The sequence below is a fragment of the Dasypus novemcinctus genome, chromosome 19, assembly GCF_030445035.2.
Source record: "Dasypus novemcinctus isolate mDasNov1 chromosome 19, mDasNov1.1.hap2, whole genome shotgun sequence".
Lineage (NCBI taxonomy): Eukaryota > Metazoa > Chordata > Mammalia > Cingulata > Dasypodidae > Dasypus > Dasypus novemcinctus.
In genome coordinates, this window is record NC_080691.1 from 54,305,682 (window position 1) to 54,594,039 (window position 288,358).

At 41.2% G+C, this 288,358-nt stretch overlaps 1 gene segment (V, D, J or C); it reads right to left on the reverse strand.

The window, feature by feature from the left end:
* Window positions 1–174,267: 174,267 nt before the first annotated feature.
* On the reverse strand, window positions 174,268–174,865 carry LOC101432698 (immunoglobulin heavy variable 3-23-like). The segment is given in 2 exon segments: window positions 174,268–174,614; window positions 174,730–174,865. Coding segments are annotated over 2 exon segments (378 nt in total).
* Between the last annotated feature and the right edge of the window lie 113,493 nt (window positions 174,866–288,358).

Sequence of the window (288,358 nt, forward strand, 5' to 3'; positions counted from 1 at the left end):
TTGCATGAAATTGATTCTCCAGAGAAAGGGGTATCTCTGAGGCTTCCACATCTAAACCTATCAGCAGAGGGTGATGCAGCACCAGCCAGGTAAAGAAATCAGGCAGGTAAATGATGGTGTGCTTATCTGGGTCAAAGGCAATAAGTTGACCCATAATGATACAACAAAATGTAGGTTCTTCCATTTTATATAAATATTTATGTGTGTCTGTATTCATATATTTACACTGATATATATGTAGATTACACTTGTACATATTTACATACACATTCCTATTTACTAGGTATATTGACACCAATATATATACATCTATTTAAACACATAGCCTCACACACAGAAACACACACAACCATTCCACGGATTCTTCAAATTAGTAACCCAGGAAGGAAACTACAATTTTAATTTTCTTTTTAACATTAATAGGGGGCAAGAAGGAGGAGTGCGTCATGGGGGGAACCATATGCTCATAGAGAAGAAAAATAAGATCAGACAGGGATTTGAAAAACTCACCACAATGTAATTTTGTTTTTAAAATGCTCTTTCTTCTTTGGAAACCTTTCTCTGTCCCTGGCTTAGGCCCTCTTCTTGGTGGGTCCTGCCTACCCTGTCATGGCCCTGAGCGCCCGCTCTGTTCAGCACATTCCTGAAGCCTCTGGGGGAGAGTTTGATTCTGTGCTCACCCTGAATTCATCTTATTATGTCACTTGCATAGTAATGCATTGCTGTGTCTTCAGCAGTCACAGAGCTCAGCTCTAGAGAGAACTGGTTCTTGGCTGTGTCTCTAGTGATAGAAGTGTAGCCTCTGAGTGATGGGCTGTAGTTCAGGTTCCCATCATAACTTATCGGCACATCCACTTCAATCCCTTCCTGGGGGAAGGATGACCCAATCCTAGCAGGAACCCATGGGTGTGATGGAGAATCCAGAGATGGAGCAGGCGAAAGTCAGGTTTTATGAAGCCTGCACGAGTTCTCAGTCTGACTTCTTCAACTGCACCTGGGAGAGGATACCTGGGACAAGGAAACCAGAATGAGTCTCAATGAGTCACATAAGCCTGTGGCCCTGTTTCTGAAATCCTGTGAAATCTCACATGGGGGAGGTATCAATAAACAGAGCAAGAGATGGAGAAGGTTCATGGTATTTTCCTTTAGTGTTCTGTCTTCTTCAAACCCTATCATTACTGAGGAGTCACATTGATTAACCTTAATTAAGGCTCCACCTTCCCTACTTGCCTTGAAGAGAGATTTGCATGTGAGTGACCCAATAGCTACAAGAAGGGAGCAGGTAAGTTAGGACTCAGGGTGCACAAGGCTGTCTCATTGCTGTTCTCTCTCCTATTTGTCTGATCCTGACAGAGAGTAATTTGAATTGTTTAATGTATAAGAAGCATTATGGATAAGCCAGTAATAAAATAGAATGTCCCAGCACTAGAATGAATATAATCAATTTGGAGTAGGGATGACAAATATCTAGATACAGGAAATTAATAGATGGATTTAGAAGAATAAGATTTACTGGAGGTCCTATGCCTCTTTGTATATGCCAATTAAAATCAAAGTTATTTAAAAAAACAATGGAAAGGGTGAGTAAAAAATTACAAACATTATAATATGCAGGTGACCAAGATACTGTTTTTGGAATTGAGGCACAGTTGATTTTTTTTATTTTCTAAATCTTCTGAAATGAAGATTAATTTAAATATAAGGAGAATAAATGAAGTATTACAGAAATTCCCATTGTGCAAGTGCCTATAATGAAAGTAAGCACTAATAACTTCAAAATAAATTGACCCAATATTGTCACTCACTTATTAGATACATTCCCATTTGATTCTACTATGTCACATCATATATTAACAAATGATATTGAAAAGATGCATTCTCCTGCAAGAAAAATGAGCCAACTTTATCAATGACATTGATTATTTCACATTTTCTTTGGGGCCAGAATTCTGCAATGACTTATTTTTATAACTTTGACTCAGTGTTCTTTATGAAACTGTAGTTGAGATGTTGGCCTGAGCTGTAGGTATTTGTCTTCAGGCTGGACTGTGGCCAGAGAAACCACTTCCAAGAAGGTTCCCTCACATGCTGAAGAGTAGGTGCTTGCTAGTCCTTAGATGTCCGCATGGTCATGACACCTTGTGTACATGGAGTATGTTGGGCAGGAGGTCCATTCTGCCCCTTCCTGGGCTCACTGGACTCTTCTTCATTTCAGTGCATGTCTCAAGGCTGGCCCCATATGCTCCCTAACCCAGTAAGGGAAGAGGATGGACTTTTATCCCTCCCCAGTATTACAGATTATTTCTCTGGTGGCCACGAGAGCTTCTTGTCACTTTCTTGCAGCCTAAGAATCCTGATCCTAATTAGAGAAGATGCTGTATGGATGGCGGTGACTGGTGCCTGTCCCAGGCATTTGATCACCCCTAGGATGTCCCTGTCATATGGGAGTTTTCTTGGGTCCCCTGCTTTGCCCTGATCTTTCCCCTAAGTATCCAGTGAGAGCACAGACAAAAGTACTATGCATGTCCCTTGTATCTGAGCTGCTATTCTTAGTGTTTCAGAAATGGTTAAATTTCGTCCCTTTTTTCATCTTACACAAGCCTACAGATTTATAAAAGATTATTGTCTGAAATTCATATCCCAACATCTATAACTCCTTTCATTTATAAAAAACTACTACATATCATTGGAATTAATTTTGAAGAGAAAGTATAATTCTATTACATTCGCCCCAGCATGGGACATGACTCCAAGGGATGAGCAGTCCTGGCACCAAGGGATTACTACCAAGCACAGCAGAATATCTCAGCCTACATGTAATACCTGGTGTTAAAAACTGCTTTTTGATCATGAATAAAAGGGAGAAATGGCAAGGACAAATGAGTTTATATGGCTATGAGTGTCCAAAAAAGAGTCAAGACGTTATCAGAAAGGTCACACTTACACATGCCTCAGCGGGGTCACAGAGACAGCCAAAGTAGATACAACCCCAGGTACTGGATTTCCTGAGGGATACAGATATCCACAGGTTCTATGGTCATGGCAGTTAGCTCTGGAGTTCAGTGACATATCAATTGGCCCTACTTTGGAGTTTGTGCTCTGGAGTGTAATGGAGTTGGACTCAGATGTGATCTTTCTATACATGCCTCTTCTGTCACTTGTACTGGACGTGTGCTTGGTGCTGGGTTTGGTGTATATTCAGGAGACTTGAATCTCTGGACTGTCCATGTGACAGCCAGGCCCTGAGCTACAACAGACTTGCAACTCTTACCCTCTGGATTATTGGGCTTACCCTGGCAGATTAACAGGGAGGTGAAGAAGATCAATCACCGCACCAGGGAGCCGAGAGTGCATGTGGAATCTAAGCCCTCTCTTGATGTAGAGGTGGAATGGATATAACCATCCCAAGCACCACAGAATGGAGGAAAAGGGTATAGATTAGAGTGAACTTACTGATATTCTACGATGGAACTATTGTGATTAGTAATGGAAGAAATTGTAGCATTGATGTGGAGAAAGTGGCCACGGTAGCTGCTGAGGGTAGGGAGAGGGAAGAAGAGATGTGATGTGGAGGCATTTTCAAGACTTGGAGTTGCCCTGCATGGTGCTGCAGGGACAGATGCCAGTCATTGTATTTTTTGCCATCACCCACTGGGTGGACTGGGGGAGAGTGTAAACTACAATTAAACCATTACCGTGTGGTGCAGCAGTGCTCCAAAATGTGTTCACCAAATGCAGTGAATGTCCCACGATGATGAAAGAGGTTGTTGATGTGGGAGGAGTGGGGTGAGGGGGGTGGGAGGTATGTGGGGACCTCAAATTTTTTTAATGTAACATTAAAATAATAAATAAAGAAAAAATACGTTGATGTAAAAATTCAAAACAATTAACAAATGAAGGAATAAATGAAAAAAATACTTCTCTCTTGTCAACCTCAGTACTTGAATCTTAATCTTGTAATCTATTAACAAATGTCAGCCATTTATCCTAAACCTTTCTTCTAATAATTATATATTTAAGTGCTATGCTTTATCACCTCTCTTAACTTCCCCATGTATCATCCCTCTTTACACACTTTACTCGCATTCTCATAATAAACTATGCTGGTATCCAAAGACGTATGTTTTCACACAAGTACACATATCTAAGTGATTTTAAAAATTTAACCATACCAAGGAAAATTACTTCATTTTATTCTTTGGAATAATCATTTTCTTCCTTCTATTCCTCATGAAGGTCAGGGACTGCAGCTAGGGCCTCCTGACCTCCCTTGTGTCTTTGCTCTATGGCCCACAGACATGCAGGGACTCTCTGACCTTGGAAGGCTCTTCCAGGGAGAATCTTCAGTCTGAATATCAAAGTCAAGTCCCAGAGTCTTGCAGATCAGGGGATTCCTGGGAGAATGTGTAGGTAGGAGAGGAACCACAGTAGGAACAGGGAGACAGGAAGTCCCTCCCCAGCCTCCAGTACCTTCTGCCAGGGCTGTGCCTTTGTGTGCATGGCTCCTTAGTGCCCTCTGCAGGGGGTTGTGACTCTCCTCCCACTGCCCTCTCTACTTGTGGTTCCAGCAGTGATGGGTTATCTGTGGAGGGAGCTGTTTCTTGTGTTGTCTGTGGATGGGGAATCCCATTCATATGGACTGTGTGGTGTATCTCTTTATCATCACAATGGATGCTTAAAACTTCCTCCATACTTTCCCCAATTTGAAAACTCAGTTCTTCCACTGTGTGTGGATGTGAATTCTGAGGCTTCTTAGAGGACCTCAGAGACCCCCAACTCTCCCAGTCTCCCTAGTTCTCCTCCAACCATATGCCACACTAGATATTGCAGATTCCAGAGAAGGTAGGCTGAGATGCCCAGTCACATAACTGCAGCATCACTGTATCTTCCATCAAGATGATATGACCTTTTGTGATGGTTAGGGTAATGTGTCAAATCAGCCAGGTAATTGTACCCTCTTTTTGGGTAAAGCAAGCTCTGCCTTCATTGTAATACAAGGGCATTTATGGAATTTAGTCATCAGTTTACTGCATAGATGGCTGATTATACCTATGATCAACAGGGAAATCACTATCAGCAATGAGTGATGTTTTATCCAAACTTTTGAATTCCTTCAGCATTCAGAGACAATTTCCCAGCTTATCTCTGGACAGCCAATATCTCCAAGAAACTCATTAAGACCCTTCATTGAACTTTCATCAGAACCCATGGTTTGTAGCCTTCCTGAGAAATCTGCACTTGTGTATCTCCTTGATCACACAACAGAATTTTATAAAATATCATACTGTTTACAGATATCTCTTGTTGATTCTGTTTCTCTAGAGAACTCTGACTAATACACATTGAAAACTGACCTGAAAGAAAATCTAGGTCAGAAAGTCTCCGTGGATTGGCCTCCTGGTCTTTGCTGGTGATAATGTGCAGGGCATGGAGGGCTCCTCTTCCACTGCTGTAGGGACAGGGTCTGTGGGATTTCCATTCATAGATGGGGGTTGTGCTGCACTTTGTCCTCCCAACACACAAGGGGCAGAAGACCATCATACTTAGATGACGACCAGCTTTGCCACACAGCAAAGGGTACCAAAGCTCTGACTTTGTTTGATATTAGACATGACATAGGTGAGAAACATTTTATTCTGATTCTTATATGACCAATAAAAACAGGAGATCTGGAATTGAAAAAAAATTATCCAAATGTGTTCAACACATCCAAAAATTAATATCACATAACAAAGAAAATCTTATAATCGAAACAGCAAGGTGCTGTAAAAAAGAAATAGGACCCAAATTAAAGCATGGTTTATATAGGTATCATCAGAACTCCTGTAAGTTAGATGAAGATTAAACTAGTTACTCTTATTAAATTCCTAAATTCTTAGTGTAATTAAGTTACTACAGTGAGTCTACACATATCCACACTGTTTTGCAGGCTTTTCATCCATAATTAAAGAGAATCCACCAAGAATCTAAGCAGAATAAAACAACATAACTACCCCTCAGTGTTGCTTTGGGAGAGTGACATTTACAGTTTTAGAAATACACTCACAGTCACCTCCCTACCTCTATGACAGAATAAAAAAATCTACACAGGGAAACCAAATGAAACCAGTTGGGATCTGATAGAATGTGGTAGGAGACAGAGTCTATCATGGAAAATATGTCCAGAACCACCTCCCCCCACTTCATTAAGGAACAAAAGCCTTAATTCTCAGAAGGACTTTGAGACAGGCAGCAGAAGTGGATTTGTAAAAAAAAAAAAAAAAAAAAAAAAAAAAAATTGCAGCTTGGGAAGAAACATCTGGGAGAAAACACACTCTCCCCAGGAAGGGGACAGAAATCCATGATAAGGCAGCAATGCCTCAAAGGACAGGCTGGGGCATTTGGATGGTGTTCCCACTATTGTCAATCCTGCTTCTATTCCAGCCTCTCGCCTGGAGGCTTGGATTCAGAGAAGACAACAGAGAAGTAGTCAAGTCAGCCTCAGATGATTGTCATGTTCTGGATGGATGTTCTTGCACCTGTGCTGGGTCCTATAAGTGAAATTGGGCCTGGACATTAGGAAGGAACTTTCTTTTTTTTAATTTTTGTCTTTATTCTTTTAATATTACATTAAAAAAATATGAGGTCCCCATTTACCCCACCCCCTTCACCCCACTCGTACCCCCATAACAACAATCTCCTCCATCATCAGGCGACATTCATTGCATTTGGTGAATACATCTCTGAGCATTGCTGCACCTCATGGAACATTCATCCTTTACACAAAGACACACCAATGAGAAAGCTTTTTCCCACATAGAGATGCAGAGCAGGGTGGCGGCAGGTGGAGGCAGGCTCACCTTCCAGGTTACTTTGGAATGTGGTGTCCAAGCACACATCTGAGTAGGTCTGGGGATAAGGGTGTGACATATTTCTGCTGACCTTACTTTTATCACAGAATATCATTATAGGTTTCTTAATATAATATTTATATAAATCATTATTTGATTTTGGGAACAACTGATTAATACAGGCATGAGAAACTGAAAGATTTTATTAAATATGAATGGTCTCAGGAATGCAATTTGAATGAAAAAAAAATACTTTGTGAAACTGTAATTTTTAGCTTACTACTAATTACTATCTATTGAAAACATGTGTGGTCCTGAGATGGTATCTTATAATATAATCATAATTTATAAGGGGCTTAAAGTAAGTGCAAGGACTTGGTCTTTGGTGCAATAGGAGTGGAGGGGAACGAAGTGAGGTCCATGAATGCTGCTGCTAGAGAGGTCCAGACTTTTCCACCTCCTCCCCTAACTCCCTAAGGAAATGGGACTCTGCCTGAAGGAGGGTGGGCATTAAATACATGAGCAATTTAGTATATAAGTTAAGTTGAGATGAATATCTTCACAGAGATTCTAAATGCAATTTGTTTCCCATTTTCAGGCATATTCATAAGACAGGGACAAATGCCCATAATTCACATAAATTTTAGATTATATATATGAATGCATATATTTAAATACACAATTAGTTACAAAATTCTGTTCTGCAGTTGAATTCTGGAAACATCATAGTACTGCTCAGAAAAGATACAATGGCTCTTCTCTAGATGTTACATGTTGTGAGGCAAGAGGGGAGAACCCAAGACATTACCAGGAAACTCCTCCCCAACCCATCTCATCATCTGCCACTGTGGTTGGCCCCAGAGCAACAACTAGTGGACATTAGTGCCCTGCAGTCCAGGCCAGTCCTGTGCCCTGCAGGGGAGGTTTATGTCTGGGCTCACCATGACTTCCCCTCACTGAGTCTTTTGCTCAGTAATAGGTGGCTTTGTCCTCAACTGTCAGGATGCTCATCTTTAAATAAGCTTCCTTTTCTGAGGTGTCCCTTGTGACACTGTTTTGCGACTGAAAAATGTTATTATACTTTGTGCCTCCACCATTAATTATCCTGCTGACCCACTCAAGCCCCTTTCCTGGAGCTTGGTGGAACCAGTTCATATGGTCATCATTAGTTAAAGAGAATCCACAGATTGCACAAAAGGGTCAATATCTGTGAGGGTGTCACCAAGTCATGACCAGTCTCCTGTGGCTGAACCTGGGATAGGACACCTGGGGATAAGTGGAACCACAGTGAGTCATGGGCTATGATGCATGGTTTCCATTACCTTCAGGTCTGAATCCTGAGACACTTATATGGGAGCTGCCACCGGAAAGAGGAAGAACCACAAGGGTTTCATGTGCATGTGGATCAGACCTCTGAAGCCCAGAAGCATTTTCCAGACTGAGAAAGACTCTGGATTTAAATATATGTGTGCTGCAATTTCATCTGTTTTTACATTTTGCAATTTGTATGTGGGAGGTAACTCTGTATGTAAAATGTAAGAGGATGAGAGGAGATCCTTTCTTAGGGGCACTCTGGGAGGAGGATGCTGGCTGAGCCCTTAGAGAACACAGTCCTCTCCCTGGTGTTCCCACCAGCAATCCCAGGTTCTTCCACTCTGCTTGCAGGCAGGTGGTATTTTTTATAAGCTGCTCAGAGAGCTGGATGTGGCCAAGGAAAAATGGCTTTGGGAATATGGTATTTTATAGGTATGGAAGTTTATGTGCATATGTACTTGTGTTTATGTACTTACATAGAATCCATATGTGGAATATACATGTATGTATTCCCTGACATTTTGATTTTAATGGATACTGGTTATATTGTAAAGTACCAGTGGAGGGGAGGGTGTTTTAACCACTCTCCTCAATTTGCTGATGTCTTTAATAAATAGTAAGTTCATGAGTAGGTAATTTGATTAAGTTGTCAGTACAGCTGTTAGATATTTTCGTTAGTGCCATTACTGGTTTTATTGCCTGTGAGAGCCAGAAGGGACTGTGTGTGCTCTCACCTTTGCCCAGTATGATTGTCAAAGAAACACCTGCCCTTGTCCTGTACCTGACATTTCACATCTATTAGGTCAACACCACTCATTCTTAGTCTCCTCACCTGAAACTTGTCCAATTGATACCCACTCACATTTGAGTATATCACTAAGAACAGAAAAAAATCTGCTTTGAGTTTGACTCTTGGATAGATCATAGCTCTACTTAGAAAAGATGCAGTGGCTGTTCTCCGTAGTTTACTTGTTGTGGAGAAAGAGGATGAAACCATGGGCAAGGCCAGGAATCCCCTCCCAGCCTCTCTCTGCTCCAGCCATTGGGGTTGTTTTCTTCACACCCCTTGGTGGTCATGAACACTCCCTACAGCCTGGTCCCATCCTGTGCTCAACAGGGGACATTTGTGTCTTGCCACAGACTGAAATCCCCTCGAAATGTCTCTCACACAGTACTACACGGCCACATCTTTGAAACTCAGGCTGCTCAGCTTTAAGTAAACTTCATTCTTGGAGTTGTCTTTGGTGGTTTTGAGTTGGGCCTGCAGATTTGGTTTATAAATTGTGCTTCTATGACTAGTTATTCAGCCAACACCCTCCAGCCACTTTCCTGGAGCTTGGGTTATCCAGCTAAGATGATAGTTGGGTAAGAATACAGAGACAGTGCAGATAATTGGCAGGGTCTGTGAGGGCTTCACCAGGCCATGTCCTGACTCATGCAGCTGCACCTGGCATACGACACCTGAGGACAAGGAGAGTTCAGTAAGTCATGTGCTCAGATATATCATCTCCAGTATCTTCATATCTGAATTCTGAGACACTCATGTATGGCAGCTGCCAGAAGAAAGAGGAAGAATCACAAGGTTTTTGTGTTCTTGTGGATGAGGTCCATGATGCCCAGGAAATTTTATCCAGACTGAGCAGGACTCTGAAATTAAGTAAATGTTCTCTGGTTTGATTTTCTCTTCATGTGGTGATTTGCATCTGGGAGTTAGTTGTGTATGTAAAATGCAAAGGGATGAGACAACCAGCAAGATGGTAGTGGAGTAAGGAACTCCTAGAATCAGCTCCTGCTACAGGGCAGGTAGCAAACACCCAGAGCTCTCTTTAGCAAGCGGAAGCACCTATTAGGGGGCTCCACGAGACCAGAAGAGCATCCTGCAACATCTTTGAAGGAGTGGAAGGAGGAGACTGCCCATCTGCAGAGAAGACTCGTAAGTAGAGCATTCCACGCTGTGGAGACTGGTGCCCATCCTGCACTGGAGGCACAAGCCACCTCGGGAGCTGTTCTGCAGCTGGACTTGAAAGGCTCCACTTCCCCAAAACGGAGGAGGAAGATATGGTTGGGCACCAAGTTCAGCTATTGATGACAAAACTCAGTGGGCTACAGTATAATTCTGAGAACAGATAAAGTTTGAGGCTGCCCAAGTCAGAAAGAGGCTGGGAGCCACCATTTTAACTCCATGCCTGATATGAGAGAAAGTGGGGAGAACTGAAAATCCCAGTGCTGTTGGAGACCACCTTCTTCCCATCCAGTTCGTGTTGCAGCTCTTGCCTAGGCCCCAGTGCTACCTACAGCAGGAGAGATGCTTTGGGGACCTGCACCAGCCTCTCTGGGAAATTACTGGCCAAGTTGCATAGGCGGGTGATTATCATACTCTGGCGGCACAAGCAACCCCAGGAGCTGTTCTGTGACAGGAATTGGAAGCTCCTTTTCCCAGAAACAGGGGAGGAGGAGATGGTTGGCTGTTGATTTCAACTACTGATTAGTAGACTTGGCCAGCTAAGAGATAACTCTGGGAACAGGGGGGTATAAACTAGCCCAAGTCAGAAAGAGGCCAGTAGCCACCATTCTGACTCTGTCCCCAGCCTGAGGGGAAGCTGAGCTGACTGAAACTCTCAGTATTGTGTCAGCAGGAACCAGTTACTTTCATGCAGGTCAGCCTGCATTCTGCCTAGGCTTCACGCTGCATCTGGCAGGGAGGAGGCTGAGGAGCCCTGCACCAGCCTTTATAGGTAACTGCAGGTAACTTTGGCTGCCATAGATTGAAAATCAGAAGTCTACCAGGGCAACTGTGGTCATCTTGGACACACACTGCATAGGTTGCTGCCCACACCTGCAGCACCATCCCTGCCCCAGGCAGGAGAGAAAGGGATGTGAAGCTTCATCAGTCTTTCTGGGCAACTACAGTCTAGGCCTGTATATGGATTATTTTACATAGCTGTGATTCTGTTCCTCCCCCTGGAAGGAGAAAGTTGGAAGAAGCTTCATTGGTCCCTGGTGCAATGAGGGCAGTTTAAGTGTCCACAGCTACAGCACCAATTACATGCTTGGCTTCTACTGCACAACCAGTAAGGGAGAAATGATAGGAAGCCCTAAACTAAAGAGAAAAAGTGCACTCAGAATAAATACTCTGGAAGCCAGATATGAAGACACCAATAAAAAATTACAATCCACACAAATGAACAGGAAGTTATGGCCCAGTTAAAGGAAGAATATATGCCTCCAGATGACATAAAGGAGTGGAGACAACTAATTATATGTGTTCAAACAAATCTCTTTAATAAATTCAATGTGATGGCTAAAGAGATTAAGGACAGTAAGAAGACATTGATTGAGCACATGAAGAATTTGAAAGCATGCATAGAAAAATAGCAGATCTTATGGGAATGAAAGGAGCATTCAATGAATTAAAAAAACATTGGAATCATATAATAGCAGATTTGAGGAGGCAGAAGAAAGGATTGGTGAGCTTGAAGAAATGGCCTCTGAAAGTGGACACACAAAAAATAGATGAAGAAAAGAATGGAAAAATTGGAACAAGGCCTAGGGAAATAAATGACAGCAAAAGGTGTGCAAACAAACATGTCACGTGTGTCCCAGAAGGAGAAGAGAAGGAAAAAGGGGCTGAAGAAATATTTAAAGAAATAATGGTAGAAAATTTCCCAAACCTATTGAAGGACATAGATATCTCTCTCCAAGAAACATAACATCCTCCCATCTGAAAAAAAATCCAAATAGACCAACCCCAAGAAACATGATCATCAGAATGTCAAAGGCCAAAAAGATAGAGAGAATTCTGAGAGCAGCAAGAGATAAGCAATGCATAGCCTATAAGGATATCCAATAAAATTAAGTGTTGATTTCTCACCAGAAACCATGGAGGCAAGAAGACTGTGGTCTGATATATTTAAGGTTTCTACAAGAAAAAAACTTCCAACCAAGTATCTTATATCCAGCATGATTGTCTTTCAAAAATGAGGATGAAATTAGAATATTCACAGATAAACACAAACTGAGAGAATTTCTAAGCAAGAGACCAGAATTTCAGGAAATACTACAGGGTGTGCTAGGGCCTAAAGTGAAAATACAGGAGAGAGAGGCCTGCAAGAGAGTCTAGAAATGAAGATTATGTCAATAAAAGTAACTAAAAGTGTCAAAAGTGTGGTGAAAATAAAATATGACAGATAAAACTCAAATAGTCAGGAATAAGCTTAACTAATGATGTAAAGCTCTTGTATTCAGAAAACTGCAACTCAGTGTCAAAACAAATCAATAAAGTCCTAAATAACTGGATGAACATTCCATGCTCATAGATTGGAAGAAAAAAAGTCATTAAGATGTTAATTCTACTCAAATTGATATACAGATGTAATACAACCCTGATAAAAATAACACCAGCTTTAAAGAAAAAATTGAAAACACGATCATTAAATTTATTTGGAAGGGTGAGGAGTCCTGAATAGCCAGAAAATCATAAAAAGGAAAAGTGAACCATCATCTCCAGACTTTAAATCATAAAACGCCTACCCATAGTGGTTAAAACAACATGGTACTGGCCTAAAGACAGACACAATAGACCAATGGAACCAAATTTATGTTTCAGATACAGACCCTTACAGGTATGATCAACTTATTTTTGACTAGCCTGTCAAACTCACAGAGCTCAGGCAGAACAAGTCATTAAAAAAATGGTGCTGAAAAGAATTCAGCATCCATAACTGAAAGAAGGAAAGAGGATCCCTATCTCACACCTCTTCCAAAAATTAACTCAAAATGGATCAAAAAATTAAAAGCAAAAAACATAAAACTTCTAGAAGAAATGATTGGAAAATGTCTTCAAGACCTGGTGGTAGGTGATGGAGTCTTAAAGGAGATAAGAGAGGACTGAGTGGACTACTGATGTTTAATGTATGTAGAAGTTTTAATTAGCTTTACTGTAAAATTGTGGAAATGTATAGAGTGGATGGTCATACACAGTGAGTAACAGCTAATTTATAAATGAGGATGTGACTGAAAATGGTAGTCTAGTTGTGTAAATGTCAATTGATAGAATGCTTGAGAATAATCTAGGAACTGGAGAGCATAGTCAACCAAGAGGTGGGTGAGAATTGTGGTTGATGGTACAGATGCAAGAATGTCCTTTGTGAGCTAGAACACATGGATATCACTACTGCAAGGTAATGAGAATATGTAGAAGCATGGGAAAAATACAACTGGAGTGACTTATGGACTGTGTCTAGTAGTAATACTATAATATTCTTGCATCTGTGCAAAAAATATAATGTATTGATTTCTGAGGCAGTATGGAAAATGTGAGCCAAAAGTACACTAGGGACATGGTAACAATCAGATGATATTATTTTATCTGTAGCAAATGACACACCACATTGAGGTGTGTTAATGGAGGGGTGTTTTTTGGGAATTCTGCACATGTGCATGATTATTTTATAAGTTTACAACTTCTGTCATAAAAAAGACATATATTTAAAAAGTAATAATAGGGTGGGCTGGGGGAAAAACATACCAAATGTTAAATAAGGTCTATGATTAGTAGTAAGATTTTGACAGTGTTCTTTCATAGTTTGTAACAAACATCTCATGACAATGCAATGTGTTGGTGGAGGGTTGATATATGGGACCCCTGTATGATGTTATGCATGTTTGCTTTGTAAATTCATAGCTTTTACTATACACTTAATTGTTTATATATGTTCATATATAAATTATATAAAGATAACCATCGGATTGGTAAGGGGAAAACTAGTTTTTTTAGTAGTAATATTTTGACAATATTCTTTAATCATTAGTTAAAAGGTTTAAAAAGAATGCGAGCTATTGGTGGTAGGGTAAGATGTTATATATGTTTGATGTTATATATGTTTGATTTGTAAGTTCACACTATTATACACTTATTGTTTATATATGTTTATGTATGAGTGATATATTTCAATAAATTAAATTTAAAAAGTGAAAAAAAAATGCAAGTGATGAGGGGATTTCTTGTTCTTTGGGACACCCTGAGGGAAGGATGCTGGCTGACCCCTCAGAGAAGTGTCCTCTCCATTGAGAACCACCTCACCAACCCATATTACTCTACTTCCAGGCAGGAAATGTGTAGAAGAATATGCTCACAAAGTCAGATGCAGCCAGGGTGAAGAATTGTATTTTATATGTTGCTACCGAGCTCCTGCTCTCAGGGATTATATATTCATGTGTGCATACACTTACAGAATTTTTCATATATATATTTGTATTTCCCGATAATGTTTCTTTTTAACAGTTTCTGATTGTTTTTTGATATATCAGAGAAGGGAAATACATGTATCCCACCTTGTCTTCCTTGCTGATAACATTCCTCAGTAGCATCTTCACGCCAAAGAAACACCTACCCTAGTTTTTCCCCTAAAATGTCAAACCTGTGCAGCTGAAAGGTGAACCCTACTCACCATCAATCAACTCACTTGAACATGGATTAAGTAAGATCCACTCATCTCTGAATGTCTTTCTACCTTGTCATATCATAAACACAACTTGACTGTAGCATCATGAAACCTGGCAGTTCAATAATAATAAAGACTAGTTAATCAATATGGTAAGAAATTCGCCACTAGTCTGTATCCAGGTGGGTGAGGCTGCATCTGAGGTAAAAAGTACTTGCTCAGCTACTAAGTCACTGATGATTATGACTGAATTTGGGGATTATGAAGAACATCCTACTTTATTTTCCAAGTTCAGAACCTGTTGCATGAGGTATTCAGATTACCCATGGGTGGAAGTGTGGTGAGGGGAGGCATAGGAAGGAAAATACAATCCACATGTGGAGTAATTATGTCACTATGTGGACACCTAGCTGAAGGTCAAAGTGTTTTTTTATGGGTAATGCTTTTACGCATTTCCATGTTTGATGCATAGATGGTGAGGTTGTCCTTTGGTTATTTAATTCAGGTTGATGAACTTCTGTGCATATTTTTTTTTCACCAAACATTATAGATTTATTAATGGAAGTATCCAAATATAAGGGCTTAAATGAAAGTCCATTTAAACTTACCTAAGCCACATAGAAAGGTCGCGGGTTGGTGGCCATCAAAGAGGACAGGGTTCACAGCAGATAGGAGTGTCCTGGGGGAGTTGGATGAGAATGATAGTACTCAGGAAAAGTGAAATTATGTGATTTTTTTTAGTGTGATTTTTAAAAATTTTTAATTTTTATTAAATTGTCTTTTTTTAAGATACATAGATCACAAAAATTTTACATCAAAAATCACAAGAGGTTATCCCACACCCCAATCCCCCACTCCTCCCACATCCAAAACCTCTTTCATCATTGTGGCACATTCACTGCCTTTAGGGAACTCTACTTGGAGCACTGCTGCACCGCATGGATTATAATTTACATTGTAGTTTATGCTCTTTCCCCAGTACATTCCCTGGGTTATGGCAGGATATATAATGTCCAGCATCTGTCCCTGCAATATCATTTAGGACAACCCCAAGTCCTAAAAATGTCCCCACATCTATCTCTTCTCCTCTTCTCTCCCTTTGCCCTCAGCAACTACCGTGGCCACTTTCTCCAAATCAATGCTACAGTTTCTTCCAGAAGTTCAGGGACATTTTCTCTCTGAATAATGAAGAGAGGGACAGAATTGAAGAAATATTTCTCACAAGCCTCAGACACATCATGCATCATTGCTTAGGACTCCACCTCTCCTTCCTTACCAATCTGTCTATTTTTATTATGTTTTTAATAGGTTGATTAACATAACTTACATATGTTAAAAAGTAAACTGAATTTTGTAAGCATTGACAAGTGTACACTTGTGTAACAAGCACCACAATCAGCAGATTATACAAATTAAATACTCCCACAATTTTTTCTTCTCACTTTTTTTTTAAATTATTTTTTTATTGATTTCTCTCCCGTTTTCCCCCACCCCGGTTGTCTGTTCTCTGTGTCTATTTGCTGTGTCTTCTTCTTTTGTCCGCTTCCATTGTTGTCAGCGGCATGGGAATCTGTGTTTCTTTTTGTTGCATCATCTTGTGTCAGCTCTCCCTGTGGGTGGTGCCATTCCTAGGCAGACTGCACTTTCTTTCATGCTATGTGGCTCTCCTTAGGGATGCACTCCTTGCACGTGGGTCTCCTCTACGCGGGGGACAACACTGCGTGGCACAGTACTCCTTGCTCGCAGCAGCACTGAGCGTAGGCCAGCTTCACACGGGTCAAGGAGGCCCAGGGTTTGAACCTCCCATGTGGTAGACGGCACCTTGACCACTGGGCCAAGTCTGCTTCCCTCTTGTCACTTTTTTTTTTTAAAGATTTATTTATTTATTTATCTTCCCTCCCCCACCCCGGTTGTCTGTTCTCTATGTCTATTTGCTACATCTTCTTTGTCCACTCCTGTTGTTGTCAGTGGCACGGGAAACTGTGTTTCTTTTTGTTGCATCATCTTGTTGTGTCAGCTCTCTGTGTGTGCGGCACCATTCCTGGGCAGGCTGCACTTTCTTTTGTGCTGGGCGGCTCTCCTTAAGGGGCACACTCCTTGAGCATTGGGCTCCCCTACGCAGGGGACACCCCTGCATGGCACAGCACTCCTTGCTCGCATCAGCCCTGCACATGGGCCAACTCCACACGGGTCAAGGAGGCCCAGGGTTTGAACCATAGACCTCCCATGTGGTAGACGGACACCCTAACCACTAGCACACATTTCCTCCTATGTTTCTTATATTAATTCACATTTCCAAGAAGTTATGTGAATTGTATAATACAGCATGTACTTTTGTTTGTCTTTTCTTTTCACTTTTTATTGATGTTTATCATTCACACATGAATATTCATAAACAATAATTGCATAGTAAAAATATATAACATACAAAACTAATATGTATATCATCATACAATCTCCTATACATTACCCCACCAAAAGCACCTTGCATTGTTGTGAAGCAATTGTTTCAAAGTATGAAAAAGCATCATTGAACATTATCCTTCGCTGTTGGTGAGAAGGCAGAATCGTGGAAGAGAGTTTGGCATTTCTACAAGAAACTAAATATAGAACTGCTGTTTGATCTAGCAAACCCTTTACTAGGAATATATTCAGAAGATCTGAAACCAAGTTTGCATGAACTGACATTTGCACACCGATATTCAAAGAAGCATAACTCACCGTTGCAAATATGTATGGATACAACCCAAGTGTCCATCAAACAATGAGTGGATAAACAAAATATGGTATATATTATTACATACATTTTAATATTATTGAAATGTAAGAAGAAATGAAATCAGGATGCATATGACAACAGAGATGTACCTTGAGGACATAATACTGAGTGAATTTAGTCAGACAAAAAAGGACATATATGGTTTCAGCTATTAGTTCAACTGGTTATATACATCATAGCAGGATCACCAGATTAAATGTTAGGAATACCAGATCTTGTGGTAATTCTAAACTTAGATTTCTGAGGAAGTGCCAAACTGTCTTCCAATGCAGCTACATCATTTTACATTCCAAACAGCAGTGAATGACTGTTCCCATTGTTTCTGCATCCTCTTCAACATTTGAAGTTTTCTGCAATTTCAATAGTGGCCATTTAGTGCATGTGAAATGATATCTTATTGTGGATTTAATTTGTTTGCATTTCCCTAACAGTAGTAATATTGAGCATCTAATCATGGGCTTTTTAGCCATTTACATTTTTCTCTTGGACAAATGTCTATTCAAGTATATTGCCAATTTGCAAAAATGGGTTGTTGTTGTGTTGTAGGGCTTCTTCATACATTCTGGGTATTAAACCATTTTCAGATATGTGGTTTCCAAATACTGTCTCCAAATGATCATGTGGTGCTTTCAATTTTGTGACAAAGTCCTTTGATGATATTTTAAAATTTTGAGTATGACTATTTATCTATTGTTTTTTCTTTTGTTGTTGGTGATTTACATCAAAAGTCTAAGAAACCATTGTCTAACAAATGTCCTGAAGATGTTTACCTACATTTTCTTCAAGTACTTAAATAGTTCTAGCTCCAGTGTTATGGTCTTTGTTCCATTGGGAGTTGATTTTTGTATATGGCCTGAGTTAGGGGTCCTTCTTAATTTCTTATAAATATCAATTCTGTTTCCCTGCACCATTTGTTGAAGTGACTATTTTTGCCCAATTGAGTGAGCTTTGCCACCTTCTCAATACTGAGTTCAGCACAACTTTGTGATGAAAATGAGAGCCACTGAGTGTCTACGTTGAATGGATTGTACAAATCATGGGGTTGCATTATATAGGGAATCCAGTGGTGGATGATGAACTGTGGTTAACAGGACAATTATAAGAATCTTTGTCCTGATGATAACAAATATAATAATAGTATAGTGTATCAATAACAGTTTGGATTTTAGGGAAATACACCAAATATAAGTTGTTGGTTATAATTGGTTTTAGATAATAGTAATGATTTGGGGGTGCTCATTCACAGTTTTTATCAACTGTTCCCCAAAAATGCAAGGGGCCTGTGGAGGGAAGACATATCTCCATTTTAATTTTTGTTCCTTTGTGTCAACCCATTTGTAAATGGGGTCCTTTAGAGTTGTATTATCAGTTAAGGCATGAACACAGATTTTAAAATAAACATCTTCTAAGAAACTGTTGTGGGGAAACTGAAGGAGTGTAGGCATTAATCGTTATGACTGAAGGCCTTCGTAAGAGCAGACACCTGGAATCAATGAAAGGAGTGAGAACTTGGAAGTCAGTGAAGACAGAGATATTATAATGTAATGTGAGACAGAGACAAAAATCAATGAACTCGAATGATAGCAGCAAGTCCATCAATACATCATAGTTAAATCAAGAAATTCTCCCCAAACTGACAGGATCCCAGAATAAGAAAAGAGCCATGGGCTGCACTAGAGAGGAAGGTCTGGATGGGGGCAGTAACCCCTCCTCACCCTGCTATGCCCCTACTTCTCTTCTCTCCCCTTGAGCTTGGAGGTTCCATTTTCATTCTGCAGAGGGTGATTGGACCAGGGCAAAGAACACTCAGGAGTCTCCCCACAATATTTAACTAAATTGGGTATGAATATTTATTCCTGTAGCATAAAAAAATCCATGCTTTGGGATTTGACAAGCTCTTGGAAAGCATTTTCTGCATTCTACTGTTTGTAGAAGTGTTTTCCCTGCAAAAAGTTGTTGAGATGCTTGAAGAAGTGATACTCAGTTGGTGAGAGGTGAGGTGAATATGGCAAATGAGGGAAATCTTTGTAGCCCTGTTTGTTCAACCTTGAATCATTGGTTGTGCAAAGTGATGTGCAGTCAGGTATTATTGTGGTGAAGAATTAGGCCCTTTCTTTTGACCAATGTCAGCTGCAGACATTGCAGTTTTCAGTGCGTCTCATTGATTTGCTGAGCAATCTTCTCAGGTGTTATGGTTTTGCCAGTATTCATAAAGCTGTATTGGATTAGATAAGCAGCAGACCAACAAACAGTAAACGTGCCCTCTTTTTGGTGCAAGTTTCACTTTAGGAAGTTCTTTGGAGCATCTTCTTAGTCCAACCACTGAGCTGGTCATCTCCAGTTGCATAAAATTCACTTTTCATCACATGTCAAAATCTGATTGAGAAATGGTTTGTTGTTATTGCATAGAATAAGAGAAGATGACACTTCGAAATGATGATTTATTGGTTTTTGGTCAGCTCATGAGGTACCAACTTTTTGGGCGTTTTCACCTTTCCAATTTTCTTCAAATGCCAAATTACTATAGAATGATTGACGTTGAATACTTTGGCATCTTCTCACGTAATTGTAATAGGAACAGCTTCAATGATTGCTCTAAATTGGTCATTTTCAACTTCCGATGGCCAGCCACTATACTCCTCATTTTCAAGGCTCTTATCTCCTTTGCAAAAGTCCTTGAACCACTACTGTACTGTATGTCTACTAGCAGTTCCAGGCCTAATGCATTGTTATGTTGTCAGTGGTCTCCACTGCTTTCTGGCCCATTTTGAACTCAAATAAGAAAATCTCTCAAATTTGGTTTTTGTATAACATCCTTTCCATAGTCTAAAATAAATAGCATGTAATAAGTCATTATCAAAAAAACAAAGTGAGATATGCACATTAAAATGATGAATAGCATAGGTACATTTATTTATGAATGTATTCAATATCAAGTGGTAAATTTTAACAATGCAATACAGCAAATACTTTTACACCAACCTAATACCATTATCTTTAGTGGTAAAGGCTTTCATGCACATTTTTATGAAAAGTTATATTAGAATTAGAAAAATAATGTTAAAATTGCTAACAATTTCACATTTGTGGCTATATAAACTGTGATATATTCTCAATGACTTACATAACAGGAAAGGGGTTTATTTATTTATAATGATTGTTATTATAAAAATAAAACAAATGTCAGGTAAAAAGTGATATCTTTCATAGATATGGTAATTACTTGTGGTAGTGCAATTGTATGCTGGATATACACACACACACACACACACACACATATGTGTGTGTATATATATATAAAATGTGTTATTTTTTGGCCCTTTTTTTCTTTTTTTTTAATGTTACATTCAAAACATATGAGGTTCCCATATACCTCCCACCTCTTTCACCCCACTCCTCCCACCTCATCAACCTCTTTCTTCATCATGGAATATTCATTGCATTTGGTGAATACATTTAGAGCTCTGCTGCACCAAACAGATAGTGGTTTACATTGTAGTTTACACTTTCCCCCAGTCAACCCAGTGCGCCATGGCAGGACATACATGTCCAGCATCTGTCCCTGCAGTACCACCTGGGACAACTCCAAGTCCTGAAAATGCTCCCACTTCACATCTCTTCTTCTCTCTCTCTACCCGTAGCAGCTACCAATGCCACTTTCTCAACATCAATGCTACAATTTCTTCCATTACTAATCATAATAGTTCCATAGTAGAATATCAGTTAGTCCACTCTAATCCATACTCTATTCCCTCCATCCTCTGAACCCTGGGATGGTTATGTCCACTCCACCTTTATATTGAGATGGGACTTAGATTCCACATGGATGATGGATGCAACTCTCCTGCTTGCAATTGTAGGCACTCTTGGCTCCCTGGTGTGGTGGTTGATCTTCTTCACCTCCCTGTTAGCTGGCCAGGGTAAGTCCATTGAACCAGAGGGTAGGAGTTGCAAATCTGCTGAGGTTCAGGGCCCAGCTGGCACATGGACAGTCCAGAGATTCAGGTCTCCTGAGTATACACCAACTCCAGCACCAAAAGTTCATTAAAAGTGACAGAAGGGGCATGTGTAGAAATGTCACATCTGTGTCCATCTCTATCAGACTCAGGAACACAAACTCCAAAATAGGGCCAACGACATGGTACTGAACTCCAGTGCAATCCGTCATGACCATAGAACCTATGGGCCTCTGTATGCTCAGGAGCACCAGTTCCTGGGCTTGTATCTACTTTGGCTGCCTCTGAGACCCTGCAGAGACTTGTATAAGCACAACCCCTCTGATGACCTTCCGACTCTTTTTTTGGACACTAATAACCACATAAACTCATTTGTCCTGTCCATTTCCCCCTTTATTCATGGTCAAAAAGCAGTATGCTGGTTATTTTGTTGAATTTTCATTAATATGAAGAAGGATCCTGGTATTTTCTTAAGAGGGAAAATTATGCCATATTCCATACAGTCTCAACTGATTTTACATCACCACTTACATGTGAATGTATGTATTTCTGCAAAATCATTTGTGTGTCATGTGTGTAATATGAGAACAGAATGAAATCTGATGTCCATTAATACCTGAAAGTAAAGTTGCTACTTAGTATATATTTTATTAATATATTGTTTGCTTTGGAATAATACCATAATATTTTATTTCAAAATATACATATAGGCATGCATTTTGTTGGAAAAGATTTGATAAATATTTGTGCCCTCTCTGGCCATCATGATCACACATAGTTCTTTTGAAGTATCCAGGTCCCAGGAGATGGAAAGCGTCTATGGGTTGGTCCTCAAGATCCAAGAAGTCACTGAAAATTCTATTCATGAACTATTGATTAGTAATCAAAGAAAATGTGGCATTGGTGTGGAGAAAGTGGCCATGGTGGGTGCTGGGGGAAGGGAGTGGGAGGAAGAGATGTGATGTGGGGGCATTTTTGGGGTTGGAATTGTCCTGGGTGGTGCTTCAGGGACAATTACCCGACATTGTATGTCCTCCCATGGCCCACTGGGTGGAATGTGGAGAGTGTGGACAGTGGTGTGGACCATTTACCATGAGGTGCAGCAGTGCTCAGAGATGTATTCACCAAGTGCAGTGAATGTCTCATGATGCTGGAGGAGGTTGTTGTTATGGGGGGAGGAGTGGGATGAGGAGGGTGGGGGGTATATGGGGACCTCATATTTTTTGAATGTAACATTAAAAAAATAAAGAAAGAAAAGAAAAAGTCCAAGAAGTCCTGAAGGTAAATCTTAGTGTGTGACTTGGGAACTGAAAACAGGAAAAATTCTGCAAGGTAAATTTCAGTGTTGCATATCTATTCAGTGTCATATGTCCCAACTGTGGTGTTATGTACTATATGCAGGATCACATGTCTCCTCCTGACGTCATGTTGTCAGGGTCCCTCTCTTCAGATTATGGATATAGAAGTTCTTTGGGGACTCAATGTGATCTCTGGAGAATTCGGGATAGTCTTATCAGACTTGTCCTTCATCAATACATTTGGTGGAAGGAGGACCAACCTCATCCCCCCTGGAATCACAATGGGGACAAACTACGTTGAGTGAGTAAAACCTGATGAGTGGCCCCATGTATTGAATTTTGTCGCAGCTACAGAAATTTTGTCGCAGCTACAGAGGTGTACACACAGCTAAATTTAGTCAGTGTTTACACAGACATTTGGGCTTTCTAGATAAATTATATTCAGTAGAAATTTGAAAAAATAGGGGAAATGGCATCAATTTAGAGGCTGTAATTTTCAAGCATATAACTGCAGCATCTCAGCCTTTGTGGAAACATTTGGAAATATTATTAAGAAACATGGTCTGCTCCATTTTTAGAAGAATGCCATAACAAATGGGATAAAAGAAACACAACCACTAAAAACCATACTTCTACACTAACACATAAACGATAAAAATGCAAACAAACACAATCACTAAAGCACACAAACTAACATACAGTCACTACCATTAGCACTAACACAGACATATACTTACATACACTCAGACTCACACAGTTTCAGATATGGTAAGATGCACATGCACTAATACAGCCATATTACCACACAGTAGCCCACACAGTAATAAAGATATACACACCCACTGGCATGCACATCATCCAGAGTAACAGATATGTCTACTTACACCCTAACTCACACAAAGACACACATTAAAATGTACAAATGTACACACATTAACACACAATAACACACAAATTAACACATTTAGACTAATAACTGCGAACACACACCTGAATACTGTAAAGAGCTATAAATACTGGATACAATAAAATGGCACACTCATACAATCGCACTCTCACAATCGTGTAGGCAAACCTTGTATATAGCACAGGTTTGATTTCAGACCATTACAATAAAGCAATATTTCAATAAAGCAATTCCCATGGATTTGTCATTTCTCATTGCATATAAAAGTTATTTTTAAACAATACTGTAGTCTATTAACTGTGCAATGTTACTATGTCTATAAAAACAACGTGCTTAACAAAAATAAGTATTTACTAAAATATGACAGTTTTCTAAGTCTTCTGCATGTCATAATCTTTATGTTGGCAAAGCATCTTGATTCAGTGTTGATGGTGGCTCTCTGATCAGGTTAGTGGTTGCTAAATTTTGGGGAGGTTGCGACATTTATCAAACAGAAGAGAACATTGTAGTTTGCGACATCGATTGATGCTGCCCTTTACAAAATAGTTCTCTGTAGCATGCTATTCTGATGTTTTTTAATAGTATTTTGCACATAGTACAACTTCTTTCAAAATGAGAGTCAATCCTCACAAACACTGCCACTAATATATCAACTAAGTTAATGTAATATTCTAAATTCTTTTCTTAAATCATTTCAATAACATTCACAGCATCATCACCAGGAGTAGACTCCATCTCAAGAACCACTTTCTTTGCACAGCCATAAGTAGAAACTCTTCATCTGCTAAAGTTTTGACTTGATTTGCAGCACTTTAGTAACATCTTAAAGCTACATTGCTAATTCTAGTTCTCTTGGTGTTACCACCGCATTTGAAGATACTTCCTATGATGTTTTGAATCCTTCATTGTCATCAAAAAGGGTTGTAATTAACTCATCCCAAACTCCTGCTAATATTGATATTTTGATCTTTGCCCTCCTCCCATGAATCATAAATGTCTTTAATGGTGCCTAGAACAGGGAATGCTTTCCAGAAAGTTTTCAATTTTCTTTGCCCTGATCAGTCAGAGGAATCTCTATGACAGCTATAGCTTTATGAAATTTATTTCCTTAGTAATAATAAATGGAAAAAAGTACTCCTTGATTTATGGGTTACAGAATGGATGTTGTCTTAGCAGGAATGAAACAATATTCATCTCATTGTACATCTCCATCAGTGCTCTTGAATGATGAAGTGCAATTTCAATGAGCAATTCTGTTTTTGAAAGAAATCTTTTTTTATCAGTATATTGACACAGCGGTCTTAAAATATTCAGTAAACCCTGATGTAAACGATTGTGCTATCATCCTGAATTTGTTGCTCCTTTTCTAGAGGACAGGTAAAGTGTATTTAACATAAATACTAAGACACTAAGATTTTTGAAACGGTATATAGGCATTGGCTTGAACTTAAAGTCAACAGCTTTATTAGAATTGCATTAGATTCTGTTTGTTCTTTGAGTCACTGCAAGCATTGACTTCTCATTTAGTTATGAAAAAACTTAATGGACATCTTTTCCAATATAAGGCTGTGTTTTCTACATTGAAAATCTTTTGTTTATTATAGCCTCCTCCATCAATAATCATAGCTAGATCTTCTGGAATACTTGCCACCTCTTCTACATAAGCAATTGCTGCTGTCTTGCATTTCAATGTAATGGAGATGGTTTCTTTCTTTAAACTTCATGAACCAACCAATTTTAGCTTTAAAACTTTCTTCTGCATCTACTTCACCTCTATCAGACTTGATAAAATGGAAAAAAATTTAGGGTCTTCCTCTGAATTAGGCTTTTGCTCAAAGGATTGTTGTGGCTCTATTAATCGTCTTTACATACCACTGTAAATTTATCCATATAATTAATAAGGTTGTTTAACTTTCTTATCATTCATGTATTCACTAGAGCAGCACTTTTAATTTCCTTCAAGAATTGTTCTTTGTCTTCACAAATTGACTGTTTGGAAAAAGAGTCATAGATGTTGACCTGTCTCAGTCTTTCACATGAATTCCTCTTTAAGAATAATCATTTCTATCTTTCCATTTAAAGAGATGTGTGACACTTCCATTCTCTTAGCCATTAAGATGACATTATGGTGTTATCTATTGGCCCAATTTCAATATTTTGGTATCACTGCATAGGAGAAAAATGGTACTCACTGGAATGGAGAGACTGATGATTGCAGGAAGAAAGTTTATTGGGAAACTCTTCCAATAGAGGGGTTCTGAAAAAAAGTCTTCAGACCCACACCAGCTTGGCAGGGATCTGAAGAGAGACTTCAAACTCCCTCCATTTGTAGTGCTTCCCAGTAAACTTTCTGCTAACAATCGTCAGTCTCTGCATCCCAGTGAGTACCGTTTCTATTCTACATTTGGTGCCAAAATCTGGGAACTGTCAGTTGTCTTAAGTCAGTCCAAGAAAGTCTGGAAAGGAAGAATTTGGCTCCAAATCTGTAGGGTGCACTGGAAGAACTTTTCTGGAAACAGGGTTTTCAGGACAGTAGTTCCTCCAGTGACCTTTATGGTGACATACTGGTCAAGCCCCCATGGAGGCCTGGGATTGGGGCAGGATTGTGTTCAATGTCCTTTCGTTGCACAGTAAAAACAGGGTCCCAGTGGTGGCAGAAGGGAAGAAGGGGGATTAGGTTTCTGAGAATTGGACCTGAGGGCAGCAGTTAGGAGGGAGGATTTAGGCTGATCTCATTTATGTTTTTCTAATTTGGGTTCTTCTTCTTTATTGTCAAAGACCTTATAAGTGACTTTATTCAGGTCTTTATGAGGGGTTTGAGGGCTTATTTCTAATTTCTGTAGCGTTTTCTAATGTCTGAATAAGATTGTGTGCTAAAAGGGGTGAGTAGGTATACTAACCAGTCTAACTCAGGATCTAAATTGGTGTATTTAAGAAGAAACTCAGCTAATGTATTCATAAAAGAAGCTGGATTTTCATCAAGCCTTTGTGAAACCGCTTTAATTTTATCATAATTAACTGCCATATGGGCAGCTTTTATCATGTCTTGTATTGTACAGGTTAAAAAGTGGGCCATGTGGAGAAGGTCAGCAGATGCTGGCTGATAGTCCCAGGGTGGATTATTGTTTGGAACTATGGGGGGCCTTGCTGAGTGTTTTTTTGGGGTTTTGAGTGTACAGTGCATGGAATCTGGAAAAACAGTAGCAGACATTCAAATGCAGTTTTTCCTCAGGGGTAGTTGAATAGTTAAGGATAATATATTTGTTCTGAAATGTGAGATCATAAGAGTGGGTGAGGTGTTGGAATTCTTTGATGTATGTGGCAGGATTTTTAGAGAATGAGACTAACTGGTTTTCTTTGCGATTTAAAACTGAAAGTGAGAAGGAAACGTGCACCTTAACTATTCCTTCAGCTTCTGCTACTTCTCTGATAGTAAGAGGGTATTGATGTTTGGATAGAAGTAAGAGGTGGAGAAGGGTGAAAGTTAGGTTTATGGATGTGGAGGAGGGTGGTGAGGAGAGGGGAGGCTGTAGTTACTGTGAAGGAATCTAAGTAGTGGAGAAAAGATGGGAAGAACACAGCACAGCTTAGGGCAGAGAGGAGGAAGTTGGCCCAATTTTTAACCTGGATAATAGAAGGAATGAAAAAGACTGCTCTTAAGGCAGTTAATTATAATACAATTAAAGATGCTTCACAAAGTCTTGATGAGGAGCCAGATGCTTTTTAGGAATAGAATAACTGAGTCCCTCCTTAAATACACCAGTTTAGATCCTGAGTCAGACTCTGGTCAGCTATACATAAACTCCCACATTATCACACAACCTTATCTGAACATTAGGAAAAGTTACAGAAATTAGAACAAAGCCCACAAACCCCTCAGAATTACTTGATTAAATCAGCACAAAACGATCTTTAAAAATAGAGAAGAGGAAGTCAAATTAGAAAACGCAAATGAAATCTGGCTAAAGCTTCCTTCATAACTGCTGCCCTCAGGTCCAATTCTCAGAAACATAATCCACCTCTGGGACTCTGTTTTAAGTGCAGAAAGGAAGAGCACTGAACACACTCCTGCCCTGACCCCAGGCATACAATTGGGCCTTGACTGGTATGTTCTCATAATATTCCTTGGAATTTTGACTGTCCTGAAAACTCTTTTTCCAGAAAAGTTCCTCCAGCTTGCCCTACTGACTTGGAGCCAGGATCTACCTTTCCATATATCCTTGGATTAACAACAGATGGTTTGAAATGGTCCTAGTCTCCATCAATAAGTCCAAACTCAAGGTTATCATCAAGGATAAAGGTAAGGCAATCTCCTTTGTAATTAACATAGGGGCCACATATTCAGTTTTCCTAGATAATCAGAACTTTTATCCACCTCCTCAATCTCTATTGTGGGGATTAATGGCATCCTCTCTTCTTTAATCACCAAATTAGTTATATGCCCATTAGAGAATTTCACATTTTTTCATCATTTCCTTGTAATCCCTACTTGTTCTTCACCTCCTCAAGGCTGTGACATATTGTCCAGCTACACTCCTCTATCTCCTTTACCCTCCCATCCTCACAAACCAACTTCCTTCTCCTTTTGTCCACCACACCCATACCTTCCCCATTTCCTTCTGACATCCTTCCAGTATTGAAGACAGAAGTATGTACCCATGTGTGGAACAATAGTTCCCCTTCAGTCATGTAGTACCACCCACCTGTCCTAATAATCTTAAACCCTCTTCTTTCACAAACATTCCTCAGTATCCCCTTTCCATTAATGTCCAACAAGGTCTTAAAACTAACTCGATCATGGCTATCCTCATTTCTTTTCTTATTTCTTCTCATCCCTGAAATCAATCATTTTACCCATCATAATACCACTACTGATATTATTGCTGCTTCTTTTCTTTAGTCCTTGTCTCTTACAGCTCCTTTCAATTGATATGTCAAATTATACAATCAACAACTCAAAAATATGTGAAGAGCATCGTCCTGCTGCATGAATGCCTAGTCCAGCCTTTTCAGAATCAGGAATCAGAACACACAAGCAGAATGGAAAGGAAACTCTCACCATACTTTGAGAGCAGGAAGTAAATAGATGATGTTGATGCCCCCAATCCCCTAACACTTCCATCTAGCCCAGCACCTTACACCATTACTTAGGTCCTTTACCATATATATCATATCTTTATCTATATCTATCTATATCTATATCTATCTATATCTATATCATCTATATCGATATCTATATCATATATATATATATATAGAGAGAGAGAGAGAGAGTGAGAGGGAGTTAGGAATGTTAGTGGTTTCTCCCTTACAAGGTTTATAATGATTAACAGATCACAAAATTTATAATGGCAACCAGTGCCTGACCTCCTGTATTTTTAATGTAACATTTTGCATGATGTATGCATCTTTTAAAAATAAATAAAAACATATTTATAAGAAACAGTGACATAGAACAGCCCCCAAACAGAGTCCATATGCTCAGATACAGCTCATTTCCTCATAAGAAAAGACTAAGGTGTCATGACACCACCAAACCCTCCCACATCCTTAGAATTCACTACCCCTAGCCCACCACCCCCTTACCATACAAGGGAAAAACATCACCTCTACAGTTCCCTGTTGTCCCTTGGGTCTTACTCAAGCCCAGTCTCCAGCCCTCCCCCACTGACTAAGCATTTTCTTGCCTATAGATGAACTGTATAAATTCATTACTACATCTGCAGGGGTGGGCTGAAGTCTCTCCTCAGATCCCCACCATGCCCATGCCGCCAGGGGAGCTGAAGTCTATTCTTCAGATGCCAACTATTGGCAGAAATTCCCAGTCATTTTTCTCCCTGCAATCATTGGTCTTCACATCCCAGTGAGCACTGTTTCTCTCCTAAACTCTGAGAAAATGGAAATGTGATGAGAGAGAAATGGGGGGAACATCTAGTCAGTTGAGCAGTCAGAGCAAAGAGAATATTTACAGGGAAAAGCCTAAACGTATTCTTTTCAAATATTTTTTGTAGCGGGAGAGAAAAAGAAAATAGTAACAAGTGTTCCTGCTCTTTTTTTTCACAATTTCTAAAGAGAAATTCATGTCTGGGCTACAGGACATACGAAAGAAATATGGATAGATGCAATGGAAGTAAATTTGGCATCTGCAATTATTTATGGCCCACATGTTTGCTTCTTTACTTCATGAAGGAGATTCAAATTAACCATATTTTCTTACATAAAAAGTCTGTCATGTTTCCAACTCCACTGAACATACTGCCCAATGACCTAGAGTCCGCAATCTCAAATCCAGCAGATTGTCTATGCAGTTTCACTAAATGATAAAGCTCTTCAATACATATTCTTAACTTAAATCGACATTCTTTTAGAAGAAAACACATTTTTAAAAGTAAATTTGGAATATGATATTTTTGTTATGGGGTGGCCAAATTGAATCAGGGTGGGTCTTAGTGTTTATCATTAGAGGCAATATAAATAGATGAGCCCAGAAGCCAGAAGGCAGAGAAAGCTGCAGGGAACAATAGCAGCAGGAAGCCAGATAAAATGTGAATTACAAACACAAGAGGATTGGGATCTCAATGTGACAGGAGGCAGAGGTACCAGCCATGGAGCTCCAAGGGTTGTAGCAAGTAAGCAGCACGACTCTACAGACTCATAAAAGAAAAGAGTTGCCTCTCTAATGCCTTTTGTAACTTTGCAAAAACACTTGTTGGTGATTTAATACCCTTTGTGGTATGTATTGTGTCAGCCAGGCAAAGTAAGACAGTGCAAAAGACTAGCAATCTGTGCGCTTCCCACAGGCAATGGCTAACTATTGGGGAATGCTAAGACAGGCCATTTCTAAGAGGCACTGGAGTCACTGACTGCCAACTTTGGCTCCATGATGTCCCAAGGGCCTAGCTGTACCATCTGTGGACTGTCCAGCAGGTGAGGAAAATGCGACTCAACTTTCCTCTCTCCTTCATCCAGGGTCACACTTGCATCACAGACTGATAGCTCCCTCAGTCTCTGGCAGAACTCTGTCTTTTTTTCTGCCTCAAAAATGTCATTCTCCTTCTTAATGATGTGAGATTGCTTCCTCTATTTACAATGAATAACTTCTAATTCAGAGACATCAGAGGTATGTACAAAATCCAAAGGCTAATGGTGTTTTCTGGCGGTAATTATTCGATGGAGAGAAAGACCCACACCCTGACAGGAAAAGAGTCTCCTATAGGTACCTGTTTGGCAGCTGGCTCAGTGTGCCCTGACAGACTCAGCGGAATAGCCAGGTCTTTCAGACATGGGAGGTTTCCTTGATGTCTCACACTGACTTCCCCTTAATACATATCTTGAACAGTAATAAACAGCCATGTCCTTGGCTCTCAGACTGTCTATTTGAAAATACAGTGTATTCTGTGCATCGTCCCCAGAGATGGCAAATCAACCCTTCACATAGTCTGTGAGCTTTGTAGAACCACAGCTACTGCCAAGGCATGAGACCCACTACAGCCCCTCCTCTGTGTCCTGGCTGACCCTTTTCATGTCACAACTGCTGCAGGTGAACCTAGTGGCTACAGGTGAGAGTCCCAGAGACTCCCCAGGTTGTGCCAAGTTTCACCCAGACTCAAGAGCTTCTACCTCTCATATTGGACACCTACCTACCCAAAGATATTCTGGTCTGGAAAACTGCCAAATACCATTCTTTTCCTCTCTCATATTTTTAGCATATACAACATGGTGTGTTATCCATGAATAACCTTATGAAATGGCAAAAAGAAAACCCATCTAAGCCTAAACTCCCTGGTTAATGGTCTCAGCTCAAGCCTAATAATCAATGGGGATGACTTGAGCATCCAGGGCCTGGGGCTTCTCTCTGAGACCTGCTAGGTCATGGTGAGGCAGCTGTTACCACAAGAAGAAGGTACCTATATTTTCTTGTCCCACCATTATATAGCAACTCTAGAATGGGATATTTTCAGAGTAGGCAGTGCTCACCACAAATATGATGCTCTTGGGGAATAATAGCCTTTGGGAAAATGCGATTTCTTATTAACTGGAGTGAGCTTGGCTAAACACATAGCACTGCTCCTCTTTTTTCATGTATACATATACTCACAAAACATGTGCAGTAGGTGCCAATATTACCTCCACTTACAGAAGTAAAACTACAAATGGAAGCCTAGAAATGTGTATAATGTTAACATGAGGTCATACCTCATGACAGAACCCATTTCTGTGCCTGTGTTGCTCCACACTGGACCCCACTGTTCATCCAAGTGCAGGATGAAGATAGTCATGCCAAGTGAGTTTTCATGATCACCCTTCCTCTAATGAGAACACTGTGCACTTTTGGTGCATTCCAGTACTAAAGAATATAGTGAGAGCCAGGGTTAATGCAAATGGATTGTAAGTAATCTCTGCCATTTTATTCTTCATCTGTCTCTCTATTCTTCCCAAAAATATTAATATATCAATTGCTCTATTTAACAGATTAATTTAGATATAATGTCACATGAGAAGCTGCACTTAGTTAATATATATAAATCAATAAATGTTTCAATTTTTGTAAAACTGAATGATAAACACCAAGGTAGTGCAGAAATCTATCACTGAAGCTTTCTTCTCACAATCCCTCCTTCCCAATGTTACCCACCACACATAAAAATACCATGTTAGATATTAATCAACCTATAAAACAAAGGCTACAAATGTGAATGATCCTAATACACCAGTTAAAACAATAATGGTTATATTTGATAAAATAATCACAACACAGTATAACTGCCCACAAGAAAGTTACTTGAAATAAAAACACATAGAATTTTTTACATTGAGCAATGGATAAATATATGCAATGAAATTACAGTATGAGTTTCAGACATGTAGACTTCAAAAAGAGCAAGATTATTACTAATAAAGAGGAAAAATGCATACTGATAATTTGTAATTTCTGCAAAAGACACAAAAATCCTAGCTGATGGAAAAAAAAGAACAAGACACAAGTCACAAATACAGTTGCAGACTTCGTCACCATAGTCACTGTGACTGACAGAAAAGATGGAAGAAATTAAGCACATATATGGATGCACTGATATAGCACTATCAAACTCTTGACACATTCCCATCTATAGAACATTCCTCTGAAATACAACAGAAGACATGAACTTTCACTCACCAGAATAGACTAAAGGGGGTGAATTCAAGATTCAGCATGTTGTCCTGGATTAGACTTGGAATAAAAAGATAAATTTATTATAAATGGGTGAAAGTCCAGAATAGTCTGCAGTTAATTAAATAAACTGTCCCATTATTAATTTCTTTGTGGTAAAGGTATCAGTGTTATATAAGTGTACCATCATAGAAAATTAAAAGGAACTCTCAATAACTTCTTTCTTTGCTTCTGTAAATCCAAAACTATTCCAAATTAAAAAGTGTTTAAAAATATACACACTAAGCACAACTATAAATATAATAAGAAGAAATGTAATAGATTGATGAGATTGGTAATATTGTATTCATAATTATAATTTTAACTATCTTAATATGGCCTGTGCATAAATTCAAACTTATCCTGTATCCAAGTATGCTGAGTTCCTAGAAAGCCATTTGAGAGGTATAAGCTCTATAGGCTTTGGATATTCAGAGAAGATGCAAATTATATGCATTAATTCAAGTTTACCTAGAATGTGGGGGTATGTGCTAATTCAAGCTTACCTGGAGGATATGTGTTAATTCAAGCTTACTTGGAATGTGGGGGATATGTGTTAATGCAAAATCTGTCTGGTACTCAGATAAAACACTTGAAACTCTAAGAAAATAACAGAAAAAGGCCTTTTGCATATTAGCAATATTTGACTCCCCAGTCCCACATCCTCTGTATAAAAGGAACCCAAAAGTCCTATTCAGGGCTCAGTTTTTTACTAGGACAGGAGTCCACTGAGCCTGGCCAGCTGTTAATAAATCCTCCTTCTCCGCTTCTCATGTCTTGGCCTTCAATACTACGTACAACCTACTTTTTTCTGCTACAACACGTCTGGGGGCTCATCTGGGATATTGTGAGAAGGCCAGAGGCAACAACAGTTGTTTCCTCCTCCTGGACATCTCCAAGAATCCTGGGAGAGCCTGGGTGAACTTCAGCCCTGGGAGCCCCTGGACTCCCTTAGTCCAGAAAGAGGTTGTGGACCATGCCAGAGACCTTCTGGAGAAACCGAAGGCACCAGAGGGTTCAAAGAGACCCTGAGAATGAAGCAAGGAGCTTTGCATGCCAGATGGGTAAGACCCCCTGGGGGCATAGGACAGGAAAATCCTAATTCTGAAACACAAGGAGGGGCACCTGATCAACTCCCCAAGAAGACCTCAGTACTCCTGAGGTCTTTGGAGGAAGTCATCTTCTCTAGGTCCAAGAGGCAGTTGATTGTGTACAGGTGATTGTGGAGACTGAGTGAGATGCAGAGAAAAACATGTGCAGGGTAAGTGCGAGTCCTGATCTGCAGTTCCGTGGTGACTTCATCTGGTCAAGGGCTGTCTGGAGGTCCTCCTGGCAAAGGGACTTTCTTCTATGTCTGGGACTTATATCAACCTGCTAAGGCTAAAAGGTATTGTAAGCTCCCATGAGGGACACAGCAAGAAATGGAAAAAGTAAAAGGCTGAGTAAGTGTTCTGCAGCATTGACACAGTGTGGAAAGATGGAAATACAAAATAGGACCCCATTATGTTGTATGCTGAAAAACATTCCCTGAGCATTCCATGGAGATATATATGGCATTAAGTTCCAGTCAGTTGCAGCAATGCTCAGAGATGTATTCACCAAATGCAATGAATGCTTCATGATGATGGAGGAGGTTGTTGTTATGGGTGGAGGAGTGGAGTGAGGGGGGAGTATATGGGAACCTCATATTTTTTTAATGTAACATTAAAAAAATAAAGAGAAAAAAAAAATGTTCCAGTCAGGAAAGCTTAGAATGCTTTGTGAATTAGAATGGCTGAGTTTTGGCATGGACTGGTCCCAGGAGGGCACATTTGATGCCCAGATAATCCGTAAAGTCCACAACATAGTAAATGGAAAACCACGGCACCCTGACGAGTTCCCCTATGTCGATACCTGACAGGATGCTGTGAGTCAAAGTCCACCCTAGTTAGGGAAGTGTATGACTAAAGAAGACAGGATTAGCCTGATAGAGAAGTGCTGTACCAGGATCCAGGCCAAACAAGTGCCATGCAAAGTGTCCAGAAAAAGTGAGCCCAAAATCTGGTGCTGTTTTACCTATTCTAGAAGGGCCAGATGAAAATGATCTCCTACCAACCTATGTGATTGCTCTTACTGTGCCATTTCTGAGGAGTGGGAATTAACCAGTTTCCCTGAGCAGTGCTCCCCCATTGCCATTCCCCCTCAGAAGTGCATCCACACCCTCCCTGCAGCTGTCTTCACTGCCATCCCTGTGGGAAGTGCAGTCCCATGGAAGCACACCACTGTAGATGTCTTTGCTGCCATCTGCACTGGGAAATAGGTCCCAGCCACCCCCACAGCTGCTTGACCCTGGCAGTGTAGTGCAGATCATCAGGAAGGAGTCCCTGAAAGACAACTCAGACCACAGGGAGCCTGGAGACAGGTGGAGCAGGGAGAAGGGCTGCCTTACACATACCTCTCTGAGAAGCCCAAGCTCCAGTTTATTATGATGCAGATGGCCAGACATAAGGAGGAAACTGAAGATTTGTATACCAGCCCTTCACTACTACCTCTTTAACTAGAAAAGTCACACCCCACTATACTCAGAGAAGCCTCAAGCCCTGACGGACCTCTTCCAGTCTATTATACAGACCCACAAACCCACCTGGGCTGATTGTAAACAACTCTTCATGACCTTACTCAATTTCGAGGAGAGAATGAGATTCATACACGGGACTCTATCCTGGCTTAAAGAGCACCCACCTGTGGGAACCGTGGACAGTGACCAATATGCCCACACACTGTTCCCAGATGAGGACAACAATGGGATCCCAATGATATGACTGGGCTTAACTGACTAGAAACTTTCCATAGGGCCTTAGTTGAAGGATTCAGAGGTGGGAGCAGAAAAGCAGTAACATGGCAAAAACCTCCCAAGTCTTACAAACTCTCAATTAAAGTCTGGCTCAATTGTATGAGAGACTGTGTGAGGCATTTTGTGTATACACACCCTTTAACCCAGACATTCCCAAAAGCCAAGCAATGGTCACTGCACCTTCGTTACCCAATCACAGGCTGACATCCAAAGAAAGCTACAGAAGTTAGATGGGTTCACTGGTATGAATATTTCCCAGCTCATGAGTGTAGCCACTATGTTTTACGTCAACTGCAATATAGAAACCAGGAGAGAGGAAAACCAGAAAAAGAAAAAGAAAAAGGACCTCCTCACAACACCAATAGTCAAAAGAAGCAATCCTCTGTCAAGGAAAATAAACTGGGAAGATAATGCCCCCTGGAGGGGGACCCATTCTTAGGGTACAATCAGTGCATTCTAAAAGGAGGAGGGACACTGGAAGCAGGAGTGTCCCAACAGAAAATTTGGCCCCGTGGTCCCTAAGAAAATGGCCAAAGCATTAGCCAGGAGAGCAAGCAGAGCATCACAAAATCTGGATTTGCAAAAATTCAGAAGGAAAACCTGCAAATCAGCTCATTGGACTTGCAGGAATAGAGGACTCTGATTGAGATTATTAGGACAGACCAGGCTCCTATTCACTCAGCCCCAAGAAGCCTATGGTTGAAGTCCAAATTGGGGACTGCACCATACATATGATGGTCAACACTGGAGCTCAACCCTCTGTAAGAACCAATCCAGTTGGGCTATTTTCAAAAAGACAAGTCACTATCATAGGCACAACCAGTAAAAGCACCCAGCAGTCATTTCTCCAAGCTAGAACCTGTAACATTGGAGATAAAGAAGCCACTCATGAGTTCCTGCACCTCTCTGAATGCACAGTACCCCTCCTGGATCAGGATCTGCTGTCTAAACTACAGGCTCAAATTATCTTTAACACCTAGAGGCAAACCATATTAACACTAGGACCACTAAACCCATCAAAAATTGCACTAACTCTCTCTGGAGGACAAATGGGAACTGTTTTGCCACAGCAAAGCCAGCCAATCTACAGCCACACTGTCTCCCTTTGAAGATGTACCCAAAATATGGGCAGAGGACAACCTAATGGGGATGGCACATGACATTCCTCCAATTATTGTTGAAATAAACCCAATAGCCAGCCCAGTGAGCATAAAGCAATATCCTGTTCCTCATGAAGCACAGGGGGAAAAATCCAGCTACATATTCAGAAATTGCTAAATGAAGGCATACAAAAGCCATGCCAGTCTCCATGGAATATCTCAATCTTCACAGTTAAAAAGGGTGATGGGGATTACTGCCAGGCCCAGGATTTGGAAGCCATAAACTCAGCGATAATAACCCTACAAACAGCAGTCCCCAACCCTTACACTCTTCAGATTGATACCCTCTTTGACAGTCTATTTTTCATGCCTGAATATTAAAGATGCCTTCTTCTGCATTTGGATAGCATCCATAATTAAGTGTTTTTTGCCTTTTCATGGGATGATCTGAGCTCCAGTGAAAAGCAACAGCTACCCTGGACACTGCTCCCTCAGAGATTCAAAAATATGCCCGCTCTTTTTGGACAAACCCTGGCCAGTGATCTCAAATCCTTTAAACCAGAAAGCCATAATTGTTTTCTCCTCCAGTATGTAGATGAGCTCATCCTCAGAAGTCCCGTCTACCAAGATTGTGCTAGCAGAACCCATGCTCTCTTAAAACATCTGCGATAAAAGGGGTATCTGGTGTCCAAGGAAAAAGCCCAAGTCTGCCTACCTCAGGTCAAATACCTAGGTTATAAAATAGCACAGAGGCTCCGTGAATTGGGACTTGAAAGAAAGCAAGCAGCTTGTAGGCTCCATGAGTCCACTGGAAGCTGTGAGAATTCCTCAGAGCGACTGGATTCTTCCACATTTCGATCTCCAATTTTGGGTTCCTCCCGTGCCCTTTATATGAAGCCACAAAGGGGGAACATCATGATCCCCTGCTCTTGGAAACCCCACAGAAAGACACTTTCATTGCTCTCAAGCAGGTTCTGATGGAAGCACAGAGCCTCAGGTGTCCAGATCCAGTAACCCATTCTACCTATATATTCACAATTGCCAAGGCACTGCAGTAGGAGTATCACACAATACCTGGGATCCTGGCAAAGAACTATGGCCTATGTATCCAAACAACTGGACACTGTAACCCAGGGATGGCCATCATGTCTGCAAGCTATAGCAGCTGCAGCAATGCTAACACTAGAAGCCATAAAATTAACTCTTGGGCAGCCTATAATTGTTTCAGTTCTGCATGCAGTATTCATAGTCTTAGAAGCGATAGGAACACCTTGGCTTACTAACAGCTGCCTGGTTAAATATGAAACCCTATTATGTGAAAATCCATCTGTCTGACTGGAACTTGTAAATAACCCTGAATGCTGCTACTATGCTACCCTTTGAGTCAGGGATTCTAACCCACAAATGCCTGGAAACACTGCAAGAAGTGTATTCCAGCTGGCAGGACCTACAATACCAGGACTACCAAATCCCAACATGGAGTTAATCATGGATGGGAGTAGCTTTGTTCAGGTCAGTTAATTGTGAGTGGGATATGCTTTGTAACCTCCAAAACCACTGTGGTACTCTACCACCTCCCCAATAACACGTCAGCACAAAGAAACTAACTCATTGTCCTCACCCGAGTGCGGTCGGTACGTCCTGTCCAGTGGACGACGGGGCAGGAGAGGCCTAGGCTCCTGCGGGGGCTTGCAGGCGTGGAGGGCGCGCGGCGGAGAAACCACCACGGAGATGAGGTGAGCACGCAGGTCTAATTGGCTGTGGCCAAAGGGGGATGGATTGGCGGTGGCTAGGAGTTGGTGGGGGGAAGAGGCAGATTCTAGGTTGGTGAAGGGGCGGCACCGGCGGGAAAGGGGAACGGGGCTGGGAGTGATTGGTAGGGACTTAGTTCCTTGCCTTTTATGGTGCGGCTTGTGCTGCGGCTTGACAGTGCGGGAGGGGGGATGTGAGCATAGGCAGCTTCTGCTGGCTATCAGCAAGCCGGTGTCGGTTGCCTGGGCGGGGCTGAGGGCATTGTGCCCGTTCCATGGCTGAGGGCAGTTCACCCGTTCCAGCCGCCCTACACCCGAGTGGTGGGCTGCGCATATCCCCCACTGGGCGTGGCTATGCTTGCCAGCCAGACTTCAGCCTGCCTCACCTCATCTCCCCCTCTCTTTTTGTTTATGGCCAATGTGACTGCAGCTATTAGTTTCTGCTGATTTTGGGTATCTCAGAGAGACAGCAGAATGCGGTGCACACCATAGAAGACGAGGAAAAGAAGAATACAAAGGAGTCCAATAGACCCATATGTGATGAGGGAAGACGGGGAGAATAAACTAGCCAATTTAAGCAGAAAGGTGCCTGAGGTGTTGTCGGCGCCAGTTGCGGTCAGGAAAAGGTCTCCCCTGGTGGAGGGGGTGAATATAAGGGCATTTTGATAGAGGTCGGGGACCAGATTTCCGGTGCTACTGGTAGTTGTATTAGACCCTGTGGTGTTAGGGGAAAAAGGTGAATAGGAGAGCATCTGGAGCGGGGGTAAGTGAAACGTTGAATGTAACAGATTGGAGCGCTTCCTTTGGGTTGCACGGTAGCTGCAGAGAACAGTTAGTATGATAAATCTTGGGGTAGGTAGGGCTTTCGGGGGTGAGGAAAAGAAAGCCAGGAGGGTGACGGACTGCAGCCCACATGGGTCATGAAGTGGGCAGGGCGGTGGCTGTGGAGAGAAGGAGGATTAGTAGGGCTACAAGGTTGATGGGCTGGTTAGGCAGGAGGGGAGTTTGTGCTCGGACTCGGCGATAGAGATAGAGGAGCAGTTGTTCTTCTGTTGGAGGAATTGGGTCGTCCAGAACGACGCGCGTCATCTGGTGGGTTAGGTGCCTCAGTCGTCGGTGTTCCCTCCTTGTCAGGCGCTGGGTCTGCGGGTGCAGGGCGGATGTTGCGTCCCGGGATCCAGATGGGTTGGGGGGCATCATCTGGGAAAACACAAGCAAACCCTCTCCCTTGGGTGAGGAGGGGGCAGGGCCCCCTCCAAGTATTGCTTTCTGGGTCTTTCCAATAAACAAAGGGGGCTTGTGTGGCCCGGTAGGAGGGCCCCCAGTGCCTATGGAGGGCGGATAGTCCCTCTTTGTCAAAGGTGAGTATATTGAGGAATATTAAGGATGCAGTGACTAGGTCACTTGGTTGCGCTTGGGGAAGCATTTCTTTCTCTTTTTGAATTTGTATTTTAAGCCGGCGGTGAATGCTCTCAACTATAGCCTGTCCTTGTGGGTTATAGGGGATCCCAAAGTGATGAGTAATATTGTAAAGTCGTAGGAAGGCGGTAAAGGAGGTGCTGCGATAGGCTGGCCCGTTGTCAGTTTTTAGGTCGCATGGAACTCCCATGAAGAGAATAGCCTGGCGTAATGCCTTGATACAATGCTTGGCAGTCTCCCGCAAGGGGTACCGCGTAACACATGCCAGAGAAGGTGTCAATGGCTACATGCATATATTTGAGGCGCCCGAAGGATGGGACATGTGTGACATCCAATTGCCATCTCGAATTGGGCTTGAGCCCGCAGGGATTAACCCCTTGTGGCTGTAGCGGCCCAAGGGGCAGAAAGGGGGCGCAGGTTTTACAGCTGCACACCAAGTGTTTGCAGGTTTCAATGGGCAGGCCCAATAGGTGACGAAGTGAGGTTGCCGAGAAGTAAAACCTGGCGTGCAGCGTTTTGGCCTGGTTGACTGTATCTCCAGTGGGCTGGGCAGTGGATATGGAAACTGCCCGATCGGCTGTCTCGTTCCCCGAAGTGAGGGGGCTGGGCAGGCCAGAGTGACTCCTGATATGTGCAATGTACCAGGGAGCCTGGTGGTGTTCAAGGAGACGTTGCAGGCTGGCAAGGGCTTCGTCGATGGGCGTAGAGCCCGGGAAGAAGGTGGAGAGTGCTAGGACCCGACAGACTTGGAGGGTATATAGACTGTCAGTGAAGATGTTGACTGGCTGAGCCTGGAAGGTATGCAGGGCAAGGCATACAGCCAGTAATTCTCCCACCTGCACAGAATGCGGGTTGATGTGGGTGAAAACCTTGGGCTCTAACACGGCAGGTTGGTAAACAACCATGGCGAATTTGGTAGTGGAAGCGTCTGTGAACACAGTGGTGACAAACGGGATAGGTTTGGAAGTAGGGAAGGGGTGGAAGGGGCTCTGAAAGGGGAGCTTGGTGATTCCTTGAAGTAACTTATGGCTGGGGTAGTGATTGTCAAAGTTACCCGAGAACCCTTCTAGTAGGACCTGCATGTCCTCATTGTCTCGTATGAGGAGGTCGGTTTGCTTGGCGTCTAGCGGCCAGATGATGGTGGCAGATTTGACCTCAAAGGTATGGATAGCTAGGGTGATTAAGTCTGAGGCTAAGCTGATCCATAACCTGACAGCAGGGCAGATCTTACGCAGCCTGCTCTTGGCTGGATGGAGCCAGAGCAGCGGGCCAGTCTGCCAGAGGACTCCAGTGGGTGTACCTCGAGTGGGCAGGATCAAAGCCAGCAAAGGCAGGCTGGGGTCGAACCTGTGCAGGCAGCACTTGTCTAATGCCTTGTTAACGGCCTGAATTGCGGCCCTGGCCTCTGGGGTGAGCCTAATATGCCGTGTTAGGGCGGAGGCTGGGCCCGAGTCTGATTGCAAAAGGGCAAAGAGTGGCTGGAGCTGGGCTGTGGTGATAGGCAGAGCGGAGCGAACCCAATTAATATTACCACAGAGTTGTTGCAGTTCAGTGAGGGAGAGGCGCTCTGGGACAGCGAGCTGCGGAACTGCTGGTGTGACGTACCTGTCAATTTGGAAGCCCAGAAATGTGAATGGCGGTTCAACCCGGACCTTTTTGGGCTGGATGGTAAGACCTATGTCAGCAAGGTTAGTTCGCAGCATGCCGAGAACTATTTGGAGCTTCTCTGCCTCCTCGCAAGCTACGAGGATATCATCCATATAGTGAATAATGTGCGCCCAAGGCCGTAGTGGCACGACAGTGCAATCAACATAGCGCTGACAAATGGCAGGGCTGTTGCGCATGCCTTGAGGGAGTACCCTCCACTGGTATCTATCAGAGGCACCTGAGTGGTTAGGGAGGGGTACTGTGAAGGCGAAGTGCTGGCAGTCCTGCGGATGGAGTGGGATAGAGAAAAAGCAGTCCTTAATGTCAATGGTGGCCACGTGGAAATGGCACGGAATGGCTACGGGGTGTGGGAGGCCAGGTTGGGGCGACCCCATAGGCAAGATATGCTTGTTAATTTTGCGGAGGTCGTGGAGGAGCCGGTACTTGCCCCTGGATTTTTTCTGAATAACAAAAACTGGCGAGTTGTACGGACTTGTGGAAGGTTCAATGTGACCAGCCTTGAGTTGCTCACTTACGAGCGCTCTGAGGGCGGCAAGTTTATGGGAAGGTAAAGGCCACTGCTCCACCCAGATAGGCTCCTCAGTATCCCATTGCAGAGGAGTGGGTGCAGGAGGTGTTAAACAAGCAGTGGCGCAAGTTATTGGGGGGGCTGCGTGGTGATGACAGCTCCGCAGGCCTCTAGGACATCTTGGCCCCTTAGTATTTGGTCAATGGTGGTCAGGAATAGCGGTTTAAGGGTACCGCGGCATCCCTCGGAATCTTCCCATTCTATAGGGAGAGAGGTTTGGAGAGAGGGGGACGTTCCAGTGGCCCCGACCACCGAAGGCCCGTCTTGGACTGCCCATTGGGTGGCATAGTGGGCAGGGAAACAGGATACCTCAGCCCCGGAATCGAGCGTGCCTTGGTACCAGCGGTTGTTAATTTTAAAGCTTCGGAGGGGCTTCTCGAGGGAGACGGGCACGGTCCACATTAGGGTTTGGGGCCGGGCATCAGCTGGGGGCGTGCCTCTTGGGCGCGGGGCTGAGGCCTGCCCCTGGTGGAGTTTAAAGGCTGCGGCGTGCTGTTAGAGCGGCAGTCTCGGGCCCAATGATAACCCTTGCCACAACGGGGGCAGGGTGTGGGAGGCCCCCGGCGGGATGGCCGCTGAGGTGGAAGTGGGTGGAAGTGGCGGGGGGTGGGGGGGGGAGTGGCCGTGGGAGCAGGCAGCCTGGGCGCCTCAGGCCACTCTCTGGCAAAGTGCCCAGTATTGCCGCATTTAAAGCAGCCTGCATTCAGCGCCATGGCGGCCAAAAAGGCCTGTGTGAGCGCGGTAGTATGCATATCTAGGCCACTGCAGGCTAGAACCCAGTCATGAATTGCCTTCTCTCTGACGGGAACAATGGCCTGCTTACAGATGGGGTTGGCACCTTGCAAGATGAGCTCTCGGGCAAGGGCTGTCTGGGCTTGAGGGTCTGCAACTTTGCGCTCACAGGCTTGGAGGACGTGGGAGACGAAGGCGGAGAAGTCCTCGTCCTTGCCTTGTGTGAGCTTGGTGAAATTGTCAGCTTTAATAGCGGAACATGAGCGAAATGCTCGGAGGGCAATATCGTGCAGCTGAAGCCAGAAGCCGGCCGGGGCGCGCTGGTAGGCTACATGGTTGCCGAATTGGCCAGAGCCGGTGAAGGCGTCTGCTGGGATCTGTATGCCAGTTGCGGCGTTGGTTGCAATTTGTTTTTCTGCCTCAGCATGAAAGTGGGCTCTCCAATCTATAAACTGGCCGGGGGTGAGGATACCCCGAGCCAAGGAGGTCCAGTCATAAGGGATGCAGAGGTTTGTGGAAATCTCTTCCAACATCTGCATGGCATATGGGCTCCCCAACCCGTCTTCCTTGACTGCCTTTCTAAGGTGTCTAATGTCCTCCGGGTCGTGGGGATACCAGGGGAGTGGGCGCTGCAGGGAGGGAGTGACATTCATGGGGAAGCAGGAGATGGGAGGGGGTAGGGTGCTCGGGGGAGCGCCACCGGCCGGCGGGGGCACCTGTGCTGGGGCGGGAGTGAAAGGACTGGTGCTCATGGTAGCGGGGCACTGAGGGAGGGCCGTCATTGGTGCCCAGGGATTGGGCGGAGGACCAGCCCAGGGGTCTGCGGGGGGGGGGCGCCCAAGCGGATGCGGGCGCAGGCCAGCCGGGGCACAAAATGGCCGCTCAGACTCACAAGATGGCCGACCAGGTGCACGCGCACCGAAGGCGTCACAAAATGGCTGCTTGGGCTCATAAAATGGCCGACCTGACGCATGCACGTTGGTAGCCTCAGAGGGCCAGCCTGCTCTTCCACCCTCGACAGGGAGGGGCAGGAAGAGGGAGGTCACCGCCCTATGGGGCGGGTCTGGTTCCTCCTCAAACGACTTCCTCCTTTCTGGCGGGGAAGAAGGAGGAAGTTCGCCATCTTGGCGGGGCTTAAGGTTGGTTTGCTTGGGTGGGTCTAGGTCGAGCACGTTGTTAAGCTGCTCGACAAGAGACTCCGCGTTGGAGTCCTGGTCCGAGTCGGAGCCAGACCCGGGGCAAGAGGGAGATGCCTTTCCCTCCTTATCGTGCAACTGAGAGGACAGAACCTGCAACGTGGGGGGGCGAGAGCCCTGGAGGCAAGAGCAGATGGTAATCAGCGTAGGCACAAGGCCGGGGGGGAAACGCTTCCCTTCGTGCTCCATGGCATTGGTGACCCGATCGATAAGGCGTTCATAAGTACCGGGGTCCCAAAGGTGGCAAGTCGTAAGCCAAGGGTTAAAAGGAAGGAGAAGGTCCCAATAAACTTTTAGTCAGCGAACTGAAACTTTGCACTTGTGGGTGCCTAAGAGTCCGGCAAGGGCACAGACTTGGGGCGCTTGGCGAGATGACAGCCTACCGCCCATTTTAGGCCTAGGGAGCCGGAAGTGTTGGGGCCCTACCTAGCAAGCACGGCGATCAGGTAGCGGCAGCTACCGGGGGTCTCGGACAGGGCGGCGAGCAGGAGGCACCCTACTCAGCGGTAAAGGAAAATGGCGACGACAAAGGCAATGAGAAGGGAGGTAAGGAGGCAGAGAAAGACGGTGGTCGGAGCGGTCAAGCGCGAAAGTGAGGGGCAGTAGTGGTGTAATATGGCGAGGACAGCAAGGAGGATGATCGGGAGAAGGAGAAAGATGGGGAAAAGGGAAAGAAGAGCAGGGTTCATGGGCAGGGAGGGGCCAGCAAGTTATGGAGCAAGGCGAAGTAGGGCCTTACCCGTTCACGGTGGGCAGTGCCCCATGTGGGGCGCCAGTTGCGGTCGGTATGTCCTGTCCGGTGGATGACGGGGCAGGAGAGGCCTAGGCTCCTGCGGGGGCTCGCAGGCGTGGAGGGCGCACGGCGGAGAAACCACCACGGAGATGAGGTGAGCACGCAGGTCTAATTTATTAAGGGAAGTACATGTGTTTATATAGGGTTATGGGGGAGTGAGCAGGGGACTGATTGGCTGTGGCCAAAGGGGGATTGGATTGGTGGTGGCGAGCAGTTGGTGGGGGGAAGAGGCAGATTCTAGGTTGGTGAAGGGGCGGCACCGGCGGGAAAGGGGAACGGGGCTGGGAGTGATTGGTAGGGACTTAGTTCCTTGCCTTTTATGGTGCGGCTTGTGCTGCGGCTTGACAGTGCGGGAGGGGGGATGTGAGCATAGGCAGCTTCTGCTGGCTATCAGCAAGCTGGTGTCGGTTGCCTGGGCGGGGCTGAGGGCATTGTGCCCGTTCCATGGCTGAGGGCAGTTCACCCGTTCCAGCCGCCCTACACCCGAGTGGTGGGCTGCGCATATCCCCCACTGGGCGTGGCTATGCTTGCCAGCCAGACTTCAGCCTGCCTCACCTCATCTCCCCCTCTCTTTTTGTTCATGGCCAATGTGGCTGCAGCTATTACCCAAGTCCAACAACTTGCATCTGGGGCCAAGGTTAACATCTACACAGACTCCAAATATGCCTTCCTTACCCTGTATGTACATGGAACCTTATACAAACAGAAAGGACTCATTAACTCAGGAAGAAAGTGCATTAAATATGGCACACAGATTCTGGAGCTACTAGAAGCAATTTTGGAGCCCATCAAAGTGACTGTGATGCACTGTAAATGACACCAGACAAGCCATAGCCCCATCACTCAAAGAAATTGGAGTGCAGATGCTGAAACAAAAAGAGTGGCACAGGAAAGATCCCTATCTGAAAACCTGGCCACGGCCCTCGTTCATCAAGCTCTTAATTATCAGAAACTCCAGTATACATGGTCTGCTCTGATTCTGCAGCCTCTAAAACACCAAGAACCATATACTCAACCCAAGAGAGAGTGGATACTCTCTGAGAATGGGACACAAGGAGCAAAGGGGTAGTGGACATTGCCCGATCGCAGAATAGTCGTGCCTCAAATATTAACCACAACCATAGTTCAGGACTACCTTGAAAACACACACTTGGGAAAAAGCCATCTTAAAGAAGTGTTAGAAAGATTTTTCTACATCCCAAGTCCAGCCACTATCACTCATGCCATATGCCAGCAGTGCAGGCATATTCAAAGAATAAACCCTCCCAGGGACCCATGAGAGCCCCAGGAGTCCAAAGAATCAGCAATATGCCTCATGAAGATCTCGTAATTGATTTCACTGAAATGCCACAATCTGTAAGCTACAAATACCTCCTAGCCCTCATTTGCACCTTTTCCAGGTGAGTGGAAGTCTTCCCCACTAGGACCAAAAAAGTTGAAGAAGTAGCCAAAGTTTTCCTCAGGGAAATCATTCCTCAATATTGGCCATCCCTCTCAATTGACTCCAACAATGAGCTGCCTTCATCTCTGAAATCACTCAAAAGATTGCCAAAGCACTGTGCATCCAATGGAAACTGCACACCACTTACAGTCCTCAAAGCTCAGGAACAGTAGAGAGAATGAACTGTACAATAAACATTTATACTGCCAAGATTTGCCAAGAAACTGGGCTAATATGGATGCAAGTTACTCCTTAGAGCCATCCTCCAAGTTCGAGCCAGCTCAGGTTGAAAGCTCAGCCTAACCCCTTAGGAAATCCTTTTTGGGAGGCCACACTTTAATCTGAAATATAGAAGGGGATCTCAGAGAAAGAGGAAACTTGTCAATAGCTCAACAAGTGATCAGCTTAGGAAAAAACAATCCAAAATCTGCCTCACTGGGTTCAAGAAAGGTCCCCCACAATCTTAAGCAGCTCCATAAACCCACACAAGCTGGGAACTGCGATCTGGGTGAAAGAATGGAAATCAGCTCCACTAACCTCTCGATGAACAGGACCTTATCTTGTCATGTTATCCACCCCCAGTGCAGTTAAAGTATCTGAAATCACCTAATGGATACACCATAGCCAGGTCAACTGAGCTGCCCCAGAGTCCTGGACCTGTATTCCAGATACCCACAACTCAAAATAAACTCATCTTGTGAAAGAACAAACCACGAAGTCCTGCTCCAGTTACACCCTGGAAGTTGACTGGTCCATGCATGGCCAAAGATTGAGGAAGCAACACTGAGCCCTGCTCCAGTCACACCAGGGAAGTTGAGTGGTCCATGCACATCCATAGGCTGAGGATGGAACAACAGGCTATGCTCCAGTCACACTCCAGAAGTTGATTGGTTTACACATAGCTAGAGTTGAATTCTATTTTAATCCCAGTTACAATACCACTCCGTCTTCCTCATTCCATTAGCAGAAGGAAAAAGCTAAGCCAAGCATTATATCAGAACATAAGAGAAAAAAGTGCTGTCATTACCTAAGGAGGTGACGAATGGTCCCCTGAGCATAAAATCCAGTACTATGGACCAGCAACTTGGCCAGAGGATGGCATGTGGGATTATCAAACCCCTATCCGTATGCTAAACCAAATTGTCCACTTACAAGCCACATTGGAATTAATAACTAGTGAAACTGCCCATGCTTTCAACATGCTAGCCCAACAGCAGACTAAATTCAGAAAAGGTATCTATCAAAACTGTATTGTTGTAGACTATCTCCTGGCAGCTGAAGGGGGAGTTTGCAGAAAGTTCAATCTCTATAATTGCTGCCTTGAACTGCACAGCACTGGAGAAGTTATTGATGAAATTACAAGCAAAATAGTAAAAATTGCTCATGTTCTAGTCCAGACCTGGTATGGTTTGCATTTAAGTAATTCCTATGAAAACTAACAATCAAGAGAAAACAATTTCATGCTTCTAGTGAGAATAATTGCCTTCCTCATAGAAGGATGCACCATATTTCCTTGCCTCCTCCCTTTCATCATAAATAGGGTATGCACCCTAATAAATGGTATAGTAAAAATGCAGACAGCTGCCCAACTCATGGTTCTATATTTACACCAGTCAGTCCAGAGAGACTCTGACAATAGTGATGCTGAAACTTAATAACCTTACGCTGGCATAAAAAGGGGGAACTAATATGCCTGTGCATAAATTCAACCTTATTCTATATCCAAGTATGCCTAGTTCCCAGAAAGCCAATTGAGAGATATAAGCTCTATAGGCTTTTATATTAATGAGGATGCAAACTATTTGTGATAATTCAAGCTTACCTGGAGGATAAATGTTAATTCAAACTTACCTGGAATGTGGGGGATTTGTGTTAATGCAATACCTAATTGTTACTCAGATAAAAAACTTGAAACTCTAAGAAAATAATAGAAAATTTCTTTTCCATATAAGCACCATTGGACTCCCCATTCCTACATCCTCTGTATAAAAGGGACCAAAAATCCTATTTGGGGCTCAGGTTTTATTAGGACAGGAGTCCACTGAGATTGACCAGCAGTTAATAAATATTCCTTCTCAGCATCTCGTGGTCTGACCTTCAATACACAGCATACACCCAACTTCTATCTGGCCACTCTCTAAGCCAAACTCAGCACGTAAATGCATTACCTTCATGCTAGAATGGGACCTGACTCTGGGGATGAACCTCCCTGGCACTGAGGGATTACTACCAAGCACCAGCTGATGATGTAACTAGAAAAAGACCGTGAATAAAAGGGTCAACTCAGACCAGCAGAATATCTCAGGCCACATGTAATATCAGTTGTTAAAAACTGCTTTTTAACCTTGAATAAAAGGGGGAAATGGAAAGGACAAATGATTTTATATGGCTACAGATCTCCAAAAAAGAGTCAGGAGGTCATCAGAGGGGTCAAACTTACACAAGCCTCAGCAGGGTCCCAGAGACAGGCAAAGTAGTTACAAGCCCAGGTACTGGTTCTACAGAGGGCTACAGAGAACAACAGGTTCTATGGCCATGAGAGATGGCTCTAGAGTTCAGTACTATGTCAGTTGGCCCTACTTTGGAGTTGTGTTCCTGAGTATGATGGAGTTGGACTCAAATGTGAACTTTTTACACATGTCTCATCAGTTACTTTTACCGGATCTGTGGTTGGTGCTAAGGTGATGTATACTTAGGAGACCTGAATCTCTGGACTATCCATGTGACGGCCAGGTCCTGAGCTTCAGCACAGTTGCAACTCCTACCCTCTGGTTTATTGTGGTTTCCCTGGTCAGCTAACAGGGAGGTGAAGAAGGTCAACCACTACACCAGGGAGCCAAGAGTGCCTACAACTGCAAGCAGGAGAATTGCATCCATCATCCAATTGGAATCTAAGCCCCCTCTCAATATAGATGTGGAGTGGACATGACCATCCCATGGTCCATATGATGGAGAAGCAATGCCTGAACTAGAGTGGACTAACTGCTATTCTAATATAGAACTATTGTGATGAGTAATGGAAGAAATTGTAGCATTGTTGTTGAGAAAGTGGCCAGAGTAGCTGCTGAGGGTAGGAAGAGGGAAGAAGAGATATGAAGTGGGAGCATTTTAAGGACTTGGAGTTGTCCTAGGTGGTACTGCAGGGAAAGATGCTGGACATTGTATGTCCTGCCATGGCCCACTGTGTGGACTGGGGGAGAATGTAAACTACAATGTAAACCATTATCCATATGGTACAGCAGTGCTCCAAAATGTATTCACCAAATGCGATGAATGTTCCACAATGATGAAAGAGGTTGCTGATGTGGTAGGAGTGGGGTGAGGGAGGTGGGGTGTATATGGGAACCTCAAATGTTTTGAATGTAACATTTTTTAAAAAAGAAGACAAAGAAAACAAACAAAAAAACAATATATACTTTCCTAATTAAGTGGAAATGTATGTGTTTATATCAGCCATCTGAGTCAAATTCCTAAGACTACACTCTGGAAAGGGTGGTACATTTATAATTTATTTGATTTATCTTACATGCAATGTGAGATGCAGTATTTAGTTAGCATTTCCTTTACAAATAGGAGGCTTGAATGCATTATGTCTTTAGTGAACTTGTACTGTTATTTCATTAACAATACAGTGACATTTTGTTCTCCCTGAGACTTTTAAAATCAAATACATTTACTTTTGTTGGGCCAGGAAGAATGCCTCTTACTACCTCAGTATTCCAGTCATTTAGTGGAAATGATAGTAGGCCATTCCCAGAATTTCTATTCTGTTTATCCTCCAAGGAAGAAATTAAAAATGAAGATCAACTTCAGCCATTTGTGGAAATGACACAGACTAAGATTGGGAGAAAAGACCTGGGGTCATGACTGGATAAGAAAACTGAAATTGAATTCTTTGGGCCCAGACCATACTAAAAGAAGGGAGCTATGTGGTCTCAGTGTTCAGGGAGAGAAACTAGCTGTTCTTCCTTTTGCATCCTAGGGAGAGCTGTCATTACCTACAATGGTATAGTCAGCCAGTATTAATGGATGGCACGATGCTACCAAGCAATTCTGGTTCAGATTAGTTCCCAAATAAAATTTCCTTCTGGAAAATAAGACACTGATTAGAGACTTGGACTTATGTTAATTAATCATTTAATAACTCTGAAAGATAGATTGTCACTACAATGAATTTTCTTCCCCTATTGTTAATTTGACAATAAAAATACATGGTTGCTGTCTGAATTCAAATGGCAGTACTGATCATAGAGGATCAAAGCAGAGGTGTACATAGTACAATTGGCTTCCAGCTAGGGTGCAAACGTGAGTGCAGTAGAAAAGCAGAAAATGTATGTCAGCCAGCCCATGTCTTGTATTTCCAATCCCTTAAGCTCATCTAGGGATTTCCTCTTCAGCCTGAAATGGCTTATTGCCATTATGATTTCGATAGGTATTCAAGTACCATTCTGATAAAGATTTAGTTTCTTGTGTAAGTCAGTAACCAGGCAAAAAATGCCAATGTGAATATTCTAGTCATTAAACTTTCTATAATTTTGCCTTGCTAATGAACTGACATTTTGTTGTCTGCCTCGGGCTTTGTATGTTTGGGTTATCATTAACAAGTCATTAAAGTGGACTCTAGGTCTTCAGAGTAGAGGCCAGATCCAGGGTACCAAACTACCTGTGATTCAGTCCATTGGCATCAGAGAAGGATGACACCACATCCATAGCTGACCACTGACATTTCAGGAATTTGGTTCAGAAACTTCATGGAAGTATAATGCAAAGAAATCAATGAATGTTCACAAATGGAACACATAATCAGAACTCAGATCAAGAAAAAATATTACCAGATCTCACAAACCCCTGTCATACTCCCTTCCAGTTATTACCTCCCCAAGGATAACCACTATGCAATAGCTTTGACTAGTCTTGTCTGCTTGGGACACTATATGAATGTAATATAAACCATATGTATCTTTTGTATCTGGTTTCTTTTTGCTCAGCGTCGTGTTTGTAAGATTTTTGTTGCATGTATTTGTACATGATTCATTCTCATGTCTGAATGGAATTCCGTTGTATGAATAAGCACAGTTTCCTTATCCAATGGATTTTGGTTCATTTTCAGTTTGGGAGCTATTATTAATAATACTTCTCCAAATATTTCTAGTACATAAATTTGAGTTCACCCCAGGTTCAGCTTTGCCAAATACTCTCAAACACTTTTTTAAAGTTCCAGTTGCTCCATATACTGACCAGTATTTACAACTGTCAGTCTTTTCCAATTAATTCACTCTTGTGGGCATATGGTGGTAACTCAATGTGGTTTTCGTTTTCTTTTCAGTGATGCTTAACAAGCCTGTGCATTTTTCATTTGCTTATTAGTTTTTGGGGATCATCTCATGAATTACCTCTTTAAGTTTCTGCCCATTTTCTGTTAAATTCTTTTTCCTATTGATTTGTTGGTTTTTAAATAATGCCTATTCTGAATACAAGTCCTTTTGTTGAATGTATGTGTTGTGAGAATACATTTGATGAGAAGGAAAAAAAAACCAAATACAGTTACTTTATTTAGATAGTACACTTGATCGACCTTAGGCATTACATTATCATTCATTTAAAATATCTAAATGAAATTCCTATTATTTTTAGCTTCTCAATTTTTAGATTTTGTGTTGTCATATGTTTATACTGTATATTCACATATCAAAACCACATACCAACACACACGTGACCCCCAAAGACACATATTCTCATATGAAAAGCTATGTAATACTAACATGCATGACACACACATTCTGTGAATATTATTCTGAATATTTTATTCGTTTGAATTTACTTGTATTTCTAGTATGTGGTACTGGTTAAAAATTATTTTCTTTAATATGCATGCCTGTTTATACAAATCCAAATAATCAAATATATTTATATACGTTATTTTTTTAAATTTTCTTAAAGATTTTATTTATTTCTCTCCCCTCCCCCCCCCAGTTGTCTGTTCTCTGTGTCCATTTGCTGCATGTTCTTCTTTTTTGTCCACTTCTCTTGTTGTCAGCAGCATGGGAATCTGTGTTCCTTTTTTTTGTTGCATCATATTGTTGTGTCAGCTCTCCATGTGTGCGGCACCATTCTTGGGCAGGCTGCACTTTCTTTCACGCTGTGTGGCTCTCCTTACGTGGCACACTCCTTGCGCGTGGGTCTCTCCTATGTGGGGGGCACCCCTGCATGGCAGGGCACTCCTTGCACACATCAGCACTGCACATGGGCCAGCTCCACATGGGTCAAGGAGGCCCAGGGTTTGAACCGTGGACCTCCCATGTGGTAGACGGACGTCCTATCCACTGGGCCAAGTCTGCTTCCCTATATTCATTCTTATGAGTAACTGCATATAAATGCTTTTCATCCTCAATATAATTATGATTGCAAAATGGTAATCATTTTGTGGCTTCCTGTTCATTTATTTTCTTATTTATGCCAATGCTATACATTTTACTCTGGGTGACATTCATAAATGTCATAAATAATAAGGCAAATATTTAAGTTTCTAAGTATTTACATGCAGGAATTAAATTTCTTTTTTTGTGATATTGATATGAGCTTTGGGTTAATGAGTTTATTTTACATACAGAATGGTGATGCATGTTATTTCAGTAAAAAATATAGAAATCATTAGTTTCAGCAAACTCGATGTTGCAGAAATTCACAGCAATATTGACCAGCATTAATCTAAGATGCCTAGGATCATTCACACCTGTGACTTGCTGGGGGTTTTTTTCAGGGTGGGGAAGAACCTTCGGGTTTGATCTCCATTGTCAGCACTGGGAGCCCCTTACTGTGTGCACAGGAGCACCAGGATCAGCACAGATCCTCTCTGCTGTATGTGGAGGAGGGACAGATGGGTCAGACCAGGCACATCTGCTGCACCTTAGAAAAGGTGCAGGAGGGCATGGGGTTTGCAGATGGATGGGTATTCTGCAGATTGGGGTTCAAGGGCAGAACTGGGTTAGCAGCAGTGAGGATGAAGAGAGGTCAATGGTTCACCAATGCAGAGGAGGTATACGAAAACGTGTCAATGCCTCCTAGAAGGCAGAATGAGTACCATTAAAGAGTCACTGAGGCAAAGACCATAAAAGAAGGAAGTTCCATCAATGAGTCCTTGATACTAATGGCTATGCCTGTAAGACTGTGCACCTGAAATAAGAACAAGGCCTAGAGCTGCAGGGTACCTAAGAGTTAGCTCCTGAGAGCCTCTGTGTTGCTCAAGTGTAGCCAGTCTCAAAGCCAAACTCAGCATGTAAATGTGTTGCCTTCCCCCAGCATGGAACATGACTCCTGGGGATGAACCTCCCTGGTGCCGAGGGGTTACTACCAAGTACCAGCAGATGATGGAACTAGAAAATGACCTTGAATAAAAGGGTCAACTAGGACCAGCAGAATATCTCAATCAACATATAATATCAGGAGTTAAATATGCTTTTTGACCTGAATAAAGGGGGAAATGGAAAGGACAAATGAGTTTATATGGTTATGAGTCTCCAAAAAGAGCTAGGAGGTTATCAGAGGGGTTGCCCTTATGCATGCCTGAGCAGAGTCCCAGAGACAGATAAAGTAGATACAACCCAAGATATTGGTTTTTCTGAGGGCTACAGAGACCCACAGGTTCTATGGTCATGGCAGATGGAGTTCAGTGCCATATCAGTTGGCCCTACCTTGGAGTTTGTGTTCCTGAGTGTGATGAGGTTGGACTCAGATGTGATCTTTGCCCACAACCCTCTCCTGTTACTTTTACCAGATCTGTAGTTGGTGCTGGGGTTTAATATATACTTAAGGGTCCTGAATCTCTGGACTGACCATGTGATAGCCAAGCCCTGAGCCTCAACAGACTTGCAACCTCTACGCTCTGGTTTATTGAACTTACCCCACTCAGGTAGCATGGAGGTGAAGAAGGTCAACCACCACACCAGGGAGCCAAGAGTGCCTACAACCAAAAGCAGGAGAATTGCATCCAGCATCCATGTGGAATCTAAGCCCCCTCTTGATATAGATGTGGAGGGGACACAACCATTCCAAGGTCCACAGGATGGAGGAATAGAGTATGGATTAGAGTGGACTTACTGATATTCTATTCATGAATTATTGTGATTAGTATTTGAAGAAAATGTGGCATTGGTGTGGAGAAAGTGGCCATGGTGGCTTGGGGGTAGGGAGTGGGAGGGAGAGATGTGATGTGGGGGCATTTTCGGGACTTGGAGTTGTCCTGGGTGGTACTCCAGGAACAGTTACAGGACATTGTATGTCCTCCCATGGCCCACTAGGTGGACTATGGGAGAGCGTGGGCAATGATGTGGACCATTGACCATGAGGTGCAGCGGTGCTCAGAGATGTATTCACCAAATGCAATGAATGTCTCATGGTGATGGAGGAGGTTGTTGTTATGGGAGGAGGTGTGAGGTGAGGGGGGTGGGGGCAAATGGGGACCTCGTATTTCTTGAATGTAACATTAAAAAAATAAAGAAAAAAAATAAAGAGTCACTGAGGATGGTCCCTTCCTGATGTTGGCAAGGAATGGGTGGTGGAGAACTCACTGAGACACACAACTACGGGTTCCAAAGAGAAGTGCAGGATGGAGGCCATTAACATTGTGTTTCAACTCCATGCAGGACAGATAAATAGAAAAGACACCCCCATATTAATATCAGACATTGAATACTCTGGAGATATAAGTCAATTATTGAGGAAAAACTGATTCAGTGGAGAAAATAAAAGAGTCTTGCATGCACTGGAGTTTGGATTAAGGACACTTGCTTTCCCTGTTAGCAATAATGATAGATTAATATAACAGCAGTGTTAACTTTGAATGGTTAAAAAAAGAGTTGACATTCTGCATGATAATACAATGATGGATGCCAAGCATTATACATTTTGTCAAAACCTATAAAATTGTGGGATGCAAATTGTAAACTATAATGTAAATTATAGTCCATGATTAGTAGCAATGCTTCAATATGTGTTCATGTATTGTAATGAATGTACCCAACTAATGATAGATGTTAATGGCAGACATTGTGGGAGGGAATGGGGTGTGGTAGATGGAAATCTGATATATTTTGATGTAACATTTATGTAATTATAGGTCCTTTAAAAATAAAAAAAACAGAATTATTTTTAAAATGCTTTGATTTCTCATTGTACATTAACCATTCAAAGATGAGGGAGTTTAGGGAATTGTCAAGGAAGAACAAAAGCAGATTTGTGAGGCAAGATTTTTCTGGAGAGTGACAGGAAACACCAGATTCTAAGAGCAAACCTAGACCACCTGCTCCTGGTTCCTGAGTTGGGCACTGAGGGATCCCTGGTTCTGAGTTTACCATAAAGCCCAGACCCTTCTTCTGTCCTACAGGAGAGGTTTGTGTCTGAGCTCACACTGACTTCAACTCACTTCACTCTCACAATGAGGTCTTGTCCTCAGATTTCAGATTGGTCATTGTCACAGAAGTACAATATAATATGACTGAACCTTGGGAATTAGGCCACAGGAAGCACGTTATTCATTGACAGTGAATATAAAGAAAAAGGGAATGGTGAAAAGTAAGAATCATGGAAAATAAAATAGATCACTAGACAAATAGACAATGAGATGAATTTTGAGAATGATATGAGCACTTTGCTGTGAGTGTAGTACAAGTTGAAATCCAATACAATCTAGACCCTGGTACTGCCTTTCCCTTGGTTCTCACATGAAGCACAGAGATTTAGCTAATGGGGAATATTATTACAGATTGTGCTTTCAGTCTCATTGTGAAAGAATCACCAGGTTACCATGAGTTACTAAGAACTCTGAACCAGGCAAACATTGGCAGTCATTGCTGCTTTCAAAAGGGAGAGTTCACTGTTTTGCATGTGATTGTGCTTCCTCCTATTGCATCAAAACTATTCTAATGTACTAGATTAATGATGGACACAGGGACATCAATTTAGACATGATCACTGTGTAAGCAGTTAGCTGGAGAGGAAGCCCTAGACCCTGTCAGTAGACCAGTCCTTAACCACCTCCCGGCACCTGGTCCTACAGCTGCTCCCTGTGCTCAGTGACTCCTGAGCATCCCTCAGGGCCTCCCCACAGAAGAGGTTTTTGTGTGGGTTAGCCTTGCCTTCCCCTCACTGTGTCTAACGCACAGTAATAAAGGGCCGTGTCCTCAGTTTTAAGGCCGTTCATTTGCAGATACAGCTGGTTCTTGTTGTTGTCCCTGGAGGTGGTGAATCGGCCCTTCACAGAGTCTGCGTATTTTGTGCTACCGCCATTACCACTAATGTATGAGAGCCACTCCAGCCCCTTTTCTGGAACCTGGCGGACCCAATACATGTAATAGTTAGCAAAGTTGAATCCTGAGGCTGAACAGGAGAGGCGCAGAGACCCTCCTGGCTGTCGCAAGTCACCCCCAGCCTCCACCAGCTGAACTTCACACAGGATACCTGCAGACAAACATTAGAAGTTGAGTCATACATAGTCACACACATACACACACACAAATTCAAATGCATACCCACATATTTACACTGCACTAAACAAGTTTCTAGTTATATTACCTTGAAACATTGACAAAAGGAAAGCACAGAAGAGAACACACTTCATGGTGTCTCCTCTTCTCAGTCCTGGGCACAGAAGAGTGAGTGTTCAGACACAAGGGGGGTGGCTCCTCTCTCAGAGCTGCAGGGTCTTGTCTTGGGCTGGTTTTCAGGACCAGAGGGAGACACCCCATTTGCATGCCCTTTCCCCACAGGGCACTTGAACTCCCTCCCTGCTTCTGAGGCTCTCTCCTGGCCCTGTAGTAATTTCATCCAGAGCTTTCAGGGACAGTCAGTAAGAATTTCTGAGGTTGAGAGCATGGAAAGACCTTCCAGTCCTAGAAACAGTGCTGTGCTTTCTCTCTCCACTTCACCCTGAAGAACTGTAATTGTTGTCCAGACTTCTCTCCTTGTAACACACATAAGGCTCATATGATAGCTCACTTATTCAGTTCCTCCTATATTGCTGGTTTCAGGAAACTGGAGGTTGAGACTCCAAACAGCTGTGTGTCAGGGCCAATGAAAGCTGCCCTATGAATGGGAATCCCAACCGGTTTCCCTTCCTTTCACAGAGAAATTAACCAAGAGCTAAACGGGATGAGCAGCTGGGTCTGAAACTTTGAGCTCCCTCTGCATTCCCAGACCAGGCCCCCGTTTTGAGGATTAGCCATTAATGGATTATCAGGGAGGGGCTGCCTGAAAGTCTTGGAAACTTAAGTCAACAATCATATTCCTCCCAACAATGCTGCACATCACACAGACCAGAGATCCTTCTCTCCCTTCAGTCCTCCTCCATATTCTCCCACAGCTTCTGGTTCAGGTTCTAAGGCTACCTGTTGACTTATATCCTAGTCAGTAAAACCTCATGCTCTGCTCTCAAATGGACACCTGCTACAACTGTGAGAACTTCCTGGGACAGAACAGAGATCTCTGCTGAGTGTGCTGATGAAGGTCTGATGGAGACAAGAAGAAGATCCCTGGTGAAGATGAAGTCCCTCCACAGCACACACAACACCCCGTCAACCCGGTGCTGTGATGTAGCATAACCATTACCTTTGTCTCCATTCCTGGAGTCCTGTAGTGGGGGGGACATAGCCATGGAGGAAGCCATCCCTGAGGCTCCATGGAGGTGCCAGCCTTATGCCTCCTACTACTCATCAACAAGGACACAGTGAGCCAGGCAGCACTGGTGGTCATCCTGAAGGTACTGGCTCATATCCTTGAGGTTGCAGCTCTCAGAAGATTTCTCATGATGCCTTAGATCACCTTGTCCAATATGAAATCACTTTAACTCCTCTCCAAATAAGTTTGAGCCAAATAAGAACTTGAGGGGTGAACAATTTGTATATACTGAGGAGATGCATGATATGGGAATTTGTTCAATTGAGAGTCACAGTAGTGGGAACACATTTTTTTACACATATGTGTAATGTAAGTTCCACAACATATGCTTTTGTGTGTAAGTCTGTGAAATACCCACAAAATTTGAACCTTACAACAAGTACATATTATCTCATTTTCTGTTCACGAGTAGTCTGCAAATAATTTTGAATGCTTTTTTTTAAATAAAAATGATGCATTATGAAGAATATGGAATGAATGGTAATAAAGTCTAACTTCAAGCAATTACCTATCTAAACAGCATAATAAAATGGTAAGATTTTAGTCATTGCAAGAAATACACATAATACCTAAAGCATTTTTTCAGTGTCTCTTTGAAGGCTTTCTAGTTGGAAAATACAGATGAAAAAGACAATGATATTGCCAAGAATACCCATCAGCTACCTGAAATTTCATAAATAAGAATTAAACACTGCAGTTATACCTCTGGGAATCAGGAAACAATAAATGATAGGAATGAAAAGACACTCTATGCAATTTTCTAAAATTTGTAAAATTCCTTGTTTCCCAATGAAATAATTCATTTTAAACTATGCATGTTGTCTAACTCTGTCTTCCAGCTTGTAGAAATGATTGCTTTCCTGGCTTGATGCTTGCAAGAAATTAGTAAGAACAGTTTTTACACCATTGTCACCTGCCAAAGTTAGACCAAACTGCTTACTTTTCTGCCAGCTAGGTTTCCCTCTTCTGGTCAATTTAAGAAATACAACCAGGGGTAAATGTTTTACAATAAGATATGAGTAACTATAGAAATAAATATTTTAAAAGGCATACCCTTGAAACTGATGACTATGCTTATGAGTCTGTGTACCTGAAATTTGTACTAGGTCTAGAGCTGCAGAGTGCCTGAGAGTCCCCTCCAGAGAACCTCCATGTTGCTCAAATGTGGCCACTCTCTAAGCCGAACTCAGTATGTACACACACTACCTCTTCCCCTCCCCGCCCCCCACCTTGTGGGACAAGACTCTCGGGAATGAGCCTTTCTGATGCTGAGTGATTACTACCAATCATAAGCTGGTGATGCAACTAGAAAAAGACCTTGGATAAAAGGGGGAAATGGTAAAGACAAATAATTTTACATGGTTAAGAGTCTTCAAAAAAGATTTAGGAGATCATCAGAGGGTTCATACTTATGCTTGACTCAGGATTCCAGAGACAACCAAAGTAGATACAACCCAGGTACTGGTGTTCTCAGGGCTATGGAGACGCAGGTTCTCTGATCATGGCATTGGCTCCAGAGTTCAGTGCCTTCTCAGTGAGCCCTGCTTGGAATTCGTGTTCCTGAAAGTGATGGTGTTGGAATCAGATGTGACCTTTCTACACGTCTCTTCTGTCACTTTTACTGAACCTGTGGCTGCTGCTGCGGTTCGTATATACTCAAGAGACTTGAATCTCTGGACTGTCATGTGCCACCTGTGCCCTGAGCCTCAGCAGAGTTGTAGCTCCTACTCTCCAGTTTGTTGGACTTGCACAGATAGCCTAAAAGTGAGGTGAAAATGGTCAACCACCAAACCAGTGAACTGAGAGTACCTACAACTCCAAGCAGGAGAATCACATCCATCAACCATGTAGGATATATGCCCCCTCTCAATATAGAGGTGGAGTGGTCATCACCAACCCATGGTCCACAGGATGGAGGAATTAAATATGGATTATAGTGAACTTACTGGTAGAACTATGGTGACTAGTAATGGAAGAAATTGTAGCATTGATCTGGAGAAAGTAGCCCCAGTGTTTGCTTAGGGCGGGAGAGGGAAGAAGAGATGAGATGTGGGGGTATTTTGGGGACTTAGAGCTGTCCTAAGTGATATTCCAGGGACAGATGCTGGACATTCTATATGCTGCCATAACCCACTGAATGTGCTGGGGGAGAATGTAAACCACAATGTAAACTATAGTCCATATGATGCTGCAGTGCTCCAAAATGTATTCACAAAAGCAACGAATGTGCCACAATGATGAAAGAGGTTGTTGTTGTGGGACGAATAGCAGGGTGTGGTGTGGGACCTTCTTTTATTTTTTAATGCCACATTTTTTGTCAACTATATATCTTCGAAAACTATATAATTTAATAAAAATAAAATAAAAGGCATACCCTACACCCCTAATATATTTAACTTCTGTGAATAAGACAAAAAATGCTTTGATAAATGAAATTTTGCAGTTAAAATTCAGTGCTTGGCTAATTCCTCAGGTAAACATTTTCAAGCATTTTGTGATCCAGGGAAAGACACTTTATACAGTTTCTTTTTCAGTATCATGGAGGCAGATCTGGCTCATGGATACTTGGAGAAAAATACTCTATCTTTTATAATTACTTATGTATTAATTCAAGTTATATTTTTGTGAGTTCACTCTGCCTATGGATGTTTCCTTATACATAAACTGTAATCATAATAATCACATGCTGAGTAAACATATCTTTAAATATCTTGCCAAAGCATAAAAATATATCACAGCTGCTGTTTCCTTTATGAAGATATTTTTAAGATTTTAGTTATTTTTTTTTATTTTTTAAGATCTTCCCCATTCTTGAAATTGGCCATAATGTAAGAACAGATTACCATCACTGCCAAAACATCACAGAACATTCCAACTTTCTTGTCTTGGGAAGGGACATAGGACTGATTCACATAAATAAACAACTCTTCTGTGGCCCCAAAGTTTAAGGAACTTTGTGATACATTGCAGTATTACTCTACAGCCCACTTCTATGTTTCCATGATGGAGATGTCTCCCAGTCTTTAACAAAATGTTGTTTTCCCTTGGAGCCACTGGGAGGTCCTCTGTCCCCAGGGAGACTGCAGCACAAGAAGGGGACTCTGGAGTAGCAATGGAGCATCCTTCGACATCCTTCACCTACAGCAGCAACTGTGGCAGGGAACTGAAGCACAGACTCAGACTCTTCTACCATCTTGCTCTGTGGGAGCTGAGGTTGTCCTTCCATTTTCTGAATCATCTTCAAATGTCTTTTGAGTGAAAACCTTGAGGGAATATTTTTGGACATTGACATATTAAAATGCACTAACTTTCAACAATGTTTTGAAAGGTTTGCATAAGTGGCAAGTCCCCAATCCATCCAAAATCTGACAGGAATGAAGGAGGCTGGAAGTTAGGGTAGGTCAGGGTCACTGTGAGGCATCAGGTGCAGGTGTCCAGCAAGCTGGGGCAGATGGAGTCAGAGGAGCAGCTAAATATATGAAGCCCATTTATGAAGCAGGTCTCAACATGAAGGCAAAGGGACTGTTGGAATAGCTTGCTGACTCTGGGGAAAGGGGAAGATGACCAAGAATAGACCAAGGTGTGCTTCCAGGGGCAGTAGAAAGGACAAAATGCCTGTGGGGGAGTAGTAGGTGACCAGATTCAGGGTTTCCACAAGACCTTTATGGTTCCAGGAGCCAAAGCAGAAGTTGCCATAATGAGGAGTGCAAGGCAGAAGAACATTGGGGATGGGAGCACAGTGATGCATACTCAGGAAAGAGGGAAAGAACAGGGATGTGACTCTCCAGAAACATTCTGAAGGTGCAGGTTAAGAAGGAAGGTCTCACAACCTCATGTCTGGGCATCTGCCAATACATCAAAGATGAATTGAAAAGTTGTTCCAAAACGAATGGTATCCTAGAAAGAAAAAAGGGCCATGGGCTGCCCCTAGTGTAGGAAGGCCTGTATCCTGATAGTAGCTCCTGCTCATCTCACCTTGCCCCGCCCCCTCCTCCCTTCCCTGCAGGTTGAATATTCTTGTCCTCACCCTACAATGGGAGCTGGGGCATGAAACACACAGGAGATTCCCCCAGAATATTTAGTTAAATGTGCATTAAGACAGCATTTTAAATTAGTTTATCTATCTACTTTACATTAACTTATTTGTAAACCCTTAAATGAAATAAATAGAATCAAAGATACATTCTTTTCAAAAGAGAAATCCTCACCTCTCTGCCAGTGTTGAAATGACTTTTTCTTGTTTCAGCAAGAAAGAAGGTAACAAAGATGATTGCTGACATAAATGTGCTTTTAGGCAAACATTGACATTCTCAAATTCATACATTGTGTTTATTGAAAAATCACTGTTTTGCTGAGTTCACTCTAAAATTTCAGTAGCTCTTAGGATAGAAGGAGCCAAATGTTAGTACTTGTTTCTAAATAAACTTGCAGTACAAAAGAAAGAGAAACTGTTCTTTTGAAGATGGAGATTATATTTCAAAATCTATTTCCTAGGATTATGAGTGGCAGAAAGAGCTAAGATGTGTCAGACTTCTGAGTTTCTGAATTCTGAACCCTTTATTAGATAGACATATGCAGCACTCAAGGGAAGCGTAAGCTCAAGTTCTCCCAACTTGATGAACTCCCTGAATCTTTTTGTCAGTGGCATATGTTCTTTGAAGACACCAAGAATTTTGGAACCTTGCCTCTTCTGCACTGAGCAATTAGGTATATCTCTACTACTCTAATGGGAAAGTAGGGGACAGTGTGTAAAGGGACTATCTTACTCTGTTTCATGATCTTTGTATATGGAATGAAAGCAATGAAATTGGGAACACATGTCAATACCTTACATTTAGCAATTTGTAATGCGCAAGACATCTGCAAGCAGCTGCAATTAGCACAGCTTCCAGGAATAATGCAATTAAGTTGAATATGATCAAACATACATCACCCAGAAATAATGCAGTTGGGTTGAATGTGATCAATTACTGTTGTTTGCAACAACAGGTGTCATTCTATCTCATCAAAATGAATACAATTAAAACATGTTTTCTATTATTAAAAGCAGTAAATAGTGTGCTGGTCATGAGGATGCCCCTCCCATCGCTCCACATATAGGGAAATAAAGCACTTAGAGCCCAGGTACTCTTACTGGGGCTCATCACTATCATCGTAAGAAAGACAGGAGACCTGCGGGCCACTCTGAGCCAAAGACTAAGCTTGGAAGCCATATTAAGGTGGAACAGATACTGAGGGAAAAAAGATTCACTTGATGTGCTATTTTGGCTTGGGTAAACCCAAATAGCCTTGCTATAACTGAAAAATTCAAAAGGGATTGTAGATAAAAGAGACAACCAGAGCAGTGCTGTGTCTGACATATATACTTTTGTGTGAGGAGGAAAATTAGCTGTAGAATCATTTATGGTTTAAAGATACTGACCCTGGCATAACCTCTCTCTTTGCTCTGGCCTGAATTACAAAGATTGTCCTGCATGGAGAAGCCCACTGATGTCTCTTCCTGAGTCTGATTGGCAAAGACACAGCAGGCTGCCCTGAACTGCCTCAGATATATTATCAAGGAGACCTCTGGCAGAGCCGTTTCTGCTTCCGTAAAGAATGTCTGTGTGTGGGAATGTGTCCTCATAATATGATGAAACTTCCTACTTCTGACTTGTCAGTGGAAAGCATATAGTCTTAAACATACAGAGGTTCCAAGGACAAAAAAAATTCATTTAGTGGAAGCCCCAGAACTTACAGGAACCCAGCTTAACATTCCTCTTCCCTGTTCCTATCCTGACAACCTCCAGACCCTCTGCAAGGAAGGTTTGAGTTTGGTCTCCCACTGCTTCCCCTCATTGTGTCTGCCTTGGAAATATATGGCTGTATCCTTGGCTCTGACTGTCCATCTGCAGATGCAGAGTGTTCACGGCTAACCATTTGGGAATGGTGTATTGGCCCTTCAGTGTTCTGTGTTGTGTGTGGAATTGGCAGAATTACTAAACTCTGAGACACACTGGAGCCCATCCCTGGAGCCTGCAGGACCCAGTACATGTTGCAGCTACTAGAAAGGCATCTAGAATCTTCCAAAGAGAGTGTCAGAGCCATCCTGTGCTGTATGAATTCTCACCTAAACTCTACCAATGGAACACTTGAAGGCACAGGCATCCTAGTCAGGAAAATGACCATGCTTATCCCTTGTTTCTCTCACTCATATCAACTCATATTCTCAATGTCTCTTGCTCTCCATAAATTGATCTTTTAAAATAGTGATGAGAAAACCCATATCAGAACTCATGCCATGTTGATCCATCTGTGTTCTTTCCATATCAACAAATAGGAACACCTGTGTAACCCTGGGCTGAGGTTCGTCTCCCAGAGCTGCAGGATCAGGGCCTGGCTGGTTTACATCTGCAAAGGGAGCAGAAGTGTTTGCAATCCCTCCTGCTATACTGCTAGCTCTCAGGTTGGATCATGGGTAAAACGAAGTACCCCAGAGCAGTATGAGTGCTCTGTGTAGTTAGGTGGCAATGACAGCATTTGAGACAATATTATTTGTAGTGCTGGAATAAACACTTTGAAACCAAGATCTTATTTCATTTATGCATATGTTCAGATGTAAAATTTCAAGCATAAAGTTAGAATGATTGGCTAATGTCCCAAATCTATGCCTGTTGATTGTGAGCCCCAGTGTCTGGCCGGTGTTCCTCACCACTAGACCCAGTGGCTCCCCTGAACCAACTACAGGACAAAGAGGGGCATGGCTAGATAGATTTGTAGCATCCCCCTTTGTGTAATGACACCATGTGTGATGTTGCTGCTTTCTTAGTGTCTACCTAAAAAATGTAGAGATAATGCAGATGCATTTAAAGTACTGTCTGGTATTTCACAGGTCATGATTTATCTATCTCTCCATCCTACTCATCTATACATTTGTTTATTTGTATCAATATTATGGAACTATAACTGACATATAATAATCATCACATATTTAAGTGCAATATTTGGTAAATCTTTACAAATGTGAACACCTATGTGACCATCAACACCACACCAATACTGAATTCCCAAAAGTTTTCACTCATTACTCTATCATATCTGCCTCCCACCCATTCCCTTTTCTTCAAGGAATAATTTAGCTTCCTATTTTTTAAAGGAAGTTTTACTAAGACATAAACCATAGACCATAAAGTTTATCTACTTCAAGTATAGAATTGAATTATTGTTTTATATGAAAAAATATGTTGTACCAATGCCAGAGTCCATATCAGAATGTTTTCATTAACTCATAAAGGAATCCATACCCTCTAACAACATCCTCCTATTCTTCTACCTCCCATTTAGACCCAATAAACAATAAATCTACATTTTCTCTCTGTAGTTTTCCTTATTCTTGGCATTGATATGAAAGGGATTAAATTGTATTACAATTCATGCCTAGCTTCTTTCAGTTAGCATATTGTTTTCAACATTCATCCTTGTGATAGCAAGTACCAATATTTCATTTCTATTTTAAAACAAAATAATTTTTGTAATATTTATACAACACATCATTCTAACTTTAACCACTTTCACATGTACAGGTAAGGGCTATTCACTGAATTCAAAATTTTGTGCTAGAATCAACAACAAACATTACCAAAATTTTCATCACCTCAAACAGAGTGTGTTCATTCAATAAGAATTCTGTCCCCATTTGATCCTGAATCTGTCACCTCTAATCTACTTCTTGTACCTATGAATTTTCATTTTCTAGGCATTCCACCTAAATGGAATGATTTTTCTTCTTTGTTTGTTCTTTTTAATTGAAATGAACATTTCAAAGTTCATCCTTCTGATACTGTGGCTTCCCTTTATACAAGTACCTGATATTTCATTGTGTCTATCTATTTGTTTAACCACTCACTGTTGATGGAAATTTGGATTACCTAAAACTTTAACTTTTGTAAATGAGGCTGATATGAAGTTTTCTGCACAAATATATAAATTTGAACCCGTTTTTATTATTTTCAGGCATATATGTAGAAGTAGAACTGTAGGTTCACATGAATTTTTAAAAATAATTTGAGGACCTTAAGGTCTGTTTGTCAAAAATTCTTGATTATTTAACATTCCCATCAGTATTGTGCTAGGTTTACTATTTCTCCATACCCTCTCAAATACCTGTTGTTGTCTTAATTTTTATTTTATCCTTCCTTGTGAGTGTCAAATGGTATTTTATTGCAGATTTGATTTATACTTCCATAATATCAAATCAGGCAACACTTCTTTTATTTACTTATTAACCAATTGTACATCTTCTTTGTGCCATTTTTTGTTGAGATATAAATAATTACCATATTCTAGATACAAGTCCATTAATAGGTGTATGATTTATAAATTATCCCCTTTCTATTCATTCGTACTTTATGCTTAATACTTATTCCCTTATTTCATTTGTTATTAATTTTGATAAGGTCAAAATTTTAACTATTTGCAAATGTGCTAAAGTGAATTCTCCAGGAGACAGATCAATACTGCTCTTCTTGCAGAATTTGGGAGAACAATCCCGCCCCCCCCACACACACACACACAAAGCAGCACAAAATATGCAAAACTCCTTTCCCCAAGAGGAAGAGCATCCAATGTAGAAATACACCCACAGCAATCTCCCCAGCTCCACTAGAGAACAAATAATTAACCTGCATGTAGAAAGCAAACAAAATCAGTCCTCTGTTGCAAAACTGCAAGTTATCAAAAAGTACTCAACATGTCCCAAAATTCATGTCACAGAGGTAAAAAAAAAAACTTAAAATCTCAAGACAAAGATGTTAAAGTGAGATATAAAACTAAAACCTATTTGTGTCCAGTCTTGACAGACACTGATAATTTAGTAAGAAGATGAAACTATTAAGTGTAAATAAATTCTGAACTAAGTGTGATAAAGTTGCTAGAGTGAATCTAACATACTTTCCTGCAGATTTTTTTCTCAAAATTAGGGGAATACAAGAAAAAGCTACACAGAACAAAGCGAAACAAGATAAAACAAAACAAATAAAAAATGGATTACTCCCCAGTGGTGTTTTGTTAGAGGGACAGAAACTATTATAGAAATGCATCCACAATAACCTCTTTAGTTCCACTACAAAACAAAGCAAATATTCTGCATGGGAAAAGAGAACGAAACCAATATCCTATGGTCACTGGTGAAATCCATTAGAAAGTGGAAGGAGACAGAGTTCATCATAGAACCTATGTCCAAACCACACCACTCTCTTCACTGAAGAATAAGAGCCTTAACACACAAATGAAGTTCTCTGAAATAGGCACTAAAGACAAAGCACCTTAGTTGCAGTACCTGGGAAAATGGACACTGTACCCAAGGGAAGGGCAGTAATTGACAGGTCAAGTGTTGCTTCATAAGGAGGTACAGGGACACTTGGATAATATTCCCAACACTATCCATTCTGCTAATTTCACGGTCTCTCCCCTAGAATCTTCTATTCAAAGAGTACAATAGACTAGTAGCGAGGTAGGCTTCAGGATATTGTCATGTTCTGAAAGACTCTCCCTGCCCCTCAGTTGGCATAATTTTGCCTTCAGACCTGGAAACAGAAACTCTCTTTCTTTAACGCAAGTCTCACTGATGAGAAAGCTGTTTTCCACATGGAGATGCAGAGAGGGGAAAAGACACTTAGAGATATGCTCTGCTTCCCAGAATATGCTGGAAAGTGAGGTCAAGCATGCATCTGATTGTCAGTCCCCCATGTCAGGACCCTCAGGTCAGCTCTGCCTTTGGAAGCCTGTGGATTTGTGGGGAGGACTAAAATGTCACAAATTCTTTCTGATAACCTGATCCATTTCACAGAAAAGTATTAGAGAGAGCTAAATATTATGTTTATAGAAAACATTTGATGATGCTAGGGAAAAATAATAGATGATAAATGATTGACTTGTACAGCATGAAATCAATAAAAGTAAGGCTTTTATTATACACATTTATATATCAGGAATGCTATTTGGATTAAAAAATGATGCATTGTGAACCTGTTCATTTTATCTTATATATCGATCATATATTGAAAAGCCGTGTGAATGATACAGTGATGGCATTTTATGTAATATAATCATAATTTATAAGGGACTTAATATGAGAACAAGAAACTTGTCTTTGATGCTACATGAGATGGAGAGGACGAAGTAAGGCACTTGGATGCTTCTCCTAGAGAGAGGTAGTCTTTCCAATTCCTTCTCCTTCCATTTGAAGGCATGGGACACTACATGATGGAGGGTGGGGGGTTAATTTGCCTAGTAATTCTCAGAAAGTTATGTTGAGGGATGTAACTTGGCAGAGATGGTAAATGTATGTTTTGTTTATATTACCAAGCATATTCACATGACAGGACCAATTCCCACAATTTATATAAAATTTTATATATGTATTAATGTGTTTAAACATACATGTAGTAATACTGAAATAAACTGTTCTGAATCTGAGTCTTAGGTTCATTACAAAACTGCTTAGAAAAGGTGCCATGGCTCTTTTCTGGAGGTTAAATGTTGAGAAGCAAGAGGAAAGCAAAGCAAAGAGAGGAAACACCTCCCCACCCATTCTGAAATAGCTCCTGGTATTGGACCCTCATTGCCCCCTGGTGGTCACAAACTTATCTGACATTCCAGCCACCTGTGCCCTACAGAAGAGGTTTTTGTCTTGGCTCACAATTTCCCCTCACTGTGTCTCTTACACAATAATATTGGGTGGTGTCCTTGGTTCCCAGGCTGCTTAGTTTTAATTAAACTTCATTCTTGGAGGTGTCCCTGGTGATGCTGAGCCAAGACTGAAGATTTGGTTTATAGTGTGGTCTTCCAAAACTCAATACTGTTGACACACTACAGCCCCTTTCCTGGTACCTGGTGGATCCAATGCATACGATAGCCAGTTAAAGAGAATCCAGAGGGCTTGTAGGTGAGTGACAGAGTCTGTGAGGACTTCTCCAAGCCAGGTCCCCACTCCTTCAGTGGCACCTGGGACAGGACACCTGAAGATATGAAGAACCTCAGTGAGTCCTGTGCTCAGATGCATCATCTCCATTACCTTCTTATCTGAAACCAAGAGACACTTATATCTGGAAGAACCACAGGGTTTTCACGTTCTTGTGGATGACGTCCATGAATCCCAGAAAATAGTATCCAGACTGAGGAAGAACCTGAATTTAAGCAAGCATTTGCTCTGGTTTCCTCTGATCACCCATGTGGTTATTTGCATTTAGGAGGCAAATCTGTGTGTAAAATGAAAGGGGATGAGGGGAGGTCCTTGTCTTAGGATCACAATGGGAGGAGGATGCTGGCTGAGAAACAAACATTTCCCTCATGTTCCCCTCACGCAAACCAGGTTCCTTTACATCCAAGCATATGATGTGTTGAATGATGAATCAGATGTGACCAAAGATTAAGAATGGCTCTGAGAATATGCTCTTGTTGCTCCTACTCCCAGGGATTATATATATATGTTCATATATATGTATGTATTTTTGCCTTTTTACATATATATCTATTTCATATATACGTCCTACATAATAGAATATATATGGAATATATATATACATAATCACACACACACGCACACACTGGCAAGTTTGATTATAATGGGTGGTTCTGGTTCATTTTTCAATTATCAGTGGAAGAAAGGTTGTTTAGCACTACTTTCTTCAATTTGGTGCTGTCATTCCTCATTTGTAACTTCATGTGTGAAATGTGAAATTTAATTAAGTTGTCAGAGCTGTTACACGTGTTCATTACTATCGTTAGTGGAATAATAACTTCTGTGAGCCAGAAAGCATCTGTATATGCCCTCCCCCCTGACCACCATGGCTATTCAACCACTACTTGTCCTGTTCCTGACTCTGACATGTCACAACTGTGCTACTGGAGCAGGTCAACATCACTTACCATCAGTCTTCTCAACTGAAAATTGACTGACTTTGATCCACTCATCTCTGCATATGTCTTTCAAATTTATACAATGAACAGAACATGAAAGCAGCATATTGCAACCTGGCTATCAATAATATTAAAGATTAAATATTGATTTCATAAGACATCCATCTCTAAACTATTTACAGCTCAGTGAGTCAGCAATGTGAGGTGAAAAGGAGCTGTCTGGGAGATCTGAAGATAAGGAAATTCTAAGCTCAGGGCCTGGTACATGAGGCTTTCGAAAAGCCAATACCTTGAGGTGTTTTCAGGGGAGATACAGGCAAGAAAATGCAAACTGAATGTAGAGTGAATTTTGTCATTGTGAACTTGTGCTGAAGGTCAAAGTGCACTTTCCATTGGTGACATTTTTTCCACGTCTTCTTCTTTGGTGCATTGGTTATGAGGTTGGTGGTTAGTTTCATCTATTCACATGGATGAACTTCTCCATATATTGTGTTTCACATAATAGTATAGCATTTATTTATCAATGAAATTACCCAGAGTTAAATGAATTAATGAAATTTCACTGAACCTCTGTCTTAAGCCATGTAGTAGAGACATGACCAGGTTTATTTGATCCTTCTCATAATTTAATAGAGAAGTCCTAAAAGAAAACCCAGATGCTGAAAAGTTCTTCTTTATATGCCCTGCACATGCCCCTACTACAGTCCCCTAGCCTACACACTCCTGGTGCTCCGGCACTTGTCCTTGGTTCTGTCCCTGGACTTAGTGGTCCTGAGCTCCCCTGCACCAGCCTCTCATCCTGGTCTATGGGATGAGTGATTCTGGTTTTGATCTACTCCTGTTCCTCACCACTTGGCTCCATGATCATGAATTTCTCCAGCACCTGATCTTGGCCTTGCTCTTCCTGATCTCTCCCTGCACTGATCCAATCCTAACCTCTGGACTACATGTTGCTGAGTGCCTGCTGAAACTGCCATGACTCTGGAGACTAGATTCCATAGTATATTCATATTGGCTTGGTTGTCTTGAGCCACTTCTCACTTCCTTGTCCCTAAGCTGCTCCTTAGGGACTTCCACCTGCTCCTACCCAGGTTCTGGGCTTTCTATCACTGAGTATATTTTTCAGTAATACATCCATGTTGTTGTGAGTCCCAAGCATTCATTATTTTAATGCTGATTTGCATTCTAGTGTTCCAAAGTATGCATAGACCTCAATGTATTTATTTACCTGCTAAAGTATATGAGGGATACTTCCAGGTTCTCAATATTAGAAATAAGTCAGATAGAGAAAACAGTCTTTATTACTCCTACAAAAAGAGCAAAATCAACAATAGAAATTTTTAAAAATGCAAATTAAATAACTGACTTCGACACATCACTAACTGAATTCAGAGTGATAATAAAAAACCTGGAGGGGTAGGCAGGGCAATGTGGTGTCTGATTGAGTGCACCTTATAGTCTCTCCTGCAAAGAAGCGGCTGGGCAGTGTTGGAAATTCTTCAGGACCAGGCTGTTTTGGGATTTTGAAGGGTAGGAGGTGTCTGGACGTCGATTTGGTCGGATGGTGACAGAGAAGATTCGTGTAAAAGGTAGAATTGAGGCTCTTTTCCACAGAGATAGGGGCTGTGCACAGGACACTCCCCCCTGGGGTGGGCCGCGGGCACTGGTGATTCCTGGAGGCTCTGCAGTGCTGGGTAATTTATAAGCCATGAGGGGGCTTTTCAGGGTCTTGCAGGGCAGGAGGTCTTTGGAAACCGATTTGGTGAGACAGAGATGGAGTTTTTGTGAGTGGTGGAATTTTGGGTTTCTGACACGGATATCAGTGCTTCCGGCTACAGCCCCGCACCCTAGGCCTGGCTGCCAATCTGCAGCGGTCCTTAAATCAGTTGCAATAAAGAGGAGCCCCCAGCAGGCTGTTTCGGAGGCTTGCAGGGTGGGAGGTGTCCTGAAGTTGAATTGGTGACACAGTGACAGAAGAGACTCTTGTGAGAGGGGGAATTTTGGGTTTCTGACACAGAGGTCAGAGTTTGCGGATGTGACCCCCCTCATAGGGCTGGAACCCAGCCGCGGCGATCCCTGAAGGCTGTGTTGCACTGCAGTGCTACCAGTCTCCCTGTTAACCAGATTTGAGGTTGCCAGGTCTGTGCCCCCTAAACCCTGGTGACCCACACCATAGAGACTCACACCTCTTGAGTCTGCAATATCAGAGATTTCCCATCCCTGAATGCACCACGCCCTGAGGTCCATCTGAGGTCCTTGATTGTCCTAGCCCTCAACATTTGCGGTTTGTTTTTTGTTTGTTTGTTTTTTGTTTTCTCTTTCCTTTTTCTCTTTTTTCTTTCTTTTCTTTCTTTTCTTTTTTATTGCCCTGGTTGCTAATATTGCATTATCTCCTAGTCTTTTCTCCCATTGTATCCCCCAAGGTCTTCTTTCATTTATTTAGGGGTTTTTTTTTCTTTCTCTTTCTTCTTTTCTTTGTCTTGCTTGTTTCCCTCCCTTCCCTTTGCCCTCCCCTCCTTTTTTTCTTCTCTTTTTTTTCCTTTTCACTCTTTTTCTTCTTATTTTATTTTATCGTAATTATACAATAGGTGCTGCAGGGAACACCTCACATTTGCTGGGTTTCCTCATCCTCCATTGCCTCATTTCTGTGTGAATTGATTTTGGCCACCTACACTATCCCTTTTCCCCCACATCTTGATATCCTTCATCATCTACTCTCTCTCCTATATACCACGTCCCTTTCTTTGGTCCCCAAATTGTCTAACTTTGAATTTCTAATACCTTTGTTTAGTTTTCTGTCTTTTATCCACTCTTGATACTATTGTCATTCTTTTCTCTTTCCCTCCCTCATGAAAACACTGGCTTTTTAATTCATACTATATGCCTCCCATATTCAGTCGACTACCTCATTATAGGTACTGTACTTACTGCTATAACTCTACACAACTTACATGAGTCTAATACCCATCCTCCCAGATCTCATATTCTTGCTCTAGTAACATTTATTACCAATACTACTTTACACATTTTCCTTTTTTATACAATTGCCTATCCCTGACCCTAATATTTTCCTTCAAAGTGAATGCAGCCAGCAACAAGATATTAGAATAAGAAGAACAAAGTGACAAAGAGAAGATATAACACTTACACAAGAACAACAGCTAATTAAGCCCTAAGACTAGACAAAGAAACTAAGGAACTGATTAAACCCGTCAAGATACAATGATGACCAAACAGCAAAAAAAACTACAAACCAAACCAGTAATCAGGAAAACATGGCTGAATCCAATGAACAAACTAAAAAGGGAAGCAGTACTTTGGACAAGTAATTAAAGATCTCAGAACATATATCAGGGACAAACTTAATGAAGTAAAGGAAGAGTTTCACAATATGAAGAAACCAATTGGAGAGGAAATTGCAGACATACGCAAAAAGATAACAGATATAATGGGAATGAACACCACAGTTCAAGAAATCAAAAATACACTCGCAGCAAATAGCAGCAGATTAGAAGAGGCAGAGGAGAGAAATAGCAATGTGGAAGACAGTACATCAGAAATCAAACAGATAGTAGAATTGATCGGTAAAAAGTTAGAAAAAATCCACCTAGGACTTAGGGATCTGAATGACAATGCAAAAGGCAGAAACATACATATTATAGGTATCCCAGAAGAAGAAGAGAAGGGAAAGGGGACAGAATGGGTGTTGGAGGAAATAATGGCTGAAAACTTCCCAAATCTACTGAGAGAGACACATGTACATATCAAGAAGCACAAAGCACCCCAAACATCATAAATCCCAACAGGCCCACCCCAAAACATATACTTGTCAAATTATCCAATGTTGAAGATGAGAAAATTCTAAAAGCAGCAAGAGAAAAGAAAACCATCACATACAAGGGAGGCTCCATAAGATTAAGTGATGATCTCTCATCTGAAACCACGGAGGCAAGAAGGCAGTGATATGATGGTATGATATAGTGGTATGATATAGTCAAGGTACTAAAAGAAAAAAATTTCCAACCAAGAATACTCTACTCAGCGAAACTAACATTCAAAAATGATGAAGAGTTCAAAATATTCACAGATAAACAGAAATTGAAAGAGTATGCCAACAAGAAACTTCCCCTTCAAGAAATACTAAAGGGAATTCTGCAGGAAGAAAGAAAAAAACAGGACAGGCAGAGCTGGAGGAGAGTGTAAGAGCAATAAAAAATAAAAAAAGAGAAGAAACAAACAAACAAACAAAATATGACAAACACAAGTCCAATCAAAATATGGCTAACATAAATAATTCCTTGAAAGTAATAACACTGAATGTCAATGGATTAAACTCACCTATCAAAAGATTCAGACTGTGATTTGGATAAGGAAATATGACCCATCTATATGCTGTCTACAAGAGATACATCTTAGACCCAGAGATTCATGGAGGCTGAAAGTGAATGGTTGGAAAACAATCTTACAAGCAAACAATAACCCAAAAAAGGCAGGAGTAGCTATATTAATATCAGACAAAATAGACTTTAAATGCAAAACAATTGTGAGAGAGAAAGAAGGATACTACATATTAGTGAAATGGACAATCTCTCAAGAAGAACGAACAATCATAAATATTTATGTTCCTAATAAGGGCGCTTCTAAATATGTGAGGCAAATGCTGGAAAAGCTAAGTGAAAGAATAGACGCATCTACAATTATAGTGGGAGATTTTAATACACCACTATCAACTCTGGACAGAACATCTCAAAAGAGAATCACTAAAGAAACAAAATATTTGAACAGTGTATTAGAGGAGCTGGATCTAATAGACATATACAGATCATTACACCAAAATACAGCAGGAAATACATTTTTCTCAAGTGCACATGGATCATTCTCCAAAATAGACCATATACTAGGCCACAAAGAAAGGCTTAATGAATTTAGAAAAATCAAAATCATACAAAATAATATCTCTGACCACAGTGGAGTGAAGCTGGAAATCTGCAAGGGCGAGAGGCCCAGATTTCACACCAACATATGGAAATTAAACAGCACACTCTGAGAAAAACAGTGGGTCAAAGAGGAAATCTCAAAAGAAATCCATGACTACCTTGAAACTAATGATAATGATAACAAAACATAACCAAAATTTATGGGATGCAGCAAAAGCAGTACTGAGAGGGAAATTTATAGCCATAAATTCATACATCAAAAAGGAAGAAAGAGCAAAAATTAAAGAAATAACTGCACATTTGAAGAAATTTGTAAAAAAACAACAAAGTAACCCCACAGGAAGAAGAAAGAAAGAAAGAACAAAGATAAGAGCAGAACTAAATGAAATACAAAATAAGAAAGCACTTGAAAAGATAAACAAGACCAAGAGCTGGTTCTTTGAGAAGATCAATAAAGTTGACAAACCCTTAGTGAGACTAACAAAGAAAAAAAGAGAGAAGAGGCAAATACACAAAATAAGAAATGAGAAAGGAGATATCACCACTGACCCCACAGAAATAAACACTATCATAAGAGGATACTTTGAAAAAGTATATTCCAACAAAAATGACAATTCAGAGGAAATGGACAAATTCCTAGAAACACATAAGCAGCCTATATTGACAAAAGAAGAAACTGATGATCTCAACAAACCAATCACAAGTAAAGAGATAGAATCAGTCATTAAAAACCTCCCAACTAAGAAGAGCCCAGGGCCAGACGGCTTCACAGGTGAATTCTACAAAGCATTCCAGAAAGAACTAACACCAATCCTGCTGAAACTCTTCCAAAAAATCGAAACAGAAGGAACATTGCCTAACTCCTTCTATGATGTAAACATTACCCTAGTACCAAAGCCAAACAAAGACACCACAAGAAAGGAAAATTACAGACCAATTTCTCTGATGAACCCAGATGCAAAAATATTCAACAAAATACTTGCTAACCGTATTCAACAACACATTAAATGAATTATACACCAAGGCCAATTGGGATTCATTCCAGGTATGCAAGGATGGTTCAACATAAGAAAATCAAACAATGTAATACACCATATAAACAGACTGAAGGAAAAAAATCACATGATTATATCTGTAGATGCAGAAAAAGCATTTGACAAAATATAACACCCTTTCTTGGTAAAAACACTGCAAAAGATTGGAATACAAGGAAATTTTTTGAACATGATGAAGAGTATATATGAAGAACCCACAGCCAACATCATTTATAATGGTGAAATCCTAAAATCCTTCCCTCTAAGATCAAGAACCAGACAAGGATACCCACTCTCTCCCCTTCTATTTAACATTGTCTTATAAGTACTTGCTTGAGCACGGAGGCAAGAACCAGATATAGAAAGCTTTCAAATTGAAAAGGAAGAAGTCAAAATTTCATTATTTGCAGATGACATGATCCTATACATAGAAAACCCTGAGAGGTCTACAACAAACCTTCCAAAACTCATAAATGAGTTTACTAAAGTCACAGGTTATAAGATCAATGGGAAAAAGTCAGTAGCATTTCTGTACACCAATAGTGAGCAAGCTGAGGAGGAAATCAAGAAACAAATATCATTTACAATAGTAAATAAAAAATTCAAATACCTAGGAATAAATTTAACTAAAGAGGTAAAGAACTTATACATGGAGAACTACACGAGAAGATCAAGGAAATCAAAGAAGACCTAAATAAATGGAAGAATATTCCCTGTTCATGGATAGGAAGACTAAATATTATTAAGATGTCTATCCTATCAAAACTGATCTACACATTCAATGCAATCCCAATAAAAATCAACACAGCATTCTTTAAGGAACTAGAAACACTAACTATGAAATTTATTTGGAAAGGAAAGAGGCCCCGAATAGTGAAAGATATATTGAAAAAGAAAAACGAAATTGGAGGAATCACACTGCCTGACTTCAAAACAATCTACAAAGCTACAGTAGTGAAAACAGCACAGTATTGGCATAAGGAGAGACACACAGACCAATGGAACCGAATTGAGAGTTCTGATATAGATCCACATATATATAGCCATATAGTATTAGATAAAGCCACCAAACCCTCTCAACTGGGAGAGAAAGGCCTATTCAACAAATGGTGCCTAGAGAACTGGATATCCATATGTAAAAGAATGAAAGAGGATTACCATCTCACACCTTATACAAAAATTAACTCAAGATGGATCAAAGACCTAACTATAAGAGCCAACACCATAAAGACTTCGGAAAGCAGTGTAGGGAAGCATATACAAGACCTTGTAATAGGAAATGTCTTCATGAACTTCACATCAAAAAAAGCATGAGCAGCCAAAGAACAAATAGATAAATGGGACTTCCTCAAAATTAAAGGCTTCTGCACCTCAAAGGAGTTTGTCAAGAAAGTAAAAAGCGAGCCTACACAATGGGAGAAAATATTTGATAACCATATATCAGATAGGAGACTTATAACTTGTGTATATAAAATCTCCTATATCTTGAAAATAAAAAGATAAATAACCCATTTAAAAAATGGGAAAAAGATTTAAACAGACACTTCTCCAAAGAAGAAATACAAATGGCTAAAAAGCACATGAAAAAATGCTGAAAATCTCTAGCTATCAGGGAAATGCAAATCAAAACTACAATGAGATACCATCTTACTCCCATAAGATTGGCAGCTATGAAAAAAACAGAAGAATGCAAATGCTGGAAAGGATGTGGAGAAATGGGAACACTCATCCACTGCTGGTGGGAATGCAGAAGGATCCAACCATTCTGGAGGTCAGTTTGGCGGTTTCTCAAAAAACTAACCATAGATTTGCCATATGACCCAGCAATTCCACTCCTGGGTTTATACCCAGCAGAACTGAAAACAAGGAAACAAACCAGTATATGCACACCAATGTTCATGGCAGCATTGTTCACTATCACCAAAAGTTGGAATCAACCCAAATGCCCATCAACAGATGAGTGGATCAATAAAATGTGGTATGTACATACAATGGAATACTACTTGTCTTTAAGAACAAATACACTACAAACACTCGTGATACCATGGATGAATCTTGAGAACCTTATGTTGAGTGAAGCAACCCAATTATTGAAGGACAAATACTACATGACCGCAATATATGACATAAGTAAACCAAGCTGCCTCAGAGAGCTAGAGACTGGATGATAGGCTTACAGGAAATCAGGGGGTAGAGGAAGGATGTAAGCTGACATCTACATGGGTGAAATCTATGATAAGCTGGAGGTAAGTATGTGTACAAGGAAGGGATAAAATGGGGGCATAGGGTTACCTTTGGGTGCTGCTTTGTGGGTTGAGGGGTGCTAGTGATGGGCAGATGGGTAATATTGCCCAAGAAATTTGGGGGAGGGTGGGGCAATATATGAACATAGGAGATTGTCAGGTGTTCATTGAGAGTATAATGGTGAGGAAACCTTTTCAAAATATAATAAGGAAAGTTACCTGTTTAAGATACTTAAAGGGGGTAATCTGATGCAGAACAGACTCCTAGGGAATATGTGAATACTCATTTTGCCAGAGTGGGTTATACCATTGGGTAGAGACCCATATAATGAGAGTGAAGGTAGACCCACATCCTGGAGAGGACTGATGCCATCAAATAGAGGGAACTGTATCTCTTAAGAGAAATGGTGGCTCCCAGGGCATTAGGGCAGTTGAGCAAGTCAAGCCCTCAACACTGTTGCTAGTATCTCTGAACATGGCTCTTCAAGAAATGAAGATTGACTGTCACTGTGGGTCCTAAGGGGAGGGGGACATAAGTATTGAATAGATGGAACAAACGTAACTGTGAGAGCAATAGAAGTGTTTCACAAGAGTACGCATGGATGGCTATAAAACATGTAATATTACACCAAAAATATATAGGGGCCAATAGGGTAATAATATAAATCATAATGTAAATCATAGGATAACTAAAAATTTAGAAAATTGGATAGCCTAAAGTATAAACCACAATGTAAACACAAATGTTCCCTTGTTTGAAAGTTATTGTCTCAATATCTGTACATCTGTTTCAGTAAATATGGTATGAATATGTTAAAAGATTATTGCTATGGAAGGGAAAAGGTTTTATATTGGGTATGTGGGAGTACTGTCTTTTGGATATATGAATTACTGTGATCTAAAACTCTTGTGAAGATAAGCTTAATAATTAGAAAAAAGATAAGAAAAAGATAGGATGTAGAATTTCTCCAAATTAATATGTATTCTATATCTAACCTTTAAACTCATCGCTAAATTCCATTTTACTATTAAGGGAACCTGGCATTATATTGGGCTTCATTTTTCAGGAAGTTAAGGATCACAGACTGGTTAAACAATGGCAGCAGAGGAATACTGGTGTGGGATGTTATTGACAGGGAACATATGGTTGACAGAGAGTTTTACAGAGCATGTGTCCGGGGTGCATGGAAATGTTTGGATATTTTCATAGTGGAAACAATTAAAAACAACAGCTGGGGGGTTGCTGGGTTCCTGGCTGGGGGGCTCTGTCATGGTCCCTAGGGGAGCAGCAGCCATCCCCCGGGTGCAACAGCAAGGACCAGGAAAGAATGAGGGTTCAACACTGAGCCCGTGATGCTAATGACTATGCTTGTGAGCCTGTGCACCTGAAATAAGAACAAGGCCTAGAGCAGCAGTGTGCCTAAGAGTTCCCTCCTGAGAGCCTCTGTGTTGCTCAAATGTGGCCAGTCTCAAAGCCAAACTCAGCATGTACATGCACTGCCTTCCCCCCAGCATAGGGCATGACTCCTGAGGATGAGCCTCCCTGGCACTGAGGGATCACTACCAAATACCAGCTGATGATGTAACTAGAAAATTACCTTGAATAAAAGGTTCAATTTGTACCAGCAGAAAATCCCTGTTTACATATAATAACAGGAGTTAAAAATGCTTTTCGACCTAAATCAAGGGGGAAATGGAAAGGACAAATGAGTTTATATGGCTATGAGTCTCTAAAAAAGAGTCTGGAGGTTATCAGAGGGGTTGCCCTATGCACACCTGAGTAGAATCTCAGAGACAGATAAAGTAGATACAACCCCAGATATTGGTTCTTCTGAGGGCTACGAGACCCACAGGTTTTATGGTCATGGCAGATGGAGTTCACTGCCATGTCAGTTGGCCCTTCTTTGGAGTTGGTGTTTCTGCATGATGGAGCTGGACTCAGATGTGATCTCTTCTCACAAGCCTTTCCTGTTACTTTACCAGAATTGTAGTTGGTGCTGAGGTTTAAGATATACCTAGGGGCTCTGAATTTCTGGACTGACCACATGATAGCCAGGCCCTGAGCTTCGACAGACTTCAGCTCCTACACTCTGATTTATTGGACTTACCCCACTCAGCTAACATGGAGTTAGGAATGTCAACCATCACACCATGGAGCCTAGAGTGCCTAGAACTGAAAGCAGGAGGATTGCATCCAGCATCCATGTGGAATCTAAGCCCCCTCTTGACATAGATGTGGAATGGACACAACCAGTCCAGGGTCCACAGGATGGAGGAACAGAGTAAGGATTAGAGTGGACCTTCTGATATTCTTTTCATGAACTATTGTGGTTAGTAATTGAAGAAAATGTGGCATTAGTGTGGAAAAAGTGTCCATGGTGGCAGCTGGGTGTGGGGAATGGGAGGAAGAGATGAGATGTGGAGGCATTTTTGGGACTTGGAGTTGTCCTGGGTGGTGCTGTGGGGACAATTACCGGACATTTTGGATCCTACCATGGCCCACTGGATGGAACGTGGGAAAGTGTGGGTTATGATGTGGACCATTGGCCATGGGGTGCAGCGATGCTCAGAGATGTATTCACCAAATGCAGTGGATGTGTCATGATGATGGGGGAGAGTTGCTGCAGGGGAAGTGGTAGGGTGGGGGGGTAGGGGGTGCATAGGGACCTCATATTTTTTGAATGTAATATTTTTAAAAAATGGATTAAAAATAAATAAATAAACAGAGCAAGAGATGCAGAAGGTTCATGGTATTCTCCTTTAGTATCCTGTCTTCTTCAAGCCCTATCATTACTGAGGAGTCATGTTGATTAACCTTAATTAAGAATCCACCTTCCCTACTTGTCTTGAAGAGAGATTTGCATGTGGGTGGCCCAGTAGCTACAAGAGGGGAGCAGGTAAGATAGGACTCAGGGTGCACAGGGATGTCTCAATGCTGTTCTCTCCCCTATTTGTCTGTTCCTGTCTGAGAGTAATTTGAATTGTTTAATGTATAAGAAGCATTATGGATAATCCAGTAATAAAATAGAATGTTCCAGCACTAGAATGAATATAATCAATTTGGAGTATAGACGACAAATATTTAGATACAGGAAATTAATAGATCAATTTAGAAGAATAAGATTTATCAGATGTCCTATGCCTCTTTGTATATATCAATTAAAATCAAAGTTATTTTAAAAAAATGAAGGGGTGAGTAAAAAATTATAAACATTATAATATGCAGGTGACCCAGATACTGTTTTTGGAATTGAGGCACAGTTGATTTTTTAAATTTTCTAAATCTTCTGAAATGAAGATTAATTTAAATATAAGGAGAATAAATGAAGTTTTACAGAAACTCCCATTGTGCAAGTGCCTATATTTAAAGTGAAGCACTATTAACTTCAAAATAAATTGACCCAATATTGTCACTCACTTATTAGATATATTTGCATTTGATTCAACTATGTCACATTATATGTTAACAAATGCCATTGGAAAGATGCATTCTGCTGCTGCTGCAAAAAAAAATGAGCCAACTTTATCAATGACATTGATTATTTCACATTTTCTTTGAGCCAGAATTCTGCAATGACTTATCTTTATAACTTTGGCTCAGTGTTCTTTATGAGATATTGGCCTGAGCTGTATGTATTTGTCTTCAGGCTGGACTGTGGCCAGAGAAACCGCTTCCAAGAAGGTTAACTCACAGGGCTGGAGAGTAGGTGCTTGCTGGTCCTTAGATGTCCCCATGGTCGTGAAACCTTGTACACGGAGTATGTTGGTCAGGAGGTCCATTCCTGCCCATTCCTTTGCTCACTGGACTCTTCTTCATTTCAGTGCAGGTCTCAAGGAAGCGCCCATATGCTCTCTGACCCAGTAAGGGAAGAGGATTGAATTTTATCTCTCTCGAACAATACAGATTATTTCTCTGGTGGCCACAAGAGCTTCTTGTCACTTTCTTGCAGCCTAAGAATCCTGATCCTGATTAGAGAAGATGCTGTATGGGTGGCGGTGACTGGTGCCAGTCTGAGGCATTTGATCACCACTAGGATGTCCTTGTCATATGGAGGTTCTCTTGGGTCCCCTGCTTTCCCCTAAGTATCCAGTGAGAGCACAGACAAAAGTACTATGCATGTCCCTTGTATCTGAGCTGCTATTCTTGGTATTTCAGAAACAGTTAAATTTCCTCCTTTTTTCATCTTACACAAGTCTACAGATTTATAAAAGATTATTGCCTGACATTCATATCAAAACATCTATAACTCCTTTCATTTATAAAAAAAAAAAGACTACTACATATCATTGAAATTAATTTTGAAGAGAAAGTGTAACACTATTACATTTGCACCAGCATAAGACATGACTCCAAAGGATGAGCAGTCCTGGCACCAAGGGATTACTACCAAGCACAGCAGAATATCTCAGCCTACATGTAATACCTGGTGTTAAAAACTGCTTTTTGACCATGAATAAAAGGGAGAAATGGAAAGGACAAATGAGTTTATATGGCTATGAGTGTCCAAAAAAGAGTCAAGAGGTTATCAGAGGGGTCACACTTACACATGCCTCAGCAGGGTCTCAGAAACAGACAAAGTAGATATAACCCCAGGTACTGGATCTCCTGAGGGATACAGATATCCACATGTTCTATGGTCATGGCAGTTAGCTCTGGAGTTCAGTGCCATGTCAGTTGGCCATACTTTGGAGTTTGTGCTCTGGAGTGTAATGGAGTTGGACTCAGATGTGATCTTTCTACACATGCCTCTTCTGTCACTTGCATTGGATATGTGTGGTTGGTGCTGGGGTTGGTGTATACTCAGGAGATCTGAATCTCTGGACTGTCCATGTGACAGCCAGGCCCTGAGCCTCAAAAGACTTGCACTCTTATGCTCTGAATTATTGGGCTTACCCTAGCAGGTTAACAGGGAGGTGAAGAAGATCAATCACCACACCAGGGAGCCAAGAGTGCATGTGGAATCTAAGTCCCCTCTCAATGTAGAAGTGGAAAGGATGTAAACATCCCAAGCTCCACAGAATGGAGGAATAGAGTATGGATTAGAGTGAACTTACTGATATTCTACGATGGAACTATTGTGATTATTAATGGAAGAAATTGTAGCATTGACAGGGAGAAAGTGGCCATGGTAGCTGCTGAGGGTAGGGAGAGGGAAGAAGAGATGTGATGTGGAGGCATTTTCAGGACTTGGAGTTGTCCTGCGTGGTTCTGCAGGGACAGATGCCAGACATTGTATATTCTGCCATCACCCACTGAGGGACTGGGAGAGAGTGTAGAGTACAATTAAATGATTACTATGTGGTGCAGCAGTGCTCCAAAATGTATTCACCAAATGCAATGAATATCCCACGATGATGAAAGAGGTTGTTGATGTGGGAGGAGTGGGATGAGGGGGGTGGCAGGAATGTGGGTACCTCATATTTTTTTAATGTAACATTAAAGTAATAAATAAAAAAAATATGTTGGTGTAAAAATTGAAAACAATTCACAAGTGAAGGAATAAATGAAAAAAAATACTTCTCTCTTGTCAACCTCAATACTTGAATCTTAATCTTGTAATCTATTAAGAAATGTCAGCCATTTATTCTAAACCTTTCTTCTAATAATTATATATTTAAATGCTATGCTTTGTCACCTCTCTTAACTTCGCCAGGTATCATCCCTCTCACACACCCTTTACTCACATTCTCATAATAAACTATGCTGGTATTCCAAAGAGGTATGTTTTCCCTCAAGTACACATTTCTAAGTGATTTTTAAAAAGTTAACCATACCAAGGAAAATTTCTTCATCTTATTCTTTGGAACAATCACTTTCTTCATTCTATTCCTTATGAAGGTCAGGGACTGCAGCTAGGGCATTGTATTCGCCTTACCATTGCCCAGGACGCACAGACTCCTGGTCTCCCTTGTGTCTTTGCTCTATGGCCCACAGTCATGCAGGGACTCTGTGATCTTGGAAGGCTCTTCCACACATAAACAGTGAGAATCCTCAGTCTGAATATCAAAGTCAAGTCCCAGAGTCTTGCAGATCAGGGGATTCCTGAGAGAATATGTAGGTAGGAGAGGAACCACAGACAGAGGAGGGAGAAAGGAAGTCCCTCCCCAGCCTCCAATACCTTCTGCCAGGGCTGTGCCTCTGTGTGCATGGCTCCTTAGTGCCCCCTTCAGGGGGTTGTGACTCTCCTCCCGCTGCCCTTGCCACTTGTGGTTCCAGTAGTGATGGGTTATTTGTGGAGAGAGCTGTTTCTAGTGTTGTCTGTGGATGGGGAATCCCATTCATGGGACTGTGTGGTGTATCTCTTTATCATCACAATGGATGCTTAAAACTTCCTCCATACTTTAACCAATTTGAAAATTCAGTTCTACCACTGTGTGTGGATGTGAATTCTGAGGCTTCTTAGAGGACCTCAGAGACCCCCAACTCTATCAGTCTCCCTAGTTCTCCTCCAACCATATGTCACACTAGACATTGCAGATTCCAGAGAAGGGAGGCTGAGATGCCCAGTCACGTAACTGCAGCATCACTGTATCTTCCATCAAGATGATATGACCTTTTGTGATGATTAGGGTAATGTGTCAAATCAGCCAGGTAATTGTACCCTCTTTTTGGATAAAGCAAGCTCTGCGTTCATTGTAATACAAGGGCATTTATGGAATTTAGTCATCAGTTTACTGCATAGAAGGCTGATTATACCTATGATCAGCAGGGAAATTGCTATCAGCAGTGAGTGATGCCTGATCCAAACTTTTAAATTCCTTCAACATTCAGAGACAATTTCCCAGCTCGTCTTTGGAAAGCCAATGTCTCCAAGAGACTCATTAAGGACCTTCATTGAACTTTCATCAGAACCCATGGTTTGCAGCCTTCCTGAGGAATCTGTACTTGTGTATCTCCAGGGTCACATGAGAGAGTTTTATAAAATATCATACTATTTACAGATATCTCTTGTTGATTCTGTTTCTCTAGAGAACTCTGACTAATACACATTGAAAACTGACCTGAAAGAAAATCTAGATCAGAAAATCTCCATGGATTGACCTCCTGGTCCTTCCTGGTGACAATATGCAGGACATGGAGGGCTCCTCTTCCACTGCTTTAGGGACAGGGGCTGTGGGATTCCCATTCATAGATGGGAGTTGTGTTGCACTTTGTCCTCCCAACAAACAAGGGGCAGAAGGTCATTTTACTTAGATGATGATCAGCTTTGCCACACAGAGAAGGGTCCCAAAGCTCTGACTTTGTTTGATATTAGGCATGACAAAGGTGAGAAACATTTTATTCTGATTCTTATATGACCAATAAAAACAGGAGATCTGGAATTGGAAAAAAATTATCCAAATGTGTTCAACACATCCAAAAATTAATATCACATAACAAAGAAAAATCTTATAATCGAAACAGCAAGGTGCTGTAAAAAAGAAATAGGACCCAAATTAAAGCATGGTTTATACAGGTATCATCAAAACTCCTGTAAGTTAGTTGAAGATTAAACTAGTTACTCTTATTAGATTCCAAAATTCTTAGGGTAAATAAGTTGCCACAATGAGTCTATCCATATCCACACTGTTTTGCAGGCTTTTCCTCCATAATTAAAGAGAATCCACCAAGAATCTAAGCAGAATAAAACAAAACAACAGAACTACCCCTCAGTGTTTCTTCGGGAGAGTGACATTTACAATTTTAGAAATGCACTCACCGTCACCTCCCTAGTTCTATGACAGGATAAAACAATCTACACAGGGAAACCAAATGAAACCAGTTGGGATCTGATAGAATGTGGGAGGAGACAGAGTCTATCATGGAAAATATGTCCAGAACCACCTCCTCCCACTTCATTGAGTAACAAAATCCTTAATTCTCAGGAGGACTTTGAGATAGGCAGCAGAAGTGAATTTCTAAAAAAAAAAAAAAAATGGAGCTTGGGAGGAAATATCTGGGAGAAAACACACTCTCAGAAATCCATGATAAGGCAGCAATGCCTCAAAGGAGAGACTGGGGTATTTGGATGGTGTTTCCACTACTCTCAATCCTGCTTCTATTCCAGCCTCTCGCCTGGAAGCTTGGATTCAGAGAGGACAACAGACAAGTAGTCAGGTCAGCCTCAGATGATTGTCATGTTCTGGATGGGTGTCGTTGCACCTGTGCTAGGTCCTATACATGAAACTGGGCCTGCAAAATAGGAAAAGGAAGTTTCTTTTTTTTTTTTTCTTTTTGTCTTTATTATTTTTTTAATATTACATTCAAATAATATGAGGTTCCCATATACCCCCCACCCCTCTCACCCCACTCCTCCCCCCGTAACAACAATCTCCTCCATCATCATGCGACATTCACTGCATTTGGTGAATACATCTCTGAGCACCGCTTCACCTCATGGAACTTTCATCCTTTACACAAAAGACACACTAATGAGAAAGCTTTTTCCCACATAGAGATGCAGAGCAGGGTGGGGGCAGGTGGAGGCAGGCTCACCTTCCAGATTGCTTTGGAATGTGGTGTCCAAGCACACATCTGAGTAGGTCTGGCCTCCCTGGGAGGACCATCAGGTAAGTTCTCCCTCAGGAACTTATGATATGTGGGAAGGATGAGGGTGTGACATATTTCTGCTAATCTTTTATCACAGAATATTATTATAGGATTCTTAATATAATATTTATATAAAACATTTGTTGATTTTAGGAACAATATATGAGGAACAATTAATTGATACAGGCATGAGAAACTGAAAGGTTTTAGTAAATATGAATGGTGTCAGGAATGCAACTTGAATGAAAAAAATAATACTTGGTGAAACTGTAATTTTTAGCTTCCTACTAATTACTATCTATTGAAAACCTGCATGGTTCTATGATGGTATCTTATAATATAACCATAATTTATAAGGGGCTTAAAGTAAGTGCAAGGACTTGGTCTTTGGTGCAATAGGAAACGAGGGGAACGAAATGAGGTCCATGAATGCTGCTGCTAGAGAGGTCCAGACTTTTCCACCTCCTCCCCTAACTACCTAAGGACATGGGACTCTGCCTGAAGGAGGGTGGGCATTAAATACATGAGCATTTTAGTCTATAAGTTAAGTTGAGATAAATACCTTCACAGAGATTCTAAATGCAATTTGTTTCCCATTTTCAGGCATATTCATAAGACAGGGACAAATGATCATAATTCACATAAATTTTAGATTATATATATGAATGCATATATTTCAATATACACTTAGTAACAAAATTCTGTTCTGAAGTTGAATTCTGGAAACATCATAGTACTTCTCAGAAAAGATACAATGGCTCTTCTCTAGATGTTACATGTTGTGAAACAAGAAGGGAGAACCCAAGACATTACCAGGAAACTCCTCTCCAACCCATCTCATCATCTGCCACTGTGGTTGGCCCCAGAGCAACAACTGGTGGACATTAGTGCCCTGCAGCCCAGGCAAGTCCTGTGCCCTGCAGAGGAGGTTTATGTCTGGGCTCACCATAACTTCCCCTCACTGAGTTTCTTGCTCAGTAATAGGTGGCTGTGTCTTCAACTGTCAGAATGCTCATCTTTAAATAAGCTTCCTTTTCTGAGGTGTCCCTCGTGACACTGTTTTGGGACTAAAAAATGTTATTATACTTTGTGCCTCCACCATTAATTATCCTGCTGACCCACTCAAGCCCCTTTCCTGGAGCTTGGTGGAACCAGTTCATATGGTAATCATTAGATAAAGAGAATCCAGAGACAGTGCACATAAGGGTCAATATCTGTGAAGGTGCCACAAAGCCATGAGCATTCTCCTATGGCTGAACCTAGGACAGGACACCTGGGGATAAGTGGAACCATAGTGAGTCATGGGCTATGATGCATGCCTCCCATTACCTTCAGGTCTGAATCCTGAGACACTTATATGGAAGCTCCCACCAGAAAGAGGAAGAACCACAAGGGTGTCATGTTCCTGTGGATCAGACCTCTGAAGCCCAGAAGTGTTTTCCAGACTGAGAATGAACCTGGATTTAAATAAATGTGTGCTGCAATTTCAACTGTTTTTACATATTGCAATTTGGAATTTGTATGTGGGAGGTAACTCTGTATATAAAATGTAAGAGGATGAGAGGAGATCCTTGTCTTAGGGGCACTCTGGGAGGAGAATGCTGGCTGAGCCCTTAGAGAACACAGTCCTCTCCCTGGTGTTCCCATCAACAATTCCAGGTTCCTTCACTCTACTTGCAAGCAGGTGATATTTTTTATAAGCTGCTCAGAGAGCTGGATGTGGCCAAGGAAAAATGGCTATGGGAATATGGTTATTGTAAAAGTATGGAAGTTTATGTGCATGTGTGCTTGTGTTTATGTACTTATGTAGAATCCATTTGTGGAATATATATGTATGTATTCCCTGACATTTTGATTTTAATGGATACTGGTTATATTGTAAAGTACCAGTGGAGGGGAGTGTGTTTTAACCACTCTTGTAAATTTGCTGATGTCTTTAATAAATAGTAAGTTCATGAGTATGTAATTTGATTAAGTTGTCAGTACAGCTGTTAGATATTTTAGTTAGTGCCATTACTGGTATTATTGCCTGTGAGAGCCAGAAAGGAACTGTGTGTGCTCTCACCTTTGCTCAGCATGATTGTCAAAGAAACACCTGCCCTTGTCCTGCACCTGACATTTCACACTCATTCTCAGTCTCCTCACCTGAATCTTGCCCAGCTGATATCCACTCACATTTGACTATAACAGTAAGAACAGAAAAAATCTGCTTTGAGTTTGAATCTTGGATAGATCATAGCTCTGCTTAGAAAAGATGCAGTGGCTGTTCTCCACAGTTTACATGTTGTGGAGAAAGACCATGGGCAAGGCCAGGAAACTCCTCCCAGCCTCTCTCTGCTCGAGCCATTGGGGTTGTTTTCTTCACACCCCTTGGTGGTCATGAACACTCCCTGCAGCCTGGTCCCATCCTGTGCTCAACAGGCGAAATTTTTGTCTTGCCACAGACTGAATTCCTCTCCCTATGTCTCTCACATAGTACTACATGGCCGTGTCTTTGAAACTCAGGCTGCTCAGCTTTAAGTAAACTTCATTTTTGGAGTTGTCTTTGGTGATTTTGAGTTGGGTCTGCAGATTTGGTTTATAAATTGTGCTTCCATGACTAGTTATTCAGCCAACACCCTCCAGCCACTTTCCTGGAACTTGGGGTATCCAACTAAGATGATAGTTAGGTAAGGAGAATACAGAGACAGTGCAGATGATTGGCATAGTCTGTGAGGGCTTCACCAGGCCATGTCCTGACTCATGCAGCTACACAACACCTGAGGACAAGGAGAGCTCAGTGAGTCATGTGCTCAGATGTATCATCTCCAGTATCTTCATGTCTGAATTCTGAGACACTCACATCTGGCAGCAGCCAGAAGAAAGAGGAAGAATCATAAGGGTTTTGTGTTTTTGTGGATGAGGTCCATAATGCCCAGGAAATATTATCCAGACTGAGCAGGACTCTGAAATTAAGTAAAAGTTCTCTGGTTTGATTTTCTCCTCATCTGCATCTGAGAGTTAATTCTGTATGTAAAATGCAAAGGGATGACACAACCAGCAAGATGGCAGTGGAGTAAGGAACTCCTAGAGTCAGCTCCTGCTACAGGGCAGGTAGCAAACACCCAGAGCTGTCTTTAGCTAGCGGAAGCACCTATTTTGGGGCTCGAGGAGACCAGAAGAGCATCCTGCAACATCGTTGAAGGAGTGGAAGGAGGAGAGTGCCCATCTGCAGAGAAGACTCGTAAGTAGAGCGCTCCACACTGTGGAGGCTGGTGCCCATCCTGCACTGGAGGCACAAGCCACCTCGGGAGCTGTTCTGCAGCTGGAATCGAAGGCTCCACTTCCCCAAAACGGAGGAGGAAGATATGGTTGGGCACCAAGTTCAGCTATTGATGATGAAACTCAGTGGGCTACAGTTTAATCCTGAGAACAGATAAAGTTTGAGGCTGCCCAAGTCAGAAAGAGGCTGGGAGCCACCATCTTAACTCTGTGCCTGACATGAGGAGAAGTGGGGAGGACTGAAAATCCCAGTGCTGGTGGGGACCAGCTTCTTCCCATCCAGATTATATTGCAGCTCTAACCGAGGGACCAGAGCTACCTCCAGCAGGGAGGAAATTTTGGGGACCTGCACCAGCCTCTCTTAGAAATTACCAGCCAAGCTACATTGGCGGGTTATTATCCTACTCTGGTGGCATAAGCAACCCCAGGAGCTGTTCTGTGACAGGAATTGGAAGCTCCTTTTCCCAGAAACAGGGTAGGAGGAGATGGTTGGCTGTTGATTTCGATTACTGATTGGTAGACCTGACCGGCTAAGAGATAACCCTGGGAACAGGAGGGGGGTGTGAACTAGCCCAAGTCAGAAAGAGGCCAGTAGCCCCCATTCTGACTCTGCCCACAGCCTGTGGGGAAGCTGGGCTGACTGAAACTCTCAGTATTGTGTCAGCAGGAACCAGTTTCTTTCATGCAGATCAGCCTGCAGTCTGCCTAGGCTTCAGGCTGCATCTGGCAGGGAGGAGACTGAGGAACCCTGCACCAGCCTTTATAGGTAACTGCAGGTAACTTTGGCTGCCACAGATTGAAAATCAGAAGTCTACCAGGGCAACTGTGGTTATCTTGGACACACACTGCATAGATTGCGGCCCATACCTGCAGCCCCATCCCTGCCGCAGGTAGAGAGAAAGGGATGTGAAGCTTCATCAGTCTTTCTGGGCAACTATAGTCTAGGCCTGTGTATGGATTATTCCACATAGCTGTGATTCTGTTCCTACCCCTGGAAGGAGAACGTTGGGAGAAGCTTCATTGGTCCCTGGTGCAATCAGGGCAGCTTGAGTCTCCAGAACTTACAGCACCAATTACATGCTTGGCTCCTATTGCACAACTAGTAAGGGAGAAATGATAGGAAGCCCTAAACTGAAGAGAAAAAGTGCACCCAGAATAAATACTCTAGGAAGCCAGATGTGAAGACACCAATAAAAAATTACAATCCACACAAAGAAACAGGAAGTTATGGCCCAGTAAAAGGAAGAAGATAAGCCTCCAGGTGACATAAAGGATTTGAGACAACTAATTATAGATGTTCAAACAAATCTCTTTAATAAATTCAATGTGATGGCTAGAGATTAAGGACAGTAAGAAGACATTGGATGAGCACAGAGAAGAATTTGAAAGCATACATAGAAAAACAGCAGATCTGATGGGAATGAAAGTAGCAATCAGTAAAATTAAAAAAAAAACATTGGAATCATATAATAGCAGATTTGAGGAGGCAGAAAAAAGGATTGGTGAGCTTAAAGAAATGGCCTCTGAAAGTGAACATACAAAAGAACAGATGAAGAAAAGAATGGAAAAATTGGAACAAGGTCTCAGGGAACTAAATCACAGCAAAAGGTGTGCAAACAAACATGTCATGTGTGTCCCAGAAGGAGAAGAGAAGGAAAAAGGGGCAGAAGGAATATTTAAAGAAATAATTGTAGAAAATTTCCCAACCCTATTGAAGGACATAGATATCCCTGTCCAAGAATCATAACATCCTCCCATCTGAAAAAATCCAAATAGATGAATGCCAAGACACATACTCATCAGAATGTCAAAGGCCAAAGGCAAAGAGAGAATTCTGAGAGCAGCAAGAGAAAAGCAATGCATAACATATAAGGGATATCCAATAAGATTAAGTGGTGATTTCTCACCAGAAACCTTGGAGGCAAGAAGACTATGGTCTGATATATTTAAGGTATCAACAAGAGAAAAACTTCCAGCCAAGAATCTTATATCCAGCAAGATTATCTTTCAAAAATGAGGGTGAAATTAGAAAATTCACAGATAAACAGAAACTGAGAGAATTTCTAAGCAAGAGACCAGAATTTCAGCAAATACTACAGGGTGTGCTAGAGCCTAAAGAGAAAATACAGGAGAGAGAGACCTGCAAGAGAGTCTAAAAAAGAAGATTATGTCAATAAAATTAACTAAAAGTGTCACAAGTGTGGTGAAAATAAAATATGACAGATAAAACTCAAATAGGAATAAACTTAACCAATGATGTAAAGCCCTTGTATCCAGAAAACTGCAATTCAGTGTCAAAACAAATCAATAAAGTCCTAAATAACTGGATCAATATGTGCGGTCACCCCTCGGGCTGAAGTGTGGTTTGCTGGCCTGGTGGGGGAGCAGCCGCAGCAGGCCAAGCCGCTGCCCCCATAATAGGGTGGCTGGTTGGACTCACCGCCACCCCTGAAGGAAGCTCGGCATGGGCGCAGAGTGCCCTCGGGTCTCCCCTTCTCGGCAGCCATGCTTCCGCGGCCGCCCCTCCTCCCGGATAGCGGCACACGATGCCTTGTAGGGCAGCACCCTTCTTCTTCTCTCTCCCTGCGCAGGCGCAGGGCGGAAGATTCCAGTCTGCCCTTTTCCCCTCCCCTGACAGCAGCAACAGCCAGGCGCAGGGCGGAAAATTCCAGTCTGCCCTTTTCCCCTCCCCCAACAGCAGCAACAGCCAGGCGTGGGCGGAAAAATCCAGTCTGCCCTTTTCCCTTCCCCCGACAGCAGCAACAGCTAGGCGTGGGCGGAAAAATCCAGTCTGCCCTCCACCCCAGCAACAGCAGCCACCAATCCCTAAACCCTGCCCCTTCCCCCAGCAACAGCGACAGCCAATCCCTAACCACCACCCCTCCCCTGTCCAGTACCGCCCACTGACCTTTCACCGGCAACCAATCAGAACAGGGCGTGGCTTCGACCAATCAGCCTTTCCCAGCCCCTATAAAACTGTTGCCTCTCCCTCAGTAAAGTGGACTTGCGTGTTTACCTTGTCTCCGCGGTAGTTCTTCTGCCGTGCGCCCTCCAGTCCTGAGAGCCCCCGACAAGGGCCTGGCCTCCCTTGTCCCCAGTTCGTCACCTGCTTCTCCAGGCGACCCCTTCGTCGCCGGCTTCGCCGGGCGACCCCGTCAGCCGAACCGCGCAACCCCTTGTGAGACCGATCCCTTGTCTGCTGCCGGACCGACCCCTCGTCCCAAGCGGGACCGACCCCTCGTCCAGAGCTGGACCGACCCCTCGTCCGCAGCCAGACCCCACCTCTACCGACCGAGCAAGCCGCCGCAGCTGGCGCCCAACGTGGGGCAAGGCAACCCCACCACAGCACAACGTGGGTCAAGGCAACTCCACCACAGCCTCACTCCATAACCTGGCGACCCCCGCCCTCTCTTCTCACCTTGGGACTTCTCTCGTGCAACATTGCTGCTACCTGAGCCTTGGCTACCTCATATGATCCACGGCGGTCTGGGAGAATCGCTGGATGGCTTTCTCCTTCCATGTCGGGGGCTTATACCGTCCCGCTATGATTAAGAGGAGCCTTGGATTTCTCGGGAGCGTGCGCTTGCATGTCTGAAGTAATCCTACCACAGCCCTACGCCCTCCTCTCTTCTCACCTTGAGACTTCTCTCGTGCAACATTGCTGCTACCTGAGCCTTGGCTACCTCATACGATCCACGGCGGTCTGGGAGAATCGCTGGATGGCTTTCTCCTTCCATGTCGGGGGCTTATACCAACCCGCTATGATTAAGAGGAGCCTTGGATTTCTCGGGAGCACGCGCTTGCACGTCTGAAGTAACCCTACCATAGCCCTATGCTCTCCTCTCTTCTCACCCCTATCTTTTTGCTCTGCATTGCTGCTCCTGAACCTTGGTGACCTCATACGATCCACGGCGGTCTGGGAGAATCGCTGGATGGCTTTCTCCTTCCATGTCGGGGGCTTATACCGACCCGCTATGATTAAGAGGCGCCAATAAAACTCTCAGGAGTGCGTGCCTGAGCACCTCCACCCCTGCCTTCACCTCTGCCTCCTCCCCTCTGTGCTTGCTCCCCTTTGCCTTGCTCCACTGCTCATCATCCCGCCCTCCCCTCGTCGGGGCCTTCTCTTGGCCCGCGACCACCGTCGGAGCCCCACCGGCTCCGACCCCTCATCTCACCGCGCACCTCGGCTCCCATCGCCGCGCTCTCAAGGTAAGGGCCCCTTTTCTTATCGGCTCCAAAAGGCCATTAGCAATGGGTAACATCCTATCTGCTAAGGAAGCCCCACAAGTTCGGGCCCTCGCCGGTCTCCTAGACACTCACCGGTGTAAGATCTCTTTCAAACAGCTTCAAGTATATTGGGACCTTCTTCTCCCCTTTAATCCATGGCTTACCACATGTCAGCTTTGGGACCCGGACACCTATACTCGCCTTATAGATAGGGTCACTTTTGCTGTGGAGCAGGAAGGTAAAAGATTCCCTCCTGGCTTATTACAGGCAACATGAAGTCCAGAAGAAATCTTGAAGGGTATAATCTATGATATGCTATATAAAAAAGGATTTAAAAGCAGCTATACCAAGAAAGTAAGAGTTATGAGTCAACTGTAAATAAATTATATATTTCTGTTAATGTGTTGTAATTGTTCTGTGTTTGTCTGTCTGTTTGTTCAATGTCAACATATATTGTGATACCTCCGGATGGTAAATATAAATTACTAGAAATCTTTAAAAGAGCTCTATTCAAATGGCCAAAAATTAAATAAGCACTTATACTAATACTTAAGTTTATTATATTTATACATAAGTTTAAATGTTAATAAGATATCTACAATTTAAAAAAATTGTAAGTCTTAATTAACAAAATTAACTGTACGTCTTCATAAAAAGTTGTTCTTGCCTAGATTAAAATGAATAACTTATTTTTCTTCACAGGATAATATAAAGAATGTAAAACTTATATGAATATTAAAAAGGTTAAAAGTTTGTAAAAAGGCTAACGGAAATGTAATAAGTTTTGCAAAAAGACGTATTTTGTCCTAAAGTAGGATGGCTAATTTTTCATAAACTCTTGAAATTTAATTTGCATGCGGCAAGTGTAAAAGGTATTGTGATAACTTTACGTAAGGGAATGTGTTCTGTAAAGATAAAATTTAACTTCAATAGTTTACATTAAGGTATTAAATGGCTAATTCCAAAAGGTCATTCTTAAATATATATATATAAAACTGAAGTGATGATAATAATAATAAAAGGTAATTTTATAACAGGAAAGATTAACAGCAACCAAGCTCCCCTGCCAACTTGCTTTTAGGAAATGGTTTCTAATATTGCATGCTACTAAGTATTTAAAGAAAAGTTATTCTTAAGGAAACAGAAGATGATTTTGTCTTTGCAGCCATTGTCTATTTAGCAACACCCCTCGCTATCGGCCTAGCCACTGTTGCGCCAGACGATTGGAACCTTAAACAAAGACTCCTCCTCACTGTCATCTTCCTATCTATCGTTACTATATTTACTGCCCTCATTCTCCTTCGTTTATAAAGCAGTCTCCTACAAACCACAAAGCTTCTGTCTTAAACATACCATTCTCAACCCTATCTTCTAAATGATCGTCTCACTTTCCCCACAGCCTTTAATACTTTATTTCTTCCTCATAACCTTTGCTTTCTTGATAATATTTTCCGCCATCTGTCTAGCCGCTACCGCACCAGAAGATTGGAACCTCGGCCAACGAATTCTACTCTCCATCGCCTTTCTGTTTATTATCCTCTTTTATGCTTTACTCCTTATCTTCCTCCCATAATGACTTCACCAAGCCTCCTCTTGTCCAAAACCATCACCCTTCTTTTCCTCACACTCCCCATTGCACTCACCAACCCCAGCCATCAGCCTTTTAATTGGACAGTAAGCCTCTGGCAGGAAAAAGTAATCCTCTCCTACAATGTCTTCGCTGCCAAGGAGAGATCAACTACCTGCAACGCGCTGTCATCCTGGACTTTTAACAACAGATGGATCTTATAGCCGCCGAGATCAACAAGAATTGGACATTGGCCACCCTTGCTTGCAACGGCAAGATACCGCCCCCCTAAATTGTACATTTATATCCCCGTCATACTCACCTCCCTCTTCAGCCCTGCTTCCCTCATTGCTTACTGCCTCTTGGGCCTCAGCTACTTGTTGCTGCTGCCATCCTGGCCCTTATTTGAAAGGAAGGGGGAAATGCGGTCACCCCTCGGGCTGAAGTGTGGTTTGCTGGCCTGGTGGGGGAGCAGCCGCAGCAGGCCAAGCCGCTGCCCCCATAATAGGGTGGCTGGTCGGACTCACCGCCACCCCTGAAGGAAGCTCGGCCAGGGTGCAGAGTGCCCTCGGGTCTCCCCTTCTGGGCAGCCATGCTTCCGCGGCCGCCCCTCCTCCCGGATAGCGCCACACGATGCCTTGTAGGGCGGCACCCTTCTTCTTCTCTCTCCCTGCGCAGGCGCAGGGCGGAAGATTCCAGTCTGCTCTTTTCCCCTCCCCCGACAGCAGCAACAGCCAGGCGCAGGGCGGAAAATTCCAGTCTGCCCTTTTCCCCTCCCCCAACAGCAGCAACAGCCAGGCGTGGGCGGAAAAATCCAGTCTGCCCTTTTCCCTTCCCCCGACAGCAGCAACAGCTAGGCGTGGGCGGAAAAATCCAGTCTGCCCTCCACCCCAGCAACAGCAGCCACCAATCCCTAAACCCTGCCCCTTCCCCCAGCAACAGCGACAGCCAATCCCTAACCACCACCCCTCCCCCGTCCAGTACCGCCCACTGACCTTTCACCGGCAACCAATCAGAACAGGGCGTGGCTTCGACCAATCAGCCTTTCCCAGCCCCTATAAAACTGTTGCCTCTCCCTCAGTAAAGTGGACTTGCGTGTTTACCTTGTCTCCGCGGTAGTTCTTCTGCCGTGCGCCCTCCAGTCCTGAGAGCCCCCGACAAGGGCCTGGCCTCCCTTGTCCCCAGTTCGTCACCTGCTTCTCCAGGCGACCCCTTCGTCGCCGGCTTCGCCGGGCGACCCCGTCAGCCGAACCGCGCAACCCCTTGTGAGACCGATCCCTTGTCTGCTGCCGGACCGACCCCTCGTCCCAAGCGGGACCGACCCCTCGTCCAGAGCTGGACCGACCCCTCGTCCGCAGCCAGACCCCACCTCTACCGACCGAGCAAGCCGCCGCAGCTGGCGCCCAACGTGGGGCAAGGCAACCCCACCACAGCACAACGTGGGTCAAGGCAACTCCACCACAGCCTCACTCCATAACCTGGCGACCCCCGCCCTCTCTTCTCACCTTGGGACTTCTCTCGTGCAACATTGCTGCTACCTGAGCCTTGGCTACCTCATATGATCCACGGCGGTCTGGGAGAATCGCTGGATGGCTTTCTCCTTCCATGTCGGGGGCTTATACCGTCCCGCTATGATTAAGAGGAGCCTTGGATTTCTCGGGAGCGTGCGCTTGCATGTCTGAAGTAATCCTACCACAGCCCTACGCCCTCCTCTCTTCTCACCTTGAGACTTCTCTCGTGCAACATTGCTGCTACCTGAGCCTTGGCTACCTCATACGATCCACGGCGGTCTGGGAGAATCGCTGGATGGCTTTCTCCTTCCATGTCGGGGGCTTATACCGACCCGCTATGATTAAGAGGAGCCTTGGATTTCTCGGGAGCACGCGCTTGCACGTCTGAAGTAACCCTACCATAGCCCTATGCTCTCCTCTCTTCTCACCCCTATCTTTTTGCTCTGCATTGCTGCTCCTGAACCTTGGTGACCTCATACGATCCACGGCGGTCTGGGAGAATCGCTGGATGGCTTTCTCCTTCCATGTCGGGGGCTTATACCGACCCGCTATGATTAAGAGGCGCCAATAAAACTCTCAGGAGTGCGTGCCTGAGCACCTCCACCCCTGCCTTCACCTCTGCCTCCTCCCCTCTGTGCTTGCTCCCCTTTGCCTTGCTCCACTGCTCATCATCCCGCCCTCCCCTCGTCGGGGCCTTCTCTTGGCCCGCGACCACCGTCGGAGCCCCACCGGCTCCGACCCCTCATCTCACCGCGCACCTCGGCTCCCATCGCCGCGCTCTCAAGGTAAGGGCCCCTTTTCTTATCGGCTCCAAAAGGCCATTAGCAATGGGTAACATCCTATCTGCTAAGGAAGCCCCACAAGTTCGGGCCCTCGCCAGTCTCCTAGACACTCACCGGTGTAAGATCTCTTTCAAACAGCTTCAAGTATATTGGGACCTTCTTCTCCCCTTTAATCCATGGCTTACCACATGTCAGCTTTGGGACCCGGACACCTATACTCGCCTTATAGATAGGGTCACTTTTGCTGTGGAGCAGGAAGGTAAAAGATTCCCTCCTGGCTTATTACAGGCAACATGAAGTCCAGAAGAAATCTTGAAGGGTATAATCTATGATATGCTATATAAAAAAGGATTTAAAAGCAGCTATACCAAGAAAGTAAGAGTTATGAGTCAACTGTAAATAAATTATATATTTCTGTTAATGTGTTGTAATTGTTCTGTGTTTGTCTGTCTGTTTGTTCAATGTCAACATATATTGTGATACCTCCGGATGGTAAATATAAATTACTAGAAATCTTTAAAAGAGCTCTATTCAAATGGCCAAAAATTAAATAAGCACTTATACTAATACTTAAGTTTATTATATTTATACATAAGTTTAAATGTTAATAAGATATCTACAATTTAAAAAAATTGTAAGTCTTAATTAACAAAATTAACTGTACGTCTTCATAAAAAGTTGTTCTTGCCTAGATTAAAATGAATAACTTATTTTTCTTCACAGGATAATATAAAGAATGTAAAACTTATATGAATATTAAAAAGGTTAAAAGTTTGTAAAAAGGCTAACGGAAATGTAATAAGTTTTGCAAAAAGACGTATTTTGTCCTAAAGTAGGATGGCTAATTTTTCATAAACTCTTGAAATTTAATTTGCATGCGGCAAGTGTAAAAGGTATTGTGATAACTTTACGTAAGGGAATGTGTTCTGTAAAGATAAAATTTAACTTCAATAGTTTACATTAAGGTATTAAATGGCTAATTCCAAAAGGTCATTCTTAAATATATATATATAAAACTGAAGTGATGATAATAATAATAAAAGGTAATTTTATAACAGGAAAGATTAACAGCAACCAAGCTCCCCTGCCAACTTGCTTTTAGGAAATGGTTTCTAATATTGCATGCTACTAAGTATTTAAAGAAAAGTTATTCTTAAGGAAACAGAAGATGATTTTGTCTTTGCAGCCATTGTCTATTTAGCAACACCCCTCGCTATCGGCCTAGCCACTGTTGCGCCAGACGATTGGAACCTTAAACAAAGACTCCTCCTCACTGTCATCTTCCTATCTATCGTTACTATATTTACTGCCCTCATTCTCCTTCGTTTATAAAGCAGTCTCCTACAAACCACAAAGCTTCTGTCTTAAACATACCATTCTCAACCCTATCTTCTAAATGATCGTCTCACTTTCCCCACAGCCTTTAATACTTTATTTCTTCCTCATAACCTTTGCTTTCTTGATAATATTTTCCGCCATCTGTCTAGCCGCTACCGCACCAGAAGATTGGAACCTCGGCCAACGAATTCTACTCTCCATCGCCTTTCTGTTTATTATCCTCTTTTATGCTTTACTCCTTATCTTCCTCCCATAATGACTTCACCAAGCCTCCTCTTGTCCAAAACCATCACCCTTCTTTTCCTCACACTCCCCATTGCACTCACCAACCCCAGCCATCAGCCTTTTAATTGGACAGTAAGCCTCTGGCAGGAAAAAGTAATCCTCTCCTACAATGTCTTCGCTGCCAAGGAGAGATCAACTACCTGCAACGCGCTGTCATCCTGGACTTTTAACAACAGATGGATCTTATAGCCGCCGAGATCAACAAGAATTGGACATTGGCCACCCTTGCTTGCAACGGCAAGATACCGCCCCCCTAAATTGTACATTTATATCCCCGTCATACTCACCTCCCTCTTCAGCCCTGCTTCCCTCATTGCTTACTGCCTCTTGGGCCTCAGCTACTTGTTGCTGCTGCCATCCTGGCCCTTATTTGAAAGGAAGGGGGAAATGCGGTCACCCCTCGGGCTGAAGTGTGGTTTGCTGGCCTGGTGGGGGAGCAGCCGCAGCAGGCCAAGCCGCTGCCCCCATAATAGGGTGGCTGGTCGGACTCACCGCCACCCCTGAAGGAAGCTCGGCCAGGGTGCAGAGTGCCCTCGGGTCTCCCCTTCTGGGCAGCCATGCTTCCGCGGCCGCCCCTCCTCCCGGATAGCGCCACACGATGCCTTGTAGGGCGGCACCCTTCTTCTTCTCTCTCCCTGCGCAGGCGCAGGGCGGAAGATTCCAGTCTGCTCTTTTCCCCTCCCCCGACAGCAGCAACAGCCAGGCGCAGGGCGGAAAATTCCAGTCTGCCCTTTTCCCCTCCCCCAACAGCAGCAACAGCCAGGCGTGGGCGGAAAAATCCAGTCTGCCCTTTTCCCTTCCCCCGACAGCAGCAACAGCTAGGCGTGGGCGGAAAAATCCAGTCTGCCCTCCACCCCAGCAACAGCAGCCACCAATCCCTAAACCCTGCCCCTTCCCCCAGCAACAGCGACAGCCAATCCCTAACCACCACCCCTCCCCCGTCCAGTACCGCCCACTGACCTTTCACCGGCAACCAATCAGAACAGGGCGTGGCTTCGACCAATCAGCCTTTCCCAGCCCCTATAAAACTGTTGCCTCTCCCTCAGTAAAGTGGACTTGCGTGTTTACCTTGTCTCCGCGGTAGTTCTTCTGCCGTGCGCCCTCCAGTCCTGAGAGCCCCCGACAAGGGCCTGGCCTCCCTTGTCCCCAGTTCGTCACCTGCTTCTCCAGGCGACCCCTTCGTCGCCGGCTTCGCCGGGCGACCCCGTCAGCCGAACCGCGCAACCCCTTGTGAGACCGATCCCTTGTCTGCTGCCGGACCGACCCCTCGTCCCAAGCGGGACCGACCCCTCGTCCAGAGCTGGACCGACCCCTCGTCCGCAGCCAGACCCCACCTCTACCGACCGAGCAAGCCGCCGCAGCTGGCGCCCAACGTGGGGCAAGGCAACCCCACCACAGCACAACGTGGGTCAAGGCAACTCCACCACAGCCTCACTCCATAACCTGGCGACCCCCGCCCTCTCTTCTCACCTTGGGACTTCTCTCGTGCAACATTGCTGCTACCTGAGCCTTGGCTACCTCATATGATCCACGGCGGTCTGGGAGAATCGCTGGATGGCTTTCTCCTTCCATGTCGGGGGCTTATACCGTCCCGCTATGATTAAGAGGAGCCTTGGATTTCTCGGGAGCGTGCGCTTGCATGTCTGAAGTAATCCTACCACAGCCCTACGCCCTCCTCTCTTCTCACCTTGAGACTTCTCTCGTGCAACATTGCTGCTACCTGAGCCTTGGCTACCTCATACGATCCACGGCGGTCTGGGAGAATCGCTGGATGGCTTTCTCCTTCCATGTCGGGGGCTTATACCGACCCGCTATGATTAAGAGGAGCCTTGGATTTCTCGGGAGCACGCGCTTGCACGTCTGAAGTAACCCTACCATAGCCCTATGCTCTCCTCTCTTCTCACCCCTATCTTTTTGCTCTGCATTGCTGCTCCTGAACCTTGGTGACCTCATACGATCCACGGCGGTCTGGGAGAATCGCTGGATGGCTTTCTCCTTCCATGTCGGGGGCTTATACCGACCCGCTATGATTAAGAGGCGCCAATAAAACTCTCAGGAGTGCGTGCCTGAGCACCTCCACCCCTGCCTTCACCTCTGCCTCCTCCCCTCTGTGCTTGCTCCCCTTTGCCTTGCTCCACTGCTCATCATCCCGCCCTCCCCTCGTCGGGGCCTTCTCTTGGCCCGCGACCACCGTCGGAGCCCCACCGGCTCCGACCCCTCATCTCACCGCGCACCTCGGCTCCCATCGCCGCGCTCTCAAGGTAAGGGCCCCTTTTCTTATCGGCTCCAAAAGGCCATTAGCAATGGGTAACATCCTATCTGCTAAGGAAGCCCCACAAGTTCGGGCCCTCGCCGGTCTCCTAGACACTCACCGGTGTAAGATCTCTTTCAAACAGCTTCAAGTATATTGGGACCTTCTTCTCCCCTTTAATCCATGGCTTACCACATGTCAGCTTTGGGACCCGGACACCTATACTCGCCTTATAGATAGGGTCACTTTTGCTGTGGAGCAGGAAGGTAAAAGATTCCCTCCTGGCTTATTACAGGCAACATGAAGTCCAGAAGAAATCTTGAAGGGTATAATCTATGATATGCTATATAAAAAAGGATTTAAAAGCAGCTATACCAAGAAAGTAAGAGTTATGAGTCAACTGTAAATAAATTATATATTTCTGTTAATGTGTTGTAATTGTTCTGTGTTTGTCTGTCTGTTTGTTCAATGTCAACATATATTGTGATACCTCCGGATGGTAAATATAAATTACTAGAAATCTTTAAAAGAGCTCTATTCAAATGGCCAAAAATTAAATAAGCACTTATATTAATACTTAAGTTTATTATATTTATACATAAGTTTAAATGTTAATAAGATATCTACAATTTAAAAAAATTGTAAGTCTTAATTAACAAAATTAACTGTACGTCTTCATAAAAAGTTGTTCTTGCCTAGATTAAAATGAATAACTTATTTTTCTTCACAGGATAATATAAAGAATGTAAAACTTATATGAATATTAAAAAGGTTAAAAGTTTGTAAAAAGGCTAACGGAAATGTAATAAGTTTTGCAAAAAGACGTATTTTGTCCTAAAGTAGGATGGCTAATTTTTCATAAACTCTTGAAATTTAATTTGCATGCGGCAAGTGTAAAAGGTATTGTGATAACTTTACGTAAGGGAATGTGTTCTGTAAAGATAAAATTTAACTTCAATAGTTTACATTAAGGTATTAAATGGCTAATTCCAAAAGGTCATTCTTAAATATATATATATAAAACTGAAGTGATGATAATAATAATAAAAGGTAATTTTATAACAGGAAAGATTAACAGCAACCAAGCTCCCCTGCCAACTTGCTTTTAGGAAATGGTTTCTAATATTGCATGCTACTAAGTATTTAAAGAAAAGTTATTCTTAAGGAAACAGAAGATGATTTTGTCTTTGCAGCCATTGTCTATTTAGCAACACCCCTCGCTATCGGCCTAGCCACTGTTGCGCCAGACGATTGGAACCTTAAACAAAGACTCCTCCTCACTGTCATCTTCCTATCTATCGTTACTATATTTACTGCCCTCATTCTCCTTCGTTTATAAAGCAGTCTCCTACAAACCACAAAGCTTCTGTCTTAAACATACCATTCTCAACCCTATCTTCTAAATGATCGTCTCACTTTCCCCACAGCCTTTAATACTTTATTTCTTCCTCATAACCTTTGCTTTCTTGATAATATTTTCCGCCATCTGTCTAGCCGCTACCGCACCAGAAGATTGGAACCTCGGCCAACGAATTCTACTCTCCATCGCCTTTCTGTTTATTATCCTCTTTTATGCTTTACTCCTTATCTTCCTCCCATAATGACTTCACCAAGCCTCCTCTTGTCCAAAACCATCACCCTTCTTTTCCTCACACTCCCCATTGCACTCACCAACCCCAGCCATCAGCCTTTTAATTGGACAGTAAGCCTCTGGCAGGAAAAAGTAATCCTCTCCTACAATGTCTTCGCTGCCAAGGAGAGATCAACTACCTGCAACGCGCTGTCATCCTGGACTTTTAACAACAGATGGATCTTATAGCCGCCGAGATCAACAAGAATTGGACATTGGCCACCCTTGCTTGCAACGGCAAGATACCGCCCCCCTAAATTGTACATTTATATCCCCGTCATACTCACCTCCCTCTTCAGCCCTGCTTCCCTCATTGCTTACTGCCTCTTGGGCCTCAGCTACTTGTTGCTGCTGCCATCCTGGCCCTTATTTGAAAGGAAGGGGGAAATGCGGTCACCCCTCGGGCTGAAGTGTGGTTTGCTGGCCTGGTGGGGGAGCAGCCGCAGCAGGCCAAGCCGCTGCCCCCATAATAGGGTGGCTGGTCGGACTCACCGCCACCCCTGAAGGAAGCTCGGCCAGGGTGCAGAGTGCCCTCGGGTCTCCCCTTCTGGGCAGCCATGCTTCCGCGGCCGCCCCTCCTCCCGGATAGCGCCACACGATGCCTTGTAGGGCGGCACCCTTCTTCTTCTCTCTCCCTGCGCAGGCGCAGGGCGGAAGATTCCAGTCTGCTCTTTTCCCCTCCCCCGACAGCAGCAACAGCCAGGCGCAGGGCGGAAAATTCCAGTCTGCCCTTTTCCCCTCCCCCAACAGCAGCAACAGCCAGGCGTGGGCGGAAAAATCCAGTCTGCCCTTTTCCCTTCCCCCGACAGCAGCAACAGCTAGGCGTGGGCGGAAAAATCCAGTCTGCCCTCCACCCCAGCAACAGCAGCCACCAATCCCTAAACCCTGCCCCTTCCCCCAGCAACAGCGACAGCCAATCCCTAACCACCACCCCTCCCCCGTCCAGTACCGCCCACTGACCTTTCACCGGCAACCAATCAGAACAGGGCGTGGCTTCGACCAATCAGCCTTTCCCAGCCCCTATAAAACTGTTGCCTCTCCCTCAGTAAAGTGGACTTGCGTGTTTACCTTGTCTCCGCGGTAGTTCTTCTGCCGTGCGCCCTCCAGTCCTGAGAGCCCCCGACAAGGGCCTGGCCTCCCTTGTCCCCAGTTCGTCACCTGCTTCTCCAGGCGACCCCTTCGTCGCCGGCTTCGCCGGGCGACCCCGTCAGCCGAACCGCGCAACCCCTTGTGAGACCGATCCCTTGTCTGCTGCCGGACCGACCCCTCGTCCCAAGCGGGACCGACCCCTCGTCCAGAGCTGGACCGACCCCTCGTCCGCAGCCAGACCCCACCTCTACCGACCGAGCAAGCCGCCGCAGCTGGCGCCCAACGTGGGGCAAGGCAACCCCACCACAGCACAACGTGGGTCAAGGCAACTCCACCACAGCCTCACTCCATAACCTGGCGACCCCCGCCCTCTCTTCTCACCTTGGGACTTCTCTCGTGCAACATTGCTGCTACCTGAGCCTTGGCTACCTCATATGATCCACGGCGGTCTGGGAGAATCGCTGGATGGCTTTCTCCTTCCATGTCGGGGGCTTATACCGTCCCGCTATGATTAAGAGGAGCCTTGGATTTCTCGGGAGCGTGCGCTTGCATGTCTGAAGTAATCCTACCACAGCCCTACGCCCTCCTCTCTTCTCACCTTGAGACTTCTCTCGTGCAACATTGCTGCTACCTGAGCCTTGGCTACCTCATACGATCCACGGCGGTCTGGGAGAATCGCTGGATGGCTTTCTCCTTCCATGTCGGGGGCTTATACCGACCCGCTATGATTAAGAGGAGCCTTGGATTTCTCGGGAGCACGCGCTTGCACGTCTGAAGTAACCCTACCATAGCCCTATGCTCTCCTCTCTTCTCACCCCTATCTTTTTGCTCTGCATTGCTGCTCCTGAACCTTGGTGACCTCATACGATCCACGGCGGTCTGGGAGAATCGCTGGATGGCTTTCTCCTTCCATGTCGGGGGCTTATACCGACCCGCTATGATTAAGAGGCGCCAATAAAACTCTCAGGAGTGCGTGCCTGAGCACCTCCACCCCTGCCTTCACCTCTGCCTCCTCCCCTCTGTGCTTGCTCCCCTTTGCCTTGCTCCACTGCTCATCATCCCGCCCTCCCCTCGTCGGGGCCTTCTCTTGGCCCGCGACCACCGTCGGAGCCCCACCGGCTCCGACCCCTCATCTCACCGCGCACCTCGGCTCCCATCGCCGCGCTCTCAAGGTAAGGGCCCCTTTTCTTATCGGCTCCAAAAGGCCATTAGCAATGGGTAACATCCTATCTGCTAAGGAAGCCCCACAAGTTCGGGCCCTCGCCGGTCTCCTAGACACTCACCGGTGTAAGATCTCTTTCAAACAGCTTCAAGTATATTGGGACCTTCTTCTCCCCTTTAATCCATGGCTTACCACATGTCAGCTTTGGGACCCGGACACCTATACTCGCCTTATAGATAGGGTCACTTTTGCTGTGGAGCAGGAAGGTAAAAGATTCCCTCCTGGCTTATTACAGGCAACATGAAGTCCAGAAGAAATCTTGAAGGGTATAATCTATGATATGCTATATAAAAAAGGATTTAAAAGCAGCTATACCAAGAAAGTAAGAGTTATGAGTCAACTGTAAATAAATTATATATTTCTGTTAATGTGTTGTAATTGTTCTGTGTTTGTCTGTCTGTTTGTTCAATGTCAACATATATTGTGATACCTCCGGATGGTAAATATAAATTACTAGAAATCTTTAAAAGAGCTCTATTCAAATGGCCAAAAATTAAATAAGCACTTATACTAATACTTAAGTTTATTATATTTATACATAAGTTTAAATGTTAATAAGATATCTACAATTTAAAAAAATTGTAAGTCTTAATTAACAAAATTAACTGTACGTCTTCATAAAAAGTTGTTCTTGCCTAGATTAAAATGAATAACTTATTTTTCTTCACAGGATAATATAAAGAATGTAAAACTTATATGAATATTAAAAAGGTTAAAAGTTTGTAAAAAGGCTAACGGAAATGTAATAAGTTTTGCAAAAAGACGTATTTTGTCCTAAAGTAGGATGGCTAATTTTTCATAAACTCTTGAAATTTAATTTGCATGCGGCAAGTGTAAAAGGTATTGTGATAACTTTACGTAAGGGAATGTGTTCTGTAAAGATAAAATTTAACTTCAATAGTTTACATTAAGGTATTAAATGGCTAATTCCAAAAGGTCATTCTTAAATATATATATATAAAACTGAAGTGATGATAATAATAATAAAAGGTAATTTTATAACAGGAAAGATTAACAGCAACCAAGCTCCCCTGCCAACTTGCTTTTAGGAAATGGTTTCTAATATTGCATGCTACTAAGTATTTAAAGAAAAGTTATTCTTAAGGAAACAGAAGATGATTTTGTCTTTGCAGCCATTGTCTATTTAGCAACACCCCTCGCTATCGGCCTAGCCACTGTTGCGCCAGACGATTGGAACCTTAAACAAAGACTCCTCCTCACTGTCATCTTCCTATCTATCGTTACTATATTTACTGCCCTCATTCTCCTTCGTTTATAAAGCAGTCTCCTACAAACCACAAAGCTTCTGTCTTAAACATACCATTCTCAACCCTATCCTCTAAATGATCTTCTCACTTTCCCCACAGCCTTTAATACTTTATTTCTTCCTCATAACCTTTGCTTTCTTGATAATATTTTCCGCCATCTGTCTAGCCGCTACCGCACCAGAAGATTGGAACCTCGGCCAACGAATTCTACTCTCCATCGCCTTTCTGTTTATTATCCTCTTTTATGCTTTACTCCTTATCTTCCTCCCATAATGACTTCACCAAGCCTCCTCTTGTCCAAAACCATCACCCTTCTTTTCCTCACACTCCCCATTGCACTCACCAACCCCAGCCATCAGCCTTTTAATTGGACAGTAAGCCTCTGGCAGGAAAAAGTAATCCTCTCCTACAATGTCTTCGCTGCCAAGGAGAGATCAACTACCTGCAACGCGCTGTCATCCTGGACTTTTAACAACAGATGGATCTTATAGCCGCCGAGATCAACAAGAATTGGACATTGGCCACCCTTGCTTGCAACGGCAAGATACCGCCCCCCTAAATTGTACATTTATATCCCCGTCATACTCACCTCCCTCTTCAGCCCTGCTTCCCTCATTGCTTACTGCCTCTTGGGCCTCAGCTACTTGTTGCTGCTGCCATCCTGGCCCTTATTTGAAAGGAAGGGGGAAATGCGGTCACCCCTCGGGCTGAAGTGTGGTTTGCTGGCCTGGTGGGGGAGCAGCCGCAGCAGGCCAAGCCGCTGCCCCCATAATAGGGTGGCTGGTCGGACTCACCGCCACCCCTGAAGGAAGCTCGGCCAGGGTGCAGAGTGCCCTCGGGTCTCCCCTTCTGGGCAGCCATGCTTCCGCGGCCGCCCCTCCTCCCGGATAGCGCCACACGATGCCTTGTAGGGCGGCACCCTTCTTCTTCTCTCTCCCTGCGCAGGCGCAGGGCGGAAGATTCCAGTCTGCTCTTTTCCCCTCCCCCGACAGCAGCAACAGCCAGGCGCAGGGCGGAAAATTCCAGTCTGCCCTTTTCCCCTCCCCCAACAGCAGCAACAGCCAGGCGTGGGCGGAAAAATCCAGTCTGCCCTTTTCCCTTCCCCTGACAGCAGCAACAGCTAGGCGTGGGCGGAAAAATCCAGTCTGCCCTCCACCCCAGCAACAGCAGCCACCAATCTCTAAACCCTGCCCCTTCCCCCAGCAACAGCGACAGCCAATCCCTAACCACCACCCCTCCCCTGTCCAGTACCGCCCACTGACCTTTCGCCAGCAACCAATCAGAACAGGGCGTGGCTTCGACCAATCAGCCTTTCCCAGCCCCTATAAAACTGTTGCCTCTCCCTCAGTAAAGTGGACTTGCGTGTTTACCTTGTCTCCGCGGTAGTTCTTCTGCCATGCGCCCTCCAGTCCTGAGAGCCCCCGACAAGGGCCTGGCCTCCCTTGTCCCCAGTTCGTCGCCTGCTTCTCCAGGCGACCCCTTCGTCGCCGGCTTCGCCGGGCGACCCCGTCAGCCGAACCACACAACCCCTTGTGAGACCGATCCCTTGTCTGCTGCCGGACCGACCCCTCGTCCCAAGCGGGACCGACCCCTCGTCCAGAGCTGGACCGACCCGTCGTCCGCAGCCAGACCCCACCTCTACCGACCGAGCAAGCCACCGCAAATATGCTCATGGATTGGAAGACAAAATGTCAGTAAGATGTTAATTCTACTCAAATTGATATACAGATTTAATGCAAACCTGATAAAAATAACACCAACATTAAAAAAAATAATTGAAAACCGAATCATTAAATTTATTTCAAAGGGTAAGGAGTCCTGAATAGCCAGAAACATCATAAAAAGGAAAAGAGAACCCTCATCTCCAGACTTTAAATCATAAAACACCTACCAATACACCTACCAAAACAACATGGTCCTGGCCTAAAGTCAGACACAATAGACCAATGGAACCAAATTTAAGTTTCAGATACAGACCCTCACATGTATGATCAAGTTATTTTTGACTAGCCTGTCAAACTCACACAGCTCAGGCAGAACAATCCATTCAAAAATTGGTGCTGAAAGAATTCAGCATCCCTAGCTGAAAGAAGGAAAGAGGATCCCTATCTCACACCTTTTCCAAAAATTAACTCAAAATGGATCAAAAAAACAAAAAATAAAAGCAAGAACCATAAAACTTCTAGAAGAAATGATTGGAAAATATCTTCAGGACCTAGTGGTAGGTGATGGATTCTTAAAGGAGATAAGAGAGGACTGAGTAGACTACTGGTATTTAATGTATGTAGAAGCTTTAATTAGTTTTACTGTAAAATTGTGGAAATGTATAGAGTGGATGGTAATACAAAGTGAGTAACAGCTAGTTTATAAATGAGGATGTGACTGAAAATGGAAGTCTAGTTATGTAAATGTCAGTTGATAGAATGCTTGAGAATAATCTAGGAACTGGAGAGCACAGTCAACCAAGGGATGGGTGAGGATTGTAGTTGATGGTACAGGTGCAAGAGTGTCCTTTGTGAGCTAGAACAAATGGATATCAGTACTGCAAGGTTATGAGAATGTGTAGAAGCATGGGAAAAATACAGCTGGGGTGACCTATGGACTGTGGTTAGCAGTAATACTATAATATTCTTGCATCTATGCAAACGATGTAATATATTGATACTGAGGCAGTATGGAAAATGTTAGCCAAATGTACACTAGGGACATAGTAACAATCAAATGATATTATTTTATCTGTAGCAACTGACACACCACTAATGGAGGGGTGTTATTTGGGAATTCTGCACATGTGCATGATTGTTTTATAAGTTCAGAACTTCTGTCATAAAAAGTATATATATATATTTAAAAAGTAATAATAGGGTGGGTTGGGGGAAAATTCACCAAATGTTAATTAAGGACTATGATTAATAGTAAGATTTTGGCAGTGTTCTTTCACAGTTTGTAACAAACGTCTCATGACAATGCAAGGTGTTGGTGGAGGGTTGATATATGGGACCCCTGTATGATGTTATGCATGCTTGCTTTGTAAATTCATAGCTTTTACTATACACTTAATTGTTTATATATGTTCATATATAAATGACATAAAGATAATAACAATTGGATTGCTTAGGGGAAAACTACTTTTTTCAGTAGTAATATTTTGACAATATTCTTTTATCATTAGTTAAAAGGTTTAAAAACAATGCAAGTTATTGGTGGTAGTGTAAGATGTTATATATGTTTGTTTGATGTTATGTATGTTTGATTTGTAAGTTCACAACTATTATACACTTACTGTTTATATAGGTTTATGTATGAGTGATATATTTCAATAAATTAAATTTAAAAAATGAAAAGGAAGTGCAAGTAGATGAGGAGATTTCTTGTTCTTTGGGGCACCCTGGGGGGACGATTCTGGCTGACCCCTCAGAGAAGTGTCCTCTCCATTGAGAACCACCTCACCAAGCCATATTACTCTACTTCCAGGCAGGAAATGTGAAGAAGAGTATGCTCACAAAGTCAGATGCAGCCAGGGTGAAGAATTGTATTGGATATGTGGCTATTGAGCTCCTGCTTTCAGGGATTATATATTCATGTGTGCATACACTTACAGAATTTTTTGTATATATAATATATTTATATTTCCTGATAATGTTTCTTTTTAACCATTTCTGATTGTTTTTTGATATATCAGAGAAGGGAAATGCATGTATCCCACCTTGACTTCTTTGTTCATAACATTCCTCAGGAGCATCTTCATGCCAAAGAAACACCTGTCCTAGTTTTTCCCCTAAAATGTCAAATCTCAAACCTGTGCAACTGAGAGGTGAACCCTACTCACCGTCAATCAACTCACTTGAACATGGATTAAGTACGATCCACTCATCTCTGAATGTCTTTCTACCTTGTCATATCATAAACAAATTGATTGTAGCATAATGAAACCTGGCAGTTCAATAATATTAAAGACTAGTTAATCAATATGGTAAGAAATTCATGACTAGTCTCTATCCAAGCGGGTGAGGCTGCATGTGAGGAAAAAATACTTGTTCAGCTACTAAGTCACTGATGATTATGACTGAATTTGGGGACTATGAAGAACATCATACTTTATTTTCCGAGCTCAGAACCTGTTGCATGAGGTATTCAGAGTACCCATGGGTGGAAGTGTGGTGAAGGGAGGTATAGGAAGGAAAATACAATCCAAATGTGGAGAAATTATGTCACTATGTGGACACTGAGCTAAAGGTCAGAGTGTTTTTTTTTATGGGTAATGCTTTTACACATTTCCATGTTTGATGCTTAGATGGTGAGACTGTCCTTTGGTTATTTAATTCAGGTTGATGACCTTCTGTGCATATTGTTTGTTTCACCTAACATTATAGCTTTATTAATGGAAGTATCCAAATATAAGGACTTAAATGAAATTCCATTTAAACTTACCTAAGCCACATAGAAAGGTCTGGGGTTGGTGGCCATCAAAGAGGACAGTGCCCACAGCAGATACAAATGTCCTGGGGGAGTTGGATGAGAATGATAGTACTCAGGAAAAGTAAAATTATGTGATTTTTCGAGTGTAATTTTTAAAATTTTTAAATTTTTATTAAATTGTCATTTTTAAGATACATAGATCACAAAAATTTTATATAAAAAATCACAAGAGGTTATCCCACACCCCAATCCCCCAGTCCTCCCACATCAAAAACCACTTTCATCATTATGGCACGTTCACTGCCTTTAGGGAACACAACTTGGAGCACTGCTGCACCACATGGATTATAATTTACATTATAGTTTATACTCTCCCATAGTACATTCACTGGATTATGGCAGGATATATAATGTCCAGCATCTGTCCCTGCAATATCATTTAGGACAACCCCAAGTCCTGAAAATGTCCCCACATCTCTTCTCCTCTTCCCTCCCTTTGCCCTCAACTACTATCATGGCCACTTTCTCCAAATCAATGCTACAGTTTCTTCCAGAAATTCAGGTACATTTTCTCCCTGAATAATGAAGAGAGGGACAGAATTGAAGAAATATTTCTCACAAGCCTCAGACACGTCATGCATCATTGCTTAGGACTCCACCTCTCCTTCCTTACCAATCAATTTTTATTATGTTTTTAATAGGTTGATTAACATATAATTTACATATGTTAAAAAGTAAACTGAATTTTGTAAGCACTGACATTTGTACACTTGAGTAACAAGCACCACAATCAGCAGATTATACAAATTAAATACTCCCACAATTTTTTCTTGTCACTTTTTTAAAAAAATTATTTATTTATTTCTCTCCCCTTCTCCCCCACCCCGGTTGTCTGTTCTCTGTGTCTATTTGCTGTGTCTTCTTCTTTTGTCCACTTCCTTTGTTGTCAGTGGCACAGGAATCTTTGTTTCTTTTTGTTGCATCATCTTGTGTCAGCTCTCCTTGTGGGTAGCGCCATTCCTAGGCAGACTGCACTTTCTTTCATGATGTGCGGCTCTCCTTATGGGATGCACTCCTTGCACGTGGGGCTCCCCTACACGGGGGACAATGCTGCATGGCAGGGCACTCCTTGCTCGCATCAGCACTGAGTGTAGGCCAGCTTCACACGGGTCAAGGAGGCCCAGGGTTTAAACTGCAAACCTCCCATGTGGTAGATGGATGCCCTAACCAGTGGGCCAAGTCCACTTCCCTTTTGTCACTTTTTAAAAAAAGATTTATTTATTTATTTCTCTTTCCTTCCCCCCTCACCCCAGTTGTCTGTTCTCTATGTCTATTTGCTGCATCTTCTTTGTCCACTCCTGTTGTTGTCAGTGTCACGGAATCTGGAATCTGTGTTTCTTTTTGTTGCGTCATCTTGTTGTGTCAGCTCTCTGCGTGTGCGGCACCATTCCTGGGCAGGCTGAACTTTCTTTCGCACTGGGCAGCTCTCCTTAAGGGGCACACCCCTTGCACATGGGGCTCCCCATAGCGGGGGACACCCCTGCGTGGCACGGCACTCTTTGTGCGCATCAGCACTGCGCATGGGCCAGCTCCACACGGGTCAAGGAGGCCCAGGATTTGAACTGCAAACCTCCCATGTGGTAGACGGATGCCCTAACCACTGGCACACATTCTCTCCTATGTTTCTTATATTAATTCACATTTCCAAGAAGTTATGTGAATTGTATGATACAGCATGTACTTTTGTCTTTTCTTTTCACTTTTTTATGTTTATCATTCACACATGAATATTCATAAATAATACTTGCATAGTAAAAATGTCTACCATACAAAATAATATGTATATCATCATACAATTTCCTGCGGTCACCCCTCGGGCTGAAGTGTGGTTTGCTGGCCTGGCAGGGGAGCAGCCGCGGCAGGCCAAGCCACTGCCCCCATAATAGGGTGGCTGGTCGGACTCACCGCCACCCCCGAAGGGAGCTCGGCATGGGCGCAGAGTGCCCTCGGGTCTCCCCTTCTCGGCAGCCATGCTTCCGCGGCCGCCCCTCCTCCTGGATGGCGCCACACGATGCCTGTGGGGTGGCACCCTTCTTCTTTCTCCCTGCGCAGGTGCAGGGTGGAAAATTCCAGTCTGCCCTTTTCCCCTCCCCCGACAGCAGCAACAGCCAGGCGTGGGCGGAAAAATCCAGTCTGCCCTTTCCCCTCCCCCGACAGCAGCAACAGCCAGGCGTGGGCAGGAAACTCAAGTCTGCCCTCCACCCCAGCAACAGCAGCCACCAATCTCTAAACCCTGCCCCTTCCCCCAGCAACAGCGACAGCCAATCCCTAACCACCACCCCTCCCCCGTCCAGTACCGCCCACTGACCTTTCGCCGGTAACCAATCAGAACAGGGCATGGCTTCGACCAATCAGCCTTCCCCAGCCCCTATAAAACTGTTGCCTCTCCCTCAATAAAGTGGACTTGCGTGTTTACCTTGTCTCCGCGGTAGTTCTTCTGCCGTGCGCCCTCCAATCCTGAGAGCCCCCAACAAGGGCCTGGCCTCCCTTGTCCCCAGTTCGTCGCCTGCTTCTCCGGGCGACCCCTTTGTCGCCTGCTTCTCCGGGCGACCCCTTCGTCGCTGGCCTCGCCGGGCGACCCCGTCAGCCGAACCACGCAACCCCTTGAGAGACCGATCCCTCGTCTGCTGCCGGACCGACCCCTCGTCCCAAGTGGGACCGACCCCTCGTCCCAAGCGGGACCGACCCCTCGTCCAGAGCTGGACCAACCCCTCGTCCGCAGCCAGACCCCACCTCTACCGACCGAGCAAGCTGCCGCAATTTCCTACACATTACCCCACGAAAAGCACCTTGCATTGTTGTGAAGCAATTGTTTCAAAGTATGAAAAAGCATCATCAAACATTATCCTTCACTGTTAGTGAGAAGGCAGAATCGTGGAAGAATGTTTGGCATTTCTACAAGAAAGTAAATACAGAACTGCTGTTTGATCTAGCAAACCCATTACTAGGAATATATTCAGAAGATCTGAAAGCAAGTTTGCATGAACTGACATTTGCACACCGATGTTCAAAGAAGCATAATTCACCATTGCTAATATATGGACACAACCCAAGTGTCCATCAAACAATGAGTGGATAAACAAAACATGGTGTATATTAATACATACAATTTAATATTATTGAAATGTAAGAAGAAATGAAATCAGGATGCATATGACAACAGAGATGTACCTTGAGGACATAATATTGAGTGAATTTAGTCAAACACAAAAGGACATATATGGTTTCAGCTATTAGTCCATCTGGTTATATACATCATAGCAGGATCACCAGACTATATGTTAGGAATAACAGAGCTTGTGATAATTTTAAACTTAGATTTCTGAGGAAATGCCAAACTGCTTCCAAAGAAGCTGCATCTTTTTACATTCCAAACAGCAGTGAATGACTGTTCCCATTGTTTCTGCATCCTCTTCAACACTTGAAGTTTTCTGCAATTTCAATAGTGGCCATTTAGTGCATGTGAAATGAAATCTTATTGTGATTTTAATTTGTTTGCATTTCCCTAACAGTAGTAATACTGAGCAACTATTCATGGGCTTTTTAGCCATTTACATTTTCCTCTTGGACAAACGTCTAGTCAAGTATATTGCCAATTTACAAAAATGGTTTTTTTTTGTTGTTGTTGAGTTGTAGTGCTTCTTCATACATTCTGGATATTAAACCATTTTCAGATATGTGGCTTCCAAATACTGTCTCCAAATGATCATGTGGTGCTTTCAATTTTGTGACAAAGTCCTTTGATGATTATTTTAAAGTTCTGAGTATGTCTATTTATCTATTTTTTTTCCTTTTGTTGTTGGTGATTTATATCCAAAGTCTAAGAAACCATTGTCTAACAAATGTCCTGAAGATGTTTACCTACATTTTCTTCAAGTACTTAAATAGTTCTAGCTCCAATGTTATGGTCTTTGTTCCATTGGGAGCTGATTTTTGTATATGGCCTGAGTTAGGGGTCCTTCTTACTTTTCAAATAAATATCAATTCTGTTTCCCTGCACCATTTGTTGAAGTGACTGTTTTTTCCCCATTGAGTGCGCTTTGCCACCTTCTCAATACTGAGTTCAGCACAACTCTGTGGTGAAAATGAGAGCCACTGAGTGTCTATATTGAATGGGTTGTACAAATCATGGGATTGTATTATATAGGGAATCCAGTGGTGAATGATGGACTGTGGGTAACAGGACAATTATAAGAATCTTTATCCTGAATGATAACAAATATAATAATAGTATAGTGTATCAATAACTGTGTGGGTTTTAGGGAAATACACCAAATATAAGTTGTTAGTTATAATTGGTTTTAGATAATAGTAATGATTTGGTGATGCTCATTCACAGTTTTTATCAACTGTTCCCCAACAATGCAAGGTGTCTGTGGAGGGAAGACATATCTCCATTTTAATTTTTGTTCCTTTCTGTTAACCCATTTGTAAACGGGGCCCTTTAGAGTTGTATTATCAGTTAAGGTATGAACACAGATTTGAAAATAAACATCTTCTAAGAACCTATTGTGGGGATACTGAAGGAGAGTAGGCATTAATCTTTATGACTGAAGACCTTCATAAGATCAGACACCTGGAATCAATGAAAGGAGTGAGAACTTGGAAGTCAGTGAAGACGGAAATATTATAATGTAATGTGAGACAGAGACAAAAATCAGTGAACTCGAATGATAGCAGCAAGTCCATCAATACATCATAGTTAAATCAAGAAGTTCTCCCTAAACTGACAGGATCTCAGAATAAGAAAAGAGCCATGGACTGCACTACAGAGGAAGGTCTGGATAGGGACAGTAACCCCTCCTCACCCTGCTATGCCCCTACTTGTCTTCTCTCCCCTTGAGCTTGGAAGTTCCATTCTCATTCTGCAGAGGGTGATTGGACCAGGGCAAAGAACACTCAGGAGTCTCCCCACAATATTTAACTAAATTGGGTGTGAAAGAATATTTATTCCTGTAGCATAAAAAATCCATGCTTTGAGATTTGACTAGCTCTTGGAGAGCATTTTCTGCATCCTACTGGTTGTAGAAGTGTTTTCCCTGCAAAAAGTTGTTGAGATGCTTGAAAAAGTGATACTCAGTTGGTGAGAGGTGAGGTGAATATGGCAAATGAGGGAAATCTTTGTAGCTCTGTTTGTTCAACTATTGAAGCATTGGTTGTGCAAAGTGATGTACAGTCAGGTATTGTTGTGGAGAAGAATTGGACCCTTTATTTTGACCAATGTCAGCTGCAGACATTGCTGTTTTCAGTGCATCACATTGATTTGCTGAGCATACTTCTCAGGTGTAATGGTTTTGCCAGGATTCATAAAGCTGTATTGGAGTAGATAAGTAGCAGACCAACAAACAGTAAACATGCCCTCTTTTGGTGCAAGTTTCACTTTAGGAAGTTCTTTGGAGCATCTTCTTAGTCCAACCACTGAGCTGGTCATTTCCAGTTGTATAAAATTCCCTTTTCATCACATGTGAAAATCCGATTGAGAAATGGTTTGTTGTTATTGCATAGAATAAGAGATGATGACACTTCAAAATGATGATTTATTGATTTTTGGTCAGCTCATGAAGTACCCACTTATTGGGCATTTTCACCTTTCCAATTTTCTTCAAATGCCAGATTGCTATAGAATGGTTGATGTTGAATTCTTTGGCATCTTCTCACGTAATTGTAATAGGAACAGCTTCAATGATTGCTCTAAATTGGTCATTGTCAACTTCTGATGGCCAGCCACTATATTTCTCATCTTCAAGGCTCTTATCTCCTTTGCAAAAGTCCTTGAACCACTACTGTACTATATGCCTACTAGCATTTCCCAGCCTAATGCATTGTTATGTTGTCAGTGGTCTCCACTGCTTTCTGGCTCATTTTGAACTCCAATAAGAAAATCTCTCAAATTTTATTTTTGTGTAACATCCTTTCCATAGTCTAAAATAAATAGCATGTAATAAGTCATTGTCAAAAAAACCAAATGAGGTATGCACATTAAAATGATGAATAGCATAGGTACATTTATTTATGAATGTATTCAATATCAAGTGGTAAATTTTAACAATGCAAAACAGCAATTACTTTTACACCAACCTAATGCCATTATCTTTAGTGATAAAGGCTTGCATGCACATTATTTTTGAAAAGTTATATTAAAATATTTAGAAAAATAATGTTTAAATTGCTAACAATTTCATGTCTGTGGCTATATAAACTGTGATATGTTCTCAATGACTCGTATATAACAGGAAAGGAATTTATTTATTTATAATGATTAATATAAAAATAAAACAAATGCCAGGTAAAAAGTGATATCTTTCATAGATATGGTAATTACTTGTTGTAGTGCAATTTTATGCTGGATATATATAATGTGTTATTTTTTAGTTCTTTTTTCTTTCTTTTAATGTTACATTCAAAACATATGAGGTTCCCATATACCTCCCACCTCTCTCACCCCACTCCTCCCACATCAGCAAACTCTTTCGTCATGGTGGAACATTCATTGCATTTGGCAAATACATTTGGAGCACTGCTGCTCCAAATGGATAGTGGTTTACATTGTAGTTTACACTTTCACCCAGTCCACCCAGTGTGCCATGGCAGGACATACAATGTCCAGCATCTGTCCCTGCAGTACCACTTGGTGTCCCGGCCCGCGGGACGGCAACTGAGACCCGAAACCTACCGAGAAAGAATGGTGGGACAAGAGACACGAAGAACGACAGCAAGACAGGGTTCTGATCAAGCTGCAACTTTATTAAAGGGGGCAAAGTATATATATACCCTCGGGTGGGGGAGGAGCGGGGAGTGAGGTAGTAGAGGCTAAGGATTGGTTGTTGCTGTCTCCGGGGTGGGAGGCAGACCTTAGTTTCGCGCCTTGCGCCTGAGCACTATCTTATCAGCCTGGGCAGTGGCAGGAAGACAGAGAACAAAGAACTGAGGGGGAAGAAGAATGAGGAAGTAACAGGGCAGATTTGAGTTCCGCCATGATGTGGGACCCGCCATGTTGTGGTGAACTAATTATAGCTTACTCAAATAGGAAAGTTGGCTCCGCTCTGGCGGCCGTGCTGCTGGCTCTGCTAAATTCGGTGTGTGCTCATTTTTACTGCCCCCAACAACCTGGGACAACTCCAAGTCCTGAAAATGCTCCTACTTCATATTTCCTCTTCCCTCTCTCTACACTTAGCAGCTACCAATGCCACTTTCTCAACATCAATGCTACAATTTCTTCCATTACTGATCATAATAGTTCCATAGTAGAATATCAGTTAGTCCACTCTAATCCATACTCTATTCCTCCATCCTCTGAACCCTGGGATGGTTATGTCCACTCTACCTCTATAATGAGATGGGACTTAGATTCCACATGGGTGATGGATGCAACTCTCCTGCTTGCAATTGTAGGCACTCTTAGCTCCCTGGTGCAGTGGTTGATCTTCTTTACCTCCCTGTTAGCTGGCCAGGGTAAGTCCATTGAACCAGAGGGTAGGAGTTGCAAGTCTGCTGAGGTTCAGGGCCCAGCTAGCACATGGACAGTCCAGAGATTCAGGTCTCCTGAGTATACACCAACTCCAGCACCAACCAAAGGTTCATTAAAAGTGACAGAAGAGGCATGTGTAGAAATGTCACATCTGTGTCCAACTCCATCACACTCAGGAACACTAACTCCAAAATAGGGCCAACGACATGGTACTGAACTCCGGTGCCATCTCTCATGACCAGAGAACCTGTGGGCCTCTGTATGCTCAGGAGCACGAGTACCTGGACTTGCATCTACTTTGGCTGCCTCTGAGACCCTGCAGAGACTTGTATAAGCACAACCCTTCTGATGACCTCCCGACTCTTTTTTTGGACACTCATAACCACATAAACTCATTTGTCCTGTCCATTTCCCCTTTTATTCATGGTCAAAAAGCAGTATGCTGATTATTTTGTTGAATTTTCATTAATATGAAGAAAGGATCTTGGTATTTTCTTAAGAGGGAAAATTATGCCATATTCCATACAGTCTCAACTGATTTTACATCACCACTTACGTGTGAATGTATGTATTTCTGCAAAATCATTTGTGTGTCATGTGTGTAATATGAGAACAGCATGAAATCTGATGTCCATTTATACCTGAAAGTAAAGTTGCTACTTAGTATATATTTTATTAATATATTGTTTACTTTGGAATAATACCATAATATTTTATTTCAATATATACATATAGGCATGCATTTTGTTGGAAAATATTTGATAAATATTTGTGCCCTCTCTGGCCATCATGATCAAATATAGCTCTTTTGAAGTATCCAGGTCCCAGGAGTTGGAAAGCTTCTGTGGGTTGGTCCTCAAGATCCAAGAAGTCACTGTAAATTCTATTCATGAAGTATTGATTAGTAATCTAAAAAATTGTGGCATTGGTGTGGAGAAAGTGGCCATGGTGGCTGCTGGGGGTAGGGAGTGGGAGGAAGAGATGTGATGTGGGGGCATTTTTGGAGGTTGGAGTTGTCCTGGGTGGTGCTTCAGGGACAGTTACCAGACATTGTATGTCCTCCCATGGCCCACTGGGTGGAATGTGGAGAGTATGGGCTATGGTGTGGACCATTGACCATGAGGTGCAGCGGTGCTCAGAGATGTATTCACCAAGTGCAATGAATGTCTCATGATGATGGAGGAGGTTGTTGTTATGGGGGGAGGAGTGGGATGAGGAGGGTGGGGGGTATATGGGGACCTCATATTTTTTTAATGTAACATTAAAAAAATAAATAAAGAAAAAAAAAAAGTCCAAGAATTCCTGAAGGTAAACCTTAATGCGTGACTTGGGAACTGAAAACAGGAAAAATTCTGGAAGGTAAATTTCAGTGTTGCATATCCATTCAGTGTCATATGTCCCAACTGTGGTGTTATATACTATATGTGGGATCACATGTCAACTCCTGAGGCCGTGTTGTCAAGGTCCCTCTCTTCAGAATATTGATATCGAAGTTCTTTGGGTAATCAATGTGATCTCTGGAGAATTTGGGATAGTCTTATCAGACTTGTCCTTCATCAATACATTTGGTGGAAGGAGGACCAATCTCATCCCCCCTGGAATCACAATGGGGACAAACTACGTTGAGTGAGTAAAACCTGATGAGTGGTCCCATGTATTGAATTTTGTCGCAGCTACAGAGGTGTACATACAGCTAAATTTAGTCAGTGTTTACACAGACATTTGGGCTTTCTAGATAAATTATATTCAGTAGAAATTTGAAAAAATAGGGGGAAATGGCATCAATTTAGAGGCTGAAATTTTCAAGCGTATAATTGCAGCATCTCAGCTTTTTGTGGAAACATTGGGAAATATTATTAAGAAACATGATCTGCTCCATTTTTAGAAGAATGCCATAACAAATGGGATAAAAGAAACACGACCACTAAAAAACAAACTTCTACACTAACACATAAACAGATAAAAATGCATAAACACAATCACTAAAGCACACAAACTAACATACAGTCACTACCATTAGCACTAACACAGACATATACTTACATACACTCAGACTCACACTGTTTCAGATATGGTAAGATGCACATGCACTAATACAGCCATATTACCACACAGTAGCCCACACAGTAATAAAGATATACACACCCACTGGCATGCACATCATCCACAGAGTAACAGACATGTCTACCTACGACTTAACTCACATCAAAACACACATTAAAATGTACAAATGTACACACATTAACACACAATAACACACAAATAAACACATTTAGAGTAGTAACTGAAGACACACACCTGAATACTGTAAAGAGCTATAAATACTGGGTACAATAAAAGGGCACACTCATACAATCTCACTCTCACAATCGTTCAGGCAAACCTTGTATATATTGCAGGTTTGATTTTAGACCATTGCAATAAAGCAATATTTCAATAAAGCAATTCCCATGGATTTTTCATTTCTCATTGCATATAAAAGTTATTTTTAAAACAATACTGTAGTCTATTAACTGTGCAATGTTACTATGTCTATAAAAACAATGTACTTAACTTAATAAAAATCTAATTACTAAAATATGACAATTTTCTAAGTCTTCTGCATGTCATAATCTTTATGTTGGCAGAGCATCTTGATTCAGTGTTGATGGTGGCTCTCTGATCAGGTTAGTGGTTGCTAAATTTTGGGGAGGTTGCGACATTTATCAAACAGAAGAGAACATTGTAGTTTGCCACATTGATTGACTCTGCCTTTCACAAAAAAGTTCCCTGTAGCATGCTATTCTGCGGTTTTTTAATAGTACTTCACACATAGTACAACTTCTTTCAAAATGGGAGTCAATCCTCACAAACCCTTCCACTGATATATCAAGTAAGTCAATATACTATTCTAAATTATTTTCTTAAATCATTTCAATAACGTTCACAGCATCATCACCAGGAGTAGACTCCATCTCAAGAAACCACTTTCTTTGCACAGCCATAAGTAAAAACTCTTCATCTGCTAAAGTTTTGACTTGATTTGCAGCAATTTAGTAACATCTTAAAACTGCATTGCTAATTCTAATTCTCTTGGTGTTAACCACCACATTTGAAGATACTTCCTCTGACGTTTTGAATCTTTCATTGTCATCAAAAAGGGTTGGAATTAATTTATCCCAAACTCCTGTTAATATTGATATTTTGATCTTTGCCCTTCTCCCATGAATCATAAATGTCTTTAATGGTGACTAGAACAGGGAATCCTTTCCAGAAATTTTTCAATTTTCTTTGCCCTGATCAGTCAGAGGAATCTTTATGATAGCTATAGCTTTATGAAATTTATTTCCTTAGTAATAATAAACAGAAAAAACTACTCCTTGATTCATGGGCTATGGAATGGATGTTGTGTTAGCAGGAATGACACAATATTCATCTCATTGTACATCTCCATCAGAGCTCTTGAATGATGAGGTGCAATTTCAATAAGCAATTCTGTTTTTGAAAGAAATCTTTTTTTTATCAGTATATTGACACAACGATCTTAAAATATTCAGTAAACCCTGATGTAAACAAATATGCTGTCATCCTGGATTTCTTGCTCCTTTTCTAGAGGACAGGTAAAGTATATTTAACATAAATATTAAGACACTAAGATTTTTGAAATGGTAAATGAGCATTGGCTTCAACTTAAAGTCACCAGCTGCGTTAGACCTGCATTAGATTCTGTTTGTTCTTTGAGTCACTGCAGGCATTGACTTCTCCTTTAGTTATGAAAAAACTTAATAGGCATCTTTTCCAATATAAGGCTGTGTCTTCTACACTGAAAATCTTTTGTTTACTATAGCTACTTTCATCAATTATCATAGCTAGATCTTCTGGAATACTTGCTACCTCTTCTACATCAGCGATTGTGGCTGTGTCTTGCATTTCAATGTAATAGAGATGGCTTCTTTCTTTAAACTTCATGAACCAACCAATTTTAGCTTTAAAACTTTCTTCTGCATCTCCTTCACCTCTATCAGACTTGATAAAATGGAAAAAAATTTAGGGTCTTTCTCTGAATTAGGCTTTCGCTCAAAGGATTGTTGTAGCTCCATTAATTGTCTCTACATACCACTATAACTTTATCCATAGAAGTAATAAGGCTGTTTAACGTTCTTATCATTCATATCTTCACTGGAGCAGCACTTTTAATTTCCTTCAAGAATTGTTCCTTTGTCTTCACAAATTGACTGTTTGGAAAAAGAGGCATTGATGTTGGCCTATCTCAGACTTTCACATGAATTCCCCTTAAGAATAATCATTTCTATCTTTTCATTTAAAGAGATATGTGACACTTCCATTCTCTTAGACATTAAGATGACATTACGGTGTTATCTATTGGCCCAATTTCAATATTTTGGTATCACTGTGTAGGAGAAAAATGGTGCTCACTGGAGTGGAGACACTGATGATTGCAGGAAGAGAGTATATTGGGAAACTCTTCCAATAGAGGGGGTCTGAAAAAAAGTCTTCAGACCCACACCAGCTTGGCAGGGATCTGAAGAGAGACGTCAGCCTCCCTTCATTTGTAGGGCTTCCCCATAAACATTCTGCTAACAAACACCAGTCTCTGCATCCCAGTGAGTACCGTTTCTATTCTACATTTGGTGCCAAAATCTGGGAACTGTCAGTTGTCTTAAGTCAGTCCAAGAAAGTCTGGAAAGGAAGAATTTGGCTCCAAATCTGTAAGGTGCACTGGAAGAACTTTTCTGGAAACAGGGTTTTCAGGACAGTAGGACCTCCAATGACCTTTATGGTGACATACTGGTCAAGCCCCCGTGGAGGCCTGGGATTGGAGCAGGCTTGTGTTCAATGTCCTTCCGTTGCACAGTAAAAACAGGGTCCCAGAGGTGGCTGAAGGGAACAAGGGAGATTAGGTTTCTGAGAATTGGACCTGAGGGCAACAGCTAGGAGGGAGGATTTACACTGATCTCAATTGTGTTTTTCTAATGTGTGTTCTTCTTTATTGTTAAAGACCTTATAAGTGACTTTATTCAAGTCTTTATGAGGTGTTTGAGGGCTTATTTCTAATTTCTGTAGCTTTTTCTAATGTCTGGATAAGATTGTGTGCTAAAAGGGGTGAGTAGGTATACTAACCCGTCTAACTCAGGATCTAAATTTGTGTATTTAAGAAGAAACTCAGCTAATGTATTCATAAAAGAAGCTGGATTTTCATCAAGCCTTTGTGAAACCTCTTTAATTTTATCACAATTAACTGCCTTATGGGCAGCTTTTATCATGTCTTGTATTGTACAGTTTAAAAAGTGGGCCATGTAGAGAAGGTCAGCAGATGCTGGCTGATAGTCCCAGGGTGGATTATTGTTTGGAACTGTGGGGGGCCTTGCTGAGTGTTTTTTGGGGTTTTGAGTGTGCAGTGCATGGAATCTGGAAAAACAGTAGCAGAAACTCAAATGCAGTTTTTCCTCAGGGGTAGTTGAATAGTTAAGGATGATATATATATATTCTGAAATGTGAGATCATAAGAGTGGGTGAGGTGTTGGAATTCTTTGATGTAGGTGGCAGGATTTTTAGAGAATGAGACTAACTGGTTTTCTATGTGATTTAAAACTGAAAGTGAGAAGGGAACGTGCACCTTAACTGTTCCTTCAGCTTCTGCTACTTCTCTGATAGTAAGAGGGTATTGATGTTTGGATAGAATTAAGAGGTGGAGAAGAGTGAATTTTAGGTTTATGGATGTGGAGGACGGTGGTGAGGAGGGGGGAACCTGTAGTTCCTGTGAACGACTGTGAGTAGTGGAGAAAAGATGGGCAGAACACAGCACAGCTCAAGGCTGAGAGGAGGAAGTTGACCCTATTTTCAACCTGGATAATAGAAAGAATGAAAAGACTGCTCTTAAGGCAGTTAATTATAATACAATTTAAGATGCTTCACAAAGTCTTGATGAGGATCCAGATGCTTTTTAGGAATAGAATAACTGAGTCCCTCCTTAAATACACCAGTTTAGATCCTGAGTCAGACTCTGGTCAGCTATACATAAACTCCCACATTATCACACAATCTTTTCCAGACATTAGAAAAAGTTTCAGAAATTAGAACAAAGCCCACAAACCCCTCAGAATTACCTGATTAAATCAGCTAAATATGGTCTTTAAAAATAGAGAAGAGAAAGCCAAATTAGAAAACACAACTGAAATCTGGCTAAAGCTTCCCTCATAACTGTTGCCCTCAGGTCCAATTCTCAGAAACCTAATCCCCCCTCTTCTCTTTGTCCACCTCTGGGACTCTGTTTTAAGTGCAGAAAGGAAGGGCACTGAACACACTCCACCCTGACCCCAGGCATACATTTGGGCCTTGACTGGTATGTTCTCATAATATTCTTTGGAATTTTGACTGTCCTGAAAACTCTTTTTCCAGAAAAGTTCCTCCAGTATGGCCTACTGACTTGGATCCAGGATCTGCCTTTCCATATCTCCTTGGATTAACAAGAAATGGTTTGAAATGGTCCTACATCTCCATCCATAAGTCCAAACTGAAGGTTATCATCAAGGATGATAACGTAGGATTAACATAGGGACCACATATTCAGTTTTACTAGATAATCAGTACTTTAATCCACTTCCTCAATCTCTATTGTGGGGGTTAATGACATCCTCTCTTCTTTAATTGTAGTGGAGAAATTCGGGTATGCGTGATATTGAAGGACAGGACACGAGAATACCGAGAAGGAAGTTGGTTTATTTCGACCGGCCGGGCTCGGCGGACTCTTGTCCTAATAAAAACCGAGCCCTGAACAGCCTTTTCCAGACCCTTTTATACAGAGGATATAGGATTAGGAAGACTAACAGTGATGGTAAACAGACCTTTGGTTAGGTTCTTCAGTGTTTGATCTTAGTATCAGATAGGTTATTTCCTCCAGGTGAGTTACATATTCTCCACATCCAAGCCAGTTTGGATTAGCATAGCTCCACATCGTCTGGAGGCAGCCCTGAATACACACTCAGTCTCACATCCCTTCTGAACATTCAAAGACTGTAGGGCCTATATTACTTATCTGGCCATCTTGGAGACTAGGTACTCTTGGAAATAATTTTGATTTAATGCACAGGCTATATCATAATCACCAAATTAGTTATAAGCCCATTAGAGAATTTCACATTTTTTCTCCATTTCCTTGTAATCCCTACTTGTTCTTCACCTCCTCAGGCTGTGACATATTGTCCAACTACATTCCTCTATCTCCTTTACCCTCCCATCCTCACAAACCAACTTCCTTCTCCTTTTGTCCACCACACCCATACCTTCCCCATTTCCTTCTGACATCCGTCCCATATTGGAGACAGAAGAATGTACCCATGTGTGGAATAATAATTCATCTTCAGTCATGATTCACCACCCACCTGTCCTAATAATCTTAAACCCTCTTCTTTCACAAACATTCCTCAGTATCCCCTTTCCAGTAATGTCCAACAAGGTCTTAAAACCCACTCGATCATGGCTGTCCTCATTTCTTTTCTTATTTCTTCTCATGCCTGAAATCAATCATTTTACCCCTCATAATACCACTACTGATATTATTGCTGCTTCTTTTCATTAGTCCTTGTATCTTACAGCTCCTCAGTCAATTCATAAATCAAATTATACAATCAACAACTCAAAAATATATGAACAACATCTTTCTGCTGCAAGAATGCCTAGTCCAGCCTTTTCAGAATCAGGAATCAGAATACACAAGCAGAATGGAAGGGAAGCTCTCACCATACCTTGAGAGCAGGAAGTAGCTAGATAAAGTTGATGCCCCCAACCCCCTAACACTTCCATCTAGCCCAGTATCTTATACCCTTACTTAAGTCCTTTACCATATATATCTATATCTTTAACTATATCTATATCTATATCATATATCGATATCGATATCATATATATATATATATTTATATTTATAGAGTTAGGAATGTTAGAGGTTTCTCCCTTACAAGGTTTATAATGATTAATAGATCACAGAATTTACAATGGCAAACAGTGCCTTGCCACCTGTATTTTTTAATGTAACAAATTGCATGATGTATGTATCTTTTAAAAATAAATAAAAATATATTTATAAGAAACAGTGACATAGAACAGTCTCCAACTAGAGTCTATATACTCAGATACAGCTCATTTCCTCATAAGAAAAGACAAAGGTGCCTCATGGCACCACTGACCCCTCCCACATCCTTAGAATTCACTACCCCTAGCCCACCACACCCTTACCATACAAGGGAAAACTTTCACCTCTACAGTTCCATATAGTCCCTTGGGTCTTACCAAGCCCAGCCTCCAGCCCTCCCTCACTGACGAAGCATTTTCTTGCCTATAGATGTACTGTATAAATTCATGACTACATCTCAGGGGTGGGCTGAAGTCTCTCCTCAGACCCCCACCATGCCAGCAGGGGAGCTGAAGTCTATTCTTCAGATGCCCTGTGTTGGGAGAACTTCCCAGTGAATTTTCTCCCTGCAATCATTGGTCTTCACATCCCAGTGAGCACTGTTTTTCTCCTAAACTCTGAGAAAATGGAAATATGATGAGAGAGAATAGGGGAACATCTAGTCAGTGGAGCAGTCAGAGCACAGAGAACATTTCCAAGGAAAGATCTAAACGTATTCTTTTCAAATATTTTTTGTAGAGGGAGAGAAAAAGAAAATAGTAACAAGTGTTCCTGCCCTTTCTTTTCACAATTTCTAAGGAGAAATTCATATCTGGGTTACAGGACATACCAAAGAAATATGGATAGATGCAACGGAAGTAAGTTTGGCATCTGCAATTATTTATAGCCCACATGCTTGCTTCTTTACCTTACGAAAGAGATTCAAATTAACCATATTTTCTTACATAAAAAGTCCGTCATGTTTCCAACTCCACTGAACATACTGCCCAATGACCCAGGATCCGCGATCTCAAATCCAGCAGATTGTCTATGCAGTTTCACTAAATGATGTAGCTCTTCAATACACATTCTTAATTTAAATCCACATTCTTTTAGAAGAGAACGCATTTTAAAAAGTAAATTTTGAATATGATATTTTTAGTCATGGTATGGCCAAATTGAATCAGGGTGGGTCTTAGTGTTTATAATTAGAGGCAATATAAATAGATGAGCCCAGAAGCCAGAAGGCAGAGAAAGCTGCAGGGAACAATAGCAGCAGGAAGCCAGATAAAATGTGAATTACAAACACAAGAGGATTGGGATCTCAATGTGACAAGAGGCAGAGTTACCAGCCATGGAGCTCCAAGGGTTGTATCAAGTAAGCAAGACTACTCTACAGACTCATAAAAGAAATAGTTGCCTCTCTAATGCCTTTTCTAACATTCCAAAAACACTTGTCGCTGATTTAATACCCTTTGTGGTATGTATTGTGTCAGCCTGGCAAAGTAAGACAGTGCGAAAGACAAGCAATCTGTGCGCTTCCCCCAGGCAATGACTAACTACTGGGGAATACTAAGACAGGCCATTTCTAAGAGTCACTGGAATCACTGACTGCCAACTTTGGCTCCATGATGTCCCATGGGTCTAGCTGTACCATCTGTGGACTGTCCAGCAGGTGAGGAAAATGTGACTCACCCTTCCTCTCTCCTTCATCCAGGGTCACACTTGCATCATAGACTGATAGCTCCCCCAGTCTCTGGCAGAAATCTGTCTTTTTTTCTGCCTCCAAAAGTGTCATTCTCCTTCTTAATGATGTGAGATTGCTTCCTCTATTTACAATGAATAACTTTTAATTCAGAGACATTGATGCCGGCTATGGGTGGAAGGCTCTTTGTCTCTTCAGAGATAACCTAAACTATCTGTGACTTGTGGGTGTGGGATGATAAAAGGCTGCAGTCCAGTCCTGCCCTTGGTGAGCAGGAAACAGTTTAACAATGCAAGGTCTATAAACTTTAAGTATTCAGGGGAAATGCAAACGAAATATGCTAAAAGCTTATCGCACGCCTCAGGTCCATGCTAAAAGCTTACCTAAGATGTGGAAATATATGCCAATTCAAGCCTATTGAGAACTGAAACAAAAGGACCATTTGGTCTTTCCTCTCTGTATAAAGGGACTAAAAAATCTTGTTTGGGGCTCGGGATTCAAACAGAAAGTATCCAAGTCCGGGCCGGTCAAGAAACCATTTTTCCTTCTCAAAATCATTCCTGAGTCCTGGCCTCTCTATACTCAAGTAATTAAACTTCTCTCAAATTCTACAACAACATCAGAGGTAGGTTCAACATCCAAAGGCTAATGGTGTTTTCCTGGGCATTTATTCGATGGAGAGAAAGACCCACACCCTGACAGGAAAAGAATCTCTTATAGGCACCTGCTTGGCAGCTGGCTCAGTGTGCCCTGGCAGACTCAGCCGAAGAGCCAGGTCTTTCAGGCATTGGAGGTTTCTTTGATAGCTCACACTGACTTCCCCTTAATACATAAATTGAACAGTAATAAACAGCCATGTCCTTGGCTCTCAGACTGTGTAATTGAAGATACAGTATATTCTGTGCATTGTCCCTAGAGATGGCAAATCAACCCTTCACATAGTCTGTGAGCTTTCTAGAATCACCACCACTACCAAGGCATGAAACCCACTATAGCCCTCCTCTGTGTCCTGGCTGACCCTTTTCATGTCACAACTGCTGCAGGTGAACCTAGTGGCTACAGGTGAGAGTCCCAGAGACTCCCCAGGTTGTGCCAAGTTTCACCCAGACTCAAGAGCTTCTACCTCTCATATTGGACACCTACCTACCCAAAGATATTCTGGTCTGGAAAACTGCCAAATACCATTCTTTTCCTCTCTCATATTTTTAGCATATACAACATGGTGTGTTATCCATGAATGACCTTATGAAATGGCAAAAAGAAAACCCTTCTAAGCCTAAACTCCCTGGTTAATGGTCTCAGCTCAAGCCTAATAATCAATGGGGATGACTTGAGCATCCAGGGTCTGGGGCTTCTCTCTGAGACCTGCTAGGTCATGGTGAGGCAGCTGTTACCACAAGAAGAAGGGTCCTATATTTTCCTGTCCCACCATTATATAGCAGCTCTGGAGTGGGATATTTTCAGAGTAGGCAGTGATCACAGCAAATATGATGCTCTTGGGGAATAATAGCCATTGGGAAAATGCGATTTCTTATTAATTTGAGTGAGCTTCGCTAAATACATAGCACTGCTCCTCTTTTTTCATGTATACATATACTCACAAAACATGTGCAGTAGGTGCCAATATTACCTCCACTTACAGATGTAAAACTACAAATGGAAGCCTAGAAGTGTGTATAATGTTTCCAAGAGGTCATACCTCATGACAGAACCCATTTCTGTGCCTGTGTTGCTCCACACTGGACCCCACTGATCCTCCAAGTACAGGATGAAGATAGTCATGCCAAGTGAGTTTTCATGATCACCCTTCCTCTAATGAGAACACTGTGCACTCCTGGTGCATTCTAGTACTAAAGAATATAGTGAGAGGCAAGGTTAATGCAAATGAATTCTAAGTAATCTCTGCCATTTTATTCTTCATCTCTCTCTATTCCTCCTTTCAAACAAATATTAATATATCAATTACCTGTTTAACAGATTAATTTAGATATAATGTCATATGAGAAGCTGTACTTAGTTAATATGTATAAATCAATAAATGTTTCAATTTTTGTAAAACTGAATGATAAACACCAAGGTAGTGCAGAAATCTATCACTGCAGCTTTCTTCTCACAATTCCTTCCTCCCAATGCTACCCACCACACATAAAAACACCACGCGATGCGTTAGATTTTAATCAACCTATAAAACAAAGGCTACAAATGTGAATGATCCTAATACACCAGTTAAAACAATAATGGTTATGTTCGATAAAATAATCACAAAACTTGTATAACTGCCCAAAAGACAGTTACTTGAAATAGAAACACATAGAATTTTTAAAATTGAGCATTGGATAAATATATGCAATGAAATTACAGTATGAGTTTCAGACAAGTAGACTTCAAACAAAGCAAGATTATTACTGAAAAAGAGGGAAGATGCATACTGATAATTTGTAATTTCTGCAAAAGACACAGAAATCCTAGCTGATGGAAAACTAGAACAAGGGACAAGCCACAAATATAGTTGCAGACTTCATCACCCTAGATACTGTGACTGACAGAAAAGATGGAAGAAATCAAGTACATATATGGATGCACTGATATAGCACTATCAAACTATTGACACATTCCCATCTATAGAACATTCCTCTGAAATACAACAGAAGACATGAACTTTCCCTCACCAGAATAGACTAAAGGGGGTGAATTCAAGATTCAGCATGTTGTCCTGGCTTGCATCTTGGAATAAGAAGATAATTTTATTATAAATGGGTGAATTTCCAATATACTCTGCAGTTAATTAAATAAACTATCCCAATATTAATTTCCTTGTGGAAAAGGTATCATTGTTATATAAGTGTAACACCATAGAAAATTAAAAGGAACTCTCAGTAGCTTCGTTTACTTCTGTAAATCCAAAATTATTCCAAATATAAAAGTGTTAAAAAATAAACACACTAAGCACAAGTATAGAAATCATGATATGAAATGTAATAGATTTATGGGATTGGTAATATTGTATTCATAATTATAATTTTAACTATTTTAATATGGCCTGGGAATAAATTCAAACTTATTCTATATCCAAGTACACCGAGTTCCCAGAAAGTCAATTGAGAGGTATACGCTCTATATGCTTTGGATATTCAGGGACAATGCAAACTATATGTGTTAATTCAAGTTTATGTAGAATGTGGGGGTATGAGCTAATTCAAGCTTACCTGGAGGATATGTGTTAATTCAAGCGTAACACTTGAATTAATGTGGGGGATATGTGTTAAAGCAAGATCTACCTGGTACTCAGATAAAACACTTGAAATTCGAAGAAAGTAACAGAAAAGGGCCTTTAGCATATTAGGATCATTTGACTCCCCGCTCCTACACCCTCTGTATAAAAGGGACCCAAAAATCCTATTCAGGGCTCAGTTTGTTTTTAGGACAGGAGTCCGCTGAGGCTGGCCAGCTGTTAATAAATCCTCCTTCTCAGCTTCTAATGTCCCGGCCTTCAATACTACATACACCCTACTTTTTTCTGCTACAACATCTCTGGGGGATCATCTGGGGTACTGTGAGAAGCCCAGAGGCAGCAACAATTGATTGCCCCTCCTAAACATCTCCAAGAAAGTCGGGAGAGACTGGGTGAAAGCCAGCCCTGGGAGCCCCTGGACTCTCCTTAATCCAGAAAGTGGTTGTGGACACTGCCAGAGCCCTCCTGGAGAAAAGGGAGGCACCGGAGGATTCAAAGAGACCCTGAATGAAGCGAGGAGCTCTGCATGCCAGACGGGTAAGACCTCCTGGGTACATAGTACAGGAAAATCCTAATTCTGAAAAACAAGGAGGGGAGTCTGATAAACTCCCCAAAAAGACCTTAGTACTCCTGAGGAGAATGGAGGAAGCCATCTTCTCTAGGTCCAAGAGGAGGGTGGTTGTGTGCATGTGATTGTGGAGACTGAGATGCAGAACAACACAGTGCGGGGCAACTGCAGAATCCTGATCTGCAGTTCCGTGGTGACCTCATCTGGTCAAGGGCTGTCTGGAGGTCTTCCTGGCATAGCGACCTTCTTCTGTGTGTGGGGCTTATACCACCAAGGTAAGGCTAAGAGGAAATGTAAGCTCCCATGAGGGACACAGCAAGAAATGGACAAAGTGAAAGACTGAGTAAGTGTTGTGCAGCATGACACAGGGTGGAAACATGGAAACACAAAATAAGACCCCGATAGGTTGTATGCTGAAAAACTTTCCCTGAGCATTCCATGGAGATATATATGACATTAAGTTCCAGTCAGGAAAGCTTAGAATGCTTAGAATGGCTGAGTTTTGGCATGGAGTGGTCCCAGCAGGGCACATTTGACCCCTAGATAATCTGTAAAGTCCATGACATAGTAAATGGAAAACCAGGGCACCCTGACCAGTTCCCCTACATCGATGCCTGGCAGGATGCTGTGAGTCAAAGTCCACCCTAGTTAGGGAAGTGTTTAACTAAAGAAGATAGGATTTGCCTGACACAGAAGTGCTGCCCCAAGAACCAGGCCAAACAAGTGCCAAGAAAAAGGTCCAGAAAAAGTGAGCCACAAATCCAGTGCTGACCCACCCGTTCTAGAAGGGCCAGATGAAAATGACCTCCTGCCACGTTATACGATTGCTCCTCCCATGCCAGTTCTGAGGAGTGGGGATTAACCAATTTCCCTGAGCAGTGCTCCCCCATCTCCAAACCCCTGGGAAATGCATCCACACCCTCCCTGCAGCTGTCTTTACTGCCTTCCATGTGGGAAGTGCAGTCCCATGGAAGAACATCCCTGTAGATATTTTTGCTGCCATCCGCACTAGGAAATAGGTCCCAGCCACCCCATAGCTGCTAGACCCTGGCAGTGTAGTGCAGATCATCAGGAAGGAGTCCCTGAAAGACAGCAATCAGACCAAAGGGAGCCCTGGAGACCGGTGGAGCAGGGAGAAGGGCTGCCTTACACGTACCTCTCTGGGAAGCCCAAGCTCCAGTTTATTATGATGTAGATAGCAAGATACAAGGAGGAAACTGAACATTTGGATACCAGCCCGCCCTTCACTACTTCCTCTTTAATTGGAAAAGCCATACCCTACCTACTCAGAGAAGCCTCAAACTATGACGAACCTCTTCCAGTCCATCATACAGACGCACAAACCCACCTGGGCCAATTGTAAACAACTCTTCATGACCTTACTCAATTTCAAGGAGAGAATGCGAGTCACCACAAGGAGCTCTAACCTGGTTTAAAGAGCACTCACCTGTGGGAACTCTGGACAGTGACTAACATGCCAGCACACTGTTCCCAGATGAGGACTCCCAATGGGATCCCAATGACATGAGTGGCCTTAGCTAACTAGAAACTTTCCATAGGGTTTTCGTTGAAGGGTTCAGAGCTGGGAGCTGAAAAGCAGTAAAAATGGCAAAAACCTCCCAAGTCCTACAAACTCTCAATTAAAGTTGGCTCAATTGTATGAGAGAATGTGTGAGGCATTTTGTCTATACACACCCTTTAACCCAGACGTTCCCAAAAGCCAAGCAATAGTCAGTGCAGCATTTGTTACCCAATCACAGGTTGACATTCAAAGAAAGCTACAGAAGTTAAATGGGTTCACTGGTTTGAATATTTCCCACCTCATGGATGTAGCCACCAATGTTTACATCAACTGCAATATAGAAACCAGGAGAGAGGAAAACCAGAAATTGAAAAAGAAAACAGACCTCCTCACAGCAGCAATAGTTGAAAGAAGCAATCCTCTGTCAAAGAAAGTAAACTGGGAAGCTAATGCCCCATGGAGGGGGTCCCATCCCTAGGGTGAAAACAGTGCACATTCTTCAAGGAGGAGGGGCACTGGAAGCAGGAGTGTCTCAACAGACCACTGGACCCCGTGACCCCCATGAAAGTGGCCAAAGCATTAGCCAGGAGAGCAAGCAGAGCATCACAAAATAATCCCTGGGTTCACAAAAATTCAGAAGGAAATCCTGAAAATCGGCTCATCAGACTTGCAGGAATAGAGGACTCTGATGGAGATTATTAGGACATACCAGGTTCCTATTCACTTGGTCCTAAGAATCCTATGGTTGGATACCAAATTGGGGACTGCACCTTACATATAATGGTCAACACTGCAGCTCAAAGCTCTGTAATAACCAAGCCAGTCAGGCCATTATCAAAATGACAAGCCACTATCATAGGGACAACTGGTAATAGCACCTAGCAGCTCTTTCTCCGAGCCAGAGCCTGTAACAATGGGGGTAAAGAAGCCACTCACGAGTTCCTGTACCTCTCAGAATGCCAGTCCCCTTCCTGGGTCTGGACCTGCTGTCTAAACTACTGGCTCAAATTATCTTTAGCAACATGGGGCAATCCACATTAACACTAGGACCACTAAACCCTCTAAAAATAGTGTTAACCCTCCCTCTGGAGGAGAAATGGAAACTGTTCTGCCTCAGCAAAGCCAGCCAATCTACAGCCACACAGTCTCCCTTTGAAGATGTACCCCAAACATGGACAAAGGACAACCCAATGGGGGTGACATATAACATTCCTCCAATTATTGTTGAAGAAACCCCCACAGCCAGCTCAATGAGCATAGAGCAATATCCTGTTCTTCATGAAGCACAAGAAATAAATCCATGTACATATTCAGAAATTGCTGAATGAAGGCATACCAAAGCCAGGCCAATCTCCATGGAATATCCCACTCTTCACAGTTAAAAAGGGTGATGGGGAATACAGCCTGGTCCAGTAAACTCAGCAATAATAACCCTACACCCAGCAGTCTCCAATCTTTACATTGTCTTCACCTTGATACCCTCATGGGGAGTCTACTTTTCATGTCTGGATATTAAAGATGCCATCTTCTGCGTTTGTGTAGCACCCCGGAGTTAACCGACTTTTGCCTTTTCATGGGATGATCTGAGCTCCAGTGAAAAGCAACAGCTAACCTGGACACTGCTCCCTCAGAGATTTTAAAATGTGCCAACTATTTTTGACAAGCCCTGGCCAGTGATCTCTCATCCTTTAAACCAGAAAGCTGTAATTGTTTTCTCCTCCAATATTTAGATGAGCTCATCCTCAGTAGTCCCACCTACCAAGATTGTGCTAGCAGAACCCATGCTCTCTTAAAACATTTGCAATAAAAGGGGTATCACGCGTCCAAGAAAAAAGCCCAAATCTGCCTACCTCAGGTCAAATATCTTTGTTATAAAATAGCACAGTGGCTCCATGAATTGGGACTTGAAAGAAAGTAAGCATTCTGTACCCTCCCTGAACCCACCGAAAGTTGTGAGAATTCCTCAGAGTGACTGGATTCTGTCACATCCCCAATTTTGGGCTACTCAGGTGCCCTTTATATGAAGCCACGAAGGGGGAACATCATGATCCCCTACTCTTGGAAAACCCACAGAAAGACACTTTCACTGCTCTCAAGAAGGTTTAAATGGCAGCATAGAGCCTCAGGTGTCCAGATCCAGTAAACCATTCGACCTATACATTAATAATTGCCAAGGCATTGCAGTAGGAGTGTCACTCAATACCTGGGATCCTGGCAAAGAACTGTGGCCTATGTATCCAAACAGCTGGACACTGGAGCCCAGGGATGGTCCTCATGCCTGCAAGCTATAGCAGCTGCAGCAATGCTAACACTAGAAGCCATAAAATTAACTCTTGGGCAACCTATAATTGTTTCAGTTCCACTTTCAGTATTCACAATCTTAGAAGTGATAGGTACACACTGGCTTACTAACAGCTGCCTGGTTAAATATAAAACCCTATTATGTGAAAATCCATCTGTCTGACTGGAACTTGTAAATAAACTTGAATACTGCAGCTATGCTACCCTTCAAGCCAGCGATTCTAACCCACAACTGCCTGGAAACATTGCAAGAACTGTATTCCAGCTGGCTGGACCTACAATACCAGGACTACCAAATCACGATATGGAGTTCTTCATGGATGGGATTAGCTTTGTTCAGGTCATTTACTGGTCAGTGGGATATGCTTTGTAGCCTCCAAAGCCACAGTGGTGCTCCACGAGGAATGCGGGGGATATGTGTTAATGCAATACCGGTCCGTTACTCAGATAAAATACTTGAAAATCTAAGAAAATAACAAAAGAGATTCTTTTCCATATAAGCACCATTTGAATCCCCACTCGTACATCCTCTGTATAAAAGGGACTCAAAAATCCTATTTGGAGCTCAGTTTTTTATTAAGACAGGAGTCCATTGAGCTTGACCAGCTGTTAATAAATCTTCCTTCTCAGCGTCTCATGTCCTGGCCTTCAATATAGCATATACCCAATTTCTCTCTGGCCACTCTCTAAGCCAAACTCAGCAAGTAAATGCATTACCTTCACACTAGCATGGGACCAGACTCCCAGGGATTAGCTTCCCTGGCACCGAGGGTTTAATACTAAGCACCAGATGATGATGTAACTAAAAAAAACCCTGAATAAAAGGGTCAACTCAGACCAGCAGAATATCTCAGCCTACATGTAATCTCAGTTGTTGAAAACTGCTTTGTGACCTTGAATAAAAGGGGGAAATGGAAAGGAAAAATGAGTTTATATGGCTATGAGTCACCAAAAAAGATTCGGAAGGTCATGAGAGGGGTTGCACTTAAACACACCTCAGCAGGGTCCCAGAGACAGCCAAAGTAGATACAAGACCGGGTACTGGTGCTCCTGAGAGATGCAGAGACCCACAGGTGCTAAGATCATGGCAGATGGCTCTAGAGTTCAGTACCATGTCAGTTGGCCCTACTTTGGAGTTTGTGTTCCTGAGTATGATAGAGTTGGACTCAAATGTGACCTTTTTACACATGTCTCATCGGTTACTTTTACTGGACCTGTGGTTGGTGCTAGGGGTTATGTATACTTAGGATACCTGAATCTCGGACTATCCATGTGACAGCCAGGCCCTGAGCCCCAGCAGAATTGCAACTCCTACCCTTTGGCTTACTGGTTTAACCTGCCATCTAACAGGGAGATGAAGAAGGTCAACCACCACACCAGGGAGACAAGAGTGCCTACAACTGCAAGCAGCAGAATTGCATCCAATATCCTTGTGGAATCTAAGCACCCTCTCAATATAGAGGTGGAGGTGACATAACTATCTCAGGGTCCATAAGCTAGAGGAATTGAGTATGGACTAGAGTGGACTTACTGATATTCTCTATGGAACTATTGTGATTAGTAATGGGAGCAATTGTACATTGTTGTTGAGAAAGTGGCCACGGTAGGTGCTGAGGGTATGGAGAGGGAAGAAGAGATATGAATTGGGAGCATTTTCAGGACTTGGGGTGGTCTCATGTGGTATTGCAAGGACAGTATCTGGACATTGTATGTCCTGCCATGGCCGACTGGGTGGACTGGAGGGAGAATATAAACTACAATATAAGCCATTACACACATGGTACAGCAGTGCTCCAGAATGTATTCACCAAATGCAATGAATGTCCCACAATGATGAAAGAGGTTGCTGATGTGGGAGGAGTGGGGTGAGGGGGGTGGGGTGTATATGGGAACCTCATATATTTTGAATGTAACATTTTTAAAAAAAGAGAAAAAAGAAAACAAAAAGAACCTCACAGAAAACAATATATTATATGCTTGCCTGAACAAGTGGAAATGTATGTGTTTATATCAGCAATCTGAGTCAAATTCCTAAGACTACACTCTGGAAAGGGAGGTACATTTATAATTTATTTAATTTATCTTACATGATATTTGAGACTCAGTATTTAGTTAGCATTTCCTTTACAAATAAGAGGCTTCAATACCTATTTCTTTAGCAAACTTGTACTGTTATTTCATTAACAATACAGTGACATTTTGTTCTCCCTGAGACTTTTAACATGAAATACATTTACTTTTTTTGCACCAGGAAGAATTCCTCTTACTAGCCCAGTAATCCAGACATTTAGTGGAAATGATAGTAGACCATTCCCAGAATTTCCATTCAGTTTATCCTCCAAGGAGGAAATTAGAAATGAGGATCGACTTTAGCCATTTGTGGAAATGACACAGACTAAGATTGGGAGAAAAGACCTGCGGTCATGACTGGATAAGAAACCTGAAATTGAATTCTTTGGACTCAGACCATACTAAAAGGGGACTCTGTGGCCAGACTGTTCAGGGAGAGGAACTGGCTATTCTTCCAGTTGCATCCTAGGGAGAGCTGTCATTATCTACAAAGGGTACGGTCAGCCAGTATTAATGGATGGCAAGATGCTACCAAGCAATTCTGGTACAGATTAGTTCCCAAATAAAATTTCCTTCTGGAAAATAATGTATTTGTCAGAGACTTGGACTTATGTTAATTAATCATTTAATAACTCTGAAAGATAGATTATCGCTACAATGAATTTTCTTCCCCTACTGCTAATTTGAGCATAAAGAGATAAAATTGCTCTCTGAATTCAGGTGGCAATACTCTTCATAGAGAATCAAAGCAGAGTGTACATAGCAGAATTGGCTTCCAGATAGGGTGCAAACTTGTGTGCAGTAGAAAAGCAGAAAATGCATGTCAGCCAGCACATATCTTGTATTTCCAATCCCTTTAGCTCTTCTAGGAATTTCCTGTTCGGGCTGAATTGGCTTATTGCCATTATGATTTTGATAGGTATTCAAGTACCATTCTGATAAAGATTTGGCTTCATGTGTAGGTAAGTAACCAGGTAGAAAAGGCCAATGTGAAGATTTCTAGCCATTAAACTTTCTATAATTTTGCCTTATTAATAAACGGACTTTTGGTTGTCTGCCTCAGGCTTTGTATGTTTGGGCTATCATTAACGAGTCCCTAAAGTGGTCTCTAGGTCTTCAGATTAGAGGCCAGATCGAGGCTACCAAAATACCTGTGATTTGGTCCATTGGTATCAGAGAAGGATGACACCACATTCCTAGCTGACCACTGAAGTTTCAGGAACTTGGTTCAGAATCTTCATGGAAGTATAATGCAAAGAAATCAATGAATGTTCACAAATGGAACACAGAATCATAACTCAGATCAAGATAAAATATTACCAGATCTCAGAAACCCCTGTCATAGTCCTTTCCAGTTATCACCTCCCCAAGGATAATCACTATGCAATAGATTTGAGTAGTCTTGTCCGTTTGGGACATTATATGAATGTAATTAAACCATATGTATCCTTTGTATCTGGTTTCTTTTGCTCAACATCATGTTTGTAAGATTTTTGTTGCATGTATTTGCACATGATTCATTCTCATGTCTAAATTGAATTCCATTGTGTGAATAAGCACAGTTCCCTTATTCAATGGATGTTGGTTCATTTTCAGTTTGGGAGCTATTATTAATAATACACTTCAAAATATTTCCAGTACATAAATTTGTGTTCACCTCATGTTCAGTTTTGCCAGATACTCTCAAATAATTTTTTAAAGTTCCAGTTGCTCCGTATACTGACCAGTACTTACAAGTGTCAGTCTTTTCCTATTTATTCACTCGTGTGGGCATACGGTGGTAACGCAATGTGGTTTTTGTTTTCTCTTCACTGATGATTAACAAGACTGTGCATTTTGCATATGCTTATTAGTTTTTGAGTATCCTCTCAAGGATTACGTCTTTAAGTTTCTGCCCATTTTTTGTTAAATTCTTTTTCCTATTGATTTGTTGGTTTTTAAGTAATGCCTATTCTGAATACAAGTCCTTTTGTTGATTGTATGTGTTGTGAGAATACATTTGATGAGAAGAAAAAAAAACAAATACAATTTCTTTATTTAGATAGTACACTTCATCCACCTTAGGCATTACATTATCCTTTAAAATATCCAAATGAAATTCCTATTATTTTTTAGCTCCTCAAATTTTAGTTTTTAAGTTGTCATATGTTTATACTCTATGTTCAACTATGAAGACCACATACCAACACACACATGCCCCCAAAGACACGTACATTCTCATTTGAAAAGCTATGTAATACTATGCTATGTATAACACGCATGACACACACATTCTTTGATTACTCTAACTATTTTATTCATTTCAATTTACTTGTATTTCAAGTATGTGGTACTGGTTAAAAATTATCTTTTATATACATGCCTGTTTATACCAATCCAAATAACCAAAGATATTTATGTACATTCTTATGGGTGACTGAATATATATGCTTTTCATCCTCAATATAATTATGATTGTAAAATGGTATTCATTTTGTGGCTTCCTGTTCATTTATTTTCTTACTTATGCCAATGCTGTACATTATACTCTGGGTGACATTCATAAATGTAATGAATAATGAGGCAAATATTTAATTTTGTAAGTATTTATATGCAGGAATTAATTTTCTTTTTTGTGATATTGATATGAGCTTTGGGTTAAGGTTAAAGTTAACAAGTTTATTTTACATACAGGATGGTGATGCATGTTATTTCAGTATAAAATGTAGAAATTATTAGTGTCAGCAATCCCGATGTTGCAGAAATTCACAGCAATATTGACTGGCATTAATCTAAGATGCCTAGGTTCACTCACACCTGTGACTTGCTGGGGGGTGTTTTCGGGGTGGGACTGAACCTAGGGGATTGGACTCCTTTGTGAGCACTGGGAGCCCCACAGTGTGTGCACAGGAGGAGCAGGAGCAGCACAGATCTTCTCTGCTGTACGTTGAGGAGGGACAAATGGGTCAGACCAGGCACATCTGCAGCACCTTGGAGAAGGTGCTGGAGGGCATGGGGTTTGCAGGTGGATGGATATTCTGCAGAGTGGGGTTCAAGGGCAGAACTGGGTTAGCAGCAGTGAGGATGAAGAGGGGTCACTAGTTCACCAATGCAGAGGAGATATACTAAAGGGAGTCAATGCCTCCTGGAAGTCAGAATGAGGGCCATTAAAGAGTCACTGACAATGGTTCCCTCCCTGATGTTGGCAAGGAAGGGGTTGTGGAGAAACTCACTGAGAAACACAACTACAGGGTCCAAAGAAAGTGCAGGTTGGAAGCCATTAAAATTGTGTTTCAGCTCCATGCAGGACAGATAAATAGACAAAAGACACCCCGATATTAATATCAGACATTGAATACTCTGGAAATATAAGTCTTTTATTAAGGAAAAATCGATTCAGTGGAGAAAATAAAAAAGTCTTGCATAGCACTAGAGTTTGGATTAAGGACACTTGCTTTTCAAGTTAGCAATAATGATAGATTAATATAACAGCAGTGTGAAATTTGAATGATTAATAAAAGAGTTGACATTCTGCATGATCATACAATAATGGATGCCAAGCATTATACATTTTGTCAAAACCTATACAATTGTGGGATGCAAAGTGTAAACTATAATGGAAATTATAGTCCATGATTAGTAGCAATGCTTCAATATGTGTGCATCTATTGTAACAAATGTACCAAACTAATGATACATGTTAATGGGAGAAATTGTGGGAGGGAATGGGGTGTGGTAGATGGAAATCTGATTTATTTTGATGTAACATTTATGTAATCTAAAGGTCCTTTAAAAATAAAAATATATAATTATTTTCAAAATGCTTTCATTTCTCATTGTACATTAACCATTCAAAGAGACCATTCAAAGAGAGCGTTTAGGGAATTGTCAAGGAAGAACAAAAGTAGATTTGTGAGGCAAGATATTTCTGGACAGTAACAGGAAACACCAGATTCTAAGAGCAAACCTAGACCACCTGCTCCTGCTCCTAAGTTGGGCGCTGAGGGACCCCTGGTCCTGAGTTCACCATAAAGCCCAGCCCCTCCTTCTGTCCTACAGCAGAGGTTTGTGTCTGAGCTCACACTGACTTCAACTCACTTCACTTTCACAATGAGGTCTTGTCCTCAGATTTCAGATTGGTCATTGGCACAGAAGTACAATGTAATATGACTGAGTCTTGGGAATTAGGCCATAGGAAACATGTTGTTAATCGACAGTGAATACAAAGGAAAAGGGACAGGTGAAAAGTAAGATTCGGGGAAAATAAAATGGATCACTAGACAAATAGACAATGAGATGAATTTTGAGAGTGATATGAGCACTTTGCTGTGAGTAGTAGTACAAGTTGAAATCCAGTACAATCTAGACCCTGGTTCTGCCTTTCCCTTGGTTCTCACATGAAGCACAGAGATTTTCCTAATGAGGAATATAACTGCATATTCTGCTTTCAGTCTCTTTGTGAAAGATTCACCAGGTTACCATGAGCTACTAAGAATTCTGAACCAGGCAAACATTGGCAGTCATTGCTGCTTTCAAAAGGGAGAGTTCACTGTTTTGCATGTGATTGTGCTTCCTCCTGTTGCATCAAAACTATTTTAATGTACTAGATCAGTGATAGACTCAGGGACATCAATTTAGACATGATCACTGTGGGAGCAGTTAGCTAGAGAGGAAGCCCCAGACCCTGTCAGGAGACCAGTCGTAACTGCCTCCTGGCATCTGGTCCTGCAGCTGCTCCTTGTGCTCAGTGACTCCTGAGCATCCCTCAGGGCCTCCCCACAGAAGAGGTTTTTGTCTGGGTTAGCCTTGCCTTCCCCTCACTGTGTCTCTCGCACAGTAATAAAGGGCCGTGTCCTCAGTTTTAAGGCCGTTCATTTGCAGATACAGCTGGTTCTTGTTGTTGTCCCTGGAGGTGGTGAATCGGCCCTTCACAGAGTCTGCGTAGTTTGTGCTACCACCAGTACTACTAATTGCTGAGACCCACTCCAGCCCCTTCCCTGGAGCCTGGCGGACCCAATACATGTAATAGCTAGGAAAGTTGAATCCCGAGGCTGAACAGGAGAGGCGCAGAGACCCTCCTGGCTGTCGCAAGTCACCCCCAGACTCCACCAGCTGAACTTCACACAGGAAACCTGCAAAAAAACATTAGAAATAGTCACACACATACACACACACACACAAATACAAATGCACACCCACATATTTACACTGCACAAATCAAGTTTCTAGTTAATATTACCTTGAAACATTGACAAAAGGAAAGCCCAGAAGGGAACACACTTCATGGTGTCTCCTCTTCTCAGTCCTGGGTACAGAATAGGGAGAGTTCAGACACAAGGGAGGCGGCTCCTCTCTCAGAGCTGCAGGGTCTTGTCTTGGGCTGGTTTTCAGGACCAGAGGGAGACACCTCATTTGCATGCCCTTTCCCCACAGAGCACTTCAGCTCCCTCCCTGCTTCTGAGGCTCTCTCCTGGCTCTGTAGTAATTTCATCTAGAGCTTTCAATGACAGTCAGTGAGAATTTCTGAGGTTAAGAGCATAGAAAGAACTTCCAGTCCTACAAATAGTGCAGTTCTTTCTCTCTCCACTTCACCCTGAAGAACTGTACTTGTTGCCCAGACTTCTCTCCTAGTAATACACATATGGCTCATATGATGGCTCACTTATTCACTTCCTCCTATATTGCTGGTTTCAGAAAGCTGGAGATTGGGACTCCAAACATCTGTGTTTCAGGGCCAATGAAAGCTAGCCTCTGAATGGGAATCCCAACCTGTTTCCCTTCCTTTCACAGAGAAATTAACCAGGAGCTAAACTGGATGACCAGCTAGGTCTGAAACTTTGAGCCCCCTTTTTGATGATCAGCCATTAATGGATTATCAGGGAGGGGCTGCCTGAAAGTCTTGGAAACTTAAGGCAACAATCATATTCCTCCCAACCATGCTGCACATCACACAGACCAGAGATCTCCTCCATGCTCTCCTGCAGCTTCTGGTTCAGGTTCTAAGGCTGCCTGTTGACTTATATCCTAGTCAGTAAAACCTCATGCTCTGCTCTTAAATGGATACCTGCTACAACTGTGAGAACTTCCTGGGGCAGAACAGAGATCTCTGCTGAGTGTGCTGACGAAGGTCTGATGGAGACAGGAAGAAGATCTCTGTGGTGAACATGAAGTCCCTCAACAGCACCCAAAATGCCCCCATAACCCAGTTTTGCGATGCAGCATCACCTTAACCTTTGTCTCCATTCCCGGAGTCCTGTAGAGGAGGCACATAGCCATGGAGGAAGCCATCTCTGAGGCTCCATGGACATGCCAGCCTTATGCCTCCTCCTCCTCATCAACAAGGACACAGTGAGCCAGGCAGCACCTGGTGGTCATCCTGCAGGTACTGGCTCATATCCTTGAGGTTGCATCTCTCAGTTGATTTCTCATGATGCCTTAGGTCACCTTGTCTAATATCAAATCACTTTAGCTCCTCCAAATAAGTTCAAGCCAAATATGAACTCGAGGGGTGAACAATTTGTATATACTGAGGAGATGCATGATATGGGAATTTGTTCAATTGAGATTCCAGTAGTGGGAACATATTTTTTAAGCACATGTGTACTGTAAGTTCTACAACATATGCTTTTGTGTGTAAATCTGTGAAATACCCACAAAATGAGAACCTTAAAACAACTATGTATTATCACATTTTCTGTTCATGAGTAGGCAGCAAATTATTTGGAATGCCTTTTTTTCTGATAAAAATGATGCATTATAAAGAATATAGAATGAATAGAAAGTAAAGTCTAACTTCAAGCAATTACCTAACTAAACAGCATAATAAAATCATAAGATTTTAGTCACTGCAAGACATACACGTAATACCTAAAGCATTTTTTCAATGTTTCTTTGAAGGCTTTCTAGTTGTAAAACACGTATGAAAAACACAATGATATTGCCAGGAATACCCATCAGCTACCTGAGATTTCATAAATAAGAGATAAACACTGCAGTTACCACTGGGAATCTGGAAAAAATAAATGACAGGAATGAAAAGAAACTACCATGCAATTTTCTAAAGTTTGTAATATTCCTTTTTTCCCAATGAAATAATTAATTTTAAACTATGCATGTTGTCTAATTCTGACTTCCAGCTTATAAAAAGGATTGCTTTCCTGGCTTGATGCTTGCAAGAAATTAGTAAGAACAGCTTTTACCCCATTGTCACCTGCCAAAGAAGTTAAACCAAACTGCTTACTTTCCTGCCAGCTAGGCTGCCCTCTTCTGGTCTATTTAAGAAATACAACCAGCAGGTCAATGATTTACAATAAGATATCAATAACTGTAGAAATAAATATTTAACAAGGCATATCCTTGAAACTGATGATTATGCTTATGAGTCTGTGTGCCTGAAATCTGAACTAGGCCTGAGCTTCAGAGTGCCTAGAGTCACCTCCAGAGAGCCTCTATGTTGCAGAAATGTGGCCACTTTATAAGTCAAACTCAGTATGTACACACATTACCTCCCTCATCCCCCACCCCAACCCCACTGTGGAACATGACTCCTGGGGATGAGCCTTTCTGGTGCTGAGGCATAACTACCAATCAGTAGCTGGTGATGCAATTAGAAAGAGACCTTGGATAAAAGGGGGAAATGATAAAGACAAATGAGTTTATATGGCTAAGAGTCTTCAAAAAAGAGTTAGAAGGTCATCAGAGGGTTCCAGAGACAGCCAAAGTAGATACAACCCAGGTACTGATGTTCTGAGGGCTATGGAGACACAGGTTCTGTGATCATGGCATTTGGCTCCAGATTTCAATGCCTTGTCAGTGAGCCCTACTTTGGAAATTGGGTTCCTGAGTGTGATGGTGTTGGATCAGATTTGACCTTTCTAACATATCTCTTCTGTCACTTTTACTGAACCTGTGGTTGGTGCTGGGGTTGGTGTATACCCAAGAGACTTGAATCTCTGGACTGGCCATGTGCTAATTGTGGCCTGAGCCTCAGCAAAGTTGCAGCTCCTACTCTCCAGTGTGTTGGACTTGCAGATTGCCTACCAGGGAGTTGAAAATGGTCAATCACCAAACCAGTGAACTGAGAGTGCCTCCAACTCCAAGCAGGAGAATCACATCCATCAACCATGTAGGACATAAGCCCCCTCTCAATATAGAAGTGGAATAGTCATCACCAAACCATGGTCCACAGGATGGAGGAATTCAATATGGATTAGAGTGAACTTACTGGTAGAACTATTGTGACTAGTAATGGAAGAAATTATAGCATTGATCTGGAGGAAGTGGCCACCGTGTTTGCTGAGTGTGGAAAAAGGAAGAAGAGGTGCGATGTGGGGGCAGTTTTGGAACTTGGAGTTATCCTAAATGATATTGCAGAGACAGATGCTGGACATTATATATCCTGCCATAACCCACTGAATGGACTGGGAGAGACTGTAAACCACAATGTAATCTATAGTCCATGTGGTGCCATAGCACTCCAAAATGTATTCACCAAATGCAATGAATGTGCCACAATGCTGAAAGAGGTTGACACGGGAGGAACAGCAGGGTAGGGTGAGGGAACATCTTTTATTTTTTAATGTAACATTTTTGTCAACTATGTATCTTCAAAAATTTATAATTTAATAAAAAATAAAATAAAAAGGCATACCCCATACCCCTAATATATTTAACTTCTGTGAATAAGACAAATAGAATGTTTTTTAAATGAAATTTTGCAGTTAAAATTCAGTACTCTGCTAATTCCTCAGGTAAACAATTAAAATCTTTTTGTGAACCAGGTAATGAAAATTTTTGCAGTTTCTTTTTCAGTATCTTGGAGGCAGATCTGGCTCATGGATACTTGGAGAAAAATACTCTATATTTATAATAATTTATGTATTAATTCAACTAATATTTTTGTAAGTTCATTCTGTACCTGTGGATGTATTCTTATACATATACATTAGTCGTAATAACTACATGCTGAGTAAATCATATGCTTAAATATCCTGCCAAAAGGATCAAAATGTATTACAGCAGCTGTTTGCTTTGTGAAGGTAATTTTAAGTTTTAAATTGTTTTTTTTTATTTGTTTAGATCTTCCCCATGCCTGAAATTTGCCATAATGTAAGAAGAGTTTACCATAACTGCCAAAACCCTCACCGAACATTCCAACCTCCTCATCTGGGGAAGGAGCATAGGAGTGATTCACATAAATTAACAACTCTTCCGTGGCCACAAGTTTGAGGAAATTTGTGATAAGTTTCTGGTTTTCTCTATAGCCCACTTCTATGTTTTCATGATGGAGGTGTCTCCCACTGTCTTTAACAAAATGTCAGTTTCCCCTTGGAGCCACTGGGAGGATCCTCTGTCCCCAAGGAGTCTGCAGCACAAGAAGGGGACTCTGGAGTAGCTGTGGAGCATCCTTTGACATCCTTCACCTACAGCAGCACCTGAGGCAGGGAACTGAAGCACAGACTCAGACTCTTCTACCATCTTGTTCTTTGGGAGCTGAGATTGTCCTTGCATTTTCTGAATCATCTTCAAATGTCTTCTGAGTCAACCTTGAGGAAAAGATTCTTTGGACATGAGATATTAAAATGCACTAACTTTCAACAATGTATTGAAAGGTTTGCATAAGTGGCAGGTCCCCAATCCATCCAAAATCTGACAGGAATGAAGGAGGCTGGAAGTTAGGGTAGGTCAGTGTCACTGTGAGGCATCAGGTGCAGGTGTCCAACAAGCTGGGACAGATGGAGTCAGAGGAGCAGCTAAATGTATGGAGCCCATATACGAAGCAGGTCTCAACATGAAGGCAAAGGGACTGTTGGAATAGCCTGGTGACCCTGGGGAAAGGGGAAGATGATCAAGGCTAGACCAAGGGGTGCTTCCAGGGGCAATAGAGAGGCCAAAATGCCAGTGGGGGGGGAGTAATAGGTGACCAGATGCAGGTGTTCCACAAGACCTTTATGGTTCCAGGAGCCAAAGCAGAAGTTGCCATAATGAGGAGTGCAAGGCAGAAGAACACTGGGGATGGGAGCACAGGGGTGCAGACTCAGGAAAGAGGGAAAGGACAGGGGTGTGACTCTCCAGAAACATTCTGAAGGTGCAGGTTAACAAGCAAGGTCTCACAACCTCATGTCTGGGCATCTGCCAATACCTCAAAGATGAATTGGAAGGTTGTTCCAAAACTGAAGATATCCTCGAAAGAAACAAGAGCCATGGGCCGCACCTAGGAAAAGAAGGCCTGTAAACTGATAGTAGCTCCTGCTCATCTCACCTTGCCCCTCCCTCCCTTCTCTGCAAGCTGAATATCCCTGTCCTCACCCTATAGTAGGGCTGGACCCAGAGCACAGAGCATTTCCCCAGAACACTTAGCTGCATGTGCATTAAGCCAGCATTTTAAAATAGTTTATCTACCTACTTCTCAATAATTTATTTGCAAAGCCTTAAATGAAATAAATAAAATTGAAGACACATTCTTTCCAAAAGAGACATTCTCATCTCTTTGCCAGTGTTGGAATGACTTTTTCTTGTTTTAGCAAGAAAGAAGGTAACAAAGATGATTGCTGATTATGCTGACATAAATGTGCCTTTAGACAAACCTTGAAATTCTCAAATTCATACATTGTTGTGTATTGAAAAATCACTGTTTTGCTGAGTTCACTATAAATTTCAGCAGGTCTTAGAATAGAAGGAGCCAAATAAATGTCAGTGCTTGTTTCTAAATAAACTTGCAACACACAAGAAAGAGAAACTCTTCTTTTGAAGATGGAGATTATGTTACAACATCTATTTCCTAGGATTTTGAGTTGCAGAAAGTGCTAAGATGCTTCAGGCTTCTGAGTTTCTCAATTCTGAACTCTTTATTAGATAGACATAAGCAGCACTCAAAGGAAGCAGAGCTCAAGTTCTCCCAACTTGAGGAACTCCCTGAATCTTTTTATCAGTGGCATGTGTTCTTTGAAGACACCAAGATTTAGTAACCTTGTCTCTTCCACACTGAGCAATTAGGTAAATCTCTACTATTCTAATGGAAAAGTAGGAGACAGTGTGTAAAGGGACTATCTTTCTCTGTTTCATGATTGTTGGAGATTTGGGCCTGAATGGTATCAGGTATGAAACAAAGAGAGAGAATGAAACAAAGAGAAAAAAGAGAGAGAACTGGGATCAGGGGTTTCTGTGAGTAAAGACTCCTAAGACAACTTTATTGTTTACAAGGGGCTCTTCATATACCCCAGTTTTGTGAGAACAAGCAGCAACATGCACTTAACTATTAGCATTACTCATGATCTAAGGAATTCAAAAGAATCTTATCTCAAGGTATAAGTCTAAGTGCTCTATCTAATTGCAAAGTGTATGTGCTCCTCTTTTTTTTCAGCTTTTACAGCTTCATCCTGTTTGCTCAAAACTCTTAATTGCTGCATTCCTTAGGGTGCAAGTGTAGCCATGGAAACAGCAGTCTCTCCTTGAGAGACCACTATGCCTCATTTTCCAACGTTTCCCCCTTTTTGTTTTAGTCGAGGTGACTGTGCCTGTCTTAGGTTGCTCTTCTTTTGAGGGTCTTACCCATTGTTGAGTACCAGCCAGGCTCTTCGACTTGCGGAAATTATTGAAGTGCTTTCATTAGCACCAATTTCTGTGCTTGTCCCATAGATGCTACACTTTGCAAATTTCTTCTAAAGCACTGTCCGTCACAGGGGAAAATCATGAGCAACAGAACAAATATGATTAGCCCTATTCCCAAAGCTGACAGGAAATGCTGTGATTTCCACCAATTAACTGGGTTAAAGTTTGGAATATATGAAATCATGTCTGAAAAAATATTCTTATCTTTTGCTACATGAATCTGATTATGAGACATTTCTAATATTTTTCTTTGTAATTCAATTATTTCCAGAGAGATATTACTTTTATGGCCTAATACATGATTCTTAATTTTTTCCATACCATATCTAATGAATTATATGCAAGCAGAACTATACAGAAATTACTTTCATTCCAATCACACCTCAACCTCCTTAACATATTTAAATTGTACAATTGAAAATACTTCACTGTTACTTACCAAAAGACTCGAGTCAAATGTCTGTGGACATCATTCATGACCCTTGTAGGAGTCCTTTCCATGGTTTCCTGATACTGTTTTGGAAGACACTAAAACTTCTTCGGGCCCCTCGTTGGGTGCCAGACATTGGAAATTTGGGCCCAAAGGGTATCGGGAATGAAACAAAGAGAGAGAATGAAACAAAGAGAAAGAAAGAGACAGAGCTGTGATCAGGGGATTCTAAAAGTAAAGACTCCTCAGACAACTTTATTGTTTACAAGGGGCTCTTTATAAACTGCAGTCTACATGAGAACAAGCAGCAACATGCACTTAACTATTAGCATTACTTATGATCTAGGGAATTCAAAAAAATCTTATCTCAAGGCACAAAGTCTAAGTGTTCTATCTAAATACAAATTGTATGTGCTCATCTTTCTTTCAGCCCTTAACAGCTTCATCCTGTTTGCTAGAAACTCTTACTTGCCACATTCCTTAGATTGCAAGTGTAGCTGTGGAAACAGCACAGTCTCTCCTTGTAAGACCACTATGCCTCAGTTTCCAACACATGATCGTTGTATATGGAGAGAAAGCAATGAAATTGAGAACACATGTCAATACCTTACTTTTAACAATTTGTAGTGTGAAAGACATCTGCAAGCAACTGCATTTGTCGCAGCTTCCAGGAATAATGCAATTAAGTTCAATATGATCAATCACACTGCTGTAGAATTTAAGAGAAGTTCAATTATTTGAGTATAGAGAGGCCAGGACTCAGGAGTGATTTTGAGAAGGAAAAATGGTTTATTGACAGCCGGCCGGACTCGGGAACTTTCTGTTTCAATCCCGAGCCCCAAACAAGATTTTTTAGTCCCTTTATACAGAGAGGAAATGACAAATGGTCCTTTTGTTTTAGTGCTCAATAGGCTTGAATTAGTATATATTTCCACATCTTAGGTAAGCTTTTAGCATGGACCTCAGGCATTCGATAAGCTTTTAGCATATTTGGTTTGCATTTCCCCTGAGTACTTAAAGTTCATAGACCTTGCATTGTTAAACTGTTTCCTGCTCACCAAGGGCAGGACTGCAGCCTTTTATCATCCCACACCCACAAGTCACAGATAGTTTAGGTTATCTCTGAAGAGACAAAGAGTCTCACAATCATAGCCCACATCATTTCCCCCCTTTGCCAAAGTTTAACTTGCTAAGCTTTGGCATAATTATTGTTAGAGCTATGAGGTGGATGGCTGTTTGTTGTTTTGATTGATTATTTATCAATCTTTAGTGTAGCATCCAGGACTGTTTTTAAAAGTTTGGAAGTTTTCATTCTGGACAGCAGAATCCTGGGGTGGGAGCCTCCTGCAGTCATCCTGTGGCCACCGGTGCTCACGTGGATTTCCAGTCAGGTTCCAGATCCATCTATTAATTTTATTTTACCCTAGAAGAGTTTGCACCTTTAATTTAAAAGGGGTGCTGAAGGGAGACGATCTCTTTTCTGTAACTGCTTCCTGCTGGCCATGGGCTGTAGTCATTGCCTAACAAGGTGTAAAATTCTTAATTTATTTTAACTGGAGGAAGATGGATCTGGCATTCTGTACGAAGTTGGATGAAGTTTTCTTATGGTTAATAAGATGTTCACTCTGAAAGAAACAAACTTAATTAAAAATTTGGAATACCTGTTTTTAAAAGAGGACATTGGATTACAGAGGTAGACAAGGTTAGGTGCCTATAAAGATGGCACTCCTTAAAAGCTGGTGGGAACAGCATATATATTCTTTTTTAAGTTATTCATCTTCAGAGAGAAATTGCAACAGACACTTTGTCTGAAGACACATTCCAAGCTGTTCAATGATTGGCACTCATTTGCTCTGTCAGATGCTCCTCGTGAACTGGCATTCCTTGGGCAACTGGCTTCACTCAGCATTAGAACACTAAGTTGGAAATTCTCTTAGTTTTCACCTGTGGGAGTGATCAGAACTACAGAATAAAAGTTTTTTTACACCTTGGTTTTCATTGTACAATTTCTAGCAATTTTGACTTGTTCAATAGGTGACTCACCATCAGCAAGCAAGCCTCACCTTTGCTACACAGCAGAGTACAGTAGAATATAGAATTTGACTGAGACTGGCTGAGACTGCCACCTTATTCTATAGACATGTTTATTAACTGTTTAGAAAATGATTTTACCAGGAACTTAACATGTCTAATATACTTCTGCACTTGATCCAAAATAGAAAAGATAACGTTATAATTATTAGGCATATATTTAGTACAGGATGAAAGTACAGCACTTAATATTTACTAACGTATTACTTAAGGCATAAGGATTCAGAGTTGCAATTATTAGTTCTGAGTTTCAGGTTTGTAATACTTTACATGTTATGTCTCCATGAGAGCAGGCCATAATGCCAATTGGGTTTAAGTTTCACTTACAGTATCCTGGTATCATGGCTCCACTTAGCATGTTCTTCAACACAGTGAGCAAGTCGCAGCATCCTTGATCTTAGAGAGATTTTCCAGTATTCTACTAGCCTGATGCATAGTGCTCTCTGGCACTGTGGAACAGTGCCAGTCTGGAGGCAATATTCATTGTACACTTGGCTGTACCAAGTCATTATTGGCTGCTGCAGGAGCTTGAAACTGCAGCGTAGTTTCCATCGACTTCAGGAGCAGAACCAGAGGCTGATATAGCAAATATTTTAAATTGAAGGGTCAGTGAACAGCCTAGCCAATAACTCACATGTAGAGGCCACCTGTAATGTATTCAAGGCCTGGTTTGAATGCACAAGAGTTTGACAATGTTAAAGTTTATTCCTTGTTTTTATATATATTTTAAACAACTTAATGTAACACTTACATCAAATGACTGTTTACTTACACAATTTTACTATGAAGATAACAGTAGGTACTTTACTTTAGTAATAGAGGAAAAACGTTATTTTTCATTGTTTAAATGAAAACAGAAGATTTCCAATAGAATCAAGATAACTTTTTATTACCATTTACTTAAATATGTACTTTGCGGTGGCCTTCAGACAGGTTTTATTATCATTAAGTTATTTCTGCTACCTATACCAATCTAAGTTTTAGTTAACAATGACTTCTAGAACTAGAACTATTTAAACATTTTAAGTTTGGCAGATGTTTTACAAACTCCTTATAATTGACTATAAACACATTAACTAGACACCTCATGTTTAAATAAACTTATTAAATTACAATTACCAAAGAAATTTACTCTATTTATTTAAGAGAGCTTATCTACAATTTTTTTTCCGTTAGCCTAATTTCACCAATGTGAACTTACAATTTTCATTACTCTAAAGATTTCGTACATAATGTTAATTTAGTTTATAAATTAACTATGGGAGATTACACTCAAGTTAAATAAGGTTGAAACCATTATAGTTTATGCAAGGAATGTTTTCTTTTTCCCTTACAGGAAGCTAAAAACTTCTTTTCTTTGTTTAAGTTATGAAAATTAATAATTTAAAAGCATACTGACTACCAGGTTTTAAAACACATTACACAATTACTTAATTTGTTTAATCATAACCCAGGAAAGATCTCTCCATAGTTTTTATGGACTTTCCTTTACTTACTGCAATTTGTTAATAGAGCCACTAATTACCTTTATTTTGTTGGAAAGAAATCTTCTGGAAGAAAATAAGGCTCACCAGATTGTGGAGAAGAAAAGAATTTATTCTCAATCTTGCAAGAAGGGGCACAGAGCCAGATATGGCTGGTGCCCCGAACAAAGAAAAATGACACAATTTATACCCCTAAGCCTGGCATGCAAGCTCTTCCTCTGTTTTTCCATAGATTGGATACTTCAGAAGTTACAGCTTATCTGAGATCTAACTTTCCCATGCAAAAGTTTGTGATTTAGCTGCTTCCTCTATCACATTCCAACCATTTTAGTTTTTACCTGCTCCCTTTTGTCAAATAAGGAATAGAATTTAGTGTTGAAATGGCACCGACTTAGCTCCTTCTTGGGCATCCTTCCACTGCCCATAGGACTGGCCTAAACTGGTTTCATCCACTGCCGTCCAACCTGGGAGTGGGAGACTGAGGCAGCAGGCCACCAGGTTACATCAACATTTTTTTTTCTTATGTGAAAATTAACCTAATCTTTGTTTTTTTACATTTTATGGCTGACAGAAGGTTTAAACTGGGAAATTACAGTGCAAACTGATTCTTAATTCCCTAGCCTAGTAGATAGGTTTAATCTGCCACACCTAGTCTTGCCTTTAAAGCTCTTGCAAAGAGGAGGCCCTTTCCCAATTGTTTCTATAATCAGATTTCTATGACTTTTTCATCCTACTTAGTTTAATTTGGGCTTTAAGAATATTTATTCACATATATAACTGCATATTTAATTAACAATTTGAATAGAGCTCTTTTAAGAATTTTCATTTTTTAATTTGATATTATCCTGATGTATGAAGACATACACTGAGCAAATGGGCAGGCACAAATAGTTAGACACAGAAACAAAACTCATTGAAATTATTTATAATTTGCATTATTTTATATACTGTTTAGCTTAATTTGGGGTCCAGAAATACATATTACTTATATAACTGCATATTTAACCTCAACAATTTGAGCAAATAGGCAGACATGAATAGTTTGACACAACAACATAACTTTAGTTACTTTAAACTTCTAATTCTTACGAAACAAGTGTGACTGCAAAACATTTCAAAGACTCCTGAAACTCTTAATTTGCACTATGACTGTGCAGTTTTATACTATGACTATGCAGTTTTACACAAGAATTTTCTTTCTTAATGGATTGTAACCAAAATGTTCTCAATGCTTTAGCACTATTTTTTTGTTTCAGAACTTTATATTTTACTTTGAATTTAGCAGAATTTTGGATAAGCAACAAGATTAATTTTATATATATTTACTGAGGCTATTTGAAGCCTCAGGGAGACAGACTGGTTTCTCTCATGAATTGCCAGTCTTAGGAACACTGACTGTCAAGGCAGGAGACTTCTCCCCCTCCACCCCCCTTTTGATTTTGGAGATAATAAAACTCCAGTGGTCATTTAACCTTATTCCATCAGGCAGCAATTTATTTAGTTTACACTTGAATTCATGAGAGAAAGGGTTACTAATACCAGGACAGGAGACAGTGATGTCCCAGCTCTTCTCTGGCCTGTAGGGGCAGAAGCTATTATGAAATAACCATAGGCAAAGGCAAGGGGTGAGGTTAGGCTTGAAGTAACCATAAACTAAGGAAAGGTTAAGTTTAGAGTTTACACTTAAATAATAATTTCAGGCTAAATTCACCCAGCTATAATTTCAGTTTTTATCTTTCCACTGTTTTATAATATAAATGCATTTATAAATGATTTTAACTTAGTTACAGTTTTTATTAATTTTTTAAAAAACTTAATTTTGTAACACCTTTAAACACCTTTTATTCGACTTACAACATATTAAATGAACTTAACTATTACTTTAGTTTTTCTTTTAAGGTAAAAGAATAAATCTCTTGCAGTTAGTTTGAAATAAAAAGCTACTTTTCAGGATTTGATCTCTAGAATATAATGTTCTTTAAAAGAGAAGACCCCTTCTTTTTCAAACACTGAGGAAATGATGAGGTTAAAGCACAAGAAGCTATTTTGATAAAACAGATTTTCTTTGTATACTGATCTTACTCAATTTTAATCATAAAAGTTTCCTTCCACAAACCTTCTACACTTTCAGTATTCATTTGGGTTTTGTTCCACACTCTACTCTTTCCAATAATCAATCATTTTATCTGAGGACAAAATCATCTTCTGTTTCCTTAACAATAAAAACACATTCCATATATCCCACATACTAAGTTACCAGGCAAACTTCTTACAACATATAATTGCCATTAATACTAAACAAGCTTGTTCAAATAATGAACTTTTATTCACTTTAAATACTTAGTAGCATGTAATACTAGAAACAGTTTCTTTGGAACAAGATGGCAGGGGAGGCTGGCTGCCAAATAAATTTGTTATAAAATTACCTTTTATTATTATTATTATCAATTCAGTTTTTGTTTAATAATGACTTTCTGCAATTAGCTATTTAAATACCTTAATTTAAACAATGCTTTGTAAAACTTTTATAATTATTTATACCTTTAAGACAAATTTTACCTTCACAGAACACATTCTCTTACTTAAAGTTACTACAATACCTTCTAAGAACCTGGGCAGAATGCAAACATATTTTGGCTTTGACACCCTATGGAGGGAACTTTACTGCATTTATTCTGATTCTGCTTTTCACCCCCTTCACTTCCCCCCCCCCCCCTTCCAGGCAGTTAGGTGCACAACAATCAAACAGGAATGCGGCTAATGACTAGAAGGTGTGGACTCACTGGAAAGGGGCAAGCCACTCCCCCCTTTCCAGCTTTCAACCAAAATGGGCAGACAGAACCTACTCAAATTTGGCAACTCTCCCAGGGACCCAGCCACCCTGACTGGGACATCCCCAACAAACTTGGGTGCGTGGCGTGGACACAGATGGCCTCCAAGCCCCGACAAAGGGCCAGACCAGAGACAAGACAGCAGAGCATGCACAAACATCTAGACTCCACAAACATCCAGACTCCTCAGTTTTGCCCCAGAATCATTTCACCCCCTTGCCAATGGCAAGGGAGGGCTCCAGCTCAGCTGTAATTCTACTTTACATAAGGACACAACTCCAACCCTAGCATTGAGCTGACACAGACAGAAGCACAAAGGTCACTAATCTGACCCACAAGTTTATATATATATTTTCACCATGGCTGCCCCCACAGCCATTACAAACCTCAGAACACTTAACATTTGGTATAAAGCGAATTCATTCACAATTTAGCACCATAACAAAAGATTTCAGCTAGACTTTTTCCACTGTTTAAACTTTACACCCAGACCAAGCTCCACCAGAAAAGATCCATTTTCCTGTAACCAAGTTTTGTTTTGCTTTGTTTTTTTAATCTAGACCAATTTCCAGGACGTTAGGACTTGAACCTATAAATAGCCCTTTTTATTAAAATCAAGCCTCCATTCCTTTAGTGGATATAAGACTAGTACCAGATTCTAACATGCAGTTAGACAAACCCAAAACACCAGGGCTTTTTCCCGGTTTTTCTCCAGGACATTAGGACTCGAACCTATAAATAGCCCTTCCTATTAAAATCAAGACTCCACTCCTTTAGTGGATATAAGACCAGTACCAGATTCTAACATGCAGTTAGACAAACCCAAAACACCAGGGCTTTTCCCCAGTTTTTCTCCTTTTCCCAAGCCTAGAGAGAACGGCTTCCCCCCAACTTTCTGGGGCTACTAGGGTTCTCTTGGGAGGTGATCAGCCTCCCCTTCCTAACAATTAAAGCTAGGGCCTTCCAGACTGTGCTCACCCGGGGAGTCTTACCTTCTTCCATGTTCAGAGTTCTTTTTCATTCCCGGAATCTTTCTCTTCAGACCTTCCCTTGGCCTCATTTTTGTTGGGAAGATTCTGGTGGAGCCCACATCTTTTCTGGATTAAATTTAATCCAGGGGCGCCCAGATTTGGGGTTCACCCGAGTCCTCCCAGCTTCCTTGGGGATTTGGAAGGGGCAGTAAAATGCTGCCGTCTCTGGCCTTCATTTGTTATCCCTCCATGGTTGCCAAAAAATGTTGTAGAATTTGAGAAAAGTTCAATTATTTGAGTATAGAGAGGCCAGGACTCAGGAATGATTTTGAGAAGGAAAAATGGTTTATTGACTGCCGGCCAGACTCGGGAACTTTCTGTTTCAATCCGGAGCCCTAAACAAGATTTTTTAGTCCCTTTTATACAGAGAGGAAAGGCCAAATGGTCCTTTTGTTTCAGTGCTCAATAGGCTTGAATTAGCATATATTTCCACATCTTAGGTAAGCTTTTAGCATGGACCTCAGGCATTTGATAAGCTTTTAGCATATTTGGTTTGCATTTCTCCTGAATACTTAAAGTTTATAGACCTTGCATTGTTAAACTGTTTCCTGCTCACCAAGGGCAGAACTGCAGCCTTTTATCATCCCACACCCACAAGTCACAGATATTTTAGGTTATCTCTGAAGAGACAAAGAGTCTCCCAATCATAGCCCACATCAACACAGCACCCAGTAATAATGCAGTTGGGTTGCATGTGGTCAATAACTGTTGTTTGCATCCACAGGTGTGATTCTATCTCATCAAGGTGAATAAAATTAATACATATTTTCCATTCTTAAAAGCAGGACATAGTTTGTCGGCCATGAGAATGCCCCTCCCATCCCTCTGACCATTTCTACTATTTAACCATTTCTAGAAAACATCAACTATCTAAATTCAAAAAATTAAACACTGAACAGGCAAGAGAGAATCACAGACACATATTTAGGAGACCATTGCATATAAAAGAACTTGGAAAGACTTTTCTCTCAGTAGAGTATTAACTCAAGGCTCATGCACTGAAAAATCCCACCACTGGATTCCTGGTCTCTAAGGAATTAAAAAGTCAAGATGTTATTCTCTATCTTCTTAATTTTCTTAAATGTTACACAGTTAAGTGTTCATTCTTGTGGCAGGGAATTACTTGGTGTTACATTAAACAGGTAGAAGTCCAGGACTATAATAGTCAGTGTGACTTTCTTGATCTTGTGGTTCCTAGGAAATAAAGGTACAGAAAATTGTTTTTGCATTAATGTAGAAGAAAACACAGGAATAAAATATTGATAAGAAAGAGCTTAACAATGTCTGATTTGGGCAATCCAGTTATACCCACAAAAATATAAGAATTTTACACTGAACAAAATAATAAACCAAAGGATCAAAGGGAATATGTCAAGAGGTATATCAAAGTAATGAATAGTATAGGAGATTTGGATTACTGAGTCATATAGATATACATATATATATTAACATACATATTCACAGAAAGGCAATATAGTCATCTCAGAAAAGAATTCAGTGAGAAGGGAAAAACGTGAGGAAGTGAGGCATTTACCTGTGATGGAAAGCTGAGGTAATATTAAAACAGATTTGAGAAGGAGGCTGAATGAGAGCTATCACTAAGGAATGAAGGTGATAGGGTAGGTTTTGAGACAATTGAGAGATGACATGGAGATGATGATAAATCATGTGAAATTTAACTGTGAGATTAATGGGAGTGTAAATGCTACCCTGAAAGGCTATTTTCAGTAAAAAAATAAGAGAAAAGAGAATGCTGAGTGCCTTAAAAGAGAGTATTCATGAATTATTTTAATGTGGCTGAAATATAACTGATATTTTCAATTTATTACCCAAGGCAATGATACAACTAGGAAATAATATCAATAATTTATATATATATATATATACACACACACACATATATATGTAAAATATTTATTTCACATCCTTCTGTTTTGTATTGAGAAACTATTTATAATGGAGCATAAACATGCTTATTGGACACAGGAAAATTATTGAAATTGCATAGATTATTTCATAGAAATGAAATTGAATGAAGAAACTACATATAGTTTTTAAGATAACAATTTGAAGATATGGAAATCATAAAACAGATGATCATGTCCATTAGAAGAAAACAAAAGTTCTGGTTACACTTTTTGAAAAAGAAAGAAATTAAAGTTATTTTCTTCAACCCAACAGTTGACTGAAGTCTCTAGGAAATCCATTACCTTAACTTGGAGACAGTTCATACAGAGAGACATAATTCAGATCTGTTTGCCTCACATAGAATCCCCAGAATTGTAAACTGGTAATATCACTGCAATTTAATTTTGCTGATAGGTTGGAGGATGAGTGTGTACAAACATGAAAGTGAGAAATTCCGAAGACTTGAGGTCACAAAAATTTTCAGAATTTCTTAGCGTATCTCAAAAGATATATGAGGTGAGGATCTAGAAGGTACATTGGGTGGTCTGGCATGACAAGTGGAAGAGCAATCATTGTGAAATATAACCAGACCCTCCTGATTAATAAAGGCAATTGTCAAGGGCAAGACTTTTTCCAAAGCCATATTACAGCTTGAAGAGGAAATCCTTCCTTGATCCAGAACTCCACATTTCTCCATGTCTCTCCTAATATACAGGCAGATTTGGTATAAAACGTACACATTTTATACAAATTTTCTGTAATGTAATAGTAATCTAACAATAAAGTTTATAATGATTTTTATTTAAAGAGGTAAGAACTTCAAGAAAATAGAATGGGGACTCCACAGTTAGGAAAGGGATTAAGGGACAGGGTAATATATACAACTGGAAAGCATTTGTGAAGGTCACAGAGCCCAGGCAGAGAATCACAAAAATTGAGAACTAGTAGTCAGACTGTTAAAACAGCCTCTCCTGCACACCACAGATAAAAACCTAGAGCACACTGCACTAGTCATAGTCCACTAGTAAAAGTGGACTTTAGCTGAAAGAGCTGCAAGACACAGGCTCTCAGAGAAGGAGGACAATTTAAAGAAACTCAAAGTCAAAGATAGAGGGTAGGCAAAGCCAACAGATGATTTTTAAGTATCAGATACCTATAGTGTAACATAGATAGAATATATCCAAATTCCTTACATATAATCAAATTTTATGACAAAAGGTTATTTACCTCAGTTCCTCTTAACCAATACCTCATGATAAGCTTTTTGTTTTCTAAAAAAGATTTTTATTTTTTATTTTTTTTTATTTTTTATTTTTTTGTATTTTTTTAATTGACTTTGTAATAATATTACATTAAAAATATATATGTGAGGTCCCATTCAACCCCACCCCCCCACCCCCCCTCTCCCCCCCCCAACAACACTCGTTCCCATCATCATGACACATCCATTGGATTTGGTAAGTACATCTTTGGGCACCTCTGCACCTCATAGACAATGGTCCACATCATGGCCCATACTCTCCTCCATTCCATCCAGTGGGCCCTGTGAGGATTTACAATGTCCGGTGATTACCTCTGAAGCACCATCCAGGGCAGCTCCATGTCCCAAAGACGCCTCCACCTCTCATCTCTTCCTGCCTTTCCCCATACCCATCGTCCACCATGTCCACTTTTCCCAATCCAATGCCACCTCTTCTATGTGGACATTGGATTGGTTGTGTCCATTGCACCTCTATGTCAAGAGGAGGCTCAGATTCCACATGGATGCTGGATGTAATCCTCCCATTTTCAGTTGTAATCACTCTAGGCTCCATGGTGTGGTGGTTGTCCTTCTTCAACTCCATCTTAGCTGAGTGTGATAAGTTTTTAATAAAACATACTATGACATGCAAGGAAAGGGAAAAAAAATGAATGAAAAGAATACAGCAAGCATTAGAGCTACACTCATTAATAATTCACATTTTAGGATTGTTATAGAGGCATTTAAAATGATGTTTTGCATTTAAGGACAGTAAGGGAATCAAGTTGACAAGGTGAAATAGTAGATGGGCAATGTAAGATGGAGATTTAAATAGGAACATCTAAAATAAATTAATAATAATTCTCTAGCATAAATGAAAAATATCTTTGATGAAATCAACAATAGAATTAAAAATGTGGTGAAAAGAGGCAGTGAATCTTAAGGCTGCTCAGTAGAAACTACCCAAACTGAAAGGAAAACTGAAAGAAGAATGAAAATATAAATTCTCCTAGAGCTGTGGGGTAATCTTAAATGATGTAAAATATTTTTAAATGAAATACCAGAAATAAAATGAAAAGCGAAAGGAAGAAATTTTTCAAGCAAGAATAGGCCAGAATTGTTCAAAAATAATTTCAGAATCTCAGCCCCACACATATCAGATGCTCAAGAAAGACATCATATGAAAAATAACAACCAAAAATTACAAAAGCATAATCAAGAAAACAAAGCAATGGAAACAAAACAAAATATGTCTAGGCAATTTATAGTGAAGCAATATTGGTCTGAATAGAAGTCAGGTTTAAAAATAAATAAGCAGAGGGTCAGGATGGCAGGTGAGTAAGGAGTTCCAAGGGTCAACTACTAATCACAGCTCTATATAAAACATAGGGTTGGGTGGTCCATGGGACCAGAAGAGCAACCTGCAATATTCTTGAAAGAATGGAGGAGGGAGACTGCCCATCTGCAGTAAAGGTTCATGATTAGAGCATCCATGTTCAGAGGCTGGTGCCCATCCTTGAGTGGCAGCACAAGGCTCCTTGGGAGCTATTCCATGGCTGGAGTTGGAAAGTCCATTTCCCAAAAATGGAGGAGAAATAGAGAGTTGGCCACTGACTTTTGCTACTAATGAGAAAATTTAGCTGGCTAAAGTATTTATATAATCCTAAGAACAGCTAAATTTTGAACCTGTCCAATTTGGAAAGAGGCCAGTAGCTGCCATTTTAACTGCACCATTTAAATGAGGAGAGCCGTCCCTACTGTCTGTGTAAGAACTTTTTTCCACCCAGATGGACTGCAGTCCTAGCCTAAGGTCAAGCCCCATACCCAACAAGGAAGAAACTGGTGGGACATGCACCAGCCTCTCTAAGTACCTGCAGGCACTTTTTTTTTTTTTTACATTTAAAATATATTATTTATCAACATTTTACAGAAAAATAAACACTTCGATGCAGTAAAGTTCTACATGTTCAGTGATTAAGCATTCAACTTTTATTCATTGATTGCAGGCACTTTTAGCTGGTGAAGAATGAATAATCGGACACCTCATGCTTTATTCCAGCACCACAATAGGAAAGGAGAGTAGCTGTGTTTTCTCTTCTTTCCTGGACAACAGCAGGCATTTCCAGTGCACACAAACTGGCATATTGGCCAATTGCTCTACTTGTTACAACTATACTGTGAGGTCTAAATATTTCTATACTACAATTTAATCAAATTTTGGACATTTCTGAAGGTTAATTATAAGGTCAGTACTTGGAGTTTTTCCTAATATAAGAGGTCTCTTCTCAAATTTATTAATCTCCATTTCTCATTAGTAAACTATGTGGTCTTCAGTTTAGACTGATTCTTCAGTAGCCCCACCATTCTTCTTCCATTTCCCTATAATATAATGCCCAATCTTTATGAGGAAATGGTGAGGTTTAAACTTCTCTCAGCTCTGTTAAAATGACTTCAGACAAGATCTTTTATCAGAACACTAAAGTCAGGGCTGGGAAAATGAAAGTTCATTCTGAGAGAAATTAAATATTTGGTAAATAAAAGGGAATACTTTGAGGTCCTCTAAGTTAGCCACTCCTTGTTTGGAATCAGTCTCAAAAGTCAAAAAGGGATATCCTCAATGGCCACATGAAAGATTTTGCCTCAATTTAAGAAATAGGATATACTGGCTCTTGCCCACACTCATTCTGAACTTAACCCAGAAATTGTCTATGTCAGGGTGAGACATGCAGGATAATTCAAAACTGTGTCTTGATCAGTGTGAGATCTGCAGGGTAGTGCAAAATTCTCTTGATACTCCAAAACAATTCACTTCTCTTTGTATTAGTGTCAGAGAAGGAGAATTCCTTAGGCTGAGGTGCTGGGAATCCTACACTGGGTGTGGAACTCTGGTGGTGGCAGCTGGCTGGGGAGAGTGGGACTCTGTTTTAAGTGCAGAAAGGAAGGTCACTGAACACACTCCTGCCCCGACCCCAGGCATACAATGGGGCCTTGACCGGTATGTTCTCATAATAGTCTTTGGAAGTTCGACTGTCCTGAAAACTCTTGTTCCAGAAAGGTTCCTCCAGCATTCTCTACTGACCTGGAGCCAGGATCCTCCTTTCCATACTTCCTTGGATTAAAAATAAATGGTTTGAAATGACCCTACATCTCCATCAGTAAGTCCAAACTGAAGGTTAACATCAAGGGTGGAGGTAAGACAATCTCCTTTGTAATTAACATGGGGGTCACATATTCAGTTTTCCTAGAATATTCAGAACTTTTATCCACTTCCTCAATCTCTATTGTGGGGTTGATGGCATCCTTCCTTCTCCTTTAATCACCAAATCACTTATATGCCCGTTAGAGAATTTCGCATTTTTTCATCAGTTCCTTGTAATCCCTATTTGCTCTTCACCTCTTCAAGGCTGTGACATATTGTCCAACTACACTTTTCTATCTCCTCTAACCTCCCATCCTCACAAATTCACTTCCTTCTCCTTTTGTCCACCACACCCATACCTTCCCCATATCCTTCTGGCATCCTTCCCATATTGGAGACAGAATTATGTACCCATGTTTGGAACAATATTCCCCCTTCAGTCATGATGCGCTACCCACCTGCCCTAATAAACTTAAACCCCCTTCTTTCACAAACTAGTATCCCCTTTCCATTAGTGTCCAAACAGGTCTTAAAACTCACTCGATCATGGCTATCCTTATTTCTTATTTCTTATCCCTGAAATCAATCATTTTACCCCTCATAATACCACTACTGATATTATTGCTGCTTCTTTTCTTTAGTCCTTGTCTCTTACAACTCCTCATTCAATTCATATGTCGAATTGTACAATCAACAACTCAAAAATATATTTTGAGTTTGTGTTTCTGTGTGATGGAGCTGGACTTAGATGGGATTTTTTACCACAAGTATCTCCTGTTACTTTTATCGGAACTGTAGTTGGTGCTGGGTTTATACCCAGGGGACCTGAATCTCTGGAAAGACCATGGAATAGCCAGGCCCTGAGTCTCAACAGACTTGCAACTCCTACACTCTGGTTTATTGGACTTACCCCACTCAGCTAACATGGAGGTGAAGAAGGTCAACCACTACACCAGGGAGCCAAGTGTACCTATAACTGAAAGCAGGAGAATTGCATCCAGCATCCATGTGGAATCTAAGCCTCCTCTTGATATAGATGTGGAGTGGACACAACCATTCTAAGGTCCACAGGATGGAGGAATAGAGTATGGATTAGAGTGGACTTACTGATATTCTATTCATGAACTATTGTGATTAGTAATCAAAGAAAATGTGGCATTGGTGGGGAGAAAGTTGCCATGGTGACTACTGGGGGTAGGGAGTGGAAGAGATGAGATGTGGGGGCATTTTTGGGACTTGGAGTTGTCCTGGGTGGTGCTGCAGAGACAGTTATCGAACATTTTATGTCCTCCCATGGCCCACTGGGTGGACTGTGGGAGAGTGTGGGTTATGATGTGGACCATTGACCATGAGGTACAGCAGTGCTCAGACAAGTATTCACCAATGCAATGAATGCCCCATGATGATGGGGGAGATTGTTGTTATGGGGGGAGGAGTAGGGTGAGGGGTGTGGGGGGTATATGGGGACCTCATATTTTTTGAATGTAATAATAAAAAATAAAGTCAAGAAAATTACACATCAAAAAGATCCCTATCAGAAAACCTGACCACTGCCGTCATTCATCAACCACTTAATTATCAGAAACTCCAGTATACAGTGACTGCTTTGATCCTGCAGCCTCTGAAACACAGGGAAAGATAATATACTCAAATCACAAGACAGTGGATACTCTCTGAGAATGGGACACAAGGAGCAAATGGGTAGTGGACATTGACCGATCATGGAATAGTTGTGCCTCAAATATTAACCACAACCATAGTTCAGGACTACCGTAAAAACATGCACTCGGGAAGAGCCATCTTAAAGAAGTGTTAGAAAAATTTTTCTACATCCCAAGTCTAGCCACTATCACTAATATCATATGCCAGGGGTGCATGACATATGTAAAAAATAAACCTTGCCAGGGACCCATGAGAGCCCCAGGAGTCCAAAGAATCAGCAATATGCCTCATGAAGATCTAGTAATTGATTTCATTGAAATGCCATGATCTGCAAGCTACAAATACCTCCCAGGCCTCATTTGCACTTTTTCCAGTTGAGTGGAAGTCTTTGCCACTAGGACCAAAAAAGCTGAAGAAGAAGCCAAAGTTTTCCTGAGGGAAATCATTCCTCAACATGAACCACCCCTCTCAAATGGCTCCAACAATGAGCTGTCTTCGTCTCTGAAATCACTCAAAAGATTGGCAAAGCACTGTGCATCCAATGAAACTGCACACCACTTACCATCCTCAAAACTCACGAAAGGTAGAGAGAATGAACTGTACAATAAAAATTTATCGTCCCAAGATGTGCCAAGAAACTGCGCCAACATGGATGCAAGTACTCCCGAGTGCCCTCCTCCAAGTTCAAGCCAGCCAAAGCTGAAAGATAACCTAACCCCTTATGAAATCCTTTTTGGGAGGTCTCCCTTTAATCTGAAATATAGAAGGGGATCTCAGAGAAAGAGGAAATTTATCAATAGCTCAGCAAATGATCAGCTTAGGAAAAATCCTCCAAAATCTGCATCCCTGGTTTCAAGAAAGGGCCCCCATTAGCTTAAGCAGCTCCATACACCCAGACAAGCTGGGAGATGCAGTCTGGGTTAAAGAAAAGAAATCAGCTCCACTAACCTCTCAGTGCAGAGTACCTTATTTTGTCATTTTACCCACCACCAGTGAATTTAAAGTATCTGAAATCACCTAATGGATACACCATAGCCAGGTCAAGTGAGATGCCCCAGAATACTTGACCTGTATTCCAGATACCCACAACTCAAACAAACTCATCTTGTGAAAGAACAAAACACCAAGCCCGACTTCAGTCACAGCCCGGGAGCTGACTGGTCCATCCACGGCCAAAGATTTTGGATGCAACACTGAGGCCTGCTCCAGTCACACCTGGGAAGCTGAGGGGCCCATGCACACCTGATGGTTGAGATTGGAACACCTAGCTATGCTCCAATCACACTCCAGAAGTTGATAGGTCTACACATAGCTAAAGAGTAGGAATCTGGTTTAATCCCAGTTACAATGCCCCTCTTTCTTCCTCTTTCCCTTAGCAGAAGGAAAGAGCTAAGCCAAGCATTTTATCAGAACATAAGAGAGAAAAGTGCTGTAATTACCTGAAGAGGTGACGAATGATCCCCTCAGCATAAAATCCAGTATTATGGGCCAGCAACTTGGGCAGAGGATGGCATGTGGAATTATCAAACCCCTATCAGTATGCTAAACTGAATTATCCACTTACAGCCATGGTAGAATTAATAACTAGTGAAACTGCCCATACCCTAAACATACTAGCCCATCAGTAAACTAAACTCAGAAATGCTATCTCTCAAAACCATATTGCCCTAGACTATCTCCTGGCAGCTGAAGGGGGAGTTTGCAGAAGACTCAATTCCTCTAATTGCTGCCTTGAACTACACAGCACTGCAGAAATTATTGATCAAATTACAAGCAAAAGAGTAAAAATTGCTCATGTTCTAGTGAAGACCTGGTACGGTTTGAATTTAAGTAATCCCTTTGAAAACTGGCAAACAAGAGAAAACAATTTCATGCTTCTAGTGGGAATAATTGCTTTCCTCATAGGAGGATGCACCATATTTCCTTGGCTCCTCCCTTTCATCATTAAAAGTGTATGCACCCTAATAAATGGTATAGTAAAAATGCAGACAGCTGCCCAACTCATGGTTTTATATACACACCAATCAGTCCAGAGAGACTCTAAAGATAGTGATGCTGAAGCTTAATAACTTTAAGCAGGCATCAAAAGGAGGAAGTAATATGGCCTGTGCATAAATTCAAATTTATTCTATATCAAAGTATGCCTAGTTCCCAGAAAGTCAACTGAGAGGTATAAGTTCTATAGGCTTAATATATTCAGGGAGGATGCAAACTATATGTGATAATTCAAGCTTACCTAGAGGATAAATGTTAATTCAAGCTGACCTGGAATGTGGGAGATTTCTGTTAATGCAATACCTATCCGTTACTCAGATAAAATACTTGAAACTCTAAGAAAATAACAAAAAAGATTATTTTCCATATAAGCACCATTGAACTCCCCACTCGTACATCCTCTGTGTAAAAGGGACTCAAAAATCCTATTCAGGGCTCAGTTTTTTATTAAGACAAGAGTCCATTGAGCTTGACCAGCTGTTAATAAATCTTCCTTCTCAGCATCTCATGTGCTGGCCTTCAATATAGCATACACCCAATTTCTCTCTGGCCACTCTCTAAGCCAAACTCAGCATGTAAATGCATTACATTCACAGTTGCATGGGACCTGACACCCAGGGATGAGCCTCCCTGGCACGAAGGGCATACTACCAAGCACCAGATGATGATGTAACTATAAAAAGACCCTGAATCAAAGGGTCAACTCAAACCAGCATAATATCTCAGCCTACATGTAATAGCAGTTGTTAAAAACTGTTTTTTAACCTTGAATAAAAGGGGGAAATCGAAAGGACAAATGAGTTTATATGGCTATGAGTCGCCAAGAAAGAGTCGGGAGGTAATCAGAGGGGTCACACTTAAACACGCCTCAGCAGGGTCCCAGCGACATCCAAAGTAGATACAAGCCCAGGTATTGGTGCTCCTAGAGAGATACAGTGACCCACAGGTGCTATGGTCATGGCAGATGGCTCTAGAGTTCAGTACCCTGTCAGTTGGCCCTACTTTGAAGTTTGTGTTCCTTAGTGTGATGGAGTTGAACTCAAATGTGACCTTTTTACACATATCTCATTGGTTACTTTTATTGGACCTGTGGTTGGTGCTAAGGGTTATGTATACTTAGGAGATCTGTATCTCTGGCCTGTCCATGTGACAGCCAGGACCTGAGCTTCAGCAGAATTGCAACTCCTACCCTTTGGTTTACTGGACTTAACCTGCCAGATAACAGGGAGGTGAAGAAGGTCAACCACCATGCCAGAGAGCCAAGAGTGCCTACAACTGCAAGCAGGATAATTGCATTCATCATCAACGTGGATCCTAAGCACACTCTCAAAATAGAGGTGGAGGTGACATAAACATCTCCTGGTCCATAGGATGGAGGAATTGAGTATGGACTAGAGTGGACTTACTGATATTCTACTATGGAACTATTCTGAGTAGTAATGGGAGAAATTGTAGTATTGTTGAGAAAGTGGCCACGGTAGCTGCTGAAGGTAGGGAGAGGGAATAAGAGATATGAACTGGTAGCATTTTCAGGACTTGGCATTTTCCCAGGTGTTACTGCAGGGGCAGATGCCGGACATTGCATGTTCTGCCATGGCCCACTGGATGGACTGGGAGAGAATGTAAACTACAATATAAACCATTATCCTTATGGTACAGCAGTTCTCCAAAATGTATTCACCAAATGCAATGAATGTCCCACAATGATGAAAGAGGTTGCTGATGTGAGAGGTGTGGGATGAGGGGGCTGGGGTGTATATGGGAACCTCATATGTTTTGAATGTAACATTTTAAAAAAAAGAGAAAAACGGAAAAAAAACCCCACAAAAAAACAATATATTATATACTTAACTGATTACATATGTATGTATTTATATCAGCAATCTGAGTCAAATTCCCAAGACTACATTCTGGAAAGGGAGGAAAATTTATAAATTATTTGATTTATCTTACATGATGTGTGAAATGCAGTATTTAATTAGCATTTCCTTTACAAACAGAAAGCTTGAATGCATATTTCTTTAGTGAACTTGTACTGTTATTTCATTAACAATACAGTGTCATTTTGTTCTCCATGAGATTTTAACATAAAATACATTTACTTTTTTGGGCCAGGAAGAATGCCTCTTACTAGCTCAGTAATCCAGACATTTAGTGGAAATGATAGTAGGCCATTCCCAGAATTACCATTCAGTTTATCCTCCTAGGAGGAAATTAGAAATGAGGATTGACTTTAGCCATTTGTGGAAATGACACAGACTAAGATTGGGAGAAAAGAGCTGGGGTCATGACTGGATAAGAAAACTGAAATTGAATTCTTTGGAATCAGACCATACAAAAAGACAGGGACTATGCGGTCTCAGTGTTCAGGGAGAGAAAGTGGCTGTTCTTCCAGTTTCATCCTATGTAGAGCTGTCATTATCTACAGTGGGTACAGTCAGCCAGTATTAATGGATGGCATGATGCTACCAAGCAATTCTGGTTCAGATTAGTTCCCAAATAAAATTTCCTTCTGGAAAATAATGTATTGGTCAGAGACTTGGACTTATGTTAATTAATCATTTAATAACTCTGAAAGATAGATTATCACTACAATGAATTTTCTTCCCCTACTGCTAATTTGAGAATAAAGAGATAAGTTTACTGTCCGAATTCAGGTGGCAATACTGTTCATAGACAATGAGAGTAGAGGTATACATAGCAGAATTGGCTTCCAAGTAGGGTGCAAACTTGTGTGCAGTAGAAAAGCAGAAAATGTATGTCAGCCAGCACATGTCTTGTATTTCCAATCCCTTTAGCTCTTCTAGGAATTTCCTCTTCAGGCTGAATTGGCTTATTGCCATTATGATTTTGATAGGTATTCAAGTACCATTCTGATAAAGATTTGACTTCTTGTGTAGGTCAGTAACCAGGCAGAAAATGCCAATGTGAATATTCTAGCCATTAAACTTTCTATAATTTTGCCTTGTTAATGAACTGACTTTTTGTTGTCTGCCTCAGGCTTTGTATGTTTGGGTTATCATTAATGAGTCCCTAAAGTGGTCTCTAGGTCTTCAGAGTAGAGGCCAGATCCAAGGTACCAAAATACCTGTGATTTGTTCCATTGACTTCAGAGAAGGATGACACCACATCCCTATTTGACCATTGAAGTTTCACGAATTTGGTTCAGAAACTTCATGGAAGTATAATGCAAAGAAATCAATGAATGTTCACAAATGGAACATGTAAATAGAACTCAGATCAAGAAAAAATATTACCAGATCTCAGAAACCCCTGTCATACTCCTTTCCAGTTATCACCTCCCCAGGGATAACGACTGTGCAATAGCTTTGAGTAGTCTTGTCCGTTTGGGACATTATACGGATATAATTAAAACATATGTACCCTTTGTACCTGGTTTCCTTTGCTCAACATCATGTTTGTAAGACTTTTATTGCATGTATTTGTACATGATTCATTCTCATGTCTGAATTGAATTCCATTGTATGAATAAGCACAGTTTCCTTATCCAATGGATTTTGGTTCATTTTCAGATTGGGAGCTATTATTAAAAATATTTCTCCAAATATTTCTACTACATAAGTTTGAGTTCACCTCAGGTTCAGCTTTGCCAGATACTCTCAAAACTGTTTCAAAGTTCCAGTTGCTCCATATACTGACCAGTACTTACAAGTGTCAGTCTTTTCCAATTTATTCACTCTTGTGGGCATATGGTGGTAACTCAATGTGGTTTTCGTTTTCTCTTCACTGATGATTAACAAGCCTGTGCATTTTTCATATGCTTATTAGTTTTTGAGCATCCTCTCATGAATTACCTCTTTAAGTTTCTGCCCATTTTTTGTTAAATTCTTTTTCCTATTGATTTGTTGGTTTTTAAATAATGCCTATTCTGAATACAAGTCCTTTTGTTGAATGTATGTGTTGTGAGAATACCTTTGATGAGAAGAAAAAAAAAACAAACAAATACATTTGCTTTATTTAGATAGTACACTTCATCCACCTTAGGCATTACATTATCATTTAAAATATCTAAATGAAATTCCTATTATTTTTTAGCTCCTCAAATTTAGGTTTTAAGTTGTCATGTGTTTATACTGTATGTTCAAATATCAAGACCACCTACCAACACATACATGCCCCCAAAGACACACATATCCTCTTATGAAAAGCTCTGTAATACTAACATGCATGACACACACATTCTTTGAATGTTGTTCTAAATATTTTATTCATTTCAATTTACTTGTGTTTCAAGTATGTGGTACTGGTTAAAAATTATTTTCTTTTACATGCATGCCTGTTTATAGCAATCCAAATAACCAAAGATATTTATATACATTCTTATGGGTGACTGAATATATATGCTTTTCATCCTCAAAGAATTATGATTGTAAAATGGTATTCATTTTGTGGCTTCCTGTTCATTTATTTCCTTACTTATACCAATGCTATATATTTTACTCTGGGTGACATTCATAAATGTCATAAATAATGAGGCAAATATTTAATTTTGTAAGTATTTATGTGCAGGAATTAATTTTCTTTTTTGTGATATGGATATGAGCTTTGGGTTAAAGTTAACAAGTTTATTTTACATACAGAATGGTGATGCATATTATTTCAGTATAAAATGTAGAAATTATTAGTTTCAGCAGTCCCGATGTTGCAGAACTTAACAGCAATATTGACTGGCATTAATCTAAGATACCTAGGTTCATTCACACCTGTGACTTGCTGGGGGGTGTTTTCAGGGTGGGCAAGAACCTAGGAGATTGGACGCCTTTGTGAGCACTGGGAGCCCCACAGTGTGTGCACAGGAGGAGCAGGAGGAGCACAGACCCTCTCTGCTGTATGTGGAGGAGGACCAAATGGGTCGGGCCAGGCACACCTGTAGCACCTTAGAAATGGTGCTGGAGGCCATGGGGTTTGCAGGTGGATGGTTATTCTGTAGAGTGGGGTTCAAGGGCAGAACTGGGTTAGCAGCAGTGAGGATGAAGAGGGGTCACTGGTTCACCAATGCAGAGGAGATATACTAAAGGGAGTCAATGCCTCCTGGAAGGAAGAATGAGGGCCATTAAAGAGTCACTGAGGATGGTTCCCTCCCTGATGTTGGCAAGGAGTGGGTGGTGGAGAAACTCACCGAGAAACACAACTACAGGATCCAAACAGAAGTGCAGGATGGAAGCCATTAAAATTGTGTTTCAGCTCCATGCAGGACAGATAAATAGACAAAAGATACCCCCATATTAATATCAGACATTGAATATTCTGGGAATATAAGTCTTTTATTAAGGAAAAACTGATTCAGTGGAGAAAATAGAAAAGTCTTGTATAGCTCTAGAATTTAGATTAAGGACACTTGCTTGCACAGTTAGCAATAATGATAGATTAATATATAAGCAGTGTGAACTTTGGTTAATAAAAGAGTTTACATTCTGCATGATAATACAATGATGGATGCCAAGCATTATACATTTTGTCAAAACCTATACAATTGTGGGATGCAAAGTGTAAACTATAATGTAAATTATAGTCCATGATTAGTAGCATGCTTCAATATGTGTTCATCTATTGTAACAAATGTACCAAAGAAATGACAGATGTTATTGGGAGAAATTGTGGGAGGGAATGGGGAGTGGTAGATGGAAATCTGATATATTTTGATGTAAAATTTATGTAATCTAAAGGTCCTATTAATTTAAAAATGTAATTATTTTTAAAATGCTTTGATTGCTCATTGTTCGTTAACCATTCAAAGTTGAGTTTAGGGAATTGTCAAGGAAGAACAAAAGCAGATTTGTGAGGCAAGATTTTTCTGGACAGTAACAGGAAACACCAGATTCTAAGAGCAAACCTAGACCACCTGCTCCTGTTCCTGAGTTGGGCGCTGAGGGACCCATGGTCCTGAGTTCACCATAAAGTCCAGACTCTCCTTCTGTCCTACAGGAGAGGTTTGTGTCTGAGCTCACACTGACTTCAACTCACTTCATCTCACAATGAGGTCTTGGCCTCAGATTTCAGATTCGTCATTGTCACAGAAGTAAAATGTAATATGACTGAGCCTTGGAAATTAGGCCACAGAAAACATGTTATTCATCGACAGTGAAAATAAAGAAAAAGGGAAAGGTGAAAAGTAAGAATCATGGAAAATAAAATGGATCACTAGACAAATAGACAATGAGATGAATTTTGAGAATGATATGAGCACTTTGCTGTGAGTGTAGTACAAGTTGAAATCCAATACAATCTAGACCCTGTACTGTCTTTCCCTTGGTTCTCACACGAAGCACAGAGATTTTCCTAATGAGGAATATTACTGCAGATTCTGCTTTCAGTCTCATTGTGAAAGATTCACCAGGTTTTCATGAGCTACTAAGAATTCTGAACCAGACAAATATTGGCAGTCATTGCTGCTTTCAAAAGGGAGAGTTCGCTGTTTTGCATGTGATTGTGCTTACTCCTATTGTATCAAAACTATTCTAATGTACTAGATCAATGATAGACTCAGGGACATCAATTTAGACATGATCACTGTGGGAACAGTTAGCTGGAGAGGAAGCCCCAGACCCTGTCAGGAGACCAGTCCTTAACCACCACCCAGCACCTGCTCCTGCAGCTGCTCCTTGTGCTCAGTGACTCCTGAGCATCCCTCAGGGCCTCCCCACAGAAGAGGTTTTTGTCTGGGTTAGCCTTGCCTTCCCCTCACTGTGTCACTAGTACAGTAATAAAGGGCCGTGTCCTCAGTTTTAAGGCCGTTCATTTGCAGATACAGCTGGTTCTTGTTGTTGTCCCTGGAGGTGGTGAATCGGCCCTTCACAGAGTCTGCGTAGTATGTGCTACCACCAGTACTACGAATTTCTGAGACCCACTCCAGCCCCTTCCCTGGAGCCTGGCGGACCCAGTTCATGTAAGTGCTACCAAAGTTGAATCCCGAGGCTGAACAGGAGAGGCGCAGAGACCCTCCTGGCTGTCGCAAGTCACCCCCAGACTCCACCAGCTGAACTTCACACAGGACACCTGCAAACAAACATTAGAAGTTGAGTCATACATAGTCACACACATACACACACACAAATACAAATGCACACCCACATATTTACGCTGCACAAAAGAAGTGTCTAGTTAATATTACCTTGAAACATTGACAAAAGGAAAGCCCAGAAGAGAGCACACTTCATGGTGTCTCCTCTTCTCAGTCCTGGTCACAGAATGGTGTGAGTTCAGACACAAGGGAGGCGGCTCCTCTCTCAGAGCTGCAGGGTGTTGGCCTGGGCTGGTTTTCAGGACCAGAGGGAGACACCCCATTTGCATGCCCTTTCCCCACAGGGCTCTTCAGCTCGCTCCCTGCATCTGAGGCTCTCTCGTGGCCCTGTAATATTTTCATCCAGAGCTTTCAGTGACAGTCAGTGAGAATTTCTGAGGTTGAGAGCATGGAATGACATTCCAGTCCTAGAAACAGTGCAGTGTTTTCTCTCTTCACTTCACCCTGAAGAACTGTACTTGTTGTCCAGACTTCTCTCCTGGTAACACACATATGGCTCATATGATAGCTGTGATGCAGCATCACCTTAACCTTTGTCTCCATTCCTGGAGTCCTGTAGTGGGGGGACATGGCCTTGGAGGAAGCCATCCCTGAGGCTCCATGGAGGTGCCAGCCTTATGCCTCCTCCTCCTCATCAACAAGGACGCAATGAGCCAGGCAGCACCTGGTGGTCATCCTGCCGGTACTGGCTCATATTCTTGAGGTTGTATTTTTCAGATGATTTCTCATGATGCCTTAGGCCACCTTGTCTAATATGAAATCACTTTAACTCCTCTCCAAATAAGTTTGAGCCAAATAAGAACTTGAGGGGTGAACAATTTGTGTATACTAAGGAGATGCATGATATGGGAATTTGTCAATTGAGAGTCACAGTAGTGGGAACACATTTTTTTAAGCACATGTGTATTGTAAGTTCCACAACATATGCTTTTGTGTGTAAGTCTGTGAAATTCCCACAAAATTAGAACCTTAAAATACCTATGTATTATCTCATTTTCTGTTCATGAGTATTCTGCTAATAATTTGGAATGCTTTTTTAAATAAAAATGATGCATTATAAAGAATATGGAATGAATAGAAAGTAAAGTCTAACTTCAAGCATTTACCTATCTAAACAGCATAATAAAATGGTAAGATGTTACTCATTGCAAGAAATACACATAATACCTAAGCATTTTTTCAGTGTCTCTTTGAAGGCTTTCTAGTTGGAAAACACATATGAACAACACAATGATATTGCCAGGAATACCCATCAGCAACCTGAAATTTCATAAATAAGAGGTAAACACGGCAGTTTCCACTGGGAATCAGGTAAAAATAAATGACAGGAATAAAAAGAAACTACCATGCAATTTTCTAAAGTTTGTAATATTCCTTTTTTCCCAATGAAATAATTAATTTTAAACTATGCATGTTGTCTAATTCTGACTTCTAGCTTATAAAAAGGATTGCTTTCCTGGCTTGATGCTTGCAAGAAATTAGTAAGAACAGCTTTTACCCCATTGTCACCTGCCAAAGAAGTTAAAACAAACTGCTTACTTACTTGTCAGCTAGGCTGCCCTCTTCTGGTCTATTTAAGAAATACAACCAGTGGGTAAAATGTTTTAAAAATAAGATATTAGTAACTGTATGGTGTTGGGGTTTAAGATATATTTAGGGGATTTGAATCTCTGGACTGACAATAGGATAGCCAGGCCCTGAACCTCAACAGACTTCAACTCCTACACTCTGATTTACTGGACTTACCCCACTCAGCTACGATGGAGTTGAAGAATGTCAACCACCTCACCATGGAGCCTAGAGTGCCTACAACTGAAAGCAGGAGAACTGCATCCAGTATCCATGTGGAATCTAAGCCCCCTCTTGACATGATGTGGAATGGACACAACCAATCCAATGTCCACAGAGAAAATGTGGCATTGGTGTGGGAAGGGTGGCCATGGTGGCTGCTGGGTGTGGGGAACAGGAGGAAGAGATGAGATGTGGAGGCGTTTTTGGGACTTGGAGTTGTCCTGGGTGGTGCTTCACGGACAATTACGGGACATTGTAGATCCTCCCAAGGCCCACTGGATGGAACGTGGGAGAGTGTGGGCTATGATGTGGACCATTAACTATGAGGTGCAACGATGCCCAGAGATGTACTTACCAGGTGCAATGGATGTGTCATGATGATGGGAGAGAGTGTTGCTGTGCGGGGAGTGGGGGGTGGGGGCGGCGGGGTTGAATGGGACTTCATATTTTTTGAATGTAATATTTTTTAAAAAATGACTAAAATAAATAAATTAAAAAAAGATATTAGTAACTGTAAAAATAAATATTTAAAAAGGCATACCCTTGAAACTGATGACTATGCTTATGAGTCTGTATGCTGGAAATCTGATCTAGGCCTGAGCTTCAGAGTGTCCAGTGTCACCTCCAGAGACTCTCCATGTTGCAGAAATGTGGCTACTCTCTAAGTCAAACTCAGTATGTACACACATTACCTCCCTCACCCCCTCACCCAACCCCACTGTGGAACATGACTCCTGGGGATGAGCCTTCCTCGTGCTGAGAGATAACTACCAGTCACTAGCTGGTGATGCAATTAGAAAGAGACCTTGGATAAAAATGGGAAATGGTAAAGATAAATGAGTTTATATTGGTAAGAGCCTTCAAAAAAGTGTTAGAAGGTCATCAGAGGGTTCATGCTTATGTATGTCGCAGCAGGATTGCAGAGACAGCCAAAGTAGATACAACCTAGGTACTGGTGTTCTGAGGGCTATGGAGACACAGGTTCTACGATCATGGCATTTGGCTCCAGAGTTCAGTGCCTTGTTAGTGAGCCCTACTTTGGAATTTGTGTTCCTGAGTGTGATGGTGTTGAATCAGATGTGATCTTTCTACACATATCTCTTCTGTCACTTTTACTGAACCTGTGGTTGGTGCTGGAGTTGGTGTATACCCAAGAGACTTGAATTTCTGGACTGTGATGTGCCAGCAGTGCCCTGAGCCTCAGCACAGTTGCAGCTCCTACTCTCCAGTTGGTTGGACTTGCACAAATTGCCTAACAGGGAGGTGAAAATGGTCAATCACCAAACCAGGGAACTGAGAGTGCCTCCAACTCCAAGCAGGAGAATCACATCCATCAACCATGTAGGACATAAGTCCCTCTCAATATAGAGGTGGAGTGATCATCAACAACACATGGTCCACAGGATGGAGGAATTAAATATGGATTAGCGTGAATTTACTGGTAGAACTATTGTGACTAGTAAAGGAAGAAATTGTAGCATTGATCTGGATGAAGTGGCCACCGTGTTTGCTGAGCGTGGGAAAGGGAAGAAGAGGTGAGATGTGGGGGAAGTTTTGGAACTTGGAGTTATCCTAAATGATATTGCAGAGACAGATGCTGGACATTATATATCCTGCCATAATCCACTGAATGGACTGGGAGAGAGTGTAAACCACAATGTAATCTATACTCTGTGTGGTGCCACAATGCTCCAAAATGTATTCACCAAATGCAATAAATGTGCCACAATGATGAAAGAGGTTGACATGGGAGGAATCGCAGGGTGGGGTGAGGGAACTTCTTTTATTTTTTAATGTAACATTTTTGGTCAACTATATATCTTCAAAAAATTATAATTTAATGAAAAATAAAATAAAAAGGCATACCCCACACCCCTAATATATTTAATTTCTGTGAATAAGACAAAGAGAATGCCTTATTAAATGAAATATTGCAGTTGAAGTTCAGTGCTCTGCTAATTCCTCAGGTAAACAATTAAAGTCTTTTTGTGAACCAGGTAATGAAAGGTTTGCAGTTTCTTTTTCAGTATCTTGGAGGCAGACCTGGCTCATGGATACTTGGAGAAAAATACTCTATATTTATAATAATTTATGTATTAATTCAACTAATATTTTTGTAAGTTCATTCTATACCTGTGGATGTACTCTTATACATAAACATTAATCATAATAATTACATGCTGAGTAAATCCTATGCTTAAATATCTTGACAAAAGCATCAAAATGTATCACAGCAGCTGTTTCTTTTGTGACGGTAATTTTAAGTTTTGAGTTGTTTTTTCATTTGTTTAGATCTTCCCCATTCCTGAAATTTGCCATAATATAAGAACAGTTTACCATCACTGCCAAAACACTCACAGAACATTCCGACCTCCTCATCTGGGGAAATGGCATAGGAGTGATTCACATAAAAAAGCGACTCTTCTGTGGCCACAAGTTTGAGGAAATTTGTGATAATTCCGGTTTCCTCTACAGCTCACTTTTATGTTTTCATGATGGAGTTGTCTCCCAGAGTCTTTAACAAAATGTTAGTTTTCCCTTGGAGCCACTGGGAGGTTCCTCTGTCCCCAAAGAGTCTGCAGCACATGAAGGGGACTCTGGAGTAGCTATGGAGCTTCCTTCGACATCCTTCACCTACAGCAGCAGCTGAGGCAGGGAACTGAAGCACAGACTCAGACTCTTCTACCATCTCATTCTGTGGGAGCTGAGGTTGTCCTTCCATTTTCTGAATCATCTTCAAATGTCTTCTGAGTGAACCTTGAGGGAATATTTCTTCGGACATGAGATATTAAAATGCACTAACTTTCAAAAAAGTATTGAAAGTTTTGCATAAGTGGCAGGTCCCCAATCCATCCAAAATCTGACAGGAATGAAGGAGGCTGGAAGTTAGGGTAGTTCAGTGTCACTGTGAGGCATCAGGTACAGGTGTCCAGCAAGCTGGGACAGATGGAGTCAGAGGAGCAGCTAAATGTATGAAGCCCATTCATGAAGCAGGTCTCAACATGAAGGCAAAGGGTCTGTTGGAATAGCGTGCTGACTCTGGGGAAAGGAGAAGATGTCCAAGGGTAGACTAAGGGTTGCTTCCAAGGGTAGTAGAGAGGACAAAATGCCTGTGGGGGGAATAGTAGGTGACCAGATGCAGGGGTTCCAAAGGAACTTTATGGTTCCAGGAGCCATGCAGAAGTTGCCATGAGGAAAGCAAGTCAGAAGAACATTGGGGATGGGAGCACAGGGGTGCAGACTCAGGAAAGAGGAAAAGGACAGGGGTGTAACTCTCCAGAAACATTCTGAAGGTGCAGGTTAACAAGGAAGGTCTCACAACCTCACGTCTGGGCATCTGCCAATACATCAAAGATGAATTGAAAAGTTGTTCCAAAACTGATGGTATCCTCAAAAGAAACAAGAGCCATGGGCTGCACTTAGGATAGGAAGGCCTGTGTCCTGATATTAGCTCCTGCTCATCTCACCTGCCCCTCTCTCTCCTCCCTTCCCTGCAGGCTGAATATTCCTGTCCTCACCCTACAGTGGGAGTTTGGCCCAGAGCACAGAGCAGTCAGGAAATTCCCCCAGAACATTTAGCTAAATGTGCATTAAGCCAGCATTTTAAAATAGTTCATCTACTTCTCATTAGTTTAGTTGCGAAACCTTAAATGAAATAAATAAAAATGAAGACACATTCTTTTCAAAAGTGACACCCTCACCTCTCTGCCAGTGTTGGAATGACTTTTTCTTGTTTTAGCAAGAAAGAAGGCAACAAAGATGATTGCTGATTATGCAGATGTACATGTGCTTTTAGACAATCATTGACATTCTCAAATTCATACATTGTTGTGAATTGAAAAATCACTGTTTTGCTGAGTTCACTATAAAATTTCAGCAGCTCTTAGGATAGAAGGAGCCAAATAAATGTCAGTACTTGTTTCTAAATAAACTTGCAACACACAAGAAAGAGAAACTGTTCTTTTGAAGATGGAGATTATGTTACAACATCTATTTCCTAGGAATTTGAGTTGCAGAAAGAGCGAAGATGCGTCAGACTTCTGAGTTTCTGAATTCTGAACCCTTTATTAGATAGCAGCACTCAAAAGAAGCAGCAGCCCAAGTTCTCCCAACTTGAGGAACTCCCTGAATCTTTTTATCAGTGGCATATGTTCTTTGAAGACACCAAGAAGTTTGGAGCCTTGTCTCTTCCACACTGAGCAATTAGGTAAATCTCTACTATTCTAATGGGAAAGTGGGGGACAGTGTGTAAAGGGCCTATCTTTCTCTGTTTCATGGTTGTTGGAGATTGGGCCTGAATGGTATCGGGAATGAAACAGAGAGAGAATGAAACAAAGAGAAAGAAAGAGAGCTGGGATCAGGCGTTTCTGTGAGTAAAGACTCTTCAGACAACTTTATTATTTACAAGGGGCTCTTTATATACCCTAGTTTATGTGAAAACAAGCAGCAACATGCACTTAACTATTAGTATTACTCATGATCTAAGGAATTTAAAAAAATCTTATCTCAAGGTACAAAGTCTAAGTGTTCTATCTAATTACAAAGTGTATGTGCTCATCTTCTCTTTCAGCCTTTAACAGCTTCATCCTATTTGCTAGAAACTCTTAATTGCCACATTCCTTAGGGTGCAAGTGTAGCCATGGAAACAGCACAGTCTCTCCTCCCAAGACCACTATGCCTCAGTTTTCAACACATGATCTTTGTATATGGAGTGAAAGCAATGAAATTGAGAACACATGTCTTTTAACAATTTGTAATGTGAAAGACATCTGCAAGCCTTTGCATTTGGCACAGCTTCCAGGAATAATGCAATTAAGTTCAATCACACAGCACCCAGTAATAATGCAGTTGGGTTGAATGTGGTTAATTACTGTTGTTTGCATCCACAGGTGTGATTCTATCTCATCAAGGTGAATAAAATTAATACATGTTTTCTATTATTAAAAGCAGCACATAGTGTGTTGGCCATGAGAATGCCCCTCCCATCCCTCTGACCATTTCAACCATTAAACTATTTCTAGAAGACATCAACCATTTAAATTCAAAATATTAAACATAGAACAGGCAAGAGAGAATCACAGACACATATTTAGTAGACCATTGCATATAAAAGAACTTGGAAAGACTTTTCTCTCAGTATAGTATTAACTCAAGGCTCATGCACTGAAAAATCCCACCACTGGATTCCTAGTCTCTAAGGAATTAAAAAGTCAAGATGATATTCTCTATCGTCTTACTTTTCTTAAATGTTACACAATTAAGTGTTCATTCTTGTGGCAGGGAATTACTTGGTTTTACATTAAAGATATGGAAGTCCAGGACTATAATGGTCATGGTGACTTTCTTGATCTTGTGGTTCCTAGGAAAGAAAAGTACAGAAAATTGTTTTTGCATTAATGTAGAAGAAAACACAGGAATAAAATATTGATAAGAAAGAGCTTAACAATGTCTGATTTGGGCAATCCAGTAATACCCACGAAAGTGTAAGAATTGTACACTGAACAAAATAATAAACCAAAGGATTAAAGGGAAGATGTCAAGAGGTATATCAAAGTAATGAATAGTATAGGAGATTTTGATTACTGTGTCATAAAGATATATATATATATATATATATATACACATATACATATATATTCACAGAAAGGGAAAAAAAGAGAGAGGCAATATAGTCATCCCAGAGAAGAATTCAGTGAAAAGGGAAAAACGTGAGGAAATGAGGTATTTACCAGTGATGGAAAGCTGAGGTAATATTAAAACAGATTTGAGAAGGAGGCTGAATGGGAGTTATCCCTAGAGAATGAAGCTGATAGGGTAGGTTTTGAGACAATTGAGAGATGACATGGAGATGATGATAAATCATGTGAAAGTTAACTGGAGAGGAAAATTTCACTGCCCCCTAACCGCATATATCACGGTTCTGTAACAAGCTTGCTGGACTGTAAAACCTTATCTCAAGGCGTCCTCCTGTAGAAAGTGTCATCAGCCCCTAGACCAACCTGACTCAGATCCTTATAAATAACAAACACTCCCCAACCGCTTATCTCCCCTGATAGAATTCCCAGCGCTTGATTAACCCCAAACATCTGCTTCTGTATGTGCTTGCTTGCTGAGCTATTACCCCCTGCCCTGAACCTAAAAGCCTATATAAGCAAACTCCCCCCACGACTCGAGGCTGCTTTCCCCTCTGCGTAGGATGAGACAGTTGCCATGTGGCTAATAAAGCTCTCAATTTTATTCAGAGTCTGAGTCTGGTCGATATCGCTAGTCTATAACATTTGGAGGCCCCAGCGAGATAGATCGACAAGATCCCCTACTCCAGCGGGGTTGATTTCCTAAGACTCAGGGAGACAGGTACGTTCCGGGGACAGACTGGCGGTCTAGGGGAAGGCCTTGGAGAGATGTTCCTCTGCCCCAGACAGCACCTGGCCCTGGAACTTGTCTCCACCTAAATTCTATCTGGAGAGCATCAGGAGTTCCTGGGCCCAGGATCAGCAAACGGGACGTCCTTCAGTAAGTCTGTTTTCTCGAAAACCTCTGCAGAGGCTGTGGATTGTGGGGAAGTGGATCTGGTGGACAAATAGATCCCACCCACCAGTCAGAGCGAGAAGTCACTCTTGACTCCGGTTCAGGTTGTCTGGTTTGTCTCTTCATCTGTCTTAATTGTTTGTCTTTTTGTATTTCTGTTCTGTGTAATTTGTGAAGAATTATGAGTCAATTGTAAACTGTATGTTTCTGCTAATGTGTTGTAATTGTTTTGTATTTATCTGTTTGTTCAATGACAGTGTGTATTTTGATACCTCCAGATGGTGATATAAGTTAATAAATAAAGATTTTTAAAAAAGAGCTCTATTCAAATGGCCAAATATTAAATAAACACTTATATTAATACATAAGTTTGAATGTTAATGGGATTTCTACAATGACAAAAATTGTAAGTCTTAACAAAATTACTGTGTCCTTTCATTAAAAAAAAAAGTCCTTGCCTAAATTAAAATGAATAGTTTATTTTTCCTCACAGAATAAAATGAAGGATGTAAAAAAATGAATATTAAAGAAAGTTAAAAATTTGTGGAAATGCTAACTGAAATTTAGTAAGTTTTTCAAAAAGGTGTGCTTTGCTCTCAAATAGGATGGCTAATTTTCATAAACTCATGAAACTTAAATGCATGTGGTGAATTGTAGAAAATATTGTGGTAATTTTAAGTAAGAGAATGTGTTCTGTGAAAATAAAATTTGCCTTAAAGTGATGTGGGTTATGGGTGGGAGGCTCTTTGTCTCTTCAGAGATAACCTTAACCTAAGCTGTCTGTCCTGACTTGTGGGTGTGGAACAGTAAGAGGCTGCAGTCCTGCTCTTGGTGACCATGGCAACGACTCCAGTCCCAGGAGGCAATTTAGCAGTGCAAACTCTATATACATAACAGTCAGTCCAGGGAAACTCTGATGGTGGTGATGCCAAAACTTAAGGGAACTTGGACTTGGCCTCAAATAAAAAATATAATATAGCCGCTGCATAAATTCAAAATCATCTTATTCTATATCCAAGTGTGCCTAGTCTCTAGAAATCCAGTTAAGTAATATGGGCTTTGAATGTTCAGAAAAGATGTAAGACTGAATGTGTATTTAAAGTTGCATCCAGATGGAAGGTGGGCAAGATGTTAATTCAAGCTCACCTGAAGTGTGAGTGACATGTTAATTCAAAACCTACCTGGTATTAAGGCAAAAACTTAACTAACAAAGAAAGTAGTTTTCTTTGATTAAAAGCACCATTTGACTCCCCACTCTGTATAAAAAGAACTTAAAAATCTTGTTCGGGGTTCAGGTTTGAAACAGAAAGCACAGGAGTCCGGCCGGCTGTCAATAAACCATTTTCCTTCTCAAAATCATTCCTGACTCCTGGCCTTTCTATACGCAAGTAATTGAACCTCTCTCAAATTCTACAACAAATGTAGTATAATTATAGTCTATATAGTTATAAATAATTATAAGAAGTTTAACGAAGCATTGTTTAAATTAAAACGTTTAAATGGCTAAATCCAGGAAGTCACTATTAAACAAAAACTGAATTGATAGTAATAATAAAAGGTAATTTTATAACAGGGGGGCTTGTCAGCAGCCAGCCTCCCCTGACAACTTGCTCCTGGGAGACTGTTTCTGTTATTGCATGTTACTAAGTTTAAAGTGAAGAAAAGTTTTATGTTGATGGTAATTATATGTTATGAGAAGTTTGCCTGGTAACTTATGTATGTAAGATGTATGGAATGTGTTTTTATTGTTAAGGAAACAGGAGAAGATTTTGTCCTGAGATAAAATGATTGATTATTGGGAAGAGTAGAGTGTGAGATGAAGCCTGGGTGAATGCTGAAAGTGTAGGGGAAATTTTTGTGATTAAGGTTGAGTAAGATTTGGTGGGTCTGTCCGTAAAGTTTAAAAGGTTTGGTATCAGGTAGTATATTGATGCAAGTTTGGAAATTTTGTTCTTTCTCAAAATCTCTCAAGTCATTAGTCTGTTTTGGTAAAAGTTTTCTGAATAATCAGTATACAAAGAAAATCTGTTTTATCAAAATAGCTTCTTGTGCTTTAACCTCATCATTTCCTCAGTGTTTGAAGAAGAAGAATCCTGAAAAGTAGCTTTTTATTTCAAACTAATTGCAGGAGATTTGTTCTTTTACCTTAAAAAAAATTAAAGTAATATTTGAGCTCATTTAATATGTTATAAATCGAATGGAAGGTGTTTAAAGGTGTTATAAAATTAACAGGTTTTTTTCTTTAACCCTCTGTTAAAGTTGTATGAGTAAAAGGTTCAAATGAATACTTAAGAGTGTATAAATTTACCAATATTTCAGCATAATATTAAACAGAAGTACAAGGTGGGTAATTATGGCTTTAATTATTATAAAAAAGTATGTGTCACAGAAACAACCTCTTATCATAAATTAAAATAACAACACTGTAGTATGCAGCAGTCCAAATATTGCTAGTTTGTTGCAAAAAAGTTAATGTCCGGCTATGTCACTATCACTTTGTTTTAAAACTTGCTAAAACTTTTCTTAGTGTCTTCTTGGACAGATCAAGCCAGCCTGCATTCTTCTATCTGTGAAAAACCCAACAATGAACTTTTGCGGTGCTTTTCGGGGCTATGTGCATAGCCCAACCATCTCTCCTGACATGGTAGTAATAATCTGGCCTGTAGAAAAAATCTATGGCTAAAACCCTACTGATAATGTTACTAACCAGTAATCCTGTTTTCAAAATTAAAAGAAACATCAGAAACAGTAATATCTTAAGAGCCTGAACTACACAAACAATTAGAACAAGCTGCAAAGTCCCTGCTGCTCTATCAAATTCTTAAGTGTTGTTTAGTTAAGTAAAATAAAACTATACTTTCTGCTGTAATTGATAAAGTACAATGTTTTCTCATGTTAATAAAATTTATAATATTATTAAAATACTAAAAATCTTTCATCCCTCATTTAGCTCAAATATTGAAGCCGTTGTGTGTATTAATTGGAAAAAAAATTCTTCATGAAAGTGGGAAAACCTCCAGCAAGCTGCTTTAAATGATAGAAAGAAAGTAAATTGTGGACATTAACTTAGCCTATGAATTAAATGTAGCAAGCACCAATATTTGGTTTGAGTGGAGTTTGTGGCAAAGGCAAAATTCTAAACAAGTACCCCTTGGGTTTTAATCACAATTCTGGAAAAAAGCCAAAAGTACAATATAAAAAAACAATTATGTGCAGTATAAGAGGTCCTGCTAAAAGTGAAAGATTTAACCCAGTAGTGTCTGGTCACACTGAAAACTGCCATCCTTATCCAGGGGTGGATTGCAGGTACTGAAACCAAGACAGAAATTGTAAACTGTTGTAAATCACCGGGAAATCTATGAAGGAACATCCGGGATGCCTGCTAGTAGTAACAGGTAACTGTCTGTCATGTCCCTGCCCAGCCCACTAACATCCCTTTTAAAACTGTTAAAGCAGATGCCTTTGTAAAGATCCAGGGCCCTACTGCTGAAACCTTGAAAAAGGCAGGGTGGCTCCACTGAAAACAAACAGGCATCATGAGTACCGAACCTTGTGGTGCCTAGCCTGGCAGTTCCAGCTGCCTGTTACTCACCAACGCCAATAACTAAGGTCGAGTCCCTCCTCCTCTTGAAAAGAATGAGCCCTCAGATAACCTGTGGCAATTGCTACCATGCGTCACATTGGCTTTGCAGATTCTGGAACTGTGAGCTTGCAGCTTGTGTCTGCCTGTAGTCTTTAGACCTGTGTGCTCTCTCCTAATGCATTGTAGCAAGAACTGTTAACATTGCAAAAAAAAAAGGTAAATACTAGCCCTTTAAAGTAATAGCACTTATAATCATGACCTGCAGAAGAGTTTGTAGAAAATATTTCTTGGAATTGCCCCTCTGTATGAATGGCTGAGAAATATAAATAAAACAGGACAGTATTTAACCCTTAAACATATCATTTTAAAGCCTGTGTTAAAAATCCATGTGTTTTCAGGACTCGTAAAGTAACTATTAAGAATAACTCATTGTTTTATGAAAATGGTGCCTTGTATAAATGTCTACCAGAAAGTGTGTTGCAGGATGGAGAAACAAGTAGCAATAGTCAGAAGAAAAAAAGGCATCTGGATACCTGTGAGAATGATGCGGATTTGGCAGTCATCTCCTGAAAGTCATTTATTGCTACATATGGTACAAGAATTCTTAAAACTGACTAAACGCTTTATTGGACTGCTTATTATAAGCATTTTGAGACTGATTGGAATCATTACAGCTGCTGCTACTGCTATGGTAACTTTACGTTAAAGTACAGACTCAATACATGGCGTGATTAGCATAAAATGTTGGTGATTTATGGCATAGCCAAGATCACATTGATAAAGAGTTAAATAATTAAGTTAATGAATTAGAATCGGCTGTTTTGCACATTGAAGAACAATTGTACACTTTAAACTTGTTAAAAGAATTGAAGTGTAATTGGAATGAAATTTTCTGTATAACTCTGCATGTAATTCATCAGATATAGTATAGAAAGAGCTGGGAATCATTTGTTAAGCCATAAAAGTAGTATCTCTCTGGAAATGGTGGAATTACAAAAATATATATATATTAAAAAAAAAGTCTCAAAACCAAATTCATGTAGCCAATGATAAAAATATTTTCTCAGATACGATTTCACTTATTGCAGGGTTTAACCCAGTCAATTAGTGGAAGTCACAGTGTTTCCTGTCAGCTTGGAAGATAGGGCTGATCGTGTTTGTTCTGTTGCTCATAATTTTCATCTGTGCTGGATGGTGTTTTTAGAGAAAATTGCAAAGAGTAACAGCCATGAGACATGTAAGTGATCTGGTGCTGGCAAAAGCACTTCAGTAACTTCCACAAGTCGAAGAGCTTGGCCTGTAGCCAATGATGGGTAAGACTCTCAAAAGAGGGCAACCTAAGACAGGCACAGTCACCTTGACTAAAACAAAAAGGGGGAAATGTTAAAACCTGAAGCATAGTAGACCATACATTACCTCTCTGGAAAAAAAAAAAACTGAGAGAGAATATCTTGAAACATCGAGCACCACCGGTACAAGAGGGTCCCAATCCTAGTTTCCCTTCTAATTGGACTGAGCATTGCTAAGTCAACTGTGGTAAAATCAGCAGCTCTCATAAAAAACACTCTGATGTCAGCCAATTGTCAGCCCTAGTTACGCAGGACCTCAAGAAGCTTGAATATCAAATTTCACATTTAAAAGAAGCATTTGATACTTTAGCCGAGGTAGTCCTGCAGAACCGGCAAGAACTGGACTTATTATTCCTCAAACAAGAAGGCCTCTGTTTAGCTTTAGGAGAAACTTGTTGCTTTTATGCTAACCACTCTGGCATCATTAAAGAAAGCTTAAACTTAGTCTGGAAATGATTAAAAAATAAGAAAAGGCTCAGTCAGCCACCAAAAATTGGTATGAAAGTTTAATTAATTAGTCCCCCTGGCTTACAATCCTTATCACTGCCCTTTCAGGCCCCTTACTCCTCCTATTATTGCTGTTAACCTGCGGCCCACTCATAACCAATTGTTTAGTTCGATTTATCCAAGAGAAAGTACAAACCGTTAAGCACTTAATCCTGAACACCCCACACCAAATCTTACCTGTGCAGGACACTGGAGAGTACTCAAATTCAAGGGTTTGAATCTCCCCAAAAGAGAAGTAGGGAATGTAGAGAAGTAGGAGCCTGTGACCACCCCCACCCGAGAGGAAAATTCCACAGTCCCCTAACCACATATATATCGCGGTTCTGTAACAAGCTTGCTGGACTGTAAAACCTTATCTCAAGGTGTCCTCCTGTAGAAAGTGTCATCAGCCCCTAGACCAACCTGACTCAGACCCTTATAAATAACAAACACTCCCCAACCACTTATCTCCCCTGATAAAATTCCCAGCCCTTGATTAACCCCAAACATCTGCTTCTGTATGTGCTTGCTTACTGAGCTATTACCCCCTGCCCTGAACCTAAAAGCCTATATAAGCAAACTCCCCCCGTGACTCAGGGCTGCTCTCCCCTCTGCGTAGGAAGAGACAGTTGCCGTGTGGCCAATAAAACTCTCAATTGGAACTTTAGTCACAGTCTGAGTCTGGTCAATATCGCTAGTCTATAACAATGGGAGTATAAATGCTACCCTGAAAAGCTATCTTAAGTGAAAAATTAAGAGAAAAGAGAATGCTGAGTGCCTTAAAAGAGATTATTCATGAATTATTTTAATGTGGCTGAATGATAACTAATATTTTCAATTTATTGCCCAAGGCAATGATACAACTAGGAAATAGCTATCACTAATTTATATTTATATACCTGTATATGTAAAATATTTATTTCACTTCCTTCTGTTTTGTATTCAGAAAATATTTATAATGGAGCATAAAACATGCTTATTGGATATAGAAAAATTATTGAAATTGCATAGATTATTTCATAGAAATGAATTTAAATGAAGAAACTACATATAGTTATCTTAAAAACTAGATAACAATTTGAAGATATGGGAATCATAAAACAGACGATCATGTCTATTAGAAGAAAACAAAAGATTGGTTACACTTTTTGAAAAAGAAAGACATTAAAGTTATTTTCTTCGACCAAACAGTTAACTGAAGCCTCTCGGAAATCCATTACCTTGACTTGGAAACAGTTCATACAGAGAGACATAATTGAGGTCTGTTTGCCTCACATAGAATCCCCAGAATCATAAACTGGTAATATCACTGCAATTTAATTTTGCTGATAGGCTGGAGGATGAGTGTGTACAAACATGAAAGTGAGAAATTCCAAAGACCTAAGGTCACAAAACTTTTCAGAATTTCTTAGCATATCTCAAAAGATATATGAGGTGAAGATCTAGAAGATACATGGGAAGGGGAAGAGCAATCATTGTGAAATATAACCAGACCCTCCTGATTAATAAAAGCAATTGTCAAGGGCAAGACTGTTTCCAAAGCCATTTTACAGCTTGGAGAGGAAATCCTTCCTTGATCCAGAACTCCATTTTTCTCCATGTCTCTCCTAGTGTACAGGCAGATTTGAGATAAAACCTATACATTTTACATAAATTTTCCGTAATCTAATAGTAATCTAACAATAAAGTTTATAATGATTTTTATTTAAAGCAGTAAGAACTTCAAGAAAATAGAGTGGTGACTCCAGTTAGGAAAGGGATTAAGGGACAGGGGTAATATATACAACTGGAAAGCACTTGTGAATTTCACAGACCCAAGGCAGAGAGTCACTAAAATTGAGAATTAATAGACTGTTTAAACAGCCTCTCCTGCATACCACACATTAAAACCTACAGTGTACTGCACTAGTCATAGTCCACTAGTAAAAGTGGACTCTAGCTGAAAGAGCTGCAAGACACAGGATCTCAGAGAAGAAACTCAAAGTCAAAGATAGAGGCTAGGCAAAGCCAGCAGATGATTTTTAAGTATCAGATATCTATAGTGTAACATAGATAGAATATATTCCAATTCCTCACACATAATCAAGTTTTATGGCAAAAGGTTATTTACCTCAGTTCCTCTTAACCAATACCTCATGATAAGATTTTAATAAAAAATAATATGACATGCAAGGAAAGAAAAAAAAACCGAATGAAAAGAATACAGCTAGCATTAGAGCTATAATCATAAATAATTCACATTTTCTAATAGTCATAGAGGCATTTAAAATGATGTTTTGTATTTAAGAACAGTAATGGAATCAAGTTCACAAGGTGAAATAGTAGAGAGGTAATGTAAGATGGAGATTTAAATAGGAACACCTAAATTAAATGAATATTAATTCTCTAGCAAAAATGAAGAATATCTTTGCTGAAATCAACAATAGAATTGAAAATGTGGTGAAAAGAGGCAGTGAATCTTAAGATTGCTCAATAGAAACAACCCAAACTGAATAGAAAACTGCAAAAAGAATGATAAAATAAATTCTCCAAGAGCTGTGGGGTAATCTTAAATGATGCAAAATATGTTTAAATAAAATACCAGAAATAAAATGAAAAGAGAAAGAAAGAATTCTTTCAAGCAAGAATAGCCCAGAATTGTTCAAAAATAATTTCAGAATCTCAACCCCTCAGATATCGGATGCTCAACAAAGGCATTAAAGGAAAAATAACAGCCAAAAATTACAAAAGAATAATAAAGAAAACAAAGCAATGGAAACAAAACAAAATATATCTAGGCAATTTATATTCAAGCACCATTGGTCTGAATAGAAGTCAGGTTTAAAAATAAACAAGCAGAGGGGCTTGATGACAGGTGAGTAAGCAGTTCCAAGGGTCAGCTACTAATCACACAGAGCTATATAAAACATAAGTTTGGGTGGTCGATGGGACCAGAAGAGCAACCTGTAATATTCTTGAAAGAACAGAGGGAAAGTGCCCATCTGCAGTGACGTTCCATGATTACAACATCCACGCACAGAGGCTGGTGCCCATCCTTGAGTGGCAGCACAAGCCTCCTTGGGAGCTATTCCATGGCTGGAGTTGGAAAATACATTTCCCAAAAATGGGGGAGAAAGAGAGAGTTGGCTACTGCCTTTTGCTACTAATTAGAACATGTAGCTGGCTAAAGTATTAATATAATCCTAAGAACAGCTAAATTTTGAACCTGTCCAAATCGGAAAGAGGCCAGTAGCTGCCATTATAACTGCACCGCTTAAATGAGGGAAGCAGTCCCTACTGTCAGTGTAGGAAATTCTTTCCACCCAGATATGACTGCAGCCCTAGCCTAAGTTCAAGACCCATACTCAACAAGGAAGAAACTGGTGGGACATGCACAAGCCCCTCTAGGTAACTGAAGGCATTTTTGGATGGGGAGGACTGAATAGTTGGACATGCACAAGCCCCTCTAGGTAACTGCAGGCATTTTTGGCTGGTGAAGACTGAATAGTCCGACACCTTGTGCTGCATTCCTGCACCACAATAGGAAAGGAGAGTAGCTGTGTTTTCTCTTCTTTTCTGAACAACTGTAGGCATTTCCAGTGCACACAAAGTGGCATATTGGCCAATTGCTCTACGTGTTACAACTATACTGTGAGGTCTAAATATTTCTATAATACAATCTAATCATTTCTGATTAGACATTTCTGAAGGTTAGTTATGAGGTCAGTGCTTGGAGTTTTTTCTGATATAAGAGGTCTCTCAAATATATTAATCTCCATTTCTCTTTGATAAACTATCTGGGCTTCAGTCTAGACTGATTCTTCAGTAAGTTCAACATTCTTCTTCCATTTCCCTATAACATAATGCCCAATGTTTATGAGGAAATGGTGAGGTTTAAACTTCTCCCAGCTCTGTTAAAATGAATTCAGACAAGATCTTTTATCAGAATACTGAAGCTGGGGCTGGGAAAATGAAAGTTCATTCTGAGAGAAATTGAATATTTGGTAAATAAAAGGGAATACATTGAGGTCCTCTAAGTTTGCCACTCCTTTTTTGGAATTAGTCTCATAAGTCAAAAAGGGATATCCTCAATGGCCACACCAAAGATTTTGCCTCAGTTTAAGAAATAGGATATACTGGCTCTTGCCCACACTCATTCTGAACTTAACCCAGAAACAATGTCCGTGTCAGGGTGAGACATGCAGGATAATCCAAAACTGTGTCTTGATCAGTGTGAGATCTGCAGGGTAGTGCAAAATTCTCCTGGTATTCCAAAACAATTCACTTCTCCTTCTATTAGTGTCAGTGATGAGAATTAACTAAGCTGATTTGCTGGGAATCCTGCACCGCATGTGGAACACTGGTCGTGGCAGCTTGCTGGGGAGGTCATTTGGATGAAGGTGATTCTCCAGAGAAAGGGGTAGCTCTGAGGCTTCAGCATCTAATCCTATCAGCAGAGGGTGATGCGGCACCAGCCAGGTAAAGAAATCAGGAAATGATGGTGTGCTTATCAGGGTCAAAGGCAATAAGTTGACCCATAATGATACAACAAAATGTAGGTTCTTCCATTTTATATAAATATTTATGTGTGTCTGTATTCACATATTTACACTGATATATATGTAGATTACACTTGCACATATTTTCATACACATTCCTATTTACATAGGTATATTCACACCAACATATATACATCTATTTAAACACACATCCTCACACACAGAAACACACATAACCATTCCATGGATTCTTCAAATTAGTAACCCAGGAAGGACACTACAATTTTAATTTTCTTTTGAACAATAATAGGGGGCAAGAAGGAGGAGTGAATCCTGGGGGGAACCATATGCTCATAGAAAAGAAAAATAAGATCAGACAGGGAATTTGAAAAACTCACCACAATGTAATTTTGTTTTTAAAATGCTCTTTCTTTTTTGAAATCCTTTCTCTGTCCCTGTTTTAGGCCCTCTTCTTGGTGGGCCTACCCTGTCATGGCCCTGAGTGCCCGCTCTGTCCAGCACATTCCTGAAGCCTCTGGGGGAGACTTTGATTCTGTGCTCACCCTGAATTTGTCTTATTGTGTCACTAGCATGGTAATGCATTGCTGTGTCCTCAGCAGTCACAGAGCTCAGCTCTAGAGAGAACTGGTTCTTGGCTGTGTCTCTAGTGATAGAGGTGTAGGCCCTGAGTGATGGGCTGTAGTTCAGGTTCCCATCATAACTTATCAGCACATCCACTTCAATCCCTTCCTGGGGGAAGGATGACCCAATCGTAGCAGGAACGCATGGGTGTGATGGAGAATCCAGAGTTGGAGCAGGGGAAAGTCAGGTTTTATGTAGGTTGCATGAGTTCTCAGTCTGACTTCTTCAACTGCACCTGGGAGAGGATACCTGGGACAAGGAAACCACAGTGAGTCTCACTGAGTCACATAAGCCTGTGGCCCCATTTCTGAAATCCTGTGAAATCTCACATGGGGGAGGTGTCAATAAACAGAGCAAGAGATGCAGAAGGTTCATGGTATTCTCCTTTAGTGTCCTGTCTTCTTCAAACCCTATCATTACTGAGGAGTCACATTGATTAAACTTAATTAAGGCTCCACCTTCCCTACTTGTCTTGAAGAGAGATTTGCATGTGGGTGGCCCGGTAGCTACAAGAGGGGAGCAGGTAAGATAGGACTCAGGGTGAACAGGGATGTCTCAATGCTGTTCTCTCCCCTATTTGTCTGATCCTGGCAGAGAGTAATTTGAATTGTTTAATGTATAAAAAGCATTATGGATAATAATCCAGTAATAAACTAGAATGTCCCAGCACTAGAATGAATATAATTAATTTGGAGTAGGGACAACAAATATCTAGATACAGGAAATTAATAGATGGATTTAGAAGAATAAGGTTTACCAGATATCGTATACCTCTTTGTATGTATCAATTAAAATCAAAGTTATTTTAAAAAAAACAAAGGAAGGGGTGAGTAAAAAATTACAAACATCATAATACGCAGGTGACCAAGATACTGTTTTTGGAATTGAGGCTCAGTTGTTTTTATTTTTATTTTCTATATCTTCTGAAATGAAGATTAATTTAAATATAAGGAGAATAAATGAAGTATTACAGAAATTCCCATTGTGCAAGTGCCTATATTTAAAGTGAAGCACTAATAACTTCAAAATAAATTGACCCACTATTGTCATTCACTTATTAGATACATTCCCATTTGATTCTACTATGTCACATTATATATTAACAAATGACATTGAACAGATGCATTCTGCTGCAAGAAAAATGAGCCAACTTTATCAATGACATTGATTATTTCACATTTTCTTTGGGGCAAACATTCTGCAATGACTTCTCTTTATAACTTTGGCTCAGTGTTCTCTATGAAACTGTAGTTGAGATGTTGGCCTCAGCTGTATGTAGTTGTCTTCAGGCTGGACTGTGGCCAGTGAAAACACTTCCAAGAAGGCTCCCTCACAGGACTGGAGAGTAGGTGCTTGCTGGTCCCTCGATGTCCCCATAGTCATGACACCTTGTGTACATGGAGTATGTTGGGAAGGAGGTCCATTCCTGCCCCTTCCTGGGCTCACTGGACTCTTCTTCATTTCAGTGCAGGTCTCAAGTCAGGGCCCATATGCTCCCTGACCCATAAGGGAAGAGGATTGAATTTTATCCCTCCCCAATAATACAGATTGTTTCTCTGGTGGCCACAAGAGTTTCTTGTCACTTTCTTGCAGCCTAAGAATCCTGATCTTGATTAGAGACAATGCTGTATGGGTGGCAGTGACTGGTGCCTGTCCCAGGCATTTGATCACCACTAGGATGTCCTTGTCATATGGGGGTTCTCTTGGGTCCCCTGCTTTGCCCTGCTCTTTCCCCTAAGTATCCAGTGAGAGCACAGACAAAAGTACTATGCATGTCCCTTGAGCTGAGCTATTATTCTTGGTATTTCAGAAATGGTTAAATTTCCTCCTTTTTCCATCTTACACAAGTCTACAGATTTATAAAAGATTATTGCCTGAAATTCATATCAAAACATCTATAACTCCTTTCATTTATTAAAAACTACTACATATCATTGAAATTAATTTTGAAGAAAAAGTATAATAGTATTTATTATATTTACCCCAGCATGGGACATGACTCCAAGGGATGAGTGGTTCTGGCACCAAGGGATTACTACCAAGTACAGCAGAATATCTCAGCCTACATGTAATACCTGATGTTAAAAACTGCTTTTTGACCATGAATAAAAGGGAGAAATGGAAAGGACAAATGAGTTTATATGGCTATGAGTGTCCAAAAAAGAGTCAAGAGGTTATCAGAGGGGTCACACTTACACATGCCTCAGCAGGGTCTCAGAAACAGACAAAGTAGATATAACCCCAGGTACTGGATCTCCTGAGGGATACAGATATCCACAGGTTCTATGGTCATGGCAGTTAGCTCTATAATTCAGTGCCATGTCAGTTGGCCATACTTTGGAGTTTGTGCTCTGGAGTGTAATGGAGTTGGACTCACATGTGATCTTTCTACACATGCCTCTTCTGTCACTTGTACTGGACGTGTGGTTCATGCTGGGGTTGTTGTATACTCAGGAGACCTGAATCTCTGGACTGTCCATGTGACAGCCAGGCCCTGAGCCTCAACAGACTTGCAACTCTTATGCTCTGAATTATTGGGCTTACCCTGGCAGGTTAACAGGGAGGTGAAGAAGATCAACCACCACACCAGGGAACCAAGAGTGCATGTGCAATCTAAGCCCCCTCTCAATGTAGAGGTGGATTGGATATAATCATCCCAAGCTCCACAGAATGGAGGAATAGAGTGTGGATTAGAGTAAACTTACTGATATTCTATGATGGAACTATTGTGATTAGTAATGGAAGAAATTGTAGCTTTGATATGGAGAAAGTGTCCATGGTAGCTGCTGAGGGTAGGGAGAGGGAAGAAGAGATTGACGTGGAGGCATTTTCAGGACTTGGATTTGTCCTGCTTGGTGCTGCAGGGACATATGCCAGATATTGTATTCTCTGCCTTCACCCACTGGGTGGACTGGGGGGAGAGTTTAAAGTACAATTAAGCCATTACGATGTGGTGCAGCAGTGCGCCAAAATGTAATCACCAAATGCAATGAATGTCTCACAATGATGAAAGAGGTTATTGATGTGGGAGGAGTGGGGTGAGGGGGTGGGGTGTATGTGGGGACCTCATATTTTTTTTAATGTAAAATTAAAATAAGAAATAAAGAAAAAAAATATGTTGGTGTGAAAATTCAAAACAATTCCCAAATAAAGGAATAAATGAAAAAAAAATACTTCTCTCTTGTCAACCTCAGTACTTGAATTTTAATCTTGTAATATATTAACAAATGTCAGCCATTTATCCTAAAACTTTCTTGTAATATTTATATATTTAAATGCTATGCTTTGTCACCTCCCTTAACTTCTCCATGTATCATCCCTCTCACACACCCTTTACTCACATTCTCATAATAAACTATGCTGGTATTCCAAAGAGGTATGTTTTCACACAAGTACACATATCTAAGTGATTTTTAAAAATTTAACCATACCAAGGAAAATTTCTTCATCGTATTCTTTGGAACAATCATTTTATTCCTTCTATTCCTCATGAAGGTCAGGGACTGCAGCTAGGGCAGTGTAATGTCCATAGCCTTGCCATTGTCCAGGACACAAAGCCTCCTGGCCTCCCTTGTGTCTTTGCTCTATGGCCCACAGTCATGCAGGGTCTCTCTGCTCTTGGAAGGCTCTTCCACACATAAAGAGGGAGAATCCTCGGTCTGAATCTCAAAGTCAAGTCCCACAGCCTTGCACATCAGGGGATTCCTGGGAGAATGTGTAGGTAGGAGAGGAACCACAGACAGAAGAGTGAGACAGGAAGTCCTTCCCCAGCCTCCAGTACCATCTGCCAGGGCTGTGCCTCTGTGTGCATGGCTCCTTAGTGCCCCCTGCAAGGGGTTGTGACTCTCTTCCCACTGCCCTCACCACTTGTAGCTCCAGCAGTGATGGGTTATCTGTGGAGGGAGCTGTTTCTAGTGTTGTCTGTGGATGGGGAATCCCATTCATAGGGACTGTGTGGTGTATCTCTTTATCATCATAATGGATGCTTAAAACTTCCCCCATACTTTCCCCAGTTTGACAACTCAGTTCTTCCACTGTGTGTGGATGTGAATTCTGAGGCTTCTTAGAGGACCTCAGAGACCTCCAGCTCTACCAGTCTCCCTAGTTCTCCTCCACCGTATGTCACACTAGACATTGCAGATTCCAGAGAAGGTAGGCTGAGATGCCCAGTCACATAACTGCAGCATCACTGTATCTTCCATCAGGATGATATGACCTTTTGTGATGGTTAGGGTAATGTGTCAAATCAGCCAAGTATTGTACCCTCTTTTTGGGTAAAGTAAGCTCTCTATTAATTGTAATACAAGGGCATTTATGGAATTTAGTCATCAATTTACTGCATAGATGGATGATTATACCTATGATAACAGGAAAATTGCTATCAGCAATAAGTAATGTTCTACCCAAACTTTTGAATTCCTTCAGCATTCAGAGACAATTTCCCAGCTCATCTTTGAACAGCCAATGTCTCCAAGAAACTCATTAAGGACCTTCATTGAACTTTCATCAGAACCCATGGTTTGCAGCCTTCCTGAGGAATCTGCACTTGTGTATCTCCATGGTCACATGAGAGAATTGTATAAAATATCATACTATTGACAGATATCTCTTGTTGATTCTGTTTCTCTAGAGAACTCTGACTAATACACATTGAAAACTGACCTGAAAGAAAATCTAGGCCAGAAAGTCTCCATGGATTGGCCTCCTCTTCCTTCCTGGTGATAAAGTACAGGACATGGAGGGCTCCTCTTCCACTGCTTTAGGGACAGGGGCTGTGGGATTCCCATTCATAGGTGGGGGTTGTGCTGCACTTTGTCCTCCCAACAAACAAGGGGCAGAAGGTCATTATACTTAGAGAACGACTAGCTTTGCCACACAGGGAAGGGTCCCAAAGCTCCAACTTTGTTTGATATTAGGCATGACATAGGTGAGAAACATTTTATTCTGATTCTTATATGACCAGTAAAAACAGGAGATCTGGAATTGGAAAAAAATTATCCAAATGCATTCAACACATCCAAAAATTAATATCACATAACAAAGAAAAATCTTATAATAGAAACAGCAAGGTGCTATAAAAAAGAAATAAGACCCAAATTAAAGCCTGGTTTATACAGGTATCATCAGAACTCCTGTAAGTTAGTTGAAGATTAAACTAGTTACTATTATTACATTCCTAAATTCTTAGGGTAATTTAGTTGCTACAGTGAGTCTACCCATATCCACACTGTTTTGCAGGCTTTTCTTCCATAATTAAAGAGAATCCACAAAAAATCTAAGCAGAATAAAACAAAACAACATAACTACCCCTCAAGTGTTGCTTTGGGAGAGTGACATTTACAATTTTAGAAATGCACTCACAGTCACCTCCCTAGTTCTATGACAGGATAAAACAATTTACACAGAGAAACCAAATGAAACTAGTTGGGATCTGATAGAACGTGGGAGGAGACAGAGTCTATCATGGAAAATATGTCCAGAACCACCTCCCCCCACTTCATTAAGGAACAAAAGCCTTAATTCTCAGAAGGACTTTGAGATAGGCAGAAGTGGATTTGTAAAAAAAAAAAAAAAAATGCAGCTTGGGAGGAAACATCTGAGAGAAAACACACTCTCCCCAGGAAGGGGACAGAAATCCATGATAGGGCAGCAATGCCTCAAAGGACAGGTTGGGGCATTTGGGTGGTGTTTCCACTACTGTTAATCCTGATTCTATTCCAGCTTCTCGTCTGGAAGCTTGGATTCAGAGAGGACAACAGACAAGTAGTCAGGTCAGCCTCAGATGATTGTCATGTTCTGGATGGGTGTCCTTGCATCTGTGCTAGGTCCTGTAAGTGAAGTTGAGCTTGCACAATAGGAAAAGGAACTTTCATCCTTTACACATCAGATGATTGTCATGTTCTGGATGGGTGTCCTTGCATCTGTGCTAGGTCCTATAAGTGAAGTTGAGCTTGCACAATAGGAAAAGGAACTTTCATCCTTTACACAAAAGACACACCAATGAGAAAGTTTTTTCCCACATAGAGATACAGAGCAGGGTGGCGCAGGTGGAGGCAGGCTCACCTTCCTGGTTGCTTTGGAATGTGGTGTCCAAGCACACATCTGAGTAGGTCTGGCCTCCCTGGGAGGACCATCAGGTAACTTTTTCCTCAGGAACTTATGATATGTGGGACAGAAGAGGGTGTGACATATTTCTGCTGACCTTACTTTTATCACAGAATATTATTATAGGATTCTTAATATAATATTTATACAAAACATTTGTTGATTTTAGGAACAGTATATGAGGAACAATTGATTGATGCAGGCATGAGAAGCTGAAAGACAGGTTTTATTAAATATGAATGTCTCAGGAATACAACTTGGATGAAAAAAATAATACTTTGTGAAACTGCAATTTTTAGCTTATTACTAATTACAATCTATTAAAAACCTGTGTGGTCCTATGATGATATCTTATAATGCAATCATAATTTATAAGGGACTTAAAGTAAGTGCAAGGACTTGGTCTTTGGTGCAATAGGAGTTGAGGGGAATGAAGTGAGGTCCATGAATGCTGCTGCTAGAAAGGTCCAGACTTTTCCACCTCCTCCCCTTACTACCTAAGAACATGGGACTCTGCCTGAAAGAGGGTGGGCATTAAATACATGAGCATTTTAGTATATAAGTTAAGTTGAGATAAATATCTTCACAGAGATGCTAAATGCAATTTGTTTCCCATTTTCAGGCTTATTCATAAGAGGGACAAATGCCCATAATTCACATAAAATTTTAGGTTATATGTATGAATGCATATATTTAAATACACATTTAGTATCAAAATTCTGTTCTGAAGTTGAATTCTGGAAACATCATAGTACTGCTCAGAAAAGATACAATGGCTCTTCTCTAGATGTTGCATGTTGTGAAGCAAGAAGGGAGCACTCCAGACATTATCAGGAAACTCCTCCCCAACCCATCTCATCATCTGCCACTGTGGTTGGCCCCAGAGCAACAACTTGTGGACATTAGTGCCCTGCAGCCCAGGCCAGTCCTGTGCCTTGCAGGGGAGGTTTATGTCTGAGCTCACCATGACTTCCCCTCACTGAGGTTCTTGTTCAGTAATAGGTGGCTGAGTCCTCAATTGTCAGGATGCTCATCTTTAAATAAGCTTTCTTTTCTGAGGTGTCCCTTGTGACACTGTTTTGGGACTGAAAAATGATATTATACTTTGTGCCTCCACCATTAATTATCCTGCTGACCCACTCAAGTCCCTTTCCTGGAGCTTTGTGGAACCAGTTCATATGGTCATCATTAATTAAAGAGAATTCAGAGACAGTGCACATAAGGGTCAATATCTGTGAGGGTGCCACAAAGCCATGAACATTCTCCTGTGACTGAACCTAGGACAGGACACCTGGGGATAAGTGAAACCACAGTGAGTCATGGGCTATGATGCATGGTTCCCATTACCTTCAGGTCTGAATCCTGAGACACTTATATGGGAGGCACCACCAGAAAGAGGAAGAACCACAAGGGTGTCATTTTCCTGTGGATCAGACCTCTGAAGCCCAAAAGTATTTTCCAGACTGAGGATGAACCTGGATTTAAATAAATATGTGCTGCAATTGCATCTGTTTTTACATATTGCAATTTGCTATTTTTATGTGTGAGGTAACTGTGTGTAAAATGTAAGAGGATGAGAGGAGATCCTTGTCTTAGGGACACTCTGGGAGGAGGATGCTGGCTGAGCCCTTAGAGAACACAGTCCTCTCACTGGTGTTCCCATCAGCAATTCCAGGTTCCTCCACTCTACTTGCAGGCAGGTGATATATTTTATAAGCTGCTCAGAGAGATGGATGTGACCAAGGAAAAATGGCTATGGGAATATGGTTTATGTATAGGTATGGAAGTTTATGTGCATATGTGCTTGTGTTTATGTACTTATATAGAATCCATTTGTGGAATATACTTGTATGTATTCCATGACATTTGGATTTTAATGGATACTGGTTATATTGTGAAGTACCAGTGGAGGGGAAGGTGTTTTAACCACTCTTGTCAATTTGCTGATGTCTTTAATAAATAGTAAGTTCACGAGTAGGTAATTTGATTAAGTTGTCAGTACAACTGTTAGATATTTTAGTTAGTGCCATTACTGGTATTATTTCCTGTGAGAATCAGAAAGGTACTGTGTGTACTCTCACCTTTGCTCAGCATGATTGTCAAGGAAACACCTGCCGTTGTCCTGCACCTGACATTTCACATCTATTAGGTCAACGCCATTCATTCTCAGTCTCCTCACCTGATCCTTGTCCAATTGATATCCACTCACATTTGACTATAACAGTAAGAACAGAAAAAATCTGCTTTGAATTTGAATCTTGGATAGATCATAGCTCTGCTTAGAAAAGATGCAGTGGCTGTTCTAAACAGTTTACATGTTGTGGAGAAAGAGAATGGAACCAAGGACAAGGCCAGGAAACTCCTCCCAGCCTCTCTCTGCTCCAGCCATTGGGGTTGTTTTCTTCACACCCCTTGGTGGTCATGAACACTCCCTGCAGCCTGGTCCCATCCTGTGCTCAACAGGGGACATTTCTGTCTTGCCACAGACTGAATTCCTCTCCCCATGTCTCTCACATAGTACTACATGGCCATGTTTTTGAAACTCAGGCTGCTAAGCTTTAAGTAAACTTCATTCTTGGAGTTATCTTTGGTGATTTTGAGTTGGGTCTGCAGATTTGGTTTATAAATTGTGCTTCCATGACTAGTTATTCAGCCAACACCCTCCAGCCACTTTCCTGGAGCTTGGGGTATCCAGCTAAGATGATAGTTGGGTAAGGAGAATACAGAGACAGTGCAGATGATTGGCAGGGTCTGTGAAGGCTTCAAAGGCCATGTCCTGACTCATGCAGCTGCAACTGGTGTAGGACACCAGAGGACAAAGAGAGCTCAGTGAGTTATGTGCTCAGATGTATCATCTCCAGTATCTTCATGTCTGAATTCTGAGACACTCACATCTGGCAGCTGCCAGAAGAAAGAGGAAGAATCATAAGGTTTTTGTGTTCTTCTGGATAAGGTCCATGATACCCAGGAAATATTATCCAGACTGAGCAGGACTCTGAAATTAAGTAAATGTTCTCTGGTTTGATTTTCTCCTCATGTGGTAATTTACATCTGCGAGTTAGTTTTGTATGTAAAATGCAAAGGGATGAGACAACCAGCAAGATGGCAGTGGAGTAAGGAACTCCTAGAGTCAGCTCCTGCTACAGGGCAGGTAGCAAACACCCAGAGTTATCTTTAGCTAGCGGAAGCACATATTTGGGGGCTCTGGGAGAGCAGAAGAGCATCCTGCAACATCTTTGAAGGAGTGGAAGGAGGAGACTGCCAATCTACAGAGAACACTCATAAGTAGAGCACTCCACACCGTGGAGGCTGGTGCTCATGCTGCACTGGAGGCACAAGCCACCTCGGGAGCTATTCTGCAGCTGAAATTGAAAGCTCCACTTTCCCAAAATGGAGGAGGAAGATATGGTTGGGTACCAAGTTCAGCTATTGATGATGAAACTCAGTGTGCTACAGTATAATCCTGAGAACAGATAAACTTTGAGGCTGCCCAAGTCAGAAAGAGGCCGGGAGCCACCATATTAACTCTGTGCCTGACATGAGGGAAAGTGGGGGAAATGAAAATCCCAGTGCTGGTGGGGACCAGTTTCTTCCCATCCAGATCATATTGCAGCTCTAATCTAGGCCCCAATGCTACCTCCAGCAGGGAGGAAGCTTTGGGGACCTGCAATAGCCTCTCTGGGAAATTACGGGCCAAGCTGCATAGGCGGGTGGTTATTCTACTCTGGTGGCATAAGCCACCGCAGGAGCTGTTCTGTGATAGGAATTGGAAGCTCCTTTTTCCAGAAACAGGGGAGGAGGAGATGACTGGCTGTTGATTTCGACTACAGATTGGTAGACTTGGCTGGCTAACAAAAAACCCAGGGAACACGTGGGTGTGAATTAGCCCAAGTCAGAAAGAGGCCAGTAGCCACAATTCTGTCTCTGTGCCCAGCCTGAGGGGAAGCTGGGCTGACTGAAACTCTCAGTATTGTGTCAGCAGGAACCAGTTTCTTTCATGCAGATCAGCCTGCAGTCTGCCTAGGCTTCAGGCTCCATCTGGCAGGGAGGAGGTTTCAAAGCCTTGCACCAGCCTTTATAGGTAACTGCAGGTAACTTTGGCTGCCATAAAATGAAAATCAGAAGTCTACCAGGGCAACTGTGGTTATCTTGGACAGACACTGCATAGATTGTGGCCCACACCTGCAGCCCCATCCCAGCCCCAGGCAGAGAGAAAGGGATGTGAAGCATCATCAGTCTTTCTGGGCAACTATAGTCTAGGCCTATATATGGATTATTCCACATAGCTGTGCTTCTGTTCCTACCCCTGGAAGGAGAAAGGTGGAAGAAGCTTCATTGGTCCCTGGTGCAAAGAGGGCAGCTGGAGTCTCCAGAGGTTACAGCACCAATTACATGTTTGGCTCCTATTGCACAACCGGCAAGGGAGAAATGGTAGGAAGCCCTAAACTAAAGAGAAAAAGTGCACCCATAATAAATACTCTAGGAAGCCAGATGTGAAGACACCAATAAAAAATTACAATCCACACAAAGAAACAGGAAGTTATGGCCCAGTAAAAGGAAGAAGATAAGCCTCCAGGTGACATAAAGGAGTGGAGACAACTAATTATAGATGTTCAACCAAATCTCTTTAAGAAATTCAATGTGATGGCTAAAAGAGTAAGGATATTAAGAAAACATTGGATGAGGACAAAGAAGAATTTGAAAGCATACATAGAAAAATAGCAGATCTTATGGGAATGAAAGGAGCAATCAGTGGAATTTTTTAAAAAACATTGGAATCATATAATAGCAGATTTGAGGAGGCAGAGGAAACAATTGGTGACCCTGAAGAAATGGCCTCTGAAAGTGGACATACAAAAGAACAGATGAAGAAAAGAATGGAAAAATTGGAACAAGGTCTCAGGGAACTAAATCATAGCAAAAGGTGTGCAAACAAACATGTCATGTGTGTCCCAGAAGGAGAAGAGAAGGAAAAAGGGGCAGAGGGAATATTTAAAGAAATAATGGTAGAAAATTTCCCAACTCTATCAAAGGACGTAGATATCCCTGTCCAAGAAGCATAATATCCTCCCATCTGAAAAAATCCAAATAGACCAACCCCAAGACACATACTCATCAGAATGTCAAAGGCCAAAGACAAAGAGAGAATTCTGAGAGCAGCAAGAGAAAAGCAATGCATAACACAGAAGGGATATCCAATAAGAGTAAGTGCTGATTTCTCACCAGAAACCATGGAGGCAAGAAGACTGTGGTCTGATATATTTAAGGTTTCTACAAGAGAAAAACTTCCAGCTAAGAATCTTATATCCAGCAAGATTGTCTTTCAAAAATGAGGGAGAAATTAGAATATTCACAGATAAACAGAACCTGAGAGAATTTCTAAGCAAGAGAGCAGAATTTCAGGAAATACTACAGGGTGTGCCAGAGCCTAAAGCGAAAATACAGGAGAGAGTGGCCTGCAAGAGAGTCTAGAAATGAAGATTATGTCAATAAAAGTAACTAAAAGTGTCAAAAGAGTGGTGAAAATAAAATATGACAGATAAAACTCAAATAGGAAAAAACTTAGCCAATGATGTAAAGCTCTTGTATTCAGAAAACTGCAACTCAGTGCCAAAACAAATCAATAAAGTTCTAAATAACTGGATGAATATTCCATGCTCATGGATTGGAAGAAAAAAGTCCTTAAGATGTTAAGTCTACTCAAATTGATATACAGATGTAATGCAACCCTGATAAAAATAACACCAGCATTAAAGAAAAAATTGAAAACACGATCATTAAATTTATTTGGAAGGGTGAGGAGTCCTGAATAGTCAGAAACATCATAAAAAGCAACAGTGAACCCTCATCTCCAGACTTTAAGTCATAAAACGCCTACCAGTAGTGGTTAAAACAACATGGTACTGGCCTAAAGACAGACACAATAGACCAATGGAACCAAATTTGTTTCAAATACAGACCCTCACAGGTATGATCAAGTTATTTTTGACTAGTCTGCCAAACTCACACAGCTCAGGCAGAACAATCCATTCAAAAAATGGTGCTGAAAGAATTCAACATCTATAGCTGAAAGAAGGAAAGAGGATCCCTATCTCACACCTTTTCCAAAAATTAACTCAAATTGGATCAAAAAACTAAAAATAAAAGCAAGAACCATAAAACTTCTAGAAGAAATGACTGGAATTTATCTTCAAGACCTGGCAGTAGGTGATGGATTCTTAAAGGAGATGAGAGGACTGAGTGGACTACTGGTGTTTAATGTATGTAGAAGTTTTAATTAGCTTTACTGTAAAATTGTGGAAATGTATAGAGTGGATGGTAATACACAGTGAGTAACAGATAGTTTATAAATGAGGATGTGACTGAAAATGGTAGTCATGTAAATGTCAATTGACAGAATGCTTGAGAATAGTCTAGGAACTGGAGCACACAGTCAACCAAGAGGTAGGTGAGAATTGTGGTTGATGGTACAGGTGCAAGAGTGTCCTTTGTGAGCTAGAACAAATGGATATCACTACTGCAAGGTGATGAGAATGTGTAGAAGCATGGGAAAAATACAGCTGGAGCGACCTATGGACTGTGGCTAGCAGTAATACTATAATATTCTTGCATCTATGCAAAAGATGTAGTATATTGATACTGAGGCAGTATGGAAAATGTGAGCGAAATGTACACTAGAGACATGATAACAATCAGATGATATTATTTTATCTGTAGCAACGGACAAACCACATTGTGGTGTGTTAATGGAGGGTTGTTGTTTGGGACTTCTGCACATGTGCGTGATTGTTTCATAAGTTTACAACTTCTGTCGTAAAAAATATATATATTTAAAAAGGAATAATAGGGTGGTTTGGGGGAAAATACACCAAGTGTTAATTAATGACTATGATTAATAGTAAGATTTTGACAGTACTTTCATAGTTTGTAGCAAACGTCTCATGACAATGCAAGGTGTTGGTGGAGGGTTGATATATGGAACCCCTGTATGTTATGCATGCTTGCTTTGTAAATTCATAGCTTTTACTATATACTTAATTGTTTATATATGTTCATATATAAATGATAAAAAGATAATAAATATTGGATTGGTTAGGGGAAAACTACTTTTTTTCAGTAGTAATATTTTGACAATATTCTTTAATCATTAGTTAAAAGGTTTAAAAACAATGCAAGTTATTGGTGGTAGTGTAAGATGTTATATATGTTTGTTTGATGTTATATATGTTTGATTTGTAAGTTCACAACTATTATACACTTATTGTTTATATATGTTTATGTATGAGTGATATATTTCAATAAATTAAATTTAAAAAATGAAAAAAATGCAAGGGGATTAGGGGATTTCTTGTTCTTTGTGACAACCCTGAGGGGAGGATGCTGGCTGACCCCGCAGAGAAGTGTCCTCTCCATTGAGAACCACCTCACCAACCCGTATTACTCTACTTCCAGGCAGGAAATGTGTAGAAGAATATGTGCACAAAGTCAGATGCAGCCAGGGTGAGGAATTGGATTGGATATGTGGCTACTGAGCTCCTGCTCTCAGGGATTATATATTCATGTGTGCATACACTTACAGAATTTTTCATATATATATTTATATTTCCCAATAATGTTTCTTTTTAACAGTTTCTGATTGTTTTTTGATATATCAGAGAAGGGAAATGCATGTATCCCACCTTGTCTTCCTTGCTGATATCATTCCTCAGTAGCATCTTCATGCCAAAGTTTTTCCCCTAAAATGTCAAACCTGTGCAACTGAAAGGTGAACCCTACTCACTATCAATCAACTCACTTGAACATGAATTAAGTAAGATCCACTCATCTCTGAATGTCTTTCTACCTTGTCATATCATAAACACAACTTGACTGTAGCATAATGAAACCTGGCAGTTCAATAATAATAAAGACTAGTTAATCAATATGGTAAGAAATTTGCCACTAGTCTGTATCCAAGTGGGTGAGGCTGCATCTGAGGTAAAAAGTACTTGTTCAGCTACTAAGTCACTGATGATTATGACTGAATTTGGGATTATGAAGAACATCATACTTTATTTTCCAAGTTCAGAACCTGTTGCATGAGGTATTCAGATTACCCATGGGTGGAAGTGTGGTGAGGGGAGGTATAGGAAGGAAAATACAATCCACATGTGGAGTAATTATGTCACTATGTGGACACTGAGCTGAAGGTCAGCGTTTTTTTTTATGGGTAATGCTTTTACACATTTCCATGTTTGATGCATAGATGGTGAGGTTGTCCTTTGGTTATTTAATTCAGGTTGATGACCTTCTGTGCATATTGTTCGTTTCACCTAACATTATAGCTTTATTAAGGGAATTAACCAAATATAAAGGCTTTAATAAAATTCCATTTATACTTACCTAAGCCACTTAGAAAGGTCTGGGGTTGGTGGCCATCAAAGAGGACAGTGCCCACAGCAGATACGAATGTCCTGGGGGAGTTGGATGAAAATGATAGTACTCAGGAAAAGTGAAATTATGTGACTTTTCGAGTGTAATTTTTAAAATTTTTAAATTTTTATTAAATTGTCTTTTTTAAAGATACATAGATCACAAAAATTTTACATCAAAAATCACAAGAGGTTATCCCACACCCCAATCCCACACTCCCCCCACATCAAAAACCTCTTTCATCATTATGGCACATTCACTGCCTTTAGGGAACATAACTTGGAGAACTGCTACACCGCATGGATTATAATTTCCATTGTAGTGTATACTCTCCCCCAGTACGTTCACTGGGTTATGGCAGGATATATAAAGTCCAGCATCTGTTCCTGCAATGTCATTTAGGACAACCCCAAGTCCTGAAAATGTCCCCACATCCCATCTCCTCTTCCTTCCCTTTGCCCTCAGCTACTACCGTGGCCACTTTCTCCAAATCAATGCTACAGTTTCTTCCAGAATTTCAGGTACATTTTTCAACCTGAATAATGAAGAGAGGGACAGAATTGAGGAAATATTTCTCATAAGCCTCATAAACATCATGCGTCATTGCTTAGGATTCCATCTCTCCTTCCTTACCAATCTGTCTATTTTTATTATGTTTTTAATAGGTTGATTAATATATAATTTACATATGTTAAAAAGTAAACTGAATTTTTTAAGCATTGACATGTGTAAACTTGTGCAACAAGCACTGTAATCAGCAGATTATACAAGTTAAATACTCCCACAATTTTCTCTTGTCACTTTTTTAAAAAGTTTTATTTATTTATTTATTTCTCTCCCCTTCCCTCCCCGCCCCGGTTGTCTGTTCTTTGTGTCTATTTGCTGCGTCTTCTTCTTCTGTCCGCTTCCATTTTTGTCAGCGGCACAGGAATCTGTGTTTCTTTTTGTTGTATCATCTTGTGTCAACTCTCCATGTGGGGGAGCCATTCCTAGGCAGACTGCACTTTCTTTGATGCTGGGCAGCTCTCCTTACAGGGTGCACTTCTTGTGCAGGGGCTTCCCTACAGGGGGGACACCCTGTGTGGCACAACACTCCTTGCGCACATCAGCACTGTGCATGGGCTGGTTCCACACGGGTCACGGAGACCTGGGGTTTGATCTACAGACCTCCCATGTGATAGACAGATGTCCAAACCACTGGGCCAAGTCTGCTTCCCTCTTGCCACATTTTAATTCCACATTCCCTCCTATGTTTCTTATATTAATTCACATTTCCAAGAAGTTATGTGAATTGTATAATACAGCAAGTACTTTTGTCTTTTTTTTCACTTTTTACTGATATTTATCATTCACACATGAATATTCATAAATAATACTTGCATAGTAAAAATGTCTAACATACAAAATAATATGTATATCATCATACAATCTCCTATACATTACCCCAACAAAAGCACCTTGCATTGTTGTGCAGCAATTGTTTCAAAGTAGGAAAAAGCATCATTGAACATTATCCTTCACTGTTGGTGAGAAGGCAGAATCGTGGAAGAATGTTTGGCATTTCTACAAGAAAGTAAATACAGAACTCCTGTTTGATCTAGCAAACCCATTTCTAGGAATATATTCAGAAGATCTGAAAGCAAGTTTGCATGAACTGACATTTGCAGACCTATGTTCAAAGAAGCATAATTCACCATTGCTAATATATGGATATGACCCAAGTGTCCACCAAACAATGAGTGGATAAACAAAATATGGTATATATTAATACATACAATTTAATATTATTGAAATGTAAAAACAAATGAAATCAGGATGCATATCACAACAGAGATGTACCTTGAGGACATAATATTGAGTGAATTTAGTCAGGCACAAAAGGACGTATATGGTTTCAGCTATTAGTTCACCTAGTTATATACATCATAGCAGGATCACCAGATTATATGTTAGGAACACCAGATCTTGTGGTTATTTTATACTTAGATTTCTGAGGAAATGCCAAACTGTCTTCCAAAGTAGCTACATCATTTTACATCCAAATAGCAGTGAATGACTGTTCCCATTGTTTCTGCATCCTCTTCACCTCTTGAAGTTTTCTGGAATTTCAATAGTGGCCATTTAGTGCATGTGGAATGATATCTTATTGTGGTTTTCATTTGTTTGCATTTCCCTAACAGTAGTAATATTGAGCATCTATTCATGGGCTTTTTAGCCATTTACATTTTTCTCTTGGACAAATGTCAATTCAAGTATATTGCCAATTTGCAAAAATGGGTTGTTGTTGTGTTGTAGGGCTTCTTCGTACATTCTGGGTATTAAACCATTTTCAGATATGTGGTTTCCAAATACTGTCTCCAAATGATCATGTGGTGCTTTCAATTTTGTGACAAAGGCCTTTGATGATTATTTTAAAATTTTGAGAATGTCTATTTATTTATTTGTTTTTGTTTGGTTTTTAGTAATTTATATCCAAAGTCTAAGAAACCATTGTCTAACAAATGTCCTGAAGATGTTTACCTACATTTTCTTCAAACACTTAAATAGTTTTAGCTCCAGTGTTATGGTCTTTGTTCCATTGGGAGTTGATTTTTGTATATGGCCTGAGTTAGGGGTCCTTCTATACTTTTTTAATAAATATCAATTCTGTTTCCCTGCACCATTTGTTGAAGTGACTGTTTTTTCCCCATTGAGTGCGCTTTGCCACTTTTTCAATACTGAGTTCAGCACAACTCTGTGGTGAAAATGAGAGCCACTGAGTGTCTACATTGAATGGATTGTACAAATCATGGGATTGTATTATATAGGGAATCCAGTGGTGGATGATGGACTGTGGTTAACAGGATAATTTTAAGAATCTTTGTCCTGAATGATAACAAATATAATAATAGTATAGTGTATCAATAACTGTGTGGGTTTTAGGGAAATAAACCAAATGTAAGTTGTTGGTTATAATTGGTTTTAGATAACAGTAATGATTTGGTGATGCTCATTCACAGTTTTTATCAACTGTTCCTCAACAAAGCAAGGTGTCTGTGGAGGGAAGGCATATCTCCATTTTAATTTTTGTTCCTTTGTGTCAACCCGTTTGTAAATGGGGCCCTTTAGAGTTGTATTATCAGTTAAGGTGTGAACACAGATTTGAAAATAAACATCTTCTAAGAACCTATTGTGGGGAAACTGAAGGAGTGTAGGCATTAATCTTTATGACTGAAGGCCTTCGTAAGAGCAGACACCTGGAATCAATGAAAGGAGTGAGAACTTGGAAGTCAGTGAAGACGGAGATATTATAATGTAATGTGAGACAGACACAATAATCAGTGAACTCGAATGATAGCAGCAAGTCCATCAATACATCATAGTTAAATCCAGAAGCTCTCCCCAAACTGACAGGATCCCAGAATAAGAAAAGAGCCATGGGTTGCACTAGAGAGGAAGGTCTGGATAGGGACAGTAACCCCTCCTCACCCTGCTATGCCCTTACTTGTCTTCTCTCCCCTTGAGTATGGAGGTTCCATTCTCATTCTGCAGAGGGTGATTGGACCAGGGCAAAGAACACTCAGGAGTCTCCCCACAATATTTAACTAAATTGGGTGTGAATATTTATTCCTGTAGCATAAAAAATCCATGTTTTGGGATTTGAGAAGCTCTTGGAAAGCATTTTCTGCATCCTACTGGTTGTAGAAGTGTTTTTCCTGCAAAAAGTTGTTGAGATGCTTGAAGAAGTGATACTCGGTTGGTGAGAGGTGAGGTGAATATGGCAAATGAGGGAAATACTTGTAGCCCTGTTTGTTCAACTTTTGAAGCATTGGTTGTGCAAAGTGATGGGCAGTTAGTGTTGTGGAGAAGAATTGGACCCTTTCTTTTGACCAATGCCAGCTGCAGACATTGCCGTTTTCAGTGCATTTCATTGATTTGCTGAGCATATGTCTCAGCTGTAATGGTTTGTCAGGATTCATAAAGCTGTATTGGATTAGACAAGCTGCAGATCAACAAACAGCGAACATGCCCTCTTTATAATGCAAGTTTCACTTTAGGAAGTTCTACGGAGCATCTTCTTGGTCCATCCACTGTGCTAGTCATCTCCAGTTGTATAAAATCTCACTTTCCATCACATGTCAAAATCCGATTGAGAAATGGTTTGTTGTTATTGCATAGAATAAGAGATGATGACACTTCAAAATGATGATTTATTGATTTTTGGTCAGCTCATGATGTACCCACTTGTTGGGCGTTTTCACCTTTCCAATTTTCTTCAAATGCCAAATTAGTATAGAATGGTTGATGCTGAATTCTTTGGCATCTTCTCACATAATTGTAATAGGAACAGCTTCAATGATTGCTCTAAAGTGGTCATTGTCAACTTCTTTTGGTTAGCCACTATACACCTCCTCTTCAAGACTCTTTTCTCCTTTGCAAAAGTCCTTGAACCACTACTGTACTATATGTCTATTAGTAGTTCCAGGCCTAATGCATTGTTATGTTGTCAGTGATCTCCACTGCTTTCTGGCCCACTTTGAACTCAAATAAGAAAATGTCTCAAATTTGATTTTTGTATAACATTCTTTCCATACTGTAAAATAAACAGCATGTTATAAGCCATTATCAAAAAAACAAAGTGAGGTATGCACATTCAAATGATGAATAGCATAGCTACATTTATTTATGAATGTATTCAATATCAAGTTGTAAATTTTAAAAATGAAAAACAGCAATTACTTTTATACCAACCTAATACCATTATCTTTAGTGGTAAAGGCTTTCATGCACATTTTTTTTGAAAAGTTATATTAAAATAGAAAAATAATGTTAAAATGCTAACAATTTCACAACTGTGGCTATATAAACTGTGATATGTTCTTAATGACTCTTACATAACAGAAAAGAGGTTTATTTAAATTGACTGTTATTTCAAGAATAAAATAAATGCCAGGTAAAAAGTGATATATTTCATAGATATGGTAATTACTTGTGGTAGTGCAATTTTATGATGGTTATATATATATATATATACACATAGTGTTATTTTTAGTTCTTTTTTCTTTTTTTAATGTTACATTCAAAACATATGACGTTCCCATATACCTCCCTCCTCTCTCACCCCACTCCCACATCAACATCCTCTTTCATCATCGTGGGACATTCATTGCATTTGGTGAATATATTTGGAGCACTGCTGCACCAAATGGATAATGGTTTACATTGTAGTTTACACTTTCCCCCAGTCCACCCAGTGGGCCATGGCAGGACATACAATGTCCAGCATCTGTCCCTTCAGTACAACCTGGGACAAATCCAAGTCCTGAAAATGCTCCCACTTTATATCTCCTCTTCCCTCTCTCTACCCTTAGCAACTACCAATGCCACTTTCTCAACATCAATGCTACAATTTCTTCCGTTACTAGTCACAACAGTTCCAAAGTAGAATATCAGTTAGTCCACTCTAAACCATACTCTATTCCTCTATCCTCTGAACCCTGGGATGGTTATGTCCACTCCACCTCTACATTGAGAGGGGAGTTAGATTCCACATGGATGATGGATACAACTCTCCTGCTTGCAATTGTAGGCACTCTTGGCTCACTGTGTGGTGGTTGATCTTCTTCACCTCCCTCTTAGCTGGCCAGGGTAAGTCCATTGAACCAGAGGGTAAGAGTTGCAAGTCTGCTGAGGCTCAGGGCCCAGCTGGCACATTGATTCAGGTCTCCTGAGTATACACCAACTCCAGCACCAACCAAAGGTTCGAGGGGGCAAGATGGCGGCTGAGTGAACATCCCTGTTAGGGTCTTCTGCAGGGAATCGGCTGGGCGGCGTTGGAGACTCTTTGGGACCGGATTGTTTCAGGATTTTTGCTGGTCCGGAGGTGTCTGGACATCGATTTGGAGGGAAGGTAACAGAGAGGATTCGTCTGTGAAATATACACGGAGATCCCAGCTACCTGTAGAGGATTCCCTCCTTGGGTAGGCGGAGACGAGGCATCTAGCCCCGCTCGGTGGGGCTGAGCCAGGCCGGGCCGCAGCGGCGGACGCTGGAGCCGGGGCCGGGCGGGGCCGAGCCAGGCCGAGCCGGGCCGCGGTAGCGTTTGGAGCCGGGCAGGGCCGGTTCAGGCCCCGGCTGCGGGCCGCGGTAGCGTTTGGAGCCGGGCGGGGCCGGTTCAGGCCCCGGCTGCGGGCCGCGGTAGCGTTTGGAGCCGGGCGGGGCCGGTTCAGGCCCCGGCTGCGGGCCGCGGTAGCGTTTGGAGCCGGGCGGGGCCGGGTCAGGCTGCGGCGGGTACGGAGCCGGGCAGGGCCGGTCCAGGCCGCGGTGGCGGGAGGTGGACACCGGAGCCGGCTGGGCCGCTGTAGCGAGCGGAGCTGGGCGGAGCCAGGCCAGGCCAAGGCGGCGTGAGGAGCCGGGCAGAGCCGGTCCAAGCCTCCGTGGCAGGCGGAGCCGGGCCTGCGGAGGGGTTTCTGTTTTTTTTTGTTTGTTTGTTTTTTGTTTTTTTTTTTTGAGCATCTGCAGTACTGGGGAGTTCGTGGGCCCTGGGCGGCCTATTGGGGGTTTGTGGGAAGGGAGGTGCTTGCAGACCCATTTGGGCAGACAGACGGGGTTTTTAGGGCAAAGCGGGGGGAAGTTGTTGTTTTAGATAGTGTTGCAATTGTGACACGTGTGTACCTGTATCTCTCTTCTCCCTATCCGTTCCCCACCGTTTGCCCATCCTCTTTTTCTTTCTTCCTTTCTTCTTGCCTTTCTTTTTTCTTTATTATAATTAGTTTTTTTTTTCTTTCGGTTTTCTCTTTCCCTCTTGTCCCTCAACTTCCACTTATTTTTACTTTAATTCAAGTATACAATAGGTGCTACAGGGAACACCTCACATTTGCTGGGTTTTCCCATCCTCCACTGCCTCATTTCTGTGTGAACTGATTTAGGCTGCCTACACTATCCCCCTTCCCCTGCATCTTGATATCCACTATCATCTACTGTCTCTCCTATATTTTACCCCCCACCTCCCGTTCTTTGATCCACAAAGTGTCTAACTCTTAATTTCTAATACCTTTGTTCTGTTTTCTGTCTATTATCCACTCTTGAAACTATTACCTTTCTTTTCTTTTTCCCTCTCTCATGAAAACAATAGCTGTGTAGTTCATACCATATTCCTCCCAAATTCAGTCATCTACTTCATAAAAGGTACTCTACCTACAGCTATAACTCTATACAATCTACATGAATCTAACCTCCATCCTTCCAGATCTCATATTCTTGCTTTATTAACATACATCACCAATACAACTTTACACTTTTCCCTTGCTTACACAATTGCCTTTCCCCAACACTAATACTTTCCTCTAAAGTGAACTTAACCAACAACAAGTAACTAGAATAAGAAGAAAAAAGTGACAAAGAGAAGATATAACACCTGTGCAAAAATAACAACTAATTAACCTCCAAGAGCAGACAAAGAAGCTAAGGAACTGATTAAATTCGTCAAAATAAAGAGATGACCAGAAAGCAACAAAAATCTACGAACCAAACCAATAATCAGGAAAACATGGCTGAATCCAATCAACAAACCAATAATCACGAAGGGGAGCAAAACTTGGCACAAGCAATGAAAGATCTCAGAACATTTATCACCGACAAATTTGATGCAGTAATGAAAGAGGTTAACAACATGAAGACATCACTTGGAGGGGAAATTGCAGACATACGCAAAAACATAACAGATATGATGGGAATGAACACCACAGTTCAAGAAATCAAAAATACACTTGCAGCAAATATCAGCAGACTAGAAGAGACAGAGCAGAGAATTAGTGATGTGGAAGACAGTACATCAGAAATCAAACAGATAGTAGAAGGGGTCAATAAGAAGATAGAAAAAATCCAATTAGGATTTAGGGACCTGAATGACAATGCAAAACGCTCAAACATACGTATTATAGGCATTCCAGAAGGTGAAGAGAAGGGAAAGGGGTCAGAAAGAGTGTTGCAGGAAATAATGGCTGAAAACTTCCCAAATCTACTGAAAGAGACAGATGTACATATCCAAGAAGCACAGCGCACTCCACAAGTCATAAACCCCAACAGGCCCACCCCAAGACATATACTTGTCAAATTATCCAATGCTCAAGACAAAGAGAAAATCCTAAAAGCAGCAAGAGAAAAGAAAACCATTACATACAAGGGAAGCTCAATTAGATTAAGTGCTGATTTCTCTTCTGAAACCATGGAGGCAAGAAAACAGTGGTATGATATAGTCAAGGTACTAAGGGAAAGAAATTTCCAACCAAGAATACTTTATCCAGCTAAACTAGCATTCAAATATGATGGAGAGTTCAAAATATTTGCAGACAAACAGAAACTGAAAGAGTATACCAACAAGAAACCTCCCCTTCAAGAAATTCTAAAGGGAGTGCTGCAGGAAGAAAGGAAAAAACAGGAAAGGCAAAGTTGGAGGAGAGTATAAGACCAACAACAACAACAAAAAAGACAAAAAATATATATATATACAAACCAACCAAAGGTTCATTAAAAGTGACAGAAGAGGCATGTATAGAAATGTCACATCTGTATCCAACTCCATCACACTCAGGAACACAAACTGCAAAATAGGGCCAACAACATGGCATTGAACTCCAGTGCCATCTATCATGACCATAGAACCTGTGGGTCTCTGTATGCTCAGGAGCACCAGTGCCTGGGCTTGTATCTACTTTGGCTGTCTCTGAGACCTTGCAGAGATGTGTATAAGCACAACCCCTCTGATGACCTCCCAACTCTTTTCTTTGGAGACTCATAGCCACATAAACTCATTTGTCCTTTCCATTTCCCCATTTATTCATGGTCAAAAAGCAGTATGCTGGTTATTTTGTTGAATTTCCATTAATATGAAGAAAGAATCCTGGTATTTTCTTGAGAGGGAGAATTATGCCATATTCCATAGAGTCTCAAATGATTTTGTATCACCACTTACATGTGAATGTATGTATTTCTGCAAAATCATTTGTGTGTCATGTGTGTAATAAAAGAACAACATGAAATCTGATGTCCATTTATACCTGAAAGTAAAGTTGCTACTTAGTATATATTTTATTAATATATTGCTTGCTATGGAATAATACCATAATATTTTATTTCAAGATATGCATAGAGGCATGCATTTTGTTGGAAAATACTTGGTAAATATGTGTGCCCTCTCTGGCCATCATGGTCAAACATAGTTCTTTTGAAGTATCCAGGTCCCAGGAGTTGGAAAGTTTCTACGGGTTGGTCCTCAAGATCCAAGAAGTCACTGAAAATTCTATTCATGAACTATTGTGATTAGTAATTGAAGAAAATGTGGCATTGGTATGGAGAAAGTGGCCATGGAGGCTGCTGTGGGTAGGGAGTGGTAGGAAGAGTTGTGATGTGGGGGCATTTTTGGGGGTTGGAGTTGTCCTGGGAGGTGCTGCAGGGACAGGTAACGGACATTGTATGTCCTCCCACGGCCCACTGGGTGGACTGTGGGAGAGTGTGGGCTATGGTGTGGACCATTGACCATGAGGTGCTCAGAGATGTATTCATCAAGTGCAACGAATGTCTCATGATGATGGAGGACGCTGTTGTTATGGGGGGAGGAGTGCGGTGAGAGGGGTGGGGCTATATGGGAACCTCATTTTTTTTTAATGTAACATTAAAAAATAAATAAAGATGAAAAAAAATCCAAGAAGTCCTGAAGTTAAATCTTAGTGTGTGACTTGGGATCTGAAAACAGGAAAAATTCTGGAATGCGAACTTCAGTGTTGCATATCCATTCAGTTTCATATGTCCCAACTGTGGTGTTCTGTACTATATGGAGGATCACATGTCTCCTCCTGGGGTCGTGCTGTCAGAGTCCCTCTCTTTCAGAATATTGATATAGAAGTTCTTTGGGGAATCAATGTGATCTCTGGAGAATTTGGGATAGTCTTATCAGACTTGTCCTTCATCAATACATTTGGTAGAAAGAGGACCAACCTCATCCCCCCTGGAATCACAATGGGGACAAACTACGTTGAGTGAGTAAAACCTGATGAGTGGTCCCATGTATTGAATTTTGTCGCAGCTACAGAGGTGTACACACAGCTAAATTTAGTTAGTGTTTACACAGACATTTGGGCTTTCTAGATAAATTATATTCAGTAGAAATTTGAAAAAATAGGGGGAAATGGCATCAATTTAGAGGCTGTTATTTTCATGCATATAATTGCAGCATCTCAGTTTTTTGTAGAAACATTGAGAAATATTATTAAGAAACATGGTCTGCTCCATTTTTATAAGAATGCCATAACAAATAGGATAAAAGAAACACAACCACTAACAAACATACTTCTACACTAACACATAAACAGATAAAAATGCTTACAAACTCAATCACTAAAGCACACAAACTAATGTACAGTCACTACCATTAGCACTAACACAAACATATACTTACATACACTCAGACTCACGCAGTTTCAGATATGGTAAGATGCACATGCACTAATACAGCCATATTACCACACAGTAGCCCACACAGTAATAAACATGTACACACCCACTGGCATCCACATCATTACAGAGTAACAGACATGTCTACCTACGCCTTAACTGAAAGACAGATTAAAATGCACAAATGTACACACATTAACACACAATAACACAGAAATTAACACATTTAGAGTAGTAACTGAAAACACGTACCAGAATACTATAAAGGGATATAAATACTGGATACAATAAAGGGCACACTCATACAATCTCATTCTCAAAATCATGCAGGCAAACCTTGCATATATCGCAGGTTTGATTTCAGACCATTGCAATAAAGCAATTCCCCTGAATTTTTCATTTCTCATTGCATATAAAAATTATTTTTAAACAATAATGTAGTCTATTAACTGTGCAATGTTACTATGCCTATAAAAACAACATACTTAACTTAATAAAAATAAGTAATTGCAAAAACATGACCATTTTCTAAGTCTTCTGCATGTCATAATCTTTATGTTGGCAGAGCATCTTGATTCAGTGTTGATGGCTGCTCTTTGATCACGTTAGTGGTTGCAAAAGTTTGGGGAGGTTGCGGCCATTATTTATCAAAAGAGAACAATATATTTTGCCACATTGATTGACTCTGCCTTTCACAAAATAGTTTTCTGTAGCATGCTATTCTGATGTTTTTTGATAATATTTTACACATAGTTCAACTTCTTTCAAAATTGGAGTGAATCCTCATAAAACCACTGATATATCAACTAAGTTGATATAATATTCTAAATTCTTTTCTTAAATCATTTCAATAACATTCACAGCACCATCACCAGGAGTAGACGCCATCTCAAGAAACCACTTTTTTTGCACAGCCATAAGTAGAAAGTCTTCATCTGCTAAAGCTTTGACTTGATTTGCAGCAATTTAGTAACATCTTAAAGCTACAATGCTAATTCTAGTTCTCTTGCTATTACCACCATATTTGAAGATACTTCCTCTGATGTTTTGAATCCTTCATTTTCATCAAAAAGGGTTGGAATCAACTTATCCCAAACTCCTGTTAATATTGATATTTTGATCTTAGCCCTCCTCCCATGAATCATAAATATCTTTAATGGTGCCTAAAACAGGGAGTCCTTTCCAGAAAGTTTTCAATTTTCTTACCCCTGATCAGTCAGAGGAATCTCTATGATAGCTATAGCTTTATGAAATTTATATCCTTAGTATTAATAAACAACAGAAAAAACTACTCCTTGATTCATGGGCTACAGAATGGATGTTGTCTTAGCAGGAATGAAACAATATTCATCTCATTGCACATCTCCATCAGAGCTCTTGAATGAGTTCAATAAGCAATTCTGTTTTTGAAAGAAATCTTTTTTTATCAGTATATTGATACAGCGGTCTTAAACTATTCAGTAAACCCTGATGTAAACAAATGTGCTGTCATCCTGGATTTGTTGCTCTTTTTCTAGAGGACAGGTGAAGTATACTTAACATAAATATTAAGACACTAAGATTTTTGAAATGGTAAATGAGCATTGGCTTCAACTTAAAGTCACCAGCTTTATTAGAACTGCATTAGATTCTGTTTGTTCTTTGAGTCACTGCAGGCACTGACTTCTCCTTTAGTTATGAAAAAACTTAATGGGCATATTTTCCAATATAAGGCTGTGTCATCTACATTGAAAATCTTTTTTTTACTATAGCTACTTTCATCAATTATCATAGCTAGATCTTCTGGGATACTTGCTACCCCTTCTACATCAGCGCTTGCGGCTGTGTCTTACATTTCAATGTAATGGAGATGGCTTCTTTCTTTAAACTTCATGAACCAACCAATTTTAGCTTTAAAATTTTCTTCTGCATCTCCTTCACCTTTATCAGACTTGATAAAATGGAAAAAAATTTAGGGTCTTGCTCTGAATTAGGCTCTGGCTCAAAGGATTGTTGTTACTCTATTAATTGTCTTTACATACCACTATAACTTTATCCATATAAGTAACAAGGCTATTTAACTTTCTTTTCATTCATATATTCAGTGGAGTAGCACTTTTAATTTCCTTCAAGAATTGTTCCTTTGACTTCACAAATTGACTGTTTGGAAAAAGAGGCATAGATGTTGGCCTTTCTCAGCCTTTCACATGAATTCCTCTTTAAGAATAATCATTTCTATCTTTTCATTTAAAGAGATGTGTGACACTTCCATTCTCTTAGACATTAAGATGACATTATGGTGTTATCTATTGGCCCAATTTCAATATTTTGGTATCACTGTGTAGGAGAAAAATGGTGCTCACTGGAATGGAGACACTGATGATTGCAGGAAAAGAATTTATTGGGAAACTTCCAATAGAGGAGGTCTGAAAAAAAGACTTCAGACCCACACCAGCTTGTCAGGGATCTGAAGAGAGACTTCAGCCTCCCTCCATTTGTAGGGCTTCCCAATAAACATTCTGCTAACAATTGCCAGTCTCTGCATCCCAGTGAGTACCGTTTCTATTCTACATTTGGTGCCAAAATCTGGGAACTGTCAGTTGTCTTAAGTCAGTCCAAGAAAGTCTGGAAAGGAAGAATTTGGCTCCAAATCTGTAGGGTGCACTGGAAGAACTTTTCTGGAAACAGGGTTTTCAGGACAGTAGGACTTCTAATGACCTTTATGGTGACATACTGGTCAAGCCCCCATGGAGGCCTGGGATTGGGGCAGGCTTGTGTTCAATGTCCTTCCTTTGCAATTAAAACAGGGTCCTAGAGGTGGCTGAAGGGAACAAGAGAAATTAGGTTTCTGAGAATTGGACCTGAGGGCAGCAGTTAGGAGGGAGGATTTAGGCTGATCTCATTTGTGTTTTTCTACTGTGGGTTCTTCTTTATTGTTAAAGACCTTATAAGTGACTTTATTCAAGTCTTTATGAGGGGTTTGAGAGCTTATTTCTAAATTCTGTAACTTTTTCTAATGTCTGGATAAAATTGTGTGCTAAAAGGGTTGAGTAGGTATACTAACTAGTCTAACTCTAGATCTAAATTGGAGTATTTAAGAAGAAACTCAGCTAATGTATTCATAAAAGAAGCTGGATTTTCATCAAGCCTTTTTGAAACCTCTTTAATTTTATCATAATTAACTTCCTTATGGGCAGCTTTTATCATGTTTCTATTATACAGGTTAAAAAGTGGGCCATGTGGAGAAGGTCAGCAGATGCTGACTGATAGTCCCAGGGTGGATTATTGTTTGGAACTGTGGGGGGCCTTGCTGAGTGTTTTTTGGGGTTTTGAGTGTGCAGTGCATGGAATCTGGAAAAACAGTAGCAGACACTCAAATGCAGTTTTTCCTCAGGGGTAGGTGAATAGTTAAGGATAATATATTTGTTCTGATATGTGAGATCATAAGAGTGGGTGAGGTGTTGGAATTCCTTGATGTATGTGGCAGGAGTTTTAGAGAATGAGACTAACTGGTTTTCTATATGACTTAAAACTGAACGTGAGATGGGAACGTGCACCTTAACTATTCCTTCAGCTTCTGCTACTTCTCTGATAGTAAGAGTGAATTGATGTTTGGGTAGAAGTAAGAGGTGGAGAAGGGTGAATGTTAGGTTTATGGATGTGGAGGAGGGTGTTGAGGAGGGGGGAGCCTGTAGTTCTTGTGAACGATTGTGAGTAGTGGAGAAAAGATAGGCAGAACACAGCACAGCTCAGGGCTGAGAGGAGGAAGTTGGCCCAGTTTTCAACCTGGATAATAGAAAGAATGAAAAAGACTGCTCTTAAGGCAGTTAATTATAATACAATTTAAGATGCTTCACAAAGTCTTGATGAGGATCCAGATGCTTTTTAGGAATAGAATAACTGAGTCCCTCCTTAAATACACCAGTTTAGATCCTGAGTCAGACTCTGGTCAGCTATACCTAAACTCCCACATTATCACACAATCTTATCCAGACATTAGAAAAAGTTACAGAAATTAGAACAAAGCCCACAAACCCCTCAGAATTACTTGATTAAATCAGCTAAAAAAGGTCTTTAAAAATAGAGAAGAGGAAGCCAAATTAGAAAACACAAATGAAATCAGGCTCAAGCTTCCCTCATAATGCTGCCCTCAGCTCCAATTCTCAGAAACCTAATCCCCCCTCTTCTCTTTGTCCACCTCTGGGACTCTGTTTTAAGTGCAGAAAGAAAGGCACTGAACACACTCCTGCCCCGACCCCAGGCATAGAAGTGGGCCTTGACGGGTGTGTTCTCATAATATTCTTTGGAATTTGACTGTCCAGAAAACTATTTTTCCAGAAAAATTCCTCCAGCATGGCCTACTGACCTGGACCCAGGATCCACCTTCCCATATCTCTTTGGATTAACAACAACTGGTTTGAAATGGTCCTACATCTCCATCAATAAGTCCAAACTGAAGGTTATCATCATGGATGGAGGTAAGGCAATCTCCATTGTAATTAATGTAGGGGCCACATATTCAGTTTTCCTAGATATTTAGAACTTTTATCCACTTCTTCAATCTCTATTTTGGGGGTTGATGGCATCCTCTCTTCTTTAATCACCAAATTAGTTATATGTGCATTAGAGAATTTCACATTTTTTCATCATTTCCTTGTAATCCCTACTTGTTCTTCACCTCCTCAAAGCTGTGACATATTGTCCAACTACATTCCTCTATCTCCTTTACCCTCCCATCCTCACAAACCAACTTCCTTCTCCTTTTGTCCACCACACCCATACCTTCCTTATTTCCTTCTGACCTCCTTCCCATATTGGAGACAGAAGTATGTACCCATGTGTGGAATAATAGTTCTCCTTCAGTCATGATTCACCACCCACCTATCCTAATAATCTTAAACCCTCTTCTTTCACAAACATTCCTCAGTATCCCCTTTCCAGTAATGTCCAACAAGGTCTTAAAACCCACTCGATCATAGCTATCCTCATTTCTTTTCTTATTTCTTCTCATCTCTGAGATCAATCATTTTTCCCCTCCTAAAACTACTACTGATATTATTGCTGCTTCTTTTCTTTAGTCCTTGTCTCTTACAGCTCTTCAGTCAATTCATATGTCAAATTATACAATCAACAATTCAAAAATATCTTTCTGCTGCATGAATGCCTATTCCAGCCTTTTCAGAATCAGGAATCAGAACACACAAGCAGAATGGAAAGGAAGCTCTCACCATACCTTGAGAGCAGGAAGTAGCTAGATGATGTCAATGCCCCCAGCCCCTTCACCCTTCCTTCTAGCCCAGCATCTTACACCCTCACTTAGGTCCTTTACTGTATATATCTGTATCTTTATCTATATTCATATCTTTATCATATATATATTTACAGAGTTAGGAATGTTAGAGGTTTCTCCCTTACAAGGTTTATATGATTAACAGATCACAAAATTTACAATGGCAAACAGTGCCTTGCCTCCTGTACTTTTTAGTCTAACATTTTGCATGATGTATGTATCTTTTAAAAATAAATAAAAATATATTTATAAGAAACAGTGACATAGAACAGCCCCCAACCAGAGTCCATATGCTCAGATACAGCTCATTTCTGCATAAGAAAAGACAAATGTGCCTCATGGCACCACCAACCCCTCCCACATCCTTAGAATTCACTACCCCTATCCCACCACCCCCTTACCATACAAGGGAAAAACTTCACCTCTACAGTTGCCTATTGTCCCTTGGGTCTTACCCAAGCCCAGACTCCAGCCTTTCCCCACTGACTTAGCATTTTCTTGCTTATAGATGTACTGTATAAATTCATGACTACATCTGCAGGGGTGGACTGAAGTCTCTCCTCAGACCCCCATCATGCCGGCAGGGGAGCTGAAGTCTATACTTCAGATGCCCTCTGTTGGGAGAACTTCCCAGTGAATCTCCTTGCAATCATTGGTCTTCACATCCCAGTGAGCACTGTTTTTCTCCTAAACTCTGAGAAAATGGAAATGTGATGAGAGAGAAATGGGGGGAATATCTGGTCAGTGGAGCAGTCAGAGCACAAAAAATCTAAACGTATTCTTTTCAAATATTTTTTAAGGGAGAGAAAAAGAAAATAGTAACAAGTGTTCCTGCCCTTTTTTTTCACAGTTTCTAAGGAGAAATTCATGTCTGGGCCATAGGACATACCAAAGTAATATGGATAGATGCAACTGAAGTAAATTTGGCATCTGCAATTATTTATAGCCCACATGTTTGCTTCTTTACCTCATGAAGGAGATTGAAATTAACCATATTTTCTTACATAAATAGTCTGACATTTTTCCAACTCCACTGAACATACTGCCCAATGACCTAGGGTCCGCAGTCTCAAATCCAGCAGATTGTCTCTGCAGTTTCACTAAATGATGTAGTTCTTCAATACACATTCTTAATTTAAATCCACATTCCTTTAGATGAGAACACATTTTAAAAAGTAAATTTTGAATATGACATTTTAAATTATGGTGTGGCCAAATTGAATCAGGGTGGGTCTTAGTATTTATCATTAGAGGCAATATAAATAGATGAGCCCAGAAGCCAAAAGGCAGAGAAAGCTGCAGGGAACAATAGCAGCAGGAAGCCAGATAAAATTTGAATTACAAACAAAGAGGATTGGGATCTCAATGTGATAGGAGGCAGAGGTACCAGCCATGGAGCTCCAAGGGTTGTAGCAAGTAAGCACCACTACTCTACAGACTCATAAAAGAAAGAGTTGCCTCTCTAATGCCTTTTGTAACTTTCCAAAAACACTTGTTGCTGATTTAATACCCTTTGTGGTATGTATTGTGTTGTGTCAACCTGGCAAAGTAAGACAGTGCAAAAGACAAGCAATCTGTGGGCTTCCCCCAGGCAATGACTAACTACTGGGGAATACTAAGACAAGCCATTTCTAAGAGGCACTGGAATCACTGACTGCCAACTTTGGCTCCATGATGGCCCAAGGGCCTAGCTGTACCATCTGTGGACTGTCCAGTAGGTGAGAAAAATGTGACTCACCCTTCCTCTCTCCTTCATCCAGGATCACACTTGCATCATAGACTGATAGCTCCCCCAGTCTCTGGCAGAACTCTGTCTTTTTTCTGCCTCCAAAAGTGTCATTCTCCTTCTTAATGATGTGAGATTGCTTCCTCTATTTACAGTGATTAACTTCTAATCAGAGACATCAGAGGTAGGTACAAAATCCAAAGGCTAATGGTGTTTTCTGGGGATAATTTTTCGATGGAGAAAAATACCCACACCCTTGACAGGAAAAGAGTCTCCTATAGGCACCTGCTTGGCAGCTGGCTCAGTGTGCCCTGGCTGACTCAGCCGAACAGCCAGGTCTTTCAGGCATGGGAGGTTTTTTGATGGTTCACACTGACTTCCCCTTAATACATTTCTTGAGCCGTGTACATGGCTCTCAGACTGTCTATTTGAAGATACAGTGTATTCTGCGCATTGTCCCTAGAGATGGCAAATCCACCCTTCACAGAGTCTGTGAGCTTTGTAGAACCACCACCACTACCAAGGCATGAGACCCACTACAGCCCCTCATCTGTGTTCCTGGCTGACCCTTTTCACATCACAACTGCTGCAGGTGAACCTAGTGGCTACAGTCGAGAGTCCCAGAGACTCCCCAGGTTGTGCCAAGTTTCAAGCAGACTCAAGAGCTTCTACATCTCATACTGGACACCTACCTACCCAAAGATATTGTGGTCTGGAAAACTGCCAAATACCACTCTTTTCCTCTCTCATATTGTTAGCATATACAACATTCTGTGTTATCCATAATTAACCTTATGAAATGGCAAAAAGAAAACCCTTCTAAGCCTAAACTCCCTGGTTAATGGTCTCACCTCAGGCCTAATAATCAATGGGGATGACTTGAGCTTCCAGGGCCTGGGACTTCTCTCTGAGACCTGCTAGGTCATGGTGAGGCAGCTGTTACCACAAGAAGGAGGGGCCTATATTTTCCTGTCCTACCACTATATAGCAGCTCTGGAGTGGGATATTTTCAGAGTAGGCAGTGATCACAGCAAATATGATGCTCTTGGGGAATAATAGCCATTGGAAAAATGCAATTTCTTATTAATTCGAGTGAGCTTGGCTAAACACATAGCACTGCTCCTCTTTTTTCATGCAATCATATACTCATAAAACATGTGCAGTAGGTGCCAATATTACCTCCACTTACAGAAGTAAAACTACAAGTGGAAGCATAGAAGTGTGTATAATGTTTCCAAGAGGTCATACCTCATGACAGAACCCATTTCTGTGCCTGTGTTGCTCCACACTGTACCCCACTGTTCATCCAAGTGCAGGATGAAGATAGTCATGCCAAGTGAGTTTTCATGATCACCTTTCCTCTAATGAGAACACTGTGCACTTTTGGTGCATTCCAGAACTAAAGAATATAGTGAAAGCCAGGGTTAATGCAAATGAATTACAAGTAATCTTTGCCATTTTATTCTTCATCTGTCTCTCTATTCCTCCTTCCAAACAAATATTAATATATCAATTGCTCTAGTTAACAGATTAGTTTAGTTATAATGTCACATGAGAAGCTGTACTTAGTTAATATGTATAAATCAATAAATGTTTCAATTTGTGTAAAACTGAATGATAAACACTAAGGTAGTACAGAAATCTGCAGCTTTCTTCTCAAAATTCCTCCCTCCCAATGCTACCCACCACACATAAAAATACCATGCAATGTGTTAGATTTTAATCATCCTATAAAACAAAGGCCACAAATGTGAATGATCCTAATACACCAGTTAAACCAATAATGGTTATATTCAATAAAATAGTCACAAAACCATTATAATTGCCCAAAAGTAAGTTACTTGAAATAAAAACACATAGAATTTTAAAAATTGAGCATTGGATAAATATATGCAATGAAAGTAAAATATGAATTTCAGACAAGTAAACTTGAATAAAAGCAAAATTATTACTGATAAAGAGGGAAGATGCATACTGATAATTTGTAATTTCTGCAAAAGACACAAAAATCCTAGCTGATGGAAAACTAGAACAAGGGACAAGCCACAAATATAGTTACAGACTTTGTCACCCTAGGCACTGTGACTGACAGAAAAGATGGAAGAAATCAAGTACATATATGGATGCACTGATATTCCACTATCAAACTATTGACACATTCCCATCTATAGAACATTCCCCTGAAATACAATAGAAGACATGAACTTTCCCTCATCAGAATAGACTAAAGGGGGTGAATTCAAGATTCAGCATGCTGTCCTGGATTGGATCTTGGAATAAGAAGATAACTTTATTATAAATGGGTGAATTTCCAATATACTCTGCAGTTAATTAAATGAACTATCCCAATATTAATTTCCTTGTGGAAAAGGTATCAGTGTTATATAAGTGTAACACCATAGAAAATTAAAAGGAACTCTCAGTAGCTTCTTTGTTTACTTCTGTAAATCCAAAATTATTCCAAATATAAAAGTGTTAAAAAATAAACACACTAAGCACAAGTATAGAAATCATGATATGAAATGTAATAGATTTATGGGATTGGTAATATTGTATTCATAATTATAATTTTATCTATCTTAATATCGCCTGGGCATAAATTCAAACTTATTCTGTATCCAAGTATGCCGAGTTCCCAGAAAGCCAATTGAGAGGTATACGCTCTATACGCTTTGGATATTCAGGGACAATGCAAACTATATGTGTTAACTGAAGTTTACCTAGAATGTGGGGGTATGTGCTAATTCAAGCTTACCTGGAAGATATGTGTTAATTCAAGCTTACTTGGAATGTGGGGGATATGTGTTAATGCAAGATCTATCTGGTACTCAGATAAAACACTTGAAACTCTAAGAAAGTAACAGAAAAGGGCCTTTTGCATATTAGGATCATTTGACTCCCTACTCCTACACCCTCTGTATAAAAGGGACCCAAAAATCGTATTCAGGGCTCAGTTTGTTTTTAGGACAGGAGTCCGCTGAGCCTAGCCAGCTGTTAATAAATCCTCCTTCTCAGCTTCTCATGTCCTGGCCTTCAATACTACATACACCCTACTTTTTTGTGTTACAACATCTCTGGGGGCTCATCTCGGGTACTGTGAGAAGGCCAGAGGCAGCAACAATTGATTGCCCCTCCTAAACATCTCCAAGAAGGCTTGGAGAGCCTGGGTGAACCCCAGCCCTGGGAGCCCCTGGACTCTCCTTAATCCAAAAAGAGGTTGTGGACCCTGCCAGAGCCTGCCTGGAGAAAAGGGAGGCACCGGAGGGTTCAAAGAGACCCTAATGAAGCAAGGAGCTCTGCATGCCAGATGGGTAAGACCCACTGGGTACACAGGACAGGAAAATCCTAATTATGAAAAACAAGGAGGGGAGTCTGATAAACTCCCCAAAAAGACCTTAGTACTCCTGAGGAGAATGGAGGAAGCCATCTTCTATAGGTCTGAGAAGAGGGTGGTTGTGTGCATGTGATTGTGGAGACTGAGTGAAATGCAGAAAAACACAGTGCAGGGCAACTGCAGAGTCCTGATCTGCAGTTCCGTGGTGACCTCATCTGGTCAAGGGCTGTCTGGAGGTCTTACTGGCATAGGGACCTTCTTCTGTGTGTGGGGCTTATACCAACCAGCTAAGGCTAAGAGGAAATGTAAGCTCCCATGAGGGACACAGCAAGAAGTGGACAAAGTGAAAGTCTGAGTAAGTGTTGTGCAGCATGACACAGGGTGGAAAAATGAAAACACAAAATAGGACCCCGATAGGTTGTATGCTGAAAAACTTTCCCTGAGCATTCCATGGAGATATATATGGCATTAAGTTCCAGTCGGGAAAGCTTAGAATGCTTTGTGAATTAGAATGGCTAACTTTTGGCACAGACTGTCCCCAGGAGGGGACCTTTGACCCCCAGATAATCCGAAAAGTCCACAACATAGTAATTGGAAAACCAGGGCCCCCTGGCCAGTTCCCCTACATGGATGCCTGGCAGGATGCTGTGAGTCAAAGTCCACCCTAATTAGGGAAGTGTTTGACTAAAGAAGACAGGATTTTCCTGATACAGAAGTGCTTTCCCAGGATCCAGGCCAAACAAGTGCCATGCAAAGGGTCCAGAAAAAGTGAGCCACAAATCCAGTGCTGACCCACCCATTCTAGAAGGGCCAGATGAAAATGACCTCCTGCCACGTTCTGCGATTGCTCCTCCCGTGCCAGTTCTGAGGAGTAGGAATTAACCAATTTCCCTGACCAGTGCTCCCCTATCACCAACCCCCCTGGGAAGTGCATCCACACCCTCCCTGCAGCTGTCTTTACTGCCATCCATGTGGGAAGTGCAGTCCCATGGAAGCACATCCCTGTAGGTATTTTTTTTTTTTACTGATTTTGTAAAAATATTACATTAAAAAAATATGAGGTCTCATTCAACCCTACCAACCCCACCCCACCACTCCCCCCCAGTAACCCTCACTCCCATCATCATGACTCATCCATTGCACCTGGTAAGTACATCTCTGGGCATCTCTGCACCCCATGGTCAATGGTCTACATCATGGCCCATACTCTCCCACATTCCATCCAGTAGGTCCTGGGAGGATTTACAATGTCCGGTGATTGCCCCGGAAGCACCATCCAGGGCAACTCTAAGTCCCAAACGCGCCTCCAGCTCTCATCTCTTCCTGCCATTCCCCATACCCATCAGCCACCATGTCCTCTTTTCCCACTCCAATGCCACCTTTTCTATGTGGACCTTGGATTGGTTATGTCCGTTGCACCTCTATGTCAAGAGGAGGCTCAGATTCCACATGGATACTGGATGCAATCCTCTTGTTTTCAGTTGTAGGCCCTCTAGACTCCATGGTGTGGTGGTTGTCCTTCTTCAACTCCATCTTAGCTGAGTGAGGTGAGTCCAATAAATCAGATTGTAGGAGCTGAAGTCTGTTGGGGCTCAGGGCCTGGCTATCATATTGTCAGTCCAGAGATTCAAATCCCCTAAATATATCTTAAACCCCAACACCAACTACAATTCCAGTAAAGTAGCATGAAAGTCTTGTGCAAAGAGATCCCATCTGAGTCCAGCTCCATCACGCAGAAACACTGGCTCCAAAGAAGGGCCATCTGCCATGGCGGTATTTTTGCTGCCATCTGCACTGGGAAATATGTCCCAGCCACCCCCATAGCTGCTTGACCCTGGCAGTGTAGTGCAGATCATCAGGAAGGAGTCCCTGAAAGACAACAACTCAGACCAAAGGGATCCCTGGAGACAGGTGGAGCAGGAGGAAGGGCTGCCTTACAGGTACTTCTCTGAGAAGCCCAAACTCCAGTTTATTATGATGCAGATGGCCAGATACAAGGAGGAAACTGAACATTTGGATACCAGCCCTTCACTACTTCCTCTTTAATTGGAAAAGCCATACCCTACCATACTCAGAGAAGCCTCAAGCTATGATGAACCTCTTCCAGTCTATCATACAGATGCACAAACCTACCCGGGCTGATTGTAAACAACTCTTCATTACCTTATGCAATTTCAAGGAGAGAATGCGAGTCACCACAAGGAGTTCTAACCTGGCTTAAAGAACACCCACCTGTGGGAACCCTGGACGGTGACCAATATGCCAACACACAGTTCCCAGATGAGGACTCTCATTAGGATCCCAATGACATGAGTGGGCTTAGCTAACCAGAATCTTTCCATAGGGTCTTAGTTGAAGGGTTCAGAGCTGGGAGCTGAAAAGCAGTTAACATGGCAAAAACCTCCCAAGTCCTACAAACTCTCAATTAAAGTCTGGCTCAATTGTATGAGAGACTGTGTGAAGCATTTTGTCTATACACATCCTTTAACCCAGACGTTCCCAAAAGCCAAGCATTCGTTACCCAATCACAGGCTGACATTCAAAGAAAGCTACAGAAGTTAAATGGGTTCACTGGTTTGAATATTTCCCACCTCATGGATGTAACCACCAAGGTTTACTTCAACTGCAATATAGAAACCAGGAGAGAGGAAAACCAGAAATTGAAAAGAAAACAGACCTCCTCACAGCAGCAATAGTGGAAAGAAGCAACCCTTTATCAAAGAAAATAAACTGGGAACCTGATGCCCCATGGAGGGAGTCCCATCCCTAGGGTGAAAACAGTGCATATTCTAAAAGGAGGGGGAGCACTGGAAGCTGGAGTGTCCCAACAGACCACTGGACCCGTGGCCCCCAAGAAAGTGGCCAAAGCATAAGCCAGGAGAGCAAGCAGACCATCACATACTAAACAATGGGTTTGCAAAAATTCAGACGGAAAACCTGCAAATCAGCTCATCGGACTTGCAGGAATAGAGGACTCTGATTGAGATTATTAGGACAGACCAGGCTCCTATTCACTCAGCCCCAAGAAGCCTATGGTTGAAGTCCAAACTGGGGCTTCACCTTACATATGATGCTCAACACTGGAGCTCAGCCCTCTGTAATAACCAATTGGGTCAGGCCATTGTCAAAAACACAAGCCACTATCATAGGGACAACTGGTAATAGCACCCAGCAGTCATTTCTCCAAGCTAGAACCTGTAACATTGGGGGTAAAGAAAGCCACTCATGAGTTCCTGTACCTCTCTGAATGCACAGTACCCCTCCTGGATCAGGAACTGCTGTCTAAACTACTGGCTCAAATTATCTTTAGCACCTCAGGGCAAACCACATTAACACTAGGACCACTAAACCCTCCAAAAATAGTGCTAGCCCTCCCTCTGTAGGACAAATGGGGACTGTTCTGCTACAGCAAAGCCAGCCAATCTACAGCCACACTGTCCCCCTTTGAAGATGTACCCAAAATACGGGCAGAGGACAACCTAATGGGGATGGCACATGACATTCCTCCAATTATTGTTGAAATAAACCCCACAGCCAGCCCAATGACCATAAAGCAATATCCTGTTCCTCACGAAGCACAGGAAAAAAAAAAAAAAAAAAAAACCCAGCTACATATTCAGAAATTGCTGAATGAAGGCATACAATAGCTATGCCAGTCTCCATAGAATATCTCAATCTTCACAGTTAAAAAGGGTGATGGGGATTACCGCCAGGTCCAGGACTTGCAAGCAGTAAACTCAGCTATAATAACCCTACAAACAGCAGTCCCCAAACCTTACACTCTTCAGCTTGATGCCCTCATTGACAGTCTATTTTTAATGCCAGGATATTAAAGATGCCTTCTTCTGCATTTGGATAGCACCCGGAATTAAGCGATTTTTGCCTTTTCATAGGATGATCTGAGATCCAGTGAAAAGCAGCAGCTACTCTGGACACTGCACCCTCAGAGATTCAAAAATATGCCCACTATTTTTGGGCAAGCCCTGGCCAGTGATCTCAAATCCTTTAAACCAGAAAGCCATAAGTGTTTTCTCCTCCAGTATGTAGATGAGCTCATCCTCAGAATTCCCATCTACCAAGATTGTGCTAGCAGAACCCATGCTCTCTTAAAACATCTGCAATAAAAGGGATATCTGGTGTCCAAGAAAAAAGCCCAAGTCTGCTTACCTCAGGTCAAATACCTAGGTTATAAAATAGCACAGGAGCTCCATGAATTGGGACTTGAAAGAAAGCAAGCAGCCTGTAGGCTCCCTGAGCCCACTGGAAGCTGTGAGAATTCCTCAGAGCGACTGGATTCTGCCACATTTGGAGCTCTAATTTTGGGTTCCTCCCGTACCCTTTATATGAAGCCACAAAGGGGGAACATCATGATCCCCTGCTCTTGGAAAACCCACAGAAAGACATTTTCATTGCTCTCGAGCAGAATCTGATGGAAGCACAGAGCCTCAAGTGTCCAGATCCAGTAACCCATTCTACCTATATATTCACAATTGCCAAGGCATTGCAATAGGAATATCACACAATACCTGGGATCCTGGCAAAGAACTGTGGCATATCTATCCAAACAACTGGTCACTGTAACCCAGGGATGGCCATCATGCCTGCAAGCTATAGCAGCTGCAGCAATGCTAACACTAGAAGCATAAAATTACCTCTTGGGCAACCTATAATTGTTTCAGTTCTGCATGCAGTATTCACAATCTTAGAATAGATAGGAACACTTTGGCTTACTAACAGTTGACTGGTTAAATATTAAACCCTATTTTGTGAAAATCCATCTGTCTGACTGGAACTTGTAAATAACCCTGAATGCTGCTACTATGCTACCCTTTGAGTCAGGGATTCTAACCCACAAATGCCTGGAAACACTGCAAGAAGTATATTCCAGCTGGCTGGACCTACAATACCAGGACTACCAAATCCCAACATGGAGTTAATCATGGATGGGAGTAGCTTTGCTCAGGTCAGTTCTGGTGAGTGGGATATAATTTGTAACTTTCAAAATCACTGTGGTGCTCCACCACCTCCCCGATAACACCTCAGCACAAAAAGCCAAACTTATTGCCCTCACCCAAGCCCTACAACTTGCATCTGGGGCCAAGGTTAACATCTACACAGACTCCAAATATGTCTTCCTTACCCTGTATGCACATGGAGCCTTATACAAACAAAAAGGACTCATTAACTCAGGAAGAAAGTGCACTAAATGTGGCACACAGATTCTGGAGCTACCAGAAGCAGTTTTGGAGCCCATCAAAGTGACTGTGATGCACTATAAAGGACACCAGACAAGCCATAGCCCCATCACTCAAATAAATTGGAGTGCGGATGCTGAAGCATAAAGAGTGGCACAGGAAAGGTCTCTATCTGAAAACATGGCCACGGCCTTCGTTCATCAACCTCTTAATTATCAGAAACTCCAGTATACACGGCGTGCTCTAATTCTGCAGCCTCTAAAGCACCAGAAACCATATACTCAAGCCAAGAGAGAGTGGATACTCTCTGAGAATGGGACACAAGGAGCAAATGGGTAGTGGACATTGCCTGATCACAGAATAATCGTGCCTCATATATTAACCACAACCATAGTTCAGGACTACCATGAAAACACACACTTGGGAAAAAGCCATCTTAACAAAGTATTAGAAAGATTTTTCTACATCCCAAGTCTAGCCACTATCACTCATGCCATATGCCAGCAGTGCAGGCATATGCAAAGAATAAACCCTCCCCGGGACCCATGAGAGCCCCAGGAGTCCAAAGAATCAGCAATATGCCTCATGAAGATCTCGTAATTGATTTCACTGAAATGCCATGATCTGTAAGCTACAAATACCTCCTAGTCCTCATTTGCACCTTTTCCAGTTGAGTGGAAGTCTTTCCCACTAGGACCGAAAAAGTTGAAGAAGTAGCCAGAGATTTCCTCAGGGAAATCATTCCTCAATATTGGCCATCCCTCTCAATTGACTCCAACAATGAGCTGCCTTCATCTCTGAAATCACTCAAAAATTGCCAAAGCACTGTGCATCCAATGGAAACTGCACACCACTTACAGTTCTCAAAGCTCAGGAACGGTAGAGAGAATGAATCATACAATAAAAATTTACAGTATCAAGATATGCCAAGAAACTGGGCTAACATGGATGCAAGTACTCCCTAGAGCCGTCCTCCAAGTTTGAGCCAGCTCAAGCTGAAAGCTCAGCCTACCCCTTATGAAATCCTTTTTGGGAGGCCACACTTTAATCTGAAATATAGAAGGGGATCTCAGAGAAAGAGGAAACTTATCGATAGCTCAACAAGTGATCAGCTTAGGAAAAAACAATCCAAAATCTGCCTCACTGGGTTCAAGAAAGTGCCCCCATTAGCTTAAGCAGCTCCACAAACCCACACAAGCTGGGAACTGCGGTCTGGGTGAAAGAATGGAAATCAGCTCCACTAACCTCTCGATGAAGAGGACCTTATCTTGTCATGTTATCCACCCCCAGTGCAGTTAAAGTATCTGAAATCACCTTATGGATACACCATAGCCAGGTCAAGTGAGATGCCCCAGAGTCCTGGACCTGTATTCCAGATACCCAAAACTCAAACAAACTCATCTTGTGAAAGAACAAACCACAAAGCCCTGCTACAGTTACACCCTGGAAGCTGACTGGTCCATGCATGGCCAAAGATTGAGGAAGGAACACTGAGCCCTGCTCCAGTCACACCAGGGAAGTTGAGTGGCCCATGCACATCCGAAGGTTAAGGATGGAACAACAAGCTATGCTCCAATCACACTCCAGAAGTTGATTGGTTTACACATAGCTAAAGAGTTGAATTCTATTTTAATCCCAGTTACAATACCACTCCATCTTCCTCATTCCCTTAGCAGAAGGAAAGCGCTAAGCCAAGCATTATATCAGAACATAAGAGAAAAAAGTGCTGTCATTACCTGAGGAGGTGACGAATGGTCCCCTGAGCATAAAATCCAGAACTATGGGCCAGCAACTTGGGCAGAGGATGGCACGTGGGATTATCAAACCCCAGTCTGTATGCTAAACCAAATTATCCACTTACAAGCCATGGTGGAATTAATAACTAGTGAAACTGCCCATGCTTTCAACATACTAGCTCAACAGCAAACTAAATTCAGAAATGCTATCTATCAAAACGGTATTGTTGTAGACTATCTCCTGGCAGCTGAAGGGGGAGTTTGCAGAAAATTCAATCTCTCTAATTGCTGCCTTGAACTACACAGCACTGAAGAAGTTATTGATGAAATTACAAGCAAAATAGTAAAAATTGCTCTTGTTCTAATGCAGACATGGTATGGTTTGCATTTAAGTAATCCCTATGAAAACTGGCAATCAAGAGCAAACAATTTCATGCTTCTAGAGGGAATAATTGCCTTCCTCATAGAAGGATGCACCATATTTCCTTGCCTCCTCCCTTTCATCATAAATAGGGTATGCACACTAATAAATGGTATAGTAAAAATGCAGACAGCTGCCCAACTCATGGTTCTATATACACACCATTCAGTCCAGAGAGGCTCTGACAATAGTGATGCTGAAACTTAATAACCTTAAGCTGCCATTAAAAGGGGGAAGTAATGTGGCCTGTGCATAAATTCAAACTTATTCTATATCCAAGTATGCTTAGTTCCCAGAAAGCCAATTGAGAGGTATAAGCTCTATAGGCTTTGTATATTAGGGAGGATGCAAACTATTTGTGATAATTCAAGCTTACCTGGAGCATAAATGTTAATTCAAGTGTATCTTGAATGTGGGGGATTTGTGTTAATGCAATACCTATCTGTTACTCAGATAAAAAACTTGAAACTCTAAGAAAATAATGGAAAAGGTTCTTTTCCATATAAGCACCGTTGGACTCCCCACTCCTACATATTCTGTATAAAAGGATCGAAAAATCCTATTTGGGGCTCAGGTTTTATTAGGACAGGAGTCCACTGAGATTGACCAGCAGTTAATAAATATTCCTTCTCAGCATCTCATGTCCTGACCTTCAATACATAGCATACACCCAACTTCTATCTGGCCACTCTCTAAACCAAATTCAGTATGTAAATGCATTACCTTCATGCTAGCATGGGACCTGACTCCGGGGATGAACCTCCCTGGCACCGAGGGATTACTACCAAGCACCAGCTGATGATGTAACTACAAAAAAACCCTGAACAAAAAGGGTCAACTCAGACCAGCAAAATATCTCAGCTTCTACGTCATCTCAGTTGTTAAAAACTGCTTTTTAACCTTGACTAAAAGGGGGAAATGGAAAGGACAAATGAGTTTATATGGCTACGGTTCTCCAAAAAAGAGTCGGGAGGTCATCAGAGGGGTCAAACTTACGCAAGCCTCAGCAGGGTCCCAGAGACAGCCAAAGTAGATACAAGCCCAGGTACTGGTTCTGCAGAGAGCTACAGAGACCAACAGGTTCTATGGTCACGAGAGATGGCTCTAGAGTTCAGTACTATGTCAGTTGGCCCTACTTTGGAGTTTGTGTTCCTGAGTATGATGAAGTTGGACACAAATGTGACCTTTTTTACATATGTCTCATCAGTTACTTTTACCAGACCTGTGGTTGGTGCTAAGGGTGATGTATACTCAGGAGACTTGAATCTCTGGATTGCCCATGTGACAGCCAGGCCCTGAGCTTCAGGAGAGTTGCAACTCCTACCCTCTGGTTTATTGGGCTTACCCTGGTCAGTTAACAGGCATGTGAAGAAGGTCAACCACTACACCAGGGAGCAGAGTGCCCACAACTGCAAGCAGGAGAATTGGATCCATCATCTATGTGGAATCTAAGTCCCCTCTCAATATAGACGTGGAGTGGACATAACCATCCCAGGGTCCATAGGATGGAGAAGTAATGTATGAACTAGAGTGGACTTACTGATATTCTAATATGGAACTATTGTGATTAGTAATGGAAGAAATTGTAGCATTGTTGTTGAGAAAGAGGCCAGAGTAGCTGCTGAGGATAGGAAGAGGGAAAAAGAGATATGAAGTAGGAGCATTTTCAGGACTTGGAGTTGTCCCAGGTGGTACTGCAGGGAAAGATGCTGGACATTGTATTCCTGCCATGGCCCACTGTGTGGACTGGGGGAGAATGTAAACTACAATGTAAACCATTACCCATATGGTACAGCAGTGCTCCAAAATGTATTCACCAAATGCAATGAATGTCCCACAATGATCAAAGAGGTTGCTGATGTGGGAGGAGTGCGGTGAGGGAGGCGGGGTGTATATAGGAAACTCAAATGTTTTAAATGTAACAATTTTTAAAAAAAGAAAAGAAAAAGAAAACCGAATATATTACATACTTACCTGATTAAGTGAAAATGTATTTGTTTATATCAACAATCTGAGTCAAATTCCTAAGAATATACTCTGGAAATGGAGGTACATTGTAATTTATTTGATTTATCTTACATGATATGTGAGATGCAGTATTTAGTTAGCATTTCCTTTACCAATAGGAGGCTTGAATGCATTATGTCTTTAGCGAACTTGTACTGTTATTTCATTAACAATACAGTGACATTTTGTTCTCCCTGAGACTTTTAACATGAAATACATTTACTTTTTTTGGGCCAGGAAGAATGCCTCTTACTAGCTCAGTATTCCAGTCATTTAGTGGTAATGATAGTAGGCCATTCCCAGAATTTCCATTCAGTTTATCCTCCAAGGAGGAAATTAGAAATGAGGATCGACTTTAGTCATTTGTGGAAATGACTCAGACTAAGATTGGGAGAAAAGACCTGGGGTCATGACTGGATAAGAAAACTGAAATTGAATTCTTTGGGCCCAGACCGTACTAATAGAAGGGTACTCTGTGGCCAGACTGTTCAGGGAGAGAAACTGGCTATTCTTCCAGTTGCATCCTAGGGAGAGCTGTCATTATCTACAAAGGGTACAGTCAGCCAGTATTAATGGACGGCACGATGCTACCAAGCAATTCTGGAGCAGATTAGTTCCCAAATAAAATTTCCTTCTGCAAAATAAGACACTGATTAGAGACTTGGACTTATGTTAATTAATCATTTAATAACTCTGAAAGCTAGATTATCACTACAATGAATTTTTCCCCTACAGCTATTTGAGAATAAAGAGATAAGATTGCTGTCCAAATTCAGGTGGCAATACTGTTCATAGAGAATCAGAGCAGAGATGTACATAGTACAATTGGCTTCAAGCTAGAGTGCAAACTTGCGTGCACTAGAAAAGCAGAAAATGTATGCCAGCCCATGTCTTGTATTTCCAATCCCTTAAGCTCATCTAGGGATTTCCTCTTCAGCCTGAATTGGCTTATTGCCATTATGATTTTGATAGGTATTCAAGTACCATTCTGATAAAGATTTGGTTTCTTGTGTAAGTCAGTAACCAGGCAAAAAATGCCAATGTGAATATTCTAGTCATTAAACTTTCTATAATTTTGCCTTGCTAATGAACTGACATTTTGTTGTCTGGCTCAGGCTTTGTATGCTTGGGTTATCGTTAACGAGTCACTAAAATGGTCTCTAGGTCTTCAGAGTAGAGGCCAGCTCCAGGGTACCAAACTACCTGTGATTCGGTCCATCGGCATCAGAGAAGGATGACACCACATCTGTAGTTGACCACTGAAGTTTCAAGAATTTGGTTCACAAACTTCATGGAAGTATAATGCAAAGAAATCAATGAATGTTCACAAATGGAACATGCAGTCAGAACTCAGATCAAGAAAAAAATATTACCAGATCTCAGAAATCCCTGTCATACTCTCTTCCAGTTATCACCTACCCAAGAATAACCATTATGCAATAGCTTTGACTAGTCTTGTCTGCTTGGAACATTATATGAATGTGATATAAACCATATGTATCCTTTGTATCTGGTTTCTTTTGCTCAACAATGTGTTTGTAAGATTTTTGTTGCATGTATTTGTACATGATTCATTCTCATGTCTGAATGGAATTCCATTGTGTGAATAAGCATTGTTTATTTATCCAATGGATTTTGGTTCATTTTCAGTTTGGGAGCTATTATTAATAATACTTCTCCAAATATTTCTAGTACATAAATTTGAATTCACCCCAGGTTCAGCTTTGCCAGTTACTCTCGAACACTTTTTTAAAGTTCCAGTTGCTCCATATACTGACCAGTACTTACAAGTGTCAGTCATTTCCAAATTAATTCACTTGTGTGGGCATATGGTGGTAACTCAATGTGGTTTTAGTTTTCTTTTCACTGATGCTTACAAAGTCTGTGCATTTTTCATATGCTTATTAGTTTTTGAGTATCCTCTCATGAAGTACCTCTTTAAGATTCTGCCCATTTTTTGTTAAATTCTTTTTCCTATTGATTTGTTGGCTTTTAAATAATGCCTATTCTGAATACAAGTCCTTTTATTGAATGTATGTGTTGTGAGAATACATTTGATGAGAAGAAAAGAAAAACAAATACATTTCCTTTATTTAGATAGTACACTTCATCCACCTTAGGCATTACATTATCATTTAAAATATCTAAATGAAATTCCTATTATTTTTAGCTTCTCAAATTTTAGATTTTATGTTGTCATTGTTTATACTATATGCTCAAATACCAAAACCACATACCAACACACACATGCCCCCAAAGACACATATATTCTCATATGAAAAGCTATGTAATACTAACATGCATGACACACACTTTCTGTGAATATTATTCTGAATATTTTTTCATTTGTATTTACTTGTATTTCTAGTATGTGGTACTGGTTAAAAATCATTTTCTTTTATATGCATGCCTGTTTATACCAATCCAAATTATCAAGCATATTTATATATATTCTTATGAGTGACTGAATATAAATGCTTTTCATCCTCAATATAATTATGATTGCAAAATGGTATTCATTTTCTGGCTTCCTGTTCATTTATTTTCTTACTTATGCCAATGTTATACATTTTACTCTGCATGACGTTCATAAATGTCATAAATAATGAGGCAAATATTTAATTTTGTAAGTATTTACATGCAGGAATTTATTTTCTTTTTGTGATATTGATATGAGCTTTGGGTTGATAAGTTTATTTTACATACAGAATGGTGATGTATTTCAGTATAAAATGTAGAAATTATTAGTTTCAGCAATCCCAATGTTGCAGAAATTCACAGCAATATTGACTGGCATTAATCTAAGATGCCTAGGTTCATTCACACCTGTGACTTGCTGGGGGGCTGTTTTCAGGGTGGGCAAGAACCTTGGAGTTTGGACTCCATTGTCAGCACCGGATGCCCCAAAGCGTGTGCACAGGAGCAGCAGGGGCAGCACAGATCCTCTCTGCTGTACATCGAGGAGGGACAAATTGGTTGGGCCAGGCACATCTGTAGCACCTTAGAAAAGGTGCTGGAGGGCATGGGGTTTGCAGATGGATGGGTATTCTGCAGAGTGGGGTTCAAGGGCAGAACTGGGTTAACAGCAGAGAGGATGAAAAGAAGTCACTGGTTCACCAATGCAGAGGAGGTATACTAAAGCGAGTCAATGCCTCCTGGAAGGCAGAATGAGGGCCATCAAAGAGTCACTGAGGCAAGGACCAAAAAAGAAGGGAGGTCCAACAATGAGCCCTTGATACTAATGACTATGCTTGTGAGCCTGTTCACCTGAAATAAGAACAAGGCCTAGAGCTGCAGGGGGCCTAAGAGTTACCTCCTGAGAGCCTCCGTGTTGCTTAAATGTGGCCAGACTCAAAGCGAAAATCAGGATGTAAGTGTGTTCCCTTTCCCCCAGTGTGGGACATGACTCCCAGGGATGAGCCTCCCTGGCACCAAGGGACTACTACCAAGTACCAGCTGATGATGTATCTAGAAAATGACCTTGAATAAAAGGGTCAACACGGATCAGCCAAATATCTCAATCTACATATAATATCAGAAGTTAAAAATGCTTTTTTACCTTAATCAAGGGGGAAATGGAAAGGACAAATGAGTTTATATGGCTATGAGTCTCCAAAAACAGCTGGGAGGTTATCAGTGGGGTTGCCCTCATGCACACCTGAGCAGAGTCCTAGAGACTGATAAAGTAGATACAACCCCAGGTATTGGTTCTTCTGAGGGCTACAGAGACCCACAGGTTCTATGGTCATGGCAGATGGAATTCAGTGCCATGTCAGTTGGCCCTACTTTGGAGTTTGTGTTTCTGTCTGATGGAGCTGTACTCAGATGTGATCTTTGTCCACAAGCCTCTCCTGTTACTTTTACTGGATCTGTAGTTGGTGCTGGTTTTTAATATATACCCAGGGGACCTGAATCCCTGGACTGACCATGTGATAGCCAGACCCTGAGCCTCAACAGACTTGTATCCCCTGCACTCTGGTTTATTGGACTTACCCCACTCAGCTAACATGGAGTTGAAGAAGGTCAACCGCCACACCAGCAAGGCGAGAGTGCCTACGACTGAAAGCAGGAGAATTGCATCCAGCATCCCTGTGGATTCTAAGCCCCCTCTTGATATAGGTGTTGAATGGACACAACCATTCTAAGGTCCACAGGATGGAGGAATAGAGTATGGATTAGAGTGGACTTACTGATATTCTATTCATGAACTATTGTGATTAGTAATCAAAGAAAATGTGGCATTGGTGTGGAGAAAGTGGCCATGGTGGCTGCTGGGGGTAGGGAGTGGGAGGAAGAGATGTGATGTGGGGGCATTTTCAGGGGTTGGAGTTGTCCTGGGTGATGCTACAGGCACAGTTACCAGACATGTCCTCTCATGGCCCACTGGGTGGACCGTGGGAGAGTGTGGGCTATGATGGACCTTTGACCATGAGGTGCAGTGGTGCTCAGAGATGTATTTACCAAGGGCAATGAATGTCTCATGATGATGGAGGAGGTTGTTATGGGGGGAGGAGTGCAATGAGGTGGGTTGAGTTATATGGGTTCCTCATATTTTTTTAATGTAACATTAAAAATTAATTAAAGACAAAAAAAAAATAAAGAGTCGCTGAGGATGGTTCCCTTCCTGATGTTGGTAAGGAAGGGGTGGTGGAGAGACTCACTGAGAAACACAACTATAGGCTCCAAAGAGAACTGCAGGATGGAGACCATTAAGATTGTGTTTCAGCTCCATGCAGGACTGATAAATAGACAAAAGACACCCCTATATTAATATCAGACATTGAATACTCTGGGAATATAAGTCTTTTATTAAGGAATAACTGATTCAGTGGAGAAAATAAAAAAGTCTTGCATAGCACTAGAGTTTGGATTAAAGACACTTGCTTTTCCTGTTAGCAATAATAATGATAGATTAATATAACAGCAGTGTGAACTTTGAATGGTTAATAAAAGAGTTGACATTCTGCATGATAATACAATGATGGGTGCCAAGCATTATACATTTTGTCAAAACCTATAAATTGTGGGATGCAAAGTATAAACTATAATGTAAATTATAGTCCATGATAAGTAGCAATGCTTCAATATGTGTTGATCAATTGTAACAAAGGTACCAAATTAATGACAGATGTTAATGGGACAAATTGTGGGAGGGAATGGGGTGTGGTAGATGGAAATCTGATATATTTTGATGTAACATTTATGTAACCTAAAGGTCTTTTAAAAATAAAAAAAAAACATATAATTATTTTTTAAATGTTTTGATTTCTCATTGTACATTAACCATTCAAAGATGAGAGAGTTTAGGGAATTGTCAAGGAAGAACAAAAGCAGATTTGTGAGGCAAGGTATTTCTGGACAATAACAGGAAACACCAGATTCTAAGAGCAAACCTAGACCACCTGCTCCTGCTCCTGAGTTGGGCGCTGAGGGACCCCTGGTCCTGAGTTCACCATGAAGCCCAGCCCCTCCTTCTGTCCTACAGGAGAGGTTTGTGTCTGAGCTCACACTGACTTCAACTCACTTCACTTTCAAATGAGGTCTTGTCCTCAGATTTCAGATTGGTCATTGTCACAGAAGTACAATGTAATATGACTGAGCCTTGGGAATTAGGCCACAGGAAACACGTTATTTATTGACAGTGAATACAAAGAAAAGGGAAAGGTGAAAAGTAAGACTCAGGGAAAATAAAATGGATCACTAGACAAATAGACAATGAGATGAATTTTGAGAATGATATGAGCACTTTGGTGTGAGTAGTAGTACAAGTTGAAATCCAGTACAATCTAGACCCTGGTACTGCCATTTCCTTGGTTCTCACATGAAGCACAGAGATTTTCCTAATGAGAAATATTACTACAGATTCTGATTTCAGTCTCATTGTGAAAGACTCAACAGGTTACCGTGAGCTACTAAGAATTCTGAATCAGGCAAACATTGGCAGTCATTGCTGCTTTCAAAAGGGAGAGTTCACTGTTTTGCATGTCATTGTGCTTCCTCCTGTTGCATCAAAACTATTCTAATGTACTAGATTAATGATAGACACAGGAACAACAATTTAGACATGATCACTGTGGAAGCAGTTAGCTGGAGAGGAAGCCCCAGACGCTGTCAGGAAATCAGTCTTTAACCACCTCCCGGCACCTGCTCCTACAGCTGCTCCTTGTGCTCAGTGACTCCTGAGCATCCCTCAGGGCCTCCCCACAGAAGAGGTTTTTGTCTGGGTTAGCCTTGCCTTCCCCTCACTGTGTCACTAGTACAGTAATAAAGGGCCGTGTCCTCAGTTTTAAGGCCGTTCATTTGCAGATACAGCTGGTTCTTGTTGTTGTCCCTGGAGATGGTGAATCGGCCCTTCACAGAGTCTGCGTAGCTTGTGCTACTGCCATCACCACTAATGTATGAGACCCACTCCAGCCCCTTCCCTGGAGCCTGGCGAACCCAGTACATGTAATAGCTAGGAAAGTTGAATCCCGAGGCTGAACAGGAGAGGCGCAGAGACCCTCCTGGCTGTCGCAAGTCACCCCCAGACTCCACCAGCTGAACTTCACACAGGACACCTGCAAACAAACATTAGAAGTTGAGTCATACATAGTCACACACATACACACACACACACAAATACAAATGTATGCCCACATATTTACGCTGCACAAAACAAGTTTCTAGGTAATATTACCTTGAAACATTGACAATAGGAAAGCCCAGAAGAGAACACACTTCATGGTGTCTCCTCTTCTCAGACCTGGGCCCAGAATAGGGAGAGTTCAGACACAGTGAGCGGGCTCCTCTCTCAGAGCTGCAGGGTGTTGGCCTGGGCTGGTATTCAGGACCAGAGGGAGACACCTCATTTGCATGCCCTTTCCTCACAGGGCACTTGAGCTCCCTCCCTGCTTCAGAGGCTCTCTAATGGCCCTGATGTATTTTCATCCAGAGCTTTCAGTGACAGTCAGTCAGAATTTCTGAGGTTGAGAGCATGGAATGACATTCCAGTCCTGGAAACAATGCAGTGCTTTCTCTCTCCACTTCACTCTGAAGAACTGTACTTGTTGTCCAGACTTCTCTCTTAGTAACACACATATGGCTCATATGATAACTCACTTATTCATTTCCTCCTATATTGCTGGTCTCAGGAAGCTGGAGATCGGTACTCCAAACAGCTCTGTGTCAGGGCCAATGAAAGCTGCCCTGTGAATGGTAATCCCAACCTGTTTCCCTTCCTTTCACAGAGAAATTAACAAGGAGCTAAACTGGATGTACAGCTGGGTCTGAAACTTTGAGCTCCCACTGCATTCCCAGAGCAGGCCCACTTATTGAGGATCAGCCATTAATGGATTATCAGGGAGGGGTTGCCTGAAAGTCTTGGAATCTTAAGGCAACAATCATATTCCTCCCAACCACGCTGCATATCACACAGGCTGGAGATCCTCTTCTCCCCTCATTCCTCCTCCATGCTCGTCTACAGCTTCTGGTTCAGATTCTAAAGCTACCTGTTGACTTATATCCTAGTCAATAAAACCTCATGCTCTGCTCTAAAATGGACACCTGCTACAACTGTGAGAACTTCTTGGGGCAGAACGGAGATCTCTGCTGAGTGTGCTGATGAAGGTCTGATGGAGACAAGAAGAAGATCTCTGTGTTGAAGAAGAAGTCCCTCCATGGCACCCAAAATCCCCCCTCAACCTAGTGCTGTGATGCAGCATCACCTTAACCTTTGTCTCCATTTCTGGAGTCCTGTAGTGGGGGGACATGGCCATGGAGGAAGCCATCCCTGAGGCTCCATGGAGGTGCCAGTCTTATGCCTCCTCCCCCTCATCAGCAAGGACACAGTGAGCCAGGCAGCACCTGGTGGTCATCCTGCAGGTACTGGCTCATATCCTTGAGGTTACATCTCTCCGATGAATTCTCATGATGCCTTAGGTCACCTTGTCTAATATGAGATCACTTTACCTCCTCTCCAAATAAGTTTGAGCCAAATAAGAACTTGAGGGGTGAACAATTTGTATATACTGAGGAGATGCATGATATGGGAATTTGTTCAATTGAGAGTCACAGTAGCGGAAACACATTTTTTAAGCATATGTGTAATGTAAGTTCCACAACCTATGCTTTTGTTGTAAGTCTGTGAAATTCCCACAAAATTAGGACCTTACAACAACTATGTATTATCTCATTTTCTGTTCATGAGTAGTCTGCAAACAATTTGGAATGCTTTTTTTAGTAAGAATGATGCCTTATAAAGAATATGGAATGAATGGAAATAAAGTCTAACTTCAAGCAATTACCTATCTAAATAGCATAATAAAATAGTAAGATTTTAGTCATTGCAAGAAATACACATAATACTTAAAACATTTATTCAATGTCTCTCTGAAGGCTTTCAAGTAGGAAAATACAGATGAAAAACACAATGATATTGCCAAGAATATCCATCAGCTACCCGAAATTTCATAAATAAGAGATAAATACTGCAGCTATACCACTGGGAATCGGGAAACAATAAATGATAGGAATGAAAAGACACTATGCAATTTTCTAAAATTTGTAAAATTCCTTGTTTCCCAGTGAAATAATTCATTTTAAACTATGCGTGTTGTCTAACTCTGTCTTCCAGCTTGTAAAAATGGTTGCTTTCTTGGCTTGATGCTTGCAAGAAATTAGTAAGAACAGCTTTTACGCCATTGTCACCTGCCAAAGAAGTTAAACCAAACTGCTTAGTTTCCTGCCAGCTAGGCTTCCCTCTTCTGGTCAATTTAAGAAATACAACCAGGGGTCAATGTTTTACAAAAGGATATTAGTTAACTGTAGAAATAAATATTTTAAAAGGCATACCCTTGAAACTGATGACTATGCTTATGAGTCTGTGGGTCTGAAATTTGAACTAGGTATAGAGCTGCAGGGTGCCTGAGAGTCACCTCCAGAGAGCCTCCATGTTGCTCAAATGCAGCCACTCTCTAAGCCAAAATCAGTATGTACACACATTACCTCCCCCACCCCCCCACTGTGGGACATGACTCTCAGGGATGAGCCTTTCTGATGCTGAGGGATTACTACCAATATTAGCTGGTGATGCAATGAGAAAAAGACCTTGGATAAAAGGGGGAAATGGTAAAGACAAATGAGTTTATATGGCTAAGAGTCTTCAAAAAAGATTTAAGAGGTCATCAGAGGATTCATGCTTATGCTTAACTCACCAGGATTCCAAAGACAGCCAAAGTAGATACAACCCAGGTACTGGTGTTCTGAGGCTATGGAGACAGAGGTTCTCTGATCATGGCATTTGGCTCTAGAGTTCAGTGCCTTGTCCAGTGGGCCCTGCTTTGGAATTTGTGTTCCTGAAAGTGATGGTGTTGGAATCAGATGTGACCTTTCTACAAGTCTCTTCTGTCACTTTTATTGAACCTGTGTCTGCTGCTGAGGTTCGTATATACTCAAGAGACTTGAATTTCTGGACTGGCCATGTGCCAGCTGGGCCCTGAGCCTCAGCAGAGTTGTAGCTCCTATTCTCCAGTTTGTTGGACTTGCACAGATAGCCTAACAGGGAGGTGAAAATGGTCAACCACCAAAACCAGTGAACTGAGAGTGCCTACAACTCCAAAAGCAGGAGAATCACATCCATCAACCATGTAGGATATAAGCCCCCTCTCAATATAGAGGTGGATTGGTCATCACCAACCCATGGTCCACAGGATGGAGAAATTAAACATGGGTTAGAATGAACTTACTAGTAGAACTATTGTGACTAGTAATGGAAAAAATTGTAGCATTGATCTGGAGAAAGTGGCCAGAATGGTTGCTGAGGGCAGCAGAGGGAAAAAGAGATGAGATGTGGGGGCATTTTTGGGATTTAGAGTTGTCCTAAATGATATTCCAGGGACAGATGCTGGACATTGTATATGCTGTCAAATAACCCACTGAATGTGCTGGGGAAGAATGTAAACCGCAATGTAAACTATAGTCCATAGGGTGCTGCAGTGCTCCAAAATGTATTCACAAAAGCAATGAATATGCCACAATGATGAAAGAGGTTGCTGATGTGGAAGAAATCGCAGGGTGGGGTGTGGGAACTTCTGTTATTTTTTAATGTAACATTTTTTGTCAACTATATATCCTCAAAAACTATATAATTTAATAAAAAAAAAGGCATACCCCACATCCCTAATATATTTAACTTCTGTGACTAAGACAAAAAAATGCCTTATTAAGTGAAATTTTGCAGTTAAAATTCAGTGCTTGGCTAATTCCTCAGGTAAACATTTTCAGGCATTTTGTGATCTAGGGAAAGAAACTTTATACAGTTTCTTTCAGTATCATGGAGGCAGATCTGGCTCATGGATACTTGCAGAAAAATACTCTATCTTTTATAATTATTTATGTATTAATTCAAGTTATATTTTTGTGAGTTCACTCTGTGTCTATGGATGTTTCCTTATACATAAACAGTAATCATAATAATCACATGCTGAGTAAACATATCCTTAAATATCTTGCCAAAAGCCATAAAAATGTATCACAGCTGCTGTTTCCTTTATGATGATATTTTTAAGTTTTTATTTATTTTTATTTCTTTTTTAGATCTTCTGCAATCCTGAAATTGGCCATAATGTGAGAACAGTTTACCATCACTGCTAAAACACTCACAGAACATTCCAACTTCCTTGTCTTGGGAAGGGGCATAGGATTGATTCACATAAATAAACAATTCTTCTGTCGCCACAAAGTTTAAGGAACTTTGTGATAAGTTTCAGGATTACTCTACAGTCCAATTCTATGTTTTCATGATGGAGATGTCTCCCAGTCTTTAACAAAATGTTAGTTTTCCCTTGGAGCCACTGGGAGGTTCCTCTGTCCCCAGGGAGACTGCAGCACAAGAAGGGGACTCTGGAGTAACAATGGAGCATCCTTCAACATCCTTCGCCTCCAGCAGCAGCAGAGGCAGGGATCTAAAGCACAGACTCAGACTCTTCTACCATCTTGCTCTGTGGGAGCTGAGGTTGTCCTTCCATTTTCTGAATCATCTTCAAATGTCTTTTGAGTGAAAACCTTGAGGGAATATTTCTTTGGACATTGACATATTAAAATGCACTAAATTTCAACAGTGTGTTGAAAGGTTTGCATAAGTAGCAGGTCCCCAATCCATTCAAAATCTGACAATGAAGGAGGCTGGAAGTTAGGGTAGGTCAGTATCTCTGTGAGCATCAGGTCCAGCAAACTGAGGCAGATGGAGTCAGAGAAGCAGCTACATGTATGAAGCCCATTCATGAAGCAGGTCTCAACATGAAGGCTAAGGGACTGTTGGAATAGCTTGCTTACTCTGGGGAAAGGGAAAAATGACCAAGGGTAGACCATGGGATGCTTCCAGGGGCAGTAGAGAGGACAAAATGCCTGTGGGGGGAGTAGTAGGTGACCAGATGCAGGGGTTTCACAAGACCTTTATGGTTCCAAGGAGCCAAAGCAGAAGTTGCCATAATGAGGCGTGCAAGGCAGAAGAACACTGGGGATGGGAGCGCAGGGGTGCAGACTCAGGAAAGAGGGAAAGGACAGGGGTGTGACTCTCCAGAAACATTCTGAAGTTGCAGGCTAACAAGGAAGTTCTCACCATCTCATGTCTGGGCATCTGCCAATACATCAAAGATGAATTGAAAAGTTGTTCCAAAACGATGGCATCCTAGAAAGACAAAAGAGACATGGGCTGCCCCTAGGGTAGGAAGGCCTGTGTCCTGATAGTAGCTCCTGCTCATCTCACCTTGCCCCTCCCCCTTCCCTGCTGGTTGAATATCCCTGTCCTCATTCTACAGTGGGAGCTGGGTCCAGTACACAAAACACTCAGGAGATTCCCCCAGAATATTTAGCTAAATGTGCGTTAAGCCAGTATTTTAAATTAGTTTATTTATCTACTTCACATTAATTTATTTGCAAAACCTTAAATGAAATAAATAGAATCAAAGACACATTCTTTTCAAAAGAGAAATCCTCACCTCTCTGCCAGTGTTGGAATGACTTCTCCTTGTTTTAGCAAGAAAGAAGGTAACAAAGATCATTGCTGATTATGCTGACCTAAATGTGCTTTTAGACAAACATTGACATTCTCAAATTCACACATTGTTGCATATTGAAAAATCACTGTTTTGCTGAGTTCACTATAAAATTTCAGCAGCTCTTAGGATAGAAGGAGCCAATTAAATGTCAGCACTTTTTTCTAAATAAACTTGCAACATACAAGGATTTTGAGTTGCAGAAAGAGCTAAGATGTGTCAGACTTCTGAGTTTCTGAATTCTGAACCCTTTATTAGATAGACATAAGAAGCACTCAAAGGAAGTGGAAGCTCAAGTTCTCCCACCTTGAGGAATTCCCTGAATCTTTTTATCAGTGGCATATGTTCTTTGAAGACATCAAGAATTTTGGAACCTTGCCTCTTCCATACTAAGCAATTAGGTATATCTCTACTATTCTAATGGGAAAGTAGGGGACAGTGTGTAAAGGGACTATCTTACTCTGTTTCATGATCTTTGTATATGGAATGAAAGCAATGAAATTGGGAACACATGTCAATACCTTACATTTAGCAATTTGTAATGTGCAAGACGTCTGCAAGCAACTGCATTTAGCACAGCTTCCAGGAATAATGCAGTTAAGTTGAATATGATCAATCACACAGCACCCAGAAATAATGCAGTTGGGTTGAATGTGATCAATTACTGTTGTTTGCAAGAACAGGTGTGATTCTATCTCATCAAAATGAATACAATTAAAACATGTTTTCTATTATTAAAAGCAGTGAATAGTGTGCTGGCCATGAGAATGCCCATCCCATCCCTCCACATATAGGGAAATAAATCACTTAGGGCTCAGGTACTCTTTCCGGGGCTCATCACTATGATTGTAAGAAAGACAGGAGACCTACGGGCCACTCTGAGTCAAGGAGTAAGCTTGGAAGCCGTATTAAGGTGGAACAGATACTGAGAAAAAAAAGATTCACTTGATGTGCAATTTTGACTTGGGTAAACCAAAATAGCCTTGCTATAACTGAAAAATTCAAAAGGGAATGTAGGTAAAAGAGACAACCAGAGCAGTGCTGAGTCTGACATATACACTTTTGTGTGAAGAGGAGAATTAGCTGTAGAATCCTTTATGGTTTAAAGATACTGACCCTGGCATAACCTCTCTCTTTGCTCTGGCCTGAATTACAAAGATTGTCCTGCTTGGAGAAGCCCACTGATGTCTCTTCCTGAAGCTGATTGGAAAAGACACAGCAGGCTGCCCTGAACTGCCTCAGATATCTTATCAAAGAGACCTCTGGCAGAGACATTTCTGCTTTCGTAAAGAACGTCTGTGTGTGGGAATGTGTCCTCAGAATATGACGAAACTTTCCTACTTCTGACTTTCCTACTTCAGTGGAAAGCATATAGTCTTAAACATAGAGAGGTTCCAAGGACAAAAACTTTGATTTAGTGGAAGCCCCAGAACTTACAGGAACCCAGGTTAACCTCCCTCTTCCCTGTTCCCATCCTGACAACCTCCAGACCCTCTGCAAGGAAGGACTGAGTTTGGTCTCCCACTGCTTCCCCTCATTGTGTCTGCTTCAGCAATATATGGCTGTATCCTTGGTTCTGACTGTCCATCTGCATATGCAGTGTTCACGGCTAACCATTTGGGAATGGTGTATTGGCCCTTCAGTGTTCTGTGTTGTGTGTGGAATTGGCAGAATTACTAAACTCTGAGACACACTGGAGCCCATCCCTGGAGCCTGCAGGACCCAGTACATGTTGAAGCTACTAGAAAGGCGTCTAGAATCTTCCAAAGAGAGCGTCAGAGCCATCCTGTGCTGTATGAATTCTCACCTAAACTCTACCAATGGAACACTTGAAGGCACTGGCATCCTGTTCAGGAAAATGACCATGCTTATCCTTTGTTTCTCTCACTCATATCAACTCATATTCTCAATGTCTCTTGTTCTCCATACATTGATCTTTTAAAATAGTGATAAGAAAACCCAGATCAGAACTCATGCCATGTTGATCCATCTGTGTTCTTTCCATATCAACAAATAGGAACACCTGTGTAACCCTGGGCTGAGGTTCCTCTCCCAGAGCTGCAGGATCAGGGCTTGGCTGGTTTACAACTGCAAAGGGAGCAGAAGTGTTTGCAATCCCTCCTGCTATACTGCTAGCTCTCAGGTTGGAGCATGGGAAAAAGGAAGTGCCCCAGAGCAGTATGAGTGCTCTGTGTAGTTAGGTGGCAATGACAGCATTTGAGACAATATTATTTGTAGTGCTGGAATAAACACTTTGAAACCAAGATCTTATTTCACTTATGCATATGTTCAGATGTAAAATTTCAAACATAAAGTTAGAATGGTTGGCCAATGTCCCAAATCTATGTCTGTTGATTGTGACCCCCAGTATCTGGCCTGTGTTCCTCACCACTAGACCCAGTGGCTCCCCTGAACCAACTACAGGACAAAGAGGGGCATGGCTAGATAGATTTGTAGCATCCCCCTTTGTGTCATGATACCATGTGTGATGTTGCTGCTTTCTTAGTGTCTACCTAAAAAATGTAGAGATAATGCAGATGTATTTAAAATACTGTCTGGCATTTCCCAGGTCATGATTTATCTATCTCTCCATCCTATTCATCTATCTATTTGTTTATTTGTATCAATATTATGGAATTATAACTGACGTATAATAATCGTCACATATTTAAGTGCAATATTTGGTAAGTCTTTACAAATGTGACCATCAACACCACACCAATGCTGAATTCCCAAAAGTTTTCATTCATTACTCTATAATATCTGCCTCCCACCCATTCCCTTTTCTTCTAGGAACAATTTAGCTTCCTATTTTTTAAAGAAAGTTTTACTAAGACATAAACCATAGACCATAAAGTCATCTACTTCAAGTATATAATTGAATTATTATTTTATATGAAAAAATATGTTGTACCAATGCCAGAGTCCATATCAGAATGTTTGCATTAACCCATAAAGGAATCCATACACTCTATCAACATCCTCCTATTCTTCTACCTCCCATTCAGACCCAAAAAAAAAATAAATCTACTTTTTCTTTCTGTAGTTTTCCTTATTCTTGGCATTGATATGAAAGGGATTAAATTATATTACAATTCATGCCTGGTTTATTTCAGTTATCATATTGATTTCAACATTCATCCTTGTGATAGCAAGTACCAATATTTCATTTCTATTTTAAAACAAAATAATTTTTGTAATATTTATACAACACATCATTCTAACTTTAACCACTTTCACATGTACAATTAAGGGCTATTCACTGAATTCAAAATTTTATCCTAGAATAAACAACAAACATTACCAAAATTTTCATCATATCAAACAGAGTATGTTCATCCAATAAGAATTCTGTCCCCATTTGTCCTGAATATGTAACCTCTAATCTACTTCTTGTACCTATGAATTTTCATTTTCTAGGCCTTCCATCTGAATGGAATGATTTTTCTTCTTTGTTTGTTCTATTTAATTGAAATGAACATTTCAATGTTCATCCATGTTATACTGTGACTTCCCTTTATGCAAGTACCTGATATTTCATTGTGTATATCCATTTGTTTAACCACTCATCGTTGATGGAAATTTGGATTGCCTAAAACTTTAACTTTTGTAAATGAGGCTGCTATGAAGTTTTCTGTACAAATATATATATATATATATATATATATTTGAACCCTTGTTATTTTTATTTTGGGGTATATACCTAAAAGTAGAACTGTATGTTCTCATGATTTTTTAAAAATAATTTGAGAACCTTCAGGTCTGTTTGTCAAAAATTCTTGATTATTTAACATTCCCATCAGCATTGTACTAGGTTTACTATTTCTCCATATCCTCTCAAATACTTGTTGCTGTCTTAATTTTTATTTTATCCTTCCTTGTGGGTGTCAAATGGTATTTTGTTGTAGATTTGATTTATACTTCCCTAATGTCAAATCAGGCAACACTTTTTTTATTTACTTATTAACCAATTGTATATCTTCTTTGTGCCATTTTTTGCTGAGATATAAATAATTACCATATTCTACATACAAGTCCATTAATAGGTATATGATTTATAAATTTTCCCCCTTCTATTCATTCTTACTTTACACTCAATACTTATTCCTGTATTTCATTTGTTATTAATTTTGATAAGGTGAAAATTTTAACTATTTGCAAATGTGCTAAAGCGAAAGCTCCAGGAGACAGATCAATACTGCTCTTCTTGCAGAATTTGGGAGAACAACCCCCCCCACACACACACACACAAAGCAGCACAAAATATACAAAACTCCTTTCCCTAAGAGAAAGAGAATCCAATGTACAAATATACCCACAGCAATCCCCCTAGCTCCACTAGAAAACAAATAATTAACCTGCATGTAGAAAGCAAACAAAATCAGTCTTCCGTTGGAAAGCTGCAAATTATCAAAAAGTACTCAACATGTTCCAAAATCCATGTCACAGTGGTAAAAAAAAATCTTAAAATCTCAAGACGAAGAGATGCTAAAGAGAGATATAGAGCTAAAACCTATTTGGGCCCAGCACAGTCTTGACAGACACTGATAATTTAGTAAGAAGATGAAACTATTAAGTGTAAATAAATTTCTAAACTCTAAGTGTGATAAAGTTGCTAGAGTGAATCTAACATACTTTCCTGCAGTTTTTTTTTCTCAAAATTAGGGGAATACAAGAAAAAGCTACACAGAACAAAGTGAAACAAGAAGACAGAACAAATAAAAAATGGATTACTCCCCAGTGGTGTTTTGTGAGAGGGACAGAAACTATTATAGAAATGCACTCACAATCACCTCTTCAGTTTCACTACAAAACAAAGCAAATATTCTGCATGGGAAAAGCAAGTGAAACCAATATCCTATGGTCACTGGTGAGATTCATTAGAAAGTAGAAGGAGGCAGAGTTCATCATAGAACCTATGTCCAAACCACACCACTCTCTTCAATGAAGAATAAGAGCCTTAACGCACAAATGAAGTTCTCTGAAATAGACAGAAAAGCAAAGCATCTTAGTTGAAATATCTGGGGAAATGGACACTGTACCCAAGGGAAGGGCAGTAATTGATGACAGGCCAAGAGTTGCTTCATAAGGAGGGACAGGGACACTTGGATAATATTCCCAACACTATCCATTCTGCTAATTTCCCAGTCTTTCCCCTGGAATCTATTCAGAGAGTACAATAGACTAGTAGCCAGGTAGGCTTCAGGAGATTGTCATGTTCTGTACTGTCCCTGCCCCTGAGCTGGCATAATTTGCCTTGAGACCTGGAAACAGGAACTCTCTCTCTTTAACACAGGTCTCACTGATGAGAAAGCTGTTTTCCACATGGAGATGCAGAGAGGGCAGAAGACACTTAGAGATATGCTCTGCTTCCCAGAATATGTTGGAAAGTGAGGTCAAGCATGCATCTGATTGTCAGTCCCCCATGTCAGGACCCCCAGGTCAGCTCTGCCTTTGGAAGCCTGTGGATTTGTGAGGAGGATTAAAGTGTCATAAATTCTTTCTGATAACCTGACCCGTTTCACAGAAAAGTATTAGAGAGAGCTAAACATTATATTTATAGAAAACCTTTGATGATGTTAGGGGAAAAGAATAGGTGACAAATGATTGACTGGTACAGCATGAAAAAAATAAAAGTTAGGCTTTTATTATATACATTTATATATCAGGAATGCTATTTGGATTAAAAAATGATGCATTGTGAACCTGTTCATTTTATCTTATATATTTATTATATATTGAAAAGCTGTGTGAATGATACAATGATGGCATTTTATGTAATATAATCATAATTTATAAGGGACTTAATACGAGAACAGGGAACTTGTCTTTGATGCTACATGAGATGGAGAGGACAAAGTAAGGCACTTGGATGCTTCTCCTAGAGAGAGTCAGGCTTTCCAATTCCTTCTCCTTCCATTTGAAGGCATGGGACTCTACATGATGGAGGGTGGGGGGTTAATTTGCCTAGTTATTCTCAGAAATTTGAGTTATGTTGAGGGATATAACTTGGCAGAGATGGCAAATGTATGTTTTGTTCATATTACCAAGCATATTCACATGACAGGACCAATTCCCACAATTTACATAAAATTTTATATATGTATTACTGTATTTAAAAATACACATAATAACATTAAAATAAACTGTTCTGAATTTGAGTCTTTGATTCATCACAAAACTGCTTAGAAGAGGTGCTATGGCTCTTCTCTGGAGGTTACATGTTGAGAAGCAAGAGGAAACCAAAGCAAGGAGAGAAAACACCTCGCCACCCATTCTGAAATCGCTCCTGGTATTGGACTCTTATTGCCCCCTGGTGGTTACAAACTTATCTGACATTCCAGCCACCTGTGCCCTACAGAAGAGGTTTTTTCTTGGCTTACAATTACCCCTCACTGTGTCTCTTACACAATAATATTGGGTGGTGTCCTTGGTTCTCAGGCTGCTTAGTTTTAATTAAGCTTCACTCTTGGAGGTGTCCCTGGTGATGCTGAATAAAGACTGAAGATTTGGGTTATAGTATGGGTTTCCAAAACTCAATACTGTTGACCCACTACAGCCCCTTTCCTGGTACCTGGTGAATCCAGTGCCTATGATAGCCAGTTAAAGAGAATCCAGAGGGCTTGTAGGTGAGTGACAGAGTCTGTGAGGACTTCTCCAAGCCAGGTCCCCACTCCTTCAGTGGCACCTGGGACAGGACACCTGAAGATATGAAGAACCACAGTGAGTCCTGTGCTCAGATGCATTATCCCCATTACCTTCTTGTCCAAAACCATGAGACACTTACATCTGGAAGAACCACAGGGCTTTCATGCTCTTGTGGATGACATCCATGAGCCCCAGAAAATAGTATCCAGACTGAGGAAGAACCTGAATTTAAGTAAACATTTGCTCTGGTTTCCTCTGATCACCCATGTGGTTATTTACATTTAGAAGGCAACTCTGTGTGTAAAATGAAAGGGGATGAGGGGAGGTCCTTGTCTTAGGATCACAATGGGAGGAGGATGCTGGCTGAGCCCTTTGAAAATAAACATTTCCCTCATGTTCCCCTCACGCAAACCAGGTTCCTTTACATCCAAGCATGTGATGTGTTGAATGATGAATCAGATGTAACCAAAGATTAAGAATGGCTCTAAGAATATGCTCCTGTTGCTCCTACTTCCAGGGATTATATATATATATGTGTGTGTGTGTGTTCATATATATGTATGTATTTTTATCTTTTTACATATATATCTATTTCATATATACGGACTACATAATAGAATATATATGGAATATATATATATATACATAATCACACACACATGCACACACTGGCAAGTTTGATTAAAATGGGTGGTTCTGGTTCATTTTTTAAATATCAGTGGAAGAAAGGTTGTTTAGCACTACTTTCTTCAGTTTGTTGATGCCATTCCTCATTTGTAACTTCATGTGTGAAATGTGAAATTTAATTAAATTGTCAGAGCTGTTACACGTGTTCATTACTATCGTTACTGGAATAATAACTTCTGTAAGCCAGAAAGCATCTGTGTATGCCCTCCCCTCTGACCACCATGGCTACCCAACCACTACTTGTCCTGTTCCTGCCTCTGACATGTCACAACTGTGCTACTGGGGCAGGTCAACATCACTCACCATCATTCTTCTCAACTGAACATTGACTGACTTTGGTCCACTCATCTCTTCATATGTCTTTCAACTTTATATAATGAACTGAACATGAAAGCAGCATATTGCAACCTGACTATTCAATAATATTAGTTAAAGATTAAATATTGATTTCATAAGACATCCATCTCTAAACTATTTTCAACTCAATGAGTCACCGATGTGAGGTGAAAAGGAGTTGGCCTGGACAATAAAGTCACCAATGGTTATGGCAGGATTTGGGGGATCTGAAGATAAGGAAATTCTAAGCTTAGGACCTGGTACATGAGACTTTCGAAAAGTCAATACCTTGAGGTGTTTTCAGGTGAGATACAGGAAAGAAAATGCAATCTGAATGTAGAGTGAATTTTGTCATTGTGAGGACTTGTGCTGAAGGTCAAAGTGCACTTTCCATTGGGGACATTTTTCCACATCTTCTTTGGTGCATTGGTTATGAGCTTGGTGGTTAGTTACATGTATTCACATGGATGAACTTCTCCATATATTGTGTTTCACATAATAGTATAGAATTTATTTATCAATGAAATTACCCAAAGTTAAATGAATTAATGAAATTTCACTGAACCTCTGTCTTAAGCCATGTAGCAGAGACATGACCAGGTTTACTTGATCCTTCTCATAATTTAATAGAGAAGTCCTAAAAGAAAACCCAGATGCTGAAAAGTTCTTCCTTTATATGCCCTGCACATGCTCCTAGTACAGGCCCCTGGCCTACACACTCCTGGTGCCCTAGCACTTGTCCTTGGTTCTGGCCCTGGACTTAGTGGTCCTGAGCTTCCCTGCACCAGCCTCTCATCCTGGTCTATGGGATGAGTGCTTCTGGCTTCCACCTACTCCTGTTCCTCACCACTTGGCTCCATGATCATGAGTTTCTTCAGCACCTGATCTTAGCCTTGCTCTTCCTGATCTCTCCCTTCACTGATCCAATCCTATCCTCTGGACTACATGTTGCTGAGTGCCCGCTGAATATGCCATGACTCTGGAGACTAGATTCCATAGTATATTCATATTGGCTTGGTGTTCTTTTTTTTATGTTTTTTTAATTCATTTTTTAAAAAATATTACATTCAAAAAATATGAAGTCCCATTCAACCCCACCGCCCCCACCCCCCACACCCCCCACAGCAACACTCTCTCCCATCATCATGACACATCCATTGCATTTGGTAAGTACATCTCTGGGCATTGCTGCACCTCATAGTTAATGGTCCACATCATAGCCCACACTCTCCCACGTTCCATCCAGTGGGACCTGGGGGGATCTACAATGTCCCGTAATTGTGCATGAAGCACCACCCAGGACAATTCCAAGTCCCGAAAGCGCTTTCACATCACATTTCTTCCTCCCATTCCCCATACCCAGCAGCCACCATGGCCACCCTTCCCACACCAATGCCACATTTTCTCTATGGACATTGGATTGGTTGTGTCCATTGCACATCTATGTCAAGAGGGGGCTTAGATTCCACATGGATACGAGATGGAATCCTCCTGCTTTCAGTTGTAGGCACTCTAGGCTCCATGGTGTGGTGGTTGACATTCTCCAACTCCATGTTAGCTGAGTGGGGTAAGTCCAATAAATTAGAGTGTAGGAGTTGAAGTCTGTTGAGGTTCAGGGCGTGGCTATCATATTGTCAGTCCAGAGATTCAAATCCCCTAAATATATCTTAAACCTCAACACCAACTACAATTCCAGTAAAGTAGCATGAAAGTCTTGTGAAAAGAGATCCCATCTGAGTCCAGTTCCATCATGCAGAAACACCGGCTCCAAAGAGGGGCCAACTGACTTGGCAATGAACCCCATCTGCCATGACCATAGAACCCATGGGTATCTTTAGCCCTCAAAAGAACCAATACCTGGGCTTGTATCTACTTTATCTGTCTCTGAGACTCTGCTCAGGTGTGCATAAGGGCAATCCTTCTGACAACCACCAGACTCTTTTTCAGAGACTCATAGCCATATAAACTCATTTCTCCTTTCCATTTCCCCATTACATTAGGTCAAACAGCATTTTAAAGTCATGTTATTATTTGTAGACAGGGATATTCTGCTGATCCGCGTTGAACCTTTAATTCAAGGTCATTTTCTAGTTGCAGCTTCAGCTGGTATTTGGTAGTGATCCCTCGGTGCCAGGGAGGCTCATCCCCGGGTGTCATGTCCCATGCTGGAGGGAATACACTGCATCTACATGCTGAGTTTGGCTTCGAGACTGGCCACATTTGAGTATCATGAAGGCTGTCAGGAGGAAACTCCCAGGCACAGTGCTGCTGTAGGCCTTGTTCTTATTTCAGGCGTATAGGCTCATGAGCATAGTCATTAGTATCAGGAGCCCACTGTTGGACCTCATTCCTTCCTGGTTCTTACCGTTGCACCTGGGGGACTGCTTCTGCTCCCCTAGGGACCATGACAGAGCACTCCTGGCCAGGAACACAGTACCCCCCCAGCTGTTGTTTATCATTGTTTCCACTATGAGTATATCCAAACATTACCATGCACCCTGGAAATATGCCCTGTATAACTCTTTGTCAACCATATATAGCCTGTCAATAACATCCCATACCAGTGTTCCTCCGCCCCCATTGTTGAACCACTCTGTGATCCAAAACTTCCTGTAAAGAGAGCCCAATAAAATGTCAGGTTCCCTTACTAGTAAAATGGAATATAGAGATGAGTTTAAAGGTTAGATCTAGAGTACGTATTGATTTGGGAAAATTTCTACATCCTATCTTTTTCTTTTCTTTTTTCCTAATTATTGAGCTTCTCTTCACAAGAGTCTTAGATCACAGTAATTCATATATACAATATACAGTACTCCCACACATCCACCATAAAACCTTTTCCCTTCCACAGTGATAATCTTTTAACTCATTCATATCATATTTACTGAGACTGATGTACAGACTCCGAAACAATAGTTTTCAAACAAGGTGACATCTGTGCTTACAATGTGGTCCATACTTTAGGATATACAGTTTTCTAATTTTTTTAGTTATCCTATGTTTTACATTATGGTTTACATTATTAGTCTGTCATCCCCTATATGTTTTTGGTGTAATATTACATTTTATATTCATCCTCGTGTACTCTCACAAAACTCATCTCTTGCCCGCACATTGACCTTGGCTCCATCCATTCAACATCCATTTTCCCCTCCCATTGGGGCCTACAGCAACTGCCAATCTCCATTTCCCAAAGAGCCATGTCCAGAGACACTTGCAACAGTGTTCAGGGCCTGACTTGCTCAACTGCCCTAATGCCCTGGGAGCCACCCTTTCAATTGAGAGATACAGTTCCATCTATTTGATGGCATTAGTCCTCCCCAGGATGTGGGTCCACCCCAACTCTCACTTCTTGGGTCTCTACACAACGGTACAACCCACCCTGGCAAAATGAGCATTCAGACATTCCCCAGGAGTCCGTCCCGCATCAGACCATCCCCTCCGAGCATCCTAAACAGGTAACCCTCCTAATTATATTTTGATACGATTTTCTCAGCATTTTACTCTCAACCAACACTTGACACTCTCCTTTGTTCGTATGTTGCCCCTCCCTCCCCCCAATTTTTTGGGCACTATTACCCATCTGCCCATCCCAGCCCCCCTCAAACCCACAAAGCCCCACCCAAAGCCAACCCCTTGCCTCCATTTTATCTCTTCTTTGTGCTCATACTTACTGCCAGCTCATCATAGAATCCACCCCTGCAGACGTCGGCTCACATCCTTCCTCCAACCGCTGATTTCCTGTAAGTCTATTTTCCAGTCTCTAGCTCTCTGAGGCAGCTTGCTTATTTCATATCATTGAGGTCATGTAGTATTTGTCCTTCAATGCCTGGGTTGCTTCACCCAACATAAGGTTCTCAAGATTCATCCATGTTATCACATGTGTTTGTAGTGTATTTGTTCTTACAGCCAAGTAGTATTCCATTGTGTGTATATATGACATTTTATTGATCCAGTCATCTGTTGATGGGCATCTGGGTTGATTCCAACTTTTGGCATAGTGAACAATGCAGGTATGAGCATTGGTATACATATATTGGTTTTTGTCCTTGTTTTCAGTTCTGATGGTTTTTGAGAAACCGCCAAACTGTCCTCCAGAATGGTTGGATCCTTCTGCATTCCCACCAGCAGTAGATGAGTGTTACCCTTTCTTCACATCCTCTCCAGCATTTGTATTCTTCTGTTTTTTTTCATAGCTGCCAATCTTATGGGAGTAAGATGTATCTCATTGTAGTTTTGATTTGCATGTCCCTGATAGCTAGAGATTTGGAGCATTTTTTTCATGTGCTTTTTAGCCATTTGTATTTCTTGTTTGGAGAAGTGTCTGTTTAAATCTTTTTCCCATTTTTTAAATAGGTTGTTTATCTTTTTATTTTCAAGATATACGAGTTCTTTATATATGCAAGTTATAAGTCTCTTATCAGATATATGGTTGCCAAACATTTTTTCCCATTGTGTGGGTTCCCTTTTTACTTTTTTGACAAACTCCTTTGAGATGCAGAAGGCTTTAATTTTGAGGAAGTCCCATTTATCAATTTTTCTTTTGCTGCTCGTGCTTTTGGTGTGATATTCATGAAGCCATTTCCTATTACAAGGTCCTGTAGATGTTTCCCTACACTGCTTTCTAAGATCTTTATGGTCTTGGCTCTTATATTAGGTTTTTGATCCATCTTGAGTTGATCTTTGTATAAGGTGTGAGTTGTGTAATCCTCTTTCATTCTTCTACATATGGCTATCCAGTTCTCCAGGCACCATTTGTTGAATAGGCCATTCTCTCCCAGTTGAGAGGGTTTGGTGGCTTTATCGAATATTATATGGTTATATATATGAAGTTCTATATCAGAACTTTCAATTCAATTCAATTGGTCTGTGTGTCTCTCCTTATGCCAATACCATGCTGTTTTCACTACTGTAGCTTTGTAGTATGTTTTGAAGTCAGGTAGTGTGATTCCTCCAATTTTGTTTTTCTTTTTCAATATGTCTTTGGCTATTCAGGGCCTCTTTCCTTTCCAAATAAATTTCATAGTTAGTTTTTCTAGTTCCTTAAAGAAGGCTGTGTTGATTTTTATTGGGATTGCATTGAATGTGTAGATCAGTTTTGGTGGGATAGAAATCTTAATAATATTCAGTCTTCCTATCCATGAACAAGGAATATTCTTCCATTTATTTAGGTCATCTTTGATTTCCTTCAACAGTCTTGTATAGTTCTCAGTGAATAAGTTTTTTACCTCTTTAGTTAAATTTCTTCCAAAGTATTTGATTTTTTTATTTACTATTGTGAATGGTATTTGTTTCTTGATTTCCTCCTGATGTTGCTCATTATTAGTGTACAGAAATGATTTTTGCTCATTGATCTGATAACCTGTGACTTTACTAAACTCATTTATGAGTTGTAGAAGCTTTGTTGTAGACCTCTCACGGTTTTCTACATATAGGATCATGTCATCTGCAAATAATGAAATTTTGATTTCTTCCTTTCCAATTTGAATGCCTTTTATATCTGGTTCTTGCCTCAGTGCTCGAGCAAGTACTAAGACAATGTTAAATAGAAGGGGAGACAATGGGCCTCCTTGTCTTGTTCCCGACTTTAGAGAGAAGGATTTTAGGATTTCTCCATTGTAAACAATGTTGGCTGTAGGTTTTTCATATATACTCTTTATCATGTTCAAAAAATTTCCTTGTCTTCTGATCTTTTGGAGTGTTTTTATCAAGAAAGTGTGCTGTATTTTGTCAAATGCTTTTTCTACATCTATAGATGTAATCACGTGATTTTTTTCCTTCAATTTGTTTATATGGTGTATTACATTGATTGATTTTCTTATGTTGAACCATCCTTGCATACCTGGAGTAAATCCCACTTGGTCGTGGTGTATAATTCATTTAATGTGTTTTTAAATTGATTAGCAAGTATTTTGTTAAGTATTTTTGCGTCCAGGTTCATTAGAGAAATTGGTCTGTAATTTTCCTTTCTTGTGGTGTCTTTGTTTGGCTTTGGTACTAGGGTAATGTTGGCATCATAGAAGGAGTTAGGCAATGTTCCTTCTGTTTCAAATTTTTGGAATAGTTTCAGCAGGATTGGTGTTAGTTCTTTCTGGAATGTTTTGTAGAATTCAGCTGTGAAGCCATCTCGCCCTGGGCACTTCTTAGTTGGGAAGTGTTTAATGACTGATTCTGTCTCTTTACTTGTGACTGGTTTATTGAGATCATCAATTTCTTCTTTTGACAATATAGGCTGCTTATGTGTTTCTAGGAATTTGTCCATTTCCACGGAATTGTCTTTTTTTTTTTTTTTTGGAATATAGTTTTTCAAAGTATCCTCTTATGATAGTCTTTATTTCTGTGGGGTCAGTGGTCTATTGTCTTTCTCATTTCTTATTTTGTGTATTTGCACCTTCTCTCTTTGTTTCTTTCTTAGTCTCACTAAAGGTTTGCCAATTTTGTTGATGTCAAAAAACCAGCTCTTGGTCTTGTTTATCTTTTCAAGTGATTTCTTCTTTTCTATTTCATTTAGTTCTGCTCTTATCTTTGTTATTTCCTTCCTTCTTCTTCCTGTTGGGTTACTTTGTTGTTGTTTTTCTAATTCCTTCAAATGTGCAGTTAGTTCTTCAATTTTTGCTCTTTCTTCTTTTTTGATATATCAATTTATGGCTATAAATTTCCCTCTCAGATCTGCTTTTGCTGCATCCCATAAATTTTGGTATGTTGTGTTATAATTATCATTTGTTTCAAGGTAGTCATTGATTTCTTTTGAGATTTCCTCTTTGACCCACTGTTTTTCTAAGAGTGTGCTGTTTAATTTCCAAATCATGGTGTGAAATCTGGGCCTCTATCCCTTGCAAATTTCCAACTTCACTCTGCTGTGGTCAGAGATATTGTTTTGTATGATTTCAATCTTTCTGAATTCATTAAGCCTTTCTTTGTGGCCTAGCCTATGGTCTATCTTGGAGAATGATCCATGTGCGCTTGAGAAAAATGTATATCCTGCTGTGTTTGGGTGTAATGATCTATATATGTTTATTAGATCCAGCTCCTCTACTATACTGTTCAAATGTTTTGTTTCTTTAGTGATTCTCTTTTGAGATGTTCTGTCCAGAGTTGATAGTGGTGTATTAAAATCCCCCAGTATAATTGTAGATGCATCTATTTTTTCACTTAGTTTTTCCAGCATTTGCCTCACGTATTTAGAGGTGCCCTTGTTAGGAGCATAAATATTTATGATTGTTCGATCTTCTTGACAGATTGTCCCTGTCAGTAAAATGTAGTATCCTTCTTTGACTCTCACAATTGTTTCACATTTAAAGTCTATTTTGTCTGATATTAATATAGATACTCCTGCCTTTTTTTGGTTATTGTTTGCTTGTATGATTGTTTCCAGCCATTCACTTTCAACCTCCATGAGTCTCTGGGTCTAAGATGTGTCTCATGTAGACATCATATACATGCATCATATTTCCTTATCCAATGTCCCAGTCTGAATCTTTTGATAGGTGAGTTTAATCCGTTGACATTGAGTGTTTTATTACTTTCAAGGAATTATTTGTGTTAACCATATTTTGATTGGAGTTGTTTTTGTCATATTTTGTTCGCATTTTTTTCCTTCTATTTTTGTCTTTTTAGTTGCTCTTACAGACTCCTCCAACTCGGCCTGTCCTGTTTTTTCCTTTCTTCCTGCAGAACTACCTTTAGAATTTCTTGAAGGGGAGGTTTCTTGTTGGCATACTCTTTCAGTTTCTGTTTATCTGCAAATATTTTGAACTCTCCATCATTTTTGAATGCTAGTTTAGCTGGATAGAGTATTCTTGGTTGGAAATTTTTTTCCTTTAGTACCTTGACTATATCATACCAATGCCTTCTTGCCTCCATGGTTTCAGAAGAAAAATCAGCACTTAATCTTATGGAGCTTCCCTTGTATGTGATGTTTTTCTTTTCTCTTCCTGCTTTTAGAATTTTCTCTTTGTCTTGAGCATTGGATAATTTGACAAGTGTATGTCTTGGGGTGGGCCTGTTGGGGTTTATGACCAGCGGGGAGCGCTGTGCTTCTTGGATATGTACATCTGTCTCTTTCAGTAGATTTGGGAAGTTTTCATTCATTATTTCCTGCAACACTCCTTCTGACCCCTTTCCCTTCTCTTCTCCTTCTGGAATGCCTATAATACGTATGTTCGAGCGTTTTGCTTTATCATTCAGATCCCTAAGTCCTAGCTGGATTTTTTCTACCTTTTTGTCGACCAATTCTACTATCTGTTTGATTTCCGATGTACTGTCTTCCACATCACTAATTCTCTGCTCTGCCTCTTCTAGTCTGCTGATATTTGCTGCAAGTGTATTTTTGATTTCTTGAACTGTGGTGTTCATTCTCATCATATCTGTTATCTTTTTGCGTATGTCTGCAATTTCCCCTCCAAGGGTTGTCTTCATGTTGTTAACCTCTTCCTTTACTTCATCAAATTTGTCAGTGATAAATGTCCTGAGATCTTTCATTGCTTGTGCGAAGTTCTGCTCCCCTTCCTGATTTTTAGTTTGTTCATTGGATTCAGCTATGTTTTCCTGATTACTGGTTTGGTTTGTAGATTTTTTTGCTGTCTGGTCATCATTTTATCTTGACGGGTTTAATCAGTTCCTTAGCTTCTTTGTCTAGTCTTGGAGATTAATTAGCTGTTGTTTCTGCGTAAGTGTTATCTTCTCTTTGTCACTTTGTTCTTCTTATTCTAATTTCTTATTGCTGGTTGAGTTCACTTTAAAGAAAAGTATTAGTGCCGGGGAAAGGCAATTGTGTAAGCAAGGAAAAAGTGTAAAGTAATATTGGTGATATTTTTAAACAAAGCAACAATATGAGATCTGGGAGGATGGAGGTTAGATTCATGTAAATTGTGTGGAGTTATAGCAGTAGGTAGAGTACCTATATTGAGGTAGTCGACTGAATATGGGAGGGATATGGTATAAATTAAAAAGCTAGTGTTTTCATGAGAGAGGGAAAGAGAAAAGAAAGGCAATAGTTTCAAGAGTGGATAACAGACAGAAAACAAAACAAAGAAATTAGAAATTAAGAGTTAGACACTTTGTGGATCAAATAAAGGGAGGTGGAATATAGGAGAGACAGTAGGTGATGGAGGCTATCAAGATGTAGGGGAAAGGGGATAGTGTAGATAGCCAAAATCTATTCACACAAAAATGAGGCAGTGAAGGATGAGGAAACTCAGTAAATGTGAGGTGTTCCCTGCAGTGCCTATTGTATAGTTAAGATAAAATAAAATAAGTAGAAGATGAGGGACAAGAGAGAGAGAAAAAAAAAAGAGAAGAAAGAAAGAAAAAGGGGGTGCGTAAAGGGTAGGGAACAGATAGGGAAAAGAGAAAAAAGATATACACTAACCACCACAGCCACAATACCAATTAAAAAAAAACCCTAAATAACTGAAAAAAAAAAGATTTTGGGGATATGCTGGGAGAAAAGACTTGGGGATAATGCAATGTTAGCCATCAGAACATTAAATAAATAAAATAAAAAATTAAATAGAATAAAAATAAAAACAAAACAACAAAGAAAAAACGCAAACATTGATGGCTAGGGCATTCAAGGATCTCAGATGGACCTCAGGGCATGATGGTTTCAGGGACGGAAAGTCTGAGATATTGAAGACTCAAGAAGTGTGAATCTCTGGGGTGTGGGCCACCAGGGTTTAGGCGACTCAAACCTGGCAACCTCAAGTCCTGTTAATAGGGAGCCTGGGAGCACTGCATTGCATCACAGCCTTCAGGGATCCCCCAGCTGGGTGCCAGCCCTATGGGTGAGGTCACATCCGCAAACTCTATCCTGTGTTCTGTACCCCACAATTCATTCACTCACTGGGGTCTATTCTGTGGATGTATCACTAATTGACTTCAGGACCCCTCCCACCCTGTGATCCCCCAGAATGGCCACCTGGGGGAGCCTCTAGACTGCAGCCAACTTAATGATGCAGATCAATAACCAGGTCCAGGGGTGGGGCTCCAGCCAGAAACGCTAATAACAGAGTCCAAACCCGAAATTCCCAAGCTTCGCAAAATATTCCCCTAATCAGCTTCCAAACTTCTCCCACCCTGCAAGACCCTGGTGGCGTCTCTTTATTGCTATCAATTTAAGTCCACTGTAGATCGGCAGCCGGGTTTGGGGGGGGGCGGGGCTCTAGGCGGAAGCGCTATTGTTTGTGTCCACAATCAAAAATTCCCCCGCTTCACAATAAAACTCCCGTTTGTCTCCCCAAATTGGTCTGCAAGCGTCTCCTGTCCTATTAACCCCCCAATAGGCTGCTCGGGGCTTATGAATTCCCCAGTACTGCAGAGCCTCCAAAAAAAAAAAAAAAGCCGCGGCAGCGCGTCATGCCGCAGCAGCGCCCAATGCCACGGCTCCGCCCACCCAAGGAGGGAGCCTTCCGCGTGCAGCCAGGACCTCTGTGTATATTTTATAGACGTATTTTCTCTGTTACCTTCCCACCAAATCGATGTCCAGATACCTCCTGTCCTGCAAAAGTCCTGAAACAGCCTGGTCCCGAAGAGCCTCCAACACTGCCCATCCACTTCTTTGCAGGAGATATTATCAGGTAAGCTCACTCAGCCACCATCTTACCCCTTCTCTCCTGGGGGTATCGGCTTGGTGTTCTTGAGCCACCTCTCACTTATCCTTGTCCCTAAGCTGCATGTCCTGAATTCCACCTGCTCCTACCCAGGTTCTGGGCTTTCTATCACTTAGTATATTTTTCAGTAATGCATCCATGTTGTTGTGAGTCCCAAGCATTCATTATTCTAATGCTGATTTGCGTTCTAGTGTTCCAAAGTATGCATAGACTTCAATGTATTTATTTACCTGTTAATGTATATTAGGGATACTTCCAGGTTCTCAATATTAGAAATAAGTCAGATAGAGAAAACAATCTCTATTACTCCTACAAAAAGAACAAAATCAACAATAGAAATTGAAAAAACGGCAAATTAACTACTTAAACACATCATTAACTGAAGTCAGAGGGAAAACAAAAAACCTGGAGAGGACCAGGAAGATGCGGTAGAGTAAGAAGCTCCTAGAGTCAGCTCCTGCTACAGGGTAGTTAGTAAAGACCCAGAGGTATCTGGAGCTATGTGAAACTCCTGTTTGGGGGCTCCAGGAGACTAGAAGAGCATCCTGCAATATCCTTGAAGAAATGAAAGGAGGAAACTGTCAATTTGCAGAGAAGATTCATAAATAGGGCTCTCCACACCACAAAGAGTGGTGCCCATCCTCCTCTGGAGACACACCCTGCCTTGGGAGCTGCTCTACAGCTGGAATTTAAAGCTTCACAGCCCCTGTTGCAATGAGGAAGCTGGGAGGACTTGTACCAGGCTCTCAGGTAAATTACTGGCCAAGTCCTGAAGGACAGTGATTATCCTACTTGCCAGAGCAAGGTACCCCAGGAGCTTTCCTGTGACTGGAATTGGAAGCTCCATTTCCCAAAAACCAGGGGAGGAGGAGATGGTTCGTCATCAATTTCAGCTACTGATTAGTAGACTCATCTGGCTAAATTATAATCGTAGGAAGAGTTAAGTTGTGACTCTGTCCAAGTCAGAAAGAGGCCAGTGTGAAGCTTCATTTGTCTCTTTGGGCAACTATATTCTAGGCCTACATGACATGGATTATTCCAAACAGCTGTGACTCTGTCCCTACCCCTGGCAAAGGAGAAATGTGGGAGAAGCTTCATTGTTCCCTGGGGCAATGAGGACAACTTGAGACTTCACAGCTTATAGCACCAACTACATCCTTGGCTCCTCCTACACAACCAGGAATTGGGCAGGATGCCCTAAACTAAAGAGAAAAACTGCACCCAGAATAAATACTCTTGTAAGGCAGATGCCAAAACAGCTCTCTCTATATATATATATATATTCCATGCAAAGAAACAGGAAGATACAGCCCACTTAAAGGAAAAAGATAAGTCTCCAAATGACATAAAGGAGTTCAGACAACTAATTATAGATGTCCAAACAAATATCCTCAACAAATTCAATGAGATGGCTAAAGAGATTAAGAATATAAAGAAGACATTGGATGAGCACAAAGAAGAATATGAAAACATATATAGAAAAATAGCAGATCTTATGGGAATAAAAGAGACAGTAAATGAAATTTTAAAAGCATTGGAATCACAGCAGCAGATTTGAGGAGGCAGAAGTATTGATGAGCTTGAAGAAATGGCCTCTCCAAGTGAACTTATAGGCAGCAGACTTTGCCCAGTGGTTAGGGCGTCCATCTACCACATGGGAGGCCCATGGTTCAAAGCCCAGTCCTCCTTGACCTGTGTGCAGCTGGCCCATGCACAGCACTGATGCATTCAAGGAATGCCCTGCCACACAGGGGTGTCCCCTGCATAGGGGGTCCCCACTCACAAGGAGTCTGCTCCGGAAGGAGAGCCGGCTAGTGCACAAGAAAGTGCAGCCACATGGAGAGCTGACACAACAAGATGACACAAGATGACACAACAAAAAGAAACACAGATTTCCATGCTGCTGACAACAACAGAAGTGGACAAAGAAGACACAGCAAATAGACACAGAGAACAGACAATCGGGGTGTGGGGGGAAAGGGGAGAGAAATAAATAAATAAATCTCTTTTAAAAAAGTGAACTTATAAAAGAACAGATGAAGAAAGGAATGGAAAATTTTGAACTAGGTCAGGGAACCAAATGACAGCAAAAGATATGCAAACATAAATGTCATGGATATCCTAGAAGGTGAAAAGAAGGGAAAAGAGCAGAAGGGATATTTGAAGAAATAATGATAGAAAATTTCCCAACTCTATTGAGGTACATAGATATCCATGTCCAAGAAGCACTGCATACTCCCATCTGAAAAAAACCTGAATAGACCAACTCCAAGATACACACTAATCAGAATATCAAATACCAAAGACAAAGAGAGAATTATGAGAACGGTAAGAGAAAAGCAATGTATAACATAAGTGATGCCCAGTAAGATTAAGTGCTAATTTCTCACCAGAAACCATGGAGGCAAGAAGACAATGGTATGAAATATTTAAAAATATTAAAAAAGAGAAAATTCCAGCAAAGGAACTTATCTGGCAAGATTGGCTTTCATAAATGAGGGCAAGTTTAGAATATTCACAGATAAACAGAAACTGAGAGAATTTCTAAGCAAGAGACCAGATTTTTGGGAAATAATTAAGGGTGTGTTTGAGCCTGAAAAGAAAAGACAGGAGAGAGAGACCTGAAAGAGACTCTAGAAATGAAGACTATATCAATAAAAGTAATGAAAAGTGTCAAAAGAGTGGTGAAAATAAAATATGGCAAATAAAACTCAAATAGTCAGTAATAAACTTAGCCAATGATGCAAAGTACTTGTATTCAGAAAACTGCAGCTCAATGTTAAAAGAACTCAAAAAAGCCATAAAAAAGGGGGAAGAACCTTCCATGCTCATGGGTTGGAAAACTAAATATCATTAAGATGTCAGTTCTACTCAAATTGATATACAGATTCAATACAATTCTGATAAAAATTCCATCTTCAATTTTTTAAGTGAAAACATGATTATCAATTTTTTTGGAAAAGTAAATAGTCCTGAATAGCCAGAAACATCTTAAAAAGGAAAAGAAAACCCTCATCTCCAAAGTTTAAATCATATTACCTAGTTATAGTGGTAAAAACAGCATGGTACTGGCATAAAGACAGACATATAGACCAATGGAATCAAATGTATGGCTCAGAAACAGACCCTAACATATATGGTCAAGTGATTTTTGACTAGCCTCTCAAAACCACATAACTCAGTCAGAACAGTCCATTCAAAAAATGGTGCTGAAAGAGTTGGATATTCATACACAAAAGAAGGAAAGAGGACCCCTCTCTCACACCTTATCCAAAAATTACCTCAAAATGGGTCAAAAACCTAAAAATAAAATCAAGAACTGTAATACTTCTAGAAGAAATTGTAGAAGATTATTTCAAGACCTGATGGTAGGTGGTGGATTCTTAAAGGAGATAAGTGGAGGACTGAGAGGGACTACTGATGTTTACCGTATGTAGAAGTTTTAATTAGCTTTTCTGTAAAAGTGTGGAAATGTGTAGAATGGATGGTAACAAATAGTGAGTAACAGCTAATTAATAAATGGGTATGTTGCTGAAAATGGTAGTCTATGTATGTAAATTCCAATTGACAGAATATTAGAGAATAATCTAGGAACTGAATAGCATAGTAAACCAAGATGTGAATGAGAATTGTGGTTGATGGTACAGATGTGAGTGTGTACTTTGTGAGCTAAAGCAAATGTCCATCACTACTGCATGGTGGTGGGAATGTGGAGAAAAAAGGGAAAAATAAAACTGGAGTGACCTATGGACTGTGGTTAGCAGTAATAATATAATATGCTTGCATCTCTGTTAAAGATGCACTGTGTTGATAATGGGGCAGTATGGAAAATGTGTGCCAAATGTACACTGTGGATGTAGTAACAATCAGGTCATATTATCTTATCTGTAACCAATGTTCTACCACAGGGGGATGTGTTGATAGAGGGATGTTGTTTGGGAATTCTGCATATGTGCATAATTGTTTTATAATTTGACAACTTCTGTAATAAAAATATATATTTAAATATAATAATATGGTGGGTTGGGGAGAAATACACCAAATGTAAGGTAAGGACTATAATTAGCAGCAATATTTTGAAAATATTCTTTCATAATTTTTGACTAATGTCTCAGGACAATGCAAGGTGTTGGTAAATGGGTTATGTATGGGACCCCTGTATGATGTTATGCATGTTTGCTTTGTAAGTTCATCACCTTTACTATACATTTATTGTTTATGTATGTTCATATATAAATGATATAAAGATAATAATAATATTAATAGGATGGTTTGGGGGAAATACTTTGGTTAGTAGTAATGTTTACAATGCTCTTTAAACATTACTTAAAAATGTTTAACAACACTACAAGGTATATGTGGTAGGGTGAGATATGAGAGTCCTGTATGATGTTATATATGTTTGTTTTGTAGGTTCACAACTATTACTGTACACTTATTATTTATGTAAGTTTATATATGAGTGCTATACCTCAATAAATTTAAAAATATAATAAAAAGTATATAAAAGCTGGAGAGAGGCAGATGCCTTCAGGGTGAAGTAGGATCCAAGCATTAGTTTGTTTGGGGGAGATGCCACTGGTTGGGATTTACACTAATAGAAGATCAAATCAGCATATATAGTCAATTTCTTAAGATTTGGTGTGGTGAAGGCATAAGCATGTGAATCTTCCAATCACCACATGACTAGATGGTGTCTTCCAGGATTTTCCTTCAGGATTGTTGAGAATTCAGACAAAAATTCCCCACCTTCCTGTGTTGGTGCTATTTGGGGGAAAGAAGCAGCAGCCACAGCTGAAAAGAGCCCAGACCCACCTCCCCTAGCTCCACTACAGACAAAATAATTAATCAGAATGTGCACAACCATCAAATCCTTTATCCTACAAGTGAAATAACATAGAATCTGGGAAGGGCATAGATTCTAACAGCTAAACAATCTCAGCACTTCCTTGAACTTCCCTCAGGAATAAAAGCCTTATCTCCACAGAAGGGATCAAAATGAGTAGGAGAAGACAATGATGGAAGGAAAACCATTACAGTTGTTGGTGGGAAGAGATGAGAAAAACTACACTCTACCCTCTGGAGCAGGAATCCATGCTAGTCCCTAAACTACCTCTGTAGGCGCGATGATGACACAAGAACAGCCACATCTCGGACCCAGGTTCACAAGGCCTGCCTAAGAGTAAGTCTCAGTCAGAAGTTCAGAGAATGCACCCCTAGACCCAACATCCTCCACTACATGACAGCCCACAATAAACATGAGGGTGGGATGAAACTGATAAATCTAAAAAAACAAGGAGTCTTTAGGCGATAACGCTTAGGCAATAAGCTAAGTTCTAATGTCACAGGAAAAGGTTCATAAGTACAATCATCAATATCAAGGGCCTAGTGTGATGGTCTGTCTTCCTTCACTAGGCACTGTCCTTGTACTGGTGATTTCTTACTGTCCACATAGAGAATGTAGCAGAACTCACTACATCTTTACTTTTATAATTTTCATTAATATATTGGTTGAATTAACATATCGAGTTTTCATAAAAATAAGAACAGCTTACCCAATGTTATAAATTTTATTTTCTAGATAAATTTTGATGCATGCATTTTTTTAATACACACTATAGAAATTACTCATCCACTTCACAGAATTTTGTGTAATATTCCAACATTATCAACGTGGAATTAGTCTAGGATTCCCAGGTTGTATATACTGTGGTGGTGTGACAGGTCACATTCTAAAATTTTGCAACATTGGCGTTTGGTCTCTATTTTCAGAGCACTAGGGGTTCACCTTAATGTGTATTCAGCAACACGTGAGCAGGAGGAGGCTTTCTGCTATGACCCATATGGGGGTGGTATCCCAGGGAAAGAAGGTAGAAAGGATTCCTGGGACTTGATGCATAAAACTACTCTGCCACCCTTACCTTTTCTTAAAAGTGGACATGGACTCATCACCATTTATATCTACTAAGGAGATCCTGTGACACTATCATATCTCATGGAATGATGATTGCAGTTGGTGGGATTTTAGGCCCCTGAATGTGATATTTATAAGCAAACAAAAATGTATTCATATTTCTTTTCTGGTGGAAATTAAATAGATAATGAGAAGCAAATACCATCACTTGCAAAAATTTCAAACATGAAAATTATTGAGGAATCAAGGCTAAGGATATGGTTAAATATTTCCTCTTAAAATTAATGAAATTTATTTAAATGAATCAGAGGGGATAAAATTAAAATGATGGGAATACTATATTTATATATTGGAGAAATATTTCAAAATGTCTCTTCTTCCTTATTTAGTTCAGAAATTCAAAGCAATAGCCATAAATCCTTGAAGATATAGTTTGGATGTTATCAAATTGATTTTACAATATCTTCGGAAATGCCCTTTATTAAGAATAGCTTCATATCAAGGTGAACTGAAAAATTACAACCAAAAAATCCTGGAGCAATTTCTGGACCAGATTTCAGGGTACAACATTTAGAACTGTGTGACATTGTTGAAATTATAAAAAATATTTACCATTTGCAGTTATAATTATCGACCTGGGATTTCTATGGATAATTTTCTTTATCATCACTAAATTGCATCACTTTATTGATCAAGCCCTATTCAGATTATTTCTTTCTTTCTGAGTCAGTTTTGGTAGTTTATAACTTTCTAGGAATTTATCCACATCACCTAAGTTGTATAGTTTATTACAATTATCTTGTTCATAATATTCCTTTATAATCAAATTTTTAAAAATCTGTAAATTCAGTAGTTATGCCTCCTCTTCCCTGCCTGTCTCTTACAATCTCTTTCTTCTCTCACTTTTTACCCTTCATCAATTTAAGGAACATTTTCTCAATTTTGATTACATTTATCTTTTCACAGTATCTATTTTGACTTCATTGATTTATCTGTTGTGTATTCTCTATTTCATACTTTTTCACTCTAATTTTTAGTATACTCCTCCTACTGTTCATTTTCTTTTTTATTGTCTTTTTAAAAGATGTATAAATCACACAAAATGTTACATTAAAAAACTTAAGAGGTTCTCATATACCCCACTCCCCACATTCCTGCTCTTCTCACATCAACATACCCTTATGTAAAGTACATATATTGCATTTGGTGAATACACCCTGGAGGACTGCAACACCACATGGACCATAGATTATATTGTAATTCACACTCTCCTCCAGTCCACTCAGTGGGTTATAGCAGGATATACAATATCCTGCATCTGTGCCTGCAATATCATTCAGGACAATTCCAAATCCCCAAAATGCCCCATATCACACCTCTTCCTCCCTCTTCTTGCCCTCAGAAACTCCCATGGCCACCATTTCCACATCAATGATACAATTTTTTGCATTGCTAGAGTCACAACAGTTCTATAGTAGAATACCTGCAAGTCCACTCAAATCCGTATTATATTGTTCAATCCTGTGGATCTTGGGATGGTGATGTCCACTCCACCTCTAAATCAAGAAGTGGCTTAGATCCCACATGGCTGATGAATGCAATTCTCCTTGCAGTTGTAGACACTCAGTTCCCTGGTGTGGTGGTTGATCATTCTCACCTTCCTGTCAGCTGACCTGGGTAAGTCCAAAGACCTGGAGAGTGGTGTTGCAACTCTCCTGCTTCTCAGAACCCAGCTGGCACATGGACAGTCCAGAGTTTCAAGTCTCCTGAGCATACACAACCCTGAGTGTCAATCACAGGTTCAGTAAAAGTGACAGAAGAGGCATGTGTAGGGAGGTCACATCTGAGTCCAACTCCATCATATTCAGGAGCATAAATTCCAAAGTCAGGCCTGCAGGCAAGGAAATGGACTCCAGAGCAATCTGTCATGACTGTAGAACCTGAGTGTCTTGGTAGCCCTCAGGAGAACCAATACCTGAGGTTTTATCTATTATTGCTGTCTCTGGAATCCTGCTGAGACATGTGTTATTGGAGCCCTCTGATGACCTCCTGACTCATTTCGAAGTATCTTAAGCATATAAACACATTTGTCTTTACCATTTCCCAATTTCATTCAAGGTCTTTTTCTTGTTGCATCACCAACTGGTGATGATAGTATTCCCTTGGCAGGAGGGAGGCTCATCCCCAGGATTCATGCCCCAGGCTGAGGGGAAGGTAACTCATTTACTTGGTGAGTTTGGCTTAGAGAGTGGTGATATTTGAGCAACATAGATGCTCTCAGGAGGTAACTGTTAGGTACACTGCAGATCTAGGCCTAGTTGAAATGTCAAGCACACAGGTTCATAAGCACAGTCAGTCATCAGTATCAAGGGCCCGTCATTGTACCATCCTTCTCCATTGGTCTTTGTCCTTGTACTTGGGGGAATGTTCTGTTCCATTGGGGAATGTGACAGAGTTCCCCAGTATAGGATCTCAGTACTCCCTCAGTTTTCTGTCCACTATAACAATACCTAATGAACATCTGAACATAGCAATATACCCTATATGCATGCCTTGGAGAACTCCCTCCCACCCATGCATCCCCATCAATGACACTCCACATCAGTGCTCCTCCCCTGCCATAGTAGAGACTCTCTGTGATCCAAAACTTCTTCAAAATTGAAGGCTAACATATTGCCAAATTGAATTAGAAGGAAAATAAAATAGTATTGACAGGTTTAAAGATTAGAAGTAGAATGCATAATTTAGAAAAACTAAAATAAATTTAAAAATAAATTGGATATTAAAAAATGAAAAGTATCATAAGGTTTTGTTTTTGACATTTTCCTTTCATCACAGTAATTGGTGTTGCCCTGCATATACAGTGGCAAGGCAATTTCTTCCATTTCTTCCTCAGTGTCTACATCTTTTTTTAAATTTAATTTTCAATTTTGTCTTATAAAAAGGTTTAGATCACTGTAAAATGACATATAAAATATAGCCGACTCCCATATACACAACATCAAACTCTTTTCCCCTTTCCCCAACAATGATCTTTATACATGTGTATGTTATACTTGCTGCATCTGATGTACAGATATTGAAACATAGCTACTAACGATGGTTTCTTTATGGCTCATATTATGATTTATATTTTAGACTATAGACTTTTATAAATCATGGTGAAATTTAACATGGCTTATATCCATCATCACACTATCTTGTGGAACATTTCAATTGACCCCCAGTTACCACTTCTTCCATCTATTCTATTCCTCTCACCTCCTCTGATCAGGGCCTACAGTGACAATCAAGCTTCACTTCTTGAAGGACATAATTCCTAGATACTTACAACAATGTTGGGTGCTTGACATTCTTGCCTGTCCTCCCCCTTTGGGAGCCATCCAGCTCTTGAGAGACAGCCTCTACTCTGAGAATATCAGGCCTCCACAGGATGGGGGTACAGGACTTCCATGCACATTGTGTCTCCACCCACTGATATATAACACACTATAACAAGATGAGCACTCACAAACTGCTAGAAGCCTGCCCCAGGTGCACCTTGTGCCAGATGCCCCCCATCAAACACCTTAAACAAATAACACTTACTTGCTATATTTTCTAAAGAGTTTTCTCTACATTATATATTCAACCAAGTACCTGCATTTTCCTACTAGCTAATGATGTTTGCGGCGGCTTGCTCAGTCGGTAGAGGTGGGGTCTGGCTGCGGACGAGGGGTCGGTCCAGCTCTGGACGAGGGGTCGGTCCCGCTTGGGACGAGGGGTCGGTCCCACCTGGGACGAGGGGTCGGTCCGGCAGCAGACGAGGGATCGGTCTCACAAGGGGTTGCGCGGTTCGGCTGACGGGGTCGCCCGGAGAAGCCGGCGACGAAGGGGTCGCCTGGAGAAGCTGGCGACGAAGGGGTTGCCCGGAGAAGCAGGCGACGAACTGGGGACAAGGGAGGCCAGGCCCTTGTCGGGGGCTCTCAGGACTGGAGGGCGCACGGCAGAAGAACTACCGCGGAGACAAGGTAAACACGCAAGTCCACTTTACTGAGGGAGAGGCAACAGTTTTATAGGGGCTGGGGAAGGCTGATTGGTCGAAGCCACGCCCTGTTCTGATTGGTTGCCGGCGAAAGGTCAGTGGGCGGTACTGGACGGGGGAGGGGTGGTGGTTAGGGATTGGCTGTCGCTGTTGCTGGGGGAAGGGGCAGGGTTTAGGGATTGGTGGCTGCTGTTGCTGGGGTGGAGGGCAGACTTGAGTTTCCCGCCCACGCCTGGCTGTTGCTGCTGTCGGGGGAAGGGAAAAGGGCGGGCTGGATTTTTCCGCCCACGCCTGGCTGTTGCTGCTGTCGGGGGAAGGGAAAAGGGCGGGCTGGATTTTTCCGTCCACACCTGGCTGTTGCTGCTGTCGGGGGAAGGGAAAAGGGCAGACTGGAATTTTCTGCCCTGCGCCTGCGCAGGGAGAAGGAAGAAGAAGGGTGCCGCCCCACAAGGCATCGGGTGGCGCCATCTGGGAGGAGGGGCGGCCGCGGAAGCATGGCTGCCGAGAAGGGGAGACCCGAGGGCACTCTGCGCCCATGCCGAGCTTCCTTCAGGGGTGGCGGTGGGCCCGACCAACCACCCTATTATGGGGGCAGCGGAATTAGGCCTACCGCGGCCGCTCCCCTGCCAGGCCAGCAAACCACACTTCAGCCGGAGGGGTGACCGCATTTCCCCCTTCTTTTCAAATAAGGGCCAGGATGGCAGCAGCAACAAGTAGCTGAGGCCCAAGAGGCAGTAAGCAATGAGGGAAGCGGGGCTGAAGAGGGAGGTGAGTATGATGGGGATACAAATGTAAAATTTGGGGGGCAGTATCTTGCCGTTGCAAGCAAGGGTGGCCAATGTCCAATTCTTGTTGATCTCGGTGGCTATAAGGTCCATCTGCTTGTTAAAAGTCCAGGATGACAGCGTGTTACAGGTAGTTGATCTCTTCTTGGCGGCGAAGAGCGGTAGAGGCAGACTGTGTGATGGTCTGGAGGATCACAGCGGTGAGGACAAGTCGCATCAGGGCACCAGCGACGGTGGTGGCGGCAGCGTCGGGAGTGGTGGAGACGTAGGCGAGGACAATAAGAAGGCCAAAGTCTTCACGGGCGCGAGAGAGGCCGATGTTAATGGGGCAGGCCGACATGGGGCGGCCCAATCTGCAACGCAGTAGGGGTTCAAGCGAAAAAAGGAGGGGGGCGGGGGATGAGAAAGGATGCTTTGGATGGCTGAGAAGAGGAGTGAGGTCGAGACAGGAGGAAGCTCCGCAGAAGTATGGGGAGGCAAGAGCAGAAGCATTATTGGATGCTAGAAAGCAGGCCGCGGGCCGGGGAAAGCGGGTTGCGGGCCGTTTAGCAGGGCTGGAGCTGCTTGAGAGTGATGGCGGCATGGGGGCCGTGGTTACAATCTTCTGGGGTGGTAGCGGCTAGACAGATGGCGGAAAATATTATCAAGAAAGCAAAGGTTATGAGAAAGAAATAGAGTATTAAAGGCTGTGGGGGAAGTGAGAAGATCATTTAGAGGATAGGGTTGAGAATGGTATGTTTAAGACAGAAGCTTTGTGGTTTGTAGGAGACTGCTTTATAAACGAAGGAGAATGAGGGCAGTAAATATAGTAACGATAGATAGGAAGATGACAGTGAGGAGGAGTCTTTGTTTAAGGTTTCAATCGTCCGGCGCAACAGTGGCTAGGCCGATAGCAAGGGGTGTTGCTAAGTAGACAATGGCTGCAAAGACAAAATCATCCTCTGTTTCCTTAAGAATAACTTTTCTTTAAATACTTAGTAGCATGCAATATTAGAAACCGTTTCCTAAAAGCAAGTTGGCAGGGGAGCTTGGTTGCTGTTAATCTTTCCTGTTACAAAATTACCTTTTATTATTATTATCATCAATTTAGTTTTATATATATATATTTAAGAATGACCTTTTGGAATTAGCCATTTAATACCTTAATGTAAACTATTGAAGATAAATTTTATCTTTACAGAACACATTCCCTTACGTAAAGTTATCACAATACCTTTTACACTTGCCGCATGCAAATTAAATTTCAAGAGTTTATGAAAAATTAGCCATCTTACTTTAGGACAAAATACGTCTTTTTGCAAAACTTATTACATTTCCGTGAGCATTTTTACAAACTTTTAACCTTTTTAATATTCATATAAGTTTTACATTCTTTATATTATCCTGTGAAGAAAAATAAGTTATTCATTTTAATCTAGGCAAGAACAACTTTTTATGAAGACGTACAGTTAATTTTGTTAATTAAGACTTACAATTTTTTTTAATTGTAGATATCTTATTAACATTTAAACTTATGTATTAATATAATAAACTTAAGTATTAATATAAGCGCTTATTTAATTTTTGGCCATTTAAATAGAGCTCTTTTAAAGATTTCTAGTAATTTATATTTACCATCCGGAGGTATCACAATATACGTTGACATTGAACGAACAGACAGACAAACACAGAACAATTACAACACATTAACAGAAATATATAATTTATTTACAGTTGACTCATAATTCTTACTTTCTTGGTATAGCTGCTTTTAAATCCTTTTTTATATAGCATATCATAGATTATACCCTTCAAGATTTCTTCTGGACTTCATGTTGCCTGTAATAAGCCAGGAGGGAATCTTTTATCTTCCTGCTCCACAGCAAAAGTGACCCTATCTATAAGGCGAGTATAGGTGTCCAGGTCCCAGAGCTGACACGTGGTAAGCCACGGATTAAAGGGGAGAAGAAGGTCCCAATATACTTGAAACTGTTTGAAAGAGATCTTACACCGGTGAGTGTCTAGGAGACCGGCGAGGGCCCGAACTTGTGGGGCTTGCTTAGCAGATAGGATGTTACCCATTGCTAATGGCCTTTTGGAGCCGATAAGAAAAGGGGCCCTTACCTTGAGAGCGCGGCGATGGGAGCCGAGGTGTGCGGTGAGACGAGGGGTCGGAGCCGGTGGGGCTCCGACGGTGGTCGCGGGCCAAGAGAAGGCCCCGATGAGGGGAGGGCGGGACGACGAGCAGTGGAGCAAGGCAAAGGGGAGCAAGCGCGGAGGGGAGGAGGCAGAGGTGAAGGCAGGGGTAGAGGTGCTCAGGCACGCGCTCCTGAGAGTTTTATTGGCGCCTCTTAATCATAGCGGGTCGGTATAAGCCCCCGACATGGAAGGAGAAAGCCATCCAGCGATTCTCCCAGACCGCCGTGGATCATATGAGGTCACCAAGGTTCAGGAGCAGCAATGCAGAGCGAAAAGATAGGGGTGAGAAGAGAGGAGGGCGTAGGGCTGTGGTAGGGTTACTTCAGACGTGCAAGCGCGTGCTCCCGAGAAATCCAAGGCTCCTCTTAATCATAGCGGGTCGGTATAAGCCCCCGACATGGAAGGAGAAAGCCATCCAGCGATTCTCCCAGACCGCCGTGGATCATATGAGGTAGCCAAGGCTCAGGTAGCAGCAATGTTGCACGAGAGAAGTCCCAAGGTGAGAAGAGAGGAGGGCGTAGGGCTGTGGTAGGATTACTTCAGATGTGCAAGCGCGTGCTCCCGAGAAATCCAAGGCTCCTCTTAATCATAGCGGGTCGGTATAAGCCCCCGACATGGAAGGAGAAAACCATCCAGCGATTCTCCCAGACCGCCGTGGATCGTATGAGGTAGCCAAGGCTCAGGTAGCAGCAATGTTGCACAAGAGAAGTCCCAAGGTGAGAAGAAAGGAGTGGGGGGGCCGCCAGGTTATGGAGTGAGGCTGTGGTGGAGTTGCCTTGCCCCACGTTGTGCTGTGGTGGGGTTGCTTTGCCCCACGTTGTGCTGTGGTGGGGTTGCTTTGCCCCACGTTGGGCGCCAGCTGCGGCGGCTTGCTCGGTCGGTAGAGGTGGGGTCTGGCTGCGGACGAGGGGTCGGTCCAGCTCTGGACGAGGGGTCGGTCCCGCTTGGGACGAGGGGTCGGTCCCACCTGGGACGAGGGGTCGGTCCGGCAGCAGACGAGGGATCGGTCTCACAAGGGGTTGCGCGGTTCGGCTGACGGGGTCGCCCGGAGAAGCCGGCGACGAAGGGGTCGCCCGGAGAAGCAGGCGACGAAGGGGTCGCCCGGAGAAGCAGGCGACGAACTGGGGACAAGGGAGGCCAGGCCCTTGTCGGGGGCTCTCAGGACTGGAGGGCGCACGGCAGAAGAACTACCGCGGAGACAAGGTAAACACGCAAGTCCACTTTACTGAGGGAGAGGCAACAGTTTTATAGGGGCTGGGGAAGGCTGATTGGTCGAAGCCACGCCCTGTTCTGATTGGTTGCCGGCGAAAGGTCAGTGGGTGGTACTGGACGGGGGAGGGGTGGTGGTTAGGGATTGGCTGTCGCTGTTGCTGGGGGAAGGGGCAGGGTTTAGGGATTGGTGGCTGCTGTTGCTGGGGTGGAGGGCAGACTTGAGTTTCCCACCCACGCCTGGCTGTTGCTGCTGTCGGGGGAAGGGAAAAGGGCGGGCTGGATTTTTCCGCCCACGCCTGGCTGTTGCTGCTGTCGGGGGAAGGGAAAAGGGCAGGCTGGATTTTTCCGCCCACACCTGGCTGTTGCTGCTGTCGGGGGAAGGGAAAAGGGCAGACTGGAATTTTCTGCCCTGCGCCTGCGCAGGGAGAAGGAAGAAGAAGGGTGCCGCCCCACAAGGCATCGGGTGGCGCCATCTGGGAGGAGGGGCGGCCGCGGAAGCATGGCTGCCGAGAAGGGGAGACCCGAGGGCACTCTGCGCCCATGCCGAGCTTCCTTCAGGGGTGGCGGTGGGCCCGACCAACCACCCTATTATGGGGGCAGCGGAATTAGGCCTACCGCGGCCACTCCCCTGCCAGGCCAGCAAACCACACTTCAGCCGGAGGGGTGACCACAATGTTAAGCTGCTTTTCATGTGCTTTTAAGACATTTGTATTTCTTCTTTGGAGAAGCATCTGTTCAAATCTTATGTCCATTTTTTGAATGGGTTGTTTGTCTTTTTATTTTTGAGATATAAGAGTTGTTTTTTACCACTTAAACATTTATTTATTCATACAAAATGATATTATCACATCAAAATCCTATTCCTTGTGCAAAGATGCAGACAGCTCTAAATACAGCCATCTATCAATTGCAACTTGAGTGTTTTTCCTTTTTCTCCACTGATCATGAATGCAAGATCTCGCTTCCTCTCCTGGTCTATCAGTGACACCATCTACTTATCTAAGGGCTCTCAGATGTGGTTTGATGTGTACACTTAGCATGACCTCAGGTCCTCACTGGTTAGTACTAAGAATTGATACAATTAATTGTTAAATTACAAGTATGAAATTATCAGAAAACAGTGATTCAAAACTGAAGGAAGAAATCAAATTGATCTCAGGGATACAAAAATGGATGTTTCTGATATTTCTTCAATGCTGTACACTAATCATAAGTGTTTTGCTGTCATTTTGAGTCCAGATAATCTTTAACTTTTTCTTAGTAATAGATACATGAGAGCATATCCTTTAATGCTATTTTTGTTTGGCTTTTATTCATTCCATAGTATAAAAGCAACCCATTCATTTGGTTAATGTGTGGAAATAGTTTTCATTTCCTTTTCAGTATATGGTTCCATTCTATGAATATGCCACCAATATTCATTTTATTATTGATTGAAATGTCCATTATTTCCTTTCATATATATTATTTAAAATGTTACCATGAAAACAGTTTACATGCACATACTAATTTGGTTTTCAATTTGTATTTCCTTGGTGAAGAAAGATGATGAATTTAATTTTGAAATGATGGGAGGAACAAAATTCAGTAGAACCCCTTATCTCAATCAAATTATGGATTTGGACTCAGATGTGACCTTTCTAAACATGTCTCTTGTTATTTTAACTGGAACTGTGGTTGGTGCTGGGGGTAGTGTATACTCAGGAGACCTGAATCTCTGGACTGTCCATATGACAGCCAGGCCCTGAGCTTCAGCAGACTTGGTCTTACCCCAGCCAGTTAACAGGGAGGTGAAGAAGGTCATCACCACAACAGGGAGCCAAGAGTGCCTACAACTGCAAGCAGGGGAATTGCATTCATCATCCATGTGGAATCTAAGTCCCCTCTCGATAGAGAGGTGGAGTGGACATAACCATCCCAGGGTCCACAGGATGGACAAATACAGTACGGATTAGAGTGGACTAACTGATATTGTACTGTGGAACAATTGTGATTAGTAGTGGAAGAAATTGTAGCATTGATGTGGGGAAAGTGGCCACGGTAGCTGCTGAGGATAGGGAGAAGGAAGAAGAGATGTGATGTGGGAGCATTTTCAGGACTTGGGTGGTACTGCAGGGACAGATGCCAGACATTGTATGTCCTGCCATGGCCCACTGGCTGGACTGGGGGAGAGTGTAAACTACTGTGTAAACCATTGTCCATGTGGTGAAGCCATGCTCCAAATTGTATTCACCAAATGCAGTGGATAATTTCTGAATGTAACATTTAAAAAGAGAGGGAGAAAAAAAATTAAAATAAAAAAAATAAATAAAAATAGGAATTAGAGCCTATGAAAGAACATCATGATAATAAGGCATGACAATGGCACCAAGCTGTATCCCTATAAAGAAATAAAACTCCAACATTAAGGAGGAAAGAAGGAAAAATGAAGTATAAATTAATGTCTGAGAAATAGCTGGATAAGTCAGCTACTCATCTCTATGAAAACAATGGTGAAGTTGGCAAAACAATAGTTTCTAATTTAAATGGTGTTCTCTGAAGGACTTGAACTCCCCAAATATTACATTGCATGATAAAGTATAATCTTTAATTTGATTGAAGAGTTCTTTATATATGCTGGATATTAGGTTCCTATCAGATATGTGGTGCCAATATTTTTTCCCTTTGGGTAGGCTGTCTTTTCACTTTTTGATAAACTCCTTTGAGATGCAAAAGGTTTAATTTGGAAATGTCCCATTTGTCTATTCTTTCTTTCACTGCTTGTGCTTTGGGTGTGAATTTCATGAAACGATTTCTTTTTACAAGGTCTAGTAGATACTTCCCTATATTGTCTTCCAAGGTCTTTATGGTCTTGGCTCTTATGTTTGGATCTTAAATTCATCTTGAGTTGTTTTTTGTATATGGTGCAAGATTGGAATCCTCTCTCATTATTTTGCATATGGATATCCAATTCTCCAAGCATCATTTGTTGCAGAGGTCATTCTCTCTAAGTTGAATGGGCTTTGTGGCCTTGTCGAATATCAGATAACTGTATATGTGAGGATCTATATCCGAACTCTCAATTTGGTTCCATTGCTTAGTGCATCTATCATTGTGCCAATATCATGACATTTTAACCACTATAGCTTTGTAATATGTTTTGAAATCGGGTAGTGTGATTACTCTGATTTCATTTTTCATTTTCCATATGTCTTTGACTATTCAGGGCTTCTTTCCCTTCCAAAAAAAATCATAGTTAGTTTTTCTAGTTCATTAAAAAATGCTGTGTTGATTTTTATTGGAATTGCATTAAATCTGTAGATCATTTTTGGTAGGAAAGACATCTTAATGATATTTAGTCTTCCTATCCATAAACAGGGAATATTCTTCAATTTAACTCTTCTTTGACTTCCTTTAACATTGTTTTACAGTTTTCTGGAACCCATTTATAAGTTCCAAAAATTCTGGTTTAGATTTCTTACAGCTTTGTATGTATAGGATTACATCATCTGCAAATATGGCAATTTTGATTCCTTCCTTTCTGATTTGGATACATTTTATATCTGTTCCTTGCCTCAGTGCTTGAGCAAGTACTTCTAACACAATGTTAAATAGGAACAGTGATAGTGGACATCCTTTTCTCATTCCTGATCTTAGAGGGAAGGATTTTAGGATTTCAGCAATGTGAATGATGTTGGTTGTGGGCTTTTCATATATACCCTTGATCATATTCAAAAAATATTCTTCTAATTCCTATATTTTGTAGTGTTTTTATCAGGAACATGTGCTGTATATTGTCAAATGCTGTTTCTGCATCTATTGATATGGCCATGTGGTTTTTTTCTTTTGATCTGTTTATGTGGTGTATTACATTGATCAATTTAACCATCCTTGCATACCAGGGATTAAACTTACTTGGTTGTGGTGTATAATTCATTTGATGTGCCATTGAATATGATTAGCAAGTATTAAGTATTTTTTGAGGATTTTTAGCATCGAGATTCATTAGAGAGGTTGCTCTGTCATTTTCCTTTCATGGAGATTTTAATTGGCTTTGGTATTAGGGTAACGTTAGCATCATAGAAAAAGTTAGGCAATGTTCCTTCTGTTTTGATTTATTCGAAGAGTTTAAAGATTGGCGTTAGTTCTTCCCAGAATGTTTGGTAGAAATCACCTGTGAATCCATTTGACCCAGGCATCTTCTTATTTGGGAGGTTTTAATGACAGCTTCTATCTCTTTACTTGTGATTCATTTGCTGAGAGCATCAATATTTTCTTCCATCAATGTAGCCTGCTTGTGTGTTTCTAGGAATTTGTCCATTTCCTCTAAATTGTCCTTCTTATTAGAATATAGTTTTTCAAAGTATCTTCTTATGATAGGCAGTATTTCTATGGGGTCAGTGGTGACATCCCCTTTCTCATTTCTTATTTTGTGTATTTGCATCATCTCTCTTTTTTTCTTTGTTATTCTAGTTAAGGGTTTGTCAATGTTATTGATCTTCTCAAAAAAGAACCAGCTCTTTGTTTTGTTGTTTTTTTCTTGTGCTTTCTTATTTTCTACTTTATTTAATTCTTCTCTGAACTTTGTTATTTCTTTCTTCTTTTGGGGTTAGTTTTTTTTGTTTTTTTTTTCTTTCCTTTTTACTAATTCCTCCAAATGTGCAGTTAGATCTTCAATTTTAGTTCTTTCTTCTTTTTGATGTATGAGTTTAGGACTATGAATTTCTCTCTCAGCACAGCTTATGCTGCATCCCATAAGTATTGATATGTTGTATTGTCATTTTCATTTGTTTCAAGGTAGATACTGATTTCATTTGATATTTCCTTTTTGACCCACTCTGTGTCTAAGAGTGTGTTGCTTAACTTCCATATCTTGGTGCCTAATATGGGTCTCTGGCCTTGCAGATTTCCAGCTTTATGCCAAAATAGTCAGAGAAATTATTTTCTATGATTTCACTCTTCCTAATTCATTGAGACTTTCTCTGTGTCCTAGCATGTGGTCATTCTTGGACAATGATCCATGTGCACTTGAGAAGAATGTATATCCTGCTGTATTTGGGTCTAGTGCTCTATATAAGTCTATTAGATCCAGAACGTCTAATATATGATTCAATGTCATTGCTTCTTTATTGATTCTCTGTTGAGATGTTCTGTCTAATGATGATAATTTTCTATTAAAGTCCCCCACAATCATTGTAAATGAATATATTCATCCACTTAGATTTTCCGTTGTTTGTCTCACATATTTTGCGGTGCCCTGATTAGGTGCAAAAATGTGTATGATTATTCTTTCTTATTGAAAGAGTACCCCTTTTACTAATATGTAGTGTCCATCTTTGTCTCTCAAAAGAGTTTTACATTCAAAGTCTATTTTGTCCTATATTAGTATAGCTACTCCTGCCCTGTTTTGGTTAGTGTTTGCTTGTAAGATTGTTTTCCAGAACTTCACTTTCAGCCTCCTTGAATCTCTGAGTCTAAGGTGGGTTTCTTTCAGACAGCATATAGATGGGTCATATTTCCTTATCTATCCTTCCACTATATGTCTCTTGACAGGTGAGTTTAACCCATTAACATTCAATGTTATTACTCTCAAGGAATTATGCACATTAGCCATATTTTCCTTGGATTTGTGTGTCATACATTGCTTTTATTTCTCTTTTACTCTTTTTGATTGTTCTTACACTCTCCTTGAACTCTTTGTTTAATCTTTTCTCCTACAGAACTCACGTTAGTATTTCTTGAAGGGTAGGCTTCTTATTTGCATACTCTCTTAGTTTCTATTTATCTGTGAATATTTTGAACTCTGTCATTTTTGAATGCC